This window comes from Musa acuminata, chromosome BXJ1-2 (genome assembly GCF_036884655.1).
Source record: "Musa acuminata AAA Group cultivar baxijiao chromosome BXJ1-2, Cavendish_Baxijiao_AAA, whole genome shotgun sequence".
Classification (NCBI taxonomy): domain Eukaryota; kingdom Viridiplantae; phylum Streptophyta; class Magnoliopsida; order Zingiberales; family Musaceae; genus Musa; species Musa acuminata.
This window is the reverse complement of record NC_088328.1, coordinates 26,755,804-27,006,451: the sequence shown is the minus strand read 5'-3', so window position 1 is coordinate 27,006,451 and position 250,648 is coordinate 26,755,804. Positions and strand designations below refer to the sequence as shown.

The 250,648-nt window shown below is 41.8% G+C and overlaps 32 protein-coding genes, 5 long non-coding RNA genes and 1 pseudogene across 51 annotated transcripts; 18 read left to right on the top strand and 20 right to left on the bottom strand.

Moving 5' to 3' along the window:
- The first annotated feature begins 12,214 nt into the window (after positions 1 to 12,214).
- LOC103976273 (expansin-B15-like) lies at positions 12,215 to 13,280 on the top strand. Its single transcript, XM_009391477.2, has 4 exons — positions 12,215 to 12,401; positions 12,496 to 12,608; positions 12,700 to 12,893; positions 12,968 to 13,280. The coding sequence occupies exons 1-4, from the start codon at positions 12,215 to 12,217 to the stop codon at positions 13,278 to 13,280; spliced, it is 807 nt and encodes a 268-aa protein (XP_009389752.2).
- Positions 13,281 to 17,565: 4,285 nt separating this feature from the next.
- On the bottom strand, positions 17,566 to 18,780 carry LOC135611955 (transcriptional regulator STERILE APETALA-like). The gene has a single exon (XM_065107615.1). The coding sequence runs from the start codon at positions 18,778 to 18,780 to the stop codon at positions 17,566 to 17,568; it is 1,215 nt and encodes a 404-aa protein (XP_064963687.1).
- A 5,631-nt stretch (positions 18,781 to 24,411) lies between these two features.
- Positions 24,412 to 28,546, top strand: LOC135606247 (alpha-1,6-mannosyl-glycoprotein 2-beta-N-acetylglucosaminyltransferase-like). Of its 3 annotated transcripts, none has more exons than XM_065097220.1 (4): positions 24,412 to 26,099; positions 26,485 to 26,679; positions 27,631 to 27,780; positions 28,034 to 28,546. In XM_065097220.1, the coding sequence occupies exon 1, from the start codon at positions 24,726 to 24,728 to the stop codon at positions 26,004 to 26,006; it is 1,281 nt and encodes a 426-aa protein (XP_064953292.1). In that variant the 5' UTR covers positions 24,412 to 24,725; the 3' UTR covers positions 26,007 to 26,099; positions 26,485 to 26,679; positions 27,631 to 27,780; positions 28,034 to 28,546. The 3 variants fall into 3 exon arrangements, with proteins under 3 accessions (XP_064953292.1, XP_064953277.1, XP_064953285.1); XM_065097205.1 differs by having other exon boundaries at positions 26,482 to 26,679; XM_065097213.1 differs by having other exon boundaries at positions 26,482 to 26,679; positions 27,628 to 27,780.
- Positions 28,547 to 29,291: 745 nt separating this feature from the next.
- LOC135606239 (cytochrome b-c1 complex subunit 6-1, mitochondrial-like) lies at positions 29,292 to 37,522 on the top strand. Its single transcript, XM_065097196.1, has 5 exons — positions 29,292 to 29,400; positions 29,847 to 29,885; positions 30,361 to 30,445; positions 37,069 to 37,158; positions 37,240 to 37,522. Coding segments are annotated over exons 2-5 (210 nt in total). The 5' UTR covers positions 29,292 to 29,400; positions 29,847 to 29,883; the 3' UTR covers positions 37,273 to 37,522.
- A 4,791-nt stretch (positions 37,523 to 42,313) lies between these two features.
- LOC135606232 (nuclear transcription factor Y subunit B-3-like) lies at positions 42,314 to 43,686 on the top strand. Its single transcript, XM_065097186.1, has one exon. The coding sequence runs from the start codon at positions 42,806 to 42,808 to the stop codon at positions 43,466 to 43,468; it is 663 nt and encodes a 220-aa protein (XP_064953258.1). The 5' UTR covers positions 42,314 to 42,805; the 3' UTR covers positions 43,469 to 43,686.
- A 2,333-nt stretch (positions 43,687 to 46,019) lies between these two features.
- Positions 46,020 to 47,703, top strand: LOC135606228 (uncharacterized). Its single transcript, XR_010484735.1, has 3 exons — positions 46,020 to 46,755; positions 46,836 to 46,984; positions 47,067 to 47,703. It is a non-coding gene; the product is annotated as an uncharacterized LOC135606228 (long non-coding RNA).
- Positions 47,704 to 51,613: 3,910 nt separating this feature from the next.
- LOC135606225 (truncated transcription factor CAULIFLOWER A-like) lies at positions 51,614 to 59,987 on the bottom strand. Its single transcript, XM_065097175.1, has 8 exons — positions 59,657 to 59,987; positions 57,719 to 57,797; positions 54,352 to 54,416; positions 54,173 to 54,272; positions 54,041 to 54,082; positions 52,587 to 52,628; positions 52,382 to 52,500; positions 51,614 to 51,925 (listed from the first exon to the last, which is right to left on the bottom strand). Exons 1-8 carry the CDS (start codon positions 59,839 to 59,841, stop codon positions 51,817 to 51,819), a joined length of 741 nt encoding a protein of 246 aa, XP_064953247.1. The 5' UTR covers positions 59,842 to 59,987; the 3' UTR covers positions 51,614 to 51,816.
- A 5,137-nt stretch (positions 59,988 to 65,124) lies between these two features.
- LOC135606221 (probable UDP-arabinopyranose mutase 2) lies at positions 65,125 to 68,641 on the bottom strand (annotated as a pseudogene).
- A 1,267-nt stretch (positions 68,642 to 69,908) lies between these two features.
- Positions 69,909 to 74,119, bottom strand: LOC135606217 (cytochrome P450 85A1-like). 2 transcript variants are annotated; one of them, XM_065097132.1, is made up of 10 exons: positions 73,980 to 74,119; positions 73,696 to 73,908; positions 72,650 to 72,971; positions 71,684 to 71,833; positions 71,356 to 71,604; positions 71,188 to 71,274; positions 71,029 to 71,107; positions 70,804 to 70,910; positions 70,604 to 70,728; positions 69,909 to 70,313 (listed from the first exon to the last, which is right to left on the bottom strand). In XM_065097132.1, the coding sequence occupies exons 2-10, from the start codon at positions 73,884 to 73,886 to the stop codon at positions 70,226 to 70,228; spliced, it is 1,398 nt and encodes a 465-aa protein (XP_064953204.1). In that variant the 5' UTR covers positions 73,887 to 73,908; positions 73,980 to 74,119; the 3' UTR covers positions 69,909 to 70,225. The 2 variants fall into 2 exon arrangements, with proteins under 2 accessions (XP_064953204.1, XP_064953214.1); XM_065097142.1 differs by lacking the exon at positions 73,980 to 74,119 and having other exon boundaries at positions 72,650 to 73,096; positions 73,696 to 73,956.
- Positions 73,885 to 79,211, top strand: LOC135611949 (uncharacterized). The gene is made up of 6 exons (XM_065107606.1): positions 73,885 to 73,890; positions 73,949 to 74,101; positions 75,835 to 75,993; positions 76,678 to 76,887; positions 77,133 to 77,183; positions 78,081 to 79,211. The coding sequence occupies exons 1-6, from the start codon at positions 73,885 to 73,887 to the stop codon at positions 78,189 to 78,191; spliced, it is 690 nt and encodes a 229-aa protein (XP_064963678.1). The 3' UTR covers positions 78,192 to 79,211.
- A 687-nt stretch (positions 79,212 to 79,898) lies between these two features.
- On the top strand, positions 79,899 to 83,791 carry LOC135606215 (cytochrome b5-like). Its single transcript, XM_065097123.1, has 3 exons — positions 79,899 to 80,173; positions 83,028 to 83,094; positions 83,252 to 83,791. Exons 1-3 carry the CDS (start codon positions 80,087 to 80,089, stop codon positions 83,497 to 83,499), a joined length of 402 nt encoding a protein of 133 aa, XP_064953195.1. The 5' UTR covers positions 79,899 to 80,086; the 3' UTR covers positions 83,500 to 83,791.
- Positions 83,792 to 84,719: 928 nt separating this feature from the next.
- Positions 84,720 to 87,168, top strand: LOC135613003 (uncharacterized). Its single transcript, XM_065109879.1, has 3 exons — positions 84,720 to 85,174; positions 86,086 to 86,424; positions 86,513 to 87,168. The coding sequence occupies exons 1-3, from the start codon at positions 84,881 to 84,883 to the stop codon at positions 87,011 to 87,013; spliced, it is 1,134 nt and encodes a 377-aa protein (XP_064965951.1). The 5' UTR covers positions 84,720 to 84,880; the 3' UTR covers positions 87,014 to 87,168.
- An 806-nt stretch (positions 87,169 to 87,974) lies between these two features.
- Positions 87,975 to 93,198, bottom strand: LOC135606208 (probable mitochondrial-processing peptidase subunit beta, mitochondrial). Its single transcript, XM_065097111.1, has 9 exons — positions 92,347 to 93,198; positions 91,275 to 91,439; positions 90,966 to 91,103; positions 90,719 to 90,870; positions 90,489 to 90,597; positions 89,986 to 90,084; positions 88,598 to 88,663; positions 88,374 to 88,481; positions 87,975 to 88,279 (listed from the first exon to the last, which is right to left on the bottom strand). Exons 1-9 carry the CDS (start codon positions 92,992 to 92,994, stop codon positions 88,193 to 88,195), a joined length of 1,572 nt encoding a protein of 523 aa, XP_064953183.1. The 5' UTR covers positions 92,995 to 93,198; the 3' UTR covers positions 87,975 to 88,192.
- Positions 93,199 to 93,868: 670 nt separating this feature from the next.
- Positions 93,869 to 97,298, bottom strand: LOC135606204 (probable inactive purple acid phosphatase 2). The gene is made up of 2 exons (XM_065097104.1): positions 96,561 to 97,298; positions 93,869 to 95,488 (listed from the first exon to the last, which is right to left on the bottom strand). Exons 1-2 carry the CDS (start codon positions 97,263 to 97,265, stop codon positions 94,214 to 94,216), a joined length of 1,980 nt encoding a protein of 659 aa, XP_064953176.1. The 5' UTR covers positions 97,266 to 97,298; the 3' UTR covers positions 93,869 to 94,213.
- Positions 97,299 to 100,523: 3,225 nt separating this feature from the next.
- On the top strand, positions 100,524 to 107,844 carry LOC135606186 (probable galacturonosyltransferase 13). Its single transcript, XM_065097050.1, has 6 exons — positions 100,524 to 101,060; positions 102,599 to 102,657; positions 102,760 to 102,915; positions 103,802 to 104,389; positions 105,517 to 105,819; positions 106,979 to 107,844. Exons 1-6 carry the CDS (start codon positions 100,850 to 100,852, stop codon positions 107,264 to 107,266), a joined length of 1,605 nt encoding a protein of 534 aa, XP_064953122.1. The 5' UTR covers positions 100,524 to 100,849; the 3' UTR covers positions 107,267 to 107,844.
- A 252-nt stretch (positions 107,845 to 108,096) lies between these two features.
- On the bottom strand, positions 108,097 to 109,015 carry LOC135606202 (early nodulin-like protein 19). The gene is made up of 2 exons (XM_065097096.1): positions 108,678 to 109,015; positions 108,097 to 108,585 (listed from the first exon to the last, which is right to left on the bottom strand). Exons 1-2 carry the CDS (start codon positions 108,844 to 108,846, stop codon positions 108,254 to 108,256), a joined length of 501 nt encoding a protein of 166 aa, XP_064953168.1. The 5' UTR covers positions 108,847 to 109,015; the 3' UTR covers positions 108,097 to 108,253.
- A 1,040-nt stretch (positions 109,016 to 110,055) lies between these two features.
- LOC135606189 (clp protease adapter protein ClpF, chloroplastic-like) lies at positions 110,056 to 115,734 on the bottom strand. Of its 4 annotated transcripts, none has more exons than XM_065097062.1 (10): positions 115,576 to 115,734; positions 114,513 to 114,911; positions 113,974 to 114,033; positions 113,810 to 113,901; positions 113,520 to 113,598; positions 113,299 to 113,392; positions 112,334 to 112,449; positions 111,935 to 111,980; positions 110,611 to 110,651; positions 110,056 to 110,528 (listed from the first exon to the last, which is right to left on the bottom strand). In XM_065097062.1, the coding sequence occupies exons 2-10, from the start codon at positions 114,843 to 114,845 to the stop codon at positions 110,373 to 110,375; spliced, it is 1,017 nt and encodes a 338-aa protein (XP_064953134.1). In that variant the 5' UTR covers positions 114,846 to 114,911; positions 115,576 to 115,734; the 3' UTR covers positions 110,056 to 110,372. The 4 variants fall into 4 exon arrangements, with proteins under 4 accessions (XP_064953134.1, XP_064953143.1, XP_064953151.1 ...); XM_065097071.1 differs by having other exon boundaries at positions 112,337 to 112,449; XM_065097079.1 differs by lacking the exon at positions 110,611 to 110,651 and having other exon boundaries at positions 110,385 to 110,528.
- A 1,122-nt stretch (positions 115,735 to 116,856) lies between these two features.
- On the bottom strand, positions 116,857 to 122,471 carry LOC135606177 (isopentenyl phosphate kinase-like). The gene is made up of 12 exons (XM_065097040.1): positions 122,297 to 122,471; positions 121,975 to 122,211; positions 121,141 to 121,238; positions 120,306 to 120,348; positions 119,033 to 119,094; positions 118,730 to 118,786; positions 118,304 to 118,339; positions 118,107 to 118,184; positions 117,837 to 117,903; positions 117,511 to 117,573; positions 117,226 to 117,329; positions 116,857 to 117,147 (listed from the first exon to the last, which is right to left on the bottom strand). Exons 1-12 carry the CDS (start codon positions 122,454 to 122,456, stop codon positions 117,022 to 117,024), a joined length of 1,131 nt encoding a protein of 376 aa, XP_064953112.1. The 5' UTR covers positions 122,457 to 122,471; the 3' UTR covers positions 116,857 to 117,021.
- Positions 122,472 to 123,942: 1,471 nt separating this feature from the next.
- LOC135606170 (protein IMPAIRED IN BABA-INDUCED STERILITY 1-like) lies at positions 123,943 to 130,225 on the top strand. Its single transcript, XM_065097014.1, has 9 exons — positions 123,943 to 125,095; positions 125,803 to 126,087; positions 126,161 to 126,478; positions 126,886 to 127,113; positions 127,849 to 127,946; positions 128,123 to 128,234; positions 128,402 to 128,893; positions 128,982 to 129,114; positions 129,666 to 130,225. The coding sequence occupies exons 1-9, from the start codon at positions 124,751 to 124,753 to the stop codon at positions 129,683 to 129,685; spliced, it is 2,031 nt and encodes a 676-aa protein (XP_064953086.1). The 5' UTR covers positions 123,943 to 124,750; the 3' UTR covers positions 129,686 to 130,225.
- A 2,826-nt stretch (positions 130,226 to 133,051) lies between these two features.
- Positions 133,052 to 135,673, top strand: LOC135606175 (indole-3-acetic acid-amido synthetase GH3.8-like). Its single transcript, XM_065097027.1, has 3 exons — positions 133,052 to 133,414; positions 133,517 to 133,618; positions 134,155 to 135,673. Exons 1-3 carry the CDS (start codon positions 133,104 to 133,106, stop codon positions 135,524 to 135,526), a joined length of 1,785 nt encoding a protein of 594 aa, XP_064953099.1. The 5' UTR covers positions 133,052 to 133,103; the 3' UTR covers positions 135,527 to 135,673.
- Positions 135,674 to 142,026: 6,353 nt separating this feature from the next.
- Positions 142,027 to 144,811, top strand: LOC135606161 (uncharacterized). Its single transcript, XM_065097005.1, has 3 exons — positions 142,027 to 142,757; positions 143,030 to 143,377; positions 143,501 to 144,811. The coding sequence occupies exons 1-3, from the start codon at positions 142,326 to 142,328 to the stop codon at positions 144,176 to 144,178; spliced, it is 1,458 nt and encodes a 485-aa protein (XP_064953077.1). The 5' UTR covers positions 142,027 to 142,325; the 3' UTR covers positions 144,179 to 144,811.
- A 2,574-nt stretch (positions 144,812 to 147,385) lies between these two features.
- LOC135606156 (lysine-rich arabinogalactan protein 19-like) lies at positions 147,386 to 149,101 on the top strand. Its single transcript, XM_065096991.1, has 2 exons — positions 147,386 to 147,966; positions 148,762 to 149,101. Exons 1-2 carry the CDS (start codon positions 147,412 to 147,414, stop codon positions 148,834 to 148,836), a joined length of 630 nt encoding a protein of 209 aa, XP_064953063.1. The 5' UTR covers positions 147,386 to 147,411; the 3' UTR covers positions 148,837 to 149,101.
- A 4,308-nt stretch (positions 149,102 to 153,409) lies between these two features.
- LOC135606159 (uncharacterized) lies at positions 153,410 to 156,837 on the bottom strand. Its single transcript, XR_010484704.1, has 2 exons — positions 156,175 to 156,837; positions 153,410 to 153,703 (listed from the first exon to the last, which is right to left on the bottom strand). It is a non-coding gene; the product is annotated as an uncharacterized LOC135606159 (long non-coding RNA).
- A 2,151-nt stretch (positions 156,838 to 158,988) lies between these two features.
- On the bottom strand, positions 158,989 to 161,419 carry LOC135606153 (probable polyamine transporter At3g19553). Its single transcript, XM_065096986.1, has 2 exons — positions 160,258 to 161,419; positions 158,989 to 159,760 (listed from the first exon to the last, which is right to left on the bottom strand). Exons 1-2 carry the CDS (start codon positions 161,259 to 161,261, stop codon positions 159,307 to 159,309), a joined length of 1,458 nt encoding a protein of 485 aa, XP_064953058.1. The 5' UTR covers positions 161,262 to 161,419; the 3' UTR covers positions 158,989 to 159,306.
- A 7,402-nt stretch (positions 161,420 to 168,821) lies between these two features.
- Positions 168,822 to 169,923, bottom strand: LOC135606151 (LOB domain-containing protein 37-like). The gene is made up of 2 exons (XM_065096982.1): positions 169,612 to 169,923; positions 168,822 to 169,526 (listed from the first exon to the last, which is right to left on the bottom strand). Exons 1-2 carry the CDS (start codon positions 169,793 to 169,795, stop codon positions 169,081 to 169,083), a joined length of 630 nt encoding a protein of 209 aa, XP_064953054.1. The 5' UTR covers positions 169,796 to 169,923; the 3' UTR covers positions 168,822 to 169,080.
- A 763-nt stretch (positions 169,924 to 170,686) lies between these two features.
- Positions 170,687 to 177,158, bottom strand: LOC135606136 (BTB/POZ domain-containing protein NPY4-like). Of its 4 annotated transcripts, XM_065096966.1 has the most exons (6): positions 176,578 to 177,158; positions 176,390 to 176,454; positions 175,243 to 175,918; positions 174,371 to 174,440; positions 172,165 to 173,346; positions 170,687 to 171,520 (listed from the first exon to the last, which is right to left on the bottom strand). In XM_065096966.1, the coding sequence occupies exons 3-6, from the start codon at positions 175,302 to 175,304 to the stop codon at positions 170,939 to 170,941; spliced, it is 1,896 nt and encodes a 631-aa protein (XP_064953038.1). In that variant the 5' UTR covers positions 175,305 to 175,918; positions 176,390 to 176,454; positions 176,578 to 177,158; the 3' UTR covers positions 170,687 to 170,938. The 4 variants fall into 4 exon arrangements, with proteins under 4 accessions (XP_064953038.1, XP_064953030.1, XP_064953044.1 ...); XM_065096958.1 differs by lacking the exon at positions 176,390 to 176,454; XM_065096972.1 differs by lacking the exon at positions 175,243 to 175,918 and having other exon boundaries at positions 176,578 to 177,153.
- Positions 177,159 to 182,257: 5,099 nt separating this feature from the next.
- On the bottom strand, positions 182,258 to 183,632 carry LOC135606129 (zinc finger protein 1-like). The gene has a single exon (XM_065096952.1). It carries the CDS (start codon positions 183,163 to 183,165, stop codon positions 182,434 to 182,436), a length of 732 nt encoding a protein of 243 aa, XP_064953024.1. The 5' UTR covers positions 183,166 to 183,632; the 3' UTR covers positions 182,258 to 182,433.
- A 2,888-nt stretch (positions 183,633 to 186,520) lies between these two features.
- Positions 186,521 to 188,881, bottom strand: LOC135606117 (protein LATERAL ORGAN BOUNDARIES-like). Of its 2 annotated transcripts, none has more exons than XM_065096942.1 (2): positions 188,173 to 188,881; positions 186,521 to 187,982 (listed from the first exon to the last, which is right to left on the bottom strand). In XM_065096942.1, exon 2 carries the CDS (start codon positions 187,963 to 187,965, stop codon positions 187,159 to 187,161), a length of 807 nt encoding a protein of 268 aa, XP_064953014.1. In that variant the 5' UTR covers positions 187,966 to 187,982; positions 188,173 to 188,881; the 3' UTR covers positions 186,521 to 187,158. The 2 variants fall into 2 exon arrangements, with proteins under 2 accessions (XP_064953014.1, XP_064953008.1); XM_065096936.1 differs by having other exon boundaries at positions 186,521 to 187,986; positions 188,173 to 188,879.
- A 1,829-nt stretch (positions 188,882 to 190,710) lies between these two features.
- LOC135606111 (transcription factor NIGTH1-like) lies at positions 190,711 to 194,769 on the bottom strand. Of its 4 annotated transcripts, none has more exons than XR_010484684.1 (7): positions 194,464 to 194,769; positions 194,149 to 194,366; positions 193,664 to 194,045; positions 193,252 to 193,328; positions 192,364 to 193,141; positions 191,882 to 192,295; positions 190,711 to 191,740 (listed from the first exon to the last, which is right to left on the bottom strand). XR_010484684.1 is itself a non-coding variant. In XM_065096921.1 (5 exons), exons 1-5 carry the CDS (start codon positions 194,678 to 194,680, stop codon positions 192,935 to 192,937), a joined length of 1,101 nt encoding a protein of 366 aa, XP_064952993.1. In that variant the 5' UTR covers positions 194,681 to 194,769; the 3' UTR covers positions 190,711 to 192,934. The 4 variants fall into 4 exon arrangements, 1 of the variants encoding a protein (XP_064952993.1); XR_010484683.1 differs by having other exon boundaries at positions 190,711 to 192,295; positions 192,364 to 192,466; positions 192,711 to 193,141; XR_010484682.1 differs by having other exon boundaries at positions 190,711 to 192,295.
- A 4,163-nt stretch (positions 194,770 to 198,932) lies between these two features.
- Positions 198,933 to 201,389, bottom strand: LOC135606115 (uncharacterized). The gene is made up of 4 exons (XR_010484689.1): positions 201,057 to 201,389; positions 200,206 to 200,320; positions 199,771 to 199,833; positions 198,933 to 199,662 (listed from the first exon to the last, which is right to left on the bottom strand). It is a non-coding gene; the product is annotated as an uncharacterized LOC135606115 (long non-coding RNA).
- A 525-nt stretch (positions 201,390 to 201,914) lies between these two features.
- On the top strand, positions 201,915 to 208,135 carry LOC135606103 (serine/threonine-protein kinase SAPK10-like). The gene is made up of 9 exons (XM_065096907.1): positions 201,915 to 202,515; positions 204,119 to 204,193; positions 204,281 to 204,382; positions 204,467 to 204,520; positions 204,612 to 204,704; positions 204,851 to 204,943; positions 206,706 to 206,810; positions 206,882 to 206,980; positions 207,559 to 208,135. Exons 1-9 carry the CDS (start codon positions 202,339 to 202,341, stop codon positions 207,856 to 207,858), a joined length of 1,098 nt encoding a protein of 365 aa, XP_064952979.1. The 5' UTR covers positions 201,915 to 202,338; the 3' UTR covers positions 207,859 to 208,135.
- A 538-nt stretch (positions 208,136 to 208,673) lies between these two features.
- LOC135612999 (dof zinc finger protein DOF1.6-like) lies at positions 208,674 to 209,787 on the bottom strand. Its single transcript, XM_065109872.1, has one exon. The coding sequence runs from the start codon at positions 209,633 to 209,635 to the stop codon at positions 208,937 to 208,939; it is 699 nt and encodes a 232-aa protein (XP_064965944.1). The 5' UTR covers positions 209,636 to 209,787; the 3' UTR covers positions 208,674 to 208,936.
- A 4,242-nt stretch (positions 209,788 to 214,029) lies between these two features.
- Positions 214,030 to 218,443, top strand: LOC135606108 (uncharacterized). The gene is made up of 4 exons (XR_010484681.1): positions 214,030 to 214,971; positions 215,112 to 215,306; positions 215,857 to 216,497; positions 216,828 to 218,443. It is a non-coding gene; the product is annotated as an uncharacterized LOC135606108 (long non-coding RNA).
- Positions 218,444 to 219,112: 669 nt separating this feature from the next.
- Positions 219,113 to 223,281, top strand: LOC135606098 (uncharacterized). The gene has a single exon (XM_065096897.1). It carries the CDS (start codon positions 219,969 to 219,971, stop codon positions 222,828 to 222,830), a length of 2,862 nt encoding a protein of 953 aa, XP_064952969.1. The 5' UTR covers positions 219,113 to 219,968; the 3' UTR covers positions 222,831 to 223,281.
- A 6,954-nt stretch (positions 223,282 to 230,235) lies between these two features.
- On the top strand, positions 230,236 to 233,820 carry LOC135606089 (probable transcription factor RL9). Of its 2 annotated transcripts, none has more exons than XM_065096891.1 (6): positions 230,236 to 231,151; positions 231,242 to 231,318; positions 231,562 to 231,601; positions 231,774 to 231,927; positions 233,084 to 233,192; positions 233,443 to 233,820. In XM_065096891.1, exons 1-6 carry the CDS (start codon positions 230,734 to 230,736, stop codon positions 233,602 to 233,604), a joined length of 960 nt encoding a protein of 319 aa, XP_064952963.1. In that variant the 5' UTR covers positions 230,236 to 230,733; the 3' UTR covers positions 233,605 to 233,820. The 2 variants fall into 2 exon arrangements, with proteins under 2 accessions (XP_064952963.1, XP_064952957.1); XM_065096885.1 differs by having other exon boundaries at positions 230,238 to 231,151; positions 231,771 to 231,927.
- A 739-nt stretch (positions 233,821 to 234,559) lies between these two features.
- LOC135606086 (uncharacterized) lies at positions 234,560 to 235,150 on the top strand. The gene is made up of 2 exons (XR_010484675.1): positions 234,560 to 234,675; positions 234,762 to 235,150. It is a non-coding gene; the product is annotated as an uncharacterized LOC135606086 (long non-coding RNA).
- Positions 235,151 to 235,341: 191 nt separating this feature from the next.
- On the bottom strand, positions 235,342 to 242,999 carry LOC135606077 (extra-large guanine nucleotide-binding protein 1-like). Its single transcript, XM_065096867.1, has 8 exons — positions 241,718 to 242,999; positions 241,178 to 241,315; positions 240,998 to 241,102; positions 240,723 to 240,908; positions 239,685 to 239,856; positions 237,829 to 238,076; positions 236,547 to 236,713; positions 235,342 to 236,132 (listed from the first exon to the last, which is right to left on the bottom strand). Exons 1-8 carry the CDS (start codon positions 242,732 to 242,734, stop codon positions 235,544 to 235,546), a joined length of 2,622 nt encoding a protein of 873 aa, XP_064952939.1. The 5' UTR covers positions 242,735 to 242,999; the 3' UTR covers positions 235,342 to 235,543.
- Positions 243,000 to 246,132: 3,133 nt separating this feature from the next.
- LOC135606055 (allene oxide synthase 1, chloroplastic-like) lies at positions 246,133 to 248,313 on the bottom strand. Its single transcript, XM_065096800.1, has one exon. It carries the CDS (start codon positions 248,160 to 248,162, stop codon positions 246,498 to 246,500), a length of 1,665 nt encoding a protein of 554 aa, XP_064952872.1. The 5' UTR covers positions 248,163 to 248,313; the 3' UTR covers positions 246,133 to 246,497.
- Positions 248,314 to 250,648: the final 2,335 nt, after the last annotated feature.

Sequence of the window (250,648 nt, the reverse complement as noted above, 5' to 3'; positions counted from 1 at the left end):
TATTGCAAGATGTACCTGATTAAATTTTAAATAGAAAGATATTATTCGATAAAAATCAGTAAGTGATAAAATAAATAAATTATCCTTCAATAATTTAATCACGACAGGGATCATAGTTCACATAGAATTGAATGGCCTCATAGAGAGCTACAGATGCATGGTTGCATCATATTTCGACAAGGAAAAGTAGTATATGTTACTGGTTAAATCCGGTTATCAACTATTATGTATTCTCCGATGCGATCGAATCTAGTCATGAAACATCTTTAACTTCTGACGTAGTTTAATCTAGCCATGAAGTATCATGTATGTCCAATGCATTCAAATCTAACCATAAAGTATCATGATTAAGGGCTTGATACCCCAATGTCACGAACTTAGCCAGAATTGTCTAAGTCGCGAGGCACCCTTGCAACAAAATCGCGGACTTAGTTGGATCTACCTAAGTCGTGAAGCACCCATGTGCCAACTCTTTGAATTTAGCCGAGATTGCCTAAGTCATGAGGCACCTTTGCAACATATGTGTCCGTAAAGAGTTAGCCTAGTTGCAACCTCGTACAAGTCCCTAAAGACCTATAAAACAGAAAGTTGATTAGATTGAAAACGAGCGACGAACATGCTAGTCATAGGTGCCCAGCAAACCAATCACGTGAGTGATGGTACGTGTGACTTGACATAAAATATTTTTGCTTATTATATTTTGGCATTTATCATTTTATATTGACTATTGCATATATATATATATTGTGACGTCCTTGGATCTATGCAATGGAAATCGGGTCATGATGAGATCACGATAATGAGACTGATTCACCTTTAAATACAGATCCTAAATAATCTTGGTCATAAGTTACTCGAGAGGGACATCGAGATACTTGGACAGACTAGTGTGTTGTATACCCGTCCATATGATGGATGTAGCTGGTCTCATAGCTGCTCATGTGGGGACACTGGGGATATAGTACAAGTGCTCATTAGAGAATGAGTTCACTGATTGATCTGCTTAGGGAATGTTGGATGGTTGATGATGCATTATTGTCAGACAGTGATTTCGTAGTCCCAGTGGTGTATCTGGTCCTTAGACTTGAGACACCAAGGACGTCCTGTATGAGTGCTCTATTCTTTGATACCGGACTTATTCGTTTGGATGTTCCAAATTTAGTACAACCGATCATTGAGAGTAGTAGTCGACTTTACTAGGGTTATTGAGTGTCGATAGAGGATCATTCGCTCTCAACGTCGTGAGAGGAATATCCCATGTGTTTTTGCTCAAACAAATCCCTGGCTAGGGTTATTCGGATTGAGAGAGAAAGAGTTCTCCGGGAGAATCCAATTAGAGCGAGACTCGACTAAAAACTGTATAGGTCTTACAGCACCATACCCGGTATACGGTCTCTAGGATATTAGATGGATCATGGACTATAGGTACACCGTAACTAAGGACAGACATGTCCATTGGATTAGATTCCCGTGTATCGTCTGGGGACTACGACGTAGTGGCCTAGTACATCCGTAGTCGATGAGTCGAGTGATTTATTATAGAGATAATAATTCACTGAGCTAGAAGGAGTTCTGACAGGTATGACTCACGGCTAGCTCGATATTGGGCCCGGAGGGTCACGCACATATGGTAGGCATTGCGATGAGTAGAGATTCGGATATGAGATATCCGTTGGAGCCCTTGACTTATTAGATATCCAATAAGCCCCTGAATTATTGGATCTTATAGATGAGATTCAATAAGAGCCCATAAGAGATTATTGGATAGAGATCCACTAATTTAAGAGGCTTGGGTAGTTGGATGCAGATCTAATACCCAATAGGGGATGATCCATTAGGGTTTGACAGGAGACCTCTATAAATAGGAGTGATTCAGTGATTCATAGGCTTGAGCCTTTGCTTGCCTCTCATATTCTCCTCCCCTCTCCATCTTAGAGCAGGCCTATGCTTGACCTCCTTCACCCTCTCCTATACGATCTCCTTATGTAACATAATCTATTCTATACGTAGTTTGTTTCGTAGATTTTTACGCACTAATTTTTGCACGACGACGAATATCTTTTTGGGAAATTGGAGATTTTATGTTTTTGTTCTTCCACTTTGCATGTGATGTCGCCCCCAAGATTTCCCAATAATAGTATCAAAGTCAGGTTATTCGTACGATAGATTGGTTTTGAACCGCATGTATTGTGTTTTGGAGAAACTTTTGAAGTCAAAATTGTTGACGCAAAATAAGGACGGACAACAACAGTTACTTCCCTCGATCTGCATGCCTGTAGCCACATGCAGCGGCTGCCGCAGCCAGGCTGCACAGCGCCGGCGTATGCGCAAGTGCTGTGCCTGCAACAGCCGGCCGACGGCCTGCTTGCAGCAGGCTTGCCGTCGGCGGGGCTGGCAGCCCGCGGGCAGAGGCGACTGCGGTCGCTTCTCCCGCAGGGTGAGGCGCCGCATTGCAGCGGTGCCTGTGACCGCTGCTCCCGCGGGCAAAACCCCTCGCATTGGCGGCCGCCTGGCGGGCCAACACCGCCTGCGGGCGCTGCCCCGCGGGCAGAACCGTCCGCCGAGGCGACGGCGCCCGCGGGGGCGCCCACCTGCAGGGGCAGCATCGCCTGCGGGCGGCGAGGGCAACGCCCCCATCCCCCGCCGCACAGGTCGCCGCCGGCGGGGTGGCGACGGCGGCGATAGCAGTAGGGTAGAGGGCATTAGGGCATCTTAGGGCAAAATACAGTTTTGCCCCTTGAAATTTCAAAAATTTCAGTTCTGTCGTTTGTCCAAATTACGAAAAATACCCCACAGCAATTAGAAAATTCCTTATATGTCTCTGATTTCAAAAAATATTAATTAATTAAAAATTTTAATTGATTATTATTATTTTTATTTTCTAGTGTCCTATATGATGATGATTTATATATGTGATGTATCAAAAGTAGACATATGATCATGAACGTGTGATGTATGTACTTGTGATTATTATTATTGGGGCTTGCGAGCCTCTATTTTTATTTCTCGCCTGCGTGCTTATGATGTATGTAATCACACGAGGAGGCGCAGTGGGAGCGTGGAAGCGATAACGGGACCCATGAGACGGACGATCGCGATGCATGGAGATGCATCGAGATATCGACAGAGCTAACGAGGACGAGATGGACAATCATAGGATATGGAGATGCACCGCCGCACACATAGATCTTGATGTGAGTGATTAGGCCCACTGGCTTGGGCCTGATCACATTAGGCTGTGGTACATGATTATCTAGTGTGATTGCTTATACACCTACTAGATATGTATATATATTTGCATGCGATATATATATATATATATATATATATATATATATATATATATATATATATTAAATATGTATATGTGTGACATGTTATATTAGGAGACCAAATCATATAAACCCCTCTATCGATAATATTAAATTGGTAAACGTAAGGCCATTAGATTGACCCACGTGGCCTTCCATCGTTATAGGTAGGGACCAATTCCCGGTGTAGGTTGAGTCGGTTGAGTCCCACGAGGCTCACATATATCGCGATTCGCTATCTTGCCTACGATATAGAGATGTCACCGATGACTTGAGAACATGGTATACTTGGTCGAGTCCCTCGAGGGTATATCATCAAATCAGACTCATCTTGTAACGATGATGTTGACTTAACCGAACATCATGGTTGGTCGAGTCCCTCGAGATCATAGTGATTTGGAGGCCAAACAGGGCAGGAATCACAAAGAGCTATGATCGACAAGAGTTGCCTACCTTTTGGGCTTAGTGTGATTGATCAAGTCCCTCGAGGTTACACTAAGACGCTGATTGGATCTTAATCCCTACTAGAAGTCTATCGGAGACTTCCATTTCACGTGCTAAGGATGTCGCATGACTCGCTAGTAAAATAGTGGGAGCATATTAAGATAGAAGTCAATATTTTGATTGTTTATTTCTTGCAAAATCTGCATGTTATTTATTTATACTACATCTTTATTTTTAGAAAATGTCACTTTCAAATCCCTTACTTGGCATACTTGATGTCAACCGCCTCACTGGTCCAAATTATACGGATTGGCTCTGGAACTTGAGAATTATTCTCACGAGGGAAAAAATCGTGTATGTCCTTGATACAGTGATGCCTACGCTTGAGGAAGGGGCAAGTGAGGATGCGATCACTCGCTACGTGAAGTACAATGATGATTCCACTCTTGCTCAGTGTTACATGTTGGGCTCTATGACTCCTGAGTTACAGAGACAACATGAAAAGATGGATGTCAGATCTATTCTGCTACATGTCCGCAAACTATTTGAGAAATAAGGAAGGACTCAGCGATATGAGATATCCAAGAGTCTCTTTCACGCAAGGATGACTAAGAGAACATCGGTTCAGAACAATGTCCTAAAAATGATTGAGTTGATAGAGAAACTCACAGGTCTAGGAATGATTCTAGAGGATAACTTAAGTGTGGACATTGTGCTTCAGTCCCTATCAGATTCCTTTTCATAGTTCATAATGAATTTTAAAATGAATAAGCTTGAGGTGACTCTCCCAAAGCTCCTCAATATGTTGAGGGAGGTAGAGAGCACCATCAAAAAGGAGAAGCCAGTTCTCTACACTAGGGAGACCATAAAGAAAAGGAAAGGAGAAAAGTCCCTTAAGAAGGACAAGGGCAGACCAGGTAAAGCAAAGGTTGCTAAAAAAGACACGACAACGGACAAAGGCCAGTGCTTCCACTCTGGTAAAGATGGGCACTGGAAGAGGAACTACAAAGAGTACCTTGTAGAGAGGGCGAAACAGAAGCTTGGAGAAACTTCAGGTACATTCATGATCGGTCTCCATTTGTCACTCTTATAATAACACATGTGCTAGTCATAAGTGCCCAGCAAGCCAATCACGTGAGTGATGGCACGTGTGACTTGATACAGAATCTTTTTGCTTATTATATTTTGGTGTATATCACTTTATAACTATTGCATAAATGTATACATATATTGTGATGTCCTTGGATTTGTGCAATGGGAATCGGATCGTGATGAGATCATGATAATGAGATCGATTCACCTTTAACACATATCCTAAATAATCCCGGTCATAGGTTACTCGAGAGGGACATCGTGATAACCGGATAGACTGGTGTGCTGTATACCGGTCCATATGATGGATGCAGCTGGTCTCATAGCTGCTCGTGTAGGGACACTAGGGATACAGTACAGGTGCTCATTGGAGAATGAGTTCACTGATTGATCCGCTTACGGAATGCTGGATGGTTGATGATGCCTTATTGTCAGACAGCGATTCCGTAGTCCTAGTGGTGTATCTGGTCCTTAGACTTGAGACACCAAGGATGTCCTGTATGAGTGCTCCACTCTTTGATACCAGACTTATAGGTTTGGCTGTCCCCAGATCTAGTACAGCTGGTCATTGGGAGTGGTAGTCGACCTTACGAGGGCTATTGAGTGTCAATAGAGGATCATCCACTCTCGGCGTCATGAGAGGAATATCCTATGTGTTCTTGCTCAGACAAATCCCTAGCCAGGGTCATTCGGGTTGAGAGAGAAAGAGTTCTCCGGGAGAATCCGATTAGAGCGAGACTCGAGTAGAAACCGTATGGGTCTGACAGCACCATGCTCGATATACGGTCTTTGGGATATTAGATGGATGAGGGACTATAGGTACATGGTAACTGAGGACAGACAGGTCCAATGGATTGGATTCTCCTGTATCGTTTGGGGACTACGGTGTAGTGGCCTAGTACGTCCGTAGTCGATGAGTCGAGTGAATTATTACAAAGATAATAATTCACTGAGTTAGAAGGAGTTCTGACAGGTATGACTCACGGCCAGCTCGATATTGGGCCTAGAGGGTCACACACATATGGTAGGCATTGCGATGAGTAGAGGTTCGGATATGAGATATCCGACGGAGCCCTTGTCTTATTGGATGCAGATCCAATACCCACTAGGGAAGGACCCATTAGGGTTTTGACACGGGATCTCTATAAATAGGAGGGATTCACAGCCTCATAGGCTAGAGTCTTTGCTTGCCTTTCCTATTCTCCTCTCCCTCTCCACCTCAGAGTAGGCCTGGAGTTTTTGAGGAGCGTCGTCGCAACCCTGCTGTGTGGATCACCGCTAGAGAGTAGGACGCTTGACCTCCTTCACCCTCTCCTAAGGATCTGCAAGGAAACAGGGATATACAATCTCCCTAGGTAACACAATCTCTATACGCAGTTTTGTGTTTTGCGGATTTTTGCGCACCAATCTTCGCACGACGACGAACATCTTTTTGGGAATCGGGGATTTTTGTTTTCTTGTTCTTCCGCTGCGCATATGATGTCGGCCCCAATGATTTCCCAATAACATGGGTATTGGATACCGGTAGTGCTTATCATATATATAATTCGTTGCAGGTTCTGGCAAAGCCTCGGAGACTAAAGAGAGGCGAGATGGACCTCAAGATGAGCAATGGAGCAAAAGTTGCTATAGTAGCTGTTGGTGAGGTCGCCCTACATCTGCCTAGTGGAGCTATTATTACATTAGATGCATGTTATTTTGTTCCTTCTATTATCAAACACATTATCTCTATTTCATATTTGATAGTAGATATAAATTAGTTTTTAAGAACAATAGTTGTTCAATATTATTAAATGATAAGATCATCACGAAAGGAACATTGCATAATGGTTTGTTTATGCTAGATACTACTCCACATATCATGAATGTAAGTGTGTCTAATAGGAAACGAGATAAGATGAACAATGCATACCTATGACATTGTAGGCTAGGTCACATCAATGAGGGAAGGATTCAAAAGTTGCTAAATGATAGACATATAGATCCATTCAACTATGAGTCATATGCAACTTACGAGCCTTGCCTTCGTAGAAAACTGATCAATTCTCCATTTAGTGAAACTGGAGAGAGAGCCACTAAGCTGTTGGAACTTATACATAGTGATGTATGTGGACCCATGTCAACTCATGCCATTGGTGGTTACTCCTACTTCATTACCTATACTGATGATTTCTGAAGGTATAATTATGTGTATTTAATGAAGTACAAGTCCGAGATCTTTGAGAAATTCAAAGAGTATAAGAATGAAGTAGAGAATCAGACTAGAAAGAGTATCAAGACTCTTCGATCAGATCGAGGACGTAAGTACTTAAGTACAGAGTTTACTCAGTTCCTCAAGGACCATGGGATATTATCCCAATGGACACCTCCTTATACACCTCAGCTCAATGGTGTGTCTGAAAGGAGAAATCATATACTGTTAGACATGGTACGGTCCATGATGAGTCTCACTGATCTACCCATCTCATTCCGGGGATATGCCCTAGAGACCGTAGCTTACCTTCTGAACAGAGTTCCAACTAAGTCAGTAGTGTCTACATCACATGAGATATGGAAAGGGAAGAAACCCGATCTTAAGGTTATTAAAATTTAGGGCTGCCCTATCCACGTTAAAAGACACAACCCCAATAAGTTGGAATCGATGATAGAGCGGTGCAAGTTCGTGGGATACCCTAAGGAAAATTATGGGTATTATTTCTATCATCTCGAGGGCCAAAAGGTCTTTATAGCCAAGAGAGCAGTGTTCCTTGAGACGGAACATATTCTTGGCGGAGACAGTAAGAGCATGATAAGAGTTGAGCGAGGTTGGAGAACCTAGCTCAAGTACCACTCTACAGCCTGAGTCTGTTCAAGTACCTAATACACAAGTTCCAACTTTACATAACTTCGGTAAAGTATCTCATCCTCCTGAGAGATATGTGGGACATATTAGAGGAGAGGATGTTGAGAATATTGATCCTTAGACCTACGAGAAGGCTATTATGAGTATAGACTTCGGGAAGTGGCAAAAAGCCATGGATTCTGAGATGAATTTTATATACTCCAACAAGGTTTGGAACCTAGTTGATGCGACCGAAGGTATTGTACCCATCGGTTACATGTAGATCTTTAAGAAAAAGATCGGAGTAGATGGATAGGTAGAGACCTATAAAGCAAGGCTAGTGGCTAAGGGGTATCATCAAAGGTAAAGTATTGACTATGACGAAACCTTCTCACCCGTAGTAATGCTAAAATCCATCTGAATTCTATTGGCTATTGTAGCATACTATGATTATGAGATCCGATAGATGGATGTGAAAATCACATTCTTCAATGGGAACCTTGAGGATGAGGTGTATATGATATAACCCGAGGGATTCGTGTCCAACGATTGCCCAGATAAGGTGTGCAGGTTACTTAGATCCATTTATGGACTAAAGCAAGTTTCTCAAAGTTGGAACATAAGATTTGATGAGGCAATAAGATCTTATGACTTCGTTAAGAACGAAGATGAGCCTTGTATGTACAGGAAGGTAAGTGGGAGCGCTGTCATCTTTTTGGTGTTATATGTGAATGACATCCTGATCATTAAGAATGATGTAGGAATGCTATCCAAAATAAAGGCTTGGTTATCTAGATACTTCTCCATGAAGGACTTAAGAGAAGCATCCTATATCTTGGGGATTCGGATCTAGAGAGATAGATCCAAGAGGATGCTTGGCTTATCCTAGTCCAGGTATATAGAAACTATTGTCAAAAGATTTGGCATGAAAAATTCCAAGAGAGGTCTCATACTGATGAGACATGGGATTGCTTTCTAGGAGTATGTCCCCAAAGACTCCTGAAGAAAGGGCGAATATGGATATGATACTTTATGCCACAACGATAGGGTCAATCATATATGTTATGCTATATACTATGCCTGATATAGCGCATGCTCTGAGTATCACGAATAGGTATCAAGCGGATCCAGGCTTGGAGCACTGGAAAGCAGTAAAGTGTATCCTTAAGTACTTGAGAAAAACTAGGAATCTTTTACTAGTATATGGAGGTAGTAGCCTCAGGGTTGAAGGCTACACAGACTCAAGCTTTCAGTCTGATATCGATGATAGCAAGTCGAATTCGGGGTATGTGTACACCTTGAATGGAGGAGCAGTATGCTAGAAGAGTTTCAAGCAAAATATTATTGCTGACTCGACCACAGAGGCAGAGTACATTGCTGTAGCAGATGCAGTAAAGGAGGGAGTATGGATGAAGAAGTTCATCACAGATATAGGAGTCGAGCCAATTAGCGATGAGTTGATTCCTTATATTGCGACTACCATGGGGCGATTACTCAAATAAGGGAACCTGAGTCTCATCAGAAGTGTTCTAAGGAGATTCCAACTTATTAGAGAGATCATGACACGAGGAGATGTAGTAGTGGAAAGAGTTCAATTCGAAGATAACATTGCAGATCCACTCACAAAGTCGTTGTTTCAGATTGCCATTGAGCGTCATAGGGGTCTGATAGGGATCAAACACATAAGTGATTGGCTTTAAGTCAAGTGGGAGATTGCTAGTCATAGGTGTCCAGCAAGCCAATCACGTGAGTGATGGCACGTGTGACTTGACACAGAATCTTTTTATTATTATATTTTGGTATTTATCACTTTATATTGGTTATTACATATATGTATGTATATATTATGATGTCCTTGGATCTGTGCAATGGGAATTGGATCGTGATGAGATCACGATAATGAGATCAATTCATCTTTAAATACATATCCTAAATAATCTCGGTCATAGGTTATTCGAGAGGGACATCAAGATAACCGGACAGACTGGTGTGTTGTATACCTGTTTATATTATGAATGCAGCTGATCTCATAGCTGCTCGTGTGGGGACACTAGGGATACAATACAGGTGCTCAGTGAAGAATGAGTTCATTGATTGATCCGCTTACAGAATGCTGCATAGTTGATGAAGTCTTATTGTAAGACAGCGATTTCGTAGTCCCAGTGGTGTATCTGGTCCTTGGACTTGAGACACCAAGGATGTCCTATATGAGTGCTCCATTCTTTGATACCGAACTTATAGGTTTGGATGTCCCAAATCTAGTACAACCGATCATTGGGAGTGGTAGTTGACCTTACGATAGCTATTGAGTATCGATAGAGGATCATCCACTCTCGGTGTTATGAGAGAAATATCACATGTGTTCTTGCTCAGACAAATCCCTTGCCATGGTCATTCGGATTGAGAGAGAAACAGTTCTCCGAGAGAATCTGATTCGAGCGAGACTCGACTAGAAACCATGTGGGTTTGATAACACCATACCCGGTATATGGTCTCTGGGATATTAGATAGATAAGGGACTATAGGTACATGATAACTAAGGATAAATAGGTCCAATGGGTTGGATTCTCCTGTATCTTTTGGGGAATACGGCGTAGTGGCCTAATACGTCCGTAGTCGATGAGTCGAGTTAATTATTATGAAGATAATAATTCATTGAGCCAGAAGGAATTCTAATAGGTATGACTCACGGTCAGCTCGATATTGGGCCTAAAAGGTCACGCACATATGGTAGGTTTACAATGAGTAGAGATTTGGATATGAGATATCTACCAGAGCCCCTGACTTATTGGATATCCAATAAGCTCCTGAATTATTGGATCCTATGGATGAGATCCAATAAGAGCTCATAAGAGATTACTGGATAGAGATCCACTAATCTAAGAGGCTTGGGTAGTTGGATGCATATCAAATACCAAATAGGGGAGGATCCGTTAGGGTTTGACAGGGGACCTCTATAAATATGAGGGATTTAGTGGTTCATAGGTTAGAGCCTTTACTTGTCTCTCCTATTCTCCTCCCCCTCTCCACCTCAGAGCAGACCTGGAGTTTTGAGAAGCGTCGTCATAACCCTGTAGTGTGGATCACCGCTAGAGAGGAGAACGTTTGACCTCCTTCACCCTCTCCTAGAGATCTGTAAGGAAACATAGATATACGATCTCCCTAGGTAACACAATCTATTCTATATGTAGTTTGTTTCATGGATTTTTGTGCACCAATTTTCACACGACGACGAACATCTTTTTAGAAAATTGAATATTTTATTTTTTTTATTCTTCCGTTGCACATGTGATGTCGCCCCTAAGATTTCCCAACAGAACAAGTCCCGACGTCTCGTGAAGAGGGAAGCTTTATAAGCAATTTAATGAGTACCATGAGTGCAAGAGAGAAAGGAAAAAACAATGATTTTAGAAGGTAAAACGAACAGTTGCAAGTACACAAATAGCTACTCACCGGGTGCTGGGCGCGAAGGTAAGTTTCCATCAAGTTAACGTGCAAACTTATGATGATTGTTCAACGCCCGATGTAGGGAGGAGAAAACTGGTAGTGAGGTGACGTTAGACAGTGAGAAAGAGAGAGGGTGTCGTAACAGCAGTGATCGCTGCAAGATCAGAGTTGCTGTCGCCGAGGAAATCTTGCTAAGGCAAGAGTGGCTCTGATATCATGTTAAGAATGAAATGAAGAAGATATCTCTGTGTTTAATATGGTGCTCCCTATTTATACACATTATGAGAGACGATTTTCCTCAACTGAGAAATAATATTTTCTCATGTAGTTGGAAAAATCTTAGTTGCTATTAGTTTAATCCAATCATGAAGTATCCATTATCTGTGATGAGATCGAATTTGAACATAAAGTGTCCTTCATGTTAGACCTAGATGAATGATGTACAAGCAGTGGTTAGCATAATGTGGCCAATCGTAATGCTCGACGATTTAAGCGACTTCTCGTATCCAGGTAATATTCGATAATCCTATGAAACTATTCTCGTAGATTTCATGACAATTACCAAAGTCATTGATAGGACTCAAGTATTTTAATTTACGTAGAGTTATGTAAACTCTCTGAATTTTTTATTATTTTTTTAAAAAAATTACTAACCTAAGCGTGAGACAAGCTTACTTTTGGAATATGAATTTTTGTCTCAAATAGCGGAAGAAATGCTTTTATTAGTAATTTTATTATTAGTTTGTCGTAGAGAAAGAAATGAAATCCCAATCGATAGGAAAAGGAAGAAATGCTTCAAAAGGAAAGTCCTCAAATGAAAGACAGTCGCTTTTATTTTTTACCGTGTTTTCAAATAAATAAATAAAAATTTCCAAATCATGATTTTATAGAAATATCAAATTCGTCTACCTACTGGATTCACAAATTTTGAGACAAAATAACCAAAGCAATAAGCAATACCAAACGGATTCAGTTTGAATATTTTCCTTGTGTAAATATTCTCAAAGTTAAATATAAATAGGATGGCACCAACGAGACAGCATAATACCATCAAAATAGTCTCTTTATAAGACACCGTAGGAAAAGTTAGATTCAGGCAATGGAAGTCTTTGCAGCCATGGCCTCCTCCTTTCGTCGTCTCTCTTCTCTTCTTGTTTTCGTTGGTTTCCTTTCCCTGCTCCGCCCCTGCGCTTGCTACAACCGCATGAACTCGTCCGACACTGACTTGGCCATGTCGCCGGCTGTAGCCACCTGGTACGGGGCCGCCGAAGGCCCTGGAAGTACTGGTAATGTCTACAATGTTCCTGCGTTACGTTCTGAAGTATGCATGAGAGCATACGTGAAATAGTGGATCAGCATGTATGTGTATAATATATACAGGTGGCGCATGCGGATATGGTGATGGGGTTGCCAAGGCTCCGTTCGATTCCAAGAAAGCAGCAGGTGGTACTTCGCTGTACAAATCAGGCAAGGGATGTGGTGCTTGCTATCAGGTATACACGCCTTAGCCAGCTAGCTAGATTGTCTCATTTGCAACGTAGATAATGCTGGGAGACAGATTGATGATGGCACTGATCGGATCAGGTTGCGTGCACGGCGAACCCTGCATGCTCCGGGAGTCCGGTGACCGTGGTCATCACGGACCAGTGCCCCGGCGGCCCGTGTGCTTCCGACTCCGTCCATTTTGACCTCAGCGGGGCTGCCTTCGGGGCCATGGCGAAGCCTGGCCAAGCCGATGCGCTTCGCAGCGTGGGCTCCATTCAAATACAATACGCCAGGTGACAACCCCAACCCGGAACTCAACTGCCACTCGAACACCCTTATCCTAACATACTCTCCTGTGGCTTCGTAGAGTGCCCTGCAGCTACCCGGGCTTTCACGTCGCCTTCAGGGTGGACGACGGATCCAACTCAAACTACTTGGCCGTGCTCCCCGAGTTCGTAAATGGGGACGGCGAGATCTCGGCCGTCGAAGTGGGGCAGGGGAGCTCGTGGACGCCCATGCAGAATTCGTGGGGCGCCCTTTGGAAGCTGAACGCGCCAGTGCCTGGTCCAGCTTCGATCCGGCTGACCTCCGCCGTGTCGAGCAAGACCATCGTTGCCACCAACGTCATCCCCGCGGGTTGGAGACCAGGGGCCACGTACGACTCGAACGTCAACTTCTAACAAGTCTAAAACAATGCACTAAATTGCTACTTATATAAGATCATATGATTCACAAGTTATGATTCATGTGTGTTTGATTATTATGAATAAAAACAAGGAATAAATTATCGTGGTTGAATTTTAGAGAGGGAAAAAGAGTTTGACGTGTCTTTTGCCATAATGCTTTGCTCAAAATACTTAATAAAAACTCTTTAATTTATGTTCTCCTTAACTTAATAAAAACTCTAAACCATTAGCTCAAAATGCTTAATTATAAGGTAATAAATGTATACTTTTAATTTATGTTTTTATCAATATCCGATGTGAACGTAAAAGCAACGACACACGCGGCCTTGTTCCGATAGCATCAAGATTGAGACTTATAGGCTCATTAATTGGCATTTTATCCTCAAAAAATTACTTTTTTTAAAAATATATATTCATTTTACCCTCCTACATCCATCATTTTTAAAAAAAAATTTGAATCATTAATAATTCGGTTGAATTTAACGTAAAAGTCAGTCGGGCTTTTTTTTTCTTCTTACTCCCTTTCCTCCTCCTCCTCGTATTGTACTTTTCTTCTTCATATATTTTCTTCTTCGTTTCCTCCTTCCATCGTATCCATCTTCATCTTCCTCTTTTTACTCCTCGATCGGAAAAGAAAAAAAGAAAACAAAAGACGATGATAGAAAAAAATATATATAATTATAAAAAAGAAGAATAATAATAAATAAGCGAGAATAAATGAGCCACAAATCGACAAATGAAATATCCTGATCCAATTTGATCCAATTTACTCATTCCATTTGACATAACTCACCCAACAAACTTGAAAGAACAATGACATTTATTTATTTATTTATTGCAAGGTGTACTTGATTAAATTTTAAATAGAAAGATATTATTCCATAAAAACCAGTAAGTGATAAAATAAATAAATTATCCTTCGATAATTTAATCACGACAGGGTGTGAATGATAAATAGCTCAACTTTTCATATCGTGGCTATGCGACACACGTGCCACGACAACCACATACTTCTTCCCCTCGCTACCTATCATCAGCGCATCATCATCTCCCCATTATATTTAGTACTCTGAAGTATCCATCATATAGTCATAGGAATCTCAACGTCATCCCTCGAGGACACTTGTGAATCACAAACTAAAGATTCTTTCTCAACACACTAATTTTAGGAAGGCATCGTAGTATAATATATTTGTCGAGCTCTCTATTACAATCCATTGTGACTCATACATCATTGTGCTTTAATGGAGGTGGTCGATTTCTACTTTTTTAAATACAATAGGCTTTCAAGCATAACCTTTTTAATTGTGACTCCTTTGCGTAAATATTTCTTACAGAGAAGCTACTATCCCTAGCCAATGGTCCATTAACAATCTATGTCCACTTGATCGTCGGCCATTACACCATCCGTTCATCAAATTCTAAATCGTTTATCAATTAGTTATACTATTAACAAAAATTTATGATTCAACATATGTCAATCGATGATGCGTTTACATAGAAATAAGATCATTGCTAGTTAGTGCATGATACTAGTGAGTGACTAAGATGATGACACGCTTGCTATATGTGATGCTAATATATCAGCCACTTCAGATCCACTATAATACTACTATTAGTGCATCACGGCATGAACAAGTATGAAATAGTCCCGTGGAGTCTTACTCCATGTACCCAAACTTCGATCTTGAATTAAAAAAGAAAGAAGTATTTTAGGAAACAAATGACATGATTCTTATTTGAACAAATAGTTGATACTTCATCTATTCTAATTTCAAAAGAATAAGTTGAGGAATTAAATAGGACAATAAGATTAAAGGTAAATAACATCATCTCACTTGATATAATAACTGACCCATTAACTTATTATGAAAAATATTAAAACATATTATTATTCATTAAATCTTTACAGACAAATCTTTCCCGATTAAGGGTTTGATGAGAACATAAACGGAGACTTAACCATTAATCGCAAAGGCCTAAACCCAAGTTTCTGATATACGATAATGGGATCGTTTAGCCTGACACTTGTTTGAACACCTCGTAAGTCAAACACAGCGATGCCAATCGTAATGCCCAATGGAATGTAAGATTTGGTTTTGAAAATTTATTATTGTGGATTAACTCTACTTAATCTCGATGGTTACCAAATCTCTCTATAAAATAGCCCAAGCCTAAATGCTTCAATGAGACGAAGCAAAGATTAGCATTCAAGTAAAATGTCAATCGGTGCGTGGGGGTGCTCCCATTGCTGACTCAGTTGTAGCGTGGCGTAGCATCGGTTGTGACGTGTCTTGGACCCAAAATATACCTTATCATTTGACAAACGGAATACAGCACATTGGCATGGTCGACTAGTAGCACATCAGCTAGCTGCTTGGTGAGGTGACATAGCCTAATTGGTGAGGCATGTATCCTCCATCCTCCGATGCGATCGAATCTAGTCATGAATCATCTTTAACCTCTAATGTAATTGAATCCAATCATAAAGTGTCATGTATATCCAACACAATCAAATCTGATCATAAAACATCTCATATCCCGATATAGTTAGAATCCAATTATGTAGTGTCCATTATCTTCGACAATATCGAATTTGAACACAAGTATCATTCATGTTAGACTTAGATGAACGATATATCACCACTAGCTCGACACCTACTCAGATGCCTCGTCAACCCAACACATAGGAGTAATGACCGATGTGATTAGCATAACATAGCCGATCATAATGTTCGATGATTGAAGCGACTTCTCACATCCAAATAATATTCGATAATCTCACAAAATTATTCTCGCAGATTTCATGATGATTACCAAAGACGTGGATATGACTCATGTATCTTAATTTACCTAAAGCTCTCTGAATTTTACATTATTATTTTTCAAAATTTGCTAACCTTAAGTGTGACACAAACTTACATGGAATATGAATTTCCAACCCAAAAAGCTTGTCATCGAGGAACAAATGAAATTACAGCCGAAAGGAATAATTGTTTCAAAAAGGAAAGTCCTCAAATGGAATCTAGTCGCTTTTTTTTTTTTTTTACCATGTTTACGAATAAATAAAAACTTTCCATGATGATTTTATAGAAATAACAAGTTCTTCTCCCGATTGGATTCACAATTTTTCTTATTGGGAAGATGCAAAATAACCAAAGGAATAAGAAGATACGAAACGGATTCAGTTTGAATATTTTCCTCACGTAAATAGTCTCAAAACGAAACATAAATAAGATGGCACCCAACGAGACAGCATAATACCATCAAAATAATCTCTTTCGGAGTGAGCTAAGTCAAAGCAACGCATTATTATTACCATCATACAATCAACCATGTCTCGTGCTGGAGTGGCTTCCCTTCTCATCCTATGTTTGCTGATCGCTGCTTCCAGTAAGATGTTATTCTTTTGAGTCTGTATTTTTTTTTCCTTGTTACATTGAATACAAGACTTGCAGACACTGATGTGGTTTTTGCATTGGATGCAAGATTATTCTACTGCGCAGGATCTATGCTGTAAGGATCACCATAAATGGAATGGTACCGAGCATTGCTTGGGAGCCGCTGACAACGACGCCTGCAACACTTGGTGCATGTCAGACTGCCGGGGAGGAGAATGCAATGTTCGCGCCGGATTACACTACTGTCATTGCTACTGTTGATACATCACTGCTCCCGAGAGATGTAAACTGGATCATATGATTCCCAAGTTGTAGTCCATGTGTGTTTGATTATTCTATTATAATTACAAAAGATTAAGGTGAAGATATCGAGAGGGAAAGTGTCTTTTTCCGTAATACTTTACTCAAAATACTTAATAAAAACTCTTTAATTTATGTTCTATTTTACTTAATAAAAACTCTAAATCATTAGTTCAAAAATGCTTAACCATAAGATAATAATAATAATAATAATATACCTTTAATTTATGTTTTTATCCATGTCCAATGTGAACCTAAGAGCAACGGGAGATGCGGCCTTGTTCCGATATCATCAAGATTACATAAAACCAAACCCTAATCATCGATGACATAAAACCCTAATCATCGATGACATAAAACCAAACCTTCTTCGCTTCCCCTTCCCTGTTTTTTCTTCCGAATGCTAACCCTCCGCCTGCACTCCTGCATCCGTCAGCAACTTCTTCTTGTTTATATGCGAAATAATCAATCATGCATTCATATCATCTGGTCTCTCAATCCCAAGCAAACAACATAACCATCACCGACAGCCAGTTCTATCTACTTCTGTAGACACTCGACCGCTTGCTCTCTTCTACTTACATGTCTCCAAAATCCCACAGGTGCAACCCGGTATCGGTGGCCCAAGCGGCGACGTAGCGGTCACTGGCAGCCACCACGAGCGCCTCTCCTATCCGCTCCCTGAATCTGTACAAGTACTCGCCGGTCGTCGCATCCCACACCCGGACTCGATCGGCAGAGCGCACCACTGCATAATTCCTGTTCATGCACACGCTCATCTCCCCCAGCTCATGCTGGTCCTCCGCCCTCCTCAACGTGCTAAACCTGCATATCTCCTGCAGTGCAGGCACCCAGTGCACCATGGCCAGGCCCCGCGAGTCCACTACGATAACCCGGTCCTCGCATGCGTCCACTGAGTCCACGACTGCGCCGTGCGGGAGCTCAAGCCGGATTACCATTGATCCAGTGTCATTGAGATCCACGACCTCCATGCTTGAATCGGTGAATCCGACCGCAAACCCTGGCTCCACGATCCTCACGCGGCCGACCACCGGACTGGACAAGTCAATGAGCATGTGCCATCCCAAGACTGCGTCGGGGTCCGTCAAGGTGCCACCCACGTAGACCAGCTGCTCGGTGGCGGCGTCCCAGACGCGCCAGGACCGGCCGGGAACGCCTGCGAACAAGCCCACCCACCACCGACCGTTTCCGGTGAAGTCGACCAGCGTTCCATCCTCCATAAGGTTCCCGACATGGGCCCGTTGGACGGAGCCAGCGATGCTGAGTCTCACCACATGGACGTCTCCATCCAGGGAAGCGAAGGCGAGGCGTTCGTCGGGTTCGGCGAGGACGATGCCTGAGATGGCCCGGGAGAAGCGACCGAGGCGGTCGAGGTGAGGGTTGGGCCAGTAGGTGGCGAGCAGCTGTCCAGCTGGGAGATCGAACAGGCAAACCGAACCGTTGAGGAAGCCGGCGGCGAGGTGGTCATCCGAGAGGGCAAGGCGGCGGCAGGAGAGGGCGACAGGGGACGATGGCAGCAGGTGAGAGTAGGCATAGCGGCGGGCACGGAAGTTGGCGGCAGTGCGGTGGAGGCGGACGAACTCATCGCGCCACGACGGGGGCGAGCGATCCCGATTGGTCCAGACGCGACGGGTGAGATCGTGCCACAGGAGCTCCGAACGGGAAGCGGCTCTCCACGTCGAGCAGACCTGCCAGTCATTTCCCCATATACTGAGTCTCATATATGGTGCAATCGTAGAAGCTGCAATAACTGAGAGCTTATTGATGTGCATTCAATGCAAAACTTAGAATCAATTCAAGTTTCTTCGGAACTGAAAAGAAATCAGTAAAAGTGAACATGCAAGAGAGCTCCGCCTTAGCATCGATGCAAATTCCAGAAACCCTGCAGTGAAGACCAGGCGTTAGAAGAAAAGTAGATCTTTGCTGACCCAATCTTACTGGAGCTTTGCTTCCATTGATTCCTTAGCTTGCAGAGTAAATCAGAGATTCATGGTGTAAATGACTGCAGATTTACAAACCGCATGAATTGTATGGCTACAAATTTTGAACACTCAACAAGAGAAAACCGTCTATTGAGTAGCTTTGCTTTTCTTACTTAATCTACAATGCTGCGAGACTAAAACTTACTGTACCTTTCTAATCCTTCTTTTCCAATTTCTTTTCTTGGATGAAAAGAAGAGCCGATGCTGTACGAGCATTTAGTAGATATGTACTTTGAACTAAAACTCAAAAGTACCTTTCTCATCCTTCTGTTCAACTATTTGGATCAGGATATGAAATTATAAAGATCTGATGAATGTATTATTATTAATTTTAAATAAAATATTTTGATAAATAATTTAAATTTCAAGAAAGTTAATCGATCAATTATTCCATCAATCTTTACCTATCGAAGAAATTATGGCATAAGCTAAAAACCAAGCCATCAGAAAATGCCACCGAATTGGCATACGTATTTCAAAACACTTGACAAAATATTATTGCAAAATGGAGTGAAAGTTGTAAGCTTGAGTTGAAAGGCAATTTGATGCACAAGCAAGATGAATATTGTGAAATTAAACAAGCTTTACTACGTACATGTTCTAAGTTGTGGAAGAAAATTCAATTAACACACACACTAAAGTAAGTTACACTAACTTGGCATGTAGACGTATCACATTTCCGTCACGCTAAACTATGATATCTGAGAGAGGTGGAAAATTTCAGGTATGGATGCTTCAGAATGAGAGTCATGATGATCCAAAGAAAATTTCCATCCATATGCAACTTAAAGACAACACAAATGGATAATAAAGAGCGTGCGGCTTTTGCAGTGTACTTTTATGCCCCGTTCGAGTGATGCTGAGCCTCACTTGGCTAAGCAGTATGCCCATTAGACCAGCAGACTCTCTCTTTCCACTCCATACTTGGTCAGAAAATGAAGCTCATAGTTTAATGTCGATCGAGAGCTAGCAGAGACAGCAGCAGCTTTAAAACCCTTCTTCGTACAGCAGAAAAGGGAAGGCCAGAGTCACAAGTCAAAAGCAAAGAAAACAACGCATCGGAAATGAAGTCTATGGAGAACATACGAGCGGCTCCAGCTGCTTACCCGCTTAGTTCTATGGAAGCCGAGACCACAAAGCGCAGCACTTGCCTTTCTCTCTGTCACCTATAAACCATTCCATGGCATGAGGTACGTCTTCCAACGTTGGAAGGTCCCATGATGTCGTCGTTTGAAGAGAAGGCGGTTATATCCCTGATCGGGTGCTGCAATGGGTCAGCGAGAGTGCCGCCCGTCCATAAATAGTGGCTGTACCGCGCATGTAAGAGCCACCCAAAAGTTCGTCCTTGGTGGCGCAGGCACCACCGAAGGCCGCAAACTGTACTGCAGGTGAAGGGGCGAGCGACGTGCAATCGAGAAGCTGTCATTTCATTGACATCTTTTCATTAACATCTCTCTCTCTCTCTCTCTCTCTCTCTCTCTCTCTCTCTCTCTCTCTCTCTCTCTCTTTCCATACGAGTACTCTGATTCTGATTTCGTCTTGGCTATGTTCTTACATCCTACATCCTATCAACAAAAAGCAAACGACAAGCCTCGTCGGCAATGGCCACTGCAGGCAGTGAACAAGCTTTGGCAGAACGGTTCTAATAAGAGCGTTTGACATCCATGTAAGAGTGTCTGACCGCAATAAACGTAGCGGCCATCAAATAAACGTAAGAGGAAGATAAGGTAATGGTCGATTATATTTTTCCCAGGCAAAAGAGCACGATAAGCGGAAGAAAGCATATTCTTTCCCGTTGAAAAGTGACGATCTTAGAACGCACATATAGGTTCTAAGAACGAGATTGAAACATGGATACAGATAACAAGGTGTTGGATGGAGAGGAGAAACTCGAAAATCAAAACAATGTTCAGAAAGTTGACGTATATTTAACATGATTTCACAATCAAAGCTAAGGCCCTTTTACGTCCTCTAGCTTGAGATATCCTCAAAGTCTCATACACACCCTTTCATGTAAGTCTCGAAGGATTTACTCTAGAAATTTTCTCTACATACTCTAGAGTTATTCATATTTTCTCTCACCATCTCTACATGCTCCAGAAAGAAACTCATGAGCATCTAAATCCAAATTACAACTCTCCTCCCACTAAAACATCACAGCTTTTTCTTTCCCATAAAAACCCAGATATATGTAGGATATTTACAAAAAAAAAATCAAACCCTAATAATAATAAAAAAATTTCTCCATTAGGACTCATTCCTTGTTTTCCTGAGACATCGATTCTAAAAATTTTAAATATTTATCAATTCCAATACAAGAATAAAGTACTCTTTAGGTCCTTTTTCTTGGGGTGGGGCAAAGATACAGCCGCATAGCCATCTTTCTGATCCCTTAAAGTGAACACTGTGGAGTCGGCCACCTTGTTCTTCGGCAAGGAAGAAAAAAGATGGCGAGCTGATGTGTTGACGGCCTCCAAATGGGGGTGGGGGTCTCAATCCTTGTTGTCTGATTAATAGTGGGTAGTGCCAGCGTGGGGGACAGATCGCGGCTACAGTCCATATTTAAGAATACGTTCATTATATCTCGTCTATGAGTTCACAGATGAAATAATTTTGATAAAAAAAAAGGGAAGATGATATCAAGGCAAGATATGATTTTTAATCCATTCATATTTATGCAATGTTCTTTAATTTTAATTTTACGAGATGTTAGAGCTCATAAACATACTCGTTTTGTTCTAACAATTTAAGATTCTAGGATTCGCAGTGATCCAAATCAAAATATTTATCTACAGAGGAGTTATATACGAGAGGGCAGGCGGGTTCAAATACTGAGGGCACCTGCGTCCCCCTCTGCGACTCTGCCGAGGGGTTCTTTCTGCGACGGCTGAGCCGGCGGCTTAACGTAAGTAAACAAAGTAGCAGCGATGGTAATGGGTCGAGGTGAAGCACAGTATGAAGCAAGCGTCGAAAGAACGGAATGCCACCATACACCGCCCACCACTGTCACGAGGCTCCGAACGAAACCTCGTCAGAAACAGATGGGAAAGCGAACAAAAGAGACGAGAAGAGAAAGCGAAAAGATGGAGAACCAGCAGAGGAGTGGAATGAGTGTCACGCAATATAAGTTTCCGCTGCAACTATAGAACAGTAAGTTTGTTCTCCCAATACTTTTACTTTCTGCAGTCTATTTCTCAGGGTTTCATTGCTACAAAATCATTTCAACATCAACAGAAAGCAAGAAAATTGAAGGCCGAAAACAAAACCTAGTGTAACTGGAAAGAACAGTAGCAAAGAAAACTCGGTGTGCTCATATAGAAGAAGAAGAAGAGGAAGAAAGAACCTGGAACACAGCGACAACAGCAGGAGCGGCGGCCAACGGCCCAGCTGAGCTCGCCGCGTCGACGGCGACCTGGGCGGCGACGGCCTCGACGAAGTGTTCCGGCCAGACCACGTCAGCGGGCCTCGGCAGCGACAGCGAGGTGTCGCCAGTGCGGCGGCTGCCGAGGCTCACGGCTTCCTCTCCGACCTCTCCGTCGCTTCCGTCACCTCCCAGCAGACTCGGTGGCGACGTCGACATTGGCATAAGAGCCACCCGAAGGACAAGTTTTAGGACAGGGAGAAGAGGAGCGCACGAGAAGGCGGACAGCGGGGGGACGGAGAGGATGGCGCACAAAACGTAGCGTTTTATAGGCGTGATTGCACCGTTTCTTTCGACTTCTGTTATGTATTCGTTGTTTCGGTTTAGTTTATGACTTTATTTATATCTTTTTCGGGCGATATATTTATTATTATATACCGGTTATTTTGTTTCATGGTGATGCGGTACAAAAGCAACGCCGCGTTATTTTCTAGTATATATATATATATATATATATATATATATATATATATATGGCTAAGGCTCATTTTAGCTCGTGGTTTTTGTCATTAGTTTCTTAAGTGATTTATTTATGTTTAAAATAAACCCTTCTCAACTTTAATTTATTTTATAACAAGTCTTTTCACGATTTGACGGGCGATGGTCTTACCTTGACATCCTTATAAAGGGAGGAGCCACTTGCAATAGAGAGTTAGTCCCTCGAGCCCAAAGAAAAAATCACTAGTCGTATTGCGCGCTTTAGCATTTGGAGCTTCTCCCCAATCATACCTTGGTTCACGTCCAGTATTGTCACTAGATCAATCAGGGCATGGAAAGGGCGAAGGATCCTATTGGTAGTGCTATCACATTGAGAGCCACCACATAGCTTTGGTGCCTCCACTATTCTAAGAGTAGGGTTGCCTACGACATCATACTCACAAGGACGCCACCAACCCTAGACCTTAGTGTCGGTCAATGAAGGACTCCTCCATCAATGCAGCTAGTAGATTGAGTGCTAGGGTCCGCAATGAGCCTATAGAACTCGTCATATCATTTCACGTCCTTCATCTCCTCATCGTCGTAAGCTTCCTCGTCCTTGTCCTCATTGGTTGCTTCTGGTATAGGATTGAACTACATACTCCCTCCCTGGTTGGGCTTTGACACAAACAATAGTGGCTCGTCATCATCATAGACCTTAGCAGCAACGACAGTGGTGGCAACAATTCTTTTCTCTCCCAACCATTGTTCCCCACCTTTGCTAGTGTTTCGGTTGCCGTCGTTGGTAGTTCTCCTATTCATTTTTCAATTCTCCGTCTCTCCTGTTGCCCCTTGCTTGACAACGAGTGCACCATCTTCTCAGCGATGGAGAGTGAAGAGCACCAGGAGGAGGAGTAGACAGGGCAAACAAGGCTGGCGTGGCTCTTGACGTGGGCAACAATGTATGAAAAGTGAGAGGCGTGCAAGCACTTCGTCGTGAAAACTAGTGTCTCCTGACTCGCCTTCATAGGGTTACTAATAATTTATTATGAATCAACTTCGATCCTTAGTCGACGAACCAGAGCAGTCTACTTCCTCCTCCTGCTGTGTGCCTCGTGAATGCATGTTTCTGCACCAATACGGGACTGATCGTGATTCTTGCAGCAGGAACAGAAGGTGAAGTGAACAGATTCAATGTGACGGGGAGGGAGATAGCTGCTTTAGCTGCCCATTTGCCTTCACCGGAAGGTCTCCTCCACGTGTAGGGAGGACGTGCCGCAGGTTCCATTAACTTGGAATTGGGCTCAATTGGTTCGAAGAAGGTTATAATTGGGAAGGTCCAGTTTGTATGCTGTCTGACGCATGTATTAAACAGCTGCATAGAGTGGGTCCCGCTCAATTTGCACTGCTAAGAACAATAATTTGTATCAACCTTCCGTCAACCACCCAGAAATCTACCTGTCCTTCTGTCGAAGGAAAGAAGGATAAATCGCGGGCCCCACGTTTCTTCCCAAGTAATCACACATGGACGGTAGTCCGGTTTCGGGAACAGTGTAGAAATAAAGCAAATGCTCTTCGCTACCCGTCCGTTGGGTTCTTCCTCGTGGACTTGCTCCTCCTACTCCTTGTGTGGTTTCGTGGAAGTCGCCCGCAGCTCCTCCGTCCGCCGCCTCCCGAGATCTTTTCCGCAGCTCGGTCGCCTCTCCATCGATTCATCGCCGCGTTGACTTCCTTCGCTTCTCCCTTCGGTCTATGTAGCCCTTTGCTCCACCGGTTTATCCACCACCTCGGGGTTCCCAAGATTCTCGCAGCTGTAGTTCTCGATTCCTTTTACCTCCTTCGATTTCGCTTCTTTGACGTGTTCTTGCGAGATTAGGGGCTGAGAATTGCACAATCCATGGCCTTTTACAAGAGATCTCGGACGGCGAGAGTCGCCCTGCCGTTGCGGCGGGTGCTCCCTTTGGTCCTTGTAGTCCTCGCCTCCGTGCTGTTCGTGGTCTTCATGCTTAAGAATCGAGCTGTCGCCGGTCCCTCCTCTTTCTCCTTCGCGAACCTGGAAAACCCTGCAACTATTTTAGCGGATCCTAGTTTCAAGCTCAAGCTGCCGAAGCAGACCCTCCTCTCTGTCTCCTTGGATCAGCGAAACAGATTGCCCCCCAGGAACACGGATCTCTTCCCCACCCTGGCCAAAGACCATACAAAGATTGTCCTTTACGTCCACAACCGCCCCCGGTACCTCCGGGCGGTCGTCCGGAGCCTCGCCGGCGTGGAGGGCATCGGCGAGACGCTGCTGATCGTGAGCCACGATGGATACTTCCCCGAGATGGACGGCATCGTCCGGGGCATCCGGTTCTGCCAGGTGAAGCAGATTTTTGCGCCCTACTCGCCGCACCTGTTCCCCGACAGCTTCCCGGGCGTCTCCCTGGGCGATTGCCACGACAAGGACGACCCCGCTGCGAAGAAGTGCAACGGGACGGCTGACCAGTACGGCAACCACCGGTCGCCGAGGATAGTGTCGCTGAAGCACCACTGGTGGTGGATGATGAACACTGTGTGGGATGGGATGGAGGAGACCAGGGGATTCGACGGTCACATTCTTTTCATCGAGGAGGACCATTACATCTACCCGAATGCTTACCGGAACCTTCAGCTGCTCGTAGGAGTAAAGCCCACGAAATGCCCCGAGTGCTACGCTACCAACTTGGCCCCGTCTGATGTGAACTTTAAGGGAGAAGCGACGGATATGCTGATAGCTGAGAAGATTGGCAATATGGGTTACGCCTTCAACAGGACTGTTTGGAGAAAGATACATGCTAAGGCGAAGGAGTTCTGCTCCTTTGATGAGTATAACTGGGACATTACGATGTGGGCTACTGTCTACCCTTCGTTTGGAGCCCCTGTTTACACTCTGAGAGGTCCCCGGACAAGTGCCGCCCACTTTGGGAAATGCGGACTGCATCAGGGGCAAGGGAAGATTGGCGCGTGCATTGACAATGGCAAAGCAAGCTTTCAGCTAGACGAGATCGATAAAATTCTTAACATAAAGCCGGATTGGCAGGTGCACATCATCAAGAAGCAGAGTGGTTACCAAGCAGGTTTTAAGGGTTGGGGAGGCTGGGGTGATTGGAGGGACCGAGAGCTTTGTTTGAGTTTTGCTTACATGTATCATGTCGTGTAAGCAGATGAACTCTGGCATCCTGAGATTTTCCAAGCTCTTGAGAGCATCATGTTTTATCCATGCTGTGTCTGATTTATACACAGATTTATTGAGGTACAAAATATCACTGTCTGTACCACTGAGGACTTCTTTTCTTGTATCTTTATGCAAAATTAATTAGTCCATCAGCTTGTGGAACTTAATTCAGTCTTTTTCTTTTGTATTGCTTGTCTATTTCAATTGAAACTTTTTCATATGGTGGTAGCGTTAACAATGCAATATACGTAGCCTTTTTCTAAAAAGCTATAGTCCTTCTGAAGTTGATGGAACTGTGAGAGCTAGAAGCAAATTATCAATGCCTGTTGTCCTTGGGACTAGTTAGCTCACAGTCTAGTTCGCTTTGCTGTTTATATGTTTCTTGAGTTAGCTTTTCTTCCATCTCTTGCTTGAGTTAAGAATGTTTAGTAGCTCTTTACTCCATTTCTTGTTGTTCTAGAAGGATTTGCAGGGCAAGTCTGTTTTTGCCAATGGACTATGGAGAAGTGATTTCTTTAATCATTGAAAAGTAGTGATATATGATTAAGGCAACTGACTAAAATGAGGAGCAGAAGCAACTGCTTGGGAGAAAGGCCCTCTGTTGAGAGCAGTTAGCAAATATTTTGTATGACATGGATCCGGTCAGCATTGATCAAAGGTATGCATCTCATTCGTTATTTTGTTTTTCGGTGAAAATTGCCATTGATATGGTAGGAAACTAGAATAGCTAGCTTTTCCATGTGATATAATAAAATTTCTCAACATAAAGTTATAATCATTGAAATGTTGTTCATCTTTAAGCATGTGGAAGTCCATTTGAAGACCTAAGATGGAATATGTTTGGGTATGAATAATTGCCACTGACTTTTCAGACCACATATTTAGCCACTAAATTGCTCCAGAAAATTACACAAAGTAATTGGAGTACATTTCTTATATTTCATGCAATCAAAATTCCAAAATTTCCACATAATTCTGTCATCAGATGATGTTGAATTTCTTAAACTACACTGGCAAGCTGGTTAAAAATTGTTGTTGAACAATTTGAGTTGTAATGTTCGATCTATACAATTTTGTAAACATAATTTTCAGCTTTTTAGGTGAATGAATTTACAATCTGGTTTAGGAGTAATCATACATGAATTAAGAACAGCTGCAAAGTAGAATGCGAACATCAAAAGTCAATGATGAAGAACAAAAATTAAGGTTGATCCATCTATTGGAAAGTTGCTTGCTGCACCATATATGATATTTGTAGCAAACATTTACTTTTAGACTTTTGCCAATCAGAAACATTGACAATTATATATGGAATTCTTTAGGCTGATAGATGCTTGGCTAAATCCCCTCATAGAGCACTCCAGTTTACTGGCTTTTGCAATTTGTAATTACTAATTTCTGCACTCTTGCCCTTTAATATACATAACCACCTATTAACATATATTACTTACAAACAACTTACGAGCTGAACACACTAGAATTTAACCTTTGGTCTGTGGGTGCTGTCATAAACAAAGTAATGACTCTAAGCAGGAGGCAGCAGTTGCCTCTTCTTCCAGATTGACCTGCATAAATATTTTCCATGTATTTATATGGGATGCTGCAGCAGGTTCTAGCAGACTTCTTGTGGAGCACTCTTCATCTCGTACCACAGCACTCTTCATCTTGCACCACTAGCTGAAGGATCAATTACACTCCAGATCATTCCCAGAATGGAATTTATAGGGACTGCAATGCAGATTGTTCCTCTTGAATTCAGGTATTCTAGTTCCTAAAGTCATACACTGAAAAATTATCCAAAGAGAACGCTTACTTTATTGCATGTTGCTAATTTCATCTTTGGATGCACACGGAGATGAAATTTTGCAATCGACTTAAACAATTTAGTAGAATTTCATTTGATGTGTTTGGGAATACAAAAATTTCATCATTTAATGCTTGAAACTATGAATCCAAGATCAGTTGTATTCAATAAGAAAAAAACAAAAATATAATGAGATGCCAATTTGCAGATTCATCCATCCAACACAGGGAATCCAAGAGGCTTTGTGCAGCAGATGTTCCACTACACTTCAGAGAAGGCCTTGGTCTTTATGCCATCCAAAGCTGAGTTTCCCTCCATTACCATACAGGTAGGAGAAGATCTTTCTTCATCGGCTCGGTTCTGATAGAACTGAACTTATGGTTCATCATCAAACAAGCACTCTTCTTATGCCACAAGCCTTTCTCATATGATTGTGTTATCTCTAAGACTCCTTATCTGCCTGGAGATGGTTCAATTTGATGTGCTGTTGTTGTAAATAGCTTTTCTATAATGTCCAGTGAGGATGTCAAATAAAGGTCTGTTCTTCCATATGTGAAAACATTCATTTGACTGTAAGCCTAGTGTTCTCCTTCAGCTGATGTGCAAGTCTCATTCTGCATCAGCTATAATTGATCTATTTTTTTCTCAGATATTCTTGTTTAGTGGTCTCCACCAACAGCTCTTCAATTGGAGACCTTAATAAGAGTTTTCTTTAATGAGACATCCTGTACCAGTTTAATGGATCTCAGCTTTGTTGTATGTGTTAAAGCTTCTTATATGCAATCTAAATAATGGAAGAAAACTTAATTTATTTACAAAAACAGTGAGCACAATGTTATTTTTACAAAGTACATTACAAAAGTAATACCCATTATCACTGTTCATCATCATAATATTATATATATATATATATAATATTTTTAATGGATTCAATCATCATAAGAGAGTTTTGTATGAATTAATTATATATTATCCTTTTAATTAGTTATTTTTAGTATTATGATCTTTATATTTTAAAAAATTATATTAAGATCTCTATATTTATAAAAGTGAAACATTTAACTTTGTTATTTCAATAAAAAAAATTTCTCTTTCTTGATTTTTAATCCTATAAAATTATCTTTTTAATCATGTATAAGGATCTTAATATTTGATTTTTATAAATATAAAGATCCTAATATAATTTTTAAAATTATAAATATCGAAACTCTAAAAATAATTAATTACAGGAGTTAATATATAATTAGTCGACATAGTAAGGATTGGCTCTTTTCCTGAGTCCTGGCTGGATCGAGACACTGGAACTCCACCTGGTCGATACCGAACTAGTTGTATGTCGTGGATAAAATCGCGCTAGATTTCTGATCACCGGTCGAACTCGAGTCCAAGCAAAGGCAATTCGGCGATTGATTGGATCAAGCAAACTGGTTTTAGTCGTTGCAGCGAACCGAACGAAGACAACCAAACCGTACCACATGAACCGGGACTTTAGACGCGTGTCAGCCGGTCTTCACTCATCCCTATTTCTCCTCGACGGGCTGCGGTGCCGTCTCTTCCTCGCCATCTCTCTCTAGGGTAAAGCCCGCCCTGTTCCTCTTCTTCTGTTTCTATCTCCATGCTTTTCGTCGTTTTGCCTGTTCGTTTTTGTGGTTTTAATTTGGTTTTGTGTTGTAAACTTATGGACTGATCTTCAAAACCCCACGCATGTCATTTCGTAGGCCATTCGAGTGGATCTTTTGCTGGGATCATCAACGTCGTTGATAATTCTTTTTTATTTGGTTTTGCGTGATAGATTTGCCGGCGTTTTCCTTGATTTCAGATAAAATTGGTTTTTTTAGGTTTTTTGTTGAACTGATCTTCAAAGCCGATTTTTTATCGGTTTTTGTAGGCAATTCGAGTTGATTTTCTGCTGCGATCATCGATCTTGTTGATAAGTTGTTTCTGAATGTAGCCATGGGCCGGTAGGTGTTTACTTCTGCTGACGGATGGAAATGATGGTTTCTGTATTTTGATCTGTGCAGGTCGACGAGATAACGTCATTATCTTTTCTTATCCACAATGTGAGTATAGCCATTTTGTACTGTATTTTCAGGTCGGTATCTTGTGATATCTTCTTAAGAGATGTGAACAATCAAACATACGATTGTTCTTAGCTGTCTACCTTGTCGACGCCTTTTTTTCCATAATTTGATGAGGTTAAACCCTAGGTTTGATTTGAAATGTAAATTTGTTTATCTAGTCTCGCTTGTGTTAGAAAAGCCATATAAAATAGAATTATTTGAATAATTTAAGAAGGGGATTTCATCAGCAAAGTTGCTCAAGCAATTTAGGAATATTGTCATTCTTCAAGTTCTTGGGTTAAAAATAAAGCTTGATAAGTGGACTTTTGGTTTTATCATTTAATCCACTTGGTAAATATAATTTCAGGAAGGCCTTTATCAACCTCTCATATTCATTTAGGCTACCTGCTAATGTAAGACTACATTCCTTTTGAATCTAAATACTAGATTAAAAATGGCTGTTTACTTGATTCAGGGCAGACGAAGAGCTTGCGGATCCAAAGAAATATCTCGAGGACTCATGCAAGCCAAAGTGTGCAAGACCCTTACACGCATATCAGGTGCTTTACGCTTCATTGCAAATAATTCCAGTTGCATATTTCTTGTTACATCTTGTCAGTGGTCATAATTTGTAATTTTGAGTTTTTGTCTAAGCTTCATATGCCTAATGGTTGTAAAAGGCATCTTACTGAAAAGTTTTGTGACATTTCATATATATGTCATGGTAGATTATCAAAGCTGGGTTAGTATAGCACTATAGCTTCCTAAATTGTTTGTTTGATAGAAGCAAGTACTAGGTAGAATGTTGCAAATATATGTTGAAAACCATACCTGCCCAAATTGCCATGAGTAGCATGATGTTTCAAGGATCTTTTCTTTGAATTGGTGCTTTATAATTCCTTTTATTCTGAAATATTAGGGTTCTCTACATTGTGAAAGTTGTGAAAAGCAGCCAAGGCTGTACCTAAACAGTTGGGGATGTGAAGTTTCTCAAAGAAAACAAAATCATGAGAGTAATTACAGGATATGGAAGAGAGATTGGTAGATGTAAGAGAACTATTAACAAAGGGAACTGCAAAAGAAAAAAAGAAAGAAGACACATGAATAAGTATTCTTCCTGCCCTTTACAATGTTCTATATTTTAACAAGTTAATGTGAAGACTGAAGTGATAATTTTTGGAGGAATGGAAGTCTAAATTCATGCTGTAGTGATATTTGTGAAAATTTGAAATTTAAATTCATGTTCACATCAGTGATTTAAAAAGCGCTAGGCGCCAAAAGGCGCCAAGGTCCAAAAACGCCCGAGGCGCTAGGCGCTCGCCCGAGCGAAGCGAGGCGCTAAAATATAAAAATATAAAATATAATTAATAAATATAATTATTTAAAATTTTAAATAAAAATATAAAAATATATAATATAATTAATAAATATAATCACATTAACAGTATAAACCTGCTGACGGAGAAACGAGGAAGCAGCGGCGGCGAGCGGCGACAGCAGTGAAGGCAGCAGCGGCGGCAGCGGTAGCGGGAAAGGGAAAGGGAGCGGAAGGCGCGAGCAGCGGGAGGCCTCGAGGGAGGCGCGAGTAGCGGGAGGCCTCGAGGGAGGCGCGAGCAGCGGGAAGGCTCGCGGGAGGGCTCGCAGGAGGCGAGAGGGCTCGCGGGAGGCGCGAGCAGCGGGAGGGCTCGAGGGAGGCGCGAGCAGCGGGAAGGCTCGCAGGAGACGCGAGCAGCGAGAGGGCTCGTGGGAGGCGCGAGCAGCAGGAGGGCTCGCGGGAGGCGCGAGCAGCGAGAGGGCTCGCGGGAGGCGCGAGCAGCGGGAAGGCTCGCGGGAGGGCTCGCGGGAGGCGCGAGCAGCGACAGCGGCAGCGGGAGCAGCGGCAACGAGCGACGAGATCGCGATCGGGATCGGGATCGGCAGCGGCAGCAGGTTAGTGGTGGGTTAGGGTTAGGGTTGGGGTTATATCGGTTTAGTTGGTTCGATTGAACCAACTAACAACCGAACCAGGACCGAACCAGACCTAAAATTCTGGTTCGGTTTACCCAGGCGCTCGCCCTAAGCGCCCAGCGCCTGGGCTCGGGCGAGCGCCTAGGCGGCGCTTGATTGAAGCGCGCCGCCTAGGACATTAGCGAGGCGCTCGGGCCTCGCCTCGCCTCGCCCGAGCGCCTAGGCAGTGATTTAAAAAGCGCTAGGCGCCAAAAGGCGCCAAGGTCCAAAAACGCTTGAGGCGCTAGGCGCTCGCCCGAGCGAAGCGAGGCGCTAAAATATAAAAATATAAAATATAATTAATAAATATAATTATTTAAAATTTTAAATAAAAATATAAAAATATATAATATAATTAATAAATATAATCACATTAACAGTATAAACCTGCTGACGGAGAAACGAGGAAGCAGCGGCGACGAGTGGCGACAGCAGTGGCGGCAGCGGGAAAGGGAAAGGGAGCGGAAGGCGCGAGCAGCGGGAGGCCTCGAGGGAGGCGCGAGCAGCGGGAAGGCTCGCGGGAGGCGAGAGGGCTCGCGGGAGGCGCGAGCAGCGGGAGGGCTCGCGGGAGGCGTGAGCAGCGGGAGGGCTCGAGGGAGGCGCGAGCAGCGGGAAGGCTCGCTGGAGGGCTCGCAGGAGACGCGAGCAGCGAGAGGGCTCGCGGGAGGCGCGAGCAGCAGGAGGGCTCGCAGGAGGCGCGAGCAGCGAGAGGGCTCGCGGGAGGCGCGAGCAGCGATAGCGGCAGCGGGAGCAGCGGCAACGAGCGACGAGATCGCGAACGGGATCGGGATCGGCAGCGGCAGCAGGTTAGTGGTGGGTTAGGGTTAGGGTTGGGGTTATATCGGTTTAGTTGGTTCGATTGAACCAACTAACAACCGAACCAGGACCGAACCAGACCTCAAATTCTGGTTCGGTTTACCCAGGCGCTCGCCCGAAGCGCCCAGCGCCTGGGCTCGGGCGAGCGCCTAGGCGGCGCCTGATTGAAGCGCGCCGCCTGGGACATTAGCGAGGCGCTCGGGCCTCGCCTCGCCTCGCCCGAGCGCCTAGGCAGTGATTTAAAAAGCGCTAGGCGCCAAAAGGCGCCAAGGTCCAAAAACGCCTGAGGCGCTAGGCGCTCGCCCGAGCGAAGCGAGGCGCTAAAATATAAAAATATAAAATATAATTAATAAATATAATTATTTAAAATTTTAAATAAAAATATAAAAATATATAATATAATTAATAAATATAATCACATTAACAGTATAAACCTGCTGACGGAGAAACGAGGAAGCAGCGGCGGCGAGTGGCGGCAGCAGTGGCGGCGAGCGGCGGCAGCGGGAAAGGGAAAGGGAGCGGAAGGCGCGAGCAGCGGGAGGCCTCGAGGGAGGCGCGAGCAGCGGGAAGGCTCGCGGGAGGCGCGAGCAGCGGGAGGGCTCGCGGGAGGCGTGAGCAGCGGGAGGGCTCGAGGGAGGCGCGAGCAGCGGGAAGGCTCGCTGGAGGGCTCGCAGGAGACGCGAGCAGCGAGAGGGCTCGCGGGAGGCGCGAGCAGCAGGAGGGCTCGCAGGAGGCGCGAGCAGCGGCAGCGGGAGCAGCGGCAACGAGCGACGAGATCGCGAACGGGATCGGGATCGGCATCGGCAGCGGCAGCAGGTTAGTGGTGGGTTAGGGTTAGGGTTGGGGTTATATCGGTTTAGTTGGTTCGATTGAACCAACTAACAACCGAACCAGGACCGAACCAGACCTAAAATTCTGGTTCGGTTTACCCAGGCGCTCGCCCGAAGCGCCCAGCGCCTGGGCTCGGGCGAGCGCCTAGGCGGCGCCTGATTGAAGCGCGCCGCCTGGGACATTAGCGAGGCGCTCGGGCCTCGCCTCGCCTCGCCCGAGCGCCTAGGCAGTGATTTAAAAAGCGCTAGGCGCCAAAAGGCGCCAAGGTCCAAAAACGCCTGAGGCGCTAGGCGCTCGCCCGAGCGAAGCGAGGCGCTAAAATATAAAAATATAAAATATAATTAATAAATATAATTATTTAAAATTTTAAATAAAAATATAAAAATATATAATATAATTAATAAATATAATCACATTAACAGTATAAACCTGCTGACGGAGAAACGAGGAAGCAGCGGCGGCGAGTGGCGGCAGCAGTGGCGGCGAGCGGCGGCAGCGGGAAAGGGAAAGGGAGCGGAAGGCGCGAGCAGCGGGAGGCCTCGAGGGAGGCGCGAGCAGCGGGAAGGCTCGCGGGAGGCGCGAGCAGCGGGAGGGCTCGCGGGAGGCGTGAGCAGCGGGAGGGCTCGAGGGAGGCGCGAGCAGCGGGAAGGCTCGCTGGAGGGCTCGCAGGAGACGCGAGCAGCGAGAGGGCTCGCGGGAGGCGCGAGCAGCAGGAGGGCTCGCAGGAGGCGCGAGCAGCGGCAGCGGGAGCAGCGGCAACGAGCGACGAGATCGCGAACGGGATCGGGATCGGCATCGGCAGCGGCAGCAGGTTAGTGGTGGGTTAGGGTTAGGGTTGGGGTTATATCGGTTTAGTTGGTTCGATTGAACCAACTAACAACCGAACCAGGACCGAACCAGACCTAAAATTCTGGTTCGGTTTACCCAGGCGCTCGCCCGAAGCGCCCAGCGCCTGGGCTCGGGCGAGCGCCTAGGCGGCGCCTGATTGAAGCGCGCCGCCTGGGACATTAGCGAGGCGCTCGGGCCTCGCCTCGCCTCGCCCGAGCGCCTAGGCAGTGATTTAAAAAGCGCTAGGCGCCAAAAGGCGCCAAGGTCCAAAAACGCCTGAGGCGCTAGGCGCTCGCCCGAGCGAAGCGAGGCGCTAAAATATAAAAATATAAAATATAATTAATAAATATAATTATTTAAAATTTTAAATAAAAATATAAAAATATATAATATAATTAATAAATATAATCACATTAACAGTATAAACCTGCTGACGGAGAAACGAGGAAGCAGCGGCGGCGAGTGGCGGCAGCAGTGGCGGCGAGCGGCGGCAGCGGGAAAGGGAAAGGGAGCGGAAGGCGCGAGCAGCGGGAGGCCTCGAGGGAGGCGCGAGCAGCGGGAAGGCTCGCGGGAGGCGCGAGCAGCGGGAGGGCTCGCGGGAGGCGTGAGCAGCGGGAGGGCTCGAGGGAGGCGCAAGCAGCGGGAAGGCTCGCTGGAGGGCTCGCAGGAGACGCGAGCAGCGAGAGGGCTCGCGGGAGGCGCGAGCAGCAGGAGGGCTCGCAGGAGGCGCGAGCAGCGGCAGCGGGAGCAGCGGCAACGAGCGACGAGATCGCGAACGGGATCGGGATCGGCATCGGCAGCGGCAGCAGGTTAGTGGTGGGTTAGGGTTAGGGTTGGGGTTATATCGGTTTAGTTGGTTCGATTGAACCAACTAACAACCGAACCAGGACCGAACCAGACCTAAAATTCTGGTTCGGTTTACCCAGGCGCTCGCCCGAAGCGCCCAGCGCCTGGGCTCGGGCGAGCGCCTAGGCGGCGCCTGATTGAAGCGCGCCGCCTGGGACATTAGCGAGGCGCTCGGGCCTCGCCTCGCCTCGCCCGAGCGCCTAGGCGAGCGCCCGAGCGCCTTTTGCAATCACTGGTCCACATATTAACATCTTTGATTAATCTTTATACTTAATATGATTCCTAGGTAATCAGGCCATTTTCTAATCATGCCCATGTACTGTTTGCCGCCATGTCACTTACATGTCATGACATCAGCAGTTGTATCTAAGTTGTTACTAATTGTCCTTGATGCAATCTGGAAGGACAACTCATCTAACTGGAAGTAATTAGATTTATTTATTTATTTTCATTAGAATAGATTAAATTAGCTTATTGTATATATTTGTGAACAGATTGAGATGAGATAAAGGTTTTGTTTGAATAGGAAAAATCAGTAGCCCAGATTAGGCTTTGAGATGTTGGTTTTTCTTTTTTCTATTAAATTGATAGCTACTTCCATAACCAGAGTTTTAGAAAAGTTAGCATTTTTTTCTATGGACAATGAGGCCTTCATCAGATTTCCTCCTACTTTTTCTTCACTCTCATCAATTGGATCTCTCTCTCTCTCTCGCTCTCTCTCTCTCTCTCTCTCTCTCTCTCTCTCTCTCTCCATATCCCTCTACCTATTCATATTTCCTGTTTCTTATCAGATATCAAGTTTTCACTGCTTGATTTAACCACAGCAATATCTGCAATCTGCAGATTGAAGGGTATTCAAAACTTCTCAACATCAACAATCTTCTTATTTTGGCCTGATTAATTGCTGCAACCTTCCTATACAAGTTGTGACAACATTTCATTACTTCAGTATATGTGGAATCATCACAAAAGAGTTCAGTGTGCAATTTATGGCAATTCTGCACCAATCTGTAACAAAGAATTTAATTTTACCTGCGGTCCAGGTCATCTTGCGTCTTTCTTTAAATTGGTGCTCTCTTCTTTGTTGGAATATCCTGTTAAAATGATACATTTTGTGGAAAGCTGTCACTGAGAAATGAGATGAAGAATCTTAGATCTGACGAAGAGGCCACAGCTTTTTACTGGATAGAACTAGGAAGCTTGAAAATGGGCATGCATCAGGCCCATGTGATTATGGTGCATCATAACTAGAGGATTTTCCCTCTTAAAAGTGTTTGGACCTTGACCGTTCTCGCTTAAAAAGTAAACAAAATAAAAGTGGGAAATTGAATGATAGTGTGATAATTAAATGAGTGAGCAATAGATTAACTTTGATATGACTATTCCTGGTGACTTGAAATCTGAGAATTACTCGAGGCAGCTTAAACATAATAAGATTTCTCTGGTTAAGGACCTCATTCCAAACTATGTTACAATTGCAAGTTACTAGTGTCTTTATCTAGCTCCAAGAAAACCAAATTTGAAATTGGTTTTTGGATATTCTTTCATAGGTTACCTGTTTTGGCTTCAACTGTTGTTGTTTTCTCAGTTATTGTATCTTTTTCTCTAGGTGGCAATATTCTTGTTAGTGGTCAAAACTTACAGCAATAACCACTAATAGATCCATGTCTGATGTGTTGTGGTCATTATTTGTTCCAAACTGAAACCAAGTTGCTCATGATCTCAAAGAATTGTTGTCAGACATGCTTTTTAAGATTACATCAAAATCCAATCTTATCTTAAAGAATACCTTCTGCATCTGATCATTCACTAGTTTTGTCTTTTGTCTTTCTTTCTTTGTTTGCAACCATTTAGTACGATCCCATTTATCCTGCAGGCATGTGTTCGGAGGATCAAAGGGGATGAAAGTGGGCACAAGCATTGCACAGGGCAATACTTCGACTACTTTTCCTGTGTTGATAACTGTGTAAGCAGGCTCTATTTTCTTGTGGTTCTTGCAGTAAGCTTGTTTCCTATTCTTGGCTGATGCATCTTCCCTGATGTGCAGGTTGCACCAAAGCTTTTCCCTAAGCTGAAATGATGTGACACCCACAGCGCATGATCTACTTTTCATCTGCAATAAAAGCCTAGTCATTTGGCTTCATAAGTGCACTGCAGGTAGCGGATGGCCTACCTCTAAAGCTCATTTTGTTCTCTACGGCAAAATCCATTTTTTTTGGGTTTATTGACTTGTAGACAACAAGAATTGTAGTCCTTATGACAATGTTGTTGGTGGTGTTATATTGGTACATTTAATCTACGATGCTTTCTCTGGGTAGCATATTACTTTACGCTATTAATTTTTAAATTATAGAGATTGATAGGAGAAATATTTATCTCAATTAGGGCTCGTGGTTAGAGTTCGATTGAGCCACATGAATATCCCTTGAATATAAACTATCAAGGGATATTTTGCTTATATTGATGAATAATTTTTGTTGTTAATTCTATTATAGAAGTTCTTTTGATCATAATAATCATCACGATTATACTTTGAGATCATCATCTTTTATTTCATTATTGACTTGGTATCAAAGGGATGATATCGAAATACTAATCTTATCTTAGTTTTTTTGGAGGTTGATATTAGGACTTACACTTGAACTTCTTTGGTTGTGCCCAAAGATCTTTTATACACATGAGCTTGAATCAAGTTTGATTGATCTTATCATTATCAATATTTTTCATAACAAAGATGAATACTTAGTGAAGCATACAATAGCTTAAAAATGGATCGATATTAGAAATAATTAAATAAATAGTCAACAAATGAGGTTAATCCAGATACTTTTTTAAAAGCTACTGGGTAAAATATAATTAAAAAATGTTTATATATATATATATATCTCAATGATATCATCTAATTACTCGTACATTATGAGTTAAAATGGTGCTAATTTTGTTGCTGGATGGGGCGAAATTGAAGTATATTTTTTGCCCTTTACATAATCCGCTGACTTTTATTTGACGTGAGCAATTTAGAACATCACAAAGGGGCGCATACCTCGTGACCAGTGAAAAGTTTCAGGGCTATCTACTGTACTGATATTTTTCTTTTCTTAAATATATGGAAAACTAATAAAAGAAGTGCCTCGTGACTCGTGCGACGCCTTGCGCTATTTCTTTCCGGAACGCCGCGGGGTCGAACGGCATCCGTAGGGTTCGATTGGCTTTGGCATTTTGGTAAGCACCTTCGCGTCGCTTGTGGAACGATAGAGAGGCAGGTCTACTTCTCAATCTGCTCCTCCTTTGTTCGTTCTACATTTGTCTTTCGCTCTTCTCTTTTTCCGTCTTCCCTGCGTTCTGTTGTTTGAAGATTAGGTCGAGATAGCTAAGACGTGTGATCTCCGCCTTGTTTTCGGCTGCCGACGAGAGTGTGCTCTTGGGAAGTAGGATTCACTGCTTGTTTGTTGAACTATTATGGCTACTTGTGGCCAGCGATCACAAAAGCATTCTTCGTCAACCGTTCTCCGATCCATTTCTTCTCTCCTTGTCGATTGAAATTAGTAGGCTTATTGTTGTGATCAGAATGTGGAACGTTGAAGGAACGCCACACTATGTGCATGTGCATGACCACCCATCGCCTAATCTGATGAATTAAACTGTGCCCAAATCTATGATTTGTTCATCGTGTGTTCACAAGGTGCTTGTTTTTTTTTTTTTTTTTTTTTTTTTTTGTAGATTTTGGGGAAAAATGCAACACTTACGGAATTCCATAACGAAGCATGTGCGTTTGAGCTGCTCAACAGGGCTAAGTGAGTTCGGAGCAGCCGGAAGACTGCTCAATTCACCATGCCAGCGATTCTGCGTGTCATCAAGCGACACCAGCATGGAAGATCTCACTGCTAGAGTGCTTGAGTTGGTTAAGAAGTTTGACAAGTTGGATGCAAGCAAGGTATATCTCTATATTAAATAGCTCTGAGGTTTGTCAACAACACTAGCTAAATAGCTCTGAGGCTTTCCACAGTAGAACCAAAGACTTTGTTGTTAAAAGTACTTTGTTCAGTATACCATGATCTCAGATGACTATATAACAGTTTTATGAAGTCAAGCATCCACGACCAGTGATGCTTATGAATATTCCTGCTGAAACCTGAATGTGATTTCCTTTCATGGATTTATTTCCATGATAAACTTAGTTGGCTGTACAAGATAAATAGATATTGCGTATACCAGTACCTTTTGCTCATATGCCAATTCGAGATTCTGTTGTATATTAAAGTGAGTTGATGTGAATTGATTCTCATATATCGCAAGACCAGGCAGTTTGGATTAACATTTTGTCACAGACAAATCAGTATAAAGGATGTTCGATGTAATGTTTGTGTATGTCTGTATCTATCGGGTTTGTTCATACTTTGTATAACATGTAAAGGGTTTACAGTAGTCTTGACAGTCCCATTTTGGTTGGTTTTTGTGGTTGTCTTAGTCCTGTAAATGCGAGTTGTGTGTAATCATCATGTGGAGGTAAAACTACTAAAAAAAAAACCATCTAAATAGCCATTTTAAGGGTTTTAATAAGCTCTAGAGAGTGATGCAGAGTGACATCCAACACAGCACCCCATGGCTACCCAGGTGACACATGACTTGATGGGCTTTTAAGATAGTGTTTAGGGCTAGTTTGCTACTTTGCTTTATAGTAGTATCATGTGGGCACTTGTGGGGACTTTTGGTCGTGACGAACCACCTTGAACCTTTTATTATGCGACCGTTCAAGGCTTACGAAGTCTATGTTTGTAATTTGCATTGTCTATCAAGTGTTTGCTAAAATGTTTATTTGTGAGATCTTGAGTTAAACATTTCCTCTAACTCATCTTCTCTTTGTAGGTCCTTAAAGGACCATAAAAGGTTTCGGAGAGACTGACCCTTTGCGGACTGACACGTAAGGATACCGCATGACTTAGGCAAAACTAGCTAAATCTGTGATAATTTGTCAAAATTGTGATCTTACCTTTGCATATTAATTAATGCTGCAAACGTTACAGTTAAACTTAAAGAGTTAATCTGTTCAAATGAATAATTTCTTATTACATAAATAAAGTTCAGTGATGTAAAATATCAAGTACACGGGGACATGTGCTATTCAGCACTTACATTTTCAGTACTTGAAGTTGTTCCTTAAATTTTGCATTTAGGTTCTGAACCATCTGCTAGAATTTACCTTTGAAATTCAAATCCTATTCCCTTTATCAAAAGAAATCTGTAATAGTTTCACGTGTCACTTATGGTTATCAGCAAATTGCTTCTATTTCAACTTTAAGTTTCTCTTGCCATGAAACATACACCCTGAGTAGATTTGATTACCCTTGTCTAGTTAGACATAATTTTGCTGCAAAATTTTCATTATTTTTTTTTTTCATTCCTCTTTCAGAATGTTGCTTCTGAATAACTTGGTTGATCTTATAAAACTGTCATATAACAACCTTGTGTGTTTTAGTATCACTGCAAGCCTTCTTAAGTCACTTATCTGTCAAGAGATTTTGAAAATATTTCCTTCTTATAGACAGCAGCAGTAATTCAGGGTAACAACAACAGACCAACCACCACCTTCGTGTTAACTCAAATCTGCATTATTCTTCCTAGAGTTTGCAGTTAATTGTGTTTGTTTATATTGGTCACTTCTTTTTCTGGTCATAAAAGGCAAAATGTTGCAAAAGAATTTGGTTGATCTTGCATATAGAATATAGGGCTGAATAATGATTCATGCAGTCAACTCCACATATTTGGGAGTACAGGCTCATTCTTGCGATTCTCTTTTTCATGCAGGTAACTGTTATCTTTATTTTTACTATAAGTGTTTCTCACTATCATAGTTTGAAGAGTAGGGTATTGCCAAGTGGACATTTTGTTTCAATCCATCCCATGTTTTGCGAAAATCATATTCACCCTTAAGCATGTTGCATGTATGTTATCTATTGCATCATAATCAGTGAACAAGCTCTATTTTTCTTGGTATTTTGTTTTATCATAATTCTATTTGAGATAAATGCGAAAGGCTAATCTATCAAATCATTGCAGGTAACCGAGAAGGCTGATTTCCAAAAGGACCTTTGTTTAGACAGCTTAGACAGGGTGGAACTTGTGATGGCTATTGAGCAGGAATTTTCAGTTGAAATTCCTGATCAGAAGGCGGATAAACTCTCTTGTTGTGGTGATGTTGTGAAATATATTTCCGAAGCTCAGTCAGAGAAGAAAGAAAGCACCTGAGAGTTATAATTATCTGAATCGTTTGGGCAAACCTTTTGGAGCTTGCATGGTGTATATCTGGGTTCATCTTCTTTAATTCTCTTGCTACAATCCAGATCTGCAACCACTTGATATAAAATGGAGTGTGGGCATCATGAATTTGCTGACTGTAAGCATGAACATACTTCTCTTGAATGATTTTTCTTTTGATGTTGTCTTTGGATCCTCTGACTATAAACTTTGATGAAACTGCTCAAGTTGTCAAGCCAATTGTGATGGATGCACTTATGTCATTTGTTCTGTAAATAGCATATTAGCTCTAATAAATTCTAATATAGCATGCATATCCATATTTACCTTCCTTGTCAATATATATTCAGAAATTTCAGGTTAATCATTAGTTATCAGTGTAATGGTGGTTAATTTGAGTTAAAATGTTCTTAATAATTTCATCATTTTAAAGTGTTGCTGTAAAAGAGAGATTAATGTCGATTAGAACTTTAATGTTGTACCTTTAATGATTTGCATGGGTTTTAAATTAGAGGGATAAATACTAAAAATGCAATTTTGCCTTTTCAATCAAAATGTTATTATCTGCTCATCACGTGCATGGCACGTGCATAGATATGCATCTTCCCGCCTCGAGAGAGTTTCCTCTTTTATGGTGTCACAATCTTCGCTTTATGATTTAGTTGGTCAGCGAGAAGCCACATTGCTTGTATCAACGTCGTCATGCCGACTACAACCGACGGCTAAGATCAACGTCGAGGCGGTTCATCGACGGTCAGTAGGATCCCACACGACCCATCCTTATCGAGAAACAAACGGCCAGCTGACTGCCACGCGTCCCTCCCGATGCGATATTAGGACTAAGTATCCGACTAAGACGCATCCCTCTCTCTCTCTCTCTCTCTCTGTCTCTCCATCGGGGGTGAAGACTTTGGAGCGGGACGCACCGTCGTTGATCCTTGGAATTCGAGGGTTTCTAGGGTTCCTCCGATCGCGTTCCCCCCTTGCGTATGAGAAAGTTGTCATCTTGGATTTCATCCCATACTCTCTCGCCCCCTTTCTTCCTCCTCGATCGAATCGATTCTGCCCACACGCGGAGGCGGCGATTACTCTGTTCTCCACTGTTGTGGCATCTCGATCGCTTGAGATCTTAGCTTCGCGTGATCCCTGTTCAATCTTGATCTTGATTCCTCTTGTCTGGGTGAAAAAAGGCGAAATTTTGAGTCCTTGTCGACCCTGTTCTTCCTCTAGTGACACTCCTCAGTACAATCTCCAAAAAAAGAGTCTCCTTCTCGTTGAGTTGTCCATCGAAATCGCGAAAAAAGACGACATTTTTGGTGGGTTTTTTGGCGAATTCTGTTTGTCTTTGAGGCTTCGCGATGGCCGATTCGGACAACGAATCGGGCGGGCAGAACCACAGCAATACGGGGGCGGCGGGGGAGCTGTCGTCGCCGCGGGAGCATGACCGGTTCCTGCCCATCGCCAACGTGAGCCGCATCATGAAGAAGGCCCTCCCGGCCAACGCCAAGATCTCCAAGGACGCCAAGGAGACGGTGCAAGAGTGCGTGTCCGAGTTCATCAGCTTCATCACCGGGGAGGCCTCCGACAAGTGCCAGCGCGAGAAGCGCAAGACCATCAACGGCGACGACCTCCTCTGGGCCATGACCACCCTCGGGTTCGAGGAGTACGCCGAGCCCCTCAAGGTCTACCTCCAGAGGTTCCGGGAGATGGAGGGCGAGAAGAGCGGCGGCGCGTCGTCATTGTCACAGCCACAGCAGAAGGACGGCGGCGGTGGCGTTGCCATGAGCATGGGGAACAATGTGAGCGGTTTCGCCAGCGGCGGCGGCGGCGCGGCGATGTATGGCGGCGGAATGACGATGATGATGGGGCAACAGATATACGGCTCACCGCCATCCTCATCCTCGTATCACCACCATCATCAGATGGCCATGGCGGGAAAGAACAGCATGGGGAGCGGCAATGGCGACGGTGGTGGGAGCTCATCTTCTTCCACAGGGATCGGAAGGCAAGGCAGGGTTTAAGCGACGGCTAATTATTGTTCCGAGTTGTTGACATGGCCAGATACATATATTAATACATGTCTCATGTTCTTCTCTGTATCAAATTTGTTAGTCCCATTCTCTTCCTTCTTCCTGTAATGAAACAATTGCATGGATTTGGTGGCGCAGTTCTCTTATCTTGTTGGAGTTCAGAAAAAGATGAGCTTTTGGAAGCTGAATCCTATACCCTCTGCTTTCAAGTTTCTGCTCTTTTTGCAGTGTGATGTTTCTTTGCAACCTCCAAAATTTGACGCAAAAAAAGCTGGTATCATCCAAATCTCATCTCATAAATCTCGAGTTCGAAGCCATTACTTTATGAAGATTTGCGACATCTGTATCAAATAGTTTCAAGAGTACCCATGGAATTTCATGTATTACATGCTTGAAATCCTCCAATCAAATGCAAGGAAGATTCAACTCATTACCAAGAACAGGCTACTGAAAGTTCTTGAGGTTTTGTATAACGGTGATTGGTGGTGTCCTGCCCTGCACATCTTTTTCCATGGGAACGTGGTCGTTGCCTGTCCCTCTCAGCACACACACATCTTGCGGGGGTGGGTTGGGATAAGAATACGAGGCTGAAGCTTCCAGCGAGACGAGGGGAGGGAGAGATCTTTGTAAGTGGCAGTGGCAGTGGCAGTGGCGGTGACAGTGAAGCAGAAGAAGAGGCTGTGATTGGCTGCAACCATATCTCTCACCACGAGTTGAGGTACCAGTGGCTGGGCCATGAAGGGATCTGCTGTGTGCTCATGTGGCACAGTCTTCGATCACTTGTTCACAGTCATTGGACCAACAGTACTACGACCTTAGCTTGCATGAAAAGATGTAATGGCCGTCACTGATAAGCCTTACTCTGAAGCTAGCAGCCCCACAGTGAAGCTTCCCCTCCCCGGTAAAGGAGAAATATATGTCCTCCATGGACCGAGATCAGGACATGCTGGCTTAGTGTACGTTCATGTGGATTGTTATATCCAGATGAATGATTAAGTTAGGTAAAGCACTACTACAATTACATGTGATATTTACCTTTACGAAGTTATATCTGATAATAGAGATAAATAAAATTTATTCTTAGACTTGGTTTTTGGGGTTTTGCAAGATGAATATTACTTATTCGATTGTGGTGGCCGTCTTATCCATACCTAAGATGCAAGGTTGATCTGCCCGATGTTCCTTTCGAGTAAAATGGATGAGTTTTGAGATGAAATTAATTAAAATTTAAGCACTCATAGCTGTTAGTTTCAAATGTTGCATTATTCGAGCTCAACGTAAATATTTTAGGAGTATTAGAAAAAAAATATTATTAATATCTTAGTTAATTCGACATGGTTCGGACTCATACATATAGGATTATTCAAGGTAACTTTCGAGGTAAAAACGTAAAACTCTCAAGGTGTCATTTATAAAAAGATCAAGATCGAAAGAGGTTTCTTCATCCGATTTCTTCGATACTCAAATTAGTAATTAAGTCTTTTAAGTACGCATCTTAAAAAAAATCTCTTTGTTAAGCTTTTTATATCGAATTATAAAAAGCATGAAAAAAATTTACTTGATTCGTCAGAAGATTCTTTCGAGATTTCAACCATGAGTGCAATTGAAGTATTATAAAAACAGACAAATGGATGACAAGTTAGTTATTATCTTATATATCTATTAAGATAGAAAAAAATAATTATAGATCAATAATAAAAATAATTATGGATTTTAAATATTAGTTTTATCTTTTTATTTATAATCTATTACTTATAATGATCTTGTGAATAATAGAAAGAGAATGAGAAGAGACGTCTAGTTTTCCTTGTAAAGATCGATATCGTTATAATTTTTGAATGATGATAAGTATTATAGATTTAAGTTTTTTTTAATAATAATAATATAATTATGATTTATATATTTACAGTGGATGCCATTGAAGATGTGGTCGTGTGTCGTTGTCTCTGTTCATGCGGATTGGTCATATACATCTGTTTTATATCCGATAAAACATATGAGCTGGCACACCATCGTCTGCGTTCTATGATCTATATCAACACGAATCACGAGGTGTTCGCGTGGTCAGTGAATTCCATGGGACGCAAACGTCACCGTAACGCATTCGTCGGGCGCTTCGGCTTTTACCGCTAAACTTGCCGGCCCGGTCGGAGCGTCAACAGCGGACGGCATCTCCATTCGTCCCCGGTGAACCCAAATCGAAACGTGGTTTGGCTATCGGGACTCCGCTCCACCTCACGCTCCCGCGACCCATTGTCGATCGTCCCTTCCCGTTATGATTAGATGGAGCCCACATATTCCACGGTTGAGATGCGCGAAGGCGAGTTGCTTTGCGTACGGCAAAGGATCCCATCCCGACTCGCTCGCTCGCGCTTCTTCTTCTTCTTCTTCTTCTGTTGTCGCTAATTTGGACTCCAACTTTATTCCTCCGGCGAGAGCGAGATGGTACACTTTGATTGTGACGGACAAGAATTTGGCCGAAACATTTGTGACGTTCTTTGGTGTGTGGAGCCAATTACATCATCATGGTGGACGCTCCTCTGGCATCAGTGGCAGACCAATTAATTGTAATAATGGATGGTGGAAGAACCACTCTGAATCCATCATTGGATCGCCCACACAATACTCGTTGACTGCGGTGGACCTGCACATTAGCAAGTGACGTACCCCTCCATTGCTGATCAGGAAACGCATCTAGATTTCCTACCCGCCCACGGACCTCCCACCCATCAGACGAGTCCCACGCGACCCCGCGGCTGGAACGAACAACGAAGCAGGTACGTGAGCGGGTAGAAATGTAAATACGTCAGCGACAGTTCTGATCTCAGCCGTTCGATGAATGCGAACCTCCGCGTCGACGGGGGTGCAGATATCGTCTTCCCTCTTCTTCGTTGCAACTACGCAGTGCAAGGAAGACCCTCCCGTTGGGATCCTCTCCAAGCAGTCAACGGATCTTTTTACGATGCCGCAACTATTCACGGTCGAGATGTGGTTAACAGAGCCTGTCGTACATGTAGAATCGGAGAGGATCCACGCCCCATCAAGCTCTCGTCCGGGGTGCGGATTTTTCGCACTTGCGACCAAAATCTTCCCGAGGATCCTTTTTTTCTTTCCCTTCGCCTGCGTCCTCGGCGCCCCATCCGAAGCGGGCGATTAAAGATCTCGATTCGGTAGAGTCTCCGGTTACCAAAACGACACCGACTTTGATCGCTATCTCAACCACATCGTCTTCGTGTTATCTTCTTATCTCATCTTCCTGCATCTCTGTCTGACAATAAGTTGGCATCCATTTGCTGAGTTCGTGCTCTGCAACCCGAAGAGAAGATTGGTTCTTGATTACTTTTCCTTTTTCTTGTAGTGCAGGATAATGTGGAAGATCGACAGCCTTGCATAGGGTTTATGGGTTCTGTTCTTTGCTGTTTGGGCGTGGATGATTCGGAAGCGGAAGAGCATCACCGGGGGCCTGTTTGCGATCTCAGATGCTTGATTCTGCGCAGCCTGAATGTTGTACGTTTCTTACCCGTATGTTAATATAAATGACTGGCTGTCACCTATCCATCGACATCCAAATGCGTCGTGTGTTGTGCAGTATGATCTTAATCCTCGTCGAGAACGACGCATTCAACCTTCATCTGATCAGGAGTCAACTCCCGCATCTCCTGCTTCACCGGAAGACGATTCTGCAGCGGGTGCACATTGTTCTCCCGATGATCCTACATGCTGCGCGTCCAACAAGGCTTCAGGGCACCTCCATGGCAGGCGAGCCTCATCCGAACTGAACTGTGATGGAATATTCAATCACTCAGCACCGGCACACATTTACGCTATCTCCGAAGACGAAGATGTTTGTGATAAGTAGATGAGATTTCCCTAACTGTTGAGGAAATCTCTCTACTCTGTTGAGGGAAATCCTCTAACCCGTTGAGGAAACTTCTCCTTCTAACCTGTATATAAAGACGGAGGATATGTCAATAACATTCAACTTCTTCTTCTACAACTCATTTATCTCTTTATTTTAACATGGTATCAGAGCAGCTCCTCTTGGCGACAGTAGCATTGCCATGTGTTAGCCAAGCGGCCACAGTAGCACGCTGCCTCAAGCGGAGTCATTGAAGAAGCACCAAGACACGGATTCAGAGCCAGTGCTAACCGGTCTTGCCTTTCTTCGCCGGCCTTGCTCCCTCTCCTATTTGAGCCAGTGCTAACCGGTCTTGCCTTTCTTCGCCGGCCTTGCTCCCTCTCCTATTTGCTGCACCTTCCTCTTCCTTCTTCGCCGGAAGGACAACGTGGTCCTTCAGCCCCACGTTGAGCAGCACCAGAGAAGACATCAGCCGCCTCCTGCACTTCTCCGGCCAGTAGCAGTCGCAACTGCTGCATCTTCCTCTATCGCAGCAGCCGCCTCCTGCACTTCTCCGGCCAGTAGCTGTCGCAACCGCTGCATCTTCCTTCCTCTATCGCAGCAGCTTTCATTGCCGCTTTTCTCTATACACCTAATTGCTACAGATTTCTCTCACTGCAGTTTCCTTGAGTACTGCTACAGATTTTTGCGGTCATTTTCCGGCGAACTGCAGCCTCTACAATCTGCTGCAGCAAGCAGCAATCCACAGCAGCGAACTGCAGTCTTGAGTACCGCTGCAGTTTTTGCAGCCATCTCCCGGCGAACTGCAGTCCCTACAATCTGCAGCAGCAAGCAGCAATCCACAGCAGCTGCCGGCAGCTTTTTGGCACTGTTGTAGATTGCTCAATCTGCTACAGCAAGCAATCTATAGCAGCAGCCCCCTCCCTCATTCTCCACCTTGTGTGACCTGAGTATCACACAAGGTTCGCTGCCTTCTTCTAAAAAAAAAAAAAAAAAAAAAAAGAAGGAAAATGTCTTCGTTCACTTCTTCTGATGTTTCAGTTCCTGTAGGGACTCCCACTTCTTGTTCTTCTACAGGGCTTATCTCCATCAATGCCGCCACGCTAATCCCCTTTAAGTTATCAAAGGGTGGCAACTATGCGTCCTGGCGAGCTCAATTCTCTAATCTTTTATTTGGATATGATTTGTTAGGTTACGTTGATGGTTCTTTCAGTTGTCCTCCGGCCATGCTCAACATCCCCGGTGATCCTAATCCAGTACCCAATCCAGCTCACAAACTATGGCTACGACAAGATCGTCTCATTCTCCAAGCCATTCAAGCTTCAGTTGCTGGATCCGTTGCTCCCTTGATATCTTCATGTGTGACAGCTGCCGATGCATGGTCTAAACTGCAAACCACCCTGGCAAATCATTCGCGTACTCGCAAGCTCAGTCTTCTATCCAAGCTTATGGAGACAAAACAAGAGGGAAGTACTATCTCTGATTATTTACAACTTATCAAGGTTATCATCGATGACTTGGCCTTGATAGGTCATTCCCTATGTGATGAAGAGGTTGTCATTCATACCCTCAATGGTCTCGACACCGACTACAAAGAATTGGCTGCTGCAATTCGGGCACGCGACTCGCCAATCTCTTTTGAAGATCTCTATGATAAGTTGACTGACTACGAGATGTCTTTGAAGCGTGCGGACAAACTGCCTGGATCAACTGTCACAGCTCAAGTCAGTCACAAGTCTAAACGGAAGAACGCTCGGTACTCACCGAACATCACCCAAGGTTTGGCTACTACGCCTCTTGATTCTGTGAGTTCCATGCAACACCCCTCCTATCCTCCTAGTCATCCCTTCTCGCAAAGTGGCGACTCCAGCCATCATCCGTCTTGGCGTCCTGCCCTACCGAGCCATCAGAGACGGGTCGTTTGCCAACTGTGTGACAAAGTCGGCCATTCCGCTAAAGTTTGCCGGTCTCGTCTCCGCCTCCCTACTCCGTCACACTGGCCACAGGCAAATCTCCTAACTACTCCGACACCTAGCCAGTCCAATTGGATTGTCGACTCTGGTGTCTCTCATCACATCACCGCTGATCTTCAGAATTTGTCTCTTCACAATCCCTATGGCGGCAATGAAGATATCATCATCGGTGATGGTAAAGGACTTTCTATAACTCATACTGGTTCCACAACGCTTAATTCTGACTCTAATACATTTACTCTCGATGATGTTTTATGCGCCCCTCATATTACACGCAACCTCATTTCTGTTTCTCAATTTTGCAAACATAACAATACTTCCATTGAATTCTTTCCTGATTCATTTCTTGTTAAGGATTTGAGCACGGGGGCATCATTGGTCCAAGGCCCGAATAAAGACAACATTTATGAATGGCCGTCAGCCTCTCGAATGACCCAGCCCACTGTTCATTCTTCTGTTGCGGCTCCAGTTGATGTGTGGCATCGTCGGCTTGGCCATCCCTCACCCTTTATTCAGCAGAAATTATTATCTTGTCACTCTCTTCCTTTTTTTAAGTCCCCTAATTCTATGATGCATTGTGATGCTTGTCTTAGTAATAAGAGTCATCGGCAGCCTTTTGGTTCATCTTCAATTTCCTCCTCTAAACCTTTTGAAATTATATATACTGATGTTTGGGGTCCTGCTCCAATCTTATCTTTTGATAAGTTTCGATTTTATGTTATTTTTGTAGATCACTTCTCCAAGTACACATGGATATATCCTCTTTCTCATAAATCTGATGTTTCTCGCGTTTTTTCCACTTTCCAGAAGTTGGTCGAAAACTATTTTCAGTCTACCATTAAAACAGTCTACTCTGATGGTGGCGGTGAATATCAAGCCCTGGCGTCTCATCTCTCAGCTTATGGCATTCAACACCTCAAGTCTCCTCCACATACTCCTCAACTAGTTGGTTCTGCCGAACGCAAACATCGGCATATAGTAGAAACTGGACTCACACTTTTACATCAGGCTTCCATGCCTTCAACTTTCTGGACAGCAGCCTTTCAAACTGCTGTCTACCTAATTAATCGGATGCCTACACCAGTTCTACAACACCAGTCCCCCTTTGACACACTGTTCCACAAACCCCCTAACCTTCGTAAACTCCGCGTGTTCGGTTGTTTATGTTATCCTTGGTTACGTCCCTATGCCTCTCATAAGTTAACATCCCGATCTTCTCCTTGCGTCTTTATTGGTTACTCACTTGACCATAATGCTTTCCGCTGCTATAATCTCCACACTCACAAAATCTTTGTATCACGTCACGTTATCTTTGTTGAGTCTAACTTTCCTTTCCAAACCCTTCCATATCCTGCCATACGGACCACTTCACTATCTCACTGGAGTATACCTTCGGATCAATCGGACGAGCCTCCCATGTCTTCGTCTACTTCCTCCCCTCCTGATCCGCACTATATCACTCCAGTTCAACACTTGCCCGTTTCCTCTGTTCCTACTCCACTCCACTCTTCTCCAATTGATGGGGCAATATGTTCCGAAACATATTGAGGGAAATCTCATCTACTTTGTTGAGGGAAATCCTCTAACCCGTTGAGGAAACTTCTCCTTCTAACCTGTATATAAAGACGGAGGATATGTCAATAACATTCAACTTCTTCTTCTACAACTCATTTATCTCTTTATTTTAACAGTTTGTCCAATTTGTCTTGAAGGTAGATTAGCATGTGCTTCTCATGTCATTCATCTCTTTGATCTATCATCCTAAGCTCCAATCTCTTGCAGGATTTCCTTTGCTCTGGTGCACTAAGTATGTGTAGGCTGCAGAATCTTTGTACTGAACTCCCGCGGTCTAATATTGTTGCATCGGTTTGCAGAGTACAGAGATGAAAATTCTCGGACTACGCTGCAATGCACTCATCATTTCCACATGAGTTGTATGTATGAGTGGATGGAAAGAAGTGAAACATGCCCAGTCTGTGGCAGGGTGAGTTCCTTTCTTATGTTGGTTTCTTTCTTCCATCAAAACATCAGCTTCCAACTTCTGTTGCCTTACAGATGATGCTTTTTGTTGAGGACACATGAGCTTGCTGTTCAAAGAAGTCGGCTGGCTACTATTCACAGGGAGAACAGGAAGTTACATGGGAAGTACATCACCATCCTCATCATCACAATTGTCTTTGTTATCATCTTTCAGAGAACATAGTTATCTATGTCAGATATGAAGCTTTAGCTATTAGCACTGCTTAACAATAAATCATCAATTCTACATGATACACACACACACACACACAAAGGCAGCAGAGGTGGTATAAGATTCATCCATATTAGGATCAAGCATAATGTAGGTTCTTAAGGTCCCAATTACTTATTGGAAATACAGAGACGGAACCCAAACAAAAGCAAACCAAGACATACCTGGAGACATCAGCTGGAACATGGTAGTCTCGCATCATCATATATTAGCACTATTTCCAGGGTGTCGATGGGAGGAAGAAAAGATGCTACCACTAGCCGTTCAAGTGGCGGAGCATCCACGGCGGCAACAAGCTATTACTGATCCGTACCGGAAGCCGTGAAGCTTCCTCCCTGACGGCGAGGGCCATCCCTTGGTAACACCTGCATCATGGGAAGTTTGAGCTTGGAAGGTAAATTCTAAGAAAACATTCGACTCTGGTAATTGCTTCAGATGAAAGCAGTAGCTGCCATCTTAAATTAAGATGGCAACAATTGATGGTTGACTGGAACAAATATTTGCAAACCCATCCATGATTAATATTTCTATTCATATAAGACAAATGATGATTAGCGAAATATATTTTAGAAAATAAGATTACTTCTTTACAGTGTAAGTGGACGAACTAAGGACAAATATTCGTTGCAAGGTGCTTAGAAAAAATAATTTCTAGATGGAGCCACAAGTTTTCACTGATATTTTTTTTTTGTTTAAAGAAAAACAACGAATCTTGAGACTAAAGTACATGAACAGCATGCAATTGTGATGGGTGTGCGTGGCAGAAGCAACCTACGTTGTTTAAGCAGCAAACTAATACGAGATTATGCAGCTGGAAATACCCGATGTTGAGAGTAGGTTGGGGTTCCGCTATCAAGGGGGGTGGTGATGAGGAGCTTGTCTGGGCTTGTTCCCAGTGTGCTTGTTGGGTAATAGCCTTGATCTTCTGCTTCTCCATGAGCTGGCTCAGATCGATCGCAAGAAAGCCGAGTTCAGAGTAGCAGAACTGCATTTAACTATGAAGCAACATGCAGGAAGTTTTGTTACCTCCTGCTCCAAAGTCTTGTTTGCCGCCTGCAGAGCCTTTTCCTGTGCATGAAAATAAATCCAAGTCACAGAGCTAATTCATGGCGATTTGCTGCGAGTGAAATGTCATCTAGACCATGAATCATTTATCAAGGTTTTTGGAAAACCACACACACGAGTTCTGCAAAGCAAGAGCTAAAGAGTTTTAACCTTGGCATCATTCTGAATCAGCTGGTCTCATCATGCTTACTATATTTATAAGCTACCATGTGTAGGTTTAAGAAATTAAGCTGACAACTATAGGGGATGACAACTCCAGCAGGCCAATATCCTGGCAGCTAACGAAGCTCAAAAGTAAAATAATGTGCATCCAGCGACTACTTATTCAATTTAATACCAATTACTAGATAACTATCTGATTTAAAATGAATTACATGTTTCAGACTATTGTAGGCTTCAACAGTTGACGAAAAACCCATACAGCCTTTCTTTGCATATCATGCTGATTTCAGAAAAGATAGCAATAGCTAAATCTTTTCTGACCGTTCTATTCTAGTAAACTGTGTGGTGCTGTGAAAGTATGCTAAGCTCGCTGTCGAGCAGCTCCAAAAGCCCTCCTCCATGACTGACAGAGAAATTATCACAGAACTTAAGATTGTTAACCATAGAGATGTTGTCCCAGGGGCTATCGGAGGACGTCAAACTCATGCCCAGGAGAAATTGGTAGCTGCGTCGTGCTAATTATGATACTTCAATTGCCTGTTCTAAAGGAATAAAGGAACCATCCCTCCAAGATTACTGTTAAGTTACACTTTACATGTAGTATGAGATATCTTTATGGATATTTTCCTAGGTTGGCCCTTTTTAGAATTTATGGATAATTGTTCTATTTCAGTTTGGAGAATCACATAAAATTAATGAAATTAAAGTCATGGTCTGGTCTTGCTTTTCCATTTAAGTTCACAGTACCACATAGCATTATGTTGTCACAATAACTTCTTGACTAGTAAATAAGCTAGTGATACTTGTAACTATTTCCTAGCTTTAGTGTTTATTTGCGGCTTCAGGCTTCTAAACAAATGTCATGGCTGGGCTAGTTGAATCTCTTATTACATATTTAAAATATGTTTCGGTATCGTAGTCAGGTTTTTATTTTTTCAATTGCCCATAATAGAGCTAATGGCAAGAAAAAAAGAAACCTATCTATCTTACTACAAATAGTTGGGGAATTATAACTTCATGCTATATCATATCTTACTTCTTTTTTATCCTTGTTCATGCTTTAGCAACTGAAAACTAAGTGACTCTCTCCCCATGCATGCCATTCTAAGCCTGGAGTATTAATAGCAGTGCATGTGTAGTTGTCCCGGGCTTCCCTTTCTCTAGCACAGTTTGGGCCACTAGATAAGTCAAATGCAATGGGCAGATAGCTAACAGATAATTATGGAATTTATGCTAAAGATTCTGAAGATTACCTTTTTTTGAAGCTCAGCAATGGAGTCAAACATGACTTGGTTCTGCACCATGACAAATCCATCAGCTTTTATGACTTCGTTGTCCGAGAGATTCACCTTCATTTTGACATTAGCAAATGTAACGAGAATTACCTTTCTTGACCTAATATGCTTCAGAGAAATTTCAAGCTGATGCTCCAGTTGCTGGAGTTCTTTAAGATTCAAGGCCTCAAGTTGTTCTCCCATTAGATGCCTGCGAAGTATTTGAACTTGAACTAGTCATTGGTACGTCACTTGATATATGACTCTTAGCAGTGTCATAATTTGATCACCTTTGACTTTTACTTAAAGCTTCAACCTTAGCCTTAAGTTTTCCATATTCTTGACACCAGTTGCCCTGAACATTATCCAACGAAATATTAGTGATCTATGTTAGCTTGCCCTCGAGACTTGTTGTTTATGATCTGTTGAAACTCATGTTCTACAATATCAAGACATACATGAGTAGATATCATAAACTGATGGCTCAATTTGCATGAACTTTATACTATAAAATAATACCTGAAGCTAGTAGCACAAATATATTTTCGTCTTCAAACTATAGGGTAACACCTCATTGGTTAACTGTTAGCAGAAGCTTTCCATGATGCAAACGGGTATGCAAACTAAGTATAATTCATGCTCCTGAAGATGTCCTAAAAGAGTAATTGAAGGATACCTATGATAGATAAAACATATCTACATGTTAAGTAAAAATCATTTACTCGTAAAATATGTGATATCTTGTTGCCTAAATGTAACGAACATTGTATGTTTGTTGTCACAGCAAACACTCAGAACAAAAAGGAGCCTTCATTGTAAATTTGTCGCCTGAATATTAACTGAAATTGGAATCCTATATTTTATAAGCGATCCTTAATTTGGGCCTACAATGGGGAGGCCTGGGTATACTTTCTATCAAGGACCTCAAATTGGTTAAGCAAACCATCAACACAAAGCGTATCCTTTCTATCCCTAATCATGAAAATAAATTTTGGGTTAAAATTTAAATTACTAAATATGGAGACATGCATTCTTGGGACAATCATAGGTCAACCAGAATGTCGTGTGTTTGCTCCTTTTTGTTGCAAGATCCTGGGACTCGGGAAAGCTTAGCTACAGCTTCCATCCTGCGCTAGTCGAATGCATCTTGGAAATTCGTATCTCACAAGCCCCCTATGATGATGCGTGGAACTAGATCCCGATAATATTTATTTAAAAAAAAAGACCCTGAGAAGGAAAATATAAATCAAGATAATTTATTTTACGTAAAGAATGTGTGACGAAGACGAGATTCAAGACATAGTAATAAATAATTATGATCTTTACCGATTAGGTTAGCTAACATCTTCAAACAATAGTTTTCTATCAGTCAATTAAAAAATGTCAAGTTTCACTATTGACACTGTTCCCATTAATCTCTACCCTTTTTGTCATGTTTACACTATGAACTAGAAATATAAAAAAAAAAAGACCAGTACATGAACCCTCCATCTGCTTTTCTTACTCGACATATGACACCACTTTATGGGAAGATCTTTCAAACGTACAAATTAAGGATACTATATACAAATATTTATCCAACTGTGAGCTGTCTATATCCTTTTGTGACTTCTACCCGATCAGTGCCATTGAGATGGCATTCTTTGCCGGTAATCTTACTCGATGTGAACTCCCAATACGATGCATCTAGATCTCTGCTTCTACATTCATTTTGCTACCTTAATTTAGTAAAGGATGGACATTTTACAGACACCTGAGATAGCTTCGGTGGGAAATAGATTCCTTCAGGCGAGTGAATTAACACAAGCAGTCCATCTTTTGCACCTTCAAGTCTTGGAATGACACTGCTCTCCTAAGAAGTTGTAGAAATGCGTCCACCAAAAACAATGGAGTTACTGCTAGACATTGTCCATGACGTGAAACTACTGTGATGGACGATGTCCTGCATCTTTCTCGTGTAAGATGTGCAGAACACACTATATCCCGAACTAAATGCAGTAGAAATTAACTTGATGAATGCTAAATGTTAGATCAACATGAACCTTTTCCTAGTCCTTAATGTCCGACCTCTAGAACTAGTAGGACCCCTTCTTATTACCGATAGCATGTCATAAAAGGAGAAACGATTTTCTTATTTAATTTATACTTGACCAACGTAACAGTTCATCTTTCATGTAGATTGGGAAGTTCTTTGGTGAACTGGATTTATTTTGATAATCCTTTCCAGTCTTATGAGTCTATTTCCCATCTGACGAACCATCAGTGTGTTTATGGGTTGTTAATTGCACCAAGTTTTTCGTGGCCCTTATACAAATAATCAACAGGTATCATTCACGTTTAGACAAATAAACATGTATTTCTCTGCACATAAATTACATGCAATTCAAAGCATCAAGGTTAAAATATTGAATTTAGTTGAAACAAGCTTCTAACGAGTCTCATATAAATCATGAAAATTGAATAATAATCTGAACTTGACAAGTCAGCCGATGGAGACTCGAGATCAGTTGTTAAAAATAAGGCTCAAGGTGGGTTCGATCAATTATGTATTAAACTAAGCTCGATCATTTTCTTGTGGTAAAAAAATAGTAATAAAGCCCAACTTGAGCATTAAGTACCCTTGATCGAGATAAACATGGTCATAATCTCTCCTAGTTAAACTACCTTTTTCTGATTAATTCATTTCTTTCATAACACAACCAAGCATGCCAATTGTGTCGCAAAAATCTAAGTTATATAGACCTATGGAGTGATTAAATCCAATAGCTTAATCGAAGACAGTCGCTATTAGGAAAACCTAAATAACACTATATGTGGCTAATCATCCATGATATAGTACTTCCATACTTCAATTTTGTGTCATATGTTAAAAGTCATGATGCATCTCTCAGATGCTAAAGAACTTCCAGCAATGCTCTCTACTTGCTAAGCAATTTTTTTATCATGGTAGAAGTCATGACCTCAACCAACACTATACAAGGAAAGATGGCTCTTTATTCCTCATTTCCTCGTTATATCAAGTAGAAATACTCAACGAGTTCTCTCATAGAACACAATGGTCAGAGCCATTTTTGTTCATAAACCAAGTCATTGACACCATAACATGTTATCATCTATTGATCAATTGATCAACATGCAGTTTGCTGCTTATCGATAACTACGCTTGATCTTCTTTGCAGCTCATGCCGATAATCATTTGAGAAGATTCTCTCGTTCATGAAATAAGTTGTTATCAATGTGTTCGATGTATGCTATAATTCGGATTAGAGCGTGAATGAAAAAAACTGTTCCTATAAGATAACACTCTATCTACCATTTCATTCCATATCTACCCACGTATTCCACCGAGCTCATGTACTCTTGCAGGTGGAACAGTTAAAATCATGCCACAAGAAAAAATCCAGAGCAACAGAAATAATAAAATGGACTACTCATGTCTTTACGATAGCTGGGTGTTCAGTAAGAGGCAAATTTTGAAGTCATAAAACTGAAACTAATACGGTATATGATAAAGCAATCAATGATACACGTACAATTAGGTCGAAGAAAACAATATCTTGTATAAACTCATAAAAGAATGTCTGAAAACTGAGAACTTGATGTAAGGTGTAGAGGCGTACAAGATTACTACATGGATGGGCAGATGAGTTCACTAACCTGATAATCTTGATCGGATGACATAAGAGCCTTTTCTGCGTAGGAGTAATACTCGTAACGTTCAAGAATCTTTTCCATGCTGTAGAGAACAATTGACACACGAACATGATAAGGATGTGCTAGATACAATATTTTGTCTCGATTACAAATAGGAAAAGTCCTGGGCCATTATGATAATAAATGTTTAGAGAGTTATCTCTACATGCTTATCAATGAAATCAGTGGGAAACTTCATTCTCATTGCGGTTGCAACATAACCTAGAAATTAATTGGACAATGAACCTCTACAGCATTTTCTATGTATCTCTTGTACTGCACTAACCTCGAAGATAATTTGCACCAGAAATTGCCTCCAACCACATATAAAATTTCAAATTTATTAAGAGACATCAAATTTTAATTTTGATTAGTAATTCAAGTTGATAACGACTCTAATTCAAGTTGAATGAGTACACCAGATATCAACACACCATAAAATCAATGAGACAAAATATCAGAACTTGAAGAAAGAATGATAATTAGTTTGCAGCACAATCCTTTTATATAATATATCAGAACTCCTTGTATCCTCCCACATCAACAAGCAAAATAGGCCGGCCACAAAACAAATTCTGCAGATTTGGCCTATTAGGATATTGTAGAGAGAGAATACCTGCTGATGAAATCTTAGAAGCTTTCTCATGAGAAGCTCCAATTTTTTATATGCACTATTTCACATATTTATTGGAGCCTCATATTCATATCGGGAAAGATACACTCAAATTTGAAAAAGGAAAGCCTATATCTACTTCCACAAGGTAGAGAAAGCAGTCATGAATATAATTTATTAAACATGTAACTGAGACGAGGATCATCAGTTGAAAGATGAGGTGGCTGGCATCAAAAGCAAATCTTATAGCATCAGATAGGACCCTAAAAATAAAGCTAATAACTGAAGTTTAATGCTGAGGCCATGGTGGATAACAAGAAAGGATCGGACGCTTATTCATCAAAAGAGAGGTCACATAATCTCAGTAGATAGTCGACTTGTGAAAACATTGAGAAGAAGAAGCTAAAAAAGAGTTAGTCAAACATGGAGGATTGACATGAGGAGCTTATGCATAAGAACATGTTTCTAAATTTGAGTATAACAATAGTTGCCCAAAAGATGAAAACCCTAGATTTGCTTCCAAGATGGCATACCGGAGAAGACGAACCAAACTCAACGCGCTGAGAAGAGCGCACAAGTCCAAGTCCTAACACCAAAAGAATTACACTTGAAACAATATCAACACTTCACAGTTGACCGGCCTGAGAACGGATCACAACTCAACCAGAAAGGACATAAGGGAAACCAAAGAAACGAAACCCTAGAAACACTCCAAGCAACCGTTGGAATCTTCGGAAACCCGATGTAGTAATGGTTAATAAGAACCCTTACTTCTCGTGGTATCAAACTTCAGTGAGCCATGGCTGCCTACTTTAAACACGACCCGGCAAACAACAGCTATTTCAAGCAAACATATAAATGTATTCGAGTTGCAGATTAATGTATTCACCCCAAAATCGGAAAAGTCGGATCTTTACCCTCTAAAACAAGGAAGAAGAATACAAAACAAAAACAACAAAGCGGATTATACAAGAAAGAAGAAAAAAAAAATCAATCCTCTTTTTCTCGAAAAATTTACAGAGGAGAAACGAAAAAGCAAAACAAAGAATTATCACGAAGAACAGCAGTGCTAGAATAGGTCCCTGGATTTCCTCAACAATACACAAGCAGAAAACAGATCAGGGCCCATTTATCCACCACAGTTCATTCCAATTTTCGCGTACATGAGCAGTCACAGAAGAGATGAGAATTAGGGTTCATGTCAAAAGATTCAGACCTAGGGAAACGAAGCTGAAAAGGTAGGCAATCGAGGATGAAGTAGGATAGGGAGGTAGAAAGAGCGGGCGCACCTGGAGTCGGTGGAGTACTCATAGAGCTTGCCCTTGGTGGAGAAGACGATGAGGGCAACCTCGGCGTCGCAGAGGACGGAGATCTCGTGGGCCTTCTTGAGCAGCCCCGATCGGCGCTTCGAGAAGGTCACCTGCCGGTTGATCTTGTTCTCGATCCGCTTCAGCTGCACCCTCCCTCGCCCCATCGCGTCTCCACGACCGGTGGCCCACCGACGACGATCTCAGAAGCAAAACAGCATACAAAGAAGGAGCCGATGGGGAAGGAGAAGAAGAGGAGGAGGAGGAGGAGGGGAGAGGGATGAGAGAGGAGGCAGTTGCGTTGGGGAGAGAGGAAGGCGGTTTTATAGAAAACCAGAGCAGTATCGTGGAGACCACGCTGTCGAGCTGTGATTGGTTGGATGGCTGCCGTTAAGAGTGGTGGTGTGTGCAGCGACACAGAGCGACCACACGCGTATCATCGTACGGATCGAAGCCAGGCTTTTGCAATAAACCAACTTTCCCACTTACTCTTAACTCTGATTTCTTCTCCGCCGTCCGATCCTTTTCTTGTGACGGCGGCCGGTGGAAGCCATTGATTATTAATTACACATGATTTCCATAACCATATTTTAGGCATTATTTGTATAAAAAAATAACTCAATCAAATTGAATTTTCTACATTGTTGTTAAACCTTGCATAACTTGTTGTTTTTGGATTGTATAGACCGTTCTCTGTCTTTTCAATCGATTGTTTTGGTAGTTGGAAAACGTCTTAGTTTAATAACTTCGAGTCAATTGACTTTTAATGATCGTCATGTCATGTCTTATCTAGAAAATATAGGTTTTTCCTGTCTCTATCCGTTTTCAATTTTATATGTTTGAGATACTAAGAATTAAGAAATGAATAACGCCAATATCTCTTTCCTTCTCTTATTTTTGAAGATGGACACCAAAAAAGCAGTGATTTTTCTTTCAACTATGTGATATGGCTCAGACATCGAGTGTCACTTTCTTTGCCCACATAGCTTACGGTGATTTCTTCCGCTGCCGTCGCATATGTGTATGACAAATACTGCTGGACCCATACATTGCATTTGTAAGTTGGATTCTAAGTGGACTTGCCTTAACTTTGCAAGACAGTAAGTAAAGGACGTGTAACATAATCGTACTGCATCACAAGGTGAAAATTGAGATCAGTGTTCTAACTTTTAACATATGGTACAGATTTTACTGACTGGAATTGGTACATTTCATACATCAATATGATATGTACTGCTACTGGTCTTAGAACAGTATGGAACTACAGTGTGGCATCTCCTACCTATCACGTTAGTCCTTATTTTCCCACAGGAAAAAGAATGCCTTTTCTGGGTGGGAACAGTATAATGATATCATTGGATACCTGATGGAAGACCCAAGGACAATAATTCATCCCTCGAAAGGAGAATTATTGGGTTTATAGTAAGAATAAAATCACATTCAAACATAGTCCGGAAGCCACAAACTTAGGTGCTGCTGTCTTTGACTGCATATCCAATGAAGGGATGTTTCCACACTGAAGCGAGTGTGTCAAGTACTTGTATGAGATTATTAAGGGGTTGTACATGAGATGATCAATTAGTTTAGGGTAATAGCCAATACATGAAGCAGTAGGCATGGAAAGGAAGCCGATGTGCTGAGAGCCCAAGGGGGCCGGACGCGTCTTGGAACCATGCATGCGTACGTGCATGCATGCATGTGGTAAGCTTCGGCAGTGCATTGATATTAAGTGTTGCTGTTTCGGATAATATTGAAAACCGCAACTTGTTGCAGTGCTGTTGGTGTTAATTATAGATTATCCATATAGTTAAGTTAGTTTTAGTACATTGGTCCTTTATATTTAAAAAAATATATTAATATATTAAAGTAAAATATTTAATTTCATTTCTTAATACGATTTTATCGACCGAAGATAATGCACATACTATCATATATAAAAATAATATAAAAAATTTTAAAAAATAATAATTTTACTATCCTCATCATCCAAAAAATATTAATTTCATAGAAAGATAATTACTATCAAAATTTTGCTATCCTCCTAAATGACATATCCAACCCTAATCTCCTGTATCGTGTCTTATTTTTTTTTGCTTTCCTATCCTCCCTTTCAACTTTGTTATTCTCTACCTATCCAACAATAGCATCGACGGTTATCCTTGTATCCTCCCATTTCTCCTGGCTCGTTATCTTCTCCTCCTCAGACTTTGTCATTCTCTCGGATGGCCAACTCGATGATGATGTCGATGACACGTGTAAGGCTGATGGCTCTTTGCTGATCATGATATTCCATAGTAGATTCAAACAAAAATATTTTTTTTATCTCTCTTTTTAGTGCTATTATTACACATGACAATTATCTTAGAGTCAATACCGTAAAGAGAAATAAGATTAAATATTTTACTTTTGTAACTATAAAAATATCAATATAACCTTTTTAAAAATAAGAATTGGGATACTAAACTAACTAACTACTTGAGGTAATAAATATGTAATTAGCCCACTATTGGGCTGGATAATATTGAAATCTATAATATATTGTCGAAACCGGTGTTACACCGCTATTTAATCTTATCCGAAGTGCAAATTATTGGCCGACACATCAATCTAAGCATCGCCCCCATGTTAGATTCGTTGGCCCCAGATATAAAATTTCGTTTGGTGATCATTAATCTCAAAGCCTCGAAGTGATAGGAAAAGGACTCCATACATTTATAAGCTTTTGTGTGAATGAAACTAAATGATAAGTAATTTCTAATTAAACATTAGGAAAGAAGATGAAAGATAGAATGCATCACTTGCGATCAAAATTGAACAGTCAATAAATTTAAAAGATTAAGTTAGTAAAAAAGATCAATAAATATTTATGAGTGATAAGGGAATCCGACATGTGGAAATTCCAACGTCCGATTACTACTAATTTCACACCTACGTGGACGCTTCATTAGTATGACATGTTAGTCGATTACTACATATGATTAGCACGATTGATTCTTCATATCAGAATATAATTTCATGTAAATATTCTCTCGCTTTCTCTCAGTGGTTATCGAAGCCTCATATAACCTAAGTATGACTCTCCAAACCTCGAATCCCGGATTATTCTATCAAATTTTCAAAACTAATTTGCATCTTGTCGACGTGCAATTGACATAATTTTTTATAGAATTGCTTACCAAATCCGGTCATTTTGAACATTGATCTTTGTGAAGGTAATGACAAAAATGAAATTGACTCTGAAATCATAATTTGTAGCAGCAATCATTTTTAACCCTCCCTGATGGTGAAAATTAGGATCCATATAAGCAACTTTATATCTCGTTTTCTGATCTGACATTTATGAATTAATCTTAATGACATTAGCTCGAATATCATCTGATATAAACCGGACTGAAAATAATCAGACTATATATATTTGAGTTATTATCATCGTCTATTGTATTTATTTTTATCCAGCGTGACCCACATACCACTGAGGGTTATTAACATGATATTATATTGGTCATCACCCAAAGGGTGTACTCAAAAAATAATATTTCGAGGGTAAATAATGACCTAAATATTAATCAAAACGTACACATGATTGGGATTTTAAATCGGAACATTGCATTATTGGGGCTCAAACGTATGACACGAGAGACGAGCAAAATTCGGAAACTTAGTATGATCCAAACGCATGCATGCAGGTTGTCACCAAAAAAATATGACACGGTTTCTGCTTAGCGAGAGAGAGAGAGAGAGATTTGTTGACTTGTTTATTTAGTGGAAATACATATTTAGCCATGACCTTTTCTCTTCGAGGGTATCGAAAAGGATGTATGACTCGGTTTACCGACACACATCATATCTATCATTTCTGCTGTACGTTGGTGGTTCGTTTTTATCATAGGACAATGTTTTGATCCAAACTTATATATATAAGATTATCTAAAGCAATTCTGAGACGACTCAGGATAAATCAAAGGTAAAAGGTCTCATGTTCCTAAGGTGAAAATATTATACCGAAAGTATTATGCTCCTTAGGTATCTTTGAGATGGAGTTGTTGAGCTTTTGAGATGAAAGTATTGTGAAGTATTATGCTTTCTGAGATATCACCTACACGAAGACCAAGGTCGAGGGAGGTTTCTTGACTCGGTCCCTCTGATGCTCAAGTTAATAATTCGATGTTCCTAAATGATAACTTTCTCTTTTTTTGAATTACTTAAGCTCACATTTAAGGATCTATGATTACTAATTCGAGCGTAAGAATGACCGAGTTGATAAACCTTTTCGATCTTGGTCTTCGTGCAAGTGACACCTTAGGAGCACAATACTTCTAACTTAGGAGCGTAATACTTCATCTCGAGAGCTTGACGCTTTTATCACCTTGGACACATCTCTTAGGCACCTTGAAAGTACAATACTTCTACATCAAAAGTATAATACTTTCACTTTGAGAGATCGATGCCTCCACTTTGGATCTATCTCGAAATCACTTCAGAGTCATTTAAGATAATCCTGCCCGTATAGGATCGGACCATCTCAGATTGACTAACATATCAATAATATTTTTTTCAAACGGTTCTAAACATATATCTTGGTTGACGATAGAGAATTAAGAAGCTCTTAGAACCATTTTTCTTTCTTTTGAAGTTATACATTTTTCATTTTGTGATACCTATAAACAACATCATTTTTATTATTATCTCAATTTAACATGCTGATAGTTCCCAATTTATGGTTGAAGTCCACAACTACGTAATTACACTAATAACATCTATAATTAGTTAACAAGCATTTTGTATATGATCAGTGTATAGATAGAGATATATGGTTAGTTAGCGTTAGTGCATATTTTGATCGTTAACGAGATTTTATTCTTTTTTTGTTTGATGTCGTTTATGGGATTAAGATATGATAGTGAACCCCACTTGAAGCTCAAACGGAATATTAATGATTGACTAAGACGTCTGACCTAAATTTGTTGGATGACTCCAATTGCGATATTGAATATTTCATACAATGCTGATGGCAAAGTCAAAGCTTCTCTCATATTTAGGTTGATGTTTGTCTGATTCGGATTCTAAGAAACCAATGAAGCTTCAGAGTATTTAAATCCTAAACTCAAAACTCAAAACTTTTGATATACTTAGAGAGGGATTCCTTCTTATAGAAACTTAAGAATTATGTAGAAAATAAATTGTTGATAAAGAAGTTGGAGTGGGTAACTTAGTTCGTTACTAGACTCGTGTCGACGAAGTCTAGACATGCATAGGGTGCACGCCACCTCATATTACTAATAAATGAAGCTTAATATTATTCTGTTAATGGTGAAATAATGGATATTAAATAAAGTAGTACGCGAAGTTTCTCTCAATGTTGTGCCTTTATATATATATATTTTTAATTAAATTTATTGCAGTTTGAAAATGCATATATATATATATATATATATATATATGCAAAATTTGCTACAATATTTATAACCGGAATCCCAATTCCGCTATTTCCCTCCCAAACCATCGATCGGCGTGCAACCCCTCGATTCCATTCGCCCTTGTTGCGTATCTCCTTCGATCCGTCGATCGAGGATGGTGTCTATCGCGGCGGGGAGCGGGTTGCCCTGGAGATCGCCTCCAGCCGCCTCTAGGGTTCGATCTCTCTCTGTGCCATGGCTTCATGCCCTCTCCCCCACTTCGATTCGTTTCTGTTCATTCTTTAGATTATCGTTGCCCTGCAATCGCTTGTGGAAATCGCAACTCATATGAGGGCATCCGATATTGCTTGTGCCTTGTGCTGCAGATTTGGTTGATTCCCTTCATCAATCCGGCGCACCAGTTACGAATCATATCATCTTGAATCGAATGGTTTCCTACATCAATCAGGATCACCAGGTAAGAATTCCATCTGCTTTGAATTGGGCTTCTTGCCATTTACTCTTCGATGCATTCTCCATTTGATGGTTGATGCAGTTCAATTCTATTCAAAGATGATACTATGATATCGATTCCTCTTGCTTCCTTCCATGATGGCACCTTCCTCACCACCACCAAATACCTAGAGTTAATACTGTCCTTGGCCACAGATAGAAGCATAACAGAGTTTGGAAAAGATTAGCATCTTATTGTCAAATTGAAAGTTTTGAACGATAGATTAGAGTCGCCAAACTGCAAAAATACGCCAATTATATAAATAAGAGTGGATAAAGAATCTAATTGAGTAACACATAATGAGCATTGATCCATCTAACTAGTGAGAAAGCAAATGGTGGATTTGTCTACATAACCTGTTCTACTTCGCCTTGGCTTGGCCATCGGGCAATTTGGAAGATGCATTTGGCGGGTTGAGGTCATCCCATGCCTCGATCCATGTAACCATCGTATCTGCGAGCTTAGTGAAGTAGGGGTCAGTCTTGCTGAGCTTGTCCCTCACCTGCTTTGACTGTTCGATGTAGCATTTCTGGACAGTGGTGCACTCCTTCGGAAGGACGGCGGTCTGGAAGAAAGGGATTAGCTCTTCTTGCCAGAAGATGCCATTGTTCTCCTTTTTCAGGTTCACAAAAGGGTTGCTGGCCTTACTGTGCCAGATGTAGGGTAACCCTGTCTCAACTCCCAATCCCAAATGATCACAGATAACCTAAATTGGGACATCAACATTAGGACTTAGAGTTGCTTAAATGTATCTAACTAGTGAAAATTTTCACCAGTATTAAGAACATACAAAATAGACATGGAACAAAGTTCTGATTTCATTATCTTGATTTGCTTTAGAAGACTAGTACACACAGGTAGTATGCAAGGTAAAAACTAACAGGTACAATTGCTAACCTTGGTACACCAACCAGCCCACATATCGTGATAATGCCCGATAGGTTGACCATCGCCCATAAGTCCAAAGTACATTGCAGGGCCGATCAGCTCACGATCAAAGGCCAGGTTCATTCCGCGCATGGGAAATAGTGTTCCCTTTGGTATTGTGAGGACTGCATCGACATACCTGACGAGGAGGCAGAGTAGCTAGCAACATTAGGATGCATGGTAGACAATGAGTGATTAGATCTCAAACGTTGGGGCACATGGTACCTCGTGTTCCTTTCACGCGGCTTGACAAGCTGGGTGGGAGCATCATAGTCGGGTATGTTGAGCCAAAGGCCATGAGAGACAGCTGTTGGAGCCCCTTCGCGGAGGCTGAAAGGATATCCATGAACAAAGTCTGTACCTTCACGATAGGGATCATACAAGGTGTTGAAGAAGTAGGGAGTGGAAGGGTCAGGAGATTCTTTATGTGCTGTTGAAGCGCATTGATCTCCTTACCAGAGGGATCTTTAACAACCTATTTAAGAAATTTTGGAACAGTGATTTAGAATAGAAAGAACTTATGAAGGGAAAATAAAGATGAACATATATCCTCGGAGAATTCACATAGGATCACATGAGATAATCATTAATGTTCTAAAAGGAACCTAACTATATTATGTTTCTACCAATTGTTAGTTTAATTACCATCCTTGGATCATAAACCATGGAAGACATAGTTGACTCATCAAGTTGGGTTTCTGCTGGAAGATTCTGAAGTTGATCTTTTGGATTGCCATTTTATCAGATAATTAGACATTCAAAAAAATTGAGCTGACAAAATTGCAGCTACAACTGGTGGATAATCAATTCATGATGATTTGACTAGTATATTGTGTTAAGAATTAGTGATGAGATTATGGAATCAATGGGAAAGTCACTGAATGTACAACAGCCTGTAAGTTGATTTGCTCTTCAGATCTGTAAAACCCCAAGCTAGTAGATCGGTCGATATGATCTCAAGACCTTGCTATCAACAGTCATTACTAACTCATGATCTATACAGTTAATATTCTGTTCGATATAGGAAATCTAATCAAAACAAGCAAAATCACCAAATCAAACACCTCAACATAAGTCTAAAATAAATCCCATAGAAGCGGAACAGTGAACCATCTTCCATGGAGGCGAAAGGAAAAGATGTGATTCAATCTTTTTGTTGGAATCAAATAAGTCGTACGTAATTGCAAAACAATTGAGTCACATCCTACATTGAGGAAAAGAAGTAGTTCTTTTGATCCAAATCAAGAATACCTCGAGGAAATCGTATGAATGTTAGAAAAATCAGATCTTTCCGCTCTAAATCCTCGTATTCAGCAATAGCAAATCTTCTACTACTATGTCCAAAACCCCAGAAGAATAGACAGATGTAGTAAAGTAGAAACGAGGAGCAAGCATCGGTTACGAAGCAGTCGTCGTCAATGGTGTAGATGTACTTCTTCTTGGAGATCATGTAGCCGAAGCAGCGGCAGGTGGAGTCCTTGAAGGAGATGCAGGAGGCCTTGGGCCCCAGGATGCGGTTGATGTCGTTGCGGTTGTAGAGCTCGTAGTCGAACCCTTCCGGCACTTTGATCGGCTTGCTCGGGTCCCCGTCCTGCACGATGACGAGATGGTACGGCTGGAAGAAGGGCCGCTACATCTCCAAGAAATCAAGGTTCCGTATCGTCGGGATCACGATGTCGAGCTCGGCCTTCAGAAGTGGCGTGCTCGGGACCGACGATGATTCCTTCGCCATTTATGTTCCTTCACCAAAACCAGATCGAAGGCGACGGCGAAGACGAAGTGGAGGTAAAAATGCGTTCTTTTTCCTCTCCGGGAGTGTTGACACTTCATGTGAGGGGGGCCGGGACGAGAAGGAGAGCCTCCAGATAGATGGACGGACGACAAGGAGAGCGGTTGGCTCGAGGGGGGACGGTGGATGATGTCCGCATTGTGCGGGGGATCCGCACCGCGAGGCTTGCCCGACGCGAGCGACTCGGTCCCGGCCGCGCCGCGGGTTCGGACGGACGCCTCTGATATGCTCACTTTGGGATGATCTGTGACGGATAGTTCTTGCCCACTTCGAATTAAGAATTGCGGTGCATAAGTGTGATCCGATCAGATCATATCCACCTATCTAAACCCGAATCCAGGAATCAATTTATAGTGACCAAAGGTTATTTAGATTCTTTTGGTTTTACAATTAAGACTTGAACCCTTCTTTCGTATTTTACAGTTTCATCAAAGAAACGTCAGCCAGTTGCTATCTAATAATTGAGTCGATATAAATCGAACTAATTACTCATATCACATGGACCGTGGTCCTTTACTCATGCATTTGGATTTACGTTCGAGTCCTTGCTGTCCGCATTATAATTTAAAGATTATTGCAAGGAATAGAGCTTCATGTAATAATCTTTGAATTTACTCCACTGAATGGAGCCTAACACGAATTTGGTTACTGACTCGCTTGGCTGCATTTGTGTCCTTGTAATTTGTTTTCTCTTTCGGGTTTTCTTCTACTGATGGGTGGGTGAGATGGTGATGCATGAGCGACCATCTTCCGCAGTGACTTTGTATGGGCCTTTATTTCATGACTTCAGCTGCCAACAATCATGATCACTTCACATTATTTATTTGAGGTTCTGATTGTCCATCTGCCGGTGATCGACGGTAGCGACAATGATCACAGTCAATGGATTGTTTATCGATCATGATCAATGATTGAGAACTTCCGATACAATTTAGCAGCATAAATCTGAGATTCTCATTTTCTTTATATATATATATATATATATATCTGATTTCAGGCCAATGTATCAGTCAAAGATTGGCTCCATTTAGTTCCGTGACTAGAGATATCAAACAGATGGATGTCTTTTGTGATATCTGACCCATCTTTCTTCCCTTTCAAGTCTTCAATTAGGATAGAAACTCTGACTTCATTCTCTTTCTCCTAACATAAGACAACTACGCAAGGTAAGATCGCTTTGCATGTTTTGTCCAACAACGAAATGCTTGAGGGTGAGATAAAAAGAGAGAAGAGAAAAAGAAGAATAAGATGCTTTGGGTTGTATGCCACTATGTTTGCTGTAGCGTGCATGGGACTCTGTTCATTCTGACCATGCGGCTGGGTGAAGAGACGCTGTTGGGTGGTGAGTGAGTCAAGGACACACGGGAAGCGTCGTCAGTGTTTGTTAGAGGGCAAAGAAGTGGACGGCTCCAGAACACATCACATCTACTCTCTTACAAGTTCTTAGAGCACTAATTTGCCAAATGCTGTTTATCAGAGAGGAGAGTACCGATTCGCATGTTCCATTCAAGCAAACAGAGTTATGAAAACAAGCTGGATTTACAACGATGACATCTCCTGAGCTGTAATTGTTGTTAAGTAATTGGTGCGGGCTTTGAAGTCTAAGAATAATTAGAAAGTCAGGCTAATCATATTCAATGTATTAGAAAGTTAGGCTAACCATATTGCCACACAAATTGGGAACCAAGGCAAAACAGAGACATCACTGATTCAGTTGGTTGTCACTATTTCAACATATCAAGACCTTGTACTTATCGGATACTTATGGTACCTCTTCTATGAACAGACTTATAGCAGAAAACATCTGCACCTTTCTATCTAGGAAACGGTAGTTGTAACTTTCACTGACGCAGAAACAAAATATAGAAGCTTCTCTTCTGATCATTTGTTAGCAACACTACCTAATGCTCTGTACAGTTTTGACCCTAGTTTTCCCATACACGGATGTGCAGGCCGTTCGGAGCTTGTACTCTTGGAAATTTTAGTATTTTATCACCTCCAACTTCTTCCCATCTGTAATAGAAAATCAGGAAAAAGGTTATTTGAGAAAAAGTTAGGGGAACTCATGCTCGAGTTCACCACCGTGACACTTGAAGCAAAGATAAGAGATATAAATCACAGATGCTATATGCATCTTTGGATGAAAAGTTGATGAACAAAAGGTCTAGTAGTTTGTTATTATACTTCAATTGTATACTTTCTTAAGTTTGTTGAAGCTTATTTTTTATATCATGTAGCCAGATTATGCTTAGTTGCAAATTTAAGTGAAGCTGCTGAAGATAAAGATAGGAGAAATTGTAGACCTGTATCTGGTTACAAAATAGTGAAGGAATGTTGCAATTTCTGCTGTTCCCAATTCTTTTCCTGGGCACATCCTACTTCCTCCTCCAAACAGCATGAAATGCTGGTGTGAATCTAGGTTGCTCTCCTGCATTTAGTCAAGGAAGTATGCATTTAGCTTTTGTAATAAGCATCCCTGAACAACAAACTCATGATTTCTTACCTGCCATCTCCATGGGTTGAAGGTTAAAGGTTCTGGATACATAAAAGGATCATAGTTTATCTCTCTAGTGTAGACATAAATTCTCCAACCTTTTGGTATTGTGAAACCTGATGAAAACATGGTTTCTTTGATTAGAATAGGATAAGGTGACAAGATTGAGAAGTTTATCAGTCAGCAGTAAATTCATTTAAATCAAATAGTGTTTTTCTTTTCCTCTGGGCTCACCTTTCATTTCCATGTCCTGGGTTGTCTTTCGAAGTACCCCATTGACCACTGTGGCCATTCTTAGAGTCTCCAGTATTACCTACAATAAGAAACACTTTCTCCTGTAAGACAGATTTTGCTCAATTACTGGAAATAGCTCAGCGGGAGTCATTTACTTACTGCACGAGTAAAAGTCATGGACTTGTAGTTGTTCCAATCAATTGCATCCTTGCAGGACTTTTCATTATGAATTTTCAGATGTTCATTCTACAAGCGGAAGTCTAATGATAAGAGCAAAGAAAGTAAAAGAAGATCTAGGAATCACCAGTGCTAATCTTACTATCTTACCCTGAGTTCATCAAGGACTCTAGGATGATCATGGATATATTTAACAGCCATCATCGAAGTTGTTGAAACAGTTTCATATCCAGAATAGATTAAGGCAATCATCAGATCGATGATCTGTTCATCATCAAGTTTTACTTTGGAGCTTGGATCAATCTTTAGGAGGTGATCAAGAATGTCATTGTAGGAGCATCTTGAGATTCTTCTTTGCTCTATAATCCCATGCAACATGCTTACAACCTTCTTCCTTGCCTATAAGAAATCCACTAGCTATGAATTTGTATCTTATTATCCGAGTGAAAAATGGTAATACTCAGAAACTTGAAGCTACCTTCAGGCCTCGATAGTAGTTTGTGCCAGGAAAATTGATTGGTAAGGAAAGAGTCCCAAGAACAAGTTTGAAGATCTCTGTTCTTAGGCCCTTCGAGACTGGACCTGTCTCAATGCTAGCAATTTGCTTCAATGCTGACATCAGTGCCATCTGAACACAAAGAAGGAACTATAGATCTAAAATTGCAATATGTAGGCTAAAGCAATTAAACAATGTAAAGGATCTGTGGGTCTTAATCAGTGATGTATAAATCCTAGAATTTGTATGCATGCAGGCACCATTAACCTCCAAAATGACACTGCCATTTCCATTAAAAAAACATATAAAAGAGAATGAAATGTACCCTCTAAACATAGTTTTTCCTGATGCTTTTTCTTATAAAAGGATATTTTGTATCACTTCTTAATTAAAAGGGTGGCCAACCATTCATCTTCTTCAACCGCTGATGCCACACAAAAAAAAAAAAAAGAATAAGCCAAAGAGTGAAGAAGAGATATATGAAATTTCTACTACCGTTAATATTTTCGTATGTTTTATTGCTTTATGGGTGAACCTACTGTAGGATATCGAGAAGCAAAATACTACATAGATCATCTTCTTCAATCCCTGATGCCACGAAAAAAATAAATAAGCAAAAGAGTGAAGAAGAGATATATGAAATTTCTTCTACTGTTAATGTTTTAGTATGTTTTGTTGCTTTAAAGGTAAACCTACAGTTGGATATCATGAAGCAAAATAAAGCTTTGATAGACACCTGTTTTAACAAGTAACTCATTTTAGCAACTACTATAGCAGCATAAACGTTCTGATCTCTTCCCAAGTCCCTGCAGTCGGCATCTTTTTTTTCTTTTTCTTTTGCATCTTTTTAAGTGTGAACATAAACCAGGATCATCCACAAAGAACAATTGTGGTATACTGAGTGTAGAGAGTTATGTTCCTGCATAGGAGAATTGGAAACTGACTCACCTCCTTTGTTTTCTCTTGGATGTCAATGACTCTTCCATTCCAATCATCAATGTAGGACCTCATGAACTCATCAATCTTGGGCAGGAGCTGGTCCCTGATCAAGGGGGGGCTCACGAGGCCAAGCATGACACTCCTCATAATCTTATGCAGGGAACCATGCACAGCAGCAATGTTGGATCTCCCCAGTACATCCAACATGGACTGTGGATAGCCAGGAATGAAGCCTTTTCCTTCATTCATTAGAATGAACCTGTTGAGTTCTGGATCCATGCACACCACTGTAGGACATCCCAGTATATGTGACTTGAACAAACTCCCATGCCTATAGATGTGAGAAAACAACATGAACGCTTGAGAGGCATTTAAGATTTAGGAGCTAGAAGAGTTGAGGCTTGTAACAAGAATTTTCCTTTGAGTTAGCGTTTCCAAGATTTGAAGCTGGTGAATCTACATGAAGATTTGGACTTATGAGGTCAATATTGTGTTATATATCAATGGTAACACAGACAATAAAATCTGTCAGTTGACATGAACACTTCGACGACATCTAAGATTAAGGCCATCGAAGAGTGAAATATTTGTAGCCTAAGAATATACCATAGAGTTAGAATTTCCAGCATGTCAAGCTGGTGAACCTAAAGTGAAAATTTTAGTTATAAGGACAATAATGTGTTGTGCATTGAATGAAGGCAGAGATAGTAAAACAATGTCAATTCTTGCCAACCATAATATGAGCAGAACAAAGAAGAAAATGTTCAAATGGGAGATTCTAAGGAGAGAAATGTGACATCGCAATTAGAGTATAGTCACCTAGCAGACATAAAAAGAAATCAAGTTCAAGAAACAGTTTTTCAGCGAGCTACTTTTCTGTAAAACTCACTAAAACCAAACCAAAAAGAAGAGACATTGAGAAAAAAGAAAAGAAAAACACATTTTAGTCGCAGCAAATCTGTCATCTTGGAAGAGATCATCTTTGTATCAACTTTTATTTTTAAATTTTGGAAAGGAATCAAGAAATTCACATATCTCAGCTCTTTCCAGCTCACCTAAGTCTCTTGTTTTTCATGAAGCTAGGACCTTGCTTCAGGAACTCTGTAGTCTCCCCAAAGACTGGCCAACCCATAGTCCCCGGAGGCAGGCTCTTCTTCCTGTACCTCACCTCATTCCATCTCAACAGAGCACTACAGGTGACGAGGAAGGCCAGTGCCAACCCAAGCACCATCAACAAGACCACCATGTTTGCTACCAAGGATGAGCTCCTGCAACTCTCTGCCTTAGTATCTGCGTGCCTATTTATAGGCCTCCACATACCACAGAAGAAAAAAGTTACCTGTTCTTGAGGAAAAAAGAAAACAGTCTCTCCGCAGCAGGTTACAGGTCGCAACATTCGAGAGATCCCAGCTTCCCAGGACTGTCTTTGACCAAGGTCCCATCTGTTCAAGGTTCAATGAGGTATTTATTATTCAACCCCTAATTCCTGATCAAAAATCCAAATGAACTGCATGCTTTGTCATGAAGAAGCAGTCCTCTCTCTCTCTCTCTCTCTCTCTCTCACACACACACACACACAGAGCATCTGTAAATATTTGGCATATTTATTGCATGGCAGTTTATAACCTAAAAACTAAGTGATAGGAGGTCTGGATGTATACATTGTAGAGCCTTTCAATAATGACCTGGGATATTGAGATGTGAGGGGAAAAGAAATTGTCTGCAACTGCAAGCACTTGGGCGGCACATGGTGGCCATCACATTGAACTAAAGGGACTAAAGGAGAATATGTGGTGTGTATAGTACTCAACAACAACAACAACAAAAACGTCGGGTCCTCCTCACATGCCTGTTGTGTAGATCTTCTTAGCCCCATTGCAAAAATAATCTGGCTGCCAAAATTCTGATGCATGTGCTTGAGGAAGAAACTGATCAAAATGTGGGCCCTAGAGGACCATGTAAGTGGCTTTTGGTTTATGTCTGATAATTACTTCAGATTTTTCAGAAGAAACTATTTAAGAACATGCTAATTTTTATCATGAAAGTCTCTTTCTTTTTTATAAAGAGTTCACTAGAGATCTATGCGGTATGCCTAATCAATGAACCCTGTCAGATCTTAATCTGGTCAGTATTTAAATTTTTGCATTACATGGCATCTTATATACAAGTAAATTGCAGAAAACACTGCTGTGAATTATTTTGCTTTTTCATCACAACAATAAAGATAGTGTTAAGAACATAGAACTTAAAATACATGCCTTGTATAGGGGCTTAAACCTTTAGATGGAGTAACAATGACCAATAATTAAAAAACAGTATTAAGTGAAGCAATGGAAAACAGTTGTGTAGACGATAATACCTTTTTTTTTTCTTTTTCCGTTTTTGCTGAGACAAGATGGTGTGGCCATTGAGGTTATTATCATGAATTCATGATTAAGCTTCAGAAACATTAAATCACAACTGAAGAATGTATGTGCTGTACTGTTGATGTGTTACCTTAATTTTCTTCTTTAATTGTTAGGAATATTGAATTCTAAATCCTACACAGTTCCATGGTAAAATGAATGCAGGACTATGACACCATAGTTTGCCTAGTGACCTTTTTTATCTGACTTTGCCTCGAGGGTGACTCTGTGTCTTGGAGTGGGAAAAAATGGTGGCTAGGACTGTGACCTCAAGAAATGCATGGTCCCAACAGATCCTTAGATGTTGATTTGACAGCCAAGTTGAAGTTGCCCCTTTGCCCTTCTTTCTCCCGAAGTCTTCAGACGATAAGGGTACACCACACTACAGTGCCAAAAGGTGTAGTCGGCAGACGCGAAGGACGTCTCAGATGCCACCTCTCTCTCCCTATGAACGCAAGAAAACAGAGGTGACCAATTTTTTTTTGGTGGATATGCATGAAATATAGCAAGAAAAATTGATTGATACTGTTGAAGCAAGTAAGCATGCATGTTCTGTCATTAATAATTCTTTTCTTTGTTTGTTGTGAGTATATCTGGTACACATGCAAATAGAATTTATCTCCCTGATGATCACCAATTGCTGATAAGCCCCTTCCTCTGGTGACAGCTATGGCAGGAGCCACAATAACTCTACTGATGCTTTATTTTTTGCCTTAACAATTGATCAATAGTTTGATGCATGGTTTTGGAAGATGGCAGAAAAATAAGTGCAATGCTTGAACTGTACAGATACATGTACATGAGTTGCGTTTGCCTTCATCCAACGAGGGAGAAGCAAAAGGAGCAAAGGAATGTGTGGGACTCAAGAAGGTGCACGGTGGAGCTGTCAGCCAGAGTCTCTTTGCACGAGGGCTCTTCTTTGTCGTTTTCTGCCGTCTCTGTCCCTATGTGAGTACCTCTCCTTTACCCATTTAATGCCCTTCATATCATATGAGAGAAAAGAGAGCACAATATACTGATACTGATATGGTTAATTTGTGAATCATTCATCTTCATTAGATAATCCCCAGTTTTGCTGCTCTGCTTTGAAGATATCCCCTAACACATGAATACAGGCCTGCATGTGGTATGAAATTGTGCATGCTAAAATTTAAACATATGACATGGTATGTTCTTAAATGACTATTCACTTGAAAGTTGATATCATTTTCAAATAATCAATCATGAGACAGTGTGATATCCTGCTAACAAATTTGTGAAGGATCTCCAAGACATCATATACATATGGATATGCTTCAATTATTGGTTCAGAGCACAAGTGCAAAGCAAATTTGCTTTCAGGCTCTCTCTCCAATTCTAAATCATCAATCATTATGTAATGCCAAGGGGCAACATCAGCATCCTTTATATGTAAGATCCATGTGGCACACCTACACACTTTTCACCGAACTTTTATTTGTGCCTGCCCAAGGTAGAGATGGATCAATTCCCATCCTTGATCTCTCAAGACCATATTCAAACAAAAGCACAATCAAGGAGCAACAAGTCATATGCATATACATATATAAAAATGGATAGATAGATTTTGACATCTTTATTTTCATGACCTGTTTATTTTTGTCATGACAATAGCCAACATTGCATGAGCAAAAATCAGAAATTGAGGAATTCCAAAACCAAGATCATGCGCCAATCAAGTGCAAAGGTTTCACTTTGACCATAATGATGGCCCATGACAGGGACATACGAGAGGCAAGCATGAGGGGGAGCGACGCATACGGCTGTGACAATACGCACAAAACCAAGCTGATCCGTCCACAGTATACCATGTGGTACGTCGAGGTGGGGACAAATCACTGCATAAATTTACATGTACCAGAATGAAGAAAGATGTGGGGAAAAATTAATATACTGTTTTTTTTCTTCTCATGGGAAAGAACACAGGGTTTTAGTTATCTGTGCCAAACACCATCTAACAAAATACATATTACTTCACATGTATGTACGTGTCTTAAAATTTATGACTCGTCATCATTCTATCTATGCATCCAAGTGTTCTCTAATTGATATGAATCGTTCTATTTTAGGTGATGATGTGGATTCTGCTGATACTGGGCGATCCAGATAGTATAACGCAGGTACTTGGGTTACATTATATGAGCAATCTATTTCAGTAGGTATATTATCGACATATCATGATTCTACAATCAAACTTGATGATTAGCTCCAGTTAATTGATAGAAAACACTTATAATGCTTTGTTGTAATTTAGCTAATTTGGTTTGTATTCAATATTATATGCCTTAATGAGATATGATGGGAGATACCTTCTAACGAGAACATCTTATTAGTTCCACAAGATAAGACGAAGGGGGTTCCAAATTGTGTTTAACCTACCTATTACTGTTACTAAAAATTTGTGCTTAAACATATATTTTTTGATCCATTGTATCTGTTTAGGATTTAAAATGGATTCTATGGATCGTAGACGTGGCCAAGCAAGATATCACCTTCATGGAAATAATTTCTTAATATAAAGTCTTGTTTTAACGTTAGAAATAAAGGGCATAGTTTTGTATCTTTTCATAACACCTAACATGATATAGATAACATATTCCCAGATCACATGTCGGCTACGGTGGTGAGCCTGTCAATGTCATGCACCACCATTTGCACGAGGGTCTCCCTCTTGTCTTCTTCCTCTTTCCCTGCCCTCTGGGTAGCTATCTTTTGCCAAACTTCAATGCTTTCTGATAAGGAAGAGAAGTGGGGAGGGGGTTAGAGATCATAGAATCAAATGTACATCCACGAGAGAGATTGGATTGTGGAGCATGTGCTGGTCACTGTTCTCTCATCTTATTTCAAAAATTTGAGATGCATGCATTGAAGTACCTAAACCCAAACCCCACTAATAGATGATAACTTTTTGCTGTTGAGAAAGTGGAGACTAGCACATCCTCGGTGTTCTCATCTTTTTTTGTTTTTCTTCGTTGTTTTGATTGCAAAACTTACTCGGTTCCCGTCCATGGTGATAGAACCATGGCGTTATCTCAGGTTCTTGCCCGGTTTCAAGCTGCATAGAACCCCAGCAGGTCTACACCTCCAAGCAATGCTACGGTTTACGTGCGGTCTCTGCTGTGGATTAATTGATGTACCTGCACTAGACTCCACACGCTCGTGAGCAAAGGACGAGGACGAAGATGAATTCTGACCACCCCCACGTGTGACCTCTTCTGTCACACGTGTGATTGCTCAGAGGCAGACGACACGGAGAAAGAAGGAACACCTTTTGTGTCTCCTGTACGCGCGCGCGCGCGTGTGAGATAGAGATAGAGAGAGAGAGAGGGGTTCCCAAGAAGCTCAAACTCCAATATGTACTGTTCGTTGATGCTCAAGATTAACTCTGCAGATTCACATACTGTTTCCTGCAGCAAATGATGCAGTGGACGACCATGCACCAGCTTGTCTTTGTTCTTTGACCTAGAAAATGGTGGGAGTCCTCAGAGTAGAAACGTCAGAGACAAAAGCTCAGGCAAGTGCATGTCACCAGGAATCTCTTTCTGGGTTGAGTGGGAACTGGATTATCTTTTTTCTTTTAGTTCCTCTGGTTGTCTTCAATGCAACACTTGGCTGGCCATGGACCAGCATGTCTTTGTTCTTTGACACCATGGTGGACTCCTCAGAGCAAAACATTAGAGACAATCCCAAGCTGAAGCAGATGTATAAAGAGAATGATATGATGAAGAAACTATTGTCTGGGTTGATGAAGAACAGAGAGTTGGGACAGGACTGTGATGCTTCCAACCAACATGTTGCAGGAAGATCCTAAACCCACTCTGGCAAAGCACGCCCGCTCGTGTCTTCATGTCCGCAGAGCTTTTGTATGCTTCAGGACTCGTCCTTGTTGATGTTGCTATCTGCTGCACGCTTTGGACGTGGATGCGTCTGCTGAAAGCTCAGTATATATTATCAGTTGTTCCATCATGCGTTATGTATTAGCTCTAATTTTCTTCGGTCAATGCCATCAATTGTCAGATATGTTTTGTTCTACGTGCATTACAACAAAACGTTGTCTTCTCCAGCCTTCTTGTGCTTGACAATGTTGCACCTCATTCACTCACAGCCAAACTCTTCTTTTAAGAACCATTTGTTTGACATTTTCTGCACCACATTCAATCAGTCTCTTCCTTGTTCTTTTTTCTTCCTTGCTTTTGACTCGGTACAGTGAAGCAATGACTATGCATGAAATCAATTTGGAAACGCCAAGTCTTGATAATATGTAGAGAGAGAGAGAGAGAGAGAGAGAGAGAGAGAGAGCAGTAGTAACTCAGAGATCCAAATCCATCCTATATCCAGTTCTAATACCATTTTCTGTTTTACTTCGACGCCTCAAATCCAATTAACAGATTGGTAATCCTATTTAACATAATTTAATCATGAGTACCGAAAAAAAATCAACCCCTTGTCATTTGTATTTTCAGAAGTAGGGAATGTAAAAGTTGGAAAAACACAATCTCCTATATAAAAACCTTTGTAATAATCTTCCATTATTTGTAGATGTCTACTACAAGGATTAAATCTTGCACCACTTCAATTGTGATCCAGGGGTTCGATCTCGAGCTTGGGCTTACATGCCATTTTCGGGCTTCCCAAATGGGTCCATTTCTCGTCCATGGGTCCGTTCTAACTTGCTCCAATCCTTCGTCTCTCTCTCATAATCCCTAATTTTCATTTTCCACCCTTTTTTGTATTTTTTTGTCTCCACTATATATATATATATATATATATATATATATATATATATATATATATACTGACGCACACACCACCTCATCGAACAAATCGAATGCAACGAACAGCCCAATCCGATACTAAAGCCTTGCTTGCTCGACCCGCTACAACAACGGATCCGCTCTCTATTAATAAGCGGCGTAAGCAGAGAAAGGATAATTGAAAGGGGGGAAGAAGGCGGAAGTCGTCGATTGTCTTCTCCCCGTTCGCAATAGGTTGTTTGGGAAGAGCGAGCGAGCGAGGGAGAGCGATGGCGACCCTAAGCAAGTTGTATTCGATGCGAGAAGCCGCGGAGCACAACACCAGGGACGATTGCTGGGTCGTCATACACGGCAAGGTCTGATTTTTCTACCTTTCTTTCTCCTTCTTTACGCATATCGTTTAGGCTCTGTTTTGTTTGATTCGCCCACGGTGCCATTTTGGTGCATCTTGTTTACGCACGCGCTGGGTGTTACGCAGGGACTTGGTTGATTCTAAGTGTGATTTCAGATGAATTGTGTGGTCGGTGCTTTGTTTATTTTGATTACATGCTTTTATCAAACCCTAGTCTCGACTCGGACAAGAACGCTTGTTCATGGATTTGACGTGAATCCTATTCCAAGTAGGGTACGAAAGAGAGTGAGTTTTAAGCAAATTGATGTTACTGTGGCTTGGAATAGAACAATCATAACTATGGATACTGGTCTGGTACTTGTTACCCTTCCATTGTACTGTACATATTCGTTCTTGTGCAGAGTAGCGGACATGGGTGTCAATATGTCCGTATTAGGAAATTTTGTTCCTTTTCAATCATGATAACGAATTCTTTTCACACTTGGCGGAAATATCCTGGGCGTTGGATCAAGTTTTACGTTGGTGTTATTGCTGCTTGTTGCTAGTGGTGGAAAACACATGCAAACTTTCCATGTTTTAGGTTTTTATGTCTGCAGGAAAACTTTTATGTTCATGATCTGTTTCTTGATACGGGTTGAGCATTTCTATTGTTGGGTGTCTGGTTAAAGCTGCTACACGTGCCTCTATTATAGGTGCAGTTATATCGCCAAGATAATAACTGGTTAGGATAAATTGCAATGATGAACTTGTGAGGTCGATTGCTGATATTTCAGCATGACTTTTCAAGCCTACCAGTAGGCTGAGGTATTGATGATTAGTTGATAAGTCACCCAGAGATTGTCAGACCTAACTGTCTTCCACTTACCAAAAGAGACCAAATAATAATAGTAGAATATTGAAGCTTGAAGCTAATCACCAATTTATTCAAACTTGTATTGATATTCTTTTAGTGCTTGTAGTATCTCCCTTCATAAAAACATATGTCATCATGTTGGATTTATTGGTATTTAGTATATTAGAACACTTCTGGAGTAGAGTACAAGTACCATACGTGGTAAAGCTTGTAATGGAGCTAGCTGAAAGACCTTACTTTCAATTTACTGATTCAGCAAGCTGATGATTCTCTTTTATCAATGTTTAGAAATACAGAAGCTGGTTAATCCTTTTGTTTTAACTCAGAAAACTCAAATAATCAGTGCTTGTTTGCATTGATTAACACTTGCCTCAAAATTATACAATACTTAATGTTGTGAATACACACCTTCAATGCAGATTCAAGCCTCATTATCCTAACCTGAGTGTCTTGACCATGTGTTATCGTTTTTCAAACACAACAATTAGACCAAGCTGAGTAGTGCAATAGAGAATGAGGAAGTAGATTTTAGTTTATATCATTCTCAATCCTTGAGAAATAGAGGAGCTTAAATGCTGAGATAATAGAACACAAATATTTTGATACTCGAGAAGGTGCTTCAAACTCATGTCCTTGTAAAATCTTTTTTGTTCTCTGTAAATTGGCCAATTGGTTATCCATGCTTTTGCATATGTAGTAGATGCTTATGGTCTCTGTTACTCTTTTGTGCTCTGATGCTTGGCAGAAAGCAGATGGGAAGCCAAGTGAAGAAAGGGGAAAGAAGGGGTACGATAAGAGTGGATTAGAAAATAGAAACAATGTTAATTATAAGTGCTTGAAAGTTGAAACCTGAAAAAATTGTAATTGGAGTTCATCCTCATTATTGTGCTTGGGCTTAAGTTAGACAATTTGGAGCATCATCAAAATTTAGCAACTTGGCCTTTTATAAAAAAAGCCATTTTAAAGTATTAATTATTTAAATTTGGATATCATGAGAGAAAATTGCTTGTAGACTTTTCCTCTCAGGTAATAGCAAAGCACAGAGCATCTTTTTAAGCTTACTGTCTTGCTTTATTCTAAGTTTGTGTTATGTGGACCATTTCACATTTCTTCGGCATGGACAGATCCATGTAATGGGTAATGGTTATCCATTGAATATACTATTTGCTAACATTCTTTGGATGGAGTGAATCCTTTTTTTTTATTTGATTTATGCAAATAAGCAGATTATGAATGTTCTGGGAAGCTTTTGAAAACGATCTAATAGAGCAACATAGAAAGTAGAGGAATGCACATCCGTACTTAAGACTTCTCATTGGTGGCAATTTGTAGATCTTTGACCTTTTAGAGGGGATGTTTATAGTGCCAAAGTAAGCATATCGTGTACCCAGTTTATCACATTATAAGCCGGGTTAAGAGCCTTAGACCCCTGCTGTTGGATAAGTGCATTATGATTATTCCACCATGTTTCCAGATATTATATTAGTGTTCCTTGTTAACTTTTGGGTTTTCATCTCTTAAATCTAAACATCTTTAGATTGTATGACTCTGGTCTACCCAATATTTCTCTTGTGGTGTCTTCCTCTGGGAATTGTAGTGATATTAGATTCATTTTGCCATAGGGCATGCAATTTCAATTTTTTTTTTTCACTTTTTGATTTGAAATGGCTGATAGATAGCAGAAACTAATTAATCGGACACTTGAATGTGGAATAATGCAAAAGGTTCACGTGAAGCCCCTCAATGCCAATGGTAAGTAAAATTTCCGAGTCCTAAAAAAGAACAACTTCAAGCTGAGGATCAAAACAATTAGGACAGGTTTGCATAGCATAGGTATGCATATTCTCCTTGAATACTAGTTTGTCCGGTGCACCCAAGATAACAAAACAGAGGACTTGGACAAAAACCTATTTACTTGCTCTTTTATCTATCTTGGCATCTGAAAATTTAGAAAATTGTTTGGTTTTCTTTAAAACTGTGGATTTGTCATTGTTGTCCACTTCAGGTGTATGATGTGACTTCATATTTGGATGAGCACCCAGGAGGAGATGATGTGCTCCTCTCAGCGGCTGGTATGTGGATCTATCCTAGCCACCATTTTCTTAAACTTCAGGCATCCGAGGCATTTTGCAGTTTTTCAATTTCTTTTTTATGACAATAAAATGGTGTCTGACTTTAGGTATAAGTTTTTTTGCCTATTGACCAAATTGTATGTCTAATATTTTGAAGGGAGGGACTCGACTGAAGACTTTGAAGATGCTGGGCACAGCAAAAGTGCTCGTGAGCTGATGCAAGATTATTATATCGGGGAGCTAGATCCAGACACTGTTATTCCAGAGCTTGAGATTTTTCGGAAAGAAAAATCATCTGCTTTAACCACCATGCTCATGAACAAGACGGTGCAGTATTTGGCAGTCCCTGCGGTCATCCTTGGGGTCTCAGTAGTTGCCGGCATTTTGTTCTCACGAAGCAAGTAATATGATCCAAGAACTTCAACATCATCCGATCAGAGTCCTGCATGAAAGATGACATTTCTTTATACCGATCGATATTGCCCGTTGATGCCCAATATTTTTCAGTCAAATAATTCTTGAATTAGAGACATGGGATGTCATCCTGGGTAATCACGGGCTGCTACGTTTCAAGTAATTTTTTATTGTTTCAGTTTCTGTTTTAGTTGTGTGTCATTGTTGGAGAAGCAGTTGGTGTTGCTGATCCTCCCAGAAACCCTTCATTACATTCTTCTACTGAAGCACTCTATTTCATATATATTTGTCTGCCTATGAAATTTATGACCGATATTTGTGCAGCATAAAGAGCAGTGTGTTCCCAATTGTTTTAGGAGATCTTTAACCCTTATAAAAGCTGGAAACCTTTTATTTTCTTATAAATGGTCGAAATTTATCATGGAATCGTTGCATGGATTTTGAGCAAAAGCTTACGTGACTTGAAGTTGTGATGATTGTTCGTTTTTTCCATATTGGCAAATCAAGAGATATGATGAAATTGGTTTAGTTTATTATTAAGATAACTGAGCAAATGATAGACCATAGAATTTGACCGAAATGGTGATTAAAATTCAAAGAATCCAGTGGTAAAATTAAAGTTTATTTACTTGGAAGTTTCAATTGTTATGATGAAATTTCTCTCTTAAGTCAAAAGATAAAATTGCAATTGAGCTGCCCCTTTTACTGACAGAAAAGAAATCGTAGATCCATCAAATCAACTTGATCATGAATAGATCCAAATCAAAACATAATAAATAAAGTGTTACATTCAAATTTGCTTTGAAACTAGTTGTACTTTTTAAATGATTAGTAAAATATAGGCTCCTTTGAGATAGATTTTTTTCCCTAAAATATCCTTAAATTTTTTGCCATTTCATCCATGGCGTTGGCTTCACTCTATTTAGCCGACATAGATTGTGTATATATATACGTATATAATACGTAAAAAATTAAGGAAATAAATATAAGAATCACACTTTGCATATATGCAATTTTTGACATCCTTTGACCGCAAAAGTAGGTCAAGGGAGCAAAGGCGCCCATGAGACCTCTCGACAACTAATTTTACGGGGAGTGCGCTTCCTCCATTGCCATCTGCCAACCCCTCCTCTCTCTCTCTCTCTCTCTCTCTCTCTCTCTCTCTCTTCTTGCACTCTTCTTCTTTTCTCCTCCTCCTCCTCGTCCTCGTCCCCGTCCCCGTCCCCGTCCCGTGCATTCCTTCGACGAAGCAATAGCAAGGGTGGAGGGAAGGTGGATCCTTCCCTGAGCCCTCTCTCTCCGTTCATCTCCATTTCCATCTCCTGAGTTCTTTGGCATCCATCCACACCCCACCCGTCACTGGTCCAGTCTGATGAGAAAACTGTGCCCAAACCTCGATCGCGAAGATGGCCTCGACACCGTCCTCGAGGTCCCCATCCCGGAAGAAATGTTCGCCAGCGCGGGCACCGGCGCCGCCCGGTGGCGCAACATGAGGACCTGGCTCGAGGCGCAGGCCTTCGACAAGGCCGCCGCCCCCGCTCAGCTGTCCAGCCGCACCGTCGAACTGCAGCTCCTCCTCAACGTCGTCAGCTCGCCCCTCATCCCCTGCCCCGTTCCCCTCGATCACCCCTTCAACCTCTCCATTCAGATTCGGGATTGCTCCATTGTAAGACTCTCTCTCTCTCTCTCTCTACATGTACATCACATGTTCCATGTTGATACGTAGATTATAAATGGATAAGTATCGACCGCCTAAGCTTTGTTTGCTTATCTTTTTATTTTTTAGGTGACGAGCTTTTAATGTTACCTAATTTTATTATTGTATCTGAGTAGGGCTAATTATATCTTACCCTACTTAGTTAGCTATATTTAGTTAGCTACCTAATTGTATCTAAGTACTTTAAAAAGTTATATTAATATGTCAATAATTACGAAAGTAAAATATCTAAGTCTATTACACTAATACTATCAATTTTATAAATAAAAATATGAAAATAAAAAAATGAAAAGATAATTTTAATATTTTTGTTGATAGTGGCAAACAACGATATCACTAGAGGGCATAGGTGACTGTTGTGGATTAGGAGAATGACGATGAAAGATAAGGGTCACTTTGTATATGAGTTGACATTAATATAGATGTAGAACGGCAAAAGGGCCGCTTGACAACTACGTCAATGTTGACGTAAATGTAGAGTAGTCCTCATTTCTTGTTGATGCTCTTCTTATTCATAACAACCATCTGTGACCCATAGTAGTGTTGACGTCCATCATCACTGACGTTGTTCGTCACCATCAACTATAATATTAAAATTATATTTTTACCTTTTATTTTTATATTTTTATTGATAAAACTAACATTGTTAAAGTAAATGAACCATATATTTCACTCTAGATAAAAATATAATTTTTTAAATATAAAGATCGAAATACTTAATGTAATTAACTATCAGGATAATAAATAATTAGCCCTATCTAGAATTTTATATATATATATATATATATATATATATATATAAGCTTCATCCGTTAGCATTAAATTGACACGGTGTGACGGATGTTGTCCTGTTTCTAAAGCAAGCATCGACTGCCAAGTACATCATCCAGCAGTACATTGCAGCCACCGGAGGGCAGACGGCGTTGGCGTCGGTGAGCAGCATGTACGCTGTGGGCAAGCTGAAGATGAGTGCGTCGGAATTCCACGTCGGAAACCAGACCGTGGCCGCCAAGAGGAAAGGCGAGATCGGAGGGTACGTGTTATGGCAAAAGAACCCCGGCGTCTGGTACTTCGAGCTCATCATGGCGGGCAGCAAGATGAGCGCCGGCAGCGACGGCAAGGTGGCGTGGAGGCAGTCGGCTTCGGAGCAATCGCATGCTTCTCGAGGCCCGCCGCGGCCATTGCGCCGATCCCTACAAGTATTCTCCTCGCTCACAGTCAACCCAAGAGAAAAGATTGCGCGACTGGATCTAAATCGGTTTCCCTTTGTGTTAATGTTCTCTGCAGGGCTTGGATCCAAGGTCAACGGCCACCCTCTTCTCGGACGCGGTCTGCATTGGTGAGAAGGTCATCGATGGCGAGGAGTGCTTCATCCTGAAGTTGGAGTCGAACCCAGCGACCCTGAGAGCCCGGAGCGCCGACACTTTCGACATCATCCACCACACCATATGGGGATACTTCAGCCAGCGCACCGGCCTCCTCGTCCAGCTGGCGGACACCCATCTCCTGCGCATGAAGGCCGGACGACGAGGGCAGAGCAAGAGCATCTTCTGGGAGACGAGCATGGAGTCGGCGATCCGCGACTACCGCTACGTCGACGGCGTCAAGATCGCGCACGCGGGTCGGACCATGGTCACGCTGTTCCGGTACGGGGAGGGGTCGGTGAACCACAAGAGGAAGATGGAGGAGACTTGGACCATCGAGGAGGTGGACTTCAACCTGTGGGGGCTGTCCATGGAGTGCTTCCTGCCGCCGGCCGACCTGAAGGAGGAGGAAGGTGGCGACTGACCGCCATGGAGGATGAGGTTTCTGTCAGAGAAGTCTTAGCACCTCAATCGAGGGAATGGTAAGGAGGAGGAACGTAGGAACTCTGCATGCTTTAAAGAGAGAGAGAGAGAGAGAGAGAGAAAGAGAGCCAAGCATTATGCGTACCTGTGCACAAAGGCGTCGATCTCCTTGTCCGCTGTGCAATTATTGGAACCTGTCAGCAAAACCGTAAATCGCCCGATTAATATCGCATCATCTTCATCAGAAAACATTCCGCTGTGCAATTACTCGAACCTATCAGCAAAACAGTTAAGTCGCCCGATTAACTATGATTAACATTTTGTCGTTAATTTAACCCCAATTCTTCTTCTTAATTTTTTTGACGAAAAAATCACGCGTGCAAAAAGGACAAGAACGAGGAAGATAAAATTATAATTTTTATTTTTTAATTATTAAATATATATTCTTTAAAATATCATAATAGTTCTTTCTTCTCCCTTCTTTCCCTCGTTGTACCGGACCTACCTACTCGACTATTGTTGCACTTGGACCGCTCATCGTCGCCTCTTCTACACCACTCATTGTCGTTACATCGGACCACTCGGAGCGACGACGAGCAACGATGTTCGAGTGAGTCCGATGCAACGACGACGAATGATGCAAGAGAAATAATGGTTGAGCAATGTAGAAACAATGATGATCAAGAGTGCAAGTCGAGTGTGGGAAAGAGGAGAGAAAAAAAAAACCATTAGAATATATATTTAATAATTAAAAAATAAATTATATTTTTATCCTCACTCGTGTCGTCAAAAAAATTAACGACATAAAAAATTAAGATTAAATATTTCAACTTCCTAAGTATAAGGATTTAATACTATTTTAAAAATATAAAAATTAAAATACTAATCATAATTAACTATAGAAAGTGATATGTAATTATTCCGAAAAGAAGACTTAAAACATGCATACTAAAACAAAGGCGTGGATGGAATAGATTTTATTGACAAAAAAATAATTAATGTATCTAGATTTCATTATTTAATCCAAAAGGATACAGCAGAAACATATGTGTGGAACAAAAGCAAAAAGCAAAACCTTTTCAAACATCTCCAGCTTTCATTGGTAGTCATCACGATCGCTACCAGCATAAGAAAGATTAAGGGACAAGGAAGAACACATTTAGAAGATCTAGAAAAATTATTAATAGCGGAGCAGATAGGTGCGGCGCCGGAACCAGTTGTAATCTGGAAGGCTCTGTATCGGCCCCATTGCTGCAATTGCGATGTCCTGCAAGGTCAAGGTGGCACACTGTAATCCAACCACTGGCTTGTGAATCTATTCATAATTCATCTCTTAATGAATGGGGAAGGTAAGGATTTACCTGATCAAATATGAAGCGATTAGCGACACGCTTAACAGTGCTTGCGTCAACTGCATCGATCCTCGCAAAAAGTTCAGTGACTGGTACTCTACGGCCGTATGTAAGCATCTGCAAACAAAAAAAATTAGTAGCAATATGAGGTATGAAAAAGAGCAAGGTAGAAGCTTTGGAATTAATGCGACTGAACAAGCATGTTGTTCAGATGTAAACGTCTGTTTCATTACCTGACGGCCAATATCCTCAGCAACAGGGCTGGTACCATCAATGTGAAGTTGAAGGGAAGATTTGAGCTGTGAAAATTGATTAATTAGTTGCAGCTTATAACTAGCTCATAAATTCAATAAACGCCATGCTGCTCTTTACTTCAACCTCAGAATCAACCAAATTTTGCAAGTAACTAAATGCGAAAAGTCTTGAGCATGTGTAGACTGATTGTGTCATCCTAGCTTTCCAGATGCTACTACTTCCTACTTGCTAGGCAATATTATCTAATCCACTTGAACCAAAAAACTCATAAATTTTCTTTAAGCCATTTATAGAACTTGTATTTCATATCAAACTCAGAAGCCAAAGGTGATCGGATCAACGATCAAACTTATAAATCTTGAGCAGCATATTTTCGATGAGCAAAGGGCAAAAGTTGCATCATGGGGATCCATGAAAACGTTGGACCCACTTTCTACACATTGCCATCAGATGGAAGAAACGTCTTCTCAGAAGTGCTTAGCAAGGAATGCTTAGCCTCACCATAAGATGTATTTACATAATTATTACATAACATTCATTATATCATAATTGATCGATATTTCATAATAATTTAGCTATACTTTTTCTCTTCTACTCTATCTATGACAACTTGGCCTCAAACAACCAAGAGAACACAAACAAAAGATGCAGTTTGTAATACTTATATTCTCAGGAGAAAAAATGTAAAGAACTTTTTGGCTGAAATAATTAAATCATAATTAATTTGTTTCCTACGCTATCTTGAAGTGTTAAAAATAAATCTCTCATAGCTGAAGCACACTCCATATTAATTGTCAAGTCATCTACATCTCAAGTTAGTATACTCACACTCAATCTTGGATATTTCGCTCTCAACACACTTGCACTTGATTTAAAAGGAATGTAGCAAATGTGCAACAATCATATGCAAGTGAAGGTGGCCACAAACTTAACAAGCAACCACCTCAAAGTGACGTTAATACTTGCAACTTGTTTCAAAAAAGACATACTTCCTAGACAAAGTAATGACCATATACTCATTCTTAAAAGCAATTTGACCATCACGTGATTGAAAAAACAATTCCAGTTCCTTAGATAATAACAAACAATAATTCATGTCTCACAAAATAGCTATTGTTTGTCCAGTTTCATGGAAGATTTGCCTTATCATGAATTATATTAACTGCACTGATGAGCTGTTGCAAGCAACATACAAGCCGTGAAGGAACTAATAAGATAGTTTCATCTGAAAGCTGAATCTTTCACATTTCCATATTGAGAATATCTACTTGTTTTGTCATTTTCTATGTTTTACAGAACAGCTGATACAGAATTTCTGCAATATCAACAAAAAGGAACAGATAAAGCATATCTGTCACTTAATTACCTGATTTCGTGCACGAGTAACATCAGCTTCTGAGACTCTGTAGGACAGCTTGCTTATCTCATACATAATTGCATAGGCCAAATCATCCAAGCAATCTGGCTGTTCATGAAAGGTTAAAAAAATAGTTAGCTATCAAGTTAACTTTTACTGGCAAAGGCAGAAAGCATATTCCCTGTATTAAAAGCCAGTGTACAAAAGAATCCCTATCCCATTGCATTGATGGAACCAAAATTTAGCCCGATTAATACAACCATTATAGATCACTAGTGTACAAAAGAATCCGTAAGCAATAGCACTGAAATAGCAAGTTTCTGCAAGTAATACTCCAATTTTCTTAAATCACCAAAAACAATAAAATTTGTGACAAACTCTAATAATTGGATTGAGTTTGTAAGAAAAAAATTGCTACCAAAAGGCCCTTTTTGCGAATCAGTCATTGTCACTCGACATCCATTAGAATCTCAATATTTCACATGTTCTGATTACACAAAAAAGAAACTAACCTTGGCAACTGCATAAACACCAAAGAGGCCAGTATCTTTGTAATTTGTATTAAAGGCCATCATGCTCTCAGCAATCTCATTGATAGCAATCCTCTGAGCCAGCTCTGAACTGCTTAGAGTTGGTGAATACATGGCAAAACAAGGGAAGTTAAAAAGTAATCTTATTGAACTCTATATAAAGTTAAAAGAACTATAGTATTGAGGATTCAATATGAGCAGTAACAACCCACCCCATGTGCTTTCCACCACCTGCATTCTTGTTCCAAGAACCTAGCATAGACTGCATGACCATCAAAGCAATAGAATCTGGATCTGTCCAAGACGCTCCACTAAATGCAACCGCAAATTGCGCAAGTGGAATATCATCATCTATCATCCTAATCTGGAGACGGCAAACTTTAATTGACATGAAGAATCTTGTGCAAAGATAACATGACTAAGAGAAAATGACCATGCATTGAAAACTGGCATTCCCACCTCAGAACCAGTGAAAATAGCTGGTTCCTCTGCAACCAACTGGGATGCTGTAGTAGGATCATTTGACAGCTTTGTGAACAGCTTTTTGACCTGCTCAACTACATCATCATGCTTAACAGCACCAGCAGCTGAGATGACCTAAATCATCATAAACAAAAAATAGTAGTCATTTACTCATTTATGTTAATAATTAAATCTACACCAACTAAATCCAGGATGATCATAAAACATGTAGGCAGCGAAGTTAGACTAAACCAGTGAACATATAGAAAGCCAAGAATGACAACTTAATCTAGCCAAAAAACGCACCATTCTGGGGGCTGTATAATGAGTTGCTATGTAGTTTTTAAGATGCTCTTTAGTAATTGTCTTAATGTTCTGAGCAGGTCCTAGAATAGTTCTGCCAAGCGGAGCATACTGGAAAGCAGTCGCATGCAAATGGTCAAAAATAACTTCCTCGGTATGTCCCTCCACCTACAAGAGAGACAGAAATGATAACAATAAGTAGGACCATCAAATATTTATCCATTAGTAATCAACAACAGTACGTTGAGGTTTTCCTAAACTAAGTGTTTGACATGATGTCAAAAGCACAAATTTAGGTTATCAATATTTCCATTAAATTATAAGTTTAAAATGCATTTTACTTGATAACAGCATAAAAGAATTCTTTTAACCTATGAGGATCTTCAATTCCAGTTGCAGTTGCAAATCCTGTCCATAAGAAAATAGAAATATTTACCTGATCAAAGGGAACCAGAAAAATAAAAATAAAAATAAAAAGAGAACCAGGAAGAAAGGAACTCATAACAGAATTTCAACTTGAACTAAAAGAGCATAAAACTGCACTTAACGATCCTGCTACTCACCCCACTTAATTCTAACACCAAGCACAAATTATCACTAGTCATCGGCAGCCATGATCAGAGAGATCTTCAATTATCAGTAATTCTTTTAGATGCATTATCTATAATGTCAAAGATAAGATGCTTTCACCCCCAACATTGCCAAATTAGAACATGATAAAGCAATATAACTGAAAAATATTATTGCTTTCTCAATGGCTGTTAACCAAGTATATAATTTCTCAAACTTCGAGATGAACTGGTTAATTTACTGGAGGAACTTTAGCCACCTTGTTTGACGGGTCCATTCACTTATCATCATCATCCTCCCCATCCCTCCCTTCCACCCTATCTTTTTAAATGTTAAAATTTCCAGTCCAAATTAAACTTAGAGAGCACAACAATTGGGCTAGAGACAGTAAACAACCAAATTTAGCTTAAAAAATAATTGTGAGGTAATGATGACGTTGGTGCGAATATTTCCAAGAAAGTTATTTTTTCACATGACTAAAGAGGTGAAAATTATAAACTTTTACCTCTTCCATCTCTCTGAGGATGACATCCCGCTCCCTCTCAATGAGCTTGTCATCAAAGCACGAGTTCTGAAGTATGTCCGCAAGGATCTCCAGCGCCTTGGGCACATCATTATCCAACACCTTGGCGGAGTAGGTGGTTTGCTCCCTCGATGTGTAAGCATTCAGATGACCACCCATGTTCTCGATCTCCTCCTCCAGCTGCCGCACCGTCCGCGACTCTGTGCCCTTGAAGATCATGTGCTCCAAGAAGTGCGCGGTCCCGTTAGTCTCATCGGTCTCGAATCGGCTCCCGGCATCGATCCACACGCCGACGGTGGCTGTACGGGAGGCGAGGGTGGACTCGGTGGCGATGCGGAGGCCGTTGGGGAGGGTGGTGATGCGGGTCTCCGGGGCGGCCAGGATGGGGGTATGGTCAACGAGGGCAGCGTGGGGGGAGGCGTAGCGGAGGAACCGGGGGTCAGGGTCGTCGAGGCGCTTGATCTTGGATCGGACGGCCTCGGAGAGGCGATCGTAGAGCATCACCGGGGGCTTGGCCGGGGAGGGGGCGGGGTCCGGGGAGGCGAGGGCGGCAGCGGCAGAGGTGGAGGCGGATCGGCTAGAGAGGAGGAGGGGGCGTCGAGAGAGAGTGAGGAGCTTACGTATCGCCATTGCTAGGGCTTGGGGGAACGAGGCAAGGAGACGCGGGCGGTGAGCGAGAGAAGGCGATGGATCTAGCGGGCGAGAGAAGAATCTCAAGGGATGTACAGTACGAGGAATTCTTAGCTGACATCACTGAGCCCAAAGCAGAATGTGCACGGTGATGTGAAGGTGGACCCCGGAGTTACGTGGACCAGTTGGACCACCTCACCCATGAACGATCCCCCGCCTATCAGCTTGGTTGAACCACCGCCGAAACTTGTCAAGGCTGATGTTTCCAGGATTCTGAGAGCCGACACCACACCTGACAGTTTAACGGGTGATTCATCCGGTGTTGACTTTTCAGAGCCCCGAGTACGCAAGAAGGTCAATGTTGGAGGAGAGAAGGCATTGAATCAGACATTTCAATTCAGGGCTGGAAAAATGATCAAATACTATCTTATTTATAACAATTATTGTGACACATTGTAGAGGAGCTCCAAATTATCATTTTATACCTAAAAAAAAATCATGGTTCTTTTCCTATTCATATATTTTATGTATTTCACCAAAAATATGATTTGATTATTGATCATACTCTTTGTAACGCTTGATACCACTGAGTCAGTTCATATTACAAGTAGGGAGATTATGATCACTTATATGACAAAGAAACAATCTTAGCCAATCCTATATAATGGTGATTTTATATGGATATATAGCCACATCAAGTTATGACTGTCAATGGTAACTCTTGATAGATATCAACAGTTTAAAGTTCACAAATAACAGGAGACAATATAATGCTTAAGTTGAACCCACTAAACATAACGATGAGAGCAGGAAAGAACATTGTTCAAGTTCATGCATGTAAAATACATATATGTTAACAAATCACAAAATCATGTGAAGGCTAAACCACTTTCATTTCTTTAAGATCCAAAAACAGCAATATATACCATGAGATGAATCCGAATCACCATTACATAATAAGCCATAAAATGTTTTATAGATGCAGTACATACATCTCTAGAACTTGAATGTCTTACAGCACACCCTAAAGATGAAAGGTACCAGAAGGCAGCTCTTTGGCAGATGCATACATGGGGGCGGTTGTACAGAAACTCCAGCTTCACATAATTTATCTCGACAAGCAATTATGAATTCTCTATTGATCCAGGTGAGTAACACAAATCAAACCTTTCATTGTTTTTGATGCTGCAGAGTTCTACTAATTCTTCATCCTAAGACTTCACATCTCTTCGCTCTTCACAGGAGTCCATTGAGAACGTTCTAAAGAATCCCTCTTGCAACGAGTTATAAGACCGAGAACATATCCCACAAGGATGCCCACAACCAACACACTTGTGGCTTTCACATACCATGGGAAAACAGACACCACAAGCACACCATCGCCACCACTTTCCAGAATTTTTTCATCGTCATTGACACTCTTCAGAATTTGGCCAGATAAAATTTCCACCATATCATGTACTTGTCCATCGTGGTTTCCAATGTAGCTCAGAGTTAACTTCTCCCTGGTAGCAACAAGCCGTGTATAGCCAAACTCACCACCCCGATACATAGATCTTTCAGGTTGAGGATAGATTGGAACATCAGTATGATCAGGCCTCGGCTCCCAGATTGGCTGCCAATCTTGCCCTGCCATTCCGATTACAAGGTGCACTGGTGCGCCACCAATGGATGTAAAGTTGGATGTCACATCCGCACATCTGAAGTTTTTCAGAGGGCAGAACCTCTCATACCTATGAACATGGCCCCATAAAGCAAGGGTTACATTGTTCTGCACCAAGAGGGGTTCCAGGTTCTCAAGCATTCTCTCCCTCATTGGAGCATCCCTTAGCTCATTACTACTTGTGTACATGGGACGATGGCCTTGGACAACAACAAAAGGTGTTTTGTTTCTGTCAACGCTCTCCAAATCAGCCTTTATGAAGTTGTACTGGTCACTGCCTCGGAGGAAATTGGTTTCAGTTGATATATAGAGAAAATGTACAACACCAGCATCGAACGAAAAGTAAAGGTTCTGAGTGTCTGGTGCTCCAGTCCCTGTTGGAAATGAAGAATTCCCAGGCATTTTGAATCTGATGCTGTATGGAACACCACATTCACCTCCACCATCCTTTCCATATACACCGTAGGACCATTCTGGTCGCCAAGGTTGTGTTGGCCAGTCATACTCATGGTTGCCTATGCACACATGGTAGGGGATCCTAGAAGCTATAGGCTCAATCTGATTGAAGAACTCATCCCATATCCAGGCAAAGCCTCTGGCGTAGCTGATGTCCCCAATGTGAGAAACAAACATAGGCTTGTCACCGAGGGATTCAATGTCACGAAGAATCCACTTCACAGTCGATCTGCTCTCCTCTTGTATGCGGTAGAAGGTCGCATATGGAGTGTAAGTTCCCATGTCTCCAAACAGAAAGGCTATTGTCTCATTTGAATCACTGTCGCGGGATATAAAGCTATGGATTGGACTCCAACCTCCTGCATCACTGCCAACCTGTGAAAAGAGAATTAGAAGCACTAATTAGTTAAGAATATTTTGTTAAAACCAATATGTGAAGAGAGACTAAGCAAGGTTTTGTTTTCTTCTCCTGATATTTAGCTAAACATAATATCCTAATTAACTAATAAGGAGAATAAAACAAGAGCAGCAGGAAAGCACTAGGATCTTGGTAATCAAGCATCAGTTTTCCTTAATTAAAATATTGTGTTCATGCTAATACAGGATAAGGATATGACACCATCTTTAATGCTTAAATCAATGTTGCATCTAGGCACAGCTGACAAACAAGCATTTTGGAAGAAGCATTCCGAGAGAGGGTGGGGGGTGTTTGATACTTATTGCGAGGTACACGACCATTACAAGTGTAGCTTAGAATTTAGACTCTGATATATCTCAATAGCAAAAGAATTACAGGACATAAAAAGAAACAAAGGAAGAAAATAACCATCGAAAGAATCCGTTAAATACTTTAGCTCTGTATATTCTCAAATTATGAGAACAATAAGGGTCGATACTGAAAGCACGCAATGAAGGCACATAGAGAAATAACACAAGTAAAGCAAACTCGACAAATTTCATCAAATTAAGGTACAAAGACCAATATCGGTTTCTGGTGGACTGCAGCCAGAAGCAACTATTTGATGAATAAGAAATAAACTGAAGCCTTTATCTAGACAATTAACAGCAACAGATGAGCCTCACTCCCAAAGCCATGAGCTTTCATCATGCCATGGCTGATGTTTGTATATCTATCAATCAAACACTCTCTAAGTGAAATTTATATTCCTTCGCTTCACTTCTATCCATCACAACTCTACAGGTATCTTGGAAAGATTCAACAATCAATGAACCCTAGAATCCTAACCGATCCATTGCGCAAATAATTCTGAACCCAAAAGAGAGGACATCAAGTGCAATAATTTGATTGCATCTGAATCATTTTCCTTGATCCCCAACATTGATTCAATAAATACGACAACTAAATTATCACAAACATACAAAAAAGAGACTAATAATACCATAAATTGCACAGAAGAACAAATTTTGAACCACAGGTTCGCCTTACCGTGTAGTAATACTTCTTCCCCTTCTCCAAATTCTTCATGACGCCATCATGTATGGATCCGGGATCCCTCCACCCGATGCTTGAATTCGCCGGGAAATCACACATGTCTTTCCTCTCATACCTCCTCACCGCCGTCGCCGCGATATGATCCAACCGCGCCGCGTCCAGCCCATAGCTCACGAAGCTCTCCGCCCCGTCCGCCGTCACGAACATCACCCGCATCTCGTCCTCCCGGTCCGTGAAGGAGAGGTGGATCTGGTCCGGCCCCGCTGCGGTCTCGAACCGGACCTCCTCCGAGGCGGCCAGGCGGTGGCGGGTCCCTGGAAGCGGGTTGTGATCGTGGTCGTGGTGGCGGTAGTTGACCTCCTCGCGCTTCCATCGGAAGACGCGGAAGACGTAGTTGGCGCGGAGGTTTACGAGGGGGATATCGACGGAGCCGGAACCGGAGCGCCAGCCGTCGGAGGCGTTGAGGAAGACGTAGCCGATGAACTCGTCGTTAGCGGAGTCCGGCGGGGAGTAGACGCCGAGCCAGTCCAGATCCGACGGCGAGTCGACGCCGGACCACCGCACGGTGACGGTGCGGTTGGCCCGGGTGAGGGTCGCCGGGGACACGGAGAGGGAAACGCGGGAGAAGGAAGGGGAAACGTAACAGGCGAAGAAGACGAAGAGGCAATAAAAGATACGAGGGGTTTTGTGGGTAACCATTGGCGATTGGTGGAAGACGGAGATCGAACATCGTGCTTTTTGGTGGTTGGCATAAATAGAGAACAGCGGAAACGAAGTGGGGAACCGAAACGATCGTAGAAACGTGGCCGTGTTCTTGATACTTTGAGAGGGCAAATATGGTTTTCCTACGCGTTTTTAGATACCCGTTTCCCACCTTCTTTATGATTGGTAAAATGTGGGCCCAGCGGTAGGTGATGAAGCATTGTCCTCGAGAGTTTTGTCGTCAACGTTGGTGTCAGGTGCTTGTTAGCCGTAGGATAGAAGGCTAATAAAGAGGATGATGCGTGAGATGGAATCAAAGATTCTAATCAATCACGGAGAGACCCTTCGACCTTTATCCACAGGTCGTGTACTAAGTGACTGCGTTTGTCGTAACCAATCAACGCGAAAGTGCACGGACAAGCCATGCTTACGCAACAAAGCAAAACGACGAGCTCCGACTCACTTCGCGCCTCAAGTCACGACTGCATGGAAAGTGCAATGTGGTGCTGGACACGCACCACATTTGTCACTCGTGACTAAATCGATCGACGCGCAACGGGACATTACACATTCTTGAAATGTATACGTGGCATACGAGGTTAGCTATTAAGATTTAGTCGTATGATTAATATGATAAGGTTATGAAAATCCAAATTATTAGTGTGATAGGATGAGCTTGGATTTCCAATAATTGTTTGATTTAACTTAAATACTAAAAATTTTCATACTAGGCGTTGATTAAAAATTTGTATTATTCCTTTGTTATTCTTCATCCATGTAATCGAGTAATGAGATGGAATATTCTTTATCACTACACTTGATACTTTATGATCATAGAATATAGACATGAGAAAAATAAGTGTTTCTTCCAACGCACTTCATATCTAACTGTTGAATTAATTTTTATTTTTATTATACTTTCACGTACAAAGATAAAATTATAATATTTATTTTTTTCCGATTGACACATAAAAATAAATTTTAAATTATTTACTTTATAAAAATCAAATCAACTAGTAGAAAATAAATTAATTAATAATTTAATTGAATGATAAAATTTCTAACTTATCTATATGATTAAGGAATTTAATTTTAAATATTATTTTAATCATACTACACAAGCAAAAAAGTTAATAATTTAAATAAAACAATACATTAATTTATGATAATTAATTTATATTAAGAGAGAAAAATCATCATGATTACATTAAATATTACATTAAATATGACATGATTAATCTTAGATCGTATAAGAGGTGTCTTTAGGAAGGACGTAACTAGAATGAGTTCTAAGGCATATTCAATTGATAAAACAAATCCTAAATTACATAAACAACTATAAAAAAATAAATAATTATTTTAATAATATAAATATATTATTCAGGCTAATTATATATTACGTCATGCAGTTAATTACTTTTAACATTCTGGTTTTTATACTTTCAAAAATTACATTGGGATCTCTATACTTATAAAATTGAAATATTTAATCATGTTTCTCTTCGTGTCATTAACTCTAGTTAAAGAAATACTGTACATACAAAAAATAATACGAAAATAGGGCTTAAAAGATAATTTTATGATCTATTCTTACCATCCAAAGGAAAAATATAAGAGGAAGGATTTTGTTGGGAAACAAAGTAAGGCAGTGCTATTCAATTGTTCCTTTTTTTTTTTTTTTTTTTTGTCTATCTTCGAAGGTTTTGTTAGAAAATGAAATACTTGATCGAAAGAATCTCTCTCTCTCTCATGATCTTATCTCATCATTATCTATCGATTGTTGTAAAACTATTGATTTCTCGACTGCTATTCAATTGTTTTAAGGATGTCACTGGAACTATAACTTAATTAAGAGAATCGAGAGTTTCTGGGAAGAACTGAAGGGTCATTGGAGAACATTAACAATCAAGTCTAAACTTAGACCAAAGGAAAGCTTTTGGGATTTAATCAAAGCTTTCTCCTTTCAATAAACCGTTTGGGAGGATAAAGAGAAAGAATGCGCTTTCATATAAGTTATGAAAGGAAAAATTAATATAGATGAGAATATACTATATAATTACCCTTTTAATCCTATTTTAATACTATTTTCTACGTGTGATAGCGCGTATAGTACTTTCATCAGTATTCTCTCATTACTTGTCGGAAGAGGACTATTAATTATATCACAATATTCAATAATGAGGCTTCATGGCTAACTCACACTTTTTTATATGGATCTATACTTTCATTAATAATGTCATGTCATTCAAATTTCTCTGCTTTGTTATAAAAAAAGATCTCAAATAATCTTCCCAATCTATTTTAGAAAATAAATCAACACATTATTACATAAGCCCACACATATCATTAAAAATGATGATATAGAGATACTTTCCAGTGAAGACCAACCTATCATCATTAACTCGAGGAGTTAGTCTTGAAGGAAAAAATGATCTCATTCTCTTCAATGTTTCTCGAATTGAGATCTCCCTTTGAAGTGTTTGATGCATGTTGACCGAGTAACGCATCTTCCCCCGTTTGATGAATCCACCTTAGCTCGGACAAAACATCTCCCTCATATAAAATGCATCTACCTAAGCCACAAAACATGATGTATCATAATCAGAAAAGCATCTCCTCGGCGATTGATGTGTCGATCCAAGCAAGGTAAAGGCATCATCTAGCACATCCAATATATTATATATATACAACATTTCTACCTTTACCTAGGAAAGAAACATCCAAAATATTGAATGCATCCTAACCATACAAAACATCTTCTCCAGTCTCATATGTTCCCCCAAAATAAGAGTGGCTGGTACGTCTTAATCGGATTAAAAATCTCACTGCAATTTGATTTGATTTGATTTGATTTGGATCGGTCGACTCCGGTCCGGTTTATATTTTATAATCAACTATCGGAGATGTTAGATACTAACGCACACATCCAAATGGAAGTTACTTATCCCAATTGTACATGCAAAACCAAGCAAGCATCAAAGTCCATCACTCAGCTCAGCCTGGTGGAACTGTGCCAATTCAAAATTTGACCCAAATCCAATCGGGTCAAACATCAATCCCCCCTGGAATCATCCAACCCACCTATCTAAAATAAGACTCTTTTGGCTTCCCCCATTTTGTTTTATTCCTCCATTTAATTAATATCATTTACTACAGAGAGAGAGAGAGAGAGAGAGAGAGAGAGAGAGAGAGAGAGAGAGCGAGCGAGGAGAGGGTAAATAAAAAGGTAACAGATCTCGCAATTGTCATAACACCACAATTTCTTCCCCCCCCTTCTCTCTCTCTCTCTCTCTCTCTCTCTCTCTTTTAAGATCTCGTCAACACCATCGCGAATTCTTCCCTTCTCTTTTCGATCGGAAACTCAATGCCGGATCTTCATAAATCCCATCATTCAGCTGCCCGTAGCTCGATTTCCGCCAAACGATCGCTCGATGCATCGTATTGCCGCTCCGTAGCGTGTTCTTTTGCCTAGAAGCTTTGGGGGAGTCAGCATCTCGTGTTGCCGGCGCCGACACGGCGACGGCGGTGAGGGCCGGCGGCGAGCAGCAGCGGGCGCGGCGGCGTCAGCCACGACGAGGACGATGCAGATTAGTTTCTCGCCTAGCATGAGAAGCATCACGATATCGAGCAGCAATGGGTTTCTCGACTTGATGAAGGTGAAAGTCGCCGCCCGCCACATCTCCTACCGGACCCTGTTCCACACCATCCTCATCCTCGCCTTCCTCTTGCCATTCGTCTTCATCCTCACCGCCGTTGTCACCCTCGAGGGCGTCAACAAGTGCTCCTCCTTCGGTAGGATTTGGAAACCCCTTCAACTTGTTCTTGAATTTAATTGCGATTTGCGTCGGTGCTGATGGATCTGACACCGTAGATACGCCCTCTTAAGGGGGAAGAACTAAATCATGCGATTTTCTTAGATCTGAATCTTTCTGTTAAAACTTCAAAACTTACAGTTGTTGTGCATGCTGATCTTGGTATGGTGATGTGTTGCTTTTGGTCCATTTTAGTTGATACGAAATATGATTGCTTGGTGTTGCATTGGCACATCGTTTACCCTATCTTTACCCTATAATGGGTTTCATAACTTAATGGAATTCTTAACTCTGGATCCAGTACTGTTAATGTAGGTCTAGAATTGGTGGTCGTGTCCCGCGTTAGGTTTACTACATTGTGAATTTTTGGCGTTTCTGTACCTGTCCTGCTTGGATGAAATTCAAAATGATCCTTCTATTTATTTTTGACATGAACTGCTTGACGATTCCAAGCTTCAAATTTGTTATACATGTTCTTACCCTATGGTATCTGTCCAATTGATTTCTACTAGTCTCGCAATTGTCAGAGTTTCTGAAGTATTATTAAAATTTGGTTTCTGTTATTGGTGTTAACTGCAATGACATGGCCATAAGATCCTGCTTCTTTCTTTTATCTCATTAAGTTGTATCTCTGATTCTTTTATTATGTTTTCTTCATTCAAATTTCTATGTTTCTTTTCTTCTTGTTTGTTCAGTGTCTAGTTTATCGATTTATATGTGGCCTTCTATTTTAAATTAATTATGCTATTAAACATTTAATTGATCTTAGTTAATTTGTTCATATTTTTCTTGCCTTCTCAGTATCCCTTCTCTCAGGAAATTGATTGCTGCATTTAAATTTCGACTGGTGGAGCAATTGTAATGCCATTATCTTCAATTATCACTCCTAAGCACCTACCTTGCCATCCTAGTTTGATTACCCATGCATGATTCTCATTGTTTGAGGTTATACTTAGTAGCTCTTTCATTTCTGCCACCTAGAGGCAGTATTCTGAGGGAAGCTACACTAAGTTATTAGCAGTAAGGTGTTTTGGTTACTTCTGTTCTTTCAATATTTTCCTGCATTGTGTGTTATCTTGTTGGTTCCTATGTTCTATATTTTCATGGTGATATTCCTTTGAAATTCACAATGAACAAATGCACCAGTAATGCTTGTTCATTATGAGTAGTTCTGACAAGTTCTGCATTAAAGTATCTTGATTCTTCTTTATCTAATACTTGCTTAATTACTTAATTTATGTATGTTTATATTTCCATGGTAATGCAATCAGTTGCTATCTTCTTCATTCCATTGTGTTTGACTAGGTGTTTTCTTAACCTGCTACCTGCAACATCACGAAGATTTTGCTATGGTAGGATTTTTTTGAAACCTACCCAAGCATGTCTTTACAGTAAAATCATTAGGAAAATTATAATGAGGTTCTTAGTAGTCTAAATTTTGCACTTAACATTGTTAAGCTAATTACAGGAAATTATTGCATTGGCAAATAACATCAATTTTGCTGTTATTTGTTTCAGATTGTTTGGGGAGGCGCTTAGGACCAAGGTTTCTTGGTCGCGGAGGTGATGATTCCATGGTAATGTTTTCTGTTCTTTGCTATTTAAGTTCATAATTCACCAAATAGTTTTCTCTCTCTCGAGTATTTCATCTTATTTAAAATACATCGACACACTTACAGAAACTTGTTAAAGAATTATATGAGATACTTGACCAAGTAAACTCTGAGGAAATTCCTGCTGGCCTGAAATTGACGGAGTCTTTCAGTGAGTTTCTTTCCCACATGAAGAATAACCAGTATGATGCCAAGACATTTGCTGTAAGGTTGAAGGCAACGGTATTTCCATTCATTATTCCTCTATATCCTTATTTGATGCATTTTCTTCCAGAACAATATTAAAGATGTCTGTTAAGCTTGTTCATGCTTGTAACTGTACACTGGAATCTTTTTTAAATTAGATTGACCATGTCCCCAAAAGTTGAGATTATAAAAATTCCAGTGCTGGTCTTTTCTGCAGGATTCTAAGAATTATTCTTTGTACAGTTAAAGTTGCATAGTTTAGACCAATGAAATGTTAGAAAATGTTTTGGCATAATATCTTTTCTTTGTTGACTAATGGGATTGATGCAACTAAGGATCATGTAGGTTCATCTAATGCTTCCTCTAACCATGCTTTGACATATTAATTTTCTCTGCTTATTCCTGACTTTATGCAACTCATTTATTTTCACCTAACATTTCCTTGTCAACGATTAGGTTATCTTTCATCATATATGATCAACCTAATTTTTTCTTCCAGAGAAACTTATCTGTCATGTCTTAACCATTAATGTCAATTCTTTTGATGTTGTTCACCAAATCCATAGCATCACCAATGAAGATAATGAGATTATTTGGCTATCATTTAGATAAACATGGCCAAGGTTAAAGAAAGATGAAATTCATGTCTGTCAAGAAAATAAAATTATCAGATAGAGAAAATTGTGGATGAAACTTTCTTTTATTAAGAAAAATGTATCACGTAGAGAATATTTGTTAATTTATTATCATCTGAATGTATATAAATTTCATCTGATCAAATATTATTTTGTAGGTATTTTAACGTAAAAATTGACACCTCTCATTCTTAGATTTTATAGATATGAATGTTAATTCATTTACAAATAGTTCATTAAGTAAATATTCTTGGGGATTTTCTTTCTGATTTGTTTGTTATTCACAGATGGAAAATATGGAGAGGGAGGTAAGAAGATCAAGACTGGCAGAACAACTGCACAAACATTTTGCAGCAACTGCTATTCCAAAAGGCATACATTGTCTCTCATTGCGCTTGACTGATGAGTATTCATCCAATGCCCAAGCTCGTAAACAGTTGCCACCACCAGAGTTGCTACCATTGCTATCTGATAACTCCTATCACCATTTTATTCTAGCCTCTGATAATATTCTTGCTGCCTCAGTTGTTGTCACATCAGTTGTAAGATCTTCATTAAAGCCTGAAAGGGTTGTCTTCCATGTCATAACTGACAAGAAGACTTATCCGGGTATGCACTCATGGTTCGCCTTGAATCCTCTTTCTCCTGCTATAATCGAGGTGAAAGGTGTTCACCAATTTGACTGGTTAACAAGAGAAAATGTACCTGTTCTTGAAGCTATTGAAAATCACCATGGTGTTAGACACCATTATCATGGAAATCATATCATGGGCACCAATGTTAGTGATAATCCAAGGATTTTTGCTTCTAAACTGCAGGCGAGGAGTCCAAAATATATATCTCTACTCAACCATCTGCGCATATACCTGCCCGAGGTAAATTAGTCATTATGTGTTTCTGATTTCCTTTTGCTTTATGACACCTTTGCTAATATGGTGAATGATTTCTACAGTTGAAGAAATGATCATAAAAACACTTAGTGAGAAATGCTTGTATGACTTGTTATAGCATTTTCACCCCTTAGTGTTCTGTATAATATGAGCAAAAGCATCAGGCCACATCGTTCAAGCATAATTTGAGCATTTAGCTGGCTTAGGGCTACTATGGCAGCCTCTGTAAAGCTGAGTTTAACATCCACTTTGAGCCCATATCTATAGGCTTAGTTTGGTCAAACTGTTGGCCAGGCTTTAAGGGTAGAGAGCTGATCTTTATATCTAGAGGAAAAAGGAAGTGAAGAAAGCCTTATGTTGCAGAATATGATAGCCTCATCAGTCATTGTTTCTTCTCATCTTAGTATAGACTGACAAAACCTTTTCTGATTTTTGTCATAATGTGGTCGTATAATGACCTTCAGTCTGCTTATCTTGTTTGTCATATGAATTGCATACTGACATAATCCATCTTTCCTGAAATAGATTGGTCATTACTGCCCAAAATTGTCAATTTTTGTGAAATATCCTCCTTGGATTCATGGCGACCATTGTAGTGCATGCTAAATTAAATTTATCCTTCTTGAATGCTCTTGGATTTTGTGCATGCTAAGTTCCACTTAAAATACATGTTGACAAAGAGGGTTGAAATGAAGAAAAAAGAAAAGTTAGGTGTGTGTGAAGTAAACAAGACAAAGTCTATTGTCAAATTTAACTTACTCACAGTGTTAGAAACATGAACTTCTTTAAAAAGCCTACTCGTATCATCGATATGTATTGAAGTTGAAGTTCCACTTATGCTTGTCTCTCAAATATGGACAGTTCTAGATAGCACCACATCCGTGTCATGTCCATGTTGGAAACTTCCAAAACACCTCAGCATTTCAATCATATTAGGACAAATGTATCATCTCCATACATCTATAACATAATATAGTAGTATTATATTAAATAAGTGATATTTCACATATTATATTACACCTCAGACAGTAGTTTGTTTTCTCTGTGACAAACTTAAAGTGATTTTGTTGAAATTAATGATGATAATGTGCATTATTAAACATGTAAAACAGCTCTTTCCAAACCTCAACAAGGTGATGTTTCTTGATGATGATGTTGTTGTTCAACGTGACTTGTCACCGTTATGGGAGATTGATCTTTCTGGGAAAGTAAACGGTGCTGTGGAAACTTGCAAAGGTGAAGATACATGGGTGATGGGCAAGCACTTCAGAACATATTTTAACTTTTCACATCCACTCATAGCCAGTAAGTTGGACCCTGATGAGTGTGCATGGGCATATGGAATGAATATCTTTGACTTAAATGCCTGGAGGAAGACGAGCATTAGGGAAACATACCATTACTGGGTGAAAGAGGTACCTTTCAAACTCATTTTTCATCTCATTTCTCATATTAATCTGTTCTAGCTTTTGTTTCAGTAAACAATAACTTTTTTCTTTTAGTTCTCAGTGAGCCCGTAGTTGCTGATGAACCAAATTTATTGATATAGTTTACTCAACATCAGACTTGTTATTGTCCTCCATAAAATGTCAGCTAAATTTGGTTATCTTGGTCCATATAATTGGTGCTAATTTTTCTAGAAAGTATTCCGCGAATAGTGCAGTTAAAGTCAGATAATTTTGATCATCTTGCTCCATCTAATTGGTGCTAATTTTGCTAGAAAGTATTCCATGACTGATGCAGTTAAAACTGATCCTAAAGATAAATAGTTTTTGACCTTCAGATACTATTGATATAAAGATGGCACTTTCATTAAATAAATATTCTTCAACATTTTTAACTCACCACATTTTTGAAGACATTCTTATGTAAATATATAATCAAGGTATAGTTCTGTAGCTTGATGATAAAGGTTCTTTGAAGTTTGAAACACATTCTTTTTACTGTTTCTGTTCCACTTCTGTTATTAGATAACTATCATTGATGACTTTTTTCTTGCTCTATTGATAACCATTTTTTTCACTAAAATCATCTATGCCACAGATAATAGTTATATTATAATAGGTTTGACTTGCAATTTCTTTATAAATTCTGTGTATGCCATAAATGTACTTGGATGAAATGGATGGTCTTTCTATAATTCTGCGTAACTTTTTTCACTTGAGGTCGAAATCTTGGTCCAGAATTTTTCTTCCCTTCTGCTCATGCCTACTCAAGCAGTTTATGAACATTTGTTCCATTTGCTTACAAATCGAATTAAGCCTATCATCTCAATAATGTAATCAACATATATATGAATTCTTGATTGTTCTTTACTCGTATAGGCAAAACCAACTTGAAGCCCATTTTCCCTTGTTACATGTAGCTAGAAAGAAATACAAATTATTAAATGCTTATACTGTTTGTTTTCATAAGTTTAGGTTTCCTAGGTGTACATTTTTTTATCGGTTTGCTTGATACTTGAACAGCGCAAGTTGATGTGCGATTGCACTTCTCTCCACAATTTGCCATTATAACTGCACATCTCTGTTAATCTGCATCTCCTTTTAATTCTTGTTCTTGATTTGGCTACAGAATTTGAAGTCAAACCTCACCCTCTGGAAACTCGGTACATTGCCACCAGCTCTTATAGCATTCAGAGGTTACGTCCGTCCAATAGACCCATCATGGCACATGCTAGGTTTGGGCTATCAGGAAAAGACAGACCTCGACAGTGTCACGAAGGCTGCTGTGATCCACTACAATGGCCAGTGCAAACCATGGCTGGAGATTGGATATAAGCACCTCCAGAAATTTTGGACAAAGCATGTAAACTATTCCAATGACTTCATAAGGAACTGCCATATCTTTGAGCCACAATAAACTGGGCAGCTACCATAAAGCAGGGAGGTAGTGTTAGAGATGGCTCTGTTTTTTTCCTCAAGATCTGAGCAACCACTGAGGTAATCAAGAAATCAGCTGTCAAAGCAGTGCAGTCAAAATGGTTGGGACTTCTCACAGATCTATCCATTTAAGCAGCTTCAGTCCTGATGGCATGGAAGATTCTATTCATTTTGTAAGATGCTCATCGGTGTTGTCATATTAAAGATAGTTCTTCGCAGAATTCTGGAGGGTGTGTTACCCGGTCCTGGAACAAATGATGGTTCATCATATTGCTGTCGATGGAGTATGGGATCACACCACCGGTACACACTGAAGCCAGGATTGGATTCTCTCGCGAAGCATTCGGATCATCTTTTCTTCTAATTTTGAGTTTATTTATTTATTAATTTACTTCAACCTTATGCTTCTTCTTTTATCCTCCAAATTTAATGGCCATGAATTTTACATCTATAGGAACCCCCCTCCCCCCCTTCTCGGTATTGGGGAGCTTTAGGATATTTGTCTTAATTCATAATATGTTAAAATGTGCAGCTAATTCTTTTGCTTCGATTGCTCAATTGTCACTTTTTTCTTTATCATCAGATTCCCATTTCTACAATCACAATTACACAATTCTATTGGCAAATTTCAGTGATTGTTTCTCACCATTCATAATCATTGGAATGTGTATATGACCACACATTATGGATAAGTTGATGGTTCAGCATTACTGATATCAAAGACTATATTTGCTTGAATGGATAGGCTTTTTTTTTTGGGTCAGATAATTCCGTCAGTGTGATCAAGTCATCATGCAGTTCTCAAACGCATTAAACACCACAGGAAGTTTGATGAGTTGCAATGTCTCGAATCGAATGACATGGAACAAGCTCAGTATCACACGGATTGTCTCAGTCCACCCCAAATGAAGGAAAGAGAAAGAAGCGAGTGTTTTTGGCGCAACAGAGTCGCCGACTGATCCATGGCTCACAGGTGGAAGTGGAAGAGGGCGGCGGCGGACAGAAGGGAGACGGCGAGCGCGAGGAGGGCGTACGAGAGGCGGCAGCGAGCGGCGGAGTTGCGGTGTGAGGACGGGGGAGGGGAAGGAGGCGGGAGGCGCTCCGCGAGGATGGCGAGGCGCATGCCGCCGTAGCAGTACCCGCGGCTGCAGACGAAGTAGTAGCGGCCGGTGTGGTTGAGCTGGAAGGCGTAGTTGCGGCCCTTACTGTAGTTGGAGATGGGGTTGGAGGCGTCGCACTTGTTGTACCCCGCCTCGTCCACCTGCACCACGTCCGCCATCCCCGACTGGTAGTAGAACACTGCAAACACGTCGCACCGCCCACCATCAATCTCCACCACAAACAACAACCAAATCCAAAAGACGAGGAGGAAGAAGAGGCAACCAACCCACCGAGCCAGTCGCCGACATGGAACGGCTTGTGCTTCTCCACCCACACCGTGTAGTTGACGTTGGGGTTCCATCCCTGCCGGTCTCCCACCGTGAACCTGTCCGCCGACGCCAGCTGCAGGGAGACGAAGACTACGAAGAGAAACAAGTACAGCTGTTGTGATCGGGCCATCCTTTCACCCTCTTCCCTTTGCCTTGTTGCGAGGAGGAGACGGTAGAGGATGCGACTGCCACTCTCTCAGTGAAAACAGCTCATCCGTTCCTTCATTCCTTCCTTCCCTGTCATTTTGGCGTTAGCTAAGAGAGTTAAAACGAGTATGGCATGGCAGGGGGAGGGAGGCAGCGGCACATGGGCGTTCAAGAGAGAGGTGTTTGTTTATGGTTTGTTGTGGACGCAAAAGCATGCCATCGGCACGTGATGCAGCGTTGTTGCCTGTGCCATGTTCTTATCGCGGCAGTAACTGTGTGCGGACGACAACTGTGTGGTGGAGAGGCCGGTGGTGGTGGCCGTCACTCCTCACATCCCCACTACAAACAAAAAGAAATAGCAGGAGAGGTAAAACGATGGAATGCGTGTGTGCGTGACGGAGAGGAATCGCCGGAAAGAGCAGCATGTCACGGTCATCAGAAGTCTGTGGAGCTTCTGCGATTAATGTTCATCGCAAGCTTAGTAGCGATCGACACATGAAGCAGCGCTTCTCTTTCTTCCATGAGCACATCCAGACTTCAACTCAGCTTTCAGATATACACAATAAAGAATGGTAAGATATGGTTATCAAATGGTTCCAATGGTCTATCAAATGTTAGAGAAATTATGTGAACTCGTATTACATCAATGCTAATATTGGAGTCACTCGATCTTTCTTGGACAACAAACTCCATCATGAATCCCTTTGGCGTCATGTTCTTCCACTTCTTCGTTGGCTGGTGTCAGAACTTGCAGGGATGGCAACAGAAGTGTCGATCAAGAATCATCTCCCAGGATATCATCATTTCATGAGCAGTAGTGAGGAGGATGCAACGAGAAGTTGCTCTGGCCACAATCATGATAAGGTTTGCAATGCTCTCGAGCAATGGAGGAAGTAATTTCGTCAGAGATGAGTTAAAATATTCGATTATTTTTATACCACTGCCTGTTCTGAATTAATTGATATTACTCTCAACAATGCATAATGGTTTGGGTGATACCCGTTGTTTGTTTCAGCATTCATGGTTGTCCCCATAGGATATGATGACTGTCACCAAGAACAAGTTGACATTATTATCTCCACAGTTCATTGTCTTCGCATGAACCTTCATTATAAACTAATAATTCCAAACCAGTACTAGAATTTATCTATAGATTAAAAAGAGAGAAAAAAAAAAGGTATGAAACACCAAGTGAAGTCATCAAGAGTCTGCAACAGCAACTTTGCAAACCAAATAGGAGTAATTTTTACTCTCTCTATTTTTCTGAGGGCACAAGGAATTCTTATGATTTCAATGCTTTTATTAGCACATATCTACACAACTCTCTGACTATCCATCCTTTCTTTTCCTTTTCCAAGCACAGCTTCTAGTATTGGTGGAAGGAGGAAGATGAAGCTGAACAACACTAGCCACATCAAAGTATTGGTCATGGATGAAGGTAGAATTTCACCATATAGCCAGATGATAACCTGTATGATAGGCTGCAACCCGACAACCCAGCAACATTGCTCAAAGATTGCCACCGGCATCCTCATCACTCGTGTCCACCGGAACTTCATGGCGCGGCTTATTGTATTTCTCACGGAGTTGCTTTATCGGGATGAAGTCACCTGCGGTGTCCATCCCATAGAACAGGAAGGAAGCATAAGGATGATCAAACCTGTCCTGCAAGTCAATAGTGCAAATATAAGTAAACCACAAGGCTAACAGGAATTTCATTGCTACTCACTAAGGTGCTTCCACTGACCATGTCTGGTTGTTCATTGGCTAAAAGATTCTCTTCTGCAACTGCAGCATTCATCCATAATGAATTTACAGTGAGAAGCCATTGGAAATAGTTATAGTGTAACAGTGACAAGAATATTAAGAACGCCTTAATCAAGATAATTGCAGTAGTGATGAAGTTTCTTCTCATAAAAAATGTCAGAAAAATTTACAAACCTTAGAAAAATTGTAAATTCTCCGGTGAGAAAAGTAACACATTTAGGTACTTTCAAGATTTTCTCCTCCATGATTGAAATACATGGATATATCCAGAAGAGAGACAATATACTAATTTGCTAGACAAACACCACTTTGTGAAAACTATAGAACAAACCATCTATCATCAACATAGTCCTCAATGCGTCCGCATGTGAAGGTGGAAAATCTCTCTCTCTCTCTCTCTCTCATGATCTTAGAAAAAACTGAAAGCTAATTCTGACATGTCCATAACATATAATGAAATTTGGCAAGAGCTCAGTACTTGACTACCATAGATTTGTTTGAAAGAATGGCTGCGCATAACAAGGACCAAACATGGTCATAGACAATCCACTTAAAGTAGGTTTCTTTTCATAAAAATGCGAAAAAAAATATCTTTCTTTACAAACCTTAGAAAAATTGAAAATTCTTGATGATAATTGAAACACATTTAGGTACTGTCAAGATTTTATCTTCCACAATTGAAGAATATATCAGTAGAAAATGGGCTCCCAGAAGAGAGAAATGACTAATTTGCTAGACATTCACCACTTTGTGAAGACTTATGGAACAAACTATCTATCATCAACATAGTCCTCAATGCAACCACATGTGAAAAAAACCTATTATGCTCACTTAGGAAAAGATGATGGAAAATCTCTTTCTCTCTCTCTCTCTCTCTCTCTCTCTCATGATCTTAGAAAAAACTGAAAGCTAATTGTGACTACATGTCCATAACATATAATGAAATCTGGCAAGAGCTCGGATCTTGAGTACCATAGATTTGTTTCGAAGAATGGCTGCACGTAACTTGGTCATAGACAATCCACTTATAGTAGCAAATTGATTGTTGAAGCAAAGGGTATAGGCTCATTAACTACAACTCCTGACCTTAGTCTTTTTGTCACAAGCTCTTAGTGCTTTCTTAAAAGACATAAAAAGCCAAGGATTGCTTTCTTACGCTCAAGCAATTTCTAACATGCACAAACCCGTCCAGTGAGTTTCAGAAGTTACAAGATGAACTGAACATAATAGCATGCCTGATAAAGAATGTTGGCTAGACTGGATCCACATAGGAGAATTTAAGAATTAAAGAAGGAAGCTTTTACCATATGCGACTAGAAGATTGGGATCTGCACGTACATCAACCAATACCTGAATAATGAAAAAAGCCACATCAAAAGGAATATCAAGAAATCAATGGTCTAAAATACATTAGAGCCACACTTCCAAAGACAAATTGATGTGCATCATCTGATTGCATTACCAAGATAGATTTATCCCTAGATGCCATCGTAGAATTTGACTCATGGGAAGACTTTGAAAGATACAAGTGATGAAACCAGTCATGAAAAAGGTAATCTTCAGGTACAAGTGATGTTATCTTGTATCCAGACAGTTAAGTGATAAGTTTGAATATCCAATGCGGAACTACTAGACTCCGCTTCATGCTTGAAACTGAAGATATTCCTAAGAATAATTAACAAGGTTTTCTCTTAAATATGTTCAACCTGATAAAATGGTTGATTTCGCCCTTGAAGCAACTTATCAACATGTGCAATCTCCATCCATGAACTTGATTCACAGCATACAGGATCCATGCCACAAATTACAGCTCGATAACCTGTGATGATTATGTTGAACAATAATCATTCAGGATATGGGAAAATGTAGTTCCTATTGAACTAGCAAGACATGAAGCAACTGTGATGTTATGGAACAAAGCACTTCAAACTACAATACCTGTGTTTAAAAATCATAATATTATCTGAAATAAGTCACTTGTGTGACATGCACCTATGCTATTGCCGAACATCATGCACAAACCAAACACATTTGTTCCATTTCTGACCTTATAGAGATCAAGCTCGCTAAGATGTTCTGCATCGTATGGTACATGGACATCATCTAAACTATGAAAAATCTCTACCAAACTACAGGTTGAATAGAAATTTCATTAGATAATGGATTAAGTCAAAATATAAATTCATATCACAGACATTGTTTGGTAGGAAGGGCATGAAATGCTAAAAGTTTTTTAATTAGGACTATTATCTAGAAGCAAAACCGAGAAACTGATGGTTGAATAAGTTTAGATCTTTCAGACCCTGTTGGCTGGTTGTAAAACTGGGAAACAAGTAGAGGACTTGGGATGATTCTCTTCATATGGTCAATGTTCAGACACAAAACATTGCTTCCCACGTAAAATTTCCTCGGAAAGAATCAACTCACTAGAAGCTTATCCATGATCAATCAAGTAATAAACTAGCTTCACCAGGAACAAGCTTCATAATGCTTGGTTTCACATGATTTTTGATGAAGGAGCCTTAAACTTTGCCAAAAAAATATGCACACTCATGTATTGAATCTCAGTATCCGAACCTTCCATAAAAAATACCAGAAACTTCAGAAAAGAAAACCATGTACATGTGCCATATAAAACAGAAAAGCTGGTGAGAGAACAGAAACTAACCAAACTTTTTATGTCGTACTCTCTGCCCAAGACGAAATGCATATTGGATGTTCTCATAAGCAAGAGCTTTTGCTGATGCAGCTAGAATCTCAGTCTGCATACAAGAGGCCACCAATAACAGAACACATGAGAATATGACAAGACATAGATAGTGAATGTGCTACATAAAGAAGAGAATCAAGAAATAGACATCAAGGAAGAAGCAGCAGGCTCCTTTGTACCTCAAGTTTGGATATTTCATCACGCAACTCAGCAGCAACAGCATAGTTTTCATCCTCTATAGCTTTCTGCATGTCAGCACTGAATGATAGAAACAAAATGGGTAAAAGGCAAGCCACTGCACCAGCTATGGTTAACAAAGAAAATATCTAAAATGGTGCAGCAGATAAAACTTTTTTACGTACAGAATCAAATAAGAGGTTCCTATTAAAATAATATATTTAGCTTGGATGTGCAAAAGAATGCATGATGATTGATATCAATCTTGATGGAAAAATCATAACAAACTCACCGGAGTCGTAATAGATTTATGGCCTTGTCCTGAGCTTCACTCTTTGTCGAACCCCTTTTAGCTTCCCGTTGCTTAATAATTTCTGCTTCAACCTACCAAGAGGAGTAGGACATCAGCATGTTATACCAGATTACTGTATTTAAAACCTCCATTTAGTTATCTACCTCATCAAGTTTGTTCCTTAACTGTTGAGCAGCTTCATATTGTTCCATGTTTAAAGCATACTGCAATGACAATAAACAGAAAAGAATCTCAGAGCATAGTTTTTAGACAAGTTGGTATAAAAATGAAGCAGATAAAGATGCATATGATTTGAAAACGAAATAGTTCAGGAAATGCAAGGTACAGTCCAAGTGACAAATAAATGTATAAAAAGGGTAACTAATGCATGAGCTCCCACCAATGAAGGGTCTAGAAAGGGTCAACATACGCAGTCTTACTCCACAAGCAGAAAGGCTATCTCCATGGCTTGAAACCTAGTCAACTAGATTGCAAAGAAGCAATTTTATGATAATGCTGAGGTTTGCCCTCTCAAATGACAAAGCAATGTATGTTTCATATTTCATTAGAGAAGAAAATATCTGTTAGTTTCATTAAATATAACAGACAACCCCACCTCTAATTAAACATCCAGATATGGCAAACTACTTCAAAATATGAAAGTGAGTGTACTGAAATAAGTATAGTAACAAGAAAATATTACCTGGATTCGAGTCTCCAAGTCCAACTGAAAAAAGAAAATCAAGATGTCCTCGTTCGCAGCCTCACTGCGCTCTATATTGACATCCATCTCTTTGCCATTGCTCCTGAATGGCCATGTAGCTCTAACCCGGGAACTCATTCTTCTTGTTCTACTCGAGCTGGTGGGGTGTAACCTCAGAAGTTCCTGGCGCCGTAGAGATGGCCCAATGATCACAGAGTTCATAGGGATCTTACAAAGAAGTCGTACATCACTGTTAACCATGGTAACAGCCCCACAACTCCCTCCATTTGCAGAGGCTGCCAAGCTGCTGCTTATGCAAACACCTGGCATCATTTGGGTGGCTTTTTAACCAGTGCTTGACAGAGTTCAACCACTTTTAAACTCTGCTCCTCAAGCAAGCTGCCATAATTTCAAGTTTTTTAAATCCATTTCAAAACAAAATGGCACAAGTTTACCTTTAAAAACCAAATTAAAATAAAACTTGATTTTCAGCTGAAGAACAAACTACTTATGTTGCTATTAAGAATGTAAATATGGCAACTCAAAATGACCACTACGGTACATTTAGACGCCATCAAAAACAGTATTCACCTTCTTAATTAGCCTTTACACTCAGAATGAGAATGAAGTACCAAATCCCAAAGAATGATACAGGAATACACCATTCGTCTATGTAACTTCTAATATTAACTGATAGGCGACGTTTACATTGATCATAAACTTGATCAGAACCCAAAGAAACTCAAGCAACATATCCCATAAACTTGATAAGAGACACAGTTAAAGCAATCCCCTTGAGCTCTCACCCAAAGCATATGGTATGAAAGAGGTAAAAACTCCTTTATTATTCAGATTAGCTTGTTCTGGCAGCTGGCAAATGTTTCGTCCAACGAAAAATTCAATCTTTATACCTTTATGTTTATAATCTCCTAATATGACCAAATGATTCGGGAAGAAAAACGAGTTAGAGAGAAAGAGAAACCAATAAATAGAACTTTAAACGTCAGGGCTTCTACCGACACCAAAAGCCATGAACAGTGTGAAATAGGACAAGTATACGCACCAGCTTGCGCAGTCAACAGCTAGAGAGAAGACGGACCGAGCTGGGCGACTTAATCCTTAGGAAGCAAGCAAGGCAGGGAAGAGACGATGATATGAAACCCTACTGATTGGGGATTTGGCGGAATCGAGCGACCACCTGAATTGGTTGATCCGGAGGATAACCATGCGGCAGGCATGAGATGGTATGGTGTTAGTCCACTACACAGAAATGTTTGTGGGAGCGATAAAGTCAATGTGTTGTGTGCGCACATGCATTATTACTACATCTGTGCTAGGCTTTATACAGAATGCAGTTTAATGCGAGGAAAAAAAGGATAATTGTGGAACCCTAATCACTTTGTTTTCCCTAATGAATTGCATACTACATTTTGCAAATTTCTTTAGCTTGTGGATTTTTTGTGCATTAACTTGTTTATTTGGGAATAAGATCACCATGTCGGATTAAAATTAAAAGGATAGACCTTCACATTAGGGTAATTTTATGTTTTGAGGTAGGTAGATTCAAATCATTTTAAAGGGGATAAGTTCGAATCATTTTTTTATTAACTAAAAATATGTATAATTATATATAAGTTTAAAATATTAATTATTAACGTTATCGATACGAGCACAACGGCACTCGAAGAATTATCCGTTTTAGATAGATCCGTTTTATTTTTTTACGATGAATATTAACATTTTGGATGAATCCATACGATTTTATTTTTTTACGATGAATATTAAAAGATGTATTTGAAGGTAAAAGATGACTCTGATACTTATAAAATCTTAATTTCTCTAAATATACTTATCAAAGCTCTAGTAGGGGAGCGTTGATGAATCAAGATCATAAAAATTATATCAAGAGCATGTCCGATAAAATCTATCTATTTGATACTTTAAGTCAACGAGAGTCAACGAGTGATCTCGGAGGAGGTGTAAGTGTTGAATCTACTGGAAGTTAATCCTAACTTATTAGTTAGGATATTTAATAATACGATAAGTGATCATGAGAATAAAAAAATGGTCATTATGCGTATCTCTCGATCATAAAATCGTCGAATCCAAAAATCATGAGATTTCAACTACGTCCATTGACTTTTCACTTTCTTTCCCTGATATATCACCCGCTTGGCGGACTGGGACCCACCTGACGTGTGAGTCAGAATGTCAACAGCTTGCTATGTATTATCTTCCCCTATCATTAGGTGAGAGCAATATTACGGAAGATGATCTTAAGATGCAACAATGTCATGGTATCCTTAGCCTCAAGAAAAAAATGCATTTAAAAATGGCCTCTGCATGCATAAAAGTTGTCTTTTTTATGATTGCAACAAAATTGTAATAAAGCTTTGCTGTATCCAAGAACTAGTGATCACAAAGCAAAGTGATATTGCACTACCGGGGATGAAAACAAAGGCGAAACTAGGGCACACCAAGGGGCTGATAGCAATCAAGATTACAGGTATCATACTTGGCCACCGGTGTTCTGAAAAATACTGTTCTTGGAGGAGCAGATGACAGTCCCAAGCCAATCATCTGGAGCATCACCAACTTCTCCCCTAAGAGCTCTTAAAGAGTGTGGTGTTCCAGCCTACAAACCCAAGGAGATGCTTAAGATTGGTCAGACACCAGCAATTTGAAGTTCCTTTTAGCACTGAATGATTATTACCTTGGTGATGTAGACGTTAATTCCTAGCTTTGCGATCGTTGCAGCTTCAGATATTTTGGTCTTCATCCCGCCGGTTGTATCATGGGCTGCCACTGTAATCTCAACTGCATGTAATAAGGAGTTGCTTTTGAGTTCAGAACTATCACACATGCTACATCTATTTACTTAAGGCAGCAGCAGAATATAATGATTGATTTCTCCATGTGTTGAGGTCCATGACACTGTCATACATTACACATTTCTTTCCTAGATAAATTATTTGTGCATTCAGCAGTCATCAAATACCTCCCATTTTCTCATGCTGTAGTTTGGGCTTGACAATCATCCAATTTTCATCCTCATCTACAGCTGTTATGAATATGTTAGCTCAGCAGGAATATCATACAACTGAAATTTATTTGAATTTATAGCAAGTGAAAGTAGGAAACTAGGGCTACCAGAATAATGAACTGAAAAAGAAAAGATTGTGTCAAAAACCTGGATTTTTCAAGAAACAATTAACTCCATGCCTTTCGACTTACAGCCCCACGGTTTGCGTTATCATTCTCTTTTTCAAACTTGTCCTTAGTTATAGTTAACCAAAATATCACATGCAATAAATGAATGCTTACCGATTTTTCTGAGAAGAATGGCATGTGGGTCTGTTGGTGGCCGATCATAAACTCCTAGAACATCTGTCTTCATGTTAAATAGTAGGAAAGCAAGTCACAATAGTTTGAAATTTAAACCCTACAAGAGTGCTTAAGAGCAACACTTATAACAAGCATCTGGGCTAAAAAAACACATTGCAGGTGTTGCAGTATTTAAAGAAAGAACTTTTGAAATACTTTAGCTTAGTAAACAATACACAAACTTTTCAAAATAGATGCATTTGTGGATACAAGAAACACAACATAGTTGGGCATTAGTAGCTGTGAAAGATGACGTATGATCACATCCCCACTCAATATGGTGCAATCCTGATCAATTTAGCCCCATAGTCAGTACCAGATCAAAAAATGTGCAAAATAATAGCTTTTCACTGATAAGGATACAAAATTTGAAGTTCAAGAAAACTTAAAGTTACTGTTGAACCAACCTGTAAGTCATCCACTACAGCATCTCCATGTAAAACCTGCAAGAGATGACGTCTTATGCCACTAGCCTGGTGCTGTTAAATTCTTTAATTTATAGTGCGAATGAATATAAAGAAAATGAGAGAATAAATTAATTTGTACCCTCTATCAAGCTACTATGCATTTCTTACCACTTAAGGAACTACTAATTAAAGATTTAATTACTGTATGCATGCAGCTTGCAGAAATAACTCCCTCATCTCCCTTATCTTTTGTAATACCAATCACTTTGAATATGCTAATTACTTAATATGACCATTTCTGTCTCCTACAACAAGCAAAGTGTTCTATTCTTTCCTTAAAGACAAACTTATGTTTCCCCTCTTGTTTCAGATTCCAGATCCAAACTATAGAAGTACCGCAACAGAGATTGAATGTTTACGACTTACAGGGACAAAACCAGAATGGAGTGCGCTGATGACATGAGAAACATCAGCTGATGCGACCTGAAAAAAGCCACAGCTTTAGTTAGCTGTGAACCTTGTATGCAACTTGTAATTAAGCTCCCTTTATAACAAAAAATCTCAAAAAAGAGTATTAATGAGAGCAATAGAGACGGATAGTGATTACCTTAGAGAGAAATGATAATATTTATATAAGAATAGCAAAATGAGTTTGTCCTGTGCATATTGTTATCTGAACCCTTAAAACTAAAATATAAATTGCATAACCACCGGGTTTAAGAGTCTAACATTTCTTCCATGAGTTGACCATCCACAAGCAAATGGTGACATTCCAACAGATGGTATCCCTTCTGCAAGGAGATCAATGTATCATCAGGATTTGTCATCTATGTAATTCCTGCATAAGAATTCAAAAGTCACGCAAGAAATGTAACTAACTTACGTTTTGTAAAAAATAAAAAAAATCATCTAGAAAATCTATATTTGGGATCTCTGGCCATGTAAATAGAATCATTTGCACTGACCTGCAAATGAATTCATACTCTCCTAAGCAAAGGCTAAGGTTCATAGTATGCTGAGATGTGATCCGTGAGACATGGATGATTAACGTTGCTCAATGTAACCATAATTGGTACATGTCATACAGATAATCTTAGCATATTTCACAAATGTGTTGAATGCTACATCAAGGTAACCATATTTTACGTAATTAGTAAAAGATAATATATTTCAATAAGCATAAGGAAACTTTGTGGATACTTTCTAGAACACTGTTGTTCTTGAATGTGAATTTTTTGATCATGGATGAGATGTATATATAATTGTTTTGTGTTGTTTGCATGGAGTATCAGTTCCTGAAAGTATGTAATAATTATTATAATTTCATCTGTCATAAGTTCTTGTTATACTCGTACACTCTTTTGAGAATTATGTAACCAAAAAAACATTATTTTATGACAGATAAGTTTGAAATGCTAGTTAAATATTTTATTATTCATCAATATATAACTAAGATCCTAACACTTTATATAACAAGTTTTGTCACATATAATATTACATTTATTGCTTCATCATTGAATCTACACTATATTAAATTCTATTTTTCAAGAATTGACATATTGGTGCACCTTCATCATGCCATATTTGCATCTGCGTCCAAATCGATGACTCAGGTCGTAGTATAATCCTAACTGTATAGTCCCAATCTCCTATCAAGTATCAACCACTCGTGCTTCATAGGATGTGAAGTGGTGTGCACAACAAGATTCTTTATTTAAAAACATATGGCGTAAACATTTCGACTTTGGCATAAGACTGAATTAATTAGCAAACAGAGTGATGATTGATGATACTGTTTTATGGTTACTGAGTTGGCATCCAGGCAGAAGCATCCGGCAAATGGTAGATACTGGCAGGAGAAGGAGATAAAGACCAATGATGCAGGAGCAATATAAAAGTTGAAAATGTCAAGATGGATAAAACATTTATATACCAACTAAACATCAAACCAATAATGGTAGAGGCCTCACGTGATACTTAACCTTCAGAACAAAATGCATACCTCTGGCAAGAGCTCTCACAATTTCCAGGTTAAGTGATGTCACCTGAATTACAGAAACAGTGAAAATAATATCAAGTTATGAAGGCATAACAAAAATATGCAACAATGATGTATAAGGTGTAACCAAAGAATATCTGAGAAACACATGGTTGACTTAAAGATGTAACAAGAGGCTCTCAACAAGTCAAAATTCAATAGAAGAAAGCACCTGTCATGTATTACAACAACAAAGTTCTACGATCAGTTGCATCAGCTTTTGAGAGTTGAAGTTTAACATATGTAAATCTATAAGGTTTTTTTATCAATGCTAGACAAAACATTTCTCATTTCTAAAAGGGATAACACAAAAGAAAGCTGGAAGAAGAAAGTTGACTTCTGGTCCAAGGAGTTCTCCACATGCAGCCTATCACCTCAAGGTTTTTATATAATCGACATCCATATTTGATGCAAAACTTCTAGGATGACACGATAATGGGTTTCAATGGACAAAGTATGTCACGTTATATTTCTTCAAATAAACAGCAATGTTTGACATCAAAGCATCTCCCTCAAATGTATATGTTCTATACCAACCAGGAGAAGAGTCAATGACCGATGGATAAGAACATCATGACTTTCTTCAGGTTATTGAAGATTCAAAATAATTCCAGATCAAAGCAAGATTCATTATTTGGAAAACCACTAAGAATAGGCAATCAAGACCACTGTGCAATTTTAGAAAATGATAAACAAAACTAAAGACATTAAATGTACATTCACGGTCTAGATAGAAACGTTCATGTAGCAGGTCTCAGTTTACTTAACAAAGAATGTTAATTCAGTGGATCTATCTTACTGAGATTCGAGTAGCCACAAAACCAGCCTTGACGAGAGGAAGATTCAATCCTCCTTTATGTACTCCAGATGAACTTGCTTGAAAATGTCCAAAAGACCCTAAGAAAGAGAAAAAAAGTTAAATAATCCACACAAAGAATCAATCTTGGAAAACACAGGTAAAAAATATTTGAAGTACTATCTTAGCACCAGCTATATATACATTGACAAAACAGTATTAAAACTAGTTTTACTCCTGTCCATGGAAAGCTACCCATTTCACTTAATGCTTCTGGTGGATCTTTTTATGCAAAATAAATGAATTTTCTGGGTAACAATTATAGTCTTGATCCATTATTTTTGAAAATCAAGTCCATTTCACAGAACAAACTCTAAAGATATTCAGGGTATGTGGGAACAGAAATTATGAAAAGGGAGATATATTTGGTGATCCTACCAGCCTAGGTCACTCAAAATAATTGCCACTACATCAAGGAACAGGGAGTATAAATAATATTTTCTTGCTCTACAAAGCTTCACCAAGTTGACATTAATCTTTAAAAGCAAATAGCAGGTAATGACTAAACCAGATAGTTAAAAGAAGTTATCTTCATTGTGAGAAAGAAAATATGTCATGCAGAAAAAGATTACTCTACTTCTGAAACACTCTAGCAACAGTCAAACACTTCTCTGGCAACAACAGGCTTAAAATTTCCGATCAGTATGAAGAGAAATTGAAACCCCTTGCCAGCAAGTTGCTGTTCGGGCTTTTGGCATTCATAACCGAACTGTTCTTGAAGAATAAAAGATCAAGAAAGAAGAAACAAAGCTAAGAAATTTGACCATCCTAGCCAACCTGCTCCATGAACAACAATAAAGTTGCTATCCAAATCCAAGCTCCGACAATTTCTGAACTCTTCGGGCGCAGAAATGAGGGGTTTCCCGAGCCGTTTGCTCCAGTCCATGGAAACAACATTTCCTGAAGAGGAGTTTGCAGATTTGTTCATTGCTTCCCTCAGCTGCACACACACTGACTCCAAGATTTCCTCATTTATGCTCTCCAACTCATTCTTGCAAGTGATCGCAGCCCCACCTTCAAAGAAAAAGAAAAATGGAAGAAGGCTCATATCTGAATCCTCAACAAGAAGCAGATAAAGAATCAAAGGAGCGACCTTTACCCAGTTTTACGATGCATCGAAGAAGGGGCTTGTGGCCTCCTGGGATTCGATCGGAAGGAGAGGCCGCAGGTTTGTCCTTCTGCTCTTCGTCTCCCATCCCCTTCCTACGGTCGCGGAGATCTCGGAGAAGCCGTGTCTTTAGATCGTAAAGTGGGTTCATCAACCACCGTTCATTCCATCCTCTCTTGTCATCTCAATCGTCCATTTGATTCGATCAAATTATGCTCTTTATCATTTACGTGTCTGTTCAACAACATGGACGGCCGCGATGTCGGAGGAATTCTAATGGACGGTCGCGATGGGTCTTTTTTTACCATCATGCGGTGAGGCGCACAGAGTTCACGTTTGGGCAGCGACTCCTTTCCGGTGTCTTTGCAATATGGCTGGTGACTGAGATTTGATGATCCCCGACTTTGTAGAATGGATGACAGGTTCTCCCATAGTTCTTCTGACTTGTAATGCAGAAGTTATCAGATCGAAAATTCTAAAGGAAAGGAGAAAAATAATTGGGGAAATAATCTACCAATTTGGTATTAAGCAGCAGCAAAGATATCTGGTGCAAAATGCAGGAAAGCATGTTGAAAGAGAGAAACAGCAGTTGAGAACATGATGAGTGCCAGAGCTGCTGCAAGCAGCATCCCACCAAACACTCTTAATAGTACTACTAGTTGTCAGATTTCTCTTGATAGAGCAGATTTAAGAGAGAATGTTGAACAGGCAGTGGCAGTTCAGCTGAGACAAGAACATGATGATGCCTAGCTTTCCAGATTTGGTCTAAAGTAATTGACACCATGGACTGCTTTTATCCTTCACCATACTTGATATCATGATTGAAGTGGGCAGTGGGTTCAAAAGCTTGATAAGATAATATCTGGGAGTTTTGCAACATGTAACTAAATCTATTAGTGATGACATGTAACTGAAGAGATCTTGGATTGTTTGTGCCATCAGAATCCAGGAATTGGTAGGATGTATAGAGGATCTTTTCATTTCAAGAAAATTCAAGTATTAAAGTTGACCGAACCAAATTTTACTACAAACATTTGCTCTTAAATCTCATCACTACTTGAATTCATCACATGACAGGAGCCTCTGCACAAAACTCTAGTGATCTGTTCCTGCCCAGAGCACATTTAAAGTATCTGACCACTGGTTGTTTGCAACATGGTCAGTGCTGCATCAATATACTCAAGTGGTCATTGTAGATTCAAGCAAAAAGCTTCCGAGTGCAGGAAGACTCCCTTGCTTTCCTGCAACACATCGATCTAGGAAAGGAAGAAAGCTGTTGTTCTTGTTTATTACATATTTTTACCACTTGGCATCTTTCTTTAAGGACTGAACATGTTGGTGAAAGTGCAATCAAAATAAGGAGAGAGACTGATAAGCTAGGCGTGGGAAGCAATTTTAAGGTGGTATCCTTTGATTCTTGGTGAAGAATCTTTTATTTACATTGGACAATCTATATGAATTAGTCTTGTCTACATTCTATGATGCTGAGAGAAGTACTACCACCTGCCTAAAAAGACAAAAAAGATGTAAGGAGCAAAAATGTTAGTGTGATGAAAAGTTGAGCCAACAAGGGAGGGTATAAAGTCTACGAATCTTCAAAATTCATTCTGTATATACTCTTTGGGTGAGCAATGATGTGGAGTATTTTATGTGATGGGTAATGGAGATTGAAATCCAATGTAAGAACCCACACGGCTAGAGCAACATCTCCCCACCAAAGCAATGCCTCTCGACTCTCAACCCACCCACAGGATCTTGCGGCAGGTGTGTTTTTGGTCAGTGGCCAAGGTTGGGACTAACCAACACTTGCTTCTCTGTTCTTGTTAGTCCTACACCACCAAGAACTTTCTATTTGATTGGTCCTTTCTTGGCGTGTCCAACTTCACTGTCGGCAGACGAAGCAACACAAATCCAAGATCATCAGATGTTTCCGTGTTCATGTCAACCAAAGTTGCCTCCTTTATGTCATATGAGATGCGAGAAAGCTCCAAGACGCTCGAGGGACGATTCATCAGCTCTTCCCGCGTTAACCTCGGAATGAGTTGTTTGGGCGAGACAGCGTTAAACCTTCAATCATACCAACAAAGCAACAGCAAAGAGGACGACAAGAGGGAAAGACCCTATTTTTGAAGTGAAGAAGCTCGAAAAGATCCGACCTTTCTATCTTTGGGCGGCTTCCACCCGTGCTGGATCCCCTGTCCCTCCTATTCTTGCTCTGTTGCCTGCGTGATCTTTCCCAACTAATCTGGCCAGAGGTGGAAGGCGATGCAGAACGCAATTATCACACGGTGGAGGAGAAAGAGAACAGAGTTAAATGTCTCATTATTCTACGTTCAGAGGGATTGTAGCCCGTCCGGCATCTTCTTCTCCTCCTTTCTTTCTTCGTTCCCATCACATTGGTGCCCAGAGATTGCCGTGCTGGTGACCGGCAAGCTATAGGCCGTGATGGGTTGCGTCGCGTCGAAAGTCCCTGTCACGCCCGCGGCAGACTCCTCGGGCGTCTCGGGGAGCCTTGAGACGTCCAGGGACCTTCTGCCGGCCTCGTCGTCGCTGTGGAACGAACCTCAGGTCGATAACGATGAGTTCGGGGACCAAAGCGAATCGGAGAAATCTGCGAATGTTGAGTCGGCCGGCGACAGTTCGGAGAACTTTCAGTTGCGGAATATGAATCGGTGCACCGAGGGAGAGCAGGTTGCTGCAGGATGGCCGTCATGGCTGAGCAGTGTCGCCAGAGAAGCCATTCAGGGATGGGTGCCCCTCAAAGCTGACTCCTTTGAGAAATTAGGGAAGGTATTACCAAGATTTCATGGTTTTTTTTCTCGTTATGTTATTTTCTTTTCTTTCTCTCTTGAGAATTGTTGCTATCTATTGCTTCAACCAATTGAAGTTATCATCTCAGATTAGAAAGAAAATTGAAGAGCAAAATAAACACATTTCGAGTTCGTCGAATCTATGTATAGTTTCTTTCTTTCCCCCTTTTTTTGTGTGTTTCTTTGAAGAAATTATGTGCCGTTTAGTCGATGGATTTCTTTCTGTTCTGTTATCTTTTCTGCAGAAAACAGTTCTTCTTAAGATGGAGTTTTAATGATCTTCTATCCTGTTGTTCTTTTAGCCTCCAAGATTAAGGGTCATAGTTGATGGGAAAAAGAACTTTGCATCTTGGATTTCCCCACATATTGCTTTGTTTAAATGAGGGCAAGAAAGGCTTGAGCAATGAGAAAACTAATTCATGCATGTTTTGGAATCTGCCATATGCTAGCAAATATGGCCTATGATATCCTATAATTCATGAAAATGAATCAGTCCAAAAATGATGAGACATTCTACCAATTGGCTTGTCAGCTTACGCTATGTCCGGAGCTTCGTGATCTTTTTTTACTGCTGGTTGCTGCTGGAGAACTACATTTGTTGATCTTCTGCATGAACACTGTTTCTTTTTCTGTTTCTTTATTTGGTTATTATCTGATTTATCTTACTCCATTTCAAATGCATGTAAGATCGGGCAAGGTACCTATAGCAGTGTGTTTAGAGCTCGCGAGATTGATACGGGGAGGATTGTTGCTCTGAAGAAGGTGCACTTTGACAATTTTGAGCCTGAGAGTGTTAGATTTATGGCAAGGGAGATACAGATCCTCCGCAAGCTTGATCATCCAAATATCATGAAGCTGGAGGGTATAATTACTTCACGGTTATCATGTAGTATATACCTTGTTTTCGAATATATGGAGCATGATCTTGCAGGGCTATCATCTTCTCCAGACATCAACTTTAGTGAACAACAGGTTATTCATGTTCCTTCCAAACTATTACAGATTCTCAGTGAAGCAGGCACTTGACTTTGCTTTCATGTTACAGATCAAATGCTATATGAAACAGTTACTATCTGGGATTGAACAGTGTCATTCACGCGGTATCATTCATCGTGACATCAAATGTGCAAACCTTTTAGTTAACAATGAAGGCATTCTGAAGGTTGCTGATTTCGGTTTGGCGAACATCTTGAATCCCGGGGAAAAACAACCACTAACAAGCCGAGTTGTGACGTTATGGTATCGTCCACCTGAGCTTCTCCTAGGATCAACGGATTATGATGCCTCTGTGGATTTGTGGAGCGTCGGATGTGTATTTGCAGAACTCTTTCTTGGGATGCCTATCTTACAAGGAAGAACAGAGGTAATCAGTCTGATCCTGCATTGTTCATATTTGTCTGTGAAGTCCTGCAGTTATATGCTGATGCTCATGGAAACAAGAAATGGGATTTAGCCACACATGAATTGTTGCACGAAGAACAACTAATGCCAAAAGGCAGTACATGAATTTGACGATCTCACTCTATTGTGGAGATATGATATGACAAATATAGAAAAAGATTAGTGCCCAAGCATGGTTAGTTTTCCAAATTCCAAGTCACATGTAGTTAGCAAAGCCGTCTTAGAATTCCATCATCCTTCAATCAATACAGCATATACATATCGTTTGAAGAAGACATGCTAAATGTTATTTTTGTTGAAAATTCTCCTATATAAAGGTAATGCAATATTATTTGCTTGATGTCCTAATTGTTTTTTGTTTATCTTCAGGTTGAACAAATGCATAAAATCTTTAAGCTCTGTGGCTCTCCACCAGAAGACTATTGGAAGAAATCCAAGACGCCCCATGCAACGGTTTTTAAACCTCAACATCCTTATGAGAGTTGCCTCCAAACGACATATAACTTTTTACCAGAAAGTGCATTGAAATTGTTAGGAACATTTTTGTCAATCGAACCTGATAAACGTGGCACAGCTTCTACTGCTCTTACTTCTGAGGTAATACTTGTACAAAATTTAGTCTCCAATGAGTCTCTTTCTTAAAAATTATCTTCTCATTGTTCCACATTGTGCAAGACTGATATTGCTATGAAGATAATTTTACATGTTGAGAGATACTCTGCATTGCAGCTGTGTAGACTTGTTTACATGACTCCTTCGCCATACTTGCATCAGTCCTTTTCTAACAAAATTCTGGTGTTCATTGTGATAAAATGATCAATAGGTTTACCATTTTTCCCGAAAAGCTTATGCTCTTTGAAAAGGTTGGTTTATTTCTACATTTCTTGCTGGACATGGAAAAGGGAAGACTATATATATTGTAGGCAGCTGGAAGGACCACACTTTCACATTGCTTTGTGACTTCCATATGATAGAAAGTCTGTCAGAAAATTTGCTTATACACTATTAATTTATTTTTGTAATCCTCTAGAATAATTTAACTAGGGACAACCAAGCTCAGAATCATTTCCCTGCCAACATCAAGATCATGTTTACAGACCTTGTTGCATGTGCATGGCAGGTTCCCGAGTTACAGATCAAATTTCAGTAGAATTTGGCTTGTGAGTTGTCTAATGCATCCTATGTAATTCTATGCAACATTGATATCATGGCTGCTTACTTTTTATAGTTTCATCTGTCCTTTTGATTTTTTTTTTTTTGGTGTTAAGGACACTCTTCCTCCAAAACATGTCAGGCTTCACAATCTAATTTTTTTTCGGTATGCTTGTTCAGTATTTTAGGGCAAAGCCTTATGCAAGCGATCCATCTAGCTTGCCCAAGTACCAACCAAACAAAGAAATTGATGCAAAGTTCCGTGAGGAGTCTCGCAGGTGAGCTGAAAATTACTTGAGAAAAATATGATATGGTCCCTATTTCATATGATATATAGAAGGATCTGATTATTCTGTATGATATGAATGTACTGTTGCTTTCTTTCTTCTACAGAAAGATCAAATTGCAGCTTACTTCTTGAACTTCTAATCGATTTACTGCATTATTATTTCAGGAGGGGTGTCAATGGCAGATTACGTGTTGCAGAGGCAACAGGAAAACCTTCAAGAGCAAATAAGCCTTCACATGAATCAAACAATCTAGCAAAAATAGCATCTCAAGGAGAGGTCTCTCTCTCTCTCTCTCTCTCTCTCTCTCTCTAATGTACATGTGCACACATGCAAATTAGTCGATAGAGAAATTTTAAAAGTCAGTCCTTGAGATTATTGAACATAATCTTTGAATAAGTCTGGTAGTGTTTTAGCATCATCATTGAATGGCAAGTTTCTGGCAGGGTTTGAAAATTGCTCAAGGAACCAACAGAAGTGGCCCAAAACGAGATATTTCAGGAGTAAACGGTCAGCAACAGATACCAACTGCTAGATCCAGGGATGAGCATCAACAAGTGAAGCCAATCTCTCAAGGAGACACTTACTCAGGTCCCTTGATTGTCTCTGCTTGCACCGGCTTTGCATGTACAAAGAAACCGAAAGACGACCATCCACACATCAAACCACAGGCTAAAACCAGATCCAGACAGGACAAATTGGGGAAGTTGGATCCATCAAATAATTCACAGGTGAAGAGTGCTTTCAAGTTTAATGGAGAAGAGAATGGATATCTTGGATATGCTCCCCATTCTAATTCGAAAGGCCACAAGCCCTATGAGTCAACAAAGGATGCAATGCTGAAGCAATGGTTACATCCAGAACTTCAAGACTCAATGCATTCTTTTGCTGCCTATCATCCTCGTGATGCAGTGGTACTATCTAAGAATCAGGGCCTGGTACTGATGCAGCTACTCCAACATTTTTCGCTTTCTTCCACACCAATAGCTTAGCTAGTCATTTACCATTTGGTCTGAAAATTTTCAGGGTTATAGAGATCGAGCAGAAAAGGTGGATTTCTCGGGGCCTGTACTTCTCCAATCAGAAAAGGTTGATGAATTTCTGGAGAAACATGAACAGCATGTCCGCAAAGCTATGAGAAAATCATGGTTCCAAAGAGGTAAAAATAGCACATCTTCTTATGTTCACTTTGCACTGATTATTGTGATACTCATTTCCTATTTCCACACAAATTTCAAGATCATGCACGACAAGTTGAAATCATCTCACCATTTTTTTTCATGGCTTTCGCCAGCAGTGTATTTCTAAAATTCACTAATTAGTTTCAGCTGTTTAGCCGTTTACTTGATTTCAGCTAATTTAACTTAAAGAATGTCTTTTATTATTATTATTATTACTTTTATAATTGAACCTTCTTGTTGTTATGCTCACCACCATCACCATGGCCAAGCTAGTTTATGTGCCTTTTCTAGCTGACATCAACATTAGTCACCAGAGCTCTAACATCAAAACCTTATGCTATCTTATTCGACTGGATAAAGCATTGTTGCTTATGAGATGCTGTTAAACTCTTCAATCTCCATGTCAATGTGATCAGATTATTCTCCCTTTTTCTTTTCTTTTCTTTTTTTTTTTGAATGCTTCTTTTATCAAATACTACAGTATAGTCTATATGGGGAAAATTCTGAGTCTTGTTTTATGTTTTAGCAGGGCAAAAACAGGGACTCTAGAAAGACATGGAGGTGCTACTTTCTACTGGCAGAAGTAGGTGGCCTCAACATAGACAGAGATCGATTTGGAGCATTAACAGTCAGATGCAAGTTGTGCTTGTAATTGGTGAACTCAGTGCTTGAAATTCCGACGAATTGATACTGCAGGGCTTTTCCATTTTGAGACATATAGTGAGCACCAAAGTTTGTGATTTGGAGTCTTCTTCTTTTGAATTTGTACTCAAATACCGTTTGTGGAAATCCCATTCTAGGGATTAACACTAAGCATTTCTCTTAAATGTGGCTATCTTTTTGGTGCTGCAAAAGCCTGGATGCAGGTGAAGATTGTATAAGACAACATATATAAAGTTCCAAACTTCAAAGTTCTCTTGCTGAAAAAATGGATACTTTTTTCCCAATTTTGATGCAGTATCTACCAAAACTAACCAAAAATTATGAAATGATATCATAGATGTAGCACCAACAATCATAAAGTATTGGTTTATAGATTCAGATTACAATTTGCATCAGCAAGGACAGTCCACAGTAGTATGAAGCTCAAACAAATGAACCAAAAAAATGAGTGGCAGATGGTTTCGCAGACAAATGTAAGAGAGGAGAACTCTGACCTGCAAAAACTGCAATTTCATTTCTGATGCAGCTCCAATATTCATCAACCAGATGCAATTGGTGCTTGTGAAAGGAAGCACAGACAATTTACTCCAACTTCAATTATTTTTCTTCGCAATTCTCTTGCTCAGATCAGTCTGGACATGATTAATTTTGTGCAGCAATCATATAAGGCTTCTAAACTTCTTTTGAGGAAGGACACCTCCTTTAATTTAGAAGGCATCAGAAAAGAGAGAGAGGTCTTTCTGTAGTGGAAGACTTTTGTCGATTGCAAGAGTCCATGGAGGGCCTGTACCTCTTCACCATCTTCTCCCTTCTTTTCCTTCATTTGACCGTATTACACTGCCTCACATGGCCTCACCAAACTCCATGTGGAAATCAATGGCTTTCAGCATCTGCCAGATGATCTTAAACTGGGACATGCAGTAACACAAGTACAAGTTGAGATTGCTACGAGTCCTCAGTTGATTGAACACCATATCTTCTTCTGTTCTTGTGTGTTAAATTAATGTTCCCAAGTGCAAGACAAAGATGCCCATCTCCTGTCATATGATGTCCTTGTTGATCTGGAATCTTCATGGCTTCAAGGGCAGGTCCAAGCAGCAGCCGAAGCACAATTCCATGTGATGCAGCGCAAGTGGGTAATTAACTCGACATGGACAAAACAACCATCTCCTGTTCAAGCGGACAACCAGGTTTCAGCTAAAGCAATAGTTCAGGGGAATAGCAACTGGAGTTTGTTCAATGCATCCATCGTGGATCGAAGAGTAAAGCTCTGATTGAGTAGAACGATGTTGGAGTGTGAGAGAAGAGTCTTCCTCTTGCTTGAGGTGGTAAAACTCCCACATAAAGCAAAAAAGCTTATGGAACAAACTATTCCATCGTTGAAAACTGGATGTGTTCGTGTCAGAAGAGGAGATAGTTTCTGCATCGGACATGGAGAACAGCTAAAGCTTTTACTAGAATTCAGCATGCCTGACTTGCGTGGAACAATTTAACACTGGCTGTTGTTGAAATATCAAAGGTTTAGTGTTGTCTGCTACTCTGAAGTCCAAAGCCAATTCCAACCCAAAATGAATACAATGAAAGAGACAGAACAGCCTTTCCCTGTCAGGCCAAACTCTGCAATCTAACTCTGTTTTGGGTGATTGATTCACTTGTTGGGAGTTGAGGTGCAAGCCTTCAATGTGGTGTTCTTGCAACTGCCATCAGTAAATTATCACAAAGACATTCTTGATCAGTACCATCCCCCATTCTATATATTTGCAGGGCAGTAACTTCATCATGTTATCATGCTTTACTACTACCTTAGATTACCATGCAGAAGCAAGCATATGTTGATGTTTCTCTTGGTTCAACCGAAGACAATTAAACCTTAGCTATGGTGTTTGACTGATCGCTGAGATGTATACTGCAAGAATATACGTCATACGGTAAGTAAGAGAGAGAGGTGTCAAAAAGTAGTAATCTGCCTATACAATGTAAGACACAGTGCATGAGATTTCTGCCTTCAGAAGTGGGCTCGATAATGCATGGTTGGAGGGTGGCATGTGAAGCTAGCTGTGGTCAGAACGAAGCAAGTGGGAGTCTGCAGCTTTAGTAAACTCATGCTGCAATTTGTAATTTGTCTTGCATTGCAGTGCAAACAAACAGCTCCGTTGAGTCTATCGGTCACGCAATGACTAGGATACGGAAGAATTCTATGTGGAGAGAGTAGGATATGATGCATGCAGTCAGTGATTGGTTAGGCAAGCAAATCCAAGCTGGGCAAACCCCCCTGTCATCGTCCCCAGAACAATCATATCATTAAGGGAATCCCTCCTTGTTTACTAAGCTATCTGTTGAGCTGTTTCTGAAATCAATTGCACCTGATTCGTACCTCATTTGCCATTATCAAACGGCAAGAGACCTAAAAAATAGAGAACTCGTGTAAACATCTTGATTGTTGATGGTGAAATCCACAAATCTCTAACCATATAATGGAAGAGACCTCCAATGATACGTGCAGCTACGAAGACACCCATCATGGACACCGTGGGCGCCTCTTCTTCCAATGATGCGTGCAGCTACGAAGACACCCATCAACGACACCGTGGGAGACTCTTCCTCCAATGATGCGTGCAGCTACGAAGACGCTCATCATCGACACCGTGGGAGACTCTTCCTCCAATGATGCGTGCAGCTACGAAGACGCTAATCATCGACACTGTGAGAGCTGGCACCAATGGGACGCAATCGACTCCGCGACTCGTTCAACGCTGCACAGAGCAGTAAGTTCTCGCAGCGGCCATGTCTGACCTCGGAACACAGAAAGCGAGATTCCGTGCACCGTCGCCACGGCACGTCCAGCCCCACGCCCTGTCGGCCCTCGTACTTTTTTGCGTAACCCACGCTGACAAGCTAACTCTTCTTTCTTCTTCCTCCTCCGTACATGTGTCCATTCTACATATAAATCTCCTTTGACAAAGCATCGTACCACGTTGCGCCATGCATGACGCGAAGAGTGGCGCCATGCATGACGCGCGCCGCAACAGAGCTGCGATGTGGGCATCGTCTACGCGTCCGGCACACCCGGCCCCGCCTGCCGGCTCCAAACCCACCCTCCCTACCGTGTGGGCCACCGCCTGTCCCTTCGCCGCCCTACACACCCCCGACCTCACCAGCGTCTCCTTCCGTCCCCTACGTGCATGGTTCCATCCCCTACCTCCCTAAACGCATCTATAAATACCCCGACCCTCGTCACCTCGTCATCACAATCATTACTTCCTCTCTTCAGACCTCGAGCTTGTTCCTGGTACTCGATCCACCAATGGCGGCGACCTCGACCGAGCTGGGTTCGGCAACCAGCGAGAAGGACGCGGAGAAGCTGGCGTTCATTGAGGAGATGACCGTGAACGCCGACAAGGTGCAGGAGCAGGTCTTAGCGGAGATCTTGACCCAGAACGCGGAGACCGAGTACCTGCAGAGGTACAAGCTCGGCGGCGCGACGGACCGCGCGGCGTTCAAGTCGAAGATCCCGATGGTGACTTACGAGGACCTGCAGCTGGAGATCCGGAGGATCGCGAACGGCGACCGCTCCGCCATCCTCTCGGCTCACCCCATATCGGAGTTTCTGACCAGGTACAGTTGATCTGTTGGATCATTTTGCTGTGTGACTCGGGCGCACCATGGTTTCGACTAGTACTGGTGATTAACTCTTGGTGTGGTGTACTGCATACGTAGCTCGGGGACGTCCGCCGGCGAGCGGAAGCTGATGCCAACCATCCAAGAAGAAATGGACCGGAAGCAGCTCCTTTACAGTCTTCTCATGCCTGTCATGAACTTGTGAGCCTCTCTCGGCTACTCTCTCTCTCCTTTTAACCATGTTTATGCAGATTAAATGGAGATAAAACGAAGCATTCGTGCTTTTCCTTCTCTTAATTTTTCTGTAATCTCGGTTGCAACAGCCCAAAGTTGCACTGCACAAAGCTTCCTCTTCAAAATTGGTGAGCTTAAACTGTTAACAACATATATAATATATCGATAATAGTACACTTACGAATACGAAGAAGACTAAATGTTAATTTTCTTTTCTCTAATTTTAGTACCACATTAATATTTTTTTTACCTAAATTAGAATATAAAGTCAAATTATAATTCAAATATACTATAATGCAACATATGTACTATTCTTGCGTGTTCAAATCCAAAGCTGTCATTTCAAGCCTCAAAAGACTAAATTAGTTTTTTTTTATGTATATACCTGTGCAATTATTAGCAAATGCGAATTGTTGGAGTTCGATCACAAATTTCTTCTTACGAATTAATTGAGGTAAATTAATTTCAATTGTGCATATAATTAATCCTCGTGAAATGATTAGGTACGTGGCTGGGCTAGACAAGGGCAAAGGGCTCTACTTCCTGTTCGTGAAGTCGGAGAGCAAGACGGCCGGCGGCCTCCCCGCCCGCCCGGTGCTCACCAGCTACTACAAGAGCCACCACTTCCGCGCCCGCCCCTTCGACCCTTACAACGTCTACACCAGCCCCACCGCCGCCGTCCTCTGCGCCGACGCCTTCCAGAGCATGTACTCCCAGATGCTCTGCGGCCTCCTCGACCGCCTCGACGTTCTCCGCGTCGGCGCAGTCTTCGCCTCCGGCCTCCTCCGCGCCATCCGATTCGTCCAGCTCCACTGGAAGCAGCTCGCCCACGATATCGCCACCGGCACCCTCAGCTCGAAGATCACCGACTCCGCGATTCGTGACGCCGTGGCCCAAGTCCTCAAGCCTGACCCTGCCCTGTCCGAGTTCATTGCGTCGGAGTGCTCCCCCGGCGACTGGGCGGGGATTATCACGAGGATTTGGCCAAACACAAAGTACCTCGACGTGATCGTGACGGGCGCCATGGCGCAGTACATTCCCACCCTCGAGTACTACAGCGGCGGCCTGCCCATGGCGTGCACCATGTACGCGTCCTCCGAGTGCTACTTCGGCCTCAACCTCCGGCCCATGTGCAAGCCCAGCGATGTCTCCTACACCATAATGCCCAACATGGCCTACTTCGAGTTCCTCCCCCTCGACTCGGCTGCGGCGAACGCGGAAGCTCCGCCGCAGCTCGCGGACCTAGCCGGCGTCGAGGTGGGCAAGGAGTACGAGCTGGTGATCACGACCTACGCGGGGCTGTACCGGTACCGGGTGGGTGACATCCTGCTGGTGACGGGGTTCCACAATGCGGCGCCGCAGTTCCGGTTCGTGCGGCGGAAGAACGTGCTGCTGAGCATCGAGTCGGACAAGACGGACGAGGCAGAGCTGCAGCGGGCGGTGGAGCGGGCGTCGGAGCTGCTTCAGCCGTGGGGCGCGAGCGTGGTGGAGTACACGAGCCAGGCGGACACGAGGGTCATCCCGGGGCACTACGTCATCTACTGGGAGCTGCTGGTGAAGGGAGGGGAAGGGGAGCGGTGGCCGGGGAAGGAGGTGTTCGAGGCGTGCTGCCTGGAGATGGAGGAGGCGATGAACGCGGTGTACCGACAGAGCCGGACGGCGGACGGCTCCATCGGGCCGCTGGAGATCCGGGTGGTGAGGGGCGGCACGTTCGAGGAGCTCATGGACTACGCCATCGCGAGGGGGGCGTCCATCAACCAGTACAAGGTGCCGCGCTGCGTCACCTTCCCGCCCATCATCGAGCTCCTCGACTCGAGGGTGGTGGAGACCCACTTCAGCCCCACCTGCCCCAGGTGGAGCCCCCGCCCCAACTAGCTGCCCATTGGTCGACGCACGCCTTCCAAATGAAATATCTATACCCAACCACCGACCGATGATTTAAGGATAAATAAGATCGTAATACATGTATTTCATGTTTGTTCGCCGCCCGCTTGTGTTATCGCCTTGGAGAAGTAACCATGGTTGACTCATTTAAATTTGTTGTCTCACGTATATCGTCTGTGTTGTGTTACCATCAATCTAAATCCAAAATAATTACCTCAGTGTCAGCGATGGACGAAGAACATTCACAACATCGATCTCCCTCCGCCAACATGGCGAGCCATTAACGTCTTGATGGGCCATGACGGCACACGAACATGTTGTGAGCGGCAAGAAGTCAACTCACACGTGGAACTGTAAGGGTTCTGATGAGGACGTGGGTCATATGTCATCCAATCGAGTCGGGTGAATGGATAGATAGCGGTTAATGAAGCCTAGATTTGCTCCCAAACCCTTGGGTTGACCAAGTCCTACTTTCTTTCTAGCACTCTCTTTTCTTTTCCTTCATTTTCCCCTTAAGAATCCTAACCTATTTATTTACCCATTTGAAATCCGATCAAAGGGCATGGCAATCTAGAATAAAAACAACAAGGTATCTACAAATTTCATTACATGCATATATGGATACCTCGGAAAAATTCAATCCGTCGTCAAACCTCTAGAAGAAGGGATCATTAATGTATAATCCTACATATAACATACCACGAACAATACGGAGCCGTAGGAGGATCAGAAAACTACACGAAATGGCGTTTGAATACCAGAGAAAACGAAGGGAAGGGCACACGACGACATGTAGGCGACAGTCCATGTTAGCGTTGCAACGGCGGACGTCGACAGGGAAACGTACAAGTCTCACGCACGCGTGCAGTACTCGCTCCCCTCCTTTGCAAGGAGACACGGCTTATAACTATCGCCATCGTCAATCAACAGTAGCACAGAACTCATGCTGTCAGCAGAGAATTCAACTTCTGGAATGGCATGGCAAACAGGAGGTGTGTGCGCAGAGACAGCGACCAAACATGTCTGCAGTATTTGGTCTTTAGGCTGCCTCATGTTTAAACTATGGATGCCAGGTGATGCCAACCTGAGACTGTTCCTAGTTTTACTATCTGCCGGCGTGCGTGACCATTAGCTCCTTCAACGGCTGAAGTATTATTATCTCTGATTCCCATCTGGCAGTTCAGCGACCTGCCGTGCGATGATGTTATGTGGGCCGAGCTTGGAGAGTCAGTCCATGGCTAAGCCTGGGACTGAGCTAGACTGGCCCAGTGCATGGATCTGCGTGAGTTCTTGGTTGTTTTTGGAGAAGGCAAATGTAAGATCTCCCAGTCTGCTAGCCAGAATAAGAAAGAAAACATGAAACCCTATGGATGTTATATTAAACACTATGCTAGCTGGTAGATTGCTCACGGACAGTTTCCTCGGTTCACTGTTTGATGAAATGTCTCGCCAAGCTTACACGCATTTCTGAGCCACTAGTGAGGGCCGAAGGGCTCAAGTTTCGTGGCGACGACAAACGGAGAACTCCACTTGGACGTGTCAGTCTTCGGGAGTCGAGGAGAGGAAACGTTCATCTACGGCGCTTGTGTCTGATGGAGAGAATACAGGTTTGACCACGACATGGTCGCGGTGTTGCGAGAACAGAGAGACATGTGTGTTTATATATGTCCTCATCTGCCGAGATTTGTCCGCTAGCTTTCAGACGTTTGCTGCTATCGAGCAGCGGCAGCGGAGGTCAGCCATTCATAAGCAGAGAGAGAGAGGAGGAGGAGGAGGAGGAATCTGCAACAGGAGCACTACTGGTGGACTGTTGCTGCTTTGGGTGGCGAAAATCATTTGAGATGACGAGGGAAGCAGATGAGGGTCACTTTTTTGCTGTAGAGAAGAGACGAGCAGCTTCCAAATGTTAGCTTTTGTCATGGAAACCGGTCGGTCTCCCCTACCAACGCAAACTTCTCTCGCAGCGTTCGCTGCTCACATGAATGGAAGTTTTGTTATGACCCACACCGCATATATGGTTGCATCTCATCGAACATAAGAGATGTTCCATCACGAGCCACTGCTTCGCCCAAGAAATTGTGATTCCATGTTCATCAGATTAATCCTCTATGTGTAGCCCTTGGGCAATGCTTTCTGCTTGTTGCTCTTGATCTCTGAACTCTAGATTCATCCTCCATGCATGGCCGGGAAAAAGAGCTCGGGATGATCTTAACTGCACTAAACTTCCAACGAGAGCTACACTTGGTTGAACACAACAACATGCATCTTCCTGTGCTTGCAGTCACGCAGTTCATCTGCAGCACTCCATGTCCTTTTAATTAGGTGCTTTCCCTTTCCCTTTCCCTCAGGTCGATGGAATCTACGGCAAAAAGGGTGCAAAGGAAAAAGGAGAAAGTAAAGGGATGGGCATAGTGACTTCATGTGAGAGCCAGAACAGTAGCATCTGATCTCGCAGCACCCATGCTCCCATTTGGATTCCAGATTAAATTGGACTGATGCGTTTGGTACAGCACCGCTCTTACGTACTGCAGTGGAATACTAGGTGTGCAGTAATGTAAGCTATGCTATTAAATACGCAAGGCTGAAGCATTCACTGCTTAATATGTGATTCAACTGCTGGTAGCTGGCAGCCACTGGAGCTTCACTTACAGTCCAGCATTAATGGCTTCCTATCCCTTTGGACCAGTCTCAGCTGCAGGATCGTTCGTGACTAAGCTGAGGTCTCAAATCACTTGAAGAGTTCCCAGCGGCATAGTTCATGGAACAGAGATATTTAGATGGCCATTGTCATTTGACTCTGCAGAAGCTGAAGAAACATTTACGTGGTTAGATTAGCTGTGGGCCATTCAAAGATTGTGGAAACCCATGACTTCTTCTTCGAGGGATGACATGCAGTTTATGAGATATCAAGTACATGTTTTCAGTAAGCAAACCAGATGTGAAGTTGTACCCAAATACAAGTTTATGCAACTTGTCCATTACACTCTGTAGCATCCTTGGGGTTTATGCTTGTACTCAGGGTACTGCTTTTTGGTGGGATTCCTGAGTGCTAGCTATTCCATGTGTAAATGCATGTCCTCCATGCATGAAGACATAGTCACGAGACTGGTAGCTCTCTCTCTCTCTCTCTGGAGTTGAAGCAAGGAATAAATTGCTGGGAAATTAAGTTAGGAATAAAGAGGGAGGTGGGTTCCTAAGTGGATAGTGCTTGGATTAGTTGACCAGCTTAATTACTCATGGTTTGTACCTGTAGTTAACTTTTTTGTCTATTCAGCTATGAACTGTTTATACTTGTTATGTAGTTATCGGTCAACTTTTAAATCGACTTGTTGATTTCTGATGTCAAGAAAATATAAATGTGAATTGTTTTTTTCCATCTGTTCTATTTGTCATTTGTATGTAGTATCTGAATAGAACTTTTGTCTGTGAGTTGTTTTCTTCCTTACTACAATCCATCCGAGGGATACTCATTTATTTGATCAATGAGACAAGTCGTGAACAGGGATTTATCTGCCACCTTTTTCTAGAAACATATTCATTTTGAATGATTCTTCCTCGGCTTGTTCTTGAGCTACAGGGAACAGTACAAATTCATTTCTTCTTTTGATGCTCTCTAAGTATCCTTGCAGCTACACAGTCATGCGATTTCGAGAACAGTGGACAGCAGGTCAATTAATCACTTTGAAGTTTTCTGTAGAACAGTGGATTTCGAGCAACAACTTCATGTTCCTCTTTGTAATATAAGATTGTGGGTTGCTGTGTGTGCTGTCAATAGGAGAACAATGGCAGAAGACAATCCAATAAGACGATACCACTGCCAGATACCATATGAGCTTTCAGAACACTATGGGAAGCTCTTCATGGAGGATATAGCAAGCAGCAGGTCACCGAAGACCCGTCTCTGCTGTCGGCTATACAATCTCTGCAAGCCATTAATTCACTGGCTGGATCAAGTACATGCAGGCAATGCAGCACTCTTGTAAGCTCATAGCATTTTCCTTCATTTTAGCCACTCACGGACCTCTTTTGCGTTAGCATGGAACAGAGTAGAACTATTGAACACTAGTAGCTCAAGCTGTTAGGGAAATGGCGACTTATTCGTAAGCTCTAACATCATCAGGCCTCTCGATAGCATCCGTAGCAGTTGACATGGATGCCTATGTGGTATTGTGGATCTCAGAACAAAACTGCTGCCGATCGATGCCAATCGATCCTTCACCATGTCCTCGACTCGACATAGGATGTCGTGCAGGGTAAAGATGTTTCCACCTGTGATCATGGATTCCATACGTTAGAACATGCAGAGGGACACTTGTGTTTGGGGAAACTAAGATCGAGGCACATGAGAAGGTGCCCTGTTTAATGAAAGGAGCGGATGAAGCTGAAGCCGAGCCATAATTGATTCCGATGCTTCCAACTTGTCGATGCCATGGCCATCTCCATGTGATGCTTTGTACCTTCGTCTGCTCAGGAGAATCAATCCTGCAGGAAATCCATCTTTTAGGTCAAACTGGAATCCTCTCGTCTTCAACTACCATATGCTGCCTAACATTCAATTCCTGGAGCTGTAAATCCATCGAGCACATTGAAGCTAGAGAGCAGTGTCTGTGCATCGGTTCACAGCAGAAGCCTTTTTCGCTGTCTGTGAACTGAACCTGCACTTTGATAGCTCAAATACCAGAAGGAAATAGGTGATTGCATGATATATTGTATGGTTTCTGATGACTGCATATAGTTTTGCATGGTTCTTGTTGTCCTGTGTTAGAGATAGAATCTGAAGAATAAGAAGATGGTCCAAGACAAATAGCATAGACTGCATTGTCTTGTCTCCTACATCCACCTACCAGTCACCCTGCCCATCTTCGAGGCAAGAGAGTGAGGATCTTGAACCAAAGGCTTCTTCTTCACTTTTACTAAAGCAGTTCATCTGGTCCCCCATCTATTTTTTGCCCCTTCAAAATTCACCCATTTTTATGTGCTCTATGTATTTAAATCCCTAGAAAATTCAGCCAATTTGATTACAAGTTATTGATTAGAATATTAGTCCCCATACAATATAATATTATAAAGTAGATCGATGTGTATAGTCTTACAAGATTTCAAGCATATTAATTTGGTGGCGCCTTTGTGATAACTACAAACGCAAGAAGTACAAGAATTTGGATCAAAATCCTTGTTCATACGCAATGTTTAGGGGTCGCCGACAGGCTATCAATTCTCCCATGATTACGCAGTAAATGCCTGACATAGTTCATGCACGGCCCATGAATATGACTCTGTCGTACGTACTCGTGACCGTATACTCAAAATATTACTCGGAGAAAGAAAGATAGCCAGCTTGGGGCCAGATTAGCCGTGACAGGAAGCATGGCCATCACGTGATTCTACGATCGATAGGCCTATAGCCAAATGCACGCCCCATGCATTCGGCCATCGTCCTCGATAGGACAGATGCACGAATCATAAAGTTCTCCATGCACGTTTAATGGCCGTCGCATAATTCCCGGAATAAATGAACTGGTCATCCAGGTTTAATGGGACAAATGCCGCGCTGCCATGCCGTGCATGTTTTGGTGGTCATCACATAATACTTGCGCGGCCAACCTGATGAAAGCAACGGTTGGATGAGCACATGCAACGATTTGGTGGGATGATGGGGACGGGGCCGCATGGAAACGAAATCACATGTTGATGTTTTGGGTCCTATTCATATTGAAACCAATAGAGAACCCAAACGCACACAAGAGTACACATAAACAGTTTCACTTTTAACACCTCAACCAAAAAATAAATAAATCAATATCCTTAAAGTCATATATTTATTTTTAGATATTTCACCAGATTTATGTTGTAATTTTCAAACTGCAAAGTTTTGTTTCTTTTATAAATTGAAGCACAGAACAATTTTCGAATCAGGACCGTCGGATTTGGTCTCAACGGCTAGATATAAAAGAAAAAATAATTAAAAATCATTTAAGTCGACGAGGAGGACCAACAGAATGGAATGAGGTCACCTTGGTGTCACGTGACGAATCAGACGCCCGAAACTTCGCGTTCGCCTTTTCCTGCGGCAACCACCGCGGCTCACGTGACCGACGCCGTCAACCGAGCCCAACCGGTCCCGGTCTCTGGCAGCGGCGCCGTCGTCTCGGTCACACTCGCCGACGGCGAGCAAACCGGCCACCTCACCGCGCCTTAGCGATTAGGGACGATTAATATTTCTTTTTTAAAAATAATAAAAATAATATTTTTGACATACGGATTCATTTTTCCCAAATAAATTAATATAAAAAGGAACTCGCTTTCAATCCATTTGATTCCCTCCCTTCAGTTCTGATATCTCTGCGATGGGTCCCGCCGATGTTCGATGGTTGAGATGTTATATATATATAATATATATGCATATATAAATGGGTCCCACCACACTCGAGTGGGAACCGGCGTTTCTTTTCTGTTTCGTTCCTTTCGCCACTTCGGCATCGCTCTTTTCTCTCTCCCCCCCGCACACACACAAACACCAACTCAACCAACCTACAGTTGGAGTCACTCGTCCCACTTCTTCTCTTTCCCTTCTTCTCCTTTTCTCCTCTTTCATCCGCCCCCAAAAAAGTACAAGGAGACGCATTTTAATTCCTGCCTTCCTCACGGGCTTCGTCCATCTTCGACGCCGTCTTCTCGTCCTTGGTCGTCTTGCGTCTTCTCTCTCTCTCTCTCTCTCTCTCTCTCTCTCTGTTTGGGCTTTTGAAGGGGCGGCGAGGGATCCGAGGAGTAGGTGGGAAGAGGGCGGCTGATGGAGAAGAAGCAAGGGTTCTTCTCGGCCCTGAGGGAAGAGGTGGCCAGGGGGCTGTCACCGGCCAGGGCGAGGTCGGAGATCGCGCGGCGAGGCCCGTCGACGATGGCTGGGCTGCTCCTGCCGCGGTGGTGGAGGCGCAGCTACCAGCTCGATGGGGAGCAGGTGGTGCCGAGATCCGGCAGCCTGGCTCCGCTGATGGAGGGGCCGGATCCCGGGGAGGCGGAGAGGGAGGACGCGCGGAGGGAGCGGGGGTGGGGGCAATGGGTGAAGGACCAACTCTCGCGAGCACCGTCTGGCTCCACCGCCTCCACGTCTTACCGGCGGTCCGATCTTCAGCTGCTCCTTGGGGTCATGGCGGCGCCACTAGCCCCCATCCATGTCTGCTCCACTGACCCGCTTCCTCACCTTAGCATCAAGGATACTCCTATTGTGAGCACTCTTATCTTCTGTTTCTTCGACACTGGATATTATGTTCTAGCTTTTATCAATTATAAGGAATTTGGGGCGGCTAGTGCGATTATGATAATTATGTTTGATGAAATGCATGACATGTTACCCCTAAATGCACCTCTACTTCGATTTCTTTCTGCATGGCATTTTGAAGTCATTGTATCATCGGTTACTTGTTGATCGACATCTTTTGGCTACAGATCTTCGTTTTGGATCAGATGCCTAACTCTTCTTTGTTTTTGTTGTCGTAGGAGACGTCGTCGGCTCAGTATATACTGCAGCAGTATACAGCAGCATCTGGAGGTCTGAAGCTGCTGAGCTCCATCAGGAATGCTTACGCTATGGGGAAGGTGAGGATGGTGGCAACTGATTTTGAGACGGCCACCAGGGTCATCAAGGCCAGGAATGCATCCAGAGATGCAGAGTCCGGTGGCTTCGTCCTCTGGCAGATGGCGCCTGACATGTGGTACGTGGAGCTCGCTGTCGGTGGTAGCAAGGTCCATGCCGGTTGTAATGGCAAGCTAGTTTGGCGCCATACGCCATGGCTTGGTGCGCATGCTGCCAAAGGCCCTGTCCGTCCCCTTCGTCGGGCTTTACAGGTACAGAGCCAGTTGGGGGGAGCATAACTCTGTTAAATAGGGTTGCTTCAATCATATTAGATACTTGAGTCGTGTTACTTATCCGGTGGCTTTGTTGAGATGGTCTCGTGTTTGTATATGTAGGGTATTGATCCCTTGATCACAGCGAGCATGTTTGCCAAGGCACGGTGCATTGGGGAGAAGAAGGTCAATGGCGAGGATTGCTTCATCCTCAAGCTCTGTGCAGATCCACAGACGCTCAAGGCAAGGAGCGAAGGACCTGCTGAGGTCATTAGACATGTCTTGTTTGGTTACTTTAGCCAGAAAACTGGGCTTCTTATCCATATTGAGGATTCACATCTGACCCGAATCCAGTCAAGTGCCGGTGGTGATGCTGTGTACTGGGAAACCTCCATCAACTCCTTCATTGATGATTACCGCCCGGTTGAGGGTATGATGATTGCACACTCTGGTCACTCAGTTGTCACTCTTTTTCGGTTTGGTGAAGTGGCCATGAGTCACACAAAAACCAGGATGGAGGAGTCTTGGACTATCGAGGAGGTGGCTTTTAATGTTCCCGGCCTTTCTGTGGATTGCTTTATCCCTCCGGCTGACGTAAAGCATGGATCTATCGATGAAGCCTGCGAGCTGCCTCAAGGAGAGAGGGGAAAGAATCTCATGGTTGGGGGTCATCGGGCTAAGGTTGCAGCTCTGGAGAAGTTTGGGTCTATCGATGAAGCCTACGAACTGCCTCAAGGAGAGCGGGGAAAGAATCTCATGGTTGGGGGTCATCGGGCTAAGGTTGCAGCTCTGGAGAAGTAACACAACGATGCTGAGGTTAACATCACGTGGGTGGTGAAAGTCTAGTGCTAGTACCATTTAAGATATGAAGTGAATTGAGCTGTCTATATTAGTAGTCATAGTTATAACTGATCAACTGACCATGAAGATAAGCCCAGAGAACCTACTTTTTGGGTAATTTGGAGTTTGCTCATCAGTATGTCCCCTGTAAATCGGACCATAATGGTTTAGTGCATCTACGCCCGCAGGCCCTAGTGGATTTTTTAGTCCGAAAGCAGGGTTCATAGGTAGAGCTGGTTTGGTTATTTTGGTAAGTCAGCTCTGGGGGATGGAGAGGAGCTCTCTTCCTTGTTCTTTGAACAGGGTGCTACTTCCAATCCTGAAGCAGGGGGATCAGTATGGATGCTTTTTTTTCTTCTTCTTACGACTAGTTTATTTTTCTGGTGGTTCAAGAACTTCAACTGCCAGCATGTTTCTGGTTAGGTGGCTGGGGTTGAGTTCTCATGTGTTTTTTGCTTATTTACTGGTGTGGAAACTGTCCAAAGTTATGAAGCTTGTAAGTAGCTGTGGGTTGAGTTCTCATGTGTCTTTTGCTTGTTTACTCGCTGGCATGAAAATTGTGCATGATATAAAGCTACAAGGCTTAAATGCGGATTGGACGTCGGGTTTGGATTTAACTTTTCTCAGAATTAGCCTTGCCATAGTAGTAGTTTTGGACCAAAACTTTTCTGTATCTGATATTCGTGGCTTATTACTTCACTAGCTACTTTATGGCTTCATATTGTCCTAGCCTTATGCCATCATTGTTGCTTACATTATCTTCCAAAGTGCTATTCTTCTTTTCCTTCTGCATGACTACAACTTGAGTGTACTGATGTCGGCTGGTCCAGGTTTCATGTTCACTGGGAAAAGATAAATTAAGAGCCTACTGGCCTCTGTCCTGTCCATGTTATTATATCTTGGTTGCTTATATAATATTTTCTTTAAGTTGTCTTATTTTCCTTTTGCATGACTACAACTTTAGTTTATTGATGCAGTTGGGTCCAGTACTGATGTTCAGGCTTCTGTCTTGGTCATGATAATTTATCTTGTTTGCTTATAATGTCTTCCAGAGTCTTGTTATTTCCATTTTCATGACAGAGAAGGTATAAATTAAGAGCCCGGTGGCCTCTGTGCTGGTCATGTTAATTTACCTTAAGAAACTGTTTTGACGAGCCAGGAATAGTGGTAGATATAACTGCAGGAAACATGGAAATATTATTACCTGGGGGCATGAGTCTGGAAGAGACCCCCATGTGGTTCCTTATTACATTTAAATATTTATTTGTCTGAGCCCTTTTCAGTTGCAGGTTGTGCATTTGAATTTGATATCTACATGCATGCATATGGTGGGTGGTAAGTAGCATGCATCTCCATCTTTTCCTCATCATCATGCTGCTTCCAAGCCATGGTTATTAATGAGCATGCTCTCTTTGTTCCAGTAGGTCAATGTATATGCTTGATGGGAGGTGTGCCCTGGGGAAGAGAGGCCACTTGACCTAATGAGATGCAGGTATGTACTTGGTACCCTTGCAGTTATGTTTTATTACTACCCTTCAAATAAGGAAGACTCAAAACTTTTTGACTTCATGTTGCCACTGAAACCTTTTATTATCCTCTATATCTTCAGTAATTAAGCTTATGTTTCTAAATTAAAACTCTACTTTAAAAGAGCATGCAAAACATGTTTTGGCTGTGATGCATAAGCTATTCAGTTTTGATACAGAGCTTTTAGGTGCTTGGTGTAATTTAAACCTTTGAACTATCATCACCATCTGAGCAACAATAGAACAGAAGTAATGATGTGCCATACCGCAACACTGTCTACCTGATCACAGCTCACATTGGCAGAACGGTTTGTGAATGATGGCAGCACTGCCATGTTTCTGCGATCTGAACTTGAATTCATTTCTCAGCAGGGGAGGGAAAAGGATGATCTCCGTGGTGAAAAATCTGGCCAAGGACGAGAAGAATAAATGTGTGGTGGATCGAAGCGAGGGTGAGAAATCATTGAATGAAGGGTACAAGGAATCTCGAGGATGAGAAAGTTGCTGATTGTGCCAATGAGTTAGAATTGCTCTGCTTGTCCTCCGAGCGAAGAAGCGAAATCATTTTACGAGTAGGAGACATGTCCAATGCCCTGAGAAGAGAAATCATTCAACGCATGCGCTCTGCTGCTGCTAACTCGATTACTTTGGACGAAACGAGCGTGAGGAACAGATAACTGACACCAATCAAGTGGCTGATTGAGACTGCCTACAAGAATTCATGTCTCGGGCTCGAAAGTGTATTGTCATCTTTCTTTCTTTTTTCCCCTTTGTTTTTTGTTGAAGTGCTCGACCATCTTGATTGAGGCATCTCAACAGCACGCATCTTTTTGCGTGTTCGTCCATCCAATTTTAGTAAACAGCGACAAGTTGCTCAGTTGGAGTAGGAAAATTACTCGTTAGAGAAAACATGTTGAATCAAGAGAATGAGTATCGTTGATATTATTATCTTCTTTCTTAACAAAAGGAATGGTTTTGAGGAGGATGAAGCAACACATACATACTGCATTGTTATTATCAGGATCTAATAGGGATACAAAAGCATAGTGCTTGCTGTTAGATGTCAAATTGATCAAAACAAGTGCACACCGAGCTGACAAACACATTTATCAGTCTTTTGCATTCATCATCACAGCCAAACAAACTTTGATAGATCAACATCACAGGACTTGGTGGCACTTTTTGTACACGTTTAGCACCCTCGTAAGGGAGCCCAAATCCTGATGGGCCAACTCTCATCCGCTTACGGGCTATTATTGGCTTCCAATTCGATCATCCATGTCGGCCTGATCCCACCACCACGCACACACGGGCAGAAAGCCTTCTTCCTCATTGGCCGCCACAGCGAGAAGCAAAGCTGAATCCCACGCACCCGCAAGTAGCAGCTGCGAGAAGCAAGTGTTACGGGCCCCTTCGTTTATTTGTTGCTCTCTTTACTTCTCTTCCTCTGGTGCGGATCGTCTATGAATGCTTTTTTAATATAAACTATGCTTTTGGGTAGCATCGACGTCCACTAAGATGCGGTTAACCAACTTCCTGAAATGTGAACGGTTCGATGACTGTCGCATCATTTGGTAGTTGGATAGGATCCGACATATTAGAAGCTCCACCCGCTATATATGAACTCCCTCTGCACTCTGTTGCACACACACTCTCTGTTGAGGAAACATGGATCGGCTCACCGCTCTCGCCATCGCCATCGCCGTCCTCGGCCTCGCCCTCTCCTCCGCTGCCGCCCAGTCGCCGGCCTCCTCACCAACTGCTACCCCTCCCACCTCCTCCTCCACCTCCGCGGCCCCCGCCAAACACACCACCCCCGTCCCCGTCGCAGCCCCCGCTGCTTCCCCCACCAAGTCCACCGCCCCCGCCCCCGCCGTTCCATCACCCCTCGCATCCACTGCCCCAGCTCCAGTAGCTGCACCCCTCTCCTCCGTTCCCTCTGCGTCTCCTCCCACCGCGTCCCCTCCTTCCGACGCTGTCCCTCCGCCCACGCCTGTCCCCCTCAACTCACCACCTAGCCCTCCACCTGCATTGCCTCCCCCCGAGCCGGCAACGGCCCCTCCGAAACCCGCCGAGGTCCCGGCGGCGTCACCACCGAAACCGAAAAAGAAGGGCGTCACCCCGGCCTCGTCGCCAGTAGCAACCACAACGCCGTCGACACCAGCTTCGTCCCCATCTTCCGAGGCAGCCTCCCCCGGGCCCAGTGGTTCTGCTGCTGACACGGTACGCTTTCTATCTCTCTCTCGCGTACCGTACCCTCCCATATATCGGTCGTCGGGTTCCGACTCAGACCGTCGCCGCGACCCCTTGCCGGGGTCGGACGGCACCCGCACTGCCCTACAACGTGCGGCTAAATCCTAGCCGTTGGAACGGGCGCAGCCGCAGCGCGTTCACCGATCGCCGCGTCCTCTTCGCACGTGCCACATGCCCCGAGGTCACTCGCCCACGGGAGCTTGGACAAGCGTCTCATCGCTAACTTGCGCCTGCCATTAATTTCTCCGACACCGCAGTCGCCAGCTGTGTCCGGAACCGGAACTCAAATACCTATTTACAATGTAGCTCTCTGCAAACCTTGAAGTCCGGTGTCACCATTCGCGCTACACTACTTTCTAGCTGTGCATTCTCGCGGGCAGACGAGTTAATTGGTTACCAAAGTGGGGCCCGAAACTACCCCGACCACAAGCAGCGGGTAAGACGGTAGGTTAAATGAAAAAAGTAATTTTAACAGTTCTATAAGCACCTCGGGGTGTACATTTCGTGAAGAAAAAATCTGGGCCGTCGGTTGTCGCGCTCGGTCACGTGATCCGTGCTCGTTCCTCGAGATTCCCATTTTCCTTTATTCAAAAGGACAAATGCTTAATAAAAACCCGAGCCAATTAAAGACGGTAATTAAAATAAGACAGTGACGGAGATCCTCGAGATGGGACATGTGTCAGCTACCTGCTCCCCTATCACCTTCCGAGGAAGGTGTCAAAAATAGTAGATAATGCTGCATCATTTAATTTCATTTCTATGCAGAGCGGAGCAGCGAGCGGCGTGGGGAAGATGATGAGCTCGGTGGCGGTGCTGGCCGTTGCCATTTTGGTCATTTAGACTATATATGACATGACCTGATATGATATGTTTCGCGTTTAATAGGGTTATAGTTTATTTTTAGTCGTTATTTGTCGTGTCACCAAAGTATCCCCGTTATGATGGACCTGTTTTGGTCACCCGTGTTAGATGTTTGGCTCACTTGATTGAATGGGCTCTCTCTCCTTGGGTAGGAGAACATGCTTGATTCTTTGTTTTGAGAGGAGGGGACTCTGTTGGAGATTGATTGTTCTGCTTGACATGATCATTTGGATCCATTTACTTACACCTGCTACTTCTGCCTTTGTTCTGCCTGGTGCTGTGTGGATCGTGTACCTCGGTCCATTTCTTGCTGACAGATGCTTTATTGTGGTGCCAAGATTTGTGTTTGTTCTCGTGTGATGTTGCGATGCCTTCTCATGAGTTTGAGTCGAGATTTTTCCGTCTCATAGTTTGAGTACGAAAACGTCGGTGATGTTTAAGCCGGCCTCGCATTCCTTGGACACTATAGAAGTCATCTCCACTTTCCCTCTCCGGCTTTAACGCAGCAAGAAGTACTCGATGCATGGGCGACAACCGTCAAGGACCAGTGGATTCACAGGGAAGGCAGCTTTGATGGCCAAAAGCACCTAAGCGGACGACAAGGCATGACATAAATCATCGCCCAGAGGAATCGAGAAGCACTTTGTAGGTACAAAGTCTTCCAGACAAAGTATTCCACGGGAAACGCTGTAAAAGCTAACGAAGCCTTCCTACATCTTGAGAAATATGAAGTCTTAAGAACGGTCCAATATCCCAATACATGAAGATTAATGTACACAAAAGGGCAAGAGAGTGTCGAGCACATCATATGGACTTTTGTCGTTGGGCGGGCTTTCGACGGGTTGTTACAACTTTGAGATTCGTGTTGGGTTACGTAAGAAAGAACAGAACAATCTAGACGTCCACCGGATCAATCTTGCTCGAATGCATCAGATAATAAATAGGGACGTCGTCATCTCACCGTCCCCTTCACTGACAGTCTCGCTCCCATCGATGACGTCATTACCGCATAGACTTTTATTGTTTATTTATTTATATTATTATTCGATCTCCGAAGAGGTGCGACGACGATCCCACGTCGCTCGCGGTTACGAAGGGAAAGAGCGGGTCGACATCGCCACGTTGGCATGTTCAAATATTGGGTTTCCCGCCTCTTCGAAGCCCTTTTCTTGAACCCCTTCGCTCTTGGATCCATTGCCTCCTCCAATCTCTTCTTCTTCTTCTTCTTCTTCTCCGTATCAAGATCCCAATTCTTGAGGAGCAGGATCCTTCCGGAAGTGGTCTTGAGCCCCCGTCGTGGCTGATGGAACAGGAACCAAGGCGAGACGGTATGGTCCGACGGAAGACCGGCGAGTCCATCTCATCCCCGCCTCCTCTCAGGTCGGTTCCCTTCCTTTAAACCTGGGAACCTTCCTTCCCTTGATCCATCTCATCTTCGTCTCCTGATCAAGATCCCCGTCCTTGTCTTTCGAGATGCTTCCAAAGATGGTAGCGCACCGCGATCGAGGCTGCTGGAGCACGACGACGATGGGCCGGTGATGGACTGCTGGGAAACCGGCGACTCCTCGTTATCTCCACCTCATCTCGGGTCGGTCACTGCCAGTAAACCTAGGAACCCTTCTCCTCTACTGATCGGGAACATCGTTCTTGTCTTTCAAGATTCTTTCAGTGGCGGTAGCGCACCCCGATGACGAACGTTGGAACTCGAGGATGACGACCAGCTTGGACGACGGCCCAGAAGAAAAGTGGGTGATCATCTTCTCCTTGATCTCTTTCCAGGTCTGTCACAATCCCCTTGACCGATTTGTTCTTTTCCTCCATTCTTCTCGTTGTTCCTAGTAATCATTAGATCTTAAAGAACATATAATTTCTCCCTTAGTTTTGGGGCTGATCTCTTGTAGAATGTTTACTTTTACGTGATATTGTGAAATTATGGGAACGAAGGTTGGTTGTGTATGAATGGGAAGTCTGGGAGTGGTCATCGCCTCTGGTTGTTCATCAACTAACAACGATGAATCTTTGACTTGGGGATTTTATGAGATTACGTATATGGGTCATCTTTAGTCTTTGATAACCCTTGAGGTGCTCTACGTTGTTGGGTAGTGGAAAAGTGGTAGGACTTGCAAGAATAAAGAAAGATCTAGTGGTGCATTATTCGATTTACAGCACCATCTTTAACTTTTCTGATATCTTGAGTATAACACAAGTCATTGAAAAATGGTAATCAAACTATTCTACTTTATTGTGGTGCCCTCTTTCTAAAACTCTAAAAGTTATTCATAATTTTAAAGAAAGAAACCGATGTGCGGATTGATTACCTGATTTTGCTCGATCAACTAAAGAATTTTTTTTGCTGAGGGGCCACTGGCTCTTCAACAAAAATTGCTCTATTCCATTATATTGAATTCCACTGATTTTGGATGTGCTGAATTGCTGTGTGGTAATAAAAAGTGTTCAAATGTCAACAAGGAAACCTCACTAATACATGGCACTTCTTTTGCCTCCTAAATGGATGATGCTCTGCTGGAAACTAAGTCAGACAAAGTTAAGGAATTTTATTTAATCTAGCTTTTTTGTGCAAGCAAATCTTTCTTTCCATTTTCTTACTGCTTACAGAATAATGTTTCCTTGAGATTTAATTATGTTGTAGTTTTATGTTCGACTTCTTTAAGGTGCTTACTACTGCTACGCTACTCTTTAGCAAGTATCTTAATACCTTGATGTATATAAACACTGTTATGAAATCTTTGTGCATTGTGCTTATTGTCTTTTTTTAAATCTCAAGAATTTCAGGTACTTTTTCTTTAGGGTTTCTTGTTGGGTTAATATCATGAGTAGTGCAGGGATTCTCGTGGTTAAGTATTTATTTATACATAAAAATGCATTTCATTAACTGATTCTTTACTTCCTTGATTACTCCCAAGGTTCACAAATTTTGAGATTGTTTCTCCGTTAGTGCTTTTCACATATATTTAGCCTTATAAAGTTTGAAGCTAGTGTCTCTACCTTAATAACATTAATATAGAGTTTATGTGCCTCCGAATATTAATATGCTTTACATAGACCCTTCCCAGTAATATTAATATTAATATGTGTATATATATATATATATGTGTGTATATGTATAATCAAAAAATGAGGGAGAGTAAGAAACCTTTTTTCATCGTGAGCTAAATTGTGGTGACTTGGAAGAACATTGGTGTGAATAATGATTTAGGTTATTTGTTATCGTAATTTAAAATGGTTTCTCAAATGGAACATTGGTGTCTTGGATACGATTATGAAAACTGCGTTAGATTGAGTTTGAAACTCCTGCCTATTTTATGATAGCTTTTCTTATTATCCGTTTTATAAATGGTACAAAACACTTTGGCTAAAATATTGTGCGTGGATGATCTTGCAGCAAAGGAACATTCTTGGTTCCATTAGCTGATGAAATATTTATAGTTTGTGTTATCTTAGTCACTATAAAATTTCAGCCTTTACTAATGTCATTTTGATTGGTGCAGCCCAAAAGGTTTATTTTATATGATTAGCTTGGAAATTTAAGCATAGATGTCACCAATAATTAGAATCTCAATCATGTAGGAATATAACGAGGTTTGGATTTATCTTAATTTGGGGAAAACAAACCAAGCTTGCTCTCAACAAATAGGTATAACTCTATTATTGACAAATTTGATTAAAGAACGTTACAATTTCAAAAAGAAATTGAAGAAATGGATAAATAAGATGGAAACGGGGAAGAAAAGGGTGGGCGGAGGGCGGTCAATGTACTTTTTAAGTTTTGATCCATAATCGTTGTAAAGAACATATCGGGGATTCTTCCGAGCCCGTTTTGTCCTTTAATCATTTCTTTAAACATTACGTGTCTACCAAGAATCATTTCTTTCGAACTTTCAGCTCTGCACAGATGTCATCGAATCGCGGCAACCTAAAGGTGGCAACGATGTGGTGCAAACTGCCAAAATTTACATTGCAATTGCGCTTTACATTACTGCCAAATTCACGAATAATTTAAAGGAAAAAATAACGCACACTCTGCGACGGCATCTGTTTGTTTAAAAAATTGTTAGACGAAAAATGTTTTGAGTTGAAAATACTAAAATGAAACATAATTATCACTAATCTAATTAAAAAATACAAAATTTAAAATTTAAAATTTCCTCTTACTAATTTTGAGTTTTAATTACAAATTTGAATATCTAATTGTGATTGCAATTTTCAGGTTATCTAATTGTCAACAATTGAATATTTATATTATTTCTCAAAATTGTTTCAAATTTACTTGAAATTTATTTAAATCTTTTGTTTAATTTTTCAATAATCACTTTATTTTTTATATTTTTAGTTTTTGCCTCCAAAATTCTGTTGGAACAAAATATAAAAATAAAAATAAAACTTTTAAGACAAACTTTTAAATACCCATTTTCTTTTCTTATATTGGATTTCAAACATTGGTTCAGGATCATTGTAACTTTCTGATATTACTTTATCACTAAATTTTCCACAATTTGTTCTTTGAAAATTTTATTCATTGTAACTCAAAAACTGTAAAATAAGTTTTAGATGAACCATTTAATATATTTTTAAATTAATCATTAAATTGTAATTTCTTTAACAATCAGATGGAAATATCGACTGCTAGTGGTTTCCCTGGAGTTGCCCGCATAACGAAAACTACGAAGCAAAAAATATGAAAAAGAAATCATGCCTAAAACTAGAAAAACAGCATGGAAGCATTGGACCAGAATTGCGACAGATCTAATAAACAGCGCGCAAGCGTGGCTAAATGTTGGCCACACCATCAGCACAAAGTGCCTTGGATCAGCAGCCTCACCTGGACCTGTAACATAATAATCCAAAAGAACTAAGTTACAATCTGGCAAGGCCGGAAAGTGTTATATTATGGATTGTTGCATTATGTCATTTGATAAATGCGTACGCATATGATCAATTTATAAGTAACAATGCCTATTGATAAATAGGCATTGCCTAAACTGATCAATTTATAAGTAACAATGCATCATCTCCTATAATCACCAATATTTAGTCGTCAATATCATTGCCTAAACTGATCTATTATTATCGTGGCTTTGGAAATCGGATGCCCCCAAAAAAATCAGTACCCGATTTTTTTTATCGACAACATCAGCCTTCGAAATATGATAACATCATGCACAACAATCTGGACATTTACATAACAACAAATATAAAAGAATAACAGAAACACAAAAGTAACAAATGTTTACCTCAAAATCGTAGGTAATAAGCAACAAAAGTTACTTGAAAAAGTAGACCAAATCATGGCATAACAAGGCATATAGAAAGGTAATAACAGTATTGAAGATAGTAAATATAATATCAAAAATGTTAGAATAATCTAAAACTTAAGTTTTCTGAAATCCAAAAATATGAATTAACAGTATTCACAGGCTTGAGGATCTTGATGATGCAATGCTTGTTGTTGGAAACATGTATGTCATCAAAGACCTCCGAGGAACAAGACTTCTACAATTGCAAGGTCTAGTTGAGTCCATATATGCACGGCCACCGAAAAGAAGCAACTTTACAGTGACACCTAAGCTCACCCTCTAGTAAGGGAAAAAAAAAATTCCAAATAAAAATTAATTGAGAACTGCATGACTTTAAATTACACTACTAGTATATAGCAATGCGATAAATGTCTTCCAATCAAATATCCTAACGAAAATTGTTGTTTTTTCTTTCATATGCTGAGCCAAAGGTGCAAGGAATTCGGACCTATCCCTAAAGGACGCTTAGTAACAAAAGAATCATGTTAACACCCAAATTAATTTAAAATAAGAACAATGGTGTTCACCAAACAACTGCAAAGAATCCCTGGAACAAAAAGAAAGCTAAGAATCCAGTAGAAGGGGCATGAGGACCATGATTCAGCATTAAGCATGAACAATGATTGTGCAACGTAGAGACTTCTGCAAACTATTCACGAACAACTACTTTACAGTTCCTATCAGACAAAAATCATAACATCAATTCCATTGTGAAAGCAAATGTTTGTCAGACACCAAGCATCTAGCAACAGAATACAGACGACACTAATTGAGATGAATCTAAATGGTTTGGTGAAAACTAATAAAAATAAATGATAACATCCATGCAGTACACCATATTTTCACAATCAAAACTAGGGTCATTGTATCACCAAGTTCTTCATGAACTCAAAATCCTTTAGGGTTTGGACACTAACTATAAATAATAATCTGTAACACAAGGAAACTAACAATCGACCAAGAGACATGTCAAAAGTAAAGCGACCTGAAGACTGATTAAACTACAGCATATGAAATCTGTGGAATGCAAATCACAACAGCAAAAATTCAAGGTGACAAATACAAAGAAACAAATCGGGGCTAGGCCTTGATTTGGGTTTCAGAGCAATGAACATCCGTATACTACAAATAAATTCTTTATCAAATAAGGGACTAGAGTTCCTTGCAGCTCTATCTACATAAACTATAAGTAAGAATCTGAAACATGATAACACAAGAAAATTAACAATCAACCAAGAAACATGTCAAAAGTAAAGAGACCTGAAGACTGACCAAACTACAGCATCTGAAGTCTGTGAAATGCAAAACACCACAGCAAAAATTCAAGGTGACAATCAGAAAGAAACAAATCGGGGCTAGGCTTTGATTAGAGTTTTGAGAGCAACAAACACCCATGCACTACAGATCAATTATATATCGAATCAGGGATCAGGGAGCCTGACAGCTCTTTAACATCAGAATTATCAATCAACCAAGAAACATGTCAATGTACGGAGACCTGAACATTGATTAAACGACAACATATAAAGTAAGTCTGTGAAAGTGCTAAAAGATCAGCACGGAAAAAAATCCAAGGTGACGATTAAAAAGACACGATCAGGGCTAGGCTCTATTTAGGATTTCAGAATCAAGAACGAACACCCATGCACTATAAACTAACTCTCCAAATTAGGGTTCCTTATAGTTCGGAATTTCTTCCTAAACCCAAAAAATATATGAGGTCGATTACCAACCATAAACAAGAACATGAAAACACCAGGAATCTAGTGATTGATCTAAAAATACATCAAAGGAGACTTGCAGGGCGATGGAACTATAGCATACAAAATTTGTGAGGATGCTGAAGGATCATCACAATCCAAGGTGGTTTGTAACTACTAGATGAAAGAACTATGGAAAGGGTTGCCCATCTATCATAATGTTTATCTCAATCAAGACATAATCAATCAAGATTAAACCAAATCGGGGTTAGGCTTGGAGAAAGATTCAAGATCTTGCATACCCCCTGAACGGTGAGGGATTCGTAATCCCAGCACTCTGTGGCCCGAGGACGACGATGTCGGCGTGGACTCGGACACTGGATATGGTGATCCGACTGTCGCCCTCGCGGAACTCGATCTTGCCCTCAGGAACGGCGTTTCGGACATCGCCGACCGATAGCGGAGACCGCGAGCCTACCGGTTGCTCCAGGAGGTATACGAAAAGGATCACGACAAGGAACCGGCGATCGGGGAAGTATCTCGTTCACGCTCCCTCATCGCCTTCTCCCTCGCTACGCCCGAACCTAACCTAACACACACACACACACACACACACACTCTCTCTCTCTCTCTCTCTCTCCCCCACATCGCTGATTCCCTTCTTCCCTGCCGAATTCTTGAAGTCTCATCGCTTCTTCCCCGCCCTCCGCTCATACCGAACCTGAAGTGTCTCCCTCAAGTATATATAAACGCACCCTCCTCGATCGCGATTGAGCTCTCTCGACCGTTGATATTGTTCCAAAAATCGAGAAATAGAAAAGCTTCGACGGTCGAGAAGTTTCTGTGGTTTCCTGGTTGGGGAAACGAACGCTAACGCCGCGTCGGGTAACCTTACATATGGTTATGGGTACCAACTTGCGCGACGCACGTCTCTTCCTCGTGGGACCTGACATCTGTCGCTTCGCGGTTGCATGCGGTTTAGGCTAAGTGGGACCCGACGCCTATCCCTAGGCATGACTTGGTTATTCGAAGAATATTCGAATAAACGAATCAGAATATTAATTAATTTAGGATCTGACAGATAAAGAAAATATAATATCCAGAGTCCCAGGGGCAAACATGCTATTCCCAAAGTCGGTAAGGATAGATATGTAAGAATAGACATTTTCATAATGTTTCCTTATGTTTGAATATTAATTATATTACATTCTCAGGTTTTCAGAACCCCAATTAAACTTGTAAAGGTAGCCAAAGCTTTATCACTTAGTCATCACATCTCATCAACTTTCAAGAACACCTAACAAGGAGAGGGCTTGTGATGTTCCATACGCAGCTGCCAGCCTATGACACACTTTGCTTGACAACAATAAAACCAATTACATTCCAACACGTAATGATGTTCTTGCTTAAACATGAAGGCAGTGTTGCAATTGAGCTTAGCAAAATAGTCATGACAGCTGTGATTAACATATGAGAAATTTTCTATGTAGGTAATCCACAAAGCATGGATAGTAACATGCTAGTTACATGAGGTTCAATATATATATACATATATATAGCCCATTATCACCTCAATATTAGGCAAAACCCATAAAAAGATAAAGGCTCAGATAATCTATCACCCTTCTATCCACGCGAATAGAAATCCAAAAGATAACTTGGGTCAATTATCGAGCTACCTTACTTACGAAATATTTATAAGAATATTTTTAAAAATCTAAGGATAGCTCATGTCGATTACAAACTATCTCCCTGGTAAAATATTCATAGAAATATTTTCAAAAGTTCAAGACGTAACTTGGATCGATTATGAACTACTTTCCCTATGAAATATTTGTAAGAATATTCTCGAAAGTCTAGAGGACAGCTCGGATCGATTACTCATCGTCTCCCTTATAAAATCTTTTTGAAATATTCTTTCTTTCTTAAAGTCAGTATAAAAACGTACATTTAACTCTAGATAGTGGATGAATATCAGTGTTGACTTAAATATCGAAAGGATCCACTCAACCTCCCAACCCTAGTTTTTTGTGCAAATAATGAGTCAAGAGAAATCACATTTTATTTTATACGATTCCTCGCATACGAATCAAGACAGCTAACGAAGACATTAACGATATTTTTTTCTAACATATTAAAAAGAATTTTACACAAGAAAAGAAAGATCAGCATCTTTCTCAATTCTCAATTCCATAAAATGGTGACCATTTAATAGATCTTTGAGTACCAGTGAGATACCATAATGTATCTACCCTCTCTTTAAAGTGCAAAACACCGAATATCATTGTAAGGTAAAGTGGATAAACTCCGCTTTGATCATCAGAAGATTGGACGCTCTACTGACATAGGAAACTAAGAACAAATGTATCAGTAAATTCTTTCTTCAGATTCATATACTCTATGCCAAGGTAGAAGACACCATTCTAAGAGCCAAAACTTTTAAGGATACCTGTCATACTTCTAATGCAAAACAAAAGCATAGAAGTTACCAAGATCATCTATAATCAAGAAACTAGAGATTCGTCAAATAGTCAATAAAAGTTCTCATTGTTAGAATATGCATACAAAATGCACAAAATTGTAAAAGTTACTAACAGAACAGGAATTCTATCACACACAGCATTAAACTACTTTCTACTCTCTGAAAACTATTAATATCATTGGATTCTACCCTGGACAATGACTGACCAACCTGCATACAGTTTAAGGTCAGAAGTGCTGCTAATTCTACTTTTCACTTCAGCAAATTCTTCAAAGCTAGGATGTTCCCCAACTCTTGTGTCCTCAGCTATTGTATCTTCTTACCATGATTAATATTTTTCCAAATAGCTTCTCCTAAAAGCAAGGCATATTTTCCGTGGATAATGTTTCGAAGTTTTCTCATGAATTCACTCACCTTTGTTCACATCCTGAGTACCAAATATAATCCTTCATCAGCTTTACCTGTCTCATTAATATTATCACTGCTAAGTATTATGCATTTCTTTCAGAATTTACGTCCAAACTCTAGGATATAATATGCTGCCATTTGTTTACTGTTAGCATCGGTAAGTACTAATTGATGTCTTGTGATGGAAGAACTTGCTCATAGAAAAAAAAGAATAGCAACAAAAACATCATGTCAATTACGGAAATTTAATCACGAATGGAAAAGTTCATACATTTTGTCATAAAAAGATTTAATTGCCGATGAGTGCGTATAATCAAAATGTAAGAGGGAACTATAATGCTTTGCCAAACTTTGCATCCTTTACACACTGATATTTTGAGAAGGATACATAGCTTACCATAATGTGTTGTTATATTACAGGCCTAAACATATCAAGTATAAGTAGTTCCTGATACTTCAAATGTGCAGTTCTCTCTCATTCCTTTTCCAAGATGCCATCGAAATTAATCTCAAAGTCTTGTGGTTCCTTCTTGACACAAGAATGTCACGGCAAAAGGCTTACAGAAGCCTCATCAACAATTTCCTGATTTTGCACTGTAGGAGTGTCGGAACAGCTCTTGGGCAGCATGTTGATGAATTTAACACACTTTTTATTCCTCATGTGCTCTATGGCAGGATATATAAGAAACCCGATGAGCATGACACTTCCACTTACGATAAATGTCCTCATCGAAGCCAAACACATAACAAGGACAAGCAAAAAAGTGGGAGGTATGCAAAGAACCACCGCGCCAAAGGTTTCTACGGGAATCCTATATGGCCTGTGGAGATCCGGCTTCTTTATTCTGAGTTTTATGAATGCGGCAAACTCAAGAAGCATCCCCAGGGAGTACAAGAAATTAAGAAACTCTATAATCTCCTGAAAGCTCAACCATGATAATATTATGACCCCAGTTGCAGAGCACATGATGCTAATGGTCGGAGTGCCATACTTTGATCTACAAAAGTATCAATTTACAGTTGAGATTGTCATGCTATCACCGAATGTGTGCAAACTAAAAGCCACAAGTAATCATCAATCACAACAATGAAAATTTAAGTCTATCAAGTTTTAGAAAGAATTTCTTTTTTCCTCTAGAGAGTTTATTCCAACCTTATAGTAGAACCTTATTGCTCTCAGCCACAACCCAACGAATGTACTACACTAAAACTTAGAATTGGTTGAATGTCTTATCAACTAAGTTTAATCAAGAATTCAAATAATTTGGTGATCTTCCAACTTGTTTAAGTTTGTAAAGTCTTATCTCTTCGATTGAATACAAGTTTGGATGGCATTTCTCAATGATCCATAGCTTATCTAAATCCTGTAGTTCCCCTATCCAAAGTCAGGTTTTGGCTCAGGAATCATATTATCAGTAAGGTTTTTGAGCCAATTGCATGCAAAAGTCATTAACAGTAAAAAGCTTTTAGACATAGCAAGTAGATGGATGCTAACCTCTTTCCAAATATTGCCGGCAGCATCCCCAACTCGCTCATCCCGAGCAACTGGAAAGAATCGCTGCTCATCTCGGCCTCGAACAAGCCCATGTTGGACATAGCCGCGGCCGCCTGGATCCACCATCGGAGCCAGGCTCCCCCAATCACCATCCCAACCTGGGCAAAGTACCCGTCTGTCCACTCCTCGGACGTGGACACATCTAGGGCCCCCGTGCCGGCGAGCAACGGGATCAGGTACGAAGCCATCACGAGGACGACGGCCCCGAAGATCGCCCTGGGGAAAGTCCGGCTCGGGTCCTCGACCTCGCCGGCGAGGGTGCTTGCCTTGTCCCAGTAGTTCAGGTTCCAGAACATGCTGTTGAAGTATCCCCTGAAATTGGCTCTTTGGAGATTTACGGCGAGCCAGCGGCGGGGGCGGATGCGAGGGATGGCGAGCAGTGACATGACGACAAAGGGGGAGAGGGAGAAAGCGGTGAGGGCGACGGCGGAGAGGCCGACGATGTTGAGGCCACGGTAGTTGAGGAAGGTGAGGGCGGCGGTGAGGACGAGGAGGGCCAGGGTACGGACGGCAGGGTGATCGAAGAGGGGGAGGGACTGGCGGAGGTAGTCGAGGAAGAGGACGGGGTAAAGAGCGTTGTCCATGGTGCCGCTGATCCACTTCCAGAATCCCTCCTGGAATCCCCAAAAGGAGCCGAAGGCGGAGGAGATCCAGAGCACGTAGCCGCCGTTCTCCGGGAAGCTGGCGGCGAGCTCGGCGGTGACGAGGGCTTCGGGTAGGCTCCACAGAAGGGGGAAGACGAGGAAGCCGAGCAGGGAAAGGAGGGGTCCGCCGCCGGCCGAGACGGAGTCTTCGACGCCGAAGGGGCCGCCGGAGACGTTGTAGAAGATGAGGGCGATCAGGGGGAGCACCGCGAGCTTCTTCGGCGGCGGTCGAGGAGGGATCGCGACGGAGGAAGGAGAGGAGGAACCATCCTCGGCGGCGGTGGCGGAGACCTCCCCCATCCGAGAGACGGACCTCCGATGAGCTATCTCGGTGGCTTTCTTATTTCTTCGATGTGAATTATTGAGGAAGATTGGAAGAATGGGGAAGGGGAAGGGCGTGTTACGTTGACAAGTTGCAGGGTGTGTGCATCGCAATTACTAGAAGGTTGCGGAGGGATTGGATTCCATACGACTGTGTCAGATTCTGTTTGACTTTTATATTGTAGAAGGAAAATATTGTAAAAAAAATAAAAGTTGGGTGAATTTTTAAAAAAATATCGAAGTTTTGATAACCAACTTCAAAAAAATTAGACAGTAATTTTTTTTTTATAAACGATGATTTTATCCTTAGATCATCTTTATCGTTGATGATGTTGACCAGAGAGCTAGCCATGCCAATTCAATTACACGCGAAGGGGAAAGGTGGACAATCGCAAATAAAAAAGAAGGGGTTGACAAGTGATAGAGGATAGGGGGATGAGAGTAATAAGCGAAGGGTAGGTAGGCCCATACATAAAGGCACCATAAGCAATTAATGACTATTCGAGATGAAAAAGGGTAGAGTCGTGGTTAGGTGCACATATTAACTTGCATGTGAAGGTGTAGACAACCAAGGAAGAAGGAGACGACAAACGATAAAAGATAGTAGGACGAAAGTAACGAGTGAAAGGCCCATGTGTAGAGGCACCTCAAGCAATTGATGATTTTTTGGGATGGAGGCGTGGTTAGACGCACTTACTAATTTATGCGTGAAGGTGTAGACAACCAAGGGCTCACATCCTCTTACGAGTAAAATGATCTTTTTACAACAGAGGCATTCGCAACCAAGGTAGAGCTACAATGGATCCAATAAAAAAAACTTGAGTAAAATAATATTTTCATGTAAAAAAAGCTTTTCATTGAAAATTTTAAAAGCTAGAAGGCTCTACAAGAATTTCTCAAAGCTAAATTTTTTTCTAAGAATTCATCCGTTTAAGTTAATATATATATATATATATATATATATATATATATATATATATATATATATATATATATATATATATATATCTAAAAATTTGTATATATATAATATAATTATATATAAATCAGTCTATATCACATTCTAAATTTTTTTTCACAAGATTATAATATCTTTTCAAGGTTACATAAAAAAGTTAAATAAATAAACATCAATTTATTAATATACATAAATTATAAATTATTTATTATAATTTATTTATTCATCAAAATAAAAATTAACTGTACTCATAGGTTTTATTGAAAAATATTGTAATGCTAACTCAAAAATAAAATCTAATTGGCTAAAGAAATGTATGCTTTCATTACAATTTGATATAGTGTTATTGGAAGACTATTTTCAAAACAAAAAATAATAAAAAATTAATAATGTTAAATAGTAACTTTTATAAGTCAATTGTAATATATATATATATATATATATATATATATATGTATATGTATATATATATATATATATATATATATATATATATATGTATATATATATATATATATGTATATATATATATGTATATATGTATATATATATAAATATGTATATATGTATGTATATATATATATATGTATATATGTATATATATATATATATGTATATATATATATATATATGTATATATATGTATATGTATATGTATATATATATATATATATATATATATATATATACATATATATATATATATATATATATATATATATATATACATATATATATATATATATAAGTCAATCATTAAGTGAATGAACTTTTAATAATAGATAGAGACAAATATTTCACACTCTCAATAGAGAATAAAATTGTGTCTCTCACCAATCAAAACCAATCAAAATGAAGACACGTTTTTCGCATGGAAGATCCATTCAACTACCACATTTGACCGTTCATTAGCTCCTAAAGTGAATCGCCCTATCTACCATAGATAAGAAAACAAATCATTTCATGTTAATCATACCCATATCGAAATAAAATAATATATTAAATTATTTTAATTTATCTTTCAAATATCATTAATATCAAATAGTCTCCAATTGAGTTGAACCTTAGCTCAATCAATCCAATTTAATTTAATTTCATTAAAACCTAATAAAACTAATATCTAATTCTCATTTTATCGATCTAAAACTACCTTAAAGTTATAGGACTATATTTAGTTTAATTTAAATTAAAAAATTTTGAATAAATCAAATCGATTCGAAAACATCTTAAATCGATCTAAACTAATCAATTTTGACTTAGTTACTAGTAATGTGCACTGCACTTAGCTACCCTGGATTACGGCTCAGCTTGTTGACTAGGCCTAATTTACGGGTTGTGGCTTATATAGGCTAAGCTTGGCTTGTTGGCTAATTTCAATCCAAATCCTAATCAATTTTTTTTTATTTCAAATTATAGTATCATGAAATTATAATTAAAATATTTAAATTATCAATATTAAGTAATTAAAATATAATAAATAATACTAGATTAAAAATATTAAATTATATAATGAAGGAAATAATATTTTTAATATAAGTATAATAGAAATCAAGTATTACAACTAGCATCGTACATGCAAGATAAAAATTTTAGAAATCACATGTAGCACAAATAATTAAAATATGATTTAATCTAACAATTTTAAACACGTAGAAGGAATAGAAAAAATTTTAGACTTGGTGAGGGATAAGAGATATTCCTCCCCTTAAATATCACATAAGATATTTTTTTATTTATTATATCTGAATTTTTATTTAATTTATTGATAAAAATAGTATCATTTAACTTGAAATGTTGAATATTTATTTTTAAATTTTATTTGCAAGAAAAATAAATAAATAAATATGCTTAAATGGGAGGTTTGATTATAATTTACTATAAAAATATGATTTAAATAAATATCATTATTGATTTATGATAAAAATAATAAAAATATACTTTTATATCAATTATAATATTCTTAAATAGAGTTACAGTGGCTTTGGCACCTCCACCAAAATACTATAGGTCTATTAAAACATATAACTGGGGAAAATGAATACAAAACCTAACATAAATCAGCTCATATATATATATATATATATATATATATATATATATATATATATATATATATATATATATATATATATATATATATATATATATATATATATATATATATCAAATGGGAACCTTTATTGGTTTGAAAATAAGAATAATTATGAAAATATTAATGTTAGTGGTGAAGAAATATATTGTTGACATCTTGGTTAGTCCAACATTATCTGAACTCATGTGTAAAATTGTTTGAGATACATTTGAGGTTGAAATATTGAGCTCTCGATATGTCTCGTATAAAAAGACTAAAGTTGAGAAATATTTCTCAACCTAATTTTTTCGATACCAAAGTTAGTAATATGAGATATACAGATGCAAACGCTAATATTCCAAAAAGATAAATTATTTCTCTAAAAAATTACTTTTATAATTGATTATAAATGGAGTAAAATATTTTATGAAATAATTTACGGCCTCTAATAGTCTCCTATTAACCTCTTATCCATATCGGCGAGAGGCAATCTATAATTGCCTCCCTCAAGACATTGTCCTGACAAGCAAGTGAAAGGTGTCATCCATTTTTTTTTTTAATCTTAATCATCAAAATTACATGTGAGATGACAATTGAGTGACTATATACTCTCTATCAATTAGTTATAATATTTTTTATGTCTTTATCAAAACATTATAAACATATATAAAATATTATAACCGAAAAACTTAGATTGATTCATGTAAATTGGTTCATAGGATATATCAATAGGTTTATCATCGTTATTTGCTTAAATGAACATTTTGATGCTCTTTGGAAAATATGAAAAAATACTTATGGAAAAAAAAAAACAAAGAAGAGAGACTTTACTTGAAATTTGTCCTAAAGTATATATATATATATATATATATATATATATATATATATATATATATATATATATATATATATATATATATATATATATATATAAGGGCAAATACTTTGAATTTAGCAAGAGTAAGTATCTAAAAGAAATCATGAAAAACGCACGTGCTCTCCACGTATAACATGAATAAAATAAAAAGAATAATACAGATGAACGGTTGCGATTTAGCTTGAAGATATACGCGGACGCTGATGCATCGAGGATTTGGCCTATCCGCCGAGTTGTACGTCAAACGTTTAAACGGACGCTCTTCACAATGATTGTGGCCGGTTGCGATTGCCGTCGCCGCCGCAACGACCGGCACCACCACGTTGAATCCTCCAGCGTCGAAGAAGAACAGTCCATCCTCAAAGCTTCCTCTACTTTCGTCTACCGGTCCTTTCTCCTCTTCTCCGGTTACTTTGCGGCGCTCCCACACTTTCTTTCTCTCGTCATGTCCGTTGGCACTGCATCAAACACCTGCCATTAACCAATCCCGACCGGCAAGTGCCCTGCTCTGCTACCATTGCACTATGTACCGTCACAACAACCCTCTACGGCTCCTTTCAGCATGATTTCTCTCTCCATCGAAGCAGCAACATTCGAACTTCCTCGCTTTTACCCGGTCGGAAGCCAACGCCCTACCGGTGTTCGGCCTATTGCGACCGTGGAACTGCCGCCGAGGAGACATGACCTTTCGACAACTCCACAGCCTTCGGTGACCACAGCTTCTCGCTCGTTGCCAATTTTGTGTGATGGACCAACAGCCGGTTGTGCTGGTTGCTGGAATTAACATCACCTGGCCACCTCCTCCCATCTTGTTGTGGCCGAGAAATCATGGTGAGTGACCCGCTTTCATCTACATTTCCGATACTGATCGTCTGCGCAATTGTAGAAATCTTTTAGACTTGTAGAAAGCTTGGAAATCTACGCTTCGAAGTCCTCTTTAACATTGTAGATTCATCAAATCCATTAACTGAGAACCAAACAACAACCTATGAGTCTCAAAACACTTAGATTGCTTCTTATGTCCTCGTTGTATTTGCATCAGATTCTTCCTGACATTTCTTGCATGATTGAAACAGTCTTCGGAATTCTATACCATCTATACTTATTTATATCAATGTTTTGTAGATATTGTAGGACACTTAAGCAATTTATATGAAGTTTAACCAATGATGTAACACATGAGAAACATAAGCATTCTATTATCTGAGAGATGAGGGCAGAGGGATCACAATGTCACTTGAAACTTTCCAGGTACTTCCAATTTTCTTTTCAGCTGCAGTATGTGAAGTTTAAAGTAACAAGAAATGTCAAAAGGAACCTTCTCACTTCTGCATATCCAATACTTGCATATCCAGGGTGTGTTCTTTTGCTGAATATTGGAGAGTTAATATCTGAGAAGATGCAAATGCTTCTTCTCTGTACCTTCAGGAAAGCATAAACAATCCTCCCAATTTCTTTGTTATCAGCAGTCTCTCTGGCACTTTTGTCTGGACATGGCCATCAGGAGATCTGTAGCTCATTTTTTCTCACTTCACTGGACTGAAACTAATTGTTCTTTGCTTGATGAGCCATGTCAGAGATCTTATATCAATAATAGTGGATGATCATGTGAAGCTAAATCACCTCAACTTTGTTTGGATTTGGATGTCCTGTTAATAGCAACTTTTGATCCAGGTTTGGTGGTTTGCTGTGGTACATGACACAATAAGCAGCAGATCAAGCCTGTTTGGTAGCCTGTTTCTTTTGGTCAAACCTCTTATGGACACTGATAAGTTGACAGTGAGACTAGCAATAAATGACTTATGCTGGGCTGTAGAAGAGAAGCCTGAGTGAACTGCCACCCACCTTATTATGCCTACGTATCACAAACAACACCCACATCTTCAGGAAGAAGATCAGGTCTCTGTGATGGTGCTTCTCATTAAATATTGGCAGAGCTACCAAAAGAACTTTCTGCAGAGCAAATTCAAGTTGTCCATGTGAAGGCATGATCTCATTTTCTCATGCCTGCCTCACATGACCTGTCATGGTGTACTCTCTGTACATGTATTATAAACCATCTCTTTGGGGTTGATTGGATATGTAGGTCCCAAGTGTACCTTGCTGATGCTGTACCAAGGGGCATCTTATCTGCTTCCGTTGGAGTCAACACTGGCTCTTGTGCATGGAAGGTGATATCTATCTATATAATACACATCTGTAATGGGATGTACTTAGTGGCCAAACTTGTTCTAGATTCTGAATTTTTTGAGTGGCAACACTTGTCTTTCCCTCAGGATTATTGTATTCACAAACTCCAGAGATAAGATGCCTTGGCTTGATGTTAGTCCTAAACAAGAGGTGGGATGTATTTGGGGCTATGACTATGAGAACTTCCAAAGGACAACATCCCTTGGGCATCCACAGAGCTGTGAATAAAAAGAAAGTGTGAATTCTGGAGGCCAAACTGAGTGGATAAGAACAGCAGCAGCAGCAGCATGCAGACCTAATCATTTGCCACTCAGATCCCAACTTGTTGGATAGACATGGCCTGGACCCCCACAAGAGAAAGAGCATGAGAAGATGGTCTTCTTTTTGGGCATCGATATCTCCAGCCATGTGCATAGACAGCTCCATCTGCTACCCATTACATTGTCAAGTTGACAAAGGCTGTCAGAGCACATATGACATCCCAAGGCAATATTAAATCTCAAAGAGTTTGATGCTCCATATCCCATAGGATAAAGCTGTGTGTAAATGTGATGGTAGTGAGAGGCACTTGTTCCTTGCCCAGATAGACACAGTCACCTGGACAGGATCTCTTTTCCAGAATGGAGGTGCTCATGCCACAGGATGTTGTGAGGTCTCATTTTAATGGCTGAAGAGCTCAGGAGGAGCACACATGCCACATATAAGGAGAGCCTGTCCATCTTTATCAGTGAGATCTTTTTTTCTTTTCTTTTTTTTCTTGTTTCAATGGAAACAACAAGAGGTTTGGCTTTCTTTTGGCTGCAGCATCTTCTTATTCTACTCATTCTACTCTTAAGTGGTGCACTGCATAGATAGACAATGGTAAAACAAGCAATGGAGATCTAGTGAGGCAAACAAGGATTCTTCGTTGAATAAATACATTGTCCCTTTCCTCCAAAGTTCACGGGGGCAAATTGCACCACCGGCTAGTCTTCAAAGTTAGATCTGATAATAATAATGATGAAAACAATAAATAACTTCTTTGCAGACTCCAACGCAGATAGCACTGAACTTTGTCGAATCTATTGGGACCTATTAATTAATTAGGTGATTAAATCCATCACTTTGAGGAAGCATTTGAGTAAGTGCTTGTGACGAAGCTTCCATTTATTTTCTCTCTCCATTTTCCCCATAGTTTGATTTGAATATAAAAATAAATATTGTGAAATTGATTTTGATCAAATCGATTAATCTTCTAAATTAGAAAAAGGGAAGAGACAGAAAAGCCATGAAGCATAATAATCATCTCAAATTTCGGAAAGAGAGAAATCTGCCATGGGATAAGGGTCTCTGCATGCATGGCATGTGAACCATCATGAACATGAACATCTCGGCTGGTTTGTCTCTCTTTCTTGCCTCTGTTTCTTCTGGTCGAATTCGATCAAAAGAAAATACAAGAAAAAAGAGGACAAAATATGTTTAATTACTTGGTGGCTTAAGCGGCCCAGCACAAGGACAAAGATTAATGGCACAGGCGGGAAGAACACACGCCGATTGTTTACACCCAGTGGATCAACACAAGTCATTTTAGTCGGAGGAAGAAGAAGCGAGGCAGATCGTCGGATTTCCTTTCCAGGGTGCTGTAACACCTTCACCGGAAAACCAGAAGCCGCCGATGATGTGTCCCATCCTTTTGGCACGACGACGATCAGCCGACGGATCCTTAGGCGAAGAGATTTAGAAGCGTCGGCTTCTCCTCTGCCGTTTTATCTCCGGCACATCCCTCGTTCGTCGTCGTCACCGAGCTCTCCGACGTTGCCGACGGCGTAGACGCGCGCCAATTGCCCTTCCCCTGTGCCTCCGGTGAACGCGGCATCAAGCAGAGGTCCAGATCGAACTTGGGAGACACCTTGCTCTCCGGATCCCTCGTCCTCTTCCGCGGCGGCGAGGAGGAAGAAGACGACGCCCCTCCCTTCTGATACCTGTACAGCTCCTCCACGTCGGCATCGCCGCCGAGTTCCAGCAGCGGTCGAATGGTTCCGCCTCCCAGCACCGTGTCCACCGCCGCCTGGCACAAGTGCCAGTTCCCGGTCCACAGCAGCCCCGTCGCGCCGTTGACCGGGTTGATGGTGCGGCCGCACGCCTCGTAAAGCAAGGATCGGAACGCAGCTGCATAAATGATACGGAGGAGGAAGCTTACGACCAGGGGGTTTTACTCTGTAGAGGTGAGCACCTATGAGGTGTACATGTATACCTGGGCGATGGGAAAGGGGGACGGAGGAGAGGAAGGAGAGGAGGGTGGAGCGGCCGACGAACTTGGCGACGAAGACGGTGGCGTGCGCCTGGGCGTCGGCCCCATCGATCCACTGTATGCACGGACGGAGGACGCAGGTGTCGCTGCAGCCCTTGCGCAGTACCCGGCAACCGCTGCAGCTCATCTTCTACGTATTTCTCATCAATTGCAATCGACTTCAGCAGTAGCTCTGCAACCGGGAATCACAGGACGATGGCTCCTTCTCCGTTGTAGCGTCGGATGTGTGGTGGGAAGTCACGGCCGAGGGGCCAAAGGAGCCCATTATATATACATCGAGCGAGAGAGAGAGAGTAACTTCCGAGGTTATGGGGCGGAGAGAAGCGGCTCCATGTCTCCGCGGAAGCCGGTGGTGGACGTCTCTGGAGACGTTTACACCGTCGGATTGCGTGATGGAGGGGGCGATCGGACCCGACAACTCGGCTGCTACGGACTCACTTGGACGGGATCCGGGTTGCATGGCGTGAGGGATTACGTAGGCGGGATGGCCAATTGGTATGCATCCCCTGGGGGAAGCCATGGGTCGCGTGTCCTCTACCTTCTCTTCAACACCACGGGAGGGGACGCAGCAGATGCTGCCGCACCCGATCGAGCGGGTCAACATGTGCTGCGGTGGTCCATCCACTACGAACCAAATATAATAATACTATACATATATCACAGTGAAGTGACGTACTTTGACGTGTCAGGAAAAAGAAGGAAAACAACAAGGCAGAAGGCAACGCAATAATCTAACAGATGAGGAGCACACATGCCTGATTTAGATTTTATTCCTGATAAAGCATAGAAAAATAGATGAGGTCAGATCTAGTTTGATGCATCATATTCACAAATAAAAACTGACATTAACATTAGGCTACGTCTCACACACTGCTGTGACATGATGGGTTTCCTTTCAGGAGAGTTTGAGGCAGCAACTTGGACAGGAGTCAAATGCTTAGAGTGTTGATTCCCTGGTAAGTAATACCAGGAGTCATTCATCGGACTGCTCATTTTAATCCACATTTGTAAGTCATCCTTTGGAATACAATCCAACAAGTTTCATACAAACATCAAATCTCAGAGAGTGGCTTTATGTAGCTACAAATTCAAATCCCAACACCTCTCACATAAGACTACACTGAGAACAGATCTTATGGTGCATGGACAAAAGCTGGTTATCATTCATCCACCAAAAAAAAACGAAAAAAAAACACTATCAAAAGGCTAAAGACATGGCTTCTGCTTATCAGGTCCTCAAAAAATAGTATGCTTTCTTTCTATCTGCTCACTATGAGACCGAATGCCTTGTGTTCCTTGAATGAGTAGACTTGGCTTCCTCTTGATTGCTGGAGTCGGGGCTCTCGGACATGTCCGAGCTGCTGTTTTCGCTGCCTTGCCCTTTGCTTGACCACAGCTTGTTCAGTATCTTCTTCGACATCGGAATTCCCTTGACTTTGTCATTGGCCTTATCATCACCATGCTTATTGACATCACCACTGCCGCTGCTCCGCTGACTCCCTCCACCTCTGCTGGACAAGTTCACAGACTTGAGAGAATTCAGGTTTCCAGCAGTAGTCGGGACACCATCCCACTCGTCCTCGGTGTTGGTTGTGATGGCTGATCTGGAACTTCCATAGGAACCACCATTTTCCCGGAGGAACGCCGCCCTGATGTTTCCAGGGAGCTCGGTTGCACCACCGGCCATAGCTCCAGCTGCTCGCATCTGCTCAAAGAAGAGAACTTGGACCACCACACGAAGAGGAAGCCGCTCGTTTTGCACAGCATGTATGCATGCATCTGCTGAGAGCTTTTTACAGTCCATCAGAGCACATATTTTCTTCTTTTCACTTTTTGTTAGATCTGGATGCTCCTGCACAGCATTGGAGAAACATGCAAGGGGCTTGAACAATCAATTGCCATACCGTAAAACCTTCAGATTGTATAAATAGATGTTGCAAAGCTTAGAACAAAAAACTAATTTATATCACGTCCATAAGTACATCAAGGTTGCTCAATTTGTTAACTGATTTAGAGGTGTCTCACATGTCAACGCTGCTGAAAATTTATTGTGAAGAACAACGATAACAGGACTTCAGACAAACGTTGCCAAGGATCACTAATGAAGTGCAGTTAATGATGAACACAGAAGAAGAGACGATTCCAAAGATCCTAGAAGGGTATTCTTGGATTGTCTTTAATGGAAGAAGTGTCTTCCCTACAACTATTCAGATGGAAATAATTAAAAGGACTTCAAACACTGATCTCCTCCACGATACTATAGATGAACATCATTTATCTACTATAGTCATTTTCTTGGTGAAGAAATCGAAGTTTCCACCTTGTTTCTTTTTATGAGCCAAGATAGAAACGAAACCCAGCTAAAGCCAGGATGCCTAGCTGTTTAGTGTGTATTGCTGTTGTAGTTGTTTTAGCTGCCATCAAAGCGTCACTGTAGCAGTGTCAAGCATAAGAAATCTACTGTGATTTAAGAAGTGCAGGATTTTGAGTTATTACCTTCAGATACGTATCGATAGCACAGTAAAGTCCATCATGCACTGGCCTTGATGCAGCTGAAACCAGTCCAGCAAGCTCAATAAACTTTGAAAGAGGTAGATTGGGGTCTTTTGCAATTTCAGCAAGGTACTCGTCAACCAGCTTTGCAACAAGAACTTTCGAACCTGCAGAAACAAAGATCGGGCTCACGATCTCCACAAGTTCCTCAGAGGCCTCAGGACTGCTTTGTGTAGTGCCACTCTCCTGCATCACAAACTCCTGGACAACACTTGAAACTAGGTCGACATCGTATACAGTCTCTCCTGCAGCAGCAGGTATCAAAAGGTCAGACACAGGAGCTTCATGTAACTGGCATCCGATTCTCTTGATCAATTCCTTCTTATATATTTCTCCACATTCCAATATGCTTGCAGCTCTTAACATCTTGAGCAGGAAACTGCATGAAACCGAACCTAATTCTGTTGGTAATAACCAAACAATTGTTTCGAGCACCGTTCGAGTCTTCATGGAATCACTTCCGCAGGTCACTGTACCCTTGGAAAAACCTGGAAGCCTCCTGTATGCATAAGCTTTCAGCGCTTCTCCGATCACAACATCTAACATCTTCCCCTCGGTCTTGATGGCAACTATAACCCGCTTATATAAATCCACTTCTAGATCACATAGGTCCTCAACCCACCAATCTTTGGGCACAGATTGTTGTTTCCTAACACCATTCCAGTGTGAATCAAGACCATTTTCAGATGGAAGTTTTCTCCTGTTGTAGGTGTAGGACCACTCAACATCAGAAGGATCAATGGATGCTTTGGAAGCTATAGAGTCAATGCAGTTGCCGACCACCTTCAAGTCCTCTGCCCAAGGTAGCAGAGACTTTGTTGTCTGAAGAACAATGATGGAATCCTTCCAAGCACGTAAAATGCTGGAATTCAGGAAGACATCGATTTTGTAAATGAGGTTCCCCTTCTCAATGGTTTCATGCATTTCAAGATACTCTGCCGCGCAGCGAGCGGCAACAACGTTGTATGCATTCAACGTGACAATCATGCCATAACAAAATTTAGCACAAATTTCAAAGGCAGCAGGACCACCTGGAATATCAGGTATGTCAATCTCATCACTGTTTTCCTCATTTGTAGCTGCCACCAACTTTTGCAAGCGAGGACTTTTGGATAGAAGAGGGAACTGCATATTAATCGTCAAAGAAAATGAGTATTATACATAAATGAGACAGTTTGGGTAGGAATATGATGTCATATTAGCAACCAACATACCGGATCATTGAATATGATAAACATGGTTGACATTTGTGTCAACTCATTACGAAAGCAGTTTCCAATGGACGGGAACTACTTGCGATCCAGGATAGCAGATATGGAAAGAATTACTAAATTAAACATGCACTGGATGCACTAATTTTAACACTTCGATTTATGAGAATAATTGATGTCAAAGGATGATAGGTCAATTAAGAACAACAGGATGAAGCAGAAGATGCAAAACATGCCCCCAAATGGAGTGCATCAGGATTGATAGTACTGCCAAATCGTAGGAGGAACACAAATCCAAGTTGATCATAGCCAATACGGAGCTCAAAATGCAGATCAATAATACAAATATCGGGAAACTTAAACAGTAATGATTCATGAGTTTAAAAAGAGTGGAAATGTGCAAGGAATTGCTAGCTTCCTTTACTTTTTTCCCTACCACAAGTTCCTGGGTTTGCTTGCTAAGATCATCAACCGAACTTCATACTAGTAAGACCAGGTGACATGGAAATTATGTATAGCCTTCATAAGCCACATGTAGCACAAGGTATGCAAAGTGTCCTATAATTCAATGAAATCCCATGTGGCGGCATGGGGACATAAAAAGGAAAGAGAGAGATGTGTTTCCTTGCTTTTGGCATAGCATGCCTCGCACCAGGAGGCCTACATGACAGGCCATTATCTCAGAGACTAACAGTGAGTTACACAGGATTTTTCTCCACAGAAAAAAGATGGTCATACCTAAAAAAGATGAAGAGAACAAAATCCTGACAAATAATACCTAAAAGATTAAGTATCCATTACAAAGATGTTCTTTCTGCATCAACTGGTATAGGACAGTAGACACACTACATTCAGAAGTCATATATATATATATACATAGGTGTTATAAATAAATTGTTTACAAATAAATCTTTCACAATAAAGAGTACAGTCCGTACCTTATGCAGATAAAACTTCACATCTCCTACATTAATCACAATGTCAGTAGCCAGCTCAGTCGCAACGAACCTGGAAATGCAATTTTGAAAATTAGCTATCAGAAAATAAGAATTTGATGATATAACAGAAAAGGAAATCATGTCTAGAAGGTGTAAAATAGGGGTGGGTGTTTGTGCATGTTAGAAATAAAACTAGAACAATCTGAAACATGTAGACGAAAGAATCGACTGATTCTCGATAGGCTGAGAATCCATCATATGACATTGTATTAATGAAGCAACAGGAAGTTCCTCCATATACAGACTCTTTGAAACAGTATATATTCTTGTACTAATAGTAACTTCCATAAGAAACACTTTTATCTCTAGAATTATCACTGCCCAAAAGAAAACATCCACGGTAGGCGTTTACAATTCCCAGACAGCAAGTTCTCAAGTGCAAGTAGGAGTAAGAGAATGAAAATTTACCATAATACAATCTCTTTTTGTTTGATGTTGGCAAGTTTTTACACTCTGTACCTCTCTTCCCTCTTTCCCCCATTCTTCTATTGGTGTTTGTTATTCTTCCATTGTTTAATTTAGTATTTGGCGCGGAAAATTAGTTCTGCTGTAAGAAACAGGAACAATTTTCACCAAAGAAATTATTCACTGGATCAGCTGGAAGCGTACACAACCTTCCGGACAGAATCGGTGGAAGCAGTTTGCAGACAAGATCTATGGTAAATCAAGAGAAAGGTAGTTGTGATGATAAAAAGAAGCCACTTTACATATGATCAAGAATCAACATAGACAAAGAGCAAGATGCTAAATGGGCTTCCTAGCAGCTTCTTTTAAATTCTTATGTATAAATAGCTAGCTCACAAGGGCTTTACCTGATATTGTTCCCATCGGCTTGAAAGGCATCAGGCTTTGATCCAAGCTTCATATACTTCATCTTGCCAAAACAGAAAGGGAAAGAAGAGAAAGAAAGAACCAAAGGATCTTTCCACCTGGATCTACAAGAGGTTTAAAACCCTTGTCCCCTCTTAACTCAACATGAAACAGTCACCCAAGATGCCCAGTGATCATCAAGCACTGCAACCATGTGAAAGGTGTTTCCTGCAGGTCGGTGAGCGGATTTTCCCAGCAGGAAGAACACCAAAAGGCAAATATTTATGCACGACAAGCTAGAAGATAAAGAACATGGTCAAGGTGGCAAGTGTTTCTTCCTAAGAAGAGCAAATGGGTCTGAGATCCCACATAGAAGGACAGACAGGGCCACAGTGCCCACCGACTCTGGAGGCAGGCAAATAGGTGGAGCACAGGAGCAGCAGAGCAAGAGGCTCTCTAGATCAGTAAACAATTCAATTCACAATAAATCGACACTGCTCTCTCAAACTGTTACTCCTTATTCCTGCTAGCCTTTTCCGATTCTATCATTCCCCTTCTTCTTATTCTTCTGCTCTGTGGTATCCGAGATCTGGTGATGGTATCAGTCTCGGCTGTCCAATACTAGAATACACAGTCCTCACCGACACTATCCGAGTTGCCTTGATCACCATTTATTGCCTGCAAAGAGAAGACATCACCTCGACAGTGAGGGGTTCGGGAACAGTGAAACCACAGACAGTGGGCATCTTGCTCCAGCAAAAGAGATGGGCGTGTAGGGAGACCATCACAAAAACAACTTCTGAAGGATTCCTATCATCAATCCGAGAGAAACCACAACGGTCCATAGCACTGAAACAAATGCTACAGAAAAAGAAGACAGAAGTAGAGAGAGATGAACTAGAAATTACCAGCCAAACACCAAAATTAGATCAGAGAAGTTCATAGCTCAAATAGTACATATCTGTTTGCTAGATCTCAAAAAGCTACGAATCATAAAAGAACTGAAGATCCATAAGAAATGTAGCAGTGAAATGACTAATTCTTCAGGAAACTACATGAGCCAAAAGAGAAGGAGAGGAAGAAACAAAAATAAAAACCTTGCATCAGATAAAGGAAAAGGAAAGCAAAGGAAGGTCAGAGATAGCCAACCTCCAAAGATGAATTGAAGGAGACTCCGAGGGGTTCTTGGTGAGTCAGGTAGCCAATCTACCGGGCTGATTAAGGTGGGGAGCGAAGGAGGAGAGGAATTATAGCAAAAGAAATAACAAGTAAAAGAAAAATAGAAGGAAAAATGAGGAGGAGGAGGAAGCAGTGACCTCAAAAGGTGAGGATCTTACCATCCCCCAGATGACCCACTGTGATCACTCCAGAAGCAGCAGCAGCAGCAGCAGCAGCAAAGCCCATCATCTTCATCATGGCCCTCTGTCAATCTCCTTGCATCCCTTGTCAGTCCTTCCCCTTGATTCCACACCACCACCTCGCTCCAAATAAGGGAGATAAGTGGGCTAAATAATAAAGGCAAGTACCACCTACGTGCAGTCACCACAATGGCATGATGCCAGTGGAACAAGACAAAGGTTGAACTGTAGAAGACCACCTCTGTCACTCAACAGGTCGTGTTTCTCTCTCGACCGGTGCCTTGTGATGGCGCCAACTTGGTCTCGGATCAAATGCCCTGTGCTTCTCCTCCTCCTCCAAGGCTCCGAAGGCTGCACCCCATCATCCTCTTAGTTCCCTCCTCTCACCACCAGCCTACAACTTGGGATTTGGTAACAGCACTGTCTCCTGTTACATTCTTTAAGAGCTTAACCACTGTGTTGACATTTGTGGCCCCTAACTTACTAATTTCTCGAATCATTTCTATTTCTTTTGCATGTGATACTACTGATAGCATTTGCAAAGAGAAGAACTGTTCTCCATTGAAATTGGTGTTGCTCAGACCACACCTTTCTACATGTGCTCACCTTGGATTGGTGAGTCGGACTGATCTTATCTGATATTATCCAGCAATACTGGTATGAGTCTCTGTATTATTAGGTGAGTTTGTTCAATCTTTATCAAGAACCCATCACCAAAGGAAGAAAAGTCTAGTCCAAGTGAATGAAAATAAATTATGGCATATAATATTTTCATTGGATATGATGCACTCGAAAGCTGATACTTTCTCAAATAGCTACAATGACTTGGAAAAATGGGATGCACAACTTCAAAGCCATCCACTGGCACCAAATGTGACCAAGTGTCTCATTTTACTATCACTTTTTCCTCTGGGGCCTCCCAGGTCTCATCTCATGTAATCAACGCATGTTAAAGGAGAGGGGACAAGTTCACCTGCAGATAAGTGTCTTGTTCCCCAAGCAGAAATCAAGGTCTCAATCTTCCTTTTTCTGGTTGTCTGACATCTTCTTCTTCTTCTTCTTCTTCTTCTTCTTCCTCTTCTTCAAACACTACAACTGGCCGCCTCTCTTTTTTCTGGGAGGCTCATTTTAAGAGAGAAACCGAGGCATGAGATTTCACACACAGCATTCATGACTCACTCATCACATCACTCCAATGCGTTTAGCTAAAATGTTCACAATCCAGGAATTGACTGATCATCACCCCTCCAAAAAATTGGCCAATCACCATGATTTGCTCTTCTGAGATATCAGACAATGTAGGTTGTCAAATGTCAACTTCGCCATTTTTAGTTTTGTCCCATGTCTGATGTTGAACTATTTTAGCCCAATTAATGCCCGCCACAGCCCCATTAGATCCGTGGCCCCCATCTGGTCGGCCTCAGTGGATAAGAAAGAAAGGGCAATGAGAATAATGTGGCCTGAGGTCGTAACATGGCTGACCCTCTATCGAGCTTATCTTCCGATGTGGATTCCAACACTTACGAATTCAGCTCATGGTTTTGGACATGGGCATCGCAATCGAGGTACAATTTCCAATCCAAATCTAATATGCAGTTGCATTGGGTGAATGATATGTAAGATATTTTCTTGTTTCATAAAAAGCATGTCTCAAACAATTCAAGATTTGGTGGAAACTTCCCCCTGATGTACTAAGAACTGGACCAGCAGTGTGATTCTTTGAGCTAAAATACCAAGGAAGAACATGTGACTCTTTCTTTCTTCACACAGACATGCATTATTTCTCCATTGTTCTGCAGAAAGTACTAAGTAACCTTTTTCTTGCTTTTAGACAAGTTGTAGGACTTGATATCCGAAAGCTACCGTTTGCCTGCATCACCTAATATGAACGAAGGGACCATCCAACTCTTCTTTCCTAAAAGAATCTTCCTACTGAAACTACCCGTCAAAGCTTCATTGATGTCCAGCAACATAAATAAAGAACTATGTCGCACTGCATCTCAAAAGACCATTATTCTCTTCACATGGAAGTTCCAAACAGCCCCTCCTAAGGATCATTCTCAGCTTAATAAACCCTTATTGGACAAAGAGTGAGCAGCTGCGCTTCTCTTTCCAACCCAACATCTGCTGCTACTTTTACCTCCAATGATCAGCTTTCCTGGTTCTGTTTCTCAAGGGGAACTTCTAACTGGATTTGAAACCAGCTTTACAACTTCAAGAATGCTGTACTAACATCATGTTCTCTTTCCTGTGATGGTGCTTCCCTTGTTAGTAGGGCTTGAGAGCCCATCTTCTTCCTCTGGTCCTGTTTCAGCTCATGGCGTGCGACAATGCTGTGCACATGCTGCTGACTCTGCGTCCGGTGACCGCGAATCTGTTCCATACGTCGATGGCAAGCCATGTACATTTTTCTCTTTCGGCACATCTCGATTCGGAAAGAAGATGGATTCGGCAGGCGTTCATACTCCACCGTTCGTATTCAAGATAATTAAAATCTTTAATGCCGGTTTTAATGCGCACACACACACACACACACACACGTATAGACGCAGCTACAAGACATGGCTGCCCAAAGGAAAAGGCTACAATGACTCGAGTTGGACTGTTGTAGTCCAACCAACCCATCCCGTTTCTCTTTGTGTGCACCTCTTCATGTCTCCCAGATCTCTTCGATGGATGGGCTTGACCGACGAGAGCTGCATGGAGATTTCGACAAAGGCTTGTGGGATAAGCACAGGCCAAGAAAGCATCCATTGCTCTTCTTATCTCCCCACGAGGCCAATGCTTCCTCTGCTTCATCATCTTCCTCCCTCAAAAGAAGGCAGGCTTCTAACCCTCCATGTTGCTAACTTCCTCGTAGTTAATTTAGCCCTGTGAAGTCAGCATGCAATCATGGCGACATCGGAACGGTGTCCAAACAAAACTAAGGACTGGATTCCAAGATGCTCGTGGGCAGTAACTTGGAAGTCAGTGCCGTTTTAGGACCCATTGACCGGAGGAAGTATCCATACCCCTACATAGATCCGAGTCTCGCGGAGCATCCATGACCAGAGAGAGAAGACATGGCATCTAATGCTAACGTGGGAAAGTGCAATATTTTTGAGATATTAATAATCCTTACAACTTTTAGGCCGCATGCATACATACTCCAAGCCTTTGCATTCTCCATGTCGTTCAATTATGATATGAGGAATATGCTAAGAATATCATACTAACAAAGCATAACTTTCCAATGGCATAGAATTATTTTGACGACTTTATCTTCCTTCCGCCTTGAAGAAATTTCACACCCTTAAGGTATAAAAGAATGATTCGATGCTCTTACAGCCAGTCTTGCAGCAGCAAATGCTACGCCACTTTCAGCCATAAACACCTGAGTCAAACAAAGCTCGTTCGACAGGGCAGCAGAGCATAGGATGCTCATTGTGTAGATCAAAGAACCGAGAAAGCATGCGGTGATCATGGCGTGCAGAGTTCGGACTGTGAACGGCTGGCGCAGAGCATTGTTTAGTCCACCAAACATGGACGAGCTCTGAACGCTGAGCAGGCCACGCCAGAGTCGCCGCCGCCGCATGTGGTTACAGTCGAAGACGACCCATAGTTAAATCCTACGCCATGAAGTCGGTTCCTCTGCCTTGTATCTCTTCTTCAGGATTAAGCATCTTGTGGATGGCGAGACGAGAGCAGAGCTCCGTCTTCGAATGGTCTATACGTCAGGAACATGATCTTGCAGCTTTAGCACCTCGGCGAACACAAGCATGTAATTTTTGATGAAATAAAACGATTAGTTCCTCAAAGGAAAATGATGGCTTTACGACCGACTTCCAAGTCAAATGTCTCAACATGATGGATCTTAGAATTAGATTTGGATTTGAATTCAAAGTGATAGGCCTCAGATCATATTTGGGCTGGACTGTACTCGAGTCAAATGTGTTGAATTGAGAAATAGGTTGTGAAAAAAAAATAATTTTATTAGAGATGATTATTTATACAGATTTCGAGGAAGAAATTTTTCGGTACTCGAATCACGTAATCAGATCATCTTTTTAAATTTATGATTGATCGAGGATATAAGAAAACATGGATGTGTTCAATATGTTCCATCTTTTATCATCGAGTAGATGGATAATTGGCTAAGAGGATCAAATTTGTTGCACTCAAACACTTTTTATTCTGCTTCTGTTGCATATAGCTATGCTTTTTCTTTCATCCGGTCATCATAGGCCTCAGACCAACACCATCTCATGAAGTGCTGCTTATTCCTGTGGTCTCTGCGAATTGTGATGTCAACTGTGTCTTTTTCCTGGCTGCAAGTTGTGGACTTCTCCCATGATCAGTAGTCTCATATCATCTACCGCTTGGTAACATCTACCAGTCAACTTTTGTGCCCAATTCAAGTGATGAAACATTGCCTTTTCTCTCTCTCTCTCTCTCTATACTTGCTTACTGAGAACTGGTAAGAAGAAATTAATGTTCCTACTAACACATCCTTACCAAGACAAGGTCCCACATGAGCACAGCAGAAAAGCTCAGGTTTTGGCCATGAGAAATTTCTTAGAAGATAACATGTTGATCCTTATCTGAATCAGTCATCTTCCCAAGAAATTTATGAGGCAGTTGGAAGGGTAGAAGACGACTCTGCTCTTTGGACTCTTCCAAGGTGTCATAATATTCCACCATCTTGAAGCCATGCGCAGACTTCACTCTCTCAAGCTTACGTATTTATTATTGACTGCAGCAGTGGCTGATCCACTGCTTGGTCCCCCTGCTTGATGCACTTGCAGCTTCTAGTCACTGTGCCAATTTGCATGTCCAAATGCTAGCCATTGAAATGCACATGGTTGCTGCTTAATATGCAATCAATCTACTTCTGTGGCTAAGCAAACCCAACACTGCTTTTTCTCTTCACTTTGGATTAAGTAGGCTTTAAGTGGACCTTCAACCTAATTTAGTTAATGCAAGGAAGACAGGTGCCAACTCAGCTCTTTAGATTAATATACATACGTTTTGTACATGAGTTTGAGCTCTGAGAAAGATTAATATACATAGATTTTTACCTATGTAAACATAGAAAAAAAGAAAAGCATTTGATTCTCATCCTACATAAGTTGTATACTCTCTAATCATGATTATATATATAGTGAACTTGATGGGCTTGCATTAGCTTGAATGGATTTTAGTTTGATGTTTGTGGTTCAAAATGTGCTTATTTGATTTCTGACTTTTTACCTTCATAGTGGATTAACTCTAAATGACTTTAAACTTGGATTAGTTTGAATGAGTCTTGTACCCTACCTATGGTTAAGAAGTTTGTGGAAAGACTTGTGTCCTTTCTTGAGAAAGGAAACAAATGTTGATTAACCTGAGATTAAAAATCTCTAGTGAGCTGTTCTTCCTTCCAATCTTGTTATGATTGTGGCCTTTCATGTTCCATATCACCAACAAAGCCATGAATGAGTTTGGGTTTGTCACTTCCATGCCCACATGTCTATAATTCAAGTTCATATTGAGTTCCTCTTTCTAAGGGTGTTAAAGGCCTTAATCTCCATTCCTGTTCATCATATCATCAGTATCTCAAGAACTAAAGAAGGATGGAGCCACTTGCATTTGCTTATTAAAGGAATTAATCAAGAAACAACAATCCCACAAATCTTGAGAATGAGAAAGAATGAATTGATTGAAGTTTGCTAAAGAAATCCATTACCACACTGCATTGAGGAAAGAATCGATTTTGACTTTTATCAGCTACAAAGAATTTTGTACACACAAAAGAATTCTCTCTCTCCGCGCGAAACAATCGAGGCAATGCAGTTGACTATCAGCAGATGTCGGCGCTTAAGTCGGGATGAGAAGCCTCGGTTTCTTGAAAGCCAGTGGGCTCTGCACCTCCTCATCCTCCGCCGCCGCAGTCGCCGCGGCCGCTGCCGCCAGACAGCGCCTGACGCCGTCGAACTCGAACTCGGGCAACGCCGCCACGGTCAGATCCAACCCCCGGTGGCTCGAGCTCGCGCCCTCCGACGTCGCCGGCGCCACCGCGGCGGCACTGCTGCCGAGGCTTCCCTCGTAGTGGCGCCTCTTGTGGCCTCCGAGCGCCTGACCCGAAGGGAACGTCTTCAGGCACACCGAGCACTGGTGCAACCTGCCACCGCCAGATGCGGCGCCGGCGGTGGAGGAGCCCGAGGCCGAGGCCGCCGTTGACGCGACGGAGGCTTCGTCGGCGCCACCGGTGGGCTTCCGGTGACTGGTCTTGTGCCCGCCAAGGGCCTGGTATGAGCCGAAGGCCTTTCCGCAGACGGAGCACTTGTACTGGAACTTCGCCGGCGGCGGCGCCGCCTCCGAGTCGGAGGTTAACGACGGCGGGCGATGACCGGATCCATCACGGGCGAGCATGACGAGACAGAGGGCCAAGTATTCCTCTTCCGTGGGCGGGTGATCAAAGAAGCGGTGGCGCTTGGACCGCTTCCGCTTCGCCCACCCTTCGATGTGCGGCAACTCCTCGTCGCTCATCTCGGCGCTTGGCGGTGGGATCGAAGCCGTCGTTCTTATCTCCACAGCTTCGATTGCCATGGAATTCTCCTAAGAAATAGATGATAATACCAAGAAGAAGAAGAAGAAGAAGAAGAAGAAGAAGATAGGAAACAACGCAGGCTTGAGGTCTTTGTGGACTTGTTGGAATGGAGCTTTGGCAGCGAAGAGTGGGTTCTTTATAGGAGAGGCGAGAAGAGTTGAAGAAGGAGACTTGGACTTTTCAGCTGCTTACTTTGAACTGGCTCTTCCACTCTATTATTTGCCACATTTAAATGGCCTAATAAACCATGCATATGCTTCATTTGAGCTTGACTTGACTTCATCTCCCAGCTACGACTTAGGTTTTGTTAGTCCTAAGATCTAAAGAAGAGCAAGTGATTGTTTTAGTGTGGAAGAAAACACAGTTGCATTCATATTAAATAAGCCCGCTGGCACGCTACAGCTCACATAGTTTTACAGCTAGAAAGGGAAGTATCAAAGCAGGGTTGGGTGGCTGCTGCGGTTGGAAGAGAACAGCAACAAAGAAGAAGAAGAAGACGGGTCAACTAAAGAAGCATGGTGGGAAGCCAGAGAGGAAGGAGAGGTGTGAGTGCACGGTGTATGTGACAGTGAGTTGGGGTGGAGACTGAAGACCCCACTCTCTCTCCGGTCAAAAACAACGACCGCATACTTTTTCTAAGCCGTGACATCAGGATGACCTGAGAATGGAGGAGATGATGCGTGCTGTGTGGATGCGGATGGCGAGGGTGGGGGAGAGTTTGGCACTGAGGCAAAAGAAGAACTTGAACACAAGTTTGCTTCCTTCCACATGCACAATTATGTGGGCAGGTAAACAGTCGACATTAACCGATGATGACCACATATCCGTCTGGAAGTCTACCGAGTTTCTCATGCAGATGTGATCGAGGAAGCCTCTTCTCCTAAGGTTGATCATCTAATCTTTTGGTGACAACCTAAACTCGAAAACTCATTTCCCTGGTGACAACCTAATCTAATTAGCCCAACAAAGATGAACCTTTCTTTAGCTTCATTTTAATCATATAAAATATTCTTGTTGATTTTTATCCATACTTACAAGCAAACACGTTTCTTATGAAACAATTGCATGTGATTCTCCCACCCACCCAAATGGTGTTTCTGATGGGAAGAGGAACCACAGAAAAGGTGACTGAGAGCTCCCACAGTACTTTCAATGCTTGCAATAGCAATGTGCCTTGCTTCATCCATCATCAATACTTGAGAACTCGTTATCTCCGTCGACTCCACCACCACGACCTTTGGAGGGATGGATGCTTCGGGAGCTCTCTCGCCGGTGAGAACACGGGTTGTTATTGGGCCCGGCTTTATTTGGGCCCTGAGGCCCAGTATACTTGTTGATCGACGAATCAATATCAACAACATAATCGTAATAATTAAAAAAAAAAGCCAAAAATAAAAGAGGAAAACATGAAAAAGGATCGCTTGGGGACGGGACAAACAGCAGTGTCGCTATCCTACACCGCTGACGTCCTCGTGCTGTAGCTGTATGGGTAGCTGTACTTATTGCTGTAGCGGCCGTGGCTCGGACATCATCAAACCGCGCAGTGTGGGCACATGTGACTTGTCGCGTATCGGACATCCAACGTGCGATGTGGCCAATCTCGCACCCCACTCTCATGCCGTGTTACGTTACCCCATCCCACTTTGGATTCCATGGAGTGCTCGATATTCCCAGCAAATATATCCTGTCGACGCGACCGGTTGACGTCATAAATATCGAATACAGATATCGAAGGAAGTATATGTCAATACTGTGCACAAAGAGTATGTGGAGACCGGATTCCATGGCACTCCTGTAGTGCAGGGAAATGTCGGATATGTTGTCCCGTGCATACTTACGGTACAATGGTATCCCACGTTGCCCCCCAAAGCTTTCCATGCGTTTTGTCGACGTAACAGTGGTTAGAAGGGTTTGGATGTAGTAAGAGACGAACAAGCGAGTCCTTTAGCTCTACCATTTCCGAATAATAAATACATTTATGCATGTATTCCGTATAAGTGATCGGCATTGATCGAGTCGAGATCGATACTGTTTCCATAATATATCAACCGGAACTAAGCATTAGCTCACAATTCCAAGAAAAAGAACTGTCATCTCTCTCTTCAGCTCTCCGGAGAGATTTGGCTCGACGTGGCAAAACACTATTGTGATGCCATTTTCAACGTCATCCTGAAAGGCACTTCATCGTTTGGAATGCCATTTCGGTTCCCCCATTGCTTTCATGGAGTTTATTAACGTGCCATATCGTCTTCGATGTTCTCAAGGAGTTGAGACTTCAACACCCATGAAGTTATTATTTCTCTTGGAAATGTTGAAGTTGACTATTGGCTGTGTTCGATTCATACTAACTCAACTAGTATGACCTTCTTTGCGTCCAGCTGAATTGGCTTATACTCATTTATCAGTCCAAATATAAAACAGTATACTTTGTAATATGTTCTCCATGGGAGAATATAGAGATCTGCAAATATACTTCGGCCTTTCTCTTTCTACATAACCTGTGAGGGTGACGCATGAAACCCATAGAGACCAAACGGCTCAAGTCTAGTGAGTTAAGAGGGCCGAAGTAGAGTCGAAAGGAAGCCACCTGCGAAGCATCACATCATGAATTATGCTCCGAGGACATCAACTGTCGAATTTAGCATATAAAAATGCCACATCTGATGCAATAATTTCAACCTCCAATGAAATATCATTTACGCTGTTAATCTCTTCACTCCAATGACTTAAGCTTCCACGATGGAAGGCCATGAAACCTAAGCTGCTCATCTTGTCGACTTCTCCCTTGTACGCATGTTCGACATAAGAGCCTGTGGACCAGACTCATAGAGGCAGCTAAGAGGAGTCTATCGTGTACTATCGTTCACAGCCTGCTGCTCGCTCTAATTATTCCTCACAGCATGCAGTGGCCAATTCCTACGAGGGTCTAAGAGCCTCCGAGGCTCCATCTCTGTCGCTTAGAAAGGGAAAGGAGAAGGGACCCTCGCGACCACTGCTACCTGTCATTGTTTGAGAGCACAAGATTTTGACCCAGCGATCATTGCTGTTCGCTGGAAGGACGAAGGTGAACAGTTTTGTCCGAGTTGATGATGTGGGCGTCGAAATCCATGTGAAACAAAAGAAACGAATGTCTTTCATTTATATATATAGTCTTCTTTCCTTGGAACCAAGTAAGCGATGAACTGCCCAAGAGATTGCAATCATGTAAAACGTATTCCATGACATTTAGGAGCTCAAAGATGAATGGATGAGATTGACCGAAATGAACAAGAGCTAAAATACAAGATGGTTACTGATATCACGATGGCAGAAACCAAACTCACTGTGTTCAAATAGCCCAAAAGCTGTAGAAGGTGCAAAAGGAGAGCAGTTCAGATAAGAATATCAGCAAAAGAATCGGATGTTCACATGGCACAGAGAGATTATTCTAATTGTATTCTGCTGTGCCCTGATGCCTACCATTGCTGACTTCTGCAACACAATGCTGCGCCATTCCTTTTGCTTGTCCATTCCGCTGGTAAGCTTTTTCCCTCCGGTTGCATCTCTGACCATTTCCCCACCTGCGAGGCAAAGTTCAAGCAGCAAGGGCCGCCTCCTTAATCAAAATTGAGCGAATGGCTGTATCAAGAGGCTACCAATGTGTTCATCTTTCATTCATTTTTTTTCTCTCTCGAGTCTTCATCGCCATACCCAGCTTGAAATCAATTGGGATTAACTTGTTTGTCTCCAAGAAGATGTATTCACGCAGAGGTTCATCTCTACTACATGAAGGATTAGCCGTTCCTCAAAGTGGTGGAACGAACAAGAACAGAACAATGTCACATAAAATTCCAGCGATGCTTGCTTGCACTGCCATTTGTGGACTGTACATACTCTGGTTTGCTCACCCAGCTTATTATTGCTGACTTTAGAGGCAATGATCTGTGAGAGTAACCTTCACAATACAAAGGGACAGAAAGAATCCATACCACCGAGAAATGAAGGAGAGATCCCTAGCTTTTGCCCGGGAAGGATAGCCTACAAGTATCAGGAGCTAACGCTCCACTCCTCTCATGATGATGGCCAGAGCTCCTCCCCATCGGCAGCACCTGCTGTTTTGGAGTATGCTGCTGTTGCACACACAAGAGTCCCTCAAAAGCCGTCGGACAATAACCCCGGCCACCGCCTTCCATCGACACGGCACTGAATCTGGCGTGCTCCTTCTGCTGTTGCTCGTAGCTCCTCAGCATTTCTTGCTCTCTGGTGGATGCAACTGCAGTTTCTGCGATCTGCTGCACCGCCGCCATTTGCTGTTGCAGTTCTTGCATCAAGATCTGCTGGTGCGATGACGCTTCTGGCGTCGCAAGACCCAAGGTCATCACCGTCACGGTTGGCGGCGCGGCTGATGGCGACGCCCCCTGGAGCCGTTGGCGGTAGTGTAGCAGTTGATGGGCAGGTTTTTGCGGATCTGCAATTGGAGCGCTGAGGTATGTGGAGAGCTCCTTCTTGGCATCGTAGAGATCGCGCTGCACCTGATTGAGCTGGTGCTGGAGGAGCCAAATGTAGCCGACACAGCCATACACGGGGTCGTGGAGCCGTGCCTCCGCCTCGTAGGCCAGCGAATTCACGGCGTCCTCCCGCTGCGACGGGCTGAGCTCGTTGAGCAGCTTCGCCACGTTGCTCGCCCCGAACACCCGGTGCACGCTGGCGAACTTGGTCGGCTGGTCCGGCGGGAAGTACGGCGCGAACACGCAGGCCGGCGTGCACTTCCGCCGCAAGAGCTTGCACGCGGCGCACGGCGAGCTCGTTGACGGCGACATGCCCCCTCCTCTTTAACCTTCCTAGGAACAGCAAAATCAAATTACGCATCAGGCTCGCGCAGGCCTCATCTGTCCCTTCTTGTCGGACAGTAATTGCAGAGAAGCTGAAGAAGGCAGCTCTCAAAGGTAGGTTTAGGGTTAGGGTTTCTCTTATATCCTCAAAAAGATCTTTGAAGTCTGAAAAGGATATTGGGTTCGGTCCGATACCTGGTGGAGCTCAAACAGAATGATCAAGATCTATGCATAGATTGCTGAGAGTGCAAGAAGCCTCTGCTGCTCCTCCTGCTCCTGCTCCTGCTCCTGCTTCTCTTTTTCTAGGGCTTTTGAAGCAAAAGCTACCTGAAAAGTCACACCTCTCTTCCTTCTCTCTTAATTCATACAACAACAAATATAGACAGTGACAAGTAATTCCAAAAGGCCTCAGTTTAGGAGCTCTAAGGACGATATTAATTGCTCACAGGTAATAGAAGACTGAAAGAGCTGAGATTTCTTTCTGTTCCTTTGGGACTGCAGCTCGAAGCAAAGAGACTGATCATAAATGAAAAGAAAGGCGGCAGATGAAGAGAAGATAAGAGAAAAAGGAAGATAGCAATCTCCGTCTCCGCTTTGGCTTTGATCCGATGGACTTGTGATTCCGAAACGAAGTGGAGAAAAGAAGGCGACCAGCTACCTTAAAAGAGGAAATTTCCTCTCTACGATTGACCCGTCTTCTCCATCGTAACGTAAATGAAGAGAAGGCGTCGAATACATGGCGATCGAGCCCACTACATGCAACTGTGAGATTCTGAAGACATGCCGCTCCCTGTGGTCGAGACGTAGGGTTTCGGTTGAGGTCAGGAAGAACACCCTCCTACGATGTGTTGGAGCACTCTTGGATTTGCATCGTGGAGCTTTAGGATCGGTGTAAAGCCAAATCTTAAATCCTAAGCAGCGTTGAAGGGTTGGGTTAATCGGTAGACGTAGGGCAGGCTAATAATGCAAGGAAGGTCCCACATGGAAGGCATGTTCACTGCTCCCTCGCTTGCTGAGACTCTGGTGACGGTGACGTCCTGACCACTCATGTCTTCTGGGTTCTTCCTTGGGACCAAGTTGATCTTACATTTGTCTGCTAGAGTTTGGAGGGCTGCCCAGAATCCATCATCATTTGCCTGCAAACACACAAGTTTTGTGGTGAAATCAACACTTGCACACAAAAGTATCCACCAATCTGATCAACAAAGTTAGATCTCGTTTGGAGATAGAAGACCGACTGTCAGATTTTGGTGGAAGTTATTTGTGCTTTTCCTTAAATTCCTTTAATGAAGACATCAACTAGTTTAATCGATAAAGATTCTGACAGTTTATCACAAAAGTATGAACTCGAATCCTGCCTTCATCACTTAATTGGTCCCCAGTGTGACTCCAACGTGTTTCACCATCTCCATGGAATCGGATTCATTCTGGAGGAGCTTCGCATCCTCCTCCATAGCCATCGTATACACATCGCATACACATCCCTCTGTACTATTTTGGAATGCCAAAGGATATATATACTCTTGTTTTTAACATGTCTGCTACTGCTTAACAAAAATCCAATCCTCTTTATTAGTGAGATTTCACCTCAACGATGTGGAATTGACGATTCCCGACCCATATTAGCTACTTTAAATGGGTTCATAAGCAGTCTGTCAGGATGGGTTGGCACAATTGATCGAATCAGTAAACGAGTTTAATTCAATCGACCCAACATTTCCAGGTGCAATTGACCTTTCTCTTCTGGTGCAGTGCAGCATTGATGGGAGAACACCGATCTACTTTGCAACTCCGTATGAATAGTGAGAGATGACAGACAAGGGATTTTAGTGCCTGTAGCTGAGGCAGACGACCTCCCTCGAGTAAGGAGGCAACTGCAGCTATACGTATATATACGACTGAAGCATGCAAATAAATCATCAAATCGATTAGGAATGTAGTCACTCAAAGGTGCATGAATAGACGAATTATTGAAGAAGCTGTTTTACATTGAAGTTATTCTCCCTCTATTTATAGATATTAAGAGGGAGAATTTCTCAGTAGAGAGATTTCCTCATATAGAAAATCTTATCAGAGTAAAGAGATTCACTCAAATCTTAGCAGTGATGCTACAGTAGAGGAGGAAGTTGTAGTAGAGGAGGTAGCTACAGCAAAGGTGCAGCATAGGAGAAAGCTGTAACAGAGGAGAAAACTATAGCGATTTGCTAGAGAAATCTGTAGCGATTAGCTTTTAGCAAAAGCTGAGGATCGACAGTTGACAGCGAGGCAACGAGCTACAATTGATGCACATCACAGCCTGATGAAGACGATGCTACGGCGATGGACAACCCGAGCTTGGGGTCGGTATAGGCGGCGTTAGTAAAGAAGAAGGTCGCATGGAGGAGAAGAGGGAAGGAGCGGGCAGGGGTTGGAGAGGGATCCACTGTCGAGGGCGAGCTATCGGTCGCACCAAAACAGGCCCTCGTTGTTGTGGCCGCACCTGATGGCGACGCCAGGTGTGGTCACGATAGTGGTTGGGGTAGACAGCGGCTGGGGTAGTAGCGAAGGCATCACGCGCCATACAGCGGACGACCGTATAACGGATGGAGAGGGGAGTCTGACAAGGAAGCGAGTCTGACGGGAAAGAGTGGAAAGAGTTCCCCCCTTTTCTGCTCTGCAAAGGCAAGAGATGTGGTGAATGACAGGCTTCGATGGCCGTGGAGTCTCGCTCGTCTCACTTGCTTTAATACCATATTGGAAAAAATAAAAGATAAGAAAGATTATTGAAAAAACTATTTTACATTGAAACTATTCTTCCCCTATTTATACATATTAAGAAGGGGGAGGATTTCTTTTAGAGAAATGGTTTGAACTTCACGATGTTAAACCTCAAGACTTGAAAATGAGGTATTTTGCCCTCATGCAAATGTGTATTCTAATAGAAATCAAATTGGGAGGGGTTTAACGAGAAGGATTGGACGACACAAAACGCGTCGGCTTCTCTGCCCACCTGCATGCAGCTGCTGCTTCTTCCTTCAGCTGGAAGAGGACATGTCTCGGCTTCACACCCTGCAACTTTTCTTGCCTTCTTCCTTTTGGGACATTTCACGTGGGTGGGTGGGTGGGTTTCAATACGAGCGTTGGATTCTTGGTGAATCAAAGCAAAAAGCAAAGCGAAAAGGAGAGGTTGCGGGATGCAGACTTATCTGCTTCGTGTCTCAAGAAGGTCTGTAATGGTTGATTGACCCATCTAATATTCTGTGTTCTGTTTAGATGCCATGGTATTAATGCTTCCTTTACAAGATTTGCACCACCATTGCGAATCATGATGCATCTTCCCAGCTGACGGCATATCATAACTTCGGATGTGATCAATGAGGGTGACACTTTCGGATGGTGCAGCAAGCTGATGTGCAATTACAGTCTGCATCTGTGGCTGATGGTATCTACGTGCTCATCCATGGTGGATACGGTGTGGAGCCAGCCATCAAACAGGACCTACACGAAGAAATCGTGACTTGAGTGGTAAAGAGGTGGTCTCATTTTCCCTATCTTCCTCTAATTCTAGCTTTTGAGCTTCTCACGGTGATCATGCTGTGAGATCATCATCTTTCTCTTGGACTCCATGTCCTCCGGCACGGAGTTTAATCTTGACCTCATGGACATGGGGTCAGGTTGGAAATGATGGCAGCAGCAGCATTAAAGAACCTGTGCCTCAACTCCTGGATGGGATCTTGAGGACAACTCTGAGCTCATGATCTTCCTCGCATGCAAGGCTGGAGCACTAATTTAGGCAGATGGGATGCCAGCAAGAGAAGTAACCCAAGACGAGTTCACCGAGGCAGCAGAGAAGAATCAACAGCTGTAGTTGACCGGAGCATTTACCACCAAACCAAACCAAACCAATCTTGCAAAAGCCACTTACAGTAGGTTTGATCCATGCCAATCATGTCTTCCTACATTTAAGCTGGAATTAGATTGCAGCAGCTGACAAATTTGATGTGAAGGCTCCACCGGGTTGCCAGGAAAAGAAGAAGAAATCAGCGAGGTAAGATTGCAAGACACTAAAATTAACCAACTGCGTTAGCTCTATCCAGCCTATGATGCAACAAGGAGAACAAAAGGATTGCCACCGGGGAGGGGTTGGATTTGGATCTGCAAACAGCTGGAGACAGAGAGATGTATCCATCTGCTTGAGGTTTTAAATCTTGTGGACTAACATTCTCAGCTACAGAATGGTAATGAGAAGATTGTATGGTGGAAGCCTCTCTCGTCTATCAACTGGTCCTACCAGTGATGTGGTGATATCTATCAACTAGCAGCATCAGACATGCAACAACTGGAAGAGGAATAGCAATGAGACAGTGAAATCATGGTGAAACTATCAATCAGGAAGAGGAAAATGACCTGGTTGCAGGTATTTTCATGCAGGACCACTGGTGCAGATCAGTAAATGTTGCTGATGCCAGAAGTATCTCTTGTTCATGAGCTCTTTGAGTGCTACAACAACCTGTCATAGGAAGTAACAGAGAGAGAAAAATGTCAAACCTGATCTCACCAAGCCAAGTTGTTGAAAGAGGATCAAGGTTGATGATGTCCAAAATTAGTAGCAAAAATGTCATGATAGGGAAATGACACTCTACTTGATGATGAAGAAAATGTGCCAAAATAACCCTCATATTGTTCATAAACCAAAAAAAAAGGAAAAAGGAAATAGAAGAACCGAGGGGAGAGCTTCAAGACTCCTCTATCACCTTGTGACACCTCTTCATTTTTTTTTTTCCGTAGGACATAGAATTAATTATACTCCGACCTCAACGGGTCTTGCCGGGTATTGTATCAGCAAAATTGTTTGTTCTCTCTATACATTGATCTTCATGTGCCGGTCTCTTCACAAAGCGCTTAAAAGCCTCACTTCAAAAATTCAAATTACACCTCTCTAACTTCAAGATCGATTATTTCTAGCCATAAATTTTCTTCATTTCCAGTTATAACTCTCTGATTTGCCGTCTTCCTCAGAGCTATCTGCAGCGGCTAACTGAAGAGGGCTCGTTGGAGAACCAGCTTGTGAAATGCTCTGCTGTGAGGAACTAGTGTATTGCTCCTCACGAACCCATATGACAGGAACTGAATGACTTGCTGTAGCCCAAGAAGTGGTCATCTTTCGAGCGTGCAATCGGTATTTCTGAAATAGCAGGAACAGATCAAATCGTCAAACATAGCCATCTAACAACAAACTGATGCGAATTATGATCAGGAAGCGATGTGGCAATCGACATGGAGCGCAGAACCCACCTGCAGATGACTTTTCACTTCATCATTGGTGAGCCCTTCCACCTTCATCAGTTCTCGTATCTGCTTGGGAGTAGCCACTGCATCAATGAACAACCAGAGTCATTTTCGACCCAGAATCTTACACAAGTTCCTTTACTCGGATATGACATGCATCAATCTTCTGATCCCTCTTTTTGCTGAACCAAGTTTCTTTGACCCTGTCATCAATCTAGTTTGGTTCTATTCCTTGCGTTTGTTTGTCCAGGGAAGGAATCAAAAGGTAACGAAAACGGACAATTTTGCAATCCGAATAGAAAATTTGCAGATTCAATAATTAAAGATAGGATTTCGTCAAAAGGAATCTGAAATCGACTTATATCAACTTTAAAATAACATGTAATCGAGGAAGAATTGTTGTATTGTCACTTCTCACCTTGTGTGCCGCCGAGTTGTTCGATGGCGAGAACAAACCGGCGATGCAGCTCCTGCGACCAACACCTCCTCTCCTTCCTCGGAGGCTGCTGCTGGGACTGCACGCTAAGCGTCGCCCGAAACAACTCCGGAGATTTTCTGGCACCTTTAGCGCTACCACCGCGGTGGTCCACGGTGACCGGGGTTACGACGTCAGGGTTGCTCTTGATCACCGCCGACTGCAGCGAGAGCTCAGGCAAAGAGGCAGTGGGCTTATCCTCCGTCATGGACCTCGCAGCAAGCGGCGGGAGCCCTTTAAATAGCGACAATGCGGCCCCGCTTCTCCGGTTCTTGCATTCCAAGTTACTCTGCTCCTCCTGTCTGCGATCGACGACTCCATCTTTCTGCAATCAAAAGCCAGACCATCCATTTTTAGAGAAGTCTCTCGAAGATACGAAGAAACATCTTAGATATATCTTTTTCCCCGTAAAGATTCCTTCGTTTCACCTCTTTAGCGATTGCTTTATCGTCATCGTTGTTCTCGATATAATTATCGCTCCAGAGTTGGACAGAACTCATCCAGTTCATCTTATCTTTGCAATCGCTTTCCACTTTTATCCCTCCGTCCTCACCGACTTTACTCTTGATAGGAATGAATTCCTCGACTATACATCCAAAACTCTCGCCATGGCACCGATCGATCTCCCTTCTCAATTCTTCGATCACTGCAATCGAAATCCAAAGAAGTTATTTTCCCATCACAACAATAGCCTAAAAAGATGTGCTAAAACGATGACGAGGAAAGGGAAGCATCGCACGGACCCTCGGAAAGGAGACGCATGCAGAGAGGGAGCTCGCGTCTGAAAGCTTCGATCTTACGCTTCTCCTCCTCTAAACTCTTGATGGACGCCTCCAGCCTGGTCGCTCTCCCGCCACCCACGCTTTCGATCGCCGACGCCTCCTTCACGAAACCGCAGACGGTGGTCCGCATGGCGCACAGCTCCAACTCCAGGCCCATCTCCGCCAGCGCCGAGCCCATCGCCGCTCCACCTCCCAACTCCTTTTCTCCGGGATCTCTATCGCCTTTACTATAAATGAAAACGGAAGCCGCAGAAGAAAGGGGAGAGAAGGGACGCGTTATATAACCCACCAGAGGGGGAAGAGGAAAGGGCGGGTCTGGTTCAACTGAACCAGATGGATGGCAAGATGGACTGGATATTCACGAGCTCAAGTCGTCGCATAACGGGACGCGATTAAATCGGACAGGATCGAGATACCGCTTCACACGCGCGATTAGAATCTTGTATTATTTTAAGGGTTTTCTTTTTCTTTTATTTTTTTTCCCTTTTTTTTTTTATTTTCCTTCTAATTTTGTGATGGGTTGATGGCGTTGCCTGCGGTCAAAGAGACCTCGAAGAATCTTGAGAGGGTATCTGCAAGTAGAACAGGAAAAATTGCAGATATGTTGGAAAATTCTGTATTTGCCAATCTAGATTTCAATCTAGCACATATACCCCTGTGAAATTCAAATTACAGATACACCATTGTATTTGACAATATTAACATGTGAATTAATATTACATACATACCTCTTAAATTAATATTTTCTTAGTTATCTTTTTAGAAGATGTGGATCCAAATGGTTAGAGAAACTTAGTGTAGGACACGCCATTGGGGTAGTTTTTTCTTCTCTTATCCAAATGGATAAGCAGCTAAAGATTAGACTGATCAATGAAATCTAAGATGGCTATATTCAAACATAGAATGTTATTGTTGGAATTGACAGGATGACATGTTAATTGTCATCCATTGTTCCCTTTGGTGTGCTGGCAGTCACTTGACAGGATGAGTTGGTAGAGATTTCCTTCCTAACCTAGACGCAGAATGATGCCATCCCGATGACAAATTTACTCGTGAGCACATCACATGCAATTACAGTGAATCTCTTGGATTTGGCATCAAGATTTAAATGTAAGATACAGAAGAGTTTCACCACGAATCTCTCTCTCTCTCTCTCTCTCTCTCTCTCTGAATGAAAAGTTTGGCACATGACGAACATTGTATTCTTGTCACATGGTGCTTGTCTTGTTTCTATCAACCATTAGATGTGAGATTGATTCTTTTGAAAGATTCTTATTGGTCACATCCAAGGCATCACCAAATTTTAAAGACTGGATGTTGAGAGAGATGCCGTAGGGGACAAACGCCTCTCTCTCAAAAGCCAACATAGTGTGATTCATGACTCAAAGATACAAAAAAAACAAAAAAGATAATGGAGAAGGAAGGAAGAAAAATAGTCTCTTGATTGAAGGGATGGGTGGGTAAACGGAAATAAAATAATTGGCAGGTAAAGGAAATATCATTGTCCAATCCAAATTTAATTCTATAATTTTATGTCAATTTGTTCAAATGTTCAAGGAGATCAATTTCTCCTGTAACTTTGAAGTTAATTTAATGTATAATTTATACAATCTTGTTCATAACATCGGCACCAATATTTTCTCTCTTCGACTTGCAATTGACCAACCCCTATAGCTATGTTTTGTATCCTCTAATTATGCAAAGATATCTACAATTGTTGTATTATAGCCATAATAGGTTGTCCTTGTCCAAGCATAACCTATTGCAATAGGCTTTATCACCAATAACACAAGTAATCTCATTAGCGATCATCCAAGCGACACATGTCACTTTGTTATTGTGTGACTAAAAAAATCATTATTTTTCTAATCTCAACCGTCCATATATTAGTCATAAAAAATAAATTCATTTTACCTGGAAGGCTCAAAGGTGCTGTCAAGGTGGCATATATGGCACGACGTCAACATGTCCTGTCAAAGGTGTGCGTATCCCATCAAATAGGCAGCATGATGAAGCCCTCCATTTCCTTGCAAGACATGACAAAATAACATGAGTGTTGCTTTCGGGAGAGGACGGAGACAGAAAGGCTTTATGTGATCTACCACGTGTACAGCCAAAGGCTCATTTATGATTGGCATTGGATGCTCGATTGGATTCCCGCCCCATCCAGAGCGAAAAGAGTGGTTAGGATAGCAGGAGGATGCACGGGTTAGAAGAAGCCAAGATACCCAAGCAGCAGCTGCAGAAATATGCTCATCTCTCACTCTCTCTGCTTCTTTTAGTGGTCAAGTTCTTCCGTATGATTCCAGGTAATATACTAGCTGTGGGAGCAGCACCTGGCAGGGTAAAGACCATAAGCGAGTGTCCTTTAGTTTGGTCTCTCTCACTAATAATTTATGAGTAAGCTGAAGGATCAGGTAAAGGATACTAACCAGGAAGACCGCGTTAATGGCTTGAGAGGAGGGCTGAATCATTTTACCCATCAGAAAGTATGCTTGTGCAATCCCTGCTTTGCAATTCGATGAAAGCTTTATTAGGAACCCAAAATGTTTGAATCAAAAGAACTGAGAAATAAACTGTGGTAGTGTCGATCTTTCATAGTCCAAACATGGTAGTAAGTCTGGCCGTCGTGCTTGGTTCCTTGGGTATCAAGTAACAATCTTGCATGATCGTGGGGAATTACTACTGCATGATTCATTCCAATTTGACTTTCCCAAGTACTGTTTTGGCTTTTGGAGCAGGCAAAGGCCACAAATTCCTCAACCTTATCCACGGAACGACTTTGGCTTCTTGCTTTGTGGTTTGGAGAATCTTCCCGTACTTGAAAGCTAATGATTGCCCCTGAAGAAGTTGGAAGTACTTGCACTGAAATAAAACAAGTTAATTCACCTTCAAGATTGTTCTCTTCTTACTGTTTACCCTTCAAGATTGGAAGTCAGTGTATGAACAATAGCAACTTCCCTCCACATTTTGTGAAATCATTCTATGCAGTATCCTGCACCAATTTTATCAATCACCATGAAGAAATCCTGCAACGCAGAACATGAGTGTTTGAAGAAGGCATATAGTAAGTTCTGGGAAATGTAACCAATTGGTCTACATGCTTCATTCAGAGTTAAGCAAGACCATCCCTGAAGCAAATAAATGCATACGCATCATTATTCTTTGGTGCTTGAGGCCCCACTTACTCTCTGATTTAAAGATCAAAAGCCTGGGTTAGAAAAAATTGACACATTAGATTATGACCCAAAAGATCCACTGATATCAAAATGGTACATGTGATAATTATAAATAATGAACCCGAGTCAGAATGCTGGATTTAAACTGTTGAAACTGGATAGTGATCCATTGATGTTCTTCAGGGGATACTGAGAAATATGCAAACACTGAAACACATGAATCGTCAATGCATGATAATTTTGAAGTTCATAAATGAACAGAACAAACTGAATTTAATATGTTGACAAATAACTGATAACCAACAGATGAGATTTTAACAGCCAAATTAAGTTCACTTAATTGTCAGCTTACCACTATTCAACATCCATCTCAGCTGCATAAGAATCATTCTACGACAAGCTTGTAACAGGTTCCACCTCAATGCAATACAAGAAAAGCTCTTTGTCAAGCTCTGAAAATTATTACTTCAATCTAAGTAAAAGATATATAAGAAAGAGATGTTAAACCACGACCACCAGTTCTCAACCGACTCTCTTTCCATAGCCGAATGATGGAAAAGAAATGCCTTAAATATTCCTCCTCTACTTTAAGCAACCAATGGAGTAAAAAGACATTATCACTGCTCGTTGCTTCAAAACCTAACATTCCCAATACACAAATTTGTTGTTTACAGTCCATCACCCATTTGAGCAATTCTTCTTCTAACACTTCATTTACAGAACTGCTTAGAAATATTTTACCATTGTAACTCCATGAACAAAAGAGATTTAGTAGTTTAATTCTACTATGTAAAGAGACAAGAAGCTAATGACATTCATTAGTTGCCACTCTCTTTAAAGCACCAGCATATTTGATCATGAAAAGTTCTTACACCAAGGACAAAATTTTCCATTTCCATGGATTTTAGAAAAATATTAGAAGGTATATCTCACTGTTTTGCCTTGATGAAATGAGGTGCCAGCAACTTCAAAGCTGTAGATCCATGGAAGGAATCAACCTTGAGAAGTTCTCTTAACTTCGTCACATATAACATTCCTCTTATCAGCAGGATCCTTGGATGGTATAATGGAAGAGACAAAGATATTAATTGCATCAAATGCAAAAAAACAACATTGAATGATCATAACACCGCAATAGACCTTAATTTGCAAAGAGAAATGATAATCCAACCACATGTAACATAGCATATAAGGTGAGTTTCATTACATATATAAGTGAATTTCATATATATATATATATATATATATATATATATATATATATATATATATATACATACATACATACATATATATACATACATATATATACATACATACATATACATACATATATATACATATATATATATAGCATACAATGTATAATTACAAAGATATTCCACCTTCACATAGCACTTGAAGATGAGTTTCATTATATGAATTTTTATAATAAAATATTATTAATTGGGCGAAGTTGTTATTTATGATGTTCCATGATATTATCCTTTCTCCTTCTGGTACTTCATATGAAAAGCAGAGATGGTATTTTAAGGAAAAATGACAACTACCACAGCCAATTAGACTGCCACTGAAAAATCTGATCTAATAGTTCTTGGCAACACATTGTAGGGGATCCAAGAATGAGAATTTTAGTTGTTAGCATTTCAATTATGTAAAAGAAACATGTCAGTCATTGAGTCAGAGAAAAATCGCATATGCCAAATTGGTTAACTATGCTCCATTAATAACCACTAGACAGTAAAAAGCAATTATTATTTTGTAGTCACATTGAAATTAAGAATGCACAATAGCATAATGCATTTCCCATCCAAATGAAGCAATATACCTGCAGGTTGTTTTGTTTTATGTACTCCCACATCCTTTTCACGACATCAGATCGTGATAATGTACTTTCACCAGTACCAAAGAATTTTCATCAGATCATCTGAAAGTGGAAGGGGCACAAGGAGACCTGATGATCCTCTTTTTTGCTGCTTACCTATTAATGAAATTTAGCCGAGCCCAATAAATTTACGAAGAGCTAACTTTCTAATAGTTTAATGATACTGATTATGCGTTAAGCAGTAAGTTATTCTAAGTTTCTAACCTTCTCTTTCTTTCTTGGGCTTCTTGTTATTTTGTTCTGGCTTCGCTGGAGTCACTGGGCCTGCTGAAATATATAACAAGCAAATCAGATTTTAGCCCTAGTGATGTATAGAGAACATCTCATTCTTCAGAATGCTGGGCACAAGATATTTAGTCTCAGATTGAGTCAAGAAGAGATCCCCAGAAATAAGATTTAAAACATTTATTCATATACCTGAAATGATATAATAAGAAAAATAAAAGGCACATACAGAGGGCAGGGTAGAACTTAGAAGTAGAACTTAGAGATTCTGTTGGACATGGGTGTTTCACTGGTAGTTTAGTGACATGAGTTTGAAGATTAAGACAAGGACAAGGACAAATTGCCTTATTCGAAAAATGTAAGAAACATAAATATCTGAGGCGGGAGGACTACAACATATTTAATGAGCATTACCTCAGTTCTAGCTAATTCTGATTTGCCAACAAAATCCTGTAGTAGAGGAGAAAGACTACAAAGTTTGGTAAAGCCACCTCCCCGCTTCCTGACTACGTCGCTGAGTTTATTTGATCTTACATCAATAACACAAAAAGACATGTTAAGGATCCGTATAAGAGCACTTCATCAAAAACAAGAAAGTTAATAGACAGATTGTAAGGAGAAAAAAAATCATGAAAATGATAAAATTCTTTCAAGGGTTTTCAAAGATATCATGGCACAGAAATCAGTCAATTAGGGAGTCCACATATAAAACATTGATGGAATGACTAGACTACATAATTGCAAGGTAAAACAAAATGAAAGCAGTATGGAACAAAATATAAGCTTCTTGTAAATAGTTCAAAACTAGAAGACTTTTAGTTCAGAACATAATTCCATCTATGGCTTGGTTTCTTCCCTTCAATTTCCGCAAACTCAAAATGTGCATAACGCCAAAATCAAAGATATAGATTGGTATAGGATCCCGCTGTTGAACACAGAGCAAACCATGAAGACGCTATCTTGAATCCTCCAACATCATATGTCAAACACAAAACAAACTAGGAGAATGCGACTTTCGAACCTCCAACACTATATATCATAATCACCATCTTCCAGTGTGACAAATAGTATTGGAAAAATCAATGGTGACACCGGTGCTCTTATGAGAACTGGAATTGCGACTGTTAATCTCTCCACGCCTTTAATTGACCAACAATTTCACCATAAAACAATTTACTGCATATGTCGTAATCGATATAGAAAAAGACAGGCCATGAAATCATAAACTTTATATTCAATCTAACTCATTAGGCCCTCTAGCATACCTTAAAAAGGAAAAGGTCTGTCTAGGTCAACCATGAAGCTCTTCGGTGGTCCTTAATCAAGTATAATATCCCTCGCTGAAGACATATGCGAAAGCCAAAGATGTCATCTCTAACCCGGCCGGTGAGCCGAACCCTAATTAAACCCGACTCTCGCAATGTGACCATCAAAACCTAACAAAGGTGGTGGTCGTGGAGAGGTCGGATGCCCGGAGGAACTCCCGAAGCCGCTCGACGAGCTCTACGTCCGACACCATGTCTCTTCCCTCCCTTCTCACCATCCCTCTCCCTCGCTGCTTGCGCTTTTATAGCCTCCTCTTGGCTATACGTCAAAAGGTTAACGGGCCCCTTTCCGTCGAGTCTTCTCCTTCCCCCCAGTGGACAAATTCTTTGTTATATAGTTAGAAATCTTCTTCTACTGCCACCAATTAAATTATTTCTTTTTGGTTGGGCATGTGATGATTGGTTGGAACAAAAAAGTGTTTTGGTGTCATGTGTCAGACAGATCGGACACATATATCATCTAATTTCCCTATATAACTTAATAATTATAATCCATGTATATGGTGTTCTTCATTCCATAAAATTTTTAAAGCCATTTTATGTTTTCATATTATTCAACAAATTACCCTCTCTGCCTACTTTGCTTTGACTGTGATCAGATCATACTGATATATAAACTAATAAAAACGGCAAATGCTGTTGTTAGTGAATGGTGGCAAATATTTAGTTGTGTGGGGTCCACATGCTCATGCCGGGAGATGCCTTCACTTTTTAATTCTTCTTTTAAATTATAAGGAACACACGCTTGGCAATTGATCGGGAAAAGCCATCGTAAACCTTCACCGTCTGATCAAAGAAGTAACGGTGATCCTTTGATCCCCCGCGGTCGGAAGCGTGGTATGGCGGTTTGCCATCGCCTCTTCCTCCCTCCGTTTCTTTGTGTTCACGGTAACGGCGAAAGTAAGCGAGGTAACGCGAGCTCTCGCCCCCCTCGTTGCCCTCGACTCCCCACCGCCCGGATCCCAAAACCCTGACTGTGGCGACAGCGAAAGCGATCGGAAAGGCTAGAGGAAGTGGGAATTGAGTCGAGCTCCACAGCGATCGATCGAACACGGGATCGGACTGGTCACGGAGGCGGACGCGCTCGCCTCGTTAGCTGTCTCTTTACGCAACCGATCGGGGCGAGTGGCCCTCGTCGCGCCACGATCGGAGCGGAGCGCTGGCCCCGGGAGTATTTGATTGGGCTTGGGGGAGGAGGTTGATGTGAGAGCGGCGCGACGGCATGGATCGGGCGGCGGTGACGATCGGTTCGGCCATGGATATGCCGATAATGCACGACAGCGACCGGTACGAGCTAGTGAGGGACATCGGTTCGGGGAACTTCGGGATAGCCAGGCTAATGAGGGACAAGCAGACCAGGGAGCTGGTGGCCGTCAAGTACATCGAGAGAGGCGAGAAGGTCGGTTGGTCGCCCGTATGTGGGTTTTCTATTTGGTTGGTTTGACATATAAAGTTCCTATGTTTATTATTTTTTCATTCAATTCAGTTGACTTCAAGAATTGTGGTTCGGATATGCCCAAAACCTGAATATCTTCTCTTCAAATTTCTATTTTTAGTTATTTGATGTTAGAAAGCCTATCCTTCGATGCTTTTTTATACATTTAGTGGTTGATTATATCCTAGCTCGATGCATATTCTCTAGTAAGAACTTAGTCGATGGTAAACTCTCTTCTTCTAGATTGGGGGCTTCTTAATTCAGATAATTTAACATGTTATCATCTCTAATTCAGATAATTCCTCTATCAATTAAGTCAGTTATAACACTTTGGCGCCATTGGTACTTGGTGTAGTCTTTCTATATTGTTGATTATGGCATAAATGGAGTTGCCATTGCCTTTAATGTAATCTACCACCCAACACTACATTCAGAATGAGAATTTTATGCCTGTCTATATCCTTTTCCACTCTTTGTCTGGATAAGAAAATTTTCGAACATAACATTATTTTGTCATAGAGTTCTTTCTTGTATCCGTGAAAGTTTCTTCTTCTTTTTTTTACCATTGGGCATTATTTAGGTTTTGGACCATTTACATTTTGTGCTTGAGTTACTCTGATTGTCTTCTATCTTGAATAGGACATTTTTTTCTGTTTAATATTATTGGTCTTGGAATTTCAGCCCAAATATTGAGGAAGATATGTTTATATACATGTATATCTATGTTGATCTGTTTGGCCAGAGTGCAATCCAGATTTTTCTTGTTGATGTAGTCGAGACTTGAAATGTTCTAGGTGTTAATATCTATTTAATTCCACCCTTTTCTGTTATCCTTTTTCATTTTTCATTTGTTGCATTTTAGATCTTTGAATGAATGCATTTTAGAGGGCAATTTTAATCTCCAGTCTTTATGGAAATATAGGATGCAATATTATTTGAAAATAAGTAGAGCATTACGATATCAGAATCCTTTTCTAAGCTTATTGGCTTCTACCCTTGTCAATTCCTTGAAGAGTTTTCTATTCTGAAGATCTCATGATGTTTGCTAATAGCACTAGTGGTTTTGGGGCTTCATTTTTGACGTCCCATTTGATAGATAAAACCATGTTCATGGTAATTTTTATTGTCCTTCTTGTATGATCTTTGTTGTGTTGAAGTTCACATGATTTGTTTGACTCTCTCCGTATCATGTTAAAAGCATCATGTACATTGAATAGCTGCTGTTGGGGAATCACATATGTTCAACTTCTGTGCTAGCACTTATTTTCTATCTTTGAAGAGGTATTAGGTATATTGGGTAGAGACTCCATAAACCACCATAGTTTGTCATCTAACTTGCCAAGGAAGCAAAAACACAGGGCAATATAGTGTATAATCTAGGGGCATTGGTGATTTGGCAACATTACTAAGGTTTTTCTTCTTTTTTTTCGTTATGTCTATCTGTTTGGTTAGCTGCACTATGACGAGAGTAACATTGAACTTGAGATAGAAGTAGTCAGACACACTACTACATTCACACAACTATGTTAATGATGACGTCTTAATTGGTCTCTATTTTCTTGTACAGATAGATGAAAATGTTCAAAGAGAGATAATTAACCACAGATCTTTGAGGCATCCAAATATCATCAGGTTCAAAGAGGTAACTTCATGTCCAAAGGCATATCTTCTTGCTTTTAGGAAATAATTGGTAATTTTTCATCTGTTTATGCTGCTGCAATTTCCTTAGGTTATTTTAACTCCAACCCATCTTGCTATTGTAATGGAATATGCCTCTGGTGGCGAGCTTTTCGAGCGTATCTGCAATGCTGGACGTTTCAGCGAGGATGAGGTTCTAGTTTACCTTATTTTTACTCTTTCAGAATATCTGTTTTATGGTTAAACTGGTCCCAACTTTGTGCATTCTTCCTTGAAGGCACGATTCTTCTTCCAGCAACTAATATCAGGAGTCAGCTACTGTCATTCTATGGTATGTTAAAAAAAAATTCTATGGTATGTTAAAAAGAAAAATCTGTCTTCTATGTTTGACTTATTTTGTTTGTGGGTCTCTTATTGTCAAGCAAGTATGCCATCGTGACTTAAAGCTGGAGAACACCTTACTAGATGGAAGTACTGCACCACGTCTGAAGATATGTGATTTTGGATATTCCAAGGTAAAAATTAGTGTTAGGTTATTACGAAGTAGGTAGCTAGAATTTTCTAAACAAAAGACGATTCACACATTTAAATACCCTCCTTTGTTTTTCCAAAACATTTAGCTTCCTTATATAACTAAGTTACTAGCATGCTGCATTTTCAGTCATCGGTTCTGCATTCACAACCAAAGTCGACTGTTGGAACTCCTGCATACATTGCTCCTGAAGTGCTACACAAGAAGGAATACGACGGCAAGGTATATTTTTCTTACATAGCATTCCTTGTCATCATGTTTATTCTAGTTCCATACTGAATAATGATGAGGTTTACATAGCATTCAAACGGTCTGCTTTTTTATCGCTAGTAATGCCATTATGTTATCAGATCTTTTAACTTGATGTGCGTCTAGAAATGCTGTGATGCTTTTCCTATCATATACATGGAGTCAGACCTAAAAAGCCTATTAAAATATTTGGCTCCTGTTAAATTATCCCATTCTGACTTAACAATTTGTCCTAAAACAACTATTGAGATATTTGTCCACATGGTACTATTGTTTTTAGTTGTCCGTTTCTTTTTTCATCCAAATTTGGTTTATCCCTTGCAGTTCACTTGCTGGTTTAATAATAGGATCTTCTATGCTGACTTCCAAAGCTTAACTTTCAGAAAAAGGAGTATACTCTTATATAAGCTGCATTGGAAGATGGATTCTTCATTCCTTGAAGGATGAACTCAATATTTATGATTAAAACCCTATATTACAACCCAATAATACAATTATGCTTGGTTTATCATGTGCCTTTTAAGTGAACATGCTGAATTGGAAGGCGTTTATCATGAATGTGGTGCTCTAGTTCAAAAGGGAGAAATAAATTATTTAAACAAACAGTATTGATCTTACTGTTTATGCTAATGAAACTGTTATTTGCCACATTTTGTGGTGAATAATAATTTCTTATTTCTATAACTTAATGATGATGATTTCATCAGGGGTACGAAAATGAAAAGAGGATGCTTCTGCTACATTTTGCATAGGAGTCCTAATTGCTCGTTTATACAACTTCATGTCATATTCATCAAAGTGTTTGTTTTCTTGATAAAGAAAAATATCCATAACTAGTGATGGCCAAGAAGAGTTACATTTTAGGAATCGTGGATTAGAAAATAGGGGTGGCAGGGTAAGAGGAGGGGTAAAAAGATCTAGTATGTATGGGAGAATCTGAGATATCACTTAGGGTGGGTGAAGGTTTGGATGGTAGTTTATGATGGGGAATCCAAGGACTTGGGTACCTTTGAAGAGATTAAAAAGGCTGATAAAAAAGGGGAAGATAGGATATGAGATCACATTTCAAGTCCAAGTTCAATTTTAGTCTTATTAGATTTTAGACTGGATCCAAATAAAGGTGGTCTTAGATTTTCATATTTGTTGTGTTTATGGATTAATTTCATCATTAGTTTTTGAGTTCTTTTTTATGCAGATGTATGGTTTTTTTTAGTCCAATAGGTGTTTACCATGTGTCTTTTAATCCGAATCATGTTGTACTTTGTATGTTTTGGGATTTTGCCCGACTTTGATTGGTTTAGGTTCATATATATGAGGATATAATTTAAAGGTACTATTCATGGATGTCATGGTGGCTGCAGCATAATGTGCTGTAGTAACTCTGACCAGTTGATCAGTTAGGTTGGATAAGGGCTGTGAACTACTTGACATTAAGAGTCCTATTTGGTTGTCTGTACATATTGGTTACTGGACACTAAACAAAAGATGAGACAATCAAAGCAACTCTAATTTGTACAGAAAATTAGTGTCCTATATCTTAGTATCAGTTGTAAGAATCAGAGGTAAATGCATGTATTGTTGCTTTGTAATAGAATTTTTTCACTAGTTTTGTCGTGACTTCACATAAAATTTTACAGATCACCTCAAATCATGTAACTGTTTTTCCATATTTGTAACCACATTTCATGTTACTATTTTGGTGCTATACCTTATAACACTTGTAAGACTTTTGTAGATCGCTGATGTGTGGTCTTGTGGAGTTACTTTATATGTAATGTTAGTTGGCGCATATCCTTTTGAGGATCCAGAAGAGCCTAAAAATTTTCGAAAGACATTAGAGGTAATGGTTTCTTAATGCTTTATTGTCTGAACATTGCATTATCTAACTGACCTACCTACTGTCTGTTGCAGCGTATATTGACTGTTCAGTACTCAATTCCAGACTATATTTATGTATCTACGGAGTGTCGACAGCTAATCTCAAGAATTTTTGTTGCCAATCCTGCCACTGTAAGCACTTTATGCTCAGAAAGTAGTCATTAAGACCAAATGACAACTTCAAGCATGTACTACAAAAAGACTAATCTTCAGTTGCATTTTGAGGAAAAATAATATAACAGAATGACTTTCTAATCACAAAACCTGCCATTTCTTTCCCATTAGTTATAGAACTAGTGTTCTGGTTAAACAAAAATTAACTTGTTAGTACTATATGTCATAAGTAAGAAGGTCTTTCTTCAAGGGTGCCAAGGTTTTTGAAATGGGACAAAATGATAATCGGGGCCATGAGCATACAAGGAAGTGAACGGAACAAATTTTTGTTCCAGGTAGGGAGGATATAATTATGTTATTGGGAAATTGTCCCAGGAATTGACTTGCATTGGGCCGTTTTGTTTTTACCAACCAGACGATTGTCTTTTCGTAGTTAAGATATATCTAATGCATCTCTGGAGGAATACTATCCTGAGACTTGAATCTGATTTTGTGACAATTACTCGGTTCATCGAGGGATAGAATTCTTACTGTGGATCTTATGTATTTGATATTTGGTTCACTATTTGCCATATGTTGATTACGTTAATCCACAGAGAATTACAATTCCCGAGATACGCAACCACGAGTGGTTCTTGAGGAACCTTCCTGCAGATCTGATGGATGACAACAGGATGAGCAACCAGTACGAGGAGCCTGATCAACCAATGCAAACCATTGATGAGATAATGCAGATCTTAGCTGAGGCAACCATACCTGCAGCTGGCACTCGTGGACTCAATCAGTACCTGACAGATGGTCTTGACATTGATGATGATTATGATGATATGGAGGATTTGGACTCTGATCCTGATCTTGATGTCGACAGTAGCGGAGAGATGATTTATGCCATGTAAACTTGTGGTTGGATCAGCACACTAACCATCTTGAGCTATATGGGGGAGTAAGATGTTCGTTGTGGTCCTTTTGCTCACGCGAGGTATCAAATCCCAGTTCTCATCTTTCCTCATCTCAAGGGACTTGTATTAAAGCAAATGCATACAACCTTGACCGCAGTTTGTTGGGCCCAGTGCGTTCCTGCATACCAATTATAGTTGTATATTATCTTCTGGGATTGCTATTTATTATCTACTAATAGCTAAGTAATTGGTACTCTGTTACTATGGTTTTTCATGAAGTCGGCCATATGCTGCCCTTCTTGATCTTATAGACACACCTCATTTAGTGAGTGTATTGTTGGCAGACGAGTCAATATGGTAGGTAACGAGTTTTACCTGCAGACAAGTGCTGCTGTTCATTGTTCGACCTGAATTTAATTTTCGCTTAAATGCATTTACATCGGATTTCATGTAGCCGGAATTATTGGGTCTACACTTTTTGCAATCACTGCAGCTTTGCATATGATGTATCAAATGTAATGGTCGTGGGATGAATAGAATGTTTCATTTGTTTTCTAGAAAAATACTTTAGTCAAGAAAATACATTTTTTATATTTATTTTAAGTAAATTTTTTATGTTACTCCAGCATGCTTAATAGTTTGATAATCGTTCTCTTCAAGTTTTTTTGAAAAATAAATTTAAAAATATTAAAAGGCATTACTACTATAGATAAAATAATAACGTTTTATTAAAAATAATAATAACGTTAATTGTAGACCAGACTCGGTAAGGGTTAACAAGCACAAAACTAACCATTTAACTCTCTGATCCGAGACCCGAATGATGAATATTATCTAATTCTACATGATCAACACAATCAACATTAAAAGCTGACAGAAGCGGACAATGGCGCACGAGACAGAGAGAGAGAGAGAGAGAGAGCATTGAGGGGGTGTTTTCTAAAAGCAAAGCATAGCGGTACATCGGAGACACCTGCGAACAACGGAAAACGTGGGCCGTCTAAAGAGAAACCAAAACTGGACAGGCCTCCAACACACAATATTCACGGGAATGTCATCGTCTTCAGCCGTCTCGCTAGCGGAACTCCCTCGCCGGCGCGGCGCCACCATCCGCTGGAGCGGAGATCGCGAGGTCCGTCCACGCGGAGGTGGCGGGTCCCGGAGCGGCGAAGCAGTCGCCACCACTGACGCCGGCCCCCACTCGCCACGCGTCCCCGGGCTCGTCGAGCAGGGAGTGGGGCCACAGCAGGGTGGACCCCAGCCCAAACCCCATCTCCTCCGCGGCCCTGGCGCTGCACCCGAGCCCCAGCCCCAGGCCGAGCCCGAAACCGGCCCGGCCGGGGAGGAACGGCTCGTCCAGCCCCAGGAGCCCTGCCTGGACCTGGCCGCCGGGGATCAGCGAACCGTGGCTGGGCGGTGGTGGCCCGTCAGGGGCGGCCACGAGTTCTGGTGCTGAGGGGGGCGGTGGCGCGGAGAGGGCCGGCAGGGCGAGGCCGGGCCTCAAGGCGGCCGCGGTGGAGGGGGACGGGGAGGGGCGGAGACGCTTGCGGGAGGCGCCGCCGATGGGGACGTTGCGGAGGGAGCCGCCGAGGGTCCAGTACCGGCGGCACGACTTGCAGAAGTGGCGCGGCTGCGACATGTTATAGTTGTTGTAGTAGCAGAACTTGGTGTCCCGCGACTCGCACCGTGGGCACCGCTCCTTCGCTGTCGCCGCCACCGCCGGCAGCTCTCCCTCCGCCGGACGCCGCCGTCCCTCGCCAGACTCCACCGGCATCCTGCTTTCCCCCACCAAATTCTCCCGGAGCAAGGATCGAACTCTCACGTAGCGGTTTCGTGCGTGTCTACTATGTATGTATGCGGAGGCTTAATAGCTCTCAGGGTTTTCGAGTGGCGAAGTTGGCGTTGTTAATTTATATAGACAGGGAAGGAGAGTCCTCTGGGAAGGTGCGATGAAGAAAGAGATCAACATATTCCACGTCGTTGTCTTGGTCTGTACGGAGTGGCTCCAAAGGCTGAGTTCAAGAGGGGGGGGGGGGGGGGGCGCCTCATTTGCAGTGATCAGAAGCTGCTCTCTTGGCTCTCAGAACTTTTGGCTCTTTTGGTGTTCCATCTCTCTCTCTCTCACAGACATACCTTCAAGTCCTTCAGCTCTGAACGAGAACAGTTTCACAACAGTGCGAGGTTTGGAGAGCAGATTACACAATATCGACACCGCACTCCGTTCTTGATGCAGCATGTACCAAATCTGTAGCCAGGAATCGACAGTGGTATACTGCGGTAAGCATCTCTGAGGGGAGGGGAAGCTGGCCTCCTGGAGCTAAGCCCTGTGGGGTCATGTGTAGCCTGGTGCTGCATTGGCCACAGGATTCTCGCGGCCCCGGCGGGGTTTCCAGTAGCCGACTGGCACGCTGGAGCCGCTGACCGAGTGCCTGCCTGCGAGACCAGGCGCCATTGACCGCTGCTGCTGCTGCAACTTTGGCTGCTAGCATTTGGAATTTTCTGACATGATGGATCGAGGGAGGAGCTCCTCTCTACTGGTACGTTGGCATGGATACGGTAGCAGGGGGAGGAGACGAGAAACCTTCTGCGCGAGGACGAATGCATCAGTCTGATCATCAACTCAAAACCAGTCCTCTGTCACTGTTGAACTAAACAGTGTCGCAACAGTGTTCGACAAATATGTCTCTCTGTCTCTTCTCTTTTACTCCTTCCCACTGCCGATTCTGCTCGTCCTTTTTCTTTCTTTCTCTCTCTCTCTCTCTCTCATCATATATATCTCCATGAACATCAACATGTAAAGCTTGGACGCATCAAGGAGATGCATACGTTCAAGTGCATTGAGCTCAAAATAAAACCTAACGACGAGGATAATAATTATGATAAGACTCGGCTGACATCAGCTGCTCCAGATGACGTCTCACACCTCGATCGACCCACCTGGTCAAACGGATCAGAACGCCAGCCGAGGCGCATTAACGCCCTGCTCAGGCTCGACCCCTCATGCCACGCCAACGACGATGTCAGACGCTACCAGAAGTATGATTCTGCCTCCTGCGAGCAAGCACATCAAACAGCGGTAACCTTCCCTATAAATACCCTCTCGTTCATCGGGAGAGTGGGAGGGGACGAAAGGGAGAGGACAACTTAGCTAAAGAATTCTCCCTCCACTATCTTCTAATTTGATCGTCGGAGGGATCGGGTCGAGCTTCCCGAACTGACCTGTGTGCAGGTGTGAAGACGGTAGCCTCTCACTGCGCGTCCAGGCGAGGAGCCCCTCCCGGAAGAAATGGTGACCCCATTCCGATCGGACCATCGCGCTCGACCACCTCAACGGACTCAAGGCCGTCCCGGGAAGATCCCCGTCATCCGGACCCGAACCGAGCCGCGTCGGCCTCGAGGCCACGACTTAAGGTTGTTTCCCATACCATAGTGGCACTAGAAGGAGGGCCCGGAATGTCGGGTGATCACACGAGCGGCTCCAATGAGCCCGCAGCTGAGAGGTTGCACCCGACTGGAGCCTCAGGGGAACATCCCTCTCACGGAGATCATCATGACGAACACACTGCCACGACCTCAAAGCGCTATTGGCGGATATTCAACGACCCAGGCCTGTCGCCGCCCAACGGCGCCCCCGCCGACCCCTCGCCCGTGTCGTCTGAGGCATTTCAGGACCTCGCTCATCAAGTCCGAGCTTTGATGGGTATGGTGCAAACCATTATCCCGCTCGTTTCTCATCTGGCACACCCGCCTGCAATCCAACCATGGCGACAACACGAGCCGCCCGTTCGGACCCACACGACACTTCCGGAGCTCCCCACTTCGCCTCGGGTCCGACCGACCCCACTCGGAGATCGAGTGATGGCAAATCCGAGCGGCCGCCGAGAACCCGAGGCATTGTCTTCGGATTCAATGGACTTCCTACGAGCCTAGCTGCGCTTTATCAGTCAGCGGCTCGACAAAATGGAGAAGGAGGTTCACAGGTCAAAGGGAGAGCTTGGAGAGGACGCACATCAGGGATCTCCGTTCACATCCGAGATACAAGATTAGACAGTCCCCCCGAACTTTTGGCTCCCCTCCTTGGACGCATATGACGGCGCCACCGACCCAGATGACCATGTAGCCGCTTTTCGTGCCCAAATGGCACTGTATGGAACCTCTGACGCTTTGATGTGCAGGGTGTTTCCCACGACTCTGAGGGGGCCAGCCCGCACATGGTACTGCGGTCTAAAGACCGAGACGATCGCCTCCTTTGATCAGCTCGTCAAAGACTTCGAGCTTAACTTCTTGGCCTACACCCAACCGAAACTATCCGTGGCACTGCTCGTCGGACTCAACAAAAGGGAGGACGAACCTCTCTCCTAATTTGTGAATCGCTTTACAATACAAATCCGGAGGTTGTCGGACGCTCATCCCTCTCTGTTAATGCAGGTGTTTATGATAGGCCTGCGACCTTCCAGATTCCTCCGGTCCCTCGTGGAGCGACCCCCCACCACGGTGCCAGAGATGCTCCAGCGGGCTAACCAGTACATCGCGGCGGAGGCCTGGGTGGCCGTGAGGAGAAGGGACAACTTTTGGCAGTGGGCTCCATAGAAGAGGTCAAGCACCCGCGGTGGCTATCCGATGTAGTCCTCGTGAAAATAAATCTAGGCCCTGCCTCAGTCTCTTCCGAGTGAAGGTTCAGTATCTACCTGATCGCCTCCCGGCTCGCGGTTAGCCCCGACCTAACCCCCTTTGTATCTACACACATGCGCGGTCGATCCGCCTACGTCGTGCTCCTCAACCGCATGTTGCCCGAGACTACACCTGCGCGGCCTGCCCGCCTGCATCGTGCTCCTCGGCTCCATGTTGCCCGAGACCACACCTGCGCGGTCAGCCCACCTGCGTCGTGCTCCTCAGCAGCACGCTGCCCGAGACCACACCTGCGCGGCCAGCCCGCCTGCGTCGTGCTCCTCGGCTCCATGTTGCCCGAGACCACACCTGCGCGGTCAGCCCGCCTACGTTGTGCTCCTCGGCTCCATGTTGCCCGAGACCACACCTACGCGGCCAGCCCGCCTGCGTCGTGCTCCTCGGCCGCACGCTGCTTGAGACCACACCTGCGCGGCCTGCCCGCCTGCGTTGTGCTCCTCGGCTGCACGCTACCCGGGGTCACTACTGTGCACACAACCTTCCTTACTAAACTCCATAATCCCCACACCCCCGACAAACGCAACCTTCCTTACTAAACTCCATAATCCCCACACCCCCGACAAACGCCCGGCAAGAACAAATACTGAAAGTTGAAGCCATGCCTCGGACTCCCGTTACAACGACCGACGCATAGCTTCTTTTCGGGAGGGAATATGATGAGGATAATAATTACAATAAGACTCGGCTGACGTCAGCTACCCTAGACACCTCGATCGACCCATTTGGTCAAACGGACCAGAACGCCAACCGATGCGCATTAACGCCCTGCTCAGGCTCGACCCCTCACGCCACGCCAACGACGGTGTCAGACGCTACCAGAAGTACGATTCTGCCCCTTGCGGGTAGGCACATCAAACAACGGTAACCTTCCCTATAAATACCCTCTCGTTCATCGGGAGAGTGGGGTGGACGAAAGGGAGAGGACAACTTAGCTAAAGAATTCCCCCTCCACTATCTTCTAACTTGATCGTCGGAGGGGTCGGGTCGAGCTTCCCGACCCGACTTGTATGCAGGTGTGAAGACGGTGGTCTCTCACTGCGCGTCCAAGCGAGGAGCCCCTCCCGGAAAAAACGGTGACCCCGCTCCGATCGGACCATCGTGCTCGGCCACCTTAGCAGACTCGAAGGTCGTCCTGGGAAGATCTCCGTCATCCGGACCTGAACTGAGTCGCGTCGACCCCGAAGCCACGGCTTAAGGTTGTTTCCCACACCACGAAGAGATTTTGTGGTAGAAGAACATCCTCCGTTACAGATTCTGATACGATTTCATGAATGCTTGATGTGGGACATAGTTTTTTCTCGTTTATACTCTTATAATATTCATGGGTAAGATTAAAAAAATATTAAAAGATTGGGGGTTTTCTTTGGTAAATTATCCATATAATCTTTATTAAAATACTTCAAGGGACCTTTTTGATAAATGGCATGGCTGTGCTGAAACGAGAGCGAGGTCATGGGACCCCAACACGGTAATAATTGAGGCGAGACGGAGGAGGATTAGGGAATGCGCCGAGCTCGATGAGGGGAATCACTGCTGATGGATCGCGATGCGATGCGGTACGGCGTGACGAGGCCGATGGGCGCCATGGCCACCCACTCCCTTCAACACGCTCACGGGTTGGTTCCTCGATCGCGCCGCCGGGGCCGGGCCGGGCCGGGCAGGGCATTGGCCGGCGCACCGCCCCGGTTCCCGAGGACAGCTTGCCCCGACCGGACCGCTCGTGCTCCCTCGCCTGTGGAGGCGGGGAACCGACGCGTGTCGGCCGTCGCCGGGTGGTGGACGGTGGCCTCGAGTTCCAAGGCAGCGCCCTTGTCGTGGCCTTTTCTGGATACGTCTCTTTCATCGTCCCCCTGCGTGCGCCGAAAGGCATGCTTCTGCTTCCTGACCATCGCGCCGCTGTCGCATCGAGAGCTACGAATCCTCGTGTTGCGGTTATTACATCTGGTGATGCGATTGATTACCGCACTCATGCAACCAATCATTTTGATATAGGATCGATTCTTATTGTTGCCATCACAACCTCAGAAGTATATAAGCATTGGTGGCAAATGTTGCGACCAAAATGCTGCAGCTGGCCACAATGATCGCCACCGATCCGATTGATTGCCTATTGTTTCTGAAGTAAAAGGGAACGGGAAAATGAAGAAAGACGGAATAGCCGGAAGCGATCCACCATTTCACAAGGTGGAAGATTCGTTCCTCAGAATTACAGGTCTTGGCTTCTCCTCCAAAGTTGGGTTTTTGAGAGAATTGAGCCAACAAAGATCAGCTGTCGAGCACCAGAAACAACTCAATCAATCTCATGCTCTGGGACATGCGAATACGAGGCAGGAATCATCCCTTTCTGCCAAGTTGGCCTGGTGAAAAAAAGAATCCGGCTTACTGGCCTCCTCTGCTTCCTCACGTTCTTCTGCCATTGACCAGGTACATGAAAAGGCCTCTCTTTGAGTTCCTGTGCTGACTGCTTTGGGTTGTCGGACTTCGTATTCCTTCCTCTTCGGCATTATCGTGGTGAACTCGATCCCACCAGCCTAACTCACAAGCTTTTCCACATCTTCTGACAGTTCTTGATGCAGGTAATGGCAGAGTAGAACTGGCATCTTAAGAATTGAATGTCCTAATCCAGGTCCACATTGCTTCGAGATCAAATAAGCCCTCTGACGGCTATAGGAGTCATCATCTCCAAGTGTCGAGCAGAGAGAATTGAAAGATCTAGCACGCTCGGAGAACATCCAATATGGAGTTGAATACACGAACAAGTAAGAACATGACGCTTCTATGGGCTACAGCATGTTCATACGAACGCTTAAACAACAAAGTTATCATTTTTCAGGGCATGTTCGTGTTGCAATCTCCTGAGCTTTGGATTTTATCCTCCACATGTTGGATTTTATGTGGATGTTTGTATTATATCTCAGTGCTGTTCAAGTTACAATCTTACGTGGGTAAATATTCTTTGCATGAAGGAGAGACAAATCGTGAGGGGTTTAGAACTTCATGCAAGAGTTTGCCCATGAACTAGTAAGCTTGGGGGTAGCACATACCCTTAAAGAGGGACCATGGGCCTCAGTTACCTATGAACTTGAACTGGAGAGTGTATTATTGGCCTATTCATCTTGTAAACACCATTATATTCTTTTTGTGTCACTGCCAGTCTGCCACCTATAGTTTCATTTATGAAATTATTTTATGATGCATATACAATTGTAGATAAGTGAAATATCTTTTAGTATGGTCCAATCTGAAGTCCTGAAGATTGTGCATTATTCTGTAAGATTAAAGTTAACACTTCATAATTGAACATAACAGGTTTGACAACAAAACGACATGTAGAAGCAATGGTAGGTTTTCTGCTGCTGCAGTATCAATCCAGATGGGAATATGCGGGGCAATGAAACCTCCAGACTAGGCATGTATTATGAAATCTTCCGAGTGAAGCATGTAGCAGTTCAGCAATCAAATGGAAATTTCAGTTTCACTGAGAACAAGGATGATAATGGAACCCTCAAAAAAGGTTATGAAAGACTGATACTTTCTTGCAGGCACAGTATGCAAGCGTCCAATGTACTGGGGTGACTTCTGCTTCAGATATCTGACCATTGAACTGAATTCAAGAAGGGAAGATTGATTTAGTGGCTTGCCTTTGTAAAGCTTTCAGTTCATCATCTCTGAAGATCTAATGATGAAATTTCTCTTTTCCAGACTTTCTGGTGGGGCACAAAGTGCATCCTAACAATTACATTCAACCAACTGCCTCAGTCTTTGGGGGACATAAACAAGCAATCTTGAGGAGCTCAGCCAATCACCTGGGAGGCTTGTGCCTGAATGGAGTAGGCAATAAGGCTACTTTATTTTGTAGCTCAGAAACCTAGGTCCATGATCCTCAGTTTTGAGTCAGAGTCCAAGATATACCACTGCACTGTTCCAGCATCAACCAAGAATGCAATCAGGTGCAGTTTATAAGTTTATTTGAATCAAACAAGCAAGGTTCTTGACTCCACCAAAATTTATTGAATTGTTCATGAGTTTTTTCTTTTTTCTTTTAGCTCAGAACAAAATTCTCTGAACAATTCTCCTGAGCTTATTTTATTCTCAGTATCACCAACTTTATGCTGTTCATCTATCTTCTCTTGCATGATTAGTCTTTAACTACAAATTCTGATTTTTATTATCAAACAACTGTTCTGTTTTTATTTTCTCAAAGGAAAAATCTGTCATCATATATTTATCTTTTTTTTCTCTTTTTCTTTGTCCTGAACTTATTGCTTTTTTTCTTTTAGGCTAAACCTCTTGGCCCTAATCATCACTGGAAAAGAACAAGAGGGACATGAGGGAAAGAGATGGGGTCTGAGCTCCATCTGAGATAAAGATGACACCTCTTGATTGATCCATAAAGCACATCCACTAAATATTGTCCAAGTGGGCCAAATCTTTTATTAGTAGACTATGAACCAACTAAAGCTTTGTTTTGGTCTCTAAAGAAGAAAGCAAGCGGGGAACCCCAAAAGGGTGCATTGGGACTATAGAGAACAGTATCATAAGTTTTGGCTGCTTCTTTCTTCAACGCTGCAAGCCATGCGCTGACGCCACCGTTTGCTTCGGAAATGAGGCATTGGAAGCGCACAGTGCACAGGTTTAGTCAATGCTTCAGAGGTGGACATCAGCTATTTGCACAACAGATAACAACAAATGATAAGGGGATGTGAAGAACTCCAAAGTCCACTCTCGAGACACATCAATAATCCATGGCGGTGGGGTTGTCCTTGGGATGTGACAGGTGGGTAGTCCTCCAAGTGTATAAAGTTTTTGACAGACAAATTTGATGCACTGTGCACACCTCTCTCCATGCATGCATTGATGAGGGAAAAATAAGGTGTCACAGTGCGGAAAGAAACTACCAGGTGGAAGTTACTGCAAGGCCATGCCAGTTCTAGTGATCGTGTATTGTTCTCCATGACTAGAAATGTGATTGATTCATCAACAGACCATTCTTTTCATGTGAAATCAGTGGATACTATTCAGATGGAAGTTTACTGCAACAAACAGAGGTAAGGCTCAGGTAATTTCTTTGTGGCATCAGATAAAGAACATGTGTAATGCTCCCACCAAAGTTTTACTGCAGTCATTTCAAGCATTGACTGCATTTTTTGGGTTCTGTGAGAACAAAGCCTACCTTAAACACAGCAGAATGACTATTAAAGCCACATTCATTTGTTTACATCTGAACTGCTTGCTTGCAAGAGGGCAAAGGGGGGAGGGCATTTCCCATGTCAACTTTTTGTTGCTTGAGGCTTGTGCTACTTGACAAGAAGAAGACAATTAAGTGCCTTTGGTCAACAGGAAAAAGAAGACAAGAGAGAATCTATCTGAAAGAAGATAGAGATAGAGGAGGCTATGTTAACAGAAAAACATATAAAAATCTCATGGATTGACTTTTTTGCTGGTAGCAGAAAGATTTTGGTTTGAATGGAAGATTGAGTAGCTGAAATCTTCCTGTGCTGACCTGCCAACATCTCCAATGTCAATGTTCTAAACACAGCCTGACTTCCACATGACTCCTCCCCAATGAGATAGATGGCTTCTTATCCAGCTCCTGGTCAAATTACAGGACCCTTCTTTTCATAAATAGTTGTCAAAGTGTTTTCCATAGGAGGCGATAATGATTTGCTGGAATGATGGCGACCAAATTGATAGTGTTGATGAGTGTGGTCCAATCTAAGCTTCTGTTTGATTAGGATATATTATCTTATGGTAACAAATTTCAAAGAAAGTTTCACTTTGACATCATGATGACATTGAAGATCATGCTTGACCTTGTTTCATTAGCATTTGAAAATATAATTGTCTCAATCCTACACCGACCATTTGTTTGTTCATGATGTTTATTAGAGAAACAAGTAGCACTGTCAGACTTGTCATTTTAGGAAGTTTCATGGAACTTCTAATGATTTTTTCTCTCATGAGTAATCAATCATGTTTGGCATTTGTTTATGATATGCAACTAATGGGTTATAGAAGTTCTACAAAGAAATTGCAGTTTTTACAGTATGCTATATGAATCTTTTAATTCTATCATTGAGTAATAGTCTGTACTCAGTATGATGTTCAGTGATTCAACTCAATCATTTCCCTTATTGGAGGTAAGATAATGAATGACATAAGATGTAGATAGAACTATACTAATTTGCTCCTAATGGAAGGAAACCAAAGGCCAATCCCAACATCTTGATCACAGAGTAGTCTCCATAAACAGTGAAGAACAAGGGGGCTAAGATGTAGAGAAACAAAGATGAGAATCTAGAATAACTTGCCAGTGCTTTAGGCTGCACCACATTAACTCAATGTAGAGCAGGTGATTGATTGACTTATAACCAAACCACAAGAGGTGGAAAGAGGACCACTACAGTACACATCCCATGATGGATTGGTTGATGAGAGTGATGTGGCAGTTTGATAAGTCAATGAGCATCCTATTCTTGTTGTTCTTGACACTGTAAACAATGAGCTCATTTGTTTGTTACCAGACTTGTCTTTCCTTGTTATGCTCTTTTACTGAGAGTTGAGGAGGAGAGAGGGAGAGGAGAGAAGAGAGGGGTTGTTTTGGGTGGTGGCACGCAATCAATGCATGCTTGTGTGGCTTGACCATTGTAGTAATGGAGCTGATGGCAGAGGTGGCCTGCCTTTAATTTGCTGCAGGGAAGGGTTGGTGAAGATGAACAAACAGGGAGGGAGACATTAAAAGAGAAAGAGTGAGGGACAGAGAGAGAGAGAGAGAGAAAGCAGTTGGGAGGGAGAGTCAGTGAGCGTGCGAGCTCGGTGTTGTTTCAACCTTGACAAGGAAAGATCTGTTTTGACTTCTTTCTGGACTGCCTTGGAGGCCACAAGATCATCCCCTTTGATCTGTTTTGTGTGCTGTGTTGCTTCTCTCTTTGGTTGAATCGTTGAGGTTTCGCTGGATCTCTGTTCCATTTGCTTGCCTTCCTCCACCTCCTTGTTCTGGTCTGAATCTAGCTCTGTTGGGTTTGGCTCTTTGGCCTCTGATCTGATTGAGGAAAAGGAAAAGGAAAAGGGGTTTTGTGTTCGGAAATCATACTTTCAACCTTTTGTTTCGCTACTCCCCCTCTCTCTCTTTCCTTCGATGGCTGAGGTCCGAGTCTTCTCAAAGTTGTCATCTTTGCGAGCCTTCAATGGGAGTGGCAGAGATTAGGGTTTGAATGTTGCAAAAGCAAAAGTTTATTGAATCTTTACCTTTACTTCCATTCTCTTTTCCAGCTCGATCTCGTCTGGATCATTTGGAGTTTAGTTTTTGAAAGAAAGTTCGGAACTTTACACTCTTTGTGCTCCTCCGAAGCGAGACTTTTAATCTGAGCCTGATGGCCTTCTAGGGTTCTTGGCTGGGAGGGCTTGGATGAGCAGCATACATGCATCTCTCTCTATGGAAGCCCATCTCCCACTGCGCCGCCCTGATCCTCGACAAGAAGAGCCGGTGGCGAGGCGGCGCCGCCACCGGTGGTTCGTCGGAGGAAGGGGCCAGGCAGCGGCGGCCCTCGATGCTCCGGCAGCTGCAGGAGAGCAAGCTCCGCGAGGCCCTGGAGGAGGCCTCTGAGGACGGCTCCCTGTCCAAGTCCCAGGGCATGGACCCCGAGGCCGAAGACGAGGGCTCCATCAGCCGGTCGAGATCGCTCGCCTGCCTCCGCGCCCAGCGGGAGTTCCTGCGGGCCACCGCCCTCGCCGCCGAGCGCACCTTCCTCTCCGCCGATGCCATCCCCGCCCTCGAGGAGGCCTTCTCCAAGTTCGTCATCATGTACCCCAAGTACCAGTCGTCGAACAAGATCGACAGGCTGAGGTTGGACGAGTACTGCCACCTCTCCGCCGCGGGCGCCAGGGTGTGCCTCGACTACTGTGGCTTCGGCTTGTTCTCCTACCTCCAGAGCTTCCAAAGTTGGGAGTCCTCGGCATTTAGCCTCTCGGAGATCACCGCCAATTTGAGCAACCATGCTCTCTACGGTGGCGCCGAGAAAGGCACTGCCGAGTACGACATCAAAACTCGGATCATGGACTACCTGAACATTCCTGAGAATGAGTATGGTCTCGTCTTCACCTTCAGTAGAGGTTCTGCTTTCAAATTGCTCGGCGAGAGCTACCCATTTCGTGCGAACAAGAGGCTGTTGACGATGTTTGACCACGAGAGCCAGTCTGTGAATTGGTTGGCCCAGAGTGCTAGGGACAAGGGAGCCAAGGTCCATAGCGCATGGTTCAAGTGGCCGACGCTGAAGCTCTGCTCTACGGAGCTGAGGAAGCAGATCTGTGGCAAGAAGAGGAAGAAGAAGAAGGACTCGGCGACCGGGCTCTTTGTGTTCCCCGTTCAATCGAGAGTGACTGGGGCAAAGTACTCGTACCAGTGGATGGCTTTGGCCCAGCAGAACAATTGGCATGTGCTGCTCGATGCTGGGTCTCTGGGTCCCAAGGACATGGATTCTCTGGGTCTGTCGCTCTTCCGACCAGATTTCATCATCACATCCTTCTACCGGGTATTTGGATTTGATCCGACAGGTTTCGGATGCCTCCTAATCAAGAAATCTGTGATGGGAAGCTTGCAGAACCAGAATGGCTGTACTGGATCAGGAATGGTGAAGATTGTTCCTGTGTTTCCTCAATATCTGAGTGATTCTGTAGATGGACTTGATTTGTTGGCTGGAATCGATAATGAAAGGATCGTTGAAAATGGTGAATCATCCATGTCTGATGCTCATAGAGGATCCCTGTTGCCTGCATTCTCAGGTGCATTCACATCAGCTCAAGTAAGAGATGTGTTTGAGAGCGAGATGGATCAGGACAACAGCTCCGATCGTGATGGGGCAAGTACAATCTTTGAGGAGACAGAGAGCATTTCAATCGGGGAGGTAATGAAGAGTCCAGTTTTTAGTGAGGATGAATTATCAGACACTTCCTTCTGGATTGATTTGGGGCAGAGCCCATTTGCATCAGACCATTCAGGGCAGTTGAACAAGGTGAAGAAGTCGGGGTCTCCAATGCCGCCGTCATGGTTTACCAGAAGGAAGAATAATAAAAGGGTGTCACCGAAAGTTGCATCCATGAACTCGAGGAGGCCTATTGGTGATGATCATGTCCTATCTTTTGATGCAGCTGTTTTATCAGTCTCACAAGAACTAAACCACGTAAAGGAAGACCGAGAAGAGCCTTCAGATTATGGGACAAAAGATTCACGCTTCCATTATGCGAGTGAGATCAAGGAAGAATCCAAAGTAAAAGATGCAACAGGCAAACGTGCCATCAAGTTTTCTTCCGCCAATCGAAGTAAAATCATTAGCTCAACTTCTGTTTGTGGATGGGATGCTGATTACGAGAATGGCACAACTTCTGAAATTTACCCTGAAAACCATACCGAGTTCAAAGACAGTGCCATAAGAAGGGAAACGGAAGGTGAGTTTCGGCTGCTAGGGAGAAGGGGAGGAGATAACAGCAGGTTTATGGGTGGAAAGTTCCTGGGTGTGCAAGAAAGTGAACTAGCATCAAGTATGGATCGAAAGGTCTCTTTCAGCATGGACGGCAACGGAGCTGCAGAAGTATCTTATCATAATTCTGATGCTGGTGAAGTGTCTGGGCGTGCACTAGGTTTAGGTTATGACGATTATTATGACAATGCCATTCATGATGCTGATGATAATGATGCTCAGGAGTGGGGCAGATTGGAGCCTGAAATTTTGTGCAGAAATCTTGATCACGCGAACATGATGGGTCTCAATAAAACAACTCTAAGACTACGATATCTGATCAACTGGCTTGTGACATCATTACTGCAGTTGCAATTACCAGATCCTGTTGGGGGCAGCAGTGTGCCGATTGTCCAGATCTATGGCCCAAAGATTAAATATGAAAGGGGTGCAGCTGTGGCATTCAACGTGAAGGATCGTAGTGGGGCAGTGATCAAGCCAGAAATTGTTCAAAAGCTGGCTGAGAAAAATGGTATCTCCCTGGGCATTGGCTTTCTTAGTCATATAAGTGTCATGAACAATCAGAAAAATCTACATGGAGAAGGTTTAACAGATACTTCATTCCACCATCCTGCAAACAATCGCCAGGAGACAAAGAGTGATAGTAAGAATACCGTGACCAGGGTGGAAGTTGTTACTGCTTCGTTGGGGTTCCTCACAAACTTCGAGGATGTGTACAGGTTGTGGGCATTTGCGGCCAAGTTTTTGGATCCTTCATTTCTCAAGAATGATAGATTGTCCACCATTGCAGAGACTTCGGAGACATAGCACTGATGTTTGATTCCTCCGGATTTTCTCCAGATTGAAGTGAAACCGGCAGCCTCCTGTGTTGCTCAACAAACATGAACTATCATGAGCAGCTGTGAAGGTTTGTTTAGGAGATGCAGATAATTAAAAGCACAAGATGAGAATTTAATCCTTTTCTGTATTTCTTATGCATCATCGAAACTTTTGACCTAAAATAATTGACAATTTGTGGTGCTCAGTTTGTTGTGTTTCACGTGAATTCGTTCATTCATCTTTTTCTAGGAATCGATATTTTTGTTTGATGTAGAGTTTGCTTTTGCAGTATGTATCACAAAGGTATGAACCGAGCTTCTCTATCAAATGATGTTTGTAAACCTGAAATTGGGTGGGCACAAAATTATATTTGCTGTTTTGTGAAAGTCTCCTCACTTTGATAGGAAGACAAAACAAGCAAATTTTGAAGTTTCTCTTCTCTTGTTCTTATAAGCTGTGTGTCATATCTGCAAGTGTTGCTTTGTTCATTGTTTTGAGAAAGCTTTTGATTGAAGCAAAAGTTGGTCACTAGTGTTCCTTAATGAGCTCAGTTTCCTGTTGGGTATGTGGACTAACAGATGCTCTTGTATGTCTCAAATTTGCTAAGATTATGGTGAGCTGTATTAGTTTTCTTTCATATGACCTAAAATGTAGTAATACTAACTGCATTACTTGAATTGATATCAATCATGAAGAATTAAGCTAGCTTGTGGAGTTTCCACAGAAGTTTCACATTTCCTCTTCCATGAGACAAAAGTGAGAATTGATAATTGATAGAATGATAAAGATGCTTGTTGTTGTATTTCCAAATCTCTTTTTTTATTGATATAGCTGAGTCCACAAATATACTTTCCAACATATTGATTTGTTTTGTTTGGCTCACACTTGTTTTGCCAAATACATGTGGTGAGGTGGATAATTGTGGGTGGATTGCCACCTCATTTGACAGGTAAGCCTGAAGGAGTTTGAGATGAGATTTTCTTACCTTAATGCAAGCTTTTACCAAAATGGCCAAGAATTGTGTTGCTGATCCTGACATTTTGTCCATCATTAATAGCACATTATTCAAGAAAAGCCTTTAATTGTGCTTTGTATATGGCAAAGACTAATCTTGCAATTTCCACCTTGTCCAGACTGATCTCTCTCTCTCTCTCTCTGTGATGACCTGAAAGGGATAGATTACCATGTACTATTAAATTACAATCTTTACTATGCAAGAAAAAGACGATGTTTACCAAAATCTGCAGAAAAAGCATATGTGCAAATCTTACATAGTGAAAAAAGGGTTATCCTTAAGGCTGTTTACATCACAATAAAAATCATTATCATTCCCAGCATTTAACTCTTATTAATAGTACCTATGTGAACATTCAAGGGAAAAAACACATTATAAGTTATTAATGACAAGCAACACAACTACAAATGAAATCATCGAAAAAGGCAATGCTACAGTTCTTGAATACTTGAACGTTTGTGTTACAGGACAAGGATGATCAACAGGTCAAACTTCCAAACAAATGTTCCAATTATGATATGTTGTTGGGTAGTGCCAGATAACAACAAAGAGAGAGAAATCCAACAATGTAACGTACTTGAGCACAAACTGCCAATGATCATCATTAATGGACCTAATCCACGTCAAACAGTTTTTTAACCATGATACCTGAAGCTTTCTGATGCATATTACTCATATGGGACAGTCTTTAAGAACACTATGATAAAGAGATTATTGAATTAGATAAGTGAATCCATCACACCAGATTAAGAAAGGAGTTTTAAGGAGCTCAGTCACATGCTCGGGACCATAAGAGATTGACAACTTTGCATCAGGACCCCCACAGGTTAACCAGATATCTAACACTTAGACCAATATTTAACATACTATTAACTTGAATTTTCCAGATGACCAACAGAGTATTCTTTTTGGGGATTGCAATATCACCTTGAAGCAGCCAAGAATAGAGTTTCAACAAAGAAATGACATGTTAGTGGCCCTTGCAAAAAGCTAACTTAAAGACAATTTGGTAAACACCCTGATACGGTATAATATTTTAGGTCCCGTTACAGTCGATGCCACACGTCAAGTCAGAATCCGTACTAAAGCGCTGCTCGGCACGTCTCGTCCCGGGAATCCCGGGACGACGTCACCCCTAAGACACGCTGAATCAGAAACCATACTAAGGCACTGCTCGGCACGTCATGTCTCGGGAATCCCGAGACAGCATCGCCCCCAAGACACGCCAAGTCAGAATCCGTACCAAGGCATTGTTTGACACGTCCACCACGCCAACCCACGTACGACCGACCCATGTACAGTAATATAAAGACCTTTGGCCGGCATCTGGCCGAGGGGAGAGAGATATAAAAAAAATAATCCACCCACACTAACTTGCTCATCGGAGGGGCCAAAGTCGAGGATCACCCGGTGAGAACAATTTTTTGCAGGCGAACGATCACCCGCAAGCGACGAGTGTCTCAACCCAAGGGACGCCATCCACCGCGCAACGGAGAGTTGTCAATCAGTCCAGATCCAAACTAACGCCAACCAGCACTCCTTCCTGAGGGCGCGGCTATCTCATCATCTAGCTCACTATACAGAAAGCTTCCGATATCAACCCGTGGATCTAACTGTGCTGACTCATCAGTCACGATATATTTGTTCGCTAACACACCCTATGAAAATGAACACAGAAGAAAAAAAGACATAATTTAGGTGTCATCTCAAAAGGTGTAGGAGACATCCATGAAGAACCAAAGTTCATTTCTGTATTAGTAGATAAACGTGGAAAAACTTTAATAGGCAAACAAATTGTAGCATGATGGAAGAGGCATTGATGAATCATGTAAAGTTCTCCTTTTTGAGTCCTTTAACATTCAAAACAGAGTCAGAAGAAACTCTGCATATGTATGCATCCCAATCAGGAAAAATAAAAAGGGTTGTCTGCCTCATTAAACATCATAAATTTCAGAGATAAAGGTATTTGATTGATTTTAGTAAAACACAGTTTAAACACAACAAGATAGTTTTTTTTTTTCTCTTTCCTTCAGAATAGCTCGCCTAACCATTCACTTCGCAAAGATCAACTGGAAATAGAGGAAACCTACATCATCTTAGACAGTGATCCCCCTTGAACGACGCCCTGCGTCTTGCACAAGCCATCTTTCACAATTTCTCCTATCAAATATCAATACCAATTTCCTTATATCGACCAATACTCCAATTCTAAAGAAAAAGAGAAATATTTGCCATACAATCAACAAACAGAGAAGAAAAGGTTTCATATTTTGGAAGAACTTCGCATATCTAACAGTGGGATGGCCAACCAGCGATCCTAACAAACCCACACGAGGAGAGGTAACCAACCTGTGGAGCGAAAGGAAGGACTGCGGGCGTCTCATTTCTCTCAGAAATCTATGAAGGGATGGACGCACCTCCGGGATCAATAGAACAGGGAAGGTAGAGGGAAAAAGAATGGGGGGCTTTTAGGTTTATGGATTTACCGGGGAAGGGCGCAGGCAGGGGGCTGCCGGAGCAGATCGAGAGGAGGGCGATCTACACGCGCCAATCCGTTTGGAGGGAGAGAGCGGTATAGCGTTTGATCTGCACGACGAGACATGGACTTGCGTATGTTTGCAATGGACCGGCCCACGGGCCTCTTCCTCGTAAACCAATTTGTATGCACGAATCATAAAGCGCCGTAACGGCGCGAATCATAAAGCGCGATGACGGAGTCCGACGATCAACAATGGCGCGGTCGCTACAAAGATCGCAACCGCTATATAATACTCGTCGCCCTTTCACCATCACCATCTCGCTGTCATTCCTCATTAAAGACATCGGACCTCACTCTACATATATGTAACATGGATCGATGCTGCTTTTACTACTGAATGAGACGTTCTAAGGCATCTTTCGATCGTCTCTATCTCTCTATACTTTAACCGGGAGATGGTGGACAGCTTGACTCGATGCTAAAACCCAGATAGATAAACGAGACCGAGATTCCCAGGCTTTTGATGGAGCACGTAAGAACCCTAACGTAACAGCTTTGGGGATGGGATGCGACTGTTTGGTGAGAATAGAGATGTGGAGGTTGAATTTGCATTCATTGGGACGAACAAAGAGAAAAATGCTTTTGATCATGGAAGAATATAACGTAGCATAAGTTCTTACATGGATGCATTTGTTGATGGAAATGCAATATGTCTCCTGCAACCAAAGGACACACAAGGCCATGGAGATCAGTGATAGAACGAAGAAAAAGGTAGAACTCTCCAATTATTTCCGCCAATAATCCATTCAACACTTATCATTTGAATGATTGTAACAAGTAGTTCTTGAGTTTGGTCTTCTACTGTCTTCTGCTTCAATTCGGAGCTGAGTTACAGGTTTGGCTTCATGTGGCAAAACCTCTAAAGTTGGGAATTATTTCTTGCAATCTAATCTATCTTATCAGAAAGATAGAACACATCAAGAACTTAGCAGTAAATTTCGATCTGATACAGCTGGACTGATACTTGAAAGTGATTCAGATATAGTCCACAACCCACATGTCTGACATAAACCAAATGTTCTTGGGACTTCACCCAGCTAAAATCTCCATTAGGCTCAGATCACATCCACCGATGCTGTATGGGTTTCCATACACGATGAAGGTGCAGCATTTATAGTTCTCATGCACCGATATTAATTGACTCAACCCCATGTCCAACATGCATCCACAGCTACAAGAACACTGGTACTTCTGCAAGCGTTGGAGGTTCCCCTACAGATTAATAACACTGCTCCAACCTTCGAGGCGACAGATTGGCATGGACATGAACGCATGCTCCTTTGTTTTCACCCTTCCGTAAAGATAAATGGAGACTGGTAAAGCAGCAGAAGAATAGTCGTTGTGTAGCCTGTTCTTTTCGTTGCTAGCTAGGGTTTGTGACTCCAAATGAAGTTTCTGGCCATAGATTTGTGTGAAGACTTGACAGGGCTAAGTAGAGGCAGGTAAAAAGGGTGGGCTCTCTTTGATAGGAGAGAAAAGATAAAGGTTGGGGTGGTGTGAAAAGGTGGCAAGCTTTTGAGCTCAATTATTGAGTTCTTGATGTGGGGTTTGACTGAAGCATATTATTGCTGCTAAAGAACCTCCATGGTTGCACGTAGCTGTGTCTGCACAAGACTCGGTGGTCTGCTTGATGCCGATCAACAACTCGGTACGTAATAAACGAGAGAGAATAGAGTGAGTTCAGCATACCACACATACACACACACACACAAACAGAGTTGGAGTGGCTTAATGCCACTTGACATCTAAATAGATGAAGAACTACATGATACATATACCCCGTATATATATGTGTGAAATGATTTGAACATTGTAAAAGCATACTTTTCCTTTTTCATGTAAAAGAAGAGAAAAAGGTATCTTTTATTTTTTTCTGGTTTTCTCCATGTGACCAAACTTTTCAGAGAGACAAAAAGCTGAGAGGACAAAAAAGTTGAAGGAGTACAATGCATGGTGGCCTTGACACAAGCTGTGGGCACAAAGGTGATTGCAATCAATGGGAGGCTGAAGCCATGAAGAAGATGCTTCGATGGGGCTGCAAAAGGCTTCCCTATTGCCTGACGAATGGCACAGAACCAATTTAGATCTCTCCCAGTAAGATGAGACTTATCGAGTTCTTCTACCCATTGACATCACATGACCAAGATTTAGCAGTGTTGCAACTCTAAATCCGTAGCACCACTCGAGAAAAGCTGTTCTTCCTTTTGACCTCTCTTCCTTTCTCCCTGTAAAGATCATAAATATAATTAATATAGACAAACTTGCCTCGGCCACCACCTTCCTTGTGAATTGCACTTGACTGATTAAATGGTCACGTCCCTCCATGAAAGGAAAGTAAAGAAGAAGAAGAAGAATAAGCGATTTTTATACTGCTACATGATCTAAAACCTAAGGACGTAATAGCCATGCAATAATAGAAGTCGTATGGCCCGAGGAGATCACCGTGTCTGGCGCTGACCACAGCTTCGAAATCCACTAACAAATGGTCAACCCCTCTTATTTTAATCCCCACCGCTCTGCTCAAAAGCTTCTTCCTCCTTGTTTTTACCCGTCCACTAGAAGAATGGAATAAAAGAATCGTACCATACTGTCCACTTCGAGCTTACATGCAAGCAGCTCACACTTTGGATTAATATTTAATGTCTCATCCTTATTAATCCAGTAGATCGAGGTTTGATCCCTCTATTTTATGCATCAAACAGTGAAACTACAATTCTAGTCAAAACCTCATATTAATTAGGGTCATAAAAAAATGGAGAATGACTCGAACAATCGTTTGTATTAGGATCAGCCAAGTTTCTATTCCAATAGAGAACATGAGATAGAGAGAGAGAGAGAGAGAGAGAGAGAGAGAGAGAGAGAGAGAGAGAGAGAGAGAGAGAGAGAGAGATGTGTGTGTGTGTGTGTGTGTGTGTGTTTTATACTCGGCGTCACGTGTGAGGGGCATGGTAACCTCGAGGGGCTCGAGAATATTTAGACAGGAAGAGGGAATACAGGGAAGGGGGAGGAGACGACAAATGCTAGCCGTCGAGGGTTGCAGCGTAGGGTCCAGATCGGCCAAGCCCCATGCACGTAGAGCGCAGCTCCGCTGTCGCCGGCCATCCCTGCAACCCCGTGTCAACCAATGGCGAGAGAATGATGAGCTGCGAAGCTATTAGTTCTTCCCTTTGATTGGCCAATACCTTATCACCACGCATTCAGCGTGTGCACGTCTGATCTCCATGGCAATGATATGGCAGGAGATTAGACCTAGGAAGAAAGTAATGGCACCTGTGTACACTCGGCCTTTACTGTGAACAATTTCGGAGCAGCTCTATGACTATTCCCGTGTAATCACTTTCTTCGTCTTGAGCTGATCGTTGTGTGTGCAACTGCTGCTGTTCTTTTCAGCTTAATAGCATTCTCTGTGCAAGTTTCAATATCCGCAAGTCAAATTAGACCGGCAATCTGTAGTGGATTGGATCGACTGATGGTTCGATTAGTCTTCTATGTGCAAGAAATGCTGACAGTATACTGACTATCCACAGCATGATCCTTTGGAGGTCACTTGACATTGAGTCTCCTTCTATTGTAAGGTTGGGATGTGATCAGGAACCCATTTCATGCTCGTCCGAATCTTAAAGCATGCCAGTCTCCTCTTCTACCTTTTAGTTTGACTGGTTGGCTTAATGGCAGTTTCCCAATCCCTTTCGCCAGAGGCCAATTCAGGCACCTCTCAAGAGGCATAATGGGTAAGTTAGGTCTCAGTCTGATGATGTCAAATGACTACTACTATTCTTCTCAAAATCCAAGACGCTCTCTCTCTCTACCCATTTCCATCTGTTACCTGCACCATCCTTCCCTTCCTTTTCATGGAAGAGGAAAGATATCTTACATTCTCTCACTAGGTATTATACCTCTGCTTGCTTAAAATATGTACTGTGCTCCTTTGCTCTAGTGTTCAGTCTCTTTGCATTTGATGCCTTGTTGACTAGCTATCTGCAGGACCTGCAATTCCTTCACATCTTGCTGCCATTCTCCAGCATTAATTATCCTCTCGCTAGTCCCTATACTTTTGCCTCTTCTCTCTCTCTCTCTCTCCTCTTCATAGTTTATACGCTCGGCATAACACCCTCGGGAATCATAACCCACTCATGACCTAATCACTGAAACACTTCTATTTTTCTCAGCACTTCCTTCCCTTTCTCTACTTTTCATCCCTCGGTAATATTCCTGTCCAAAGATCTCTCGCTCTCTCAACCCCTCTCGTCCTTCCAAAAGCTTTTCACCAAACCTCCACTCTCAGACTTCTGACCTTTGCGATCTTCATCTTCCCCCATTCGATCCATTGAGCTCAAATGGCAACCGTCTTCCCTGACCTCTCACTCCACATCAGCCCACCGTCGATCTCGGTCGACGGAGCCTCGGCCATGGGGGTTTTCTTTGGGGCTCATAACAGTTCGGCACCGACGAACTCCGGTAGCAGCGAGAGCAACGTGAGCCTTGATCAAGCCTTCTTGAACCGTGACCGAGGACGGGAGCCTGGCCACGCCGAGCCGACGCTGAGCCTAGGGCTGCAAGCCCCGGCGTCTAGTCTCACCAATCACCATGACTGCCACCACCACCACCACCTTCATCACCCTCAGATCTATGGATTCAAGCGGAATCCGCGACCCGCCCGAGAGAAGAAAAGCCTCAGGGCTCCGAGAATGAGGTGGACTACCACCCTCCACGCCCACTTTGTTCATGCGGTGGAGCTCCTCGGTGGCCACGAGAGTAAGCATGGCAACTCCAAGTATTCTCACTGACACACGACAACCGTTCTTGTTTGGTTAGGAGTCATACTCTTATGATCCTTCTTGGCAGGAGCTACACCGAAATCAGTTCTGGAGCTGATGAACGTGAAGGATCTGACACTAGCTCATGTAAAGAGCCATCTGCAGGTATGAAAAAGAAGATCAAAAACATGTATTTGTCTTCTTCTCATGAACCGAAACAGACCCAAGAGCTTGGCGGTAAACTCTCCTCTCTCCTGCACAAGTCCTGTTGATGATAGTAGGGTTAGGGTTCTGTGTTGGGTTACCAACATGCACCCAAGTACAAAGGACAAAATGGCATCTATTTCTAATCTTTCTCCTCTAGTTTAATTTGGTTACATATTAATATTCATGTGGATGCTGCTGCAGATGTATAGAACCGTGAAGAGCACTGACAGAGGAGCGGCAGGTACTCGAGTTTTCCTTCGCCTTCACAATACATGTCTTTGGTGTTTGTTCTGTCACCCGGTCATCTCACTGGTGGCCGGGTTGGCCTTTCCTTGCTTGAATTATTAGTCTGTTGTTTCATGAAGTACAACCATTTGGATCTTAGTGGTGGATGAAATGGTTTGCTGCAGCAGCACAAGGTCAGGCAGACATGGGCTTCAGCCAGAGGACAGGGTTGGAGGAAGTGGAGGGAGACGTACCAAGTGGTAAAGCTGGGGATGACATTACCCCTTGTTATGATTTCCCCATCACACCAACCCCTGCAACACCACTGCCCAAGTCCTCTAGGTCTGTGAACTACTCCATCCATCTCCTCCTCACTGAACCATACATTCAAAATGCTTCTTGCTTGATATGGTTGGTTAATACAATTAGCATGATGTTGGCAACATGTTCAGATAGTGTTTTTTCTTTTGCATATTAATGCTGATGAAAAGCATGAACTCAGGTTGAGTACTCTTCAGGACAAAAATGCCTAAATGAACGAAGATATATAGCATTCTCTAGCCAACATAAGAAGATTGAAATATGACCTACTCTATCCGGAATGCAAGTTGCTTCAGAAGTTTTCTCCGATAACAAAAAGAAATGTCAGATGAAGAAGAAAAGAAAAAGGTTGACTTCAGAACAAGAGTGAGTTCGAAAGGGAGGATGGACCTTAGCAAACGGAAATAGGGTGATGCTACATAAGTTTCTTTTACACCTAGGAACCTGTGATGTTGTCCCATCCAGAAACTTAGAGAAGGGGAAGAAGAGGATCCCAAGAATTGCCACAGAAGAGATGATAAAGGTTCTTGTACATTGTGTCATACATCCAGTAACTAAAACAGTCAACAGTTCATATCATGTTGCCTTAGACCCAGTCATTTCTATTACAATTTTCATAAGAAAAGGCAAATTTATTGCCCTTTTGGCTTAGTTATGATAGTTTTTCTTTTGTAGGGGAACAACAAGATGGTTAGCATATATGTTATAATTCATAAAGATCAAGGAAAAACTTCTGGACAACTTTGTTTTAATATAAACACACAATGAATGAAAAGTAAATGTTATTACAGACTCTATGAACTATTTAACTCTGCCACATGAAGAAGAGATAAGCTAGAAGAGGGCGGCCCACTTTCCTGTCCCTCCATTGATGGAAGCTGAGAAGAGAACAGTAACGTTAACATATATGAGGACCAACAGGAAGGTTGATTGAAGTCCTTAGGATGCTAAACTATCTCTGTCCCATTAACATTGAATGTCGAAAGGTCATAGCTACAAACAATGACAAAAGACGAGCCAATATTTCGGTTACTTTCCCAACTGGTGATGCAGCTTGAGCAGTGAAAACTGTGCATGCCACTGTTGTTGAAGATTGGATATTCTCATCAAACTTTGGCACCGATGAAGATCTACTTCTCTAAGTTCCTGATTTCTATTTCCATCTTTGTGTGTGCAGAGAGCTTCATCCATCCACGGCTGGGAGTGGTTGGAATCCATCAAACAAGCAGAACTCCTCATCATATCTCTACTTCAGAAATGATAATTTGCTCAGCAATGACAATCAGGTTTGCGGACGACATTTTCCAATTGTTTTGTACTGACTGTGCTGTAGTTAAGCGTACTGTTCATAGATGTTTCAGTAGGCATCAAAAATGCATCCTTGAATGGGTGACATAGCATGTGCTTTGCGGTCTCAAATCAATAGCAGTGGATGGTGGAGATAATAGAGTCATTTGCCAATATATCATTGTGTTTCACCATATCTGTTGATCTTTCTCTAGTAAGATAATTTGATCCTTCATCTCCCATGAACAGGTATTGGGGCAAGATCATCTACTCACTCAGTCGCAGGTAGTGGTTCCAAATGTAGAGCTGATCTCCATGCCTACTGCACACACAGATCTTAGAGCTTTCTCCAAGCTGCCTGACCTTGAGATCACCTTAGGCCGCCATGGTTGGCAAATGGAGTGTCTGTGAAGTTAGGAGATGCCCAATTAGTCTGGTGATCATGTCAAACGAAATCTGAAGAAGAAGAAGAAGAAACCCATCAAGATTTAGAAGGATGTCTTCTAGTTTTCCTAAGTCTTGCTTGGAAATCCATCCATAGACAAGCATACTTGGGGAGTTGCAGTGTCAGTGTACATGTAGAAACATCTTGTTCCTTCTGAGAGAATCTTGCTAGAATTCAAGTCACTGAAGGCACTGTGTATGCTTTTGAATAGACTGAAGCTTGTCGGGAAAACATCATGTGAGTCGAGAGCTAAGTTTAAAGAGCAGATTGGCAGAAAAGAATAAAAGGTAACAAATCAAATCCGTCATGTCAATAAAAATCGGAATGAAAGATATTCTTTGAATTATAATAGATATATACATATATATGTATTGAAAGGCACAACCATTTATCTAAAGAAAAAATCCAAACAAATATCTCCTACAAAATACTGCAGATATTTGATCCCAATGGTTCCCACCTATGCACACATCACCATCAGTCATATAGATCGTTTCTAATACATGTCATAGTCTCGAGAAATTGACAAAACCGTATTAGAAGATTATTATTGCTCACATGTTAAGAAAGAATTGAGGAATGTAGATATTTCATTTAATAATTACAATTATAATTCTTTTTCGATAAAAGACTTGTCGACGTCTAAATCATTGATCCAAAATATCTAAAATCAAATAATACGTTTACCTAATCTTATTGTTTTTCTCTCGTTTTCAATATAAAATTAAAACGAGATGTCAGTCGGTCTCACATATAAAAGGTCCAAATTAATTCTCAATTATATATATATATATATATATATATATATATATATATATATATATATATATATATATATATATATATATATATATATATATATATATATATATATATATATATATATATATATATGCCATGTGCGGATGTTTAATTGCGCACAGGAGAAATTCCCGGCGGGATAAATCCAATCGGCTTAGAAAGCATCGCCGGACTACGCTACTCTGCGACAAAATGGATAAGAGGAGACGACCGCGAAGTTGGACCGCTCGAAAACCGTGTGTGACTACTCCCGGTTTCCACGAATCCTCTTCCGTGCTCCTTCGCCTCCTCTTCTCATCTCTCTCTATATATATTTCTACAGTGCTCTGCTCCATTTCACAGAAACCTGCAGTTCTTGAAGCAAAAGCATTCTGAAAAGAAGAGGGAGAGATGTCAGGCTTTGTCGGAGTATGGATGGGTGTGATTGCCAAGCTCGGGATAGAGCAGCAGACCGCACCCAGCTGCAGCTTCATGAGGCGAGAGGAAGACGAGGATAAGGGGAGAGAGAAGCCGCTTTCAGTGAAGAAGAAGAAGAAGAAGGAAGCTGTGCAGGAGAAGATGAGAGTGGGCTTGTCGGAAGCCACTGTGTGCATGCTTATGGATCGGTTCGCTCCCAGTTGATCCTTAGAACTCTGTATGACCCCTATGTGTATTGCGTATTTGTATGATCACTGTATGTAAATGATCTAAATCCAACCGAGTTTTCTGCTCTCTTTTCTCTTTGTGACTGAGAGAGAACAAATCTGGTAACTCCATTCAATCAAGGCCTGATTGCTTAAGAAGTGGAATGACATGCCCGCAAGTAATGATTTTGCTATCCTCTCCTGTGAGCATAGAGACCTTTTGTCTGATCCAGAAGAAATTTAGACTGAAAAATGACATCATGAGAGAACAACAAATGCTTGTCCAAGAAGCTTATTTAGTCTGTTTCTGCATTGCACAATCGACTGATGTACAAGTCATCGTCAAAATTCTTGAAAAGTGTAATTGTCCCTCCTACAATGAACTATTACAAACAATGGATACATACAATGGATGACATTATAGACGGAGGCAAAATGAAAGGGAAAGGCTATATATTTACATCTGTGTTCACTGAAAATGTCAGTGAGAAAAGAGGCTTGGTTCTGTGTTATACATCGACTCGATCGAGTCACACATTGACCATTCTTCATCCCACTTGATTATCTCACTTGCATATCGAATTGCTGTATCGACGGAATCTGAATCCAACCCATTTGCCCATGTAACAAAGAGTTTTCTACCGGTAATAGACAGGAATAACCTCTTGAATTTCACAGCAACGTACTGAAATGCTTGCTCAGACTTGGTGGACTCGATGTTGGTACCACGGTTGTTCCTGCTATTATTACGTGGATGATGGCTTGCTACAGGATCAAAGTCGTCGAACCATTTGCACAAGGTTAGAGGAGCTGTGGCTATCTTCTGTTCAAGCAAATCGAACTTACTGAGTATCAAAAGAAAATTTATCTGTTCGAAAGCCCTGGCAATGATCTCAAAGAGCCTTTTGTTCTCCATCATCTTGTTCATGACCACCCCATTCAAATCTTCATAGTACTCGTCATAGTCAGTCAGAGAGACGCAGAAAATGACTATCCGGACATCTTCAAACAAGTGGAGCCATTTGCAGTTCTCTCCAAGGCCTTTGTTATGAACTCTGATGAGCTGGTACCTGCAGCACATGAAAATAAGTTCAGGGAATGGACTTATATCAGACAAGAAGAAAAATCCTATCGTTAACTTTGCATCATTCATTTGAATGGGCTCAACCTTCCTGTCATTTAAATGGAAAAACACTCAGTGAATCATTATATGCTGCTCTGTGATAAATCCATAAAGATATTACTTCTTGAGATCCAATAAGGATTTGGTCAAGATGATACAGAATACGAAAAGAAATATCAGAATGGAAACTAGCTGATGCAGAATAGGGTTATCTTCATAAAGTAAAGTGTTCAACCGTAAGAAAATCTAGAATATGCATTTCCCTTTAACTTCTCTTACCTTTTCCAAGGCAACTAATTTAAAATATCTCCAACATCTTACATCATGAAATCAAATTACTGCAGATACAGCATTGACCAACCTTGACAATGTTTCCTGATGATCATGGTCATTAATACTCATTCCAGCACAAGGCAACTCTGGAAAATGGAAGTCCACGCATGCTAGTCCATTGGAGGAAGTTATTCCATCGGCATAAAGTATATCCATATCTGATGGCTCGTACTCAACTCTGGATATATCAACAACCTGAAGAATTATTAATAACAGAATCAGTATCAACTTCTAACCATGGAATGAGAGTTTTTTAAGTGTGTTCGCACCCAAAGTTTCATCATATCAGTCATAAAGAGGTGATGTTGAATTTGCATATTCTAATTTTAATATGAATTTGGAGAAAAGTGAAGCTCTACAGCTTTTCAATTTTGTTTAAGGGGTCCTAGTTTGAGAGCACTACCTAAAAGTCCTGCTTCCACTGTGGATTCCACCACAAGTCAAAGGTGAAGGGAGTAACTTAGGTATCTCCACATGTGCACCTCATAAAATTGAACTTAGTAATTCAAAAAGCTTCTTTCTGGTTTAAAAAAGTAAATTTCTTCAATTCTCTGAGTGTTTCTAGGTTATGGCTGCTTACATTTTTCTTTATCCTGTGTGCATAACAAGAGATATAATTGTTCACATTTCAGAATTGAGCTTATGTTTCTCTATCTTGTCTATGGCAAGAAAAAAATTCAGTGTACCTATATCACATGTGCAAAGGGTTCCTAGAGCTTTTGTTTATTACTCCTTATTAATATAAAAGATCAAAGATCCCCAGCATACCTAAGAATTCAAATAGTCCGCATTCTAAATAGTGATGGATAGATTCTGTTCATCATTGTGTTTCCAATAGAACAACACCGCTCTCCTTACACCCCATTCACTCCGTTGACTTCAAAATCCTAGTATTTAAATTTCAATGCTGGAATCAAACAAGCCATCCTACCCTACAGTTGCCTACTTGAACACCAAAATAGTTATTGACTGATGATGCAGGTTTTGCTAGATCACCACCAAAATCAATAAAGCATTCTTATAAATTCCCAAACCACTAGTTAAATAACTACTACCACAATATTAAAGTCCATCTCCATGGTTAACTTCATTTCAGTAGTCAATTCTATCCTGTATTTTGCCACCCAGAGCTTTTCAAAGTACCTTTCCACTCACCTACTATGCCAACATAACCATATTTGAAGGAGTCCATTCTATCTGATCATAATAGAGATGAACAGTCATTTTTGAATTTTTGGTGTCATAACTCCAGACTACATGAACTGGAGTTGCAAGATAACAGAAAAACAGAAATGGAAAGAGAATGTTACCCGTTCTAAGAAGTAACTGGCAATACTAGGGATTGGTTGAAGTTCACTGCTGCGCTTGTATGTAGCTTGAATAGCAGAATCATTCCACAGCTCCTCTACTAGTGGGGCATATTCCCGAGTAGCAGCTGGGAAAATATCTTCAAGTTTGCCAGAAGCCATAAGTTTAAGAAGCCAATCAGAAAATGCTTTTAGCCGTGGACTGATGGAGTACTCTGTCACAATCTTCTCTTTGTCTAATTCAGCATCTCCTGCTTACAACAAATTGAATTAAACAGTTTAACTATTATATAAACTCCTGCCTTTCATATAATTATAGACTTAGAACTTGAATTCTATTATATCAAACTACCAAGAAAAAAGGACCACAAAGTAGTTTGCCTAGGAGTATACATCAACACCAAGCAAATAAAAATGCATGTAAAGCCTAAGCCTTATATTATGATAAACCAAAGGATTATATCATTATATCCAATATCATCCAAGGATGTAAAGAATTGCACATTTTAACATAATAGCAACAAAAAGGAATTAGAAAAGAATATATGGCAAAAACTTTATGGGAGTTATTAAATCAGAAACAATTACTGAAAGATCCAGGTAATGCAAGAGATAAATTTACAAAAGAAACTAAACAAACTAAGAAGTAAGAATTACAATGAAACTGTAAATTGGGTTGTGAATCAAGGATGTTGTAATCAGGTGGTAAAATATTTTTATTCTGGGAATTTTACATAAAACCCCATGGTTATAAATTGTTATATGGTCTTATTTATCTCAAAACACAATTAGCATTTACAATGAAATTAAATGTTTCGTTCAAATATGTCCACTTGTAAAAGCAAACTTGACAACCAAACTACCAGAGTTCATGACCTCAGTTGGATTTATCCCATAACGCATCAGAGAGCAGAATCATCACTTAGACACCCTCACAAAGGCTGAGATGAAGGCAAGTGATATTCAAACACAATAAGTCAAGTGAAATTCAAATATTCTTTGAACCAATATAATGCAACCTAAGATTATTCTGTAAGCAACTTCCACAAACTTTAAAGAACGTGTGGCAGAACTTGACCAACATTTAACTATTATGTTACCCTTTCGGCACAAAGTTCTGTATTCCATATCTGGAGTAATTAAATTTCAAAATCTTCAGTATTCATTTCTACAAAGCTTTCTTGAATATGAAATTGTGTAACTTCGCTCAGAATTTCCCCAACAGCCCTCCACAGGAGTGATTTTCTCAGTTTCGATACCCATACAAGTCACGAGTTGGATTGCTATGGTATGCTAATTATCATCGTTATCCTGGTCATCACAGATCAACGAAACAAAAGAAAACAAAATACAAAAATCAGAGAAATAGTTTTCAGAAAAAAATATATCTTAAACTTTTTCATCTTTTCCTCAAGTAGCTTACAGCACAGTCTCCTTCGGTGCTGTTAGTGAACAGGGAGATAGGATCCTAAATTCATGATTGATTTAGATTGAAATCCAGTTGGTGTCATTCAGTATGTGCTGCACAGCATATGCCACTCAAAACTGCAACATTGTCAGACCAATCCCCCAAGCGTGGTGGTATACCATAGTAAAGCCCATGGTTCACCAGAAAGAACATAAGGATAAGGTTAACGATCACCATTATGCTCTCCACAAGACCAAAAAGGCACTATATTTTATCAATAGTAACTTAGATATGGAAGTGACTACCAACATAGAATCTATAAAACTATGATTGTGTATAAGAATGTTATTTGCATGAACTCATCTCTTAACAAAATGAATTGTTAATAAGCAATAACTTTTTATTAGATGAATACCAGTGATAATCGGAATCAATAGTATGATCCTCGTACCTGAAAAACGTAGTTGCTGGTTTCCCTTTCTTTCAGCCAAACTCTCTTCTTCGAACAATTCACGACCCTCAAGCAGTATGCCAATATAGTTGTATATGCTGGTTTGTATCATAAGCTTAGTATCTTGGCGTTCATCCTCTGGGAAAGGTACACTCCTATACAAGAACTTGGCCTAATAAATCGGCCATTAAACTCAGTAGCTAGTCAAATTTGACAAATACGGAAAACATTAAATAGACTATCAAATTCACTCTCCAAGATATACAAGGCACTAGATGCACACGCAACATTTTGAATAAGAACCACAATCACGAGATGGAGCATGCACAAAGTAGTTCTAAACATTTAGAATAAGGATTGTCACCCCGATTAGGACATCTCAGCATGTGTCAAGCAGCACATGGCATCTCCAACTCATGCTGAAGGGCCAACTTTTGGCATGTATCAATGTGCAAATCACACTACGCAAGAAATCATCCTGCCAACTCAGTTAATGCCACAAGATGACAATTCTAGGCCTATATATATCATAAAAATGACAATGGCCAATAAATGAAGTTGGCATCAGAAGAAAACAAAATTTATTGCAAACAAAACATTTTTGTTATTGCCAACTTCGGCAGCAGTTGTTGTAATAATCCTCTTCAAGGAAGCCAATTACTGGTTACCATCGCCTTCTAACAACCAAAGAATAGACACTACATAGAGAAAGAAAATGTAAATTTACTCAAGTGATGGATGCTGTGAATTCAGTACCTAAAAAATAAATCAAGCTTCTCTCTAACTCCTTAATTTGATGTTCAAGCTTCATGGGATGCACTAACTTAGGCGAGTTCCATTCAAGAATGAGATCCTACATAGAAAATCAGGACTATAAAAGTTAACATGCTAAACACCAATGACATGCATGATGTACCTCTATAAGACTAAATTAACACAATAGGCCAGATAGTTCCCATAGTTGACTGTGCTTAACATGAAATTACTGACTAAAGTATGGGATTTTTTCTGTGACTGTGCAGTGCTCATCTAAAGTACCTGTTTGAAAATGGTACTTGTCCCTGATCCATGGTTCCCAACCAACAGAAGCTTCCGGAGTGTTTTTTTATCAAGGTACTCAGAAACAGATCTTCTGACCAAGTCATTTACCTCTTCGCCAGAAGGATTTGCAACCTTATCAGGAAATGGCAATGAAAGAACAGGGCAGAGTAGCTTCATAACAGGCTGCAAAATGGGAAACCATTGGAAAATCGGTTTCTGGACAGTCTACAATTTGTAGAAGAAAATTCATAACGAACATTAAGAAGGGTCACCTTTCCCCAAATCTTCCCTTTTATATTCTTCTGCCCTTCCTCCAGGTATGTCCCATCAGCATTTAGCCAAAAATGGGGATTCCCAGCACAATTGACTCCCACCCACTGCAAGGCAGGTTGGATGCATCTATTTCTAACTCTATCAAACATCTAAAGAAGCATTAAATTTTTTGCATGTACCTTTAGCATGTGAAGCTCAACTTTTGTAATTTCCCGACCATTTATCAGGATTCCGGTGTTTCCATTGCTCGCATTTTGCGTCAGGGTTCCCCCAATATTCAGATTTGGAGTAATGATCCTGTCAGGCCTGTGCCCTTCCTGTTGATTTTCCAGCAACATCATAGCCAAATTATCGATACAACAAAGAAAATGAAGAGCCAAGATGCAGTAGACGACACATGTTTGCTTATATAGGGGAATAACATTTAAAAGTAACTATTAATATCCATTTAGGGCACCAATTTACTCCATTGGTAACTAGACGCAACAAAAGATAGACAAACCTCTTGTATGAAGCTCCCACCAATGAGAGGGGTTCGAGGAGCATTACCTTAGGTTGTTTCCATAAACTAGACCTAAAGCTTAAGACTAATGATAGAAGATTTTTGTGTCTTTTCTCACATATGGTCTCGGTTTGTCCCTTTCATCTCACATGGATCTTAGAGACAGGGAACCCGAAGAACAAAATGCAGGGGGACTACAGGAAAGATTGTAGCTCACCTTTCCCCAGTAACCAGAGACTTTGTCGTACCAATATAATCCAGGCTTCAGCGCAGGAGGAGGACAAGGACAGCTCTGCAACAGGACCATCTCCTCCAGGCTAAGCTTCTTTCCATTCACACAGATGTGTTCCGGTCTCAACTGGTTTGTTTCGCTGTTCTTTTCAGCCTTGACCACTTGCTCAACTTCCAGGGAGCTCAGCAACCTCTTCAACATCCAGGAGCTCTTCCCCAGTCTCTTCCTATTCGACTCCAGTATCGGAGAACCAATGCAAGAAACGCACTTCCTCCCTTCTGGCATGGAGCCCATAGCCGTCAACACGCAACTACTGCAATACCTCGCATCGCAGACCAAGCAAGTCTCTTTCACCGCGAAACGGCTTCCTTTCAAGCACATGTAGCAAGCTCCCTTTTTTATCTTCGTTTCCAATTCCTCTGATCTCGTTTGGGGAGTGACTCCGATGGCCGGCGACATAGAATAACTGGACAGGCCAGACTCTTGGAAGGTCCCAAGTGACTCTTCCTCCGCCTGCATAGCGATAACATCTTCGCCGTCCTCGTTCCAGGAGACGGGCGACCGGCAGCTGAACCCCGAGCTGAGGGCCGACTCCAACGATGGCCGGTTCGGGATTATCTCGCTGGACGAAGCCGCGACACCCTTGAGATCGCCAGAGAACCAAAGCGCGCCGGACCCGTCGGCGACCTCCGAGGGCTCCGTGGAGGGGTCGAGGAAGCCGGACGAGCCAAGCGCCCCGGAGACGTCGGCGTGGTTCTCGATGACGGAGGTCGGGGAGGCGACGGGAACCTGCGGCGGCCTCTTAGGGGATGGGAAGGGAAGAACGAGGGGGGGGCCGGGGCGGGCAGCGGAGGGCGGGGCCAAGGCGGCGAGGGGGATGCGGTCGACGTCGATGGGGCAGGCCCGAGGGATGTCGTAGGTGAGCGGAGGGCCATCGTATTCGGTGGCGAAGGAGTAACCGTCAGCCTCCGCGGGGGGATCCGCCTCGACGAACCGGCCCATGGCCGAAGAAGAAGAAGAAGAAGCAAAGGATGACGAGGGATCGAGCACAATTGAGTGGCAAACGAAAGCAAAGCCCAGATCCCGGAGCGCGAGTCTTAAAGTGAGAAGGGCAGTGACTTTGGGAGAGCGAGCGAACGAGCGAGAGAGAGGTGACAGGGATGAGGACGGAATGGGTTGACGCGTGGACGGGAATCATCGTTGGCAGCGTTGAACGTGTCAGAGAGGGAGAGAGGTGGAAGACGACATATTAAACGGTCCAAAAGTTTTGTCCTTTTCTACCTTTCACTACTGTTGTGGATCAGAATAAACTATATATTATTGCGTCAGTTTATGGGTGGGGGGAGGAAAAATGAGTTCTTTTGCCCTTTTTGCATCATATATTTTATTTTTCCTTACCTATGCAAGACTGAAAATGCCTATGTAAAAACTTAATTATTCATCTCCAATCAACTCAAAATAAAATAGAAAATTAAATATATTTATATAATAATACTTTAAATTTTAGATCTCAGAAAATAAAATGCGATCTTTGAAGAATCAACATACCTATCATCTTTCTCCTAGTCAAATGGATTGAATTCGTCTGAATCGAATCATTCATATACTATTCTTATAATTAATTATTAATAATATATATATTATTATTTTTCACATACATCCTTCCAAGTTAGTGAAGTCCACAAGCACTCTTTTTAATCGTAATTTGATGAGATTTCGACGACGACTACGACAAACATCGTATCGTATGGTGTTTTCAAGAAATAAATATTATATATAAAGATTTTTTTATTTCTGTCGGATGAATATATAGGAAATGATATTTACTATATGAAATATATAACTCAAGATTTGATTTATTTTTAAAATTATTTAATTAATTAAGATCATGTGTGAATCCATATATCATTCAGTAATTTATCGTATGAATTTGATACGTTGCAAAATTGATGGCGCCTTCATATTTAAAATGTTAATAATTTTCATTAAATCTTGCGTGGCTTTACACACGTCAGTGTTTCATTGATATTGCGCATTCTTTCCCTCATCAAAACCTAATCTGCTAACATCTTAGAGGAAGAAGCCAAACAGTGGATTTCACCGGTGGCCACAGCTTTCGTGCAGTACTCACTTACACAGTCAAATTAGTGCAAGCCATCGTAGATTTCTTGGGGACACTAAAGATCCGAAGGACAGCAAGTTGGTGGACTTGGCATTTCAATTCCCATTCCTGATGGGATGAGAGTTGAGTTTGGCTATGATGATCCCCAGAGCTTGGATGGGATGAAACACAAACAAACAGCAGTTCTCGGATGCAGGAATTAACGAGAATAATTCTCTTCTTTTCTGTCTTACAAGTAGATCAGATCATATTTATTTATGATGGCTTCTGTCAGTACAAGATTTGAGGTATCTGTTTGAAGTCTATATAGTTTATGAAAACTACCACAGATTAGGAAAAAAAAAACAAAAACCATGTGATAAAATTAAGAGAACATTCAAACTATTTTATCAACAACAAAACATAAATCCAATTTACAGTCTCTTCTAGGTACATATACATTGATATATACTTCCATTCTATTCAAATCTATTCAAACCCACCTTAGTCTAATTATCCAACCATTTATATATCAAATCTACTAATATTTTTCACATAAAATTCTCAAATTTTCGTGTTAACAACTTGATGTCGTGGATCGTGAGTCGGTACAGCTTGGTCCTATCTCGAAGGCGTAAGCCCATCCTGGAAGGTCTTCACAAAGGCGAGATGAGAGACAGGAGTTAAATAGGGGTTGACAAAAGTTGCTTCGAGGTGGTTTTTGAACTTTTGGGATTATCCCGAGACGAGGCTTGAGTGAGGTCGATCTCTTCAACACCCTACACAATAGGTCAGTGTCGGGTGAGGGTTCTCGACTCAACCCATCTGATGCTCAAATTAGTTTTGAGTGAGGACTAAGCCTTTTTGAAGTTCAGAATATGATCATTGTTTAAACATCGAGACTAATTTTTATATATACAAAGCCTTTGGGATGGGACCATGATCGATAGGGACTACCTGTATGTCTTTTTGTAGTGCATTCATGTGGACAACCATTTAGTATGACCCCCTACGATGCGGGTCGGCTGATACGATCTCCTTGAGGTGCAAATCGACTAGTATGATCTTTCGTGGTATGACGTTGAGCCTTACGCCCTTTACAATACCACGCTAGAAAAGGATAATTGAGGGGATGTTGGCAGCCAACCGGATCATCTTCTATATCAGGTAGATGCCCTATTGTCTTCCACATCAACTCCTTGGTGGTTGCCAGATGGTGGATCATGATTGGTATTGAAATATTCTCTATCATTCATGCCCCCCCTCCCGAAAGACATGCTTTGGGGCTCTTGCAAAAAGATTCGAGGTATGTCATTTGGTCTTTTTGTTGGTCATGGTTTTTGCTTTCCTTATTTGGTTATCCCATTATGGTGCTCCTATCTAACCTTGTCAATTCATGTATCTTGGGCACCTTTTTTTTTGTGCCTTTGTCGTAATGGACATTTTGGTGTAGGTTAGACTTTTCCGATTCACATATCTTGGGCACGCTTCGCTTGATGGTCCCGTCGTAGCGGGGCATCTTGATGTGGCCATATTTTCTTGGCTCGTACATCTCGGGCGCCACACCACGAAAGATTGTACCAATCGACTCGTGTCTCGGGAGATCGTACCAACCGACTCGTGTTGTAGGGGGGCCATATTGGGTGGTTGTCCATATGAATGCACCACAAAAGGATGTACGAGTAGTCCTTATCGATTGTGGTCTCTTCCCAAAAGTTTTGTAGGTATAAAAACCTATCCCTGATGCTTGAGCATGGACCATATTCTAAACCTCAAAAAGGCTATGGTCCTTACTCAAAACTAATCTAACCATCAAAGAGGTCAAGTCGAAAACTTTCACCCGACACTAACCTGTTGTGCAAGGCGCCGAAGAGATCAGCCTCACATAAGCCCCACCTCAGGACAACCCTGAAAGTTCAGAGAGCACTTCGAAGCAACCCTTGTAGGCCCTATTCAACTCCTGTCTCCCATCTTGCCCTTAAGAAGACTTTCTAGAACGATCCTATGCCTTCGAGACAAGACTATATTGTATCGACTCAAAGTCTACAACATCAAATTATTATCAGATTAATGCCAGAAGGAGGGCCATGAGTCATTGGCTCCCTTACGAGAGAAGCACTGATAAGGATATTTAGGCCCACATTAATTGAGGAGTAAAAGAATTAAAAACTTATATGCCTATCATGTCATTTTTATCTTTAGAAGTGTCTTTGGGGTTCACAAGCTCCGAAATAGCAAAACTACTTGGGCATATCAAAAGTAGATAATTTCTCGTGAACCTATAAGGTGACACTGATAATAATCAAATGTTGACTAATCACTTTATAAATAATTTTTAAAAATACTATGAATTGATACAAAATTGAAATTTAATTTGATCGTGTCACCACCGCCAAATAAAAAAAAATTATATAACAAGAAAATATGTTTTTTAGTAGATTTAATCAATTTAATAAGATGCATTGGTTTAGGTGAAGAGCAAAAATTGAGAGAAAAAAAAAAGAGAACTCTTTTAGTGCACACCACTAAAACCTTTTGTCACGTGCGCCTCACGTGCCGCATCCAACGCAACCCCAAGCCACCAAGTGGTCAACGCAACCTGTGACTCCAAAGATATCCGTGAACTTTGGCGAGAATAACGAAGTTGCCACTCATCCCTGCTCCTCAGAAAGTAGCCTTCTTCAGCGAGGTGAACTTGACCGACGACCCGAGCGCGGACGTGCCGACCTCGATCTCGAAGGAGTCGTAACGCAGGAAGAGCTCAACGAGCAGCAGGCGCGCCACCATCACCACGAAGTCCTTCCCGGCGCACTGCTTGTTCTCCGCGGTGGGCGCCTCCGTCTCAGGGCCGTTCGACCACACCACGTGCCGCAGCAGCGGCGCACCCCCCTCCCCCACGAAGCGGTCCGCCACGAACTCCTCCGCCCGCTCGAACACCCGCGGGTCGCGGGTGGCGAAGGGCTGGTACCCGAACAGCATCTCCCCGGCCCGCACCTGGAACGCCGCGTCGTGGTTCGCCACCACCATGTCTCGCTTCGCCCGCCCGTACTGCAGCGGCACCGGCGGCTCGATCCGGAGCGCCTCGTAGGCCGCCGATGCCGTCAGCGGCATCGCCTCGATCGCCCGCATCGTCACCTCCCCGCCCCCGATCTCTTGCACCGCCGTCCGCACCTCCTCCGCCAACCGGCCGTGGAGTGGGGCCCCGGCCCGCCCGATCCACTTGATCAGGTTCGGGAACAGGATCTTCATCCCGCCGAAGGAGTTGAAGCAGGTGGAGAAGAGGATGTTGTGGAGCGCTTCCTCCCGCGAGATCCCAAGCCGCTCCGCCTCGTCGAGTACCGGCCCGGCCGACTCGCGGAAGAAGGCCGCGAGCCGGTCGTAGTCGGACCGCACCAGCGCCGGCGGGAGGCGGAAGGAATGGAGGAGCAGGTCCTCGAGGTAGGTCGGGAGTCCAAGGGTGAGGAGCGGACCCACCTGGAACAGCATCCACTTGGTGATCAGCCCGGGGCCGTCGAGGCCCAGCTCGGAGTCCTTCGGGTTGCGCCCGAAGAAGGACCGCGCGAGGAAGTCGAAGGCCGCGCGGTCGTTGGCTGCGCCGAAGTCCGCCTTCCCCTTGGCGGCAATCTCGGCCTCCATCGTCGCGAAGAGCGCCCCGTAGGTGTGGCGGAACTCAGGGATGACGGCCTGGCGCCGGTTGGACAGGAGGAAAAAGAGGAGGCGCTTGAGGGGGGCGTGATTGGGCTCGGAGGGGTCGAGGTAGGATAGCACGCGGAAGCCACCGGTGAGCTGCGTGGAGGGCATGAAGGTGCCGGTGAAGAGGTCGCGCTTCTCGACGAGGGAGGTGTCGAAGAGCAACGGGAAGCTGGCAGCGTCGAGGAGGACGATGACGCGGGGGTCGGAGGCGAGAAAAGGGCCGGGGGGCATGTTGGCGCGGAAGACGGTGGAGTTGTAGCGGCGCATGCGGGACTTGAAGAACGCATCCCGCCCCTCGAAGTAGAAGTAGGCGAGCCGGTCCTGGATCGGCCCGACGAAGGGCAGCCCGTAGTCGCCGGGTATCTTCCGCACCGGCAGCTCCGACGACGACGGCATCGCCATCACGGGTTTCTCGGACACGGAAGCCATTTTCCGGCTGCGTCCGCGTAGGCGGCCATGAGAGCAAAGCGAGGGAATGAAGGCCAGAGACGCCGCGGCCATGGCAGGAGATCGATGGAAGATGGGTGATGATGGAGGTGGGAAGAAGAGGTAGCTGGGTGGCGTTACTATATGCATGAATTGGGAAGGCGGACAGAGAGGCGAGAGATGCCGGTGGTGATCACGGAAAGCGGGCATCGAGAGAGTGAAATGGTAGAGCACGCACGAGACGGCACGGTCGGCGGCTCACAACTCGCCACGTGCGAGTCAACGAGAAGAAGCGAGGTCGGAACAGGCAACCGCTCCTTTCCGCCCCAGGCTGTTCAAATCCGCCAGTCAAACACTCGTGAGAACATAGCTTTGCACTGCGTCCGGTTCATGAAGCGACTGCTTCTGGACTGTGTTCCTTCTTCGAGAATGGATACCCAAGACACGATGGGACAGTGGGAAAAGAGCCGTGGCGTCAGCATCAGCGGATGGCAGACGCTGCATGCGGACGTCTTCGGTAGAATCTTATCGACCACAAACTCTCTCACATTGAGTCATTGACCAAGGCAGGAAGGTCGTCTCTGTGAAGGGGCATTATTGACTCGTCGTCGTCAAGTTCTTGGAAGCTTACTGGAACAGTTTGTGCGACAAAATGGCTACTTCGGTGTCTTGGCGTGAAGGTTACGATGTCTCCCTGCACGTCTCAGCCTCTTATCGCAGATTTGATGATATACGACCACAAAACTCATTCCTCGAGGAAAAATCCAAACTCATCCTTCGCTGTTTAGGAATTTTAGTTTCACGTCGACAAGAATTATCTCAATTATATCTTAGGCAACTCCTCAATAATACTTTCGGATTCCTTTTCTAAAATTTTTATTTTAATTTATACATATTTAACATATTTTAATTTAATTAGAGGTTATATTAATATCACTGCTTCAACAATCTAACTGTATTCCTTCTCCGATTAAAACTAAACAGGGAGCTAATCCGGAAAAGAGCATATTTATTCATATTAATCCTTGTGTAAGTGTTTGATTATTTGTTAAATAATTTAATTTAATTATTAGGTTAGAATTATTGAATAAATATTTTATAAGCGTTATTCTCATTGTTGTAGTTGTTTAATGATTATTTTATTATTTTATTAATCTATAAAAAATCATGATTATTTGGTAATTCGAGCTATACTTTTAGTTTATATTTTTGGAATTATATTAAAGAGAAAATAACTTTAACGTTATTCCTTTATTCTATACATATCAATTTTATTTATAGAAAAAAAATATATAACTCAATAAAAAGCATTTGTTAATTATGATATAATTATATTTTTATTTATATTGTATTAGATTATTACCAAAATTGCTTGTGAGATCTATTTATCCTAAACGAACGTCATAACAAATATTTTAAAGGATGAAATAAAAATCTAAGCTTACTTTTCAACTCCATTAAATTAAGATTTGTAACCATAATAAAATATAAATTTTATTTTACATGTATCCTGCATCTAAGCTTAATCCTAAATCTTAAAATGACCTTAGATGATTTTATGTTCCTTAAACTTGATAAATTTAATGAAATGGATTTACTATATGGCTTGAATAATTAGAAGCTTGGCTGAGGCCTAATTTCTGATATAGGAAAATTATATATATTTTTCTATATCCTTCTAAAGAAATTGAATATCTCTATAGATTTAGAATCTTCAACGATAAGTTTTAGAAGATATATCTTAGAGATTCTATCCATCGCTTCACTTATTCTGATTTTAATAACTTTAAAATAGTGGATCATTTACTTATCAACGATCAAATATATATATTTTAAAACTTGATCCATGAAATTCATCGAATTGGAACTATCATTTTTGAATCATATCATATCTCTTATCTATTAGATAGATTTACTCTATCTTAGTTTAAATTTGATCAAGATATTAGAAAATCTCGAATAACTTGAACTCTTCAATATATTATCCAAGCTATTAAAATAGAAAACGAATATCGATAAAGGAAGACCGACGCAGTTGCCTGGTCACAACTGACGATGATAAAGTCTGGTTTCATTGCGATGCCACCCGTCCCGCATTGCTCTACATCTATATCGACGTTAACTCATTGGATGGATCCTAGCCTCAACTCGAAGTTAACGTCGTCGGAGCTCATATCGCTCCTTTTGTTATTGCGTCAATTCTGACACCACCTCTAGCTAAACGGTCATTTCACTACTTTGTATATGTATTAGCGTCAACGTATTTGTCGAGCGATGAAAGGGCCACTCATCATTTGCATCAACGTCTATGTAGATGTAAAGCAATGTCGCTTTGCATCTACATTAGCGCTGACATATATGCGGAGCAATGTCGCTCTGTATCTGTATCGACACTACTGCAAATGTCAAATGGTCCTTTCTCCGCTTATTAACTACATCGATGTCAACATAGATACAAAGCAGCGAAAGGACCGTTTGACGAGAGGTGGTGCTAAAACTAACATAACAGTGGGGGGAGTGATAAGAGCTTCGACAACGCCAGCTTCGAGTTAAGGATGGGATCCGCCCAACGAGTCAATAACGATGCGATCACCATCTTTTTAGTAGACACCACGACGACCACTACCATCTACATCGATGTTGTTGCAGTTGTCGCTCGATAATTGCATCAGCATCGATGCAGATGAGTATCGCGG

What these genes read in the sequence shown, in the direction of transcription:
- LOC103976273 (XM_009391477.2), top strand. Translation starts at nt 12,215, where the DNA reads ATGGAAGTCTTTGCAGCCATGGCCTCCTCCTTTCGTCGTCTCTCTTCT. An exon ending in CGAAGGCCCTGGAAGTACTG is followed by an intron (nt 12,402 to 12,495) that starts GTAATGTCTACA and finishes TAATATATACAG; the next exon opens with GTGGCGCATGCGGATATGGT. An exon ending in ATTCAAATACAATACGCCAG is followed by an intron (nt 12,894 to 12,967) that starts GTGACAACCCCA and finishes GTGGCTTCGTAG; the next exon opens with AGTGCCCTGCAGCTACCCGG.
- LOC135611955 (XM_065107615.1), bottom strand. Translation starts at nt 18,780, where the DNA reads ATGCACATCAATAAGCTCTCAGTTATTGCAGCTTCTACGATTGCACCA.
- LOC135606247 (XM_065097220.1), top strand. Translation starts at nt 24,726, where the DNA reads ATGGCCTTTTACAAGAGATCTCGGACGGCGAGAGTCGCCCTGCCGTTG.
- LOC135606239 (XM_065097196.1), top strand. An exon ending in GACCCTTACACGCATATCAG is followed by an intron (nt 30,446 to 37,068) that starts GTGCTTTACGCT and finishes TTTATCCTGCAG; the next exon opens with GCATGTGTTCGGAGGATCAA. An exon ending in TTTCCTGTGTTGATAACTGT is followed by an intron (nt 37,159 to 37,239) that starts GTAAGCAGGCTC and finishes CCTGATGTGCAG; the next exon opens with GTTGCACCAAAGCTTTTCCC.
- LOC135606232 (XM_065097186.1), top strand. Translation starts at nt 42,806, where the DNA reads ATGGCCGATTCGGACAACGAATCGGGCGGGCAGAACCACAGCAATACG.
- LOC135606225 (XM_065097175.1), bottom strand. Translation starts at nt 59,841, where the DNA reads ATGGGGCGAGGGAGGGTGCAGCTGAAGCGGATCGAGAACAAGATCAAC. An exon ending in GAGTACTCCACCGACTCCAG is followed by an intron (nt 57,798 to 59,656) that starts GTGCGCCCGCTC and finishes TGTTCTCTACAG; the next exon opens with CATGGAAAAGATTCTTGAAC. An exon ending in TTGCTGAGCTTCAAAAAAAG is followed by an intron (nt 52,629 to 54,040) that starts GTAATCTTCAGA and finishes TTTCATGCACAG; the next exon opens with GAAAAGGCTCTGCAGGCGGC.
- LOC135611949 (XM_065107606.1), top strand. An exon ending in TCTGTTCAAGGTTCAATGAG is followed by an intron (nt 74,102 to 75,834) that starts GTATTTATTATT and finishes TGAACTGTACAG; the next exon opens with ATACATGTACATGAGTTGCG. An exon ending in ATCCAGATAGTATAACGCAG is followed by an intron (nt 77,184 to 78,080) that starts GTACTTGGGTTA and finishes CCATGGTGATAG; the next exon opens with AACCATGGCGTTATCTCAGG.
- LOC135606217 (XM_065097132.1), bottom strand. Translation starts at nt 73,886, where the DNA reads ATGGTGGTCTTGTTGATGGTGCTTGGGTTGGCACTGGCCTTCCTCGTC. An exon ending in ATGAAAAACAAGAGACTTAG is followed by an intron (nt 72,972 to 73,695) that starts GTGAGCTGGAAA and finishes TCACATCTATAG; the next exon opens with GCATGGGAGTTTGTTCAAGT. An exon ending in GAGTCCTTGATGAACTCAGG is followed by an intron (nt 71,275 to 71,355) that starts GTAAGATAGTAA and finishes TTCCGCTTGTAG; the next exon opens with AATGAACATCTGAAAATTCA.
- LOC135606215 (XM_065097123.1), top strand. Translation starts at nt 80,087, where the DNA reads ATGGCGACCCTAAGCAAGTTGTATTCGATGCGAGAAGCCGCGGAGCAC. An exon ending in GGGTCGTCATACACGGCAAG is followed by an intron (nt 80,174 to 83,027) that starts GTCTGATTTTTC and finishes TGTCCACTTCAG; the next exon opens with GTGTATGATGTGACTTCATA. An exon ending in TGTGCTCCTCTCAGCGGCTG is followed by an intron (nt 83,095 to 83,251) that starts GTATGTGGATCT and finishes AATATTTTGAAG; the next exon opens with GGAGGGACTCGACTGAAGAC.
- LOC135613003 (XM_065109879.1), top strand. Translation starts at nt 84,881, where the DNA reads ATGAGAAAACTGTGCCCAAACCTCGATCGCGAAGATGGCCTCGACACC. An exon ending in AGATTCGGGATTGCTCCATT is followed by an intron (nt 85,175 to 86,085) that starts GTAAGACTCTCT and finishes CTGTTTCTAAAG; the next exon opens with CAAGCATCGACTGCCAAGTA. An exon ending in CATTGCGCCGATCCCTACAA is followed by an intron (nt 86,425 to 86,512) that starts GTATTCTCCTCG and finishes TGTTCTCTGCAG; the next exon opens with GGCTTGGATCCAAGGTCAAC.
- LOC135606208 (XM_065097111.1), bottom strand. Translation starts at nt 92,994, where the DNA reads ATGGCGATACGTAAGCTCCTCACTCTCTCTCGACGCCCCCTCCTCCTC. An exon ending in TCCTCAGAGAGATGGAAGAG is followed by an intron (nt 91,440 to 92,346) that starts GTAAAAGTTTAT and finishes TCTCTCTTGTAG; the next exon opens with GTGGAGGGACATACCGAGGA. An exon ending in TTACTCGTGCACGAAATCAG is followed by an intron (nt 88,664 to 89,985) that starts GTAATTAAGTGA and finishes CAATTTTCACAG; the next exon opens with CTCAAATCTTCCCTTCAACT.
- LOC135606204 (XM_065097104.1), bottom strand. Translation starts at nt 97,265, where the DNA reads ATGGTTACCCACAAAACCCCTCGTATCTTTTATTGCCTCTTCGTCTTC. An exon ending in GGAAGAAGTATTACTACACG is followed by an intron (nt 95,489 to 96,560) that starts GTAAGGCGAACC and finishes CTCTTTTCACAG; the next exon opens with GTTGGCAGTGATGCAGGAGG.
- LOC135606186 (XM_065097050.1), top strand. Translation starts at nt 100,850, where the DNA reads ATGCAGATTAGTTTCTCGCCTAGCATGAGAAGCATCACGATATCGAGC. An exon ending in GCGGAGGTGATGATTCCATG is followed by an intron (nt 102,658 to 102,759) that starts GTAATGTTTTCT and finishes ACACACTTACAG; the next exon opens with AAACTTGTTAAAGAATTATA. An exon ending in TGCGCATATACCTGCCCGAG is followed by an intron (nt 104,390 to 105,516) that starts GTAAATTAGTCA and finishes CATGTAAAACAG; the next exon opens with CTCTTTCCAAACCTCAACAA.
- LOC135606202 (XM_065097096.1), bottom strand. Translation starts at nt 108,846, where the DNA reads ATGGCCCGATCACAACAGCTGTACTTGTTTCTCTTCGTAGTCTTCGTC. An exon ending in CCATGTCGGCGACTGGCTCG is followed by an intron (nt 108,586 to 108,677) that starts GTGGGTTGGTTG and finishes ACGTGTTTGCAG; the next exon opens with TGTTCTACTACCAGTCGGGG.
- LOC135606189 (XM_065097062.1), bottom strand. Translation starts at nt 114,845, where the DNA reads ATGATGCCAGGTGTTTGCATAAGCAGCAGCTTGGCAGCCTCTGCAAAT. An exon ending in ATCAACCATTTTATCAGGTT is followed by an intron (nt 111,981 to 112,333) that starts GAACATATTTAA and finishes TTCATTATTCAG; the next exon opens with GTATTGGTTGATGTACGTGC. An exon ending in CAATCTTCTAGTCGCATATG is followed by an intron (nt 110,652 to 111,934) that starts GTAAAAGCTTCC and finishes TGAATGCTGCAG; the next exon opens with TTGCAGAAGAGAATCTTTTA.
- LOC135606177 (XM_065097040.1), bottom strand. Translation starts at nt 122,456, where the DNA reads ATGAACCCACTTTACGATCTAAAGACACGGCTTCTCCGAGATCTCCGC. An exon ending in TCCATTCTGGTTTTGTCCCT is followed by an intron (nt 118,340 to 118,729) that starts GTAAGTCGTAAA and finishes CATCTCTTGCAG; the next exon opens with GTTTTACATGGAGATGCTGT. An exon ending in CTGTAGTGGATGACTTACAG is followed by an intron (nt 118,185 to 118,303) that starts GTTGGTTCAACA and finishes TAAATTGATCAG; the next exon opens with GATTGCACCATATTGAGTGG.
- LOC135606170 (XM_065097014.1), top strand. Translation starts at nt 124,751, where the DNA reads ATGGGTTGCGTCGCGTCGAAAGTCCCTGTCACGCCCGCGGCAGACTCC. An exon ending in TTCCGTGAGGAGTCTCGCAG is followed by an intron (nt 127,947 to 128,122) that starts GTGAGCTGAAAA and finishes TTATTATTTCAG; the next exon opens with GAGGGGTGTCAATGGCAGAT. An exon ending in AAAATCATGGTTCCAAAGAG is followed by an intron (nt 129,115 to 129,665) that starts GTAAAAATAGCA and finishes ATGTTTTAGCAG; the next exon opens with GGCAAAAACAGGGACTCTAG.
- LOC135606175 (XM_065097027.1), top strand. Translation starts at nt 133,104, where the DNA reads ATGGCGGCGACCTCGACCGAGCTGGGTTCGGCAACCAGCGAGAAGGAC. An exon ending in ATATCGGAGTTTCTGACCAG is followed by an intron (nt 133,415 to 133,516) that starts GTACAGTTGATC and finishes CTGCATACGTAG; the next exon opens with CTCGGGGACGTCCGCCGGCG. An exon ending in CTCATGCCTGTCATGAACTT is followed by an intron (nt 133,619 to 134,154) that starts GTGAGCCTCTCT and finishes TGAAATGATTAG; the next exon opens with GTACGTGGCTGGGCTAGACA.
- LOC135606161 (XM_065097005.1), top strand. Translation starts at nt 142,326, where the DNA reads ATGGAGAAGAAGCAAGGGTTCTTCTCGGCCCTGAGGGAAGAGGTGGCC. An exon ending in GCATCAAGGATACTCCTATT is followed by an intron (nt 142,758 to 143,029) that starts GTGAGCACTCTT and finishes TTGTTGTCGTAG; the next exon opens with GAGACGTCGTCGGCTCAGTA. An exon ending in CCCTTCGTCGGGCTTTACAG is followed by an intron (nt 143,378 to 143,500) that starts GTACAGAGCCAG and finishes TTGTATATGTAG; the next exon opens with GGTATTGATCCCTTGATCAC.
- LOC135606156 (XM_065096991.1), top strand. Translation starts at nt 147,412, where the DNA reads ATGGATCGGCTCACCGCTCTCGCCATCGCCATCGCCGTCCTCGGCCTC. An exon ending in GTGGTTCTGCTGCTGACACG is followed by an intron (nt 147,967 to 148,761) that starts GTACGCTTTCTA and finishes ATTTCTATGCAG; the next exon opens with AGCGGAGCAGCGAGCGGCGT.
- LOC135606153 (XM_065096986.1), bottom strand. Translation starts at nt 161,261, where the DNA reads ATGGGGGAGGTCTCCGCCACCGCCGCCGAGGATGGTTCCTCCTCTCCT. An exon ending in CCGGCAATATTTGGAAAGAG is followed by an intron (nt 159,761 to 160,257) that starts GTTAGCATCCAT and finishes ATACTTTTGTAG; the next exon opens with ATCAAAGTATGGCACTCCGA.
- LOC135606151 (XM_065096982.1), bottom strand. Translation starts at nt 169,795, where the DNA reads ATGAGCTGCAGCGGTTGCCGGGTACTGCGCAAGGGCTGCAGCGACACC. An exon ending in CCCCCTTTCCCATCGCCCAG is followed by an intron (nt 169,527 to 169,611) that starts GTATACATGTAC and finishes TCATTTATGCAG; the next exon opens with CTGCGTTCCGATCCTTGCTT.
- LOC135606136 (XM_065096966.1), bottom strand. Translation starts at nt 175,304, where the DNA reads ATGAAGTATATGAAGCTTGGATCAAAGCCTGATGCCTTTCAAGCCGAT. An exon ending in GCCGATGGGAACAATATCAG is followed by an intron (nt 174,441 to 175,242) that starts GTAAAGCCCTTG and finishes TTGCATTTCCAG; the next exon opens with GTTCGTTGCGACTGAGCTGG. An exon ending in CTATCGATACGTATCTGAAG is followed by an intron (nt 171,521 to 172,164) that starts GTAATAACTCAA and finishes AATGCTGTGCAG; the next exon opens with GAGCATCCAGATCTAACAAA.
- LOC135606129 (XM_065096952.1), bottom strand. Translation starts at nt 183,165, where the DNA reads ATGGCAATCGAAGCTGTGGAGATAAGAACGACGGCTTCGATCCCACCG.
- LOC135606117 (XM_065096942.1), bottom strand. Translation starts at nt 187,965, where the DNA reads ATGTCGCCGTCAACGAGCTCGCCGTGCGCCGCGTGCAAGCTCTTGCGG.
- LOC135606111 (XM_065096921.1), bottom strand. Translation starts at nt 194,680, where the DNA reads ATGGGCTCGGCGCTGGCGGAGATGGGCCTGGAGTTGGAGCTGTGCGCC. An exon ending in ATAAAGCAATCGCTAAAGAG is followed by an intron (nt 194,046 to 194,148) that starts GTGAAACGAAGG and finishes TTTTGATTGCAG; the next exon opens with AAAGATGGAGTCGTCGATCG. An exon ending in ACAACTCGGCGGCACACAAG is followed by an intron (nt 193,329 to 193,663) that starts GTGAGAAGTGAC and finishes TCATTGATGCAG; the next exon opens with TGGCTACTCCCAAGCAGATA.
- LOC135606103 (XM_065096907.1), top strand. Translation starts at nt 202,339, where the DNA reads ATGGATCGGGCGGCGGTGACGATCGGTTCGGCCATGGATATGCCGATA. An exon ending in GACGTTTCAGCGAGGATGAG is followed by an intron (nt 204,383 to 204,466) that starts GTTCTAGTTTAC and finishes TCTTCCTTGAAG; the next exon opens with GCACGATTCTTCTTCCAGCA. An exon ending in AGAAGGAATACGACGGCAAG is followed by an intron (nt 204,944 to 206,705) that starts GTATATTTTTCT and finishes AGACTTTTGTAG; the next exon opens with ATCGCTGATGTGTGGTCTTG.
- LOC135612999 (XM_065109872.1), bottom strand. Translation starts at nt 209,635, where the DNA reads ATGCCGGTGGAGTCTGGCGAGGGACGGCGGCGTCCGGCGGAGGGAGAG.
- LOC135606098 (XM_065096897.1), top strand. Translation starts at nt 219,969, where the DNA reads ATGCATCTCTCTCTATGGAAGCCCATCTCCCACTGCGCCGCCCTGATC.
- LOC135606089 (XM_065096885.1), top strand. Translation starts at nt 230,734, where the DNA reads ATGGCAACCGTCTTCCCTGACCTCTCACTCCACATCAGCCCACCGTCG. An exon ending in GCTCCTCGGTGGCCACGAGA is followed by an intron (nt 231,152 to 231,241) that starts GTAAGCATGGCA and finishes CCTTCTTGGCAG; the next exon opens with GAGCTACACCGAAATCAGTT. An exon ending in CCACTGCCCAAGTCCTCTAG is followed by an intron (nt 231,928 to 233,083) that starts GTCTGTGAACTA and finishes TTGTGTGTGCAG; the next exon opens with AGAGCTTCATCCATCCACGG.
- LOC135606077 (XM_065096867.1), bottom strand. Translation starts at nt 242,734, where the DNA reads ATGGGCCGGTTCGTCGAGGCGGATCCCCCCGCGGAGGCTGACGGTTAC. An exon ending in AAGGGAAGATTTGGGGAAAG is followed by an intron (nt 240,909 to 240,997) that starts GTGACCCTTCTT and finishes CCCATTTTGCAG; the next exon opens with CCTGTTATGAAGCTACTCTG. An exon ending in CCAGTTACTTCTTAGAACGG is followed by an intron (nt 236,714 to 237,828) that starts GTAACATTCTCT and finishes ATAATTCTTCAG; the next exon opens with GTTGTTGATATATCCAGAGT.
- LOC135606055 (XM_065096800.1), bottom strand. Translation starts at nt 248,162, where the DNA reads ATGCCCGCTTTCCGTGATCACCACCGGCATCTCTCGCCTCTCTGTCCG.